We start from the raw sequence: 288,358 nt of genomic DNA, 5'->3' as shown, positions 1-288,358 counted from the left end.
CACCACCAGCCCGGGACATTGGGGCGCTGCCACCACCAGCCCGGGATATAGGGGTGCTGCCACCAACAGCTCTCATATGGGGGCACTGCCACCACCAGCCCGGGACATAGAGGCGCTGCCATCACCAGCTCTCATACAGGGGAGCTGCCATCACCAGCCAGGGATATAGGGGTGCTGCCACCACCAGCTCCAATATGGGGGCGCTGCCACCACCAGCTCTTATATAGGGGCGCTGCCATCACTAGCCTGGGATATGAGGGCGCTGCCACCACCTGTCCGGGCACTGCAGGCACCTCATGCGAAGGGTCACCGGGCACACAATGGCCACACGCCGCACAACTTACCTCACGTTCACCCTGTCCGCCGCGGCGCTTCGGGAGGACGAGGATGCTCCGGCAGGGCGGTTACCTTGGTGACGGCTCCCAGGCCGCCCGGCTTCCTCCCCGGCGATGACAACACTACAGCACGGCAACCCGGGGCAGCGCAGCACTGACACAGCCGGGAGGAGGGACCAGAGCGGCCGCTGGCGACACCTGCTGCTCAGTGGGGAGCAGTGCAGGCGGCCTGGAGAGCCGGCGGTGACTCATCAGCAGCGGCACCAGATGCCGTAAAACCGCTCCGTCGGCTGGAAGCAGCTCAGGCGGCTGCGGCTTCTGGGCGCCGCGTCCCCCAGTCACACCGACAGTGATGCCGCCTGCGGTGCGCAGAGGAATCACACGAATAGGAATTCCATTCTAATGAATGAGTTCACACATTTTTTCCTTACAGTATGGCGCCTGCACACGTAAAACCACGCTTCCCTGCCCAGAGTGGCCATTACCTGCGATTTTCCGCTTGCCGGGGGGAAATCGCAGCATTTTCTATTTTGGTGCGGGCCTCGCACGGACGGCTTCCATTGATGTTAATGAAAGCCGCCTGTCCCACGACCCTTCCGCAGTGAGCAGTACCCACGGGCCGCCTAGCGACGGCGGGTCACACTCTGTACTGTGCGATGGGCGGCACAGAAGCTGCCTGCGCACGAACACAGCGGACAGGTACAGATTATGCCACGCCCTCGCTAGGCGATGACGCGGATCCCACGGCCTTTCCGTCCACACGAAATTGGCCTAGAAATAGAGCGTGCTGCGCTTTTCCCCTGTGAGCCGAAAATCACAACTGATTTCCGGTTGTGGGCAGGAAAAAAATGGCTTTTCCGCAGCATGCTGCGGCAGGTATTCGCCATGCGGAGTCTGGAGGCGGACGCTAACTCTGGATTAAGCAATGCACATCCGTCCGTGTGCGAGCGGCCTATCGCTGAGAGGGAAAAAAACTAAACGCAGCTCGAACTTTTTTTTGGTGTTTCTTTTCAGAGCAACTCATATGCCGCCGTTCGATGTGTGCGCGAATGGGAAATGCAGTCCGAACGCGAGGATCGCAACTTCATGGAAGCGATGAAATTTTGTCACGAAGATCGCTCCGCATCCTGTGAAAATCGTACGTTGGCAAGCGCAATATCGGGCTGAGTCTCTCACGCCTCCTTCACACCGATGGTCGCAATTTAGCCACGTGAAAATCGCAGCAAAATCACGTCTTTGTTCCCGCCATTTTTGAGCATCAGCGATGCGTTTTCTCGAGAATAATCTCGCTGCTGTGCGCAATTTTATTATGTGAAAGTCTATAGTAGTTAAAAACACATTACATGAAAATCTAAAGTTTGTGCGCTGCGATAAAAAGGCGTCTCCATAAGGAAACGAGAGATTTAAAAAAAAAAAACGCAAAACGCAGAAAGATGGGGCAGGCCGTGATTTTTTTTTCACGCCACATCGCATGAGTGAAAACATCACAGATGGGAATGATACCGTTGGAAATCATTGGTTTTCTAAACTGCTTTTTCACTGACTATCACATCAGGCGAAAACAGCGCAATTTTCTCACCAGTGTGAAACCACCGCCACGCTGACACATCTGCCAGGAAACAGCCTGAACTATATTTTTAAAAATCGATCAGCTTCAGCTCTGCTTAGCCCCTTTTAAGTACCATCCAGTTTTCCGTTTTTTCATCCTCACCGATCAGGAGGCATAATGTTTTTATTTTTCCGTTGGCGTCGCGGTACGAGGGTCTGAGTTTTATGTTTTTCATCTTATCATGTAATGCACCATAATATGAATTGGAAAACTTTTAATCCTTTTTTTAGTGGGGTGAAATGGAAAAAAAACCCCACAATTCCGCCATCGGGAAGCTTTGCTTTTGCGAAGTTCATGATGCAGTAAAAATGACGCGGTAGCTTAATTCTATCGGTCGGCGCCATTATGACCATACTATGTTTTTTACTGAAAAAATTTCAAAACCATTTTATTAAAAAATATGTTTTTTTGGGGGGCATGGCCTGGATGGAGACCGGAGTGGCTGCACTCCTCTGAGCTCCGAGAAAGACGGCCATGAAAGCGACTAAAAATCACAAAAAGAGAGAGACTTCCTATCCCAAATCCTTCCGGAGGACCCAAGGAAGCATGGCAACCAGGAGGAGAACCAAAACGGGACCGCAGCGACTCACCTCATACTTTACAGCCTGAGCAGGAGAAGGAGGACGGGAGGTGAGAGAGGCTGATGCGCGGGAGCAGCGGAGACCAGCCGGAGCGGCAGACAAGGGAGACACTCCACAGAGCGGCAGAGGTAAAGGCTCTTCCCCCGCTCCCCTGCACATGGGACCCCGTAAGAGCCCGACACAGGGTAATGCAAACCCAGAAAAGAGGGTAGAAGCGCAAGCAAGGACAAACAAGATGGCGATTGCCTCCCCTGCTGTAAACATGTTTTCCTCGCTCCAAGAGCCCCAGCAGCAGGACATACCAGATTCTAATAATCAAAACCCCTTGCTTACCCAGGAGAGTTGGGAACAAAACACCCAAAATCTGGAAATGGACATAATTACAGACAGTAATGACGACCCAATAATGAGCATGAGCTGCTCAGGCCAAGCTGCATCAGAGCTATTTATGAAACAAATGATCCTAGCCCTGACAGGTTCCTTACAAAAAGATCTGCTATCGGTGTCGGCAGCCCTAAACACTTCAGTAGCAAATATAGGAGCAAGAGTAGACCACATGGAAAACAAATTCGCAGAATTTGCATCTTCACACAACGACCTCATCGACGCACATTATAATGTAGAAGACGAGCTGGAAGCGCTAAAAAACAAAGTAGCAGACATCGAAGACAGAAACAGGCGCAATAGCCTGAAAATTAGAGGAATCGCAGAAACAATAACCCAACCTGAACTAAAAGAATACATCCAAAAGCTTATAAAACAAATCCTTCCAGATACCACCATAGAGGAGAGAACCATTGATAGAGCGCATAGACTGCCTCGCCCAAAATCAGTGCCTGACCACCTCCCCAGAGATGTAATTGTGAGGATACATTTTTTTCACGTGAAGGAAGCCATGCTATATACAATAAGAAAGGACACAACCCTTCCAGCCCCCTACGAACAAATTAAACTATTTACAGACCTCTCACAGATGACTATACAAGCCAGAAGAAAATTCAGAGACATTACACAAGCTATGCGTGACAACAAAATTATGTACAAGTGGGGCTTCCAGCCCAAGTTAATTATTATGACAAATGATAAAACCTACGTCATCCAAAACCCCGAAGAAGGGCAACAGCTCATAACTATATGGGGGGTCTTACCAAAACGGGGGAACGCTCCAACACACCTGGACACCGAATGGAACAAAGCTCCCAATCGCTGACTCTGAACAGGTTGCAAACCCCACAACACATCCAGAGTCTGGAAGTTGAATACAAGCAACCAAGTTTAAATCCTCTCTTCAAATTCGTTATAAGAAAGGCCGAAATCTCACAATGGCTGGACATTTCCCCCCCACAAAAAAGAGTGGCTACCCTCAGCGGGCGTTTACACGTCCAAAAAGGGAAATCGCTGCTCTAACTCTCATAAGTTTGTTTTTCCCCACCTGTTTAGGTTGTTTCCACCCTTTAACTCACCCCCCCCCCCCCCAACCTGGAGGCGCATCCTGACTCCTGGACTGATCTACACAACAAGAAAAGGTGCCATGGTAAACCACCTGAAATGGAAAACTCTCCGACATCCCGAACGAAAAGGTCAAAAGACAGCAAACGAATCCACGAGCTTAAAGCAAGGTAAAAACACTAAACTATGGATACGAAACTGATGTCCCTCAACGTGAGGGGACTGAACTCCCCTTACAAAAGATCTTCTGTATGAAGAGACACCTTGACTGCCCACGCAGACAATTTATGCTTACAAGAGACTCACTTTGTAAAAGATAAGCACCCGAAATTCTCCCATCCTAAGTACCCGGTGATATTTATGTCTAACACCGAAAAAAAAAAGCAGGAGTCCTTATAGCGATCAAAGACTCTATTGAATTCAAACTATTTAACTCTATTATTGATGAAAAAGGTAGATTTATCGTCTTAGTATGTGAAATTGATGGATTCTTAATAACGCTGGTTAATAGCTACGCGCCGAATGCATCCCAGATAAGATTCCTTAACAAATTAATGCGGAAAATTGGGAAGTGTCAGAGGGGTCAGCTTTTATTATCTGGAGACTTTAATATAATCTCTGATAAAACCCTAGACACCAACAGCAGAGGAAGATCAATTGCCCCCACACTAGCCCCATGGCTCTTAAAAGAAGAGCTATATGACGCATTTAGATGCATGAATGCAAACACAAGAGAATACACCTTCTACTCTACAAGATACAAAACTTTTACCAGGATTGATATATTCCTAACAAATTTCTTCCTACTACCAAGAATAAAAACTGCCTTGATAGGCACGGCTTCTTGGTCGGACCACGCCCCAGTATTTCTATCACTGGGATTATCGAAATCAGAACATATCCCAAAAATATGGAGAAACAACACCTACTTAATGAAGGCTGACCCTTACAGAACTCAAATCCGCTCTGCTATTCAGGAATATTTTACAATTAACGACTCCCCCGACCTGCGCCCGTTCACACTATGGAACGCGCACAAGTCAGTCATAAGAGGTATAATGATCAAACAGGGCTCCCTCCATAAAAAAAAAAAAACTAAAAAACTGAATGACCTCCTTACACAAATAAAAGATCTAGAAATGCAAGTGCAACATAACCCGACGGAATTAGCACACAAGAAATTGCTAAACACGAGACAACAAATAAGAGACCACTTAATGCTAGACCATGAGAAACTACTAAAAGTATACAACACTACCTACTACTCAGACAAAAACAAATTTAGCAGTTATACGGCCCGTAAAGTAAAACAAAAACGTATCAAAGCCAGCATACCATTCATCAAAGAACCAGAATCGGAACATAAAACTAGCAACCCAAAAGACATAGCTGAGACATTCTCCAAATTTTACGCAAAGCTATATCATCTAAAAAACAAAAATTCAACAATCCAACCCAAGGAAGAAAGCATTAAGGAATTCTTGAAGAGCATAGACCTCCCAACGGTTGACATGAAACAATTGGAAAAACTTAACGCTCCTATCTCTACCCAGGAAACACTCAAAACAATTAAATCCCTAAAAAAAGATAAAGCCCGGGCCCTGATGGGTACTCCAACGAGTACTACCAATTCTTTGGAGAAGAATTAGTTGTAAATCTCACTAAAACCTTTAACAACGCCATGAGACTTGGGGAACTACCCACAGAAATGCTTCAAGCGACAATTGTAACCATTCCAAAACCAGACAAAGACCACTCCTCACCGGCAAACTATAGGCCAATTTCTTTATTGAACAGTGACACGAAAATATATGCGAAAATTCTGGCCCAAAGACTAATGGGAATCATCCCAAGCCTGGTACACAGCGACCAGGTGGGTTTCACGCTGGGTCGACAGGCGTCAGACGGCACAAGAAGGATAATAGACCTTCTGGTCGCGGTGACGACACTGCGAATGCCTTCTCTGCTCCTCACCCTGGATGTGGAGAAAGCGTTCGACAGAATACACTGGGGATATGCATGTACTAGAGAAATTTGGACTCAAGGGAGAGATATTTGGAGCTATACAGGCCCTATATTCATCCCCAACGGCGAAGGTACTGGCCAATGGTGTCCTGTCTAGCAGCTTCCACATCACTAATGGCGCACGCCAGGGATGCCCCCTCTCCCCCCTATTATTTGTACTTACGATAGAACCATTCGCAGAAAAAATAAGAACGGACCCGGAAATCAGAGGTATCCCACTACCAATCCACCAACACAAAATTGGCTTATTTGCGGATGATGTTGCATTGATTATGACCCACCCTATGACATCCCTCAGAGCAATCACAAGAAATATAAATGAATTCGGACATGTTTCGTACCATAAAATAAACGCCCACAAATCCCAAATACTGGAAATTAACATCTCAAAAAACTTTAAAAAAAACATCAAGGAAGAATTCCCAATTTCGTGGGAATCAGAGTCAATCCCTTACTTAGGACTTAAACTCACAATTCCCTTAAGCAACATGCCGATAAGCAATCTAAACTCCCTATTAAGCTCCCTACAAAAGGATCTAGATTACAGATGAGCGAGCACCAAAATGCTCGGGTGCTCGTTACTCGAGTCGAACTTTCAGTGATGCTCGAGAGTTCGTTTCGAGTAACGAACCCCATTGAAGTCAATGGGCGACTCGAGCATTTTTGTATATCGCCGATGCTCGCTAAGGTTTTCATTTGTGAAAACCTGGGAAATTCAAGAAAGTGATGGGAACGACACAGAAACGGATAGAGCAGGCGAGGGGCTACATGTTGGGCTGCATCTCAAGTTCCCAGGTGCCACTATTAAGCCACAATAGTGGCAAGAGTGAGACCCCCCCCCCCCCCACTGTCAGCATAAAGATCGTTCTCCTCTGCCACAGCTGTAACAGCTGTGGCAGAGAAGAACAATGTTAGCCCATTGAATTCAATGGAGCCGGCAATACAGCCGGCTCCATTGAAAGCAATGGGCTGCCGGCGATCGCGGGATGAATTGTCGGGAAGGGCTTAACCCCTTAATGACATGGCCTATTTTGGCGTTGAGGACCAAGTGATTTTTTTCGTATTTTTCCATCTCCATTTTTCAAAAGCCATAACTTTTTTATTTTTCCGTGGACGCGGCCGTATAAGGGCTTGTTTTTTGCGTGGCGAGCTGTAGTTCTTATCGGTGCCACTTTTGGGTACGTAGACAATATCGTAAAATTTAAAAAAAATTTTTTTATGATAACATGGAGATAAACCGCATCAATTCTGCCATAGATTTCTTTTTCTTTTTTTACAGCGTTAATCATGCAGCATAAATGACACACAAAATTTTTTCTGCGGGTCGGTACGGTTACAACGATACCAAAATTGTCATATTTTTTTAGGTTTTTACACTTTTTTGCAATAAAACCCCCTTTTTTTGGGAAATCTTTTTTTTTTCTCTATAGCTGCATTCAAAGTCCTGTAACTTTTTTTTTTTATGTATGGAGCTCTATGAGGGCTTATTTTTTGCGAGGCGAGCTGTAGTTTTTATTGGTACCATTTTGGTGAATGTACGGCTTTTTTGATCACTTTTATTGCACTTTTTGGGAGGCAAAATGCTAAAAATTAGCATTTTGCCTCTGTTTTTTAGCTTTTTTTTTACGCTTTTTGTCGTACAAAATGACAAGTGTGTTCAACTTTTTGTACACGTCGTTACGGATGCGTCAATACCAAATATGTGGGGTTTTCATTTTTTTCCCCTTTTTTTATGCTAATATTAGAAAAAGCATAAAAAAGGTTTTTTTTTACATTTTTCTTTTCTTTTTTTTACACTATTTGAGTCCCTCTGAGGGACTTGCAGCAGTATGCCTATGATCGCTGTGATAAGGCATGGCAGAGCTACTGCTCTCCCATGCCTTATCGCCTATACAGCGATTATAGGCACAGGCAATACAGGACGCCAGTGTCTGGCGTCCTGTTGCCATGGCGACAGGCCGGGCTCTCGTGATGACATCGCGAAAGCCGGCCGGAGACACAGAAGGATCGCGATCCCTCTGTGAACTCTTTCCCTGCCGCGATCTACTTAGGTCGCGGCAGGGAAGGGGTTAACAGTAGAGATGAGCCAACACCAAAATGTTCGGGTGTTCGTTATTCGGAATGAACTTCCCGTGATGCTCGAGGGTTCGTTTCGAACAACGAACCCCATTGAAGTCAATGGGCGACCAGAACATTTTTGTATTTCGCCGATGCTCGCTAAGGTTTTCATGTGTGAAAATCTGGGCAATTCAGGAAAGTGATGGGAATGACACAGCAACGGATAGGGCAGGCGAGGGGCTACATGTTGGGCTGCATCTCAAGTTCACAGGTCCCACTATTAAGCCACAATACCGGCAAGAGTGGGCCCCCCCCCCCTCCCAACAACTTTTACTTCTGAAAAGCCCTCATTAGCATGGCATACCTTTGCTAAGCACCACACTACCTCCAACAAAGCACAATCACTGCCTGCATGACACTCCACTGACACTTCTCCTGGGTTACATGCTGCCCAACCGCCCCCCCTCCCCCCCCACAGCGCACACCAAACTGTCCCTGCGCAGCCTTCAGCTGCCCTCATGCCACACCACGCTCATGTCTATTTAGAATTGCGTCTGCCATGACGAGGGACCGCAGGCACACACTGCAGAGGTTGGCACGGCTAGGCAGCGACCCTCTTTAAAAGTGGCGGAGCGATAGCCCACAATGCTGTACAGAAGCAATGAGAAATAGAATCCTGTGCCACCGCCATCAGGAGCTGCACACGTGGGCATAGCAATGGGGAACCTATGTGCCACACACTATTCATTCTGTCAAGGTGTCTGCATGCCCCAGTCAGACCGGGCTTTTTAATTCATAGACACAGGCAGGTACAACTCCCTATTGTGAAGTCCCTGTCGACCCACAGCATGGGTGGCTCCCTGGAACCCACCGGCGGTACACAGAAATATCCCATTGCATTGCCCAACACAGCTGAGGTAGTAATGTCGTGCTTAATGCAGGTGGGCTTCGGCCCACACTGCATGCCCCAGTCTGACTGGGGTTCTTTATAAGTGTACAGATGTAGTAAAAAGTCCGTGTGCACCTACAGCATGGGTGGGTGCCAGGAAGCCACCGGCGGTACATAGAAATATCCCATTGCATTGCCCAACACAGCTGAGGTAGTAATGTTGTGCTTAACCCTTTCCAATCCAATTTGTATATGGTTTTCCTAGGGGGCTTACTCTTTTTCTGCTGTTATACAACGGCGCTATATGCTGGCTAAAGCCAGTACTGCATGAGCTGACACGTAGGATAGGCTCCGACAGCAGAGAGGCTGGCAATATACAGTAAGAGAACCCCGACGGACGTCTACCAACAACGGAGCTGTACAGCCTTAAACCCTAATGTCTTCACAGGTCACACAGTGGACTGGAAAGGGTTAATGCAGGTGGGCTTCGGCCCACACTGCATGCCCCAGTCAGACTGGGGTTCTTTACAAGTGGACACATGTAGGTTAAACTCCCTGTGGACCCACTGCCTGGGTGGGTGCCAGGAAGCCACCGGCGGTACATAGAAATATCCCATTGCATTGCCCAACACAGCTGAGGTAGTAATGTCGTGCGTAATACAGGTGGGCTTCGGCCCACACTGCATGCCCCAGTCAGACGGGTTCTTTAGAAGTGTACAGATGTATTAAAAACTCAGTGTTCACCTACAGCATGGGTGGCTCCCTGGAACCCACCGGCGGTACATAAAAATATCCCATTGCATTGCCCAACACAGCTGAGGTAACGTCAGCTGTAATGCAGGTGGGCTAAAAATTAATTTGATTACACTGTAGGCGAGGGCCCACAAAAATTGCTGTATCAACAGTACTAATGTACATCCCAAAAATTGGCCATGGCCAGCCAAGAGGGCAGGTGAAACCCATTAATCGCTTTGGTTAATGTGGCTTAAGTGGTAACTAGGCCTGGAGGCAGCCCAGTGTAACGAAAAATTGGTTCAAGTTAAAGTTCCAACGCTTTTAAGCGCATTGAAACTTATAAAAATTGTTCTGAAAAATTATTTGAGTGAGCCTTGTGGCCCTAAGAAAAATTGCCCGTTCAGCGTGATTACGTGAGGTTTCAGGAGGAGGAGCAGGAGGAGGAGGAGGAGGAATATTAGACACAGATTGATGAAGCAGAAATGTCCCCGTTTTGGATGGTGAGAGAGAACGTAGCTTCCATCCGCGGGTGCAGCCTACGTATTGCTTACGTATCGCTGCTGTCCGCTGGTGGAGAACAGAAGTCTGGGGAAATCCAGCCTTTGTTCATCTTGATGAGTGTTAGCCTGTCGGCACTGTCGGTTGACAAGCGGCTACGCTTATCTGTGATGATTCCCCCAGCCGCACTAAACACCCTCTCCGACAACACGCTAGCCGCAGGACAAGCAAGCACCTCCAGGGCATACAGCGCTAGTTCAGGCCACATGTCCAGCTTCGACACCCAGTAGTTGTAGGGGGCAGAGGCGTCACCAAGGATGGTCGTGCGATCCGCTACGTACTCCCTCACCATCCTTTTACAGTGCTCCCGCCGACTCAGCCGTGACTGGGGAGCGGTGACACAGTCTTGGTGGGGAGCCATAAAGCTGGCCAGGCCCTTAAAGACTGTTGCACTGCCTGGGATGTACATGCTGCTCGATCTACGCACATCCCCTGCTACCTTGCCCTCGGTACTGCGCCTTCTGCCACTAGCGCTGTCGGCTGGGAATTTTACCATCAGCTTGTCCGCAAGGGTCCTGTGGTATAGCAACACTCTCGAACCCCTTTCCTCTTCGGGAATCAGAGTGGGCAGGTTCTCCTTATACCGTGGATCGAGCAGTGTGTACACCCAGTAATCCGTAGTGGCCAGAATGCGTGCAACGCGAGGGTCACGAGAAAGGCATCCTAACATGAAGTCAGCCATGTGTGCCAGGGTACCTGTACGCAACACATGGCTGTCTTCACTAGGAAGATCACTTTCAGGATCCTCCTCCTCCTCCTCCTCCTCCTCCTCCTCAGGCCATACACGCTGAAAGGATGACAGGCAATCAGCCGGTGTACCGTCAGCAGCGGCCCAAGCTGTCTCTTCCCCCTCCTCCTCATCCTCCTCATGCTCCTCCTCCTCCTCCTGTACGCGCTGAGAAATAGACAGGAGGGTGCCCTGACTATCCAGCGGCATACTGTCTTCCCCCGCCCCCGTTTCCGAGCGCAAAGCAGCTGCCTTTATGGTTTGCAGGGAATTTCTCAAGATGCATAGCAGAGGAATGGTGACGCTAATGATTGTAGCATCGCCGCTCACCACCTGGGTAGACTCCTCAAAATTACCAAGGACATGGCAGATGTCTGCCAACCAGGCCCACTCTTCTGAAAGGAATTGAGGAGGCTGACTCCCACTGCGCCGCCCATGTTGGAGTTGGTATTCGACTATAGCTCTACGTTGTTCATAGAGCCTGGCCAACATGTGGAGCGTAGAGTTCCACCGTGTGGGCACGTCGCACAGCAGTCGGTGCACTGGCAGCTTAAAGTGATGTTGCAGGGTGCGCAGGGTGGCAGCGTCCGTGTGGGACTTGCGGAAATGTGCGCAGAGCCGGCGCGCCCTTACGAGCAGGTCTGACAAGCGTGGGTAGCTTTTCAGAAAGCGCTGAACCACCAAATTAAAGACGTGGGCCAGGCATGGCACGTGCGTGAGGCTGCCAAGCTGCAGAGCCGCCACCAGGTTACGCCCGTTGTCACACACGACCATGCCCGGTTGGAGGCTCAGCGGCGCAAGCCAGCGGTCGGTCTGCTCTGTCAGACCCTGCAGCAGTTCGTGGGCCGTGTGCCTCTTATCGCCTAAGCTGAGTAGTTTCAGCACGGCCTGCTGACGCTTGCCCACCGCTGTGCTGCCACACCGCGCGACACCGACTGCTGGCGACATGCTGCTGCTAACACATCTTGATTGCGAGACAGAGGAGGAGGAGGAGGAGGAGGGTGCTTTAGTGGAGGAAGCATACACCTCCGCAGATACCAGCACCGAGCTGGGGCCCGCAATTCTGGGGGTGGGTAGGACGTGAGCGGTCCCAGGCTCTGACTCTGTCCCAGCCTCCACTAAATTCACCCAATGTGCCGTCAGGGAGATGTAGTGGCCCTGCCCGCCTGTGCTTGTCCACGTGTCCGTAGTTAAGTGGACCGTGGCAGTAACCGCGTTGGTGAGGGCGCGCACAATGTTGCGGGAGACGTGGTCGTGCAGGGCTGGGACGGCACATCGGGAAAAGTAGTGGCGACTGGGAACTGAGTAGCGCGGGGCCGCCGCCTCCATGATACTTTTGAAGGACTCAGTTTCCACAACCCTATACGGCAGCATCTCAAGGCTGATGAATTTTGCTATGCGGACGGTTAACGTTTGAGCGTGCGGGTGCGTGGCGGCGTACTTGCGCTTGCGCTCGAACACTTGCGCAAGCGACGGCTGAACGGTGCGCTGAACTACACTGCTGGATGGGGCCGAGGACAGCGGAGATGAGGGTGTGGGTGCAGGCCATGAGGCGGTAGTGCCTGTGTCCTGAGAGGGGGGTTGCATCTCAGTGGCAGGTTGGGGCACAGGGGGAGAGGCAGGGGTGCAAACCGGAGGCGGTGAACGGCCTTCGTCCCACCTTGTGGGGTGCTTGGCCATCATATGTCTGCGCATGGTGGTGGTGGTGAGGCTGTTGGTGTTGGCTCCCCGGCTGAGCTTTGCGCAACAAAGGTTGCACACCACTGTTCGTCGGTCGTCAGGCGTCTCTGTGAAAAACTGCCAGACCTTAGAGCACCTCGGCCTCTGCAGGGTGGCATGGCGCGAGGGGGCGCTTTGGGAAACACTTGGTGGATTATTCGGTCTGGCCCTGCCTCTACCCCTGGCCCTGGCCACCGCACTGCCTCTTGCAACCTGCCCTGCTGATGCCCTTGACTCCCCCTCTGAAGACCTGTCCTCCTGAGTAAGCGTTGCACACCAGGTGGGGTCAGTCACCTCATCGTCCTGCTGCTCTTCCTCCGAATCCTCTGTGCGCTGCTCCCTTGGACTTACTGCCCTTACTACTACCTCACTGCAAGACAACTGTGTCTGATCGTCATCGTCCTCCTCACCCACAGAAAGTTGTTGAGACAGTTGGCGGAAGTCCCCAGCCTCTTCCCTCGGACCCCGGGAACTTTCGAATGGTTGGGCATCAGTGACGATAAACTCCTCTGGTGGGAGAGGAACCGCTGCTGCCCAATCTAAGCAGGGGCCCGAGAACAGTTCCTGGGAGTGTTCCCGCTCCTGAGCAGGTGTCATTGTAGTGGAGTGAGGAGGCTGGGAGGAAGGAGGAGCAGCAGACAGAGGATTCGGATTTGCAGCAGTGGACGGCGCAGAACTGCGTGTTGACGATCGGTTGCTCGAAGCACTTTCTGCCATCCAGGACAGGACCTGCTCACACTGCTCATTTTCTAATAACCGTCTCCCGCGTGGACCCATTAATTGGGCGATGAATGTGGGGACGCCAGAAACGTGCCTCTCTCCTAATCGCGCAGCAGTCGGCTGCGACACACCGGGATCAGGAGCTCGGCCTGTGCCCACACCCTGACTTGGCCCTCCGCGTCCTCGGCCGCGTCCACGTCCTCTAGGCCTACCCCTACCCCTCAGCATGCTGTATTACCAGTGATTTGATTTCACAGGCAGGAAATAAATTGGCGCAAGACTGCAGGCCAAATATAATTTTTTCCCTTTTTGGAAAACGAAAGGCCCCACTGCCTCTAGTGAATGAATAATCTAAGTTTAATAACTGTGCTGTGTCCCTGCTAATGTGTCACAGAACGTGAGGGTAGCAGAGTTATTATAACTCTGGCAGAGCAGGTATTTTTTTTCCCAATTAAGGAAAGCAAATGGCGAAGCCAGCAGTAAAGCGTAGCTGGGTGCGTATGATTTAGCAATGTTTTTCACGCAGCTCACACGTGTCCACCGCCCGTAAGGACGGACAGAGGCTGGACAAATAGATTTGTTTCCACTTGTTTTTCCACCAAAAGGCAGCACTGCGTATATTCAATGAACATGAGAAGTTTAATAACTGTGCTGTGTCCCTGCTAATGTGTCACAGAACGTGAGGGTAGCAGAGTTATTATAACTCTGGCAGAGCAGGTATTTTTTTTCCCAATTAAGGAAAGCAAATGGCGAAGCCAGCAGTAAAGCGTAGCTGGGTGCGTATGATTTAGCAATGTTTTTCACGCAGCTCACACGTGTCCACCGCCCGTAAGGACGGACAGAGGCTGGACAAATAGATTTGTTTCCACTTGTTTTTCCACCAAAAGGCAGCACTGCGTATATTCTATGAATAATAACTGTGTTGTGGCCCTGCCTATACAATTCTTTCCCTGCAGTATCAATGGAGGGTGGAATGCTCTGCAGAGGCGATTTTGAGAAGCCCAAAAAAAATGCAGCACAGCTAACAGCAGCCTGGACAGTACTGCACACGGATAAATATGGCCCTAGAAAGGACCGTTGAGGTTCTTGAAGGCTACACTCACTCCTAACACTCTCCCTGCCTATGCAGCACTTCTGTCCCTAATGCCAGGTGCAACGCTCTGCAGAGCCGATTTTGAGAAAAAAAAAATGCCACTGCTAACAGCAGCCAACACACAGCTATCAGTGGCCCTAATAAGGACCTTTGGGGGGTCTTGAAGCCTACACTAACTACCAATTCTTTCCCTACAGCAGCTCCCGTATAAACAGCACTGTCCCTCATCTAACTCACCAGGCATCTGAGGCGAGCCGCGGGAGGGGCCGACTTTTATATTAGGCGAACACCTGATCTCGCCAGCCACTCACAGCAGGGGGGTGGTATAGGGCTTAAACGTTGCAGGGGGAAGTTGTAATGCCTTCCCTGTCTTTCAATTGGCCAGAAAAGCGCGCTAACGTCTCAGGGAAGGAAGTGAAAGTAACCAGAACACCGCATGGTGTTCGTTACGAATAACGAACATCCCGAACACCCTAATATTCGCACGAATATCAAGCTCGGACGAACGCGTTCGCTCATCTCTAGTTAACAGTGGGGCGGCGCATCTCTGATGCCCCCCCGCTGTTGCAGCGGGATGCCGGCTGTGAGTGACAGCCGGCTCCCGCTGCGGGATAGCACGGGATCTTATGTGATCCCGCGCTATCCCCAGGACGTACCGGTACGTCCTGTTGCGGGAAGTACCAGGCTCCCAGGACGTAACGGTACGTCCTGGAGCGGGAAGGGGTTAAATATATAAGCCCTTCTCTGCAATTCATCCAGAAATGTGTAAAAATAAAAAAAAATATACTCACCTTGTCCCGGCAGAACGATGTTAGCCCATTGAATTCAATGGAGCAGGCAATACAGCCGGCTCCATTGAAAGCAATGGGCTGCCGGCGATCGCGGGATGAATTGTCAGGAAGGGCTTAAATATATAAGCCCTTCCCTGCAATTCATCCAGAAATGTGTAAAAATAAAAAAATATATACTCACCTTGTCCTGGCAGAACGATGTTAGCCCATTGAATTCAATGGAGCTGGCAATACAGCCGGCTCCATTGAAAGCAATGGGCTGCTGGCGATCGCGGGATGAATTGTCGGGAAGGGCTTAAATATATAAGCCCTTCCCTGCAATTCATCCAGAAATGTGTAAAAAAAAAATATATATATATATATACTCACCTGGTCCCGGCAGACGGAGCTCAGCGCGGCCGGCAGCAGTCCTCCTGAACTGCTCTGAACAGCTGTGAGTAGTATTCAGCAGCCGGTGATTTAAAATCCCCGCCTGCTGAATGAGCTGCCTCTGATTGGTCACAGCCTGACCAATCAGAGGCAGATCTCACTCACACACCCATTCATGAATTTATGAATGGGTGAGTGACTGCTGCCACTCATTGGCTCAGCGGGACCAATCTGAACTCCGTCTGCCGGGACCAGGTGAGTATATATATTTTTTTATTTTTACACATTTCTGGATGAATTGCAGGGAAGGGCTTATATATTTAAGCCCTTCCCGACAATTCATCCCGCGATCGCCGGCAGCCCATTGCTTTCAATGGAGCCGGCTGTATTGCCGGCTCCATTGAATTCAATGGTCAGTGCTCGTTTAATCGAGACGAGTACCGCGTGGTGCTCGTCTCGAGTAACGAGCATCTCGAGCACCCTAATACTCGAACGAGCATCAAGCTCGGACGAGTATGCTCGCTCATCTCTAATCTAGATAGATTTGAGAAAACAGAACCCTCGTGGTTAGGGAGAATGGTATTATATAAAATGATGGTATTACCAAAAATCCTATACATATTCAGAACCATGATACTACCTATCCCCCAAAGATATCTAAAACTCCTGCAAAAGCAAATGCTAACATTTAAAAAAAAAAAAAAAGAAACCAAGAATGGCAGCTTCTATACTATTCGCTTCCAGAGGAAGGGGAGGAATGGGAGCCCCTAATATCACAGCATATTACAGAGCCACCATAATTCAACAAGTAAACGCCTGGTGTACCCCACAAAACAACATAAGCTGGCCAGAAATTGAAAAACAACTAAGTGGGGTGGTAACCTCCGCACCTTACTTCTGTCGGCCGTAATCGACCCGAAGATTACAATCCCAAACAACCCAACGATTAAAGCCTCATTAGAAACATGGCTGACCATAATTGAAATCTCCAAGTCCCACCTCCCGAAGAAACAAATACCACTGCCAATAGACGCATTAGAACGATTGATCCCCAACCTATCACTAAAGAACTGGAAACAAAGGGCAATCAATCTACGGACAGACATCCAAAGCGGCTCTAAACTTAAACCCTTCGATACACTATGTGAAGAAATGAAACTTACCAACTCAGATCTCTTACAATATAGGCAAATAAAAAGCTACCTCTCAACAAACAAATATCTCACTCTAACGCTACCTTTATATCTATATAACTTACTCTACTCACAAAAACCACTAAAGAACAAACTAAAACACTGGTATGAAATATTCAACGGAGAAGCCTTAGAAGAACCTAACAAACAGAAAAAAAATCCATATACTCAACTGGGAAAAAGAACTAAAAAGCTCTAGGCTGGGAGCGCAAGCTTAATGCTCTTTCAAACACGGTCTGCAGCTTTCAGGTGCCGAGCTGCAGGACGGTGAAAACAGTGAGTTTGTGTTAGACGCGAATCGTGCTCGGATTCATGCTCTAGGCTGGGAGCGCAAGCTTAATGCTCTTTCAAACACGGTCTGCACCTCTCAGGTGCCCAGCTACCGGGCGGTGAAAACAGTGAGTTTGTGTTAGACGCGAATCGTGCTCGGATTCATGCTCTAGGCTGGGAGCGCAAGCTTAATGCTCTTTCAAACACGGTCTGCACCTCTCAGGTGCCGAGCTACAGGACGGTGAAAACAGTGAGTTTGTGTTAGACGCGAATCGTGCTCGGATTCATACTCTAGGCTGGGAGCGCAAGCTTAATGCTCTTTCAAACACGGTCTGCACCTCTCAGGTGCTGAGCTACCGGACGGTGAAAACAGTGAGTTTGTGTTAGACGCGAATCGTGCTCGGATTCATGCTGTAGGCTGGGAGCGCAAGCTTAATGATTTTTCAAACACGGTCTGCACCTCTCAGGTGCCGAGCTACCGGACGGTGAAAACAGTGAGTTTGTGTTAGATGCGAATCGTGCTCGGATTCATGCTCTAGGCTGGGAGCGCAAGCTTAATGCTTTTTCAAACACGGTCTGCACCTCTCAGGTGCCGAGCTACAGGACGGTGAAAACAGTGAGTTTGTGTTAGACGCGAATCGTGCTCGGATTCATGCTCTAGGCTGGGAGCGCAAGCTTAATGCTCTTTCAAACACGGTCTGCACCTCTCAGGTGCCGAGCTACAGGACGGTGAAAACAGTGAGTTTGTGTTAGACGCGAATCGTGCTCGGATTCATGCTCTAGGCTGGGAGCGCAAGCTTAATGGTCTTTCAAACACGGTCTGCACCTCTCAGGTGCCGAGCTACAGGACGTTGAAAACAGTGAGTTTGTGTTAGACGCGAATCGTGCGCGGATTCATGCTTTAGGCTGGGAGCGCAAGCTTAATGCTCTTTCAAACACGGTCTGCACCGCTCAGGTGCCGAGCTACAGGACGGTGAAAATAGTGAGTTTGTGTTAGAAGCGAATCGTGCGCGGATTCATGCTCTAGGCTGGAAACGCAAGCTTAATGCTCTTTCAAACACGGTCTGCACCTCTCAGGTGCCGAGCTACAGGACGGTGAAAACAGTGAGTTTGTGTTAGACGCGAATCGTGCTCGGATTCATGCTCTAGGCTGGGAGCGCAAGCTTAATGCTTTTTCAAACACGGTCTGCACCTCTCAGGTGCCGAGCTACCGGACGGTGAAAACAGTGAGTTTGTGTTAGACGCGAATCGTGCTCGGATTCACGCTCTAGGCTGGGAGCGCAAGCTTAATGGTCTTTCAAACACGGTCTGCACCTCTCAGGTGCCGAGCTACCGGGCGGTGAAAACAGTGAGTTTGTGTTAGATGCGAATCGTGCTCGGACTCATGCTCTAGGCTGAGAGCGCAAGCTTAATGCTCTTTCAAACACGGTCTGCACCTCTCAGATGCCGAGCTACAGGACGGTGAAAACAGTGAGTTTGTGTTAGAAGCGAATCGTGCTCGGATTCATGCTCTAGGCTGGGAGCGCGCGCTTAATGCTCTTTCAAACACGGTCTGCACCTCTCAGGTGCCGAGCTACCGGACGGTGAAAACAGTGAGTTTGTGTTAGACGCGAATCGTGCTCGGATTCATGCTCTAGGCTGGGAGCGCAAGCTTAATGCTCTTTCAAACACGGTCTGCACGTCTCAGGTGCCGAGCTACAGGACGGTGAAAACAGTGAGTTTGTGTTAGACGCGAATTGTGCTCGGATTCATGCTCTAGGCTGGAAACGCAAGCTTAATGCTCTTTCAAACACGGTCTGCACCTCTCAGGTGCCGAGCTACAGGACGGTGAAAACAGTGAGTTTGTGTTAGACGCGAATCGTGCTCGGATTCATGCTCTAGGCTGGGAGCGCAAGCTTAATGGTCTTTCAAACACGGTCTGCACCTCTCAGGTGCCGAGCTACAGGACGGTGAAACAGTGAGTTTGTGTAAGACGCGAATCGTGCTCGGATTCATGCTCTAGGCTGGGAGCGCAAGCTTAATGCTTTTTCAAACACGGTTTGCACCTCTCAGGTGCCGAGCTACCGGACGGTGAAAACAGTCCAACCTTTATTGTTGGCATAAAACCAATAGATGGCGCTGTGTATTACTAGAGCCACAGCTGAATCAGTAACCTTTATTGTTGGCATAAAACCAATAGATGACACCTTACTTTCCTTATGAGAACTTCTACATAAGGTGCAAGAAAAAAACAATAGATGTCGGTGTGCATCACTCCTACTCATGCCTTATTCTCTTCCTGCTTTCAGGCTGAACTGCATGACTGCCTGTGTAGCACATGACGTAGTTCCGTCAGTGTCCGCTGTAGACCGTTGGGGGACGCTGTTACGTAACGTCACTTTAAATCATAATAACTACGGAGACAGAAAAACTGATGTGTGTCATCATGTATTGAACCGCCTTGGTTTTTCTGCCTGAAAGTACTTTAGCTGTATGTGCAGATGGAAAATACAAAACCAATGGATGGCGCTTTTGAGTCCTACCATACGCTGTAGTGGCATACAGCACCATCTTTTGTTTTTTACGGTGTTGTCACATTTAAAACTGCACCCTCTTTTGGATAAACCTTTGCACTACATAGAGAAACAAGACCCAGCGGGGCTCCAAATTTAATGCGGAATATCTGAGGGAACAGTCAGGAGCTCCAACTACCTTGTGAGAAATGTAGTGCAGCGCCCTCTGCAGGTCGTTCACAAGTACTTCTGAACGCGTTAGTTTTACTTCCAGGTCTGACCAGTAGCTTCCTGACTGCGGACAGCGCCCCTCGCCTTGAGCTTTAGCGAGAGTGACGTCACACGGGGGATATCTGGCTGTAATAATAGCAAACAACCAACAGAGTTAACTATTGTTCTACCGCAGCAGGCCTGTAGAGCCACAGGCCGGTTGTAGCACTGTGCCACGCGCTAACATCCAGCATACAGTGCGGGGAGAAGTAGGACGAGCATCAGCCGGCCGACCACACGGTGTTACTGGCGTGGGAGAGGCAAGTGGCACTTCTCTTGCTTCACGTTCTCTAATGACGTTGCTGATGCAGCATTGTTACCTGTTTACCTGGACAACAACCCTTATCAGTATGCTGGGATTTCTAGTTTCACTACTTTAACCCCTTAATGACACAGCCCTGTTTTTTCCACCATTTTTGTTTTTTCCTCACCCCTTTTAAAAAATCGTAACTCCTTTATTCGTTGTTGCTGCTGTCTGAGAGCTTGTTTTTTGCGGGACGGGTTGTACTACCTAATGTACCATATTAACCCCTTAAGGACGCGGCCTATTTTGGCGTTGAGGACCAAACGATTTTTGGTATTTTTTCATCTCCATATTTCAAAAGCCATAACTTTTTTATTTTTCCGTCGACACGGCCTTATAAGAGCTTGTTTTTTGCGTGGCGAACTGTAGTTTTTAGTGGTACCATTTATGGGTACATAGACGACACTGTAAAACTTTTATTATTATTTTTATGATCGTAGGGAGAGAAAACGCATCAATTCTGCCATAGATTTTTTTTTTGAAAAGTGTTAATTATGCAGCATAAATGACACACTACATTTTTTTCTGCATGACGTTATGGTTAAAACGAGATTTGTAGAGATGAGCGAGCACACTCGTCCGAGCTTGATACTCGTTCGAGCATTAGGGTACTCGAGATGCTCGTTACTCGAGTCGAACACCACGCGGTACTCGAGTCAATTCCATTTCCTTCCCCGCATGTTTAGCGCCATTTTCTAGCCAATAGACATGCGGGGAAGGCATTACCACTTCCTCCTGTGACGTTCCAGCCCTATCCCACCCCCCAGCAGAGAGTGGCTGGTGAGATCAAGTGACCGCCGAGTATTAAAGTGGTCCCGCCCGTGGCTCGCCTCAGACACACACTGGCAGAGTATAGGGAAAGTGTTAGCGTCCCCAAGAACCCCAACGGTTCCTCTTAGGACTACATCTAACCGTGTGCATTACTGTTGTGGCTGGCTGGGAGCAGTTTTGCACAATTTTTTTTTTTTTCATCTCGGGCTGTGCAGGCCAGTTCATCTATAGCGTTCTCAGTCTGCAGTGTATTATACAGAGTATAGGGAAAGTGCTGCTGCTGATATAGGGAAAGTGTTAGCGTAGGTCCTGTCTTCAAGAACCCTAGCGGTCCTTCTTAGGGCTACATCTGACCGTGTGCATTTTATTTGGTGCCTGCTGGGAGTTGTAGTGCTTCCCTTTTTGTATTACGCAGCTTGGCCTGTTTGCAGCAGCCTTTCGTAATATTTATTTATACCATTTTCTGTCTGCAGTGAATTAGACGCAGAGCGTTGGGCCACAGCCACTTCTAGAGGGAAAGTTATATACACTATACAGTCCCTATCCTCTGTGCAAAAAACCCCAAAGCTCCTTCGTTGGGCTACATCTGACCGTGTGCATTTTACTTGGGGCCTGCTGGGAGTAGAAGTGCCTCCATTTTTGTATTACGCAGCTAGGCCTGTTTGCAGCCTTTCGTAATCCTTTTTTTAGGCTGCAGTGCTGTACAATACCGCTCTCACCGTCAAAGTGCACTCAAATAATTCCTAGCCTGCTGTGGACTACCTCATTTATACCGTTCTCTGTGTGCAGTGAATTGGACACAGAGTGTTGGGGCCACAGCCACTTCTAGAGGCAGTTATATACACTATACAGTCCATATCCTCCGTGCAAAATCCAAAGCTCCTTCGTTGAGCTACATCTCACCGTGGGCTTTTTACTTGGGACCTGCTGGGAGTTGTAGTGCTTCCATTTTTGTATTACGCAGCTGGGCCTGTTTGCAGCCTTTCAGTGATACTTTTTTCTGGCTGCAGTACCGTACAATATCGCTCTCACCGTCAAAGTGCACTCAAATAATTCCTAGCCTGCTGCGAACTACCTCATTTATACCATTCTCTGTGTGCAGTGAATTAGACACAGAGTGTTGGGGCCACAGCCACTTCTTGAATGCCGCGAGCTAATTAAGGAGGCGGCACATGACTGGGAACAGGTACAGCAGGGGTTAAGTAGAGCGAGCAAAAGGGGGGTGGAGTTTAGACAGGAAGAGAAAGGGGGGGGGGGGAGCGGAAGGAGCTCAGTCATGAGACAAGAAGAGAAGGGAGAAGATTGGAGAAGAGACAGCAGCAGAAAAGAAGATTGCCAAGGGTGAAAAGTGTTTCCAGAAAGAGGAGAAGAGGTTCGGCAGAAGGAAGGAGTATCCAGCAGAAGAGGAGAAGCGGCGGAGAAGTACCTGCAAGCGGCGAGGAAGAAGAGAACGCAACCGCGTCCGGCGATCCAGAAGTCCCAAGATCTGAAGATGGAGGAGCTGCGAGCGCAGATTCGGGAGGCGATCCAGGCGGACGGCGCGGAATGGCTGGAAGAGATCATCGCAAGCTGCAGATCGGGGTCGGAGTCCGGGAGGCCAGTCGGGCCCGCAACAGCTTTTCCGGTGGCAGCCGAGGGAGCGGAACAACCGGGGGATGTCGGGCGAGGCCGCCCGAAGAGAAGACGGAACCCCCCTGCGAGGCTCAGTCCGAGCCCCGCCGCCAAGAGGGTCGGCCGCAGGAGCGGCCGCAGCGGGGAGATCATGCAGGGCGCGGGACGCGCCACGAGGGCGGAGGCGCGAAATTCAAATCGCGCGGCGGTTGGAGCGACCGCGGAGGAGCAGCGGGGACAGCCGGGTGGCAGTCCGCAAAGGATCAGAGGGGCATCGGCAGCATCAAACAGGGGCTCCGGGTCCAGGAGCCAGCGCGCAGTCGGGCGCACGGCAGCAGGAAACAACGACAGCATGGAGCAGCCAAGGAGGCACGAACCACGTGCAGACGCATGGCAGGAAGGCAGGCAAGATGGCGGCATAGCAAGGCAGCAGCGCCAGGTACCGGGGAGAAGGGGGGGAGGAGCGTCCTCTGAGGGTCAGGTGGCCAGGCACTTAAACCCATTTCCTGGGAGGTATAGCCCTGGGAGGGGGAGGGATAGGGGATATAGCCCGGCCACCAGCTCTTCCAGCAGCGTAGTCACCAGGGCAGGGAGCGCTCAGGGAGTTAGGGAAAGTGGGGAGATTATAGGAGAAGCGGGGATCCCCTTGGTTGCCCTTGTCCCGGAGGGTCCCTCGATCGGGGCTTATGTGGGTCACCCTACCAATAAGCAGCGACATAGCCGGTATGTCACTTACATCCCGCCCGCTGGCACCGGGTACGCAGTCAGCACCCAGACTCGTGAGCATAGCGGTCGCGCGGCTCACAGATATTACCTTCCACAGCAGCAAGCGATAGCGGTCCCTAGCGCACAGAGGCTTTGTTATGTCAATCCACGTTTCGTGGTGGCAACATCGTCAGGTGGGGGGGATTCCTCACAGGGCTACGCCAGTCGCGCAAGCGGCAATAGGCAAGGTTTGGGTGCCAAGCGTAGACAACGCGAGAGAGCTAGGAGGGCAAGGTATCAGCAAAGGCGTGAGAGTGAGCTTGCGAGAGTAGGAGCGCAAGCAAGCGAGAGCATGAGGAGGCCGAGCGGAGAGTCTCTGGGCGACGGATCCAGGAGTCCAGGTATACGGCACCACCAGGATACTTACCGCCATGTGGAACCTCCGCCAACACCTTCAACAAGCATGCACAACATACGCCACATGCGGCGGGATACACCCGCAGGACGGCGAGAGCGGGGCCACCTTATGACAGCGGGAGGATATGCAACAAACGACGCTCCGCATGTGAGTTCGCGGCAGCCATCGAGCAGCAGAGGCAGGAGCCCTGGGAGAAGGACGGCAGGGACCTCGCCCTTGGCGATGCCGGAGGACGGTCGTGCCGGTGAGTCAGACTGTTTAATTGCTTGGAAAAATGTAATGGATCCCGCCAAGGTGGCGGAGAAAAATGATTTGGTGTTGGTATTGAAATCGGTTTTGAGTAAAATGGATAAAAAAGATGTTTTATCGGTGTCCTGTGGATCCCCGGGGGGCGCGGGCCCACCCGTGGGGCAGGAGGGTGGCTTAACAGCCGGAGGTGAAGTGGACCCGATGGAAGGGTTGAGATACGCAGACTCGCTGTTCTGCGGGGTTGCCCCCTTGGGGGTCGGTGTGTCGGAAGATTTACTCGATAAGATCCGGAAAGGTGTTTATGTGGATATATGGTCTCTGTTGTCTCCGGACCATGTGACGGTTGATAAAGAAAGGGTGTCGGAGCGTGTGGATAAGAAACCGAAGGTCGCTAAGACTTTCTGTAATTGGGTTCAAGCGTTCACGGTTTTGGCGTACGTTACATGCCAACAGTACCCTAAAAAAGGTCCCGAGATGTTGGTTTATCTTAACACCATTTTCAGTGCATATAAGTTGCACGGAGGCGCCGCGTGGTGGTGCTATGACGAGGACTTTCGTCGGCGCGTTTCGGGTACGGCCGTGAGTTGGGCGACAAAAGCGACCGATGTATGGTTGCAACTCATTTTAGCTCAACGCCCGCAGAAACCTACTTTTCAAGGGGGTGCCGCGGGGGGTGGGCAACAGCCCCCTGCTGCCTCTCCGCGTCCAAACGGGTCATGCTGGCTCTATAATGAGGGCCACTGTCGGTTCCTCGCGACGTGCAAGTTTAGGCACGAATGTTCGGTTTGCGGAGGACAACACTCCGCGGTGCGCTGCTTCAGAAAACAGAGACAGCCAGTCGCCGGGGGCGGTGCCAGTGGAGCACCGAACTCCGGTGAAAAGCAAGTACCTCTTCCAGTGGCTCGACAGATATCACAGGAGGGAGGAAGCAAGAATCCTTAGACAAGGTTTTACCGACGGTTTTTTAATCCCCTTTTCATTTCAACCTGCTTCCACCTTGTGCGCAAACTTAAAGTCGGCCCTGGATAATATAGTATTAGTAAGAGAAAAGGTTAACAAAGAGGTGGCGGCGGGCCGCATGGCCGGCCCCTTCGACGAACCACCGTTCGCGAACTTGCGTGTCTCACCGTTGGGGCTAGTCCCTAAGAAGGAGGCGGGCAAGTTCCGATTGATCCATCATCTATCCTTCCCAAAAGGGGAGTCGGTAAATGATGGCATTACAAAAGAACAAGCATCGGTGGTTTATGCGTCATTTGACCAGGCGGTCGCTTTGGTCAGAGCAGCAGGTAAGCAGGCACAGTTAGCAAAAGCCGACATTGAGTCGGCTTTTCGGCTACTGCCAATTCACCCTGAGTGTTTCCACTTGTTGGGTTGCAAGGTAGATAATCAGTTCTTTTATGATATGTGCCTGCCGATGGGCTGCTCGATTTCGTGCTATTACTTCGAGCTTTTCAGTTCATTCCTGGAATGGATGCTCAGGTTTGAAACGGGTATCACATCGGTGACGCACTACCTTGACGATTTCCTGTTTATCGGTACGGAGTCATCGGGCACCTGCGGTTTTTTGTTACGCACGTTTCGGTCATTGATGCAGGAGGCGGGGGTCCCATTGTCTGAGGAAAAGACGATGGGCCCGGTGACAAGGTTAACTTTCCTAGGGATCGAAATCGACACCGAGGAAATGGTTTTTAGATTACCGATCGAAAAAATTGCCCGCCTCCGGCAGACGGTTAGAGATGTCGTAAGGTGTAAAAAAGTTACGCTGCGCCAAATACAGGTCCTCTTGGGTTTATTGAACTTTGCGTGCAAAGTGATACCCATGGGTCGCGTTTTTTCACGGAGGCTGTCGCTAGCGACGGTGGGTGTAAAGGAGCCGCATCATTTTATTAGAGTCACACCAGGGATTCGAGGGGATTTACACACTTGGAAAATCTTCTTGGAAGCGTTCAATGGGCAGGTGGTGTGCCCTAAGGAAGAGTGGTCGGGTACAGGTCTTAGCCTGTCCGCGGACGCTGCAGGGTCTACAGGATTTGGGGTTATTTTCCGGAACCACTGGTGCAGGGAACCATGGCCAGTATCCTGGATAACAAAGCGGTGGAATCAAAACATTACTTTATTGGAGTTTTTCCCGTTGGTGGTGGCTGTGGAACTATGGGGTGAGGAGTTACAGGATCACAAAGTGTGTTTTTGGTCCGATAATGCTGCGGTGGTGCACATTATTAATCGGCAGTCGTCATCTTCCCCACCGGTGTTGGCACTCGTGAGACATGTGGTTCTGAGATGTTTACAGCGTAATATATATTTACGGTCAAAGCATGTGCCGGGATATAAAAATGTGGCAGCTGACGCGCTCTCTCGTTCGCAGATGGAGCGGTTCAGAGAGCGGCACCCTCAGGCGGATGCGTTGGGAGTACGCTGCCCGCTTTTCTTGTGGGATCTGGCAGAGCAGAGCTGCTGAAGCTTGTCGAGTCATCCGTGGCAGTGGGAACCTGGAAAAACTATAATGCGGTGTGGAAAAAATGGTTGTGTTGTACGGATGGCAGGGTAGCTGGGGGCGAGAGGGCCCGGTCAGCGACCCTGGATATGTTAGCGTCCCTACGGGCGGGACGGGCGTCGGTGGATGCGGCGAAAAAGCATCTTGCGGGCGTCGCTTTTTTGCTAAAGTTGCACGGGTTCAGAGATGTTACAAAAGAGTTCGTTTTTCGCCAGATAGTGCGCGGGTGGAAGAAAGAAAAGGCCGGTGCTGATGCCCGCCGCCCGATTACTTACCAGTTGTTGTGCAAGTTATTGGACACTTTGGAGGTCACGTGTTGCAACGGGTACGAGGTTTTACTGTTTAGGACGGCGTTCTTGCTGGCATTTTTTGCGGCGCTCAGGATCGGCGAGTTAGTTCCGAAGAGCAAGTTTATGCCGGGAGGTCTTATGTTTGACGATGTGGTACTGATAGACGATGGGCTACGGGTCAGGATTAAGAAATCAAAAACCGACGTTTTCGGTAGGGGTGAGTGGGTGCCGATCTCGCGGCTAGGCGCAGTTTGGTGCCCAGTAGATACGGTAGCCAGTTACATGGCAGCAAGGCCGGCGGGGGAGCAGTTTTTGGTCCACGCTTCCGGCCTCCCCCTCACCAGGTTTCAGGTAACGGCGGGGTTAAAATCGTCTTTGAGGTCAGTGGGCCTCGATCCGAAGGAATTCGGAACCCACTCCTTCAGAATCGGTGCGGCCACGTCGGCAGATGCGGGTGGAATGAACGAAGACGGGTTAAAACGGCTTGGGAGATGGAAGTCCCAGGCATATAAGTCTTATGTGCGACCCGATCTGGCGGTGTGAGATTTAAGTTAGGGCCTAAAGGTCCCTCGTTTTCTTTAGCGTGAGGCAGTGTTTTTCAAGTTGGTTGCTCTTGTTTTTGTTTTTCTTGTTTTTTATTTGCAGCAGCAGAACCGTGGAAGGTGCACATAGTCGGGCATTCCTATATTTACTGGGCACAAAGGAGGGCAGCAGTACGCCCGTTGGGATCGGAGCTAGGCCTACCCGGAACATCCGTAACCTGGCACGGAGTCCGGGGGCTAAGATGGCCCGACATGTGGAAGTTGGTGGTGGACATAGCCAGAAGTACCCCCCGGAAAGTGGTGTTGGTTGTTCATGCCGGGGGGAATGATCTCGGAAAAGCAAAGACACGAGACCTGTTGGTCATCATGAAACAGGACTTACTGCGTTTTCGGGAATGTTTTAAAGGATGCATTATCGTGTGGTCTGACATTGTTGCGAGGAGGCTCTGGAATGGAGCAAGGAGCCTGGAAGCGGTGGACAGAGCCAGGAGGCTGATCAACATGCGGATGTCGCAGTTCGTTCACTCTATCGGAGGGGTGGCGGTGCGCCATTGGGAGCTGGAAGAGAAGGAAAAGGGGGCATTGAGGAGGGACGGTGTTCACCTCAATGACGTAGGGTTGGATACGTTCCTATCCGGCTTGCAGGATGGGGTCGAGAAAGCTTTAGCTCGGGTTGGTGGGGTGGGGACGGAATGAGCCGTAGTAACGCGGCACATCCCGTGTGGCCCGGATTTTTGTCCATGCTGTGAGGAAGTAGAGGAGGGTTTGCAAGCCGAAGGAACGGGGCTTACAAACGTCCTCAGTGGACTGTTTACGGACTTTAAAGTTTTAGCATACGGACAGCATGGACAGTTTTTTCAATAAAGTTATCGTTGATATTCGTTAATAAATAAAAGCTGTGGCCTACCCCACAATTGGCAGAAACAAGAAGTTGTAAGTATTGGTTATTTAGTAGATAAGTGAGCGGGTAAGTGATTGAGAGTGTTCCCAGTCTTGAATGCCGCGAGCTAATTAAGGAGGCGGCACATGACTGGGAACAGGTACAGCAGGGGTTAAGTAGAGCGAGCAAAAGGGGGGTGGAGTTTAGACAGAAAGAGAAAGGGGGGGGGGGAGCGGAAGGAGCTCAGTCGTGAGACAAGAAGAGAAGGGAGAAGATTGGAGAAGAGACACCCGCCCACCCGCCCTGGAGGGATAGGGGAGAGGTGGGACGGTTATGAAGGACTATCGTCGGAAGTTGTCACAGCTGGTTTGGCCCGGATTTTTGTCCATGCTGTGAGGAAGTAGAGGAGGGTTTGCAAGCCGAAGGAACGGGGCTTACAAACGTCCTCAGTGGACTGTTTACGGACTTTAAAGTTTTAGCATACGGACAGCATGGACAGTTTTTTCAATAAAGTTATCGTTGATATTCGTTAATAAATAAAAGCTGTGGCCTACCCCACAATTGGCAGAAACAAGAAGTTGTAAGTATTGGTTATTTAGTAGATAAGTGAGCGGGTAAGTGATTGAGAGTGTTCCCAGTCTAGAGGGAAAGTTATATACACTGTACAGTCTGTATCCTCCGTGCAAAAACCCCAAAGCTCCTTCGTTGGGCTACATCTGACTGCTTGCATTTCACTTTGGGCCTGCTGGGAGTAGAAGTGCTTCTGTTGGAATAATTTTATACATATATAGATCAAATGCAATACTATACTATATGAGATCATTATTTAGGTTTCCTAATGTGTATTTAGTCTGTAAGCCACTAACCTTCTTCAATAAAGCTTTTTACAATGAGGAGATGGTTCGTGGTAAGGTTAGTGTGTCTGGAGAAACAACCTTTAGACACCTTATCTTATTCCATTGTAAGGCTAACTTCAACATGTGATGATGGGTTGAATTGTCAGCTCAGCACTTTTTACTTGATGGGAGGTGGAGGACTTTTAATTGTATATAAGGGAGAATGACCATAAAGCAGTAGACAATTGCCTTTCTGCATAGCTGCAATGTGTTAGCTGTGTATATATGTATTGTCTTTGTGTATATATCTATCTACCGTATATTCCGGCGTATAAGGCGACGGGGCGTATAAGACGAACCCCCAACTGTCACCTTATACGCCAGGAATACAGTGGAGAAAAAAAAAATCATTACTCACCTTCCCCGGCGTTCTGCGGCGCTGCTGCAGACTGTCGCTCCCTCCTGGTCCCCGACAGAGTATTGCTTTCTGGACGCAGGGCCGTTAGCCAATCATAGCCATCCAATGACATCATTGAATGGCTGTGATTGGCTAAAACACACGTGCCTTCAGTCAATCACAGCCATTCAATGATGTCATTGAATGGCTGTGATTGGCTGACAGCGTGTGTTAGCCAATCACAGTATTAGCTTTCTGGAGGCGGGGATTTCAAGCCCTGCGTCCAGAAAGCAATGCTCTGCCGGGGACCAGGAGGGAGCGACAGCCTGCAGTAGCGCCGCAGAACGCCAGGGAGGTGAGTAATGATTTTTTTTTTTTTGGACACTTTTTTTTTTTGTATTACCGGCGTATAAGACGACCCCCGACTTCAGAGCAGATTTTTCGGGGTTCAAAAGTTGTCTTTTACACCGGTATATACGGTATAGATATACACAAATAAAAGGCCTTACGCTTCAACTTGTATCTGATCAAGACTCTAATTGGTAACTGCAAATATTTCCAACATTTTGGTCCTTCGAGCCGGAAAGCATCATTGCAGACGGAGAAGATAAGTCTGACCGTAAGTGGGTCTGAAGCACTCCCATCTTAAAAGAACTCAACCTTGAATAGGTGTTACCAGGGGCTGGTCGTGATGAATCTAATCCGAAACCACTGACTGTTTTCCGAATAGCCAATGGAAATATAGAGCCTTGATCCGCTACAGGTTGTAAGTATTACTTTACTTTCTTTGGGGGATTTTCTAGTGATTTTATAATATTATAGTTGAGGTAAAATAGAGGAATAGGTTGCCTATGGTAATAGCAGTACTCTATATGGTTAATTGTCTAGCGATAGCAGTAATCTATAATTGAATATAGGTGAATGGATCATTTTGAGGCAATAACGGAGACCATAGCCGTTGTGAGAAGGCTACAGGAAAAATTACTCCGTGCACGTAAAACAAAGGTTAAATGACGTCAATACGACACACGGGTGTCGTCTAGGGATCTGTATTGTGATAGAGTTTGTGTAGAAGACGTTGTACTTTTTATCGTAATAATTTTTTGTTGGCTTAATGGTACCGTATATACCGGCGTATAAGACGACTTTTGAACCCCGAAAAATCTGCTCTGAAGTCAGGGGTCGTCTTATGCGCCGGTAATACAAAAAAAAAAAGTGTAAAAAAAAAAAATCATTACTCACCTCCCCCGGCGTTCTGTCGCGCTCCGGCAGGATGTCGCTCGCTCCTCGTCCCCGGCGCAGCATTGCTTTCTGAATGTGGGGCTTGAAATCCCCGCTTCCAGAAAGCTAATACACACGCCGTCAGCCAGTTACAGCCATTCAATGACATCATTGAATGGCTGTGATTGGCTAAAACACACTTGGCTTCAGCCAATCACACTATTCAATGACATCATTGAATGGCTGTGATTGGCTGAAGGCGCACGTGTGTTAGCAATCACACCCATTCAATGATGTCATTGAATAGTGTGATTGGCTGAAGCCACGTGTGTTTTAGCCAATCACAGCCATTCAATGATGTCATTGAATGGCTGTAACTGGCTGACGGCGTGTGTATTAGCTTTCTGGAGGCGGGGATTTCAAGCCCCGCATTCAGAAAGCAATGCTGCGCCGGGGACGAGTAGCGAGCGACATCCTGCCGGAGCGCGACAGAACACCGGGGGAGGTGAGTACTGATTTTTTTTTTCTCCACTGTAATACCGGCGTATAAGGTGAAAGTTTGGGGGTTGTCTTATACGCCCCGTCGCCTTATACGCCGGTATATACGGTATGTTATAGAGTTACTGGAAACATTCTAAAAGGTTTATTGTCTACTAACATATTGTAATTTAGTTTGTATTGTTGTCTTATACTGAATGAAGCGACTGTGTGAGTGATTGAGATAAGCTGAAGTGATCTCTGTTCCACGTTAACATAACTATCAGATCATCAAAGCTGTAAGGCAATTCCTGCTGCCAGGGCAATGAGTCTGGACAGGGCCCCCTGCAGTTTCGTTGTATTTTTCAATAACCAGGGGATTGTTTTATGTGTATGAATGTATAAAAACAATAAGCCTCTTGGTGTACATAAGCCACCAGCCGACACCAATATTGCTGGTATAGAGGATAAGGTATGGAAGACTGCAAGGGCGCAGGGTTGCAGAAAGCGTGTAAAGAGCCAGTAGTGAGCCCTCACTGACCTCTACATAGGTACCTCTGGGTTGCGAGGAGCCTAGATAGAACAGGACTAACTTTAAATAGTAGCTCCTGGGGAAATAATCTTTTGTAAAAGAGGAAAAATAAGTCAGGGAAGGGTTAAGAGGGCACTAAGAACAGACAATATGGGAAACGTACAGGGCAAGGAGTATGCCTATATGGAAATTAGCTAGAGAAATAGTAAAAGACAGAGAAGGCACGTTAGCTGTGGGAAGAAGAATGTAGTAAGTTGTTTAGAATTTTGGGAGAATAGAGTCTTAGACCAGAAGTTTGAGAAAGATTCAGGGATAATCACGAAGGTTGGATAAAAGTACGTTAAACAGATGGATTAAGTATCAAGTGTAGATACGGTAGTGATGGGTTATCACTCTGTCAGAATTTTATAGTCTATGTCCCCCTGTGACATAAAGCAAGTTCATGCAGAATCTGTGGACAATTGTGTGACAAATAACCATTGTTGTTTGTTTTGTATGTCTTGATGTTATGTGATCTAATCTTTGTTGTACGTTTTAGTCTCCTTCAGACAAATATAAGAAAGTTATACCCCACTCACATCTGTGGGGGCTTTTAAGAATACAAATGCAGAAAATGATGCGTTGTCAGAAGCTCTTGGCGAATGTTTTTCTTTATGTGTTTAGCTATTCCCTGCAGTTAAACTGAAACAACTTTGTTAAGTCTGTGTTTCATATTCTCTTCATATTTCTACTTGGACATTCAGAGGGATGTACCTCTTGTAATTCATGTTGTAGTGCTAATATAGCTATTTGACTGTTATCTCTTTGTGAAACAGCATGAGTATTTTGAAAAGGTACGGGTTTTAGTGAGAGAAGAAATGTGTGCTGCGAGGAGCTGGAGGTGTGGGTGCAGCCCCCTCTTCATAGAAAAGAGAACCAATAGGAAGGTGTAGTGTGAGAGGCTAACTCTGTAAATCTTATTTCTTTGCTTGCGTGATTTGAATAGAACCCGTAATGAATCCGTTGAATTATACTGTCTTAAAAATAGGAAAGCTAGGAATTTTACGGTATGCTGTTCTTTGTGTAAATGTCAGTCCTGTGATTGGTTGGACGTATGTATAACTGCTAAATGGGTGTTTCTATTATGGGAAAATATTAGGGACATCGTGGTTGCTGTGAAACCTTTTGTACATCTCTAGTATTACAAACAGTTAAAGTTTGAATGTTCTTCTCTTTGCTGCTCTCCTGAATTTCAGAGAGAGGTGGTAGCGATTACATGCATTTGCATGCAAAATGAGGACGGTTGTAGAACTTTTGTAACTTTTTCTTTGCTTATTACACTTGGCCATTTGCTAGCGTCCCTCTGCTTTCCCTGTCTGCTTTTGTCCAGCACTGAGATGGTTACCCACCTCTCTCCTTCTGAGCTCACCTGACGCGTTTGTTAGTCATTAGAACCCTATTTAAGCTGAATTGATGCACTTTAATGCTTTTCAATTGATGTTTGTTCATTACACTCAGCCTTCCCTGTGTTGTGCCTGTGTTCAGGCAAATCTGTATGTCTTGTTGTGCTTGTGTGAACTATCTCATGCTTCTACGAGTCTCCTATAGGCTTTTTGAGCTGGTATGGTTACCAGTTCTGGATATATATGTGTATCTTGCTGCATTTGTTTGCTGCCAGTTCCTTTTGGTCCTGAGTTTCACCCCTGTAGGGATAGTCAGACCCGAGGTTCCTGTGCAGGGCTGCTCTTATGAGACCGATCATTCTGCTTATAGGTAGGGGTTGGCCATTCTTCCTGCAGCCAAGGGTCAGTTCCCCTTTCCCTGTCTAAAGTCCATCTATCTGAGGAGTCGGCTATTAACTGCTCAGTGACTGTCCTCAGCTAGTTTGGTTGGTGCAGTGTATCCACAATTTTGAGAACTCTGTAACAGCAGTAAACATTGTGTGTGTGAAGAATCAAAGGGTTATTAATAGAGATGAGCGAGCACCAAAATGCTCGGGTGCTCGTTACTCGGGACGAAATTATCGCAATGCTCGAGGGTTCGTTTCGAGTAACGAACCCCATTGAAGTCAATGGGCGACCCGAGCATTTTTGTATATTGCCGATGCTCGCTAAGGTTTTCATTTGTGAAGATCAGGGCAATTCAAGAAAGTGATGGGAACGACACAGCAACGGATAGGGCAGGCGAGGGGCTACATGTTGGGCTGCATCTCAAGTTCCCAGGTCCCACTATTAAGCCACAATAGCGGCAAGAGTGCCCCCCCCCCACTGTCAGCATAAAGATCGTTTTCCTCTGCCACAGCAGTAACAGCTGTGGCAGAGAAGAACGATGTTAGCCCATTGAATTCAATGGAGCCGGCAATACAGCAGGTTCCACTGAAAGCAATGGGCTGCCGGCGTGCGCGGGATGAATTGTCGGGAAGGGCTTAAATATAGAAGCCCTTCCCTGCAATTCATCCAGAAATGTGTAAAAATAAAAAAAATATACCGTATATACCGGCGTATAAGGCGACGGGGCGTATAAGACGACCCCCCAACTGTCACCTTATACGCCGGGAATACAGCGGAGCAAAAAATAAAAATCATTACTCATTTCCCCCGGCGTTCTGCGGCGCTGCTGCAGGATGTCGCTCCCTCCTGGTCCCCGGCAGAGCATTACTTTCTGGACGCAGGGCTTGAAATCCCCGCCTCCAGAAAACACACGTGCCTTCAGCCAATCACAGCCAATGACAATGATGTCATTGAATGGCTGTGATTGGCTGACGGCGTGTGTTAGCTAATCACAGTAGCTTTCTGGAGGCGGGGATTTCAAGCCCTGTGTCCAGAAAGCAATGCTCTGCCAGGGACCAGGAGGGAGCGACAGCCTGCAGCAGTGCCGCAGAACGCCGGGGGAAGTGAGTAATGATTTTTATTTTTTGCTCCGCTGTATTCCCGGCGTATAAGGTGACAGTTGGGTGGTCGTCTTATACGCCCCGTCGCCTTATACGCCGGTATATACTTACCTTGTTCCGGCAGACGGAGTTCAGCGCGGCCGGCCTACAGTGGGTGTGAAGGGGGTGTGAGTCAGACCTGCCCCCTGATTAGCTCAGCGCTGAGTCTGACTCACACCCCCTTCACACCCACTGCCGGCCGCCGCGGCTGAACTCCGTCTGCCGGGACAAGGTAAGTATATATATATATTTTTTTATTTTAACACATTTCTGGATGAATTGCAGGGAAGGGCTTATATATTTAAGCCCTTCCCGACAATTCATCCCGCGCACGCCGGCAGCCCATTGCTTTCAGTGGAACCTGCTGTATTGCCGGCTCCATTGAATTCAATGGGCAAACATCATTCTTCTCTGCCACAGCTGTTACAGCTGTGGCAGAGAAGAATGATTTGTCTTCTATATGTTCTCAATGGGGTCGGCGCTGCTGCCGCCGGCCCCATTGAGCGCATATAGAGAAGAGAACAGGAATCGCAGATCGCAGATAGGTGCGATCTGCGATTTCTATGGCCTAAGAAGGACCGTTGGGGTTCTTGAAGCCTAAAATAACTCCTAACGCTCTCCCTATAGCAGCTCCGGCATCAACAGCACTTTCCCTGAACTATGTCAGAATGCATCTGTGGCGAGCCGCGGGCGGGCAGATTTTAATACTCGGGTGACACCTGATCCCGCCAGCCACTCACTGCAGGGGGGTGGTATAGGGCTTGAACGTCGCAGGGGGAAGTTGTAATGCCTTCCCTGTCTTTCTATTGGCCAGAAAAGCGCGCTAACGTCTCAGAGATGAAAGTGAAAGTAACTCGAACATCACGTGGTACTCGTCTCGAGTAACGAGCATCTCGAACACCCTAATACTCGAACGAGTATCAAGCTCGGACGAGTACGCTCGCTCATCTCTAGTTATTAACATTTGTGTGAAAAAGACAGACTTGACCTCATGGATGGATGAGAGTTAATGACCAGTGTTCAGGCTGTGATGAATGTAAAATGTGTGATGCAGATATTGACTGGGCATAAAAAAAAAATTTCTTCCCCCTTGCAGATTGTCGATTTCAAATAAAAGCATGAAGAAGCATGCGAACAACCAGAATCAAAGGGGTGGAGCTAGATGATGTAAAAGTACATAATAGGTCATCCCTCTCTTGTCTACAAAGGGGAGGGGGAGTTTGAGAATCTGGGACAGTCAGGAAAAGTTTTTTTCTCAAATTTGATGAGACATTACAGGCAGGATCAGATTAATAATGAATTTGCTTAAAGGATATCACATTTCCAATGGGGATAGATGTTTGTGGATTATTCTGTCCTGTTGTAACTCGTGTCTCTGTTATTGGCACTGAAATCTTACAAGCCCTATCTGCATCCATCAAATTTTCACCAGATGGATCGGTACGGGTTGAGACCTCAGGTGCCGGTTCAGAAGAGTTTTAAACACTAACTGCTCTCTTGGTGGATCCGGCTTATGTGTTTGTCCTGACAGCTGCTGCAGAAACTCCGCTTTCCGCAGGTCCTGACAAATTGTGGGCCACCTCCAAGACAGACATAGGGAAATTGGATGTACCCCCTATGATGGTATATCTGAAACCGTCTCTTTAGGGAACAGAAGGGCTGATGAGGTTGCTAAAAGAGCCCCATTTAACACCACTAATGCATGTGTCAGAAACACCAATGTTAGACATGCAAATACTCAAAGACATGCAAGCATACACCCCACACCAGAAGAAATAAAACATTGGGTGGACAAAGGAGCATACAAAAAGATGGGTTGTACATCTCCACAGAGAAAAAAAAACTATTTTACCTAAATCTTTCTTCAGAGATGCAGCACTTTTGAGCCATGGCCTGTGTCATGTCTCAACAGGGGGGATGGTAGCACTCATAGCTAAAGTATTCACAGCCTATGGGTTTACAAACTACTCTAAAAAATGTTATTTATTATTTGTGCTAAACACAATGTACAAGGGAATATAAGACCAAGGAGGGGACACTGCCCTACACCTTATTATCTCTTCAACACATTTGTATGGACTACAGAGAGTTAAACAAATGTGAAGAGGAACCAGTACATCTGGAAGAGAAATTGACGGCAGGTGATTGGTTCCTCATCAAGGTTATAAAGAAAAAGAACTGGAAGACTCTCAAGTGGGAAGGATCTTACCAGGTACTCCTGACCACTCCTACTGCAATAAAGATTGCAGGAGAAAGAAATTTGTATACTAGCTGCATTTTGTCAGTAGTTAGAAACCCCTATAGCCGTATGCACACCTTTGTTGTCAGAGGAGGAGCTGGAACAATGCTTACAACAAGTCTTCAGCCCGCCTTTGGCGTGAGGGAGCAGCGGATATAGGCAGACTAGCAGTACCACCTGTTCAGGTTAGGTTGAAACCAAGAGTCCCATTGCCATATATTTCTCTATCCCTCTGTATAAAAGATGGTAGGCATTTGTTTGCTTTCACACACATAGGCAAACAATATACCTGGGTTGTGATGCTGCAGGGAGCTCAGATATCACCCTCCCTGTTCTCACAGCTCATGGGTCAAGTGTTGGAAGGCTGGCAACCTGAATCACAGGCTGTTGTTTTGTTACAATATGTTGATTACCTTTTGCTCTGTGCTACAGACAAAGCTACATATGTAGAAACTTCAATTTCTCTCCAATTCCTGGTAAAGAACGGATGTAAGGCGTCAAAGAAGAAGCTCCAGTTTTGTTGTTCATCTGTGACTTTTGTTGGACATTGTCTCACGCCAGGAGCTCGTCATCTCACCCAGGATCGCAAATCTGCCATTATGGACATTAAGGTACCCGCTTCTGTCTCTAAATTACGTACCTTTCTAGGACTTGTTTCTTATTGTAGACCATGGACTGTGAATGCTTCGCAGCTGATGTAGCCGCTGTATGACTGTCTCGAGAAAGAACCCTTCCAACTAACAGAAGTAGCCATCTTGGCAGCCCCAGCCCTGGACCTGCCCAACTACGGCAAACTCTTCAGGCTCTATTGCAATGAGAACAATGGACACACAGCAGTAGTCCTCACACAGCAGCACGGAGGGCACCAACGACCCGTAGCCTACTACTCCAGCAGGTTAGACCCCCGTCGTCAAACGATCACCTTCCTGTCTACGAGCAGTAGAGGCAGTCTCCAGGATGTTGGACAAGTCAGAGGACCTAGTTCTGGATCATAAGGTACAAGTATTAGCACCACATGATATCTCTGCCATTCTAACACAGGTTCAGCCCAAATACTTGTCTGCAGCCCGTTGCCTGAGACTCCAATGTGCCCTCCTGATGCCTGCCAACGTTACCATCACCCGCTGTCAGACTTTGAATCCTGCTACTCTTTTTCCGGAACAGGATGACACTGACCAAGCGACTCAAGAAGAACCCAACGACTGCACCCAGCTCATGCAGATGGAAACTTGGGGGTTTGATTCCGTCAAGGATACTTCACTACTTAGTCCCGATTTAACCTTGTTCGTTGATGGCTCCAGGTATGCTGTAGATGGACAATTTCACACTGAATATGCGGTCACCACACAGACCCCTGTCCTTTATCAACAGTCATTACTTGCACACGTCTCAGCCCAAGAAGCTGAACTGCAGGCCCTTACACATGCCTGTATGCTGGCACAAGACAGCTAACATTTACATGGACTCTAGATATGCCTTGGAAGACCAAGCAACCAAAGAATCAGCCCTGCTGCCCCTTACAGCGGCAGTTTTGGCCACCTGCCAAGAAGAAGACAACATGTCACCGTCGCTAAATGTCTCACAACATCTTCTTTTGTCTTTTCAGAAACAAGCATCTTCCCATGAAGTGTCAGGTTGGTAAGCAAAAGGAGCCACTTCAGATTCCAGTGGTATGTGGACACTTCACGGGAAGCCTTGTCTTCCAAGAGCCTTGTTTCCAGTGCTAGCCTCCATAACACATGACCTCACGCATGCCTCTAAAACTGCAATGTGTGATCTTGTTTCCAGGTATTGGTATGCACCCGTTTTTTCGGTAGTTGCTGTCTCTTATACTCAGGGACGGATGACTTGTGCACTGTCCAACCCAGGTAAAATTGCGAAAACCCCCTTCTAAACACACTCCTAGGCCCTTGTACCCCTTCCAGAGGTTGCAGATCGACTACATACAATTTCCTCAAATCTGGACCGTTTCAATACGTCCTTGTATGTATTGCTCTCTTCTCTGGCTGGAGAATTACCCCGTTTCTGCGGCTAATGCCAAAAATACAGCCAAAAAGCTTCTATCTGAAGTGGTCTGTAGGTTTGGTGTCCCAGAAACCATTGAGAGTGATCATAGGGGATCAACAGGGATCTTAGGCAAAGAACAGGCATTCCACACACCCTACCATCCTGCAAGCAGTGGGAAAATAGAGAGGCTAAATGGGACCCGGGGGGAAAAAAAATAATAAGATAAAATTTTAAAAGCAATGACCCAATTAAATAAACCTTGGCCTGAGTGTCTTTCCTTGTCTCTCTTGTCAATAAGACATATGCCCACCAAACAGACAGGTCTCAGTCCTTATGAGATTCTGTTTGGTTCGGCCCCTTGTCCTGCCCGATACTTTCCTCAGCTATTACAGGTTCAATTTGAACATATGTTAACTCCATTGCAGGATGTCTGGTGGATTTGTGGTGATAGTAGGATGCGTGCAACCCTGCCCAAATTTTGGAAAGGTAAGTGCGCACCTACAAAGGTACTCCTCCCCTTCAGCTGTTCACAGCTGGGTGGACGGGACACACAAAGGCACCTCCATCAGGGCATAAATAATCTCTGCGTGGACTGCAATGTAATCTCCCTGGTGGATTTTTTGATGCAGGTATTTATATTGATGAAATAGGGGTACCTAGGGGAGTGCCAAATGAGTTTAAAGTCAGAAACCAGATTGCAGTGGGGTTTGAGTCCCTGTTGGCCTGGTAGGTGACAATGAATAAAAATGTTGACTAGATCAATTACATATATTATAATCAGCAGCGATTTGTCAACTACAGCAGAGATGCTGTTAAAGGTACAGCTGAGCAACTGGGCCCTACATCACTTATGGCCTGGCAGAACAGAATGGCTCTGGATATGTTGTTATCAGAGAAAGGAGGTGTTTGTAAAATGATTGGAGGTTACTGTTGCACATTCATTCCCAATAATACTGCTCCTGATGGTAGTGTTACATGAGCATTAGAGGGCCTCACAGCACTCCCTAATGAACTAGCTAAAATTCTGGTATTGGGAACCCCTTCACTGGCTGGCTAGAAAGCATATTTGGACAATGGTCAAAAGTTATTTACTCTGTACTCATTTCCATGTCAGTATTTGCTTCTATTTTAGTGTGTTTTGGTTGCTGTTGTACCCCTTGTATCAGAGGATTGCTCGAAAGACTGATTCATACTTCAATAAGTAAGACTTTGTATCATGATGGACAACAATCTCTACTACATGAAGACGATGAAATATCAATCGATAATGACAAATCAAATGAAATGAAAATGACAAAGACTGTATTGATGTATTGATCTAAAGGGGGAATGTTGGGATAATTTTATACATATATAGATCAAATGCAATACTATACTATATGAGATCATTATTTAGGTTTCCTAATGTGTATTTAGTCTGTAAGCCACTGACCTTCTTCAATAAAGCTTTTTACAATGAGGAGATGGTTCGTGGTAAGGTTAGTGTGTCTGGAGAAACAACCTTTAGACACCTTATCTTATTCCATTGTAAGGCTAACTTCAACATGTGGATGATGGGTTGAATTGTCAGCTAAGCACTTTTTACTTGATGGGAGGTGGAGGACTTTTAATTGTATATAAGCGAGAATGACCATAAAGCAGTAGACAATTGCCTTTCTGCATAGCTGCAATGTGTTAGCTGTGTATATATGTATTGTCTCTGTGTATATATCTATCTATATAGATATATACACAAATAAAAGGCCTTACGCTTCAATTTGTATCTGATCAAATCTCTAATTGGTAACTGCAAATATTTACAACAGCTTCCACTTTTGTATTACGCAGCTAGGCCTGTTTGCAGCCTTTCAGTAATACTTTTTTCTGGCTGCAGAGCCGTACAATACCGCTCTCACCGTCAAAGTGCACTCAAATAATTCCTAGCCTGCTGCAAACTACCTCATTTATACCGTTCTCTGTCTGCAGTGAATTAGACACAGAGTGTTGGGGCCACAGCCACTTCTAGAGGCAAAGTTATATACACTATACAGTGTGTAACCTCCGTGCAAAAACCCCAAAGCTCCTTCGTTGGGCTATATCTGACCGCTTGCATTTCACTTTGGGCCTGCTGGGAGTAGAAGTGCTTCCATTTTTGTATTACGCAGCTAGGCCTGTTTGCAGCTTTTCAGTAATACTTTTTTCTGGCTGCAGAGCCGTAAAATACCGCTCTCACCGTGAAAGTGCACTCAAATAATTCCTAGCCTGCTGCAAACTACCTCATTTATACCGTTCTCTGTCTGCAGTGAATTAGACACAGAGCGTAGGGCCACAGCCACTTTTGTATGGGAATTTATATACACTATACCGTCCGTATCCTCCGTGCAAAAACCCCAAAGCTCCTTCGTTCGGCTACATCTGACTGTGTGCATTTTACTTGGGGCCTGCTGGGAGTAGTAGTGCTTCCACTTTTGTATTACGCAGCTAGGCATGTTTGCAGCCTTTCAGTAATACTTTTTTCTGGCTGCAGTGCTGTACAATACCGCTCTCACCATCAAAGTACACTCAAATAATTCCTAGCCTGCTGCGAACTACCTTATTTATACCGTTCTCTGTCTGCAGTGAATTAGACGCAGAGTGTTGGGGCCACAGCCACTTCTAGAGGCAAAGTTATATACACTATGCAGTCCTTCATTCGGCTACATCTGACCGTGGGCATTTTACTTGGGGCCTGCTAGGAGTAGAAGTGCTTCCATTTTTGTATTGCGCAGCTAGGCCTGTTTGCAGCCTTTCAGTGATACTTTTTTCTGGCTGTAGTGCCGTACAATACTGCTCTCACCGTGAAAGTGCACTCAAATAATTCCTAGCCTGCTGCTAACCACCTCATCTATACTGTTCTCTGTCTGCAGTGAATTAGACACAGAGCCTTGGGCCATAGCCACTTTTGTATGGGAATTTATATAGACTATACAGTCCGTATCCTCCGTGCAAAAACCCCAAAGCTCCTTTGTCGGGCTACATCTGACTGTGTGCATTTTACTTGGGGCCTGCTGGGAGTAGAAGTGCTTCCATTTTTGTATTACGCAGTCAGGCCTGTTTGCAGCCTTTCAGTGATACTTTTTTCTGTCTGCAGTGCTGTACAATATCGCTGTCACCGTGAAAGTGCACTCAAATAATTTCTAGCCTGCTGCGAACTACCTCATTTATACCGTTCTCTGTCTGTAGTGAATTAGACTGAGGTCTCACCGCTAAACGGTACTGTAATATTACTGGGGCTGCAAACTATTTCAGCTCTGCTGCTGTGCAGAGCGCTCACAATACCATTTCCGTTCCTGGGGTTGAGATAGCCACAGTTACCACCACTATCCACTGGCTTTAGAGTCTTGTCCCACTCCACACAGCCTCTATTATCTACAAGTCTCTGCGAGCAGTAAATTACCCTTAGATGTCAGCGCAAGACAGCGCGTTCCTTTTTTTAAGCCACAGCATAGAGCCTCCACTATCTACAAGTCTCTGTGTGCGCTGAATTAAAGGGGTTGTCCCGCGCCGAAACGGGTTTTTTTTTTTTTTAAACCCCCCCCCCCCGTTCGGCGCGAGACAACCCCGATGCAGGGGTTAAAAAAACAACCCCCACAGCGCTTACCTGAATCCCGGCGGTCCGGCGTCTTCATACTCACCTGCTGAAGATGGCCGCCGGGATCCTCTGTCTCCATGGACCGCAGGGCTTCTGTGCGGTCCATTGCCGATTCCAGCCTCCTGATTGGCTGGAATCGGCACGTGACGGGGCGGAGCTACACGGAGCTACACGGAGCCCCATAGAGAAGAGGAGAAGACCCGGACTGCGCAAGCGCGGCTAATTTGGCCATCGGAGGGCGAAAATTAGTCGGCACCATGGAGACGAGGACGCCAGCAACGGAGCAGGTAAGTATAAAACTTTTTATAACTTCTGTATGGCTCATAATTAATGCACAATGTATATTACAAAGTGCATTATTATGGCCATACAGAAGTGTATAGACCCACTTGCTGCCTCGGGACAACCCCTTTAAGCCACAGTTGTCAGTGCTGTACAGTGGGGTAATTTACCTGGGCCCTGCTCTATTCTTAATCCGCCATGATGAGGAGTAGGGGTAAGGGTCGAGGACGTGGACATGGACGCAGATGGGGACGCGGACATCCAAGCGAGGGTGTGGGCACAGGCCGAGTTCCTGGTCCAGGTGAATCACAGCCGGCTGCTGCGGGATTAGGAGACAGGCAAGTTTCTGGGGTCCCCAGCTTCATATCCCAATTTATAGATCCGCGTGGTAGACCTTTATTACAAACAGAGCAGTGTAAGCAGGTCCTGTCATGGATGGCAGAAGATACGTCCAGCAATGTATCGACCACCCAGTCTTCTACGCAGTCCACTACTCCCGGACTAGGGACTGCCATGCTGAATCCTCTGGCTGCTGCTCCTCCTTCCTCCCAGCCTCCTCACTCCATGAAAATGACATATTCTGAGCAGGCAGACTCCCAGGAACTATTCTCAGGTCCCTGCCATGAGTGGGAAAAAATGGTTCCTCTCTCACCTGAGGAGTTTGTCGTGACCGATGCCCAACCTTTGGAAAGTTCCCGGAGTCCGAGTGATGAGGTTGGGGACTTCTGGCAACAGTCTCAAGAGGTTTTTGTGCATGAGGAGGATGATGATGATGAGACACAGTTGTCTGTCAGTGAGCTAGTAGTAAGCGTACTAAGTCCGAGGGAGGAGCACACAGAGGATTTGGAGGAAGAGCAGTTGGACGATGAGGTGACTGACCCCACCTGCTTTGCTAAGCCTACTGAGGACAGGTCTTCAGAGGGGGAGGCAAGTGTAGCAGCAAGACAAGTTGAAAGAGGCAGTGGAGTGGCCAGGGTGAGAGGCAGGGCCAGAGCGAAGAATCCCCCAACTGTTTCCCAAAGCATCACCTCGCGGCAAGCTTCCGTGCAGAGGGCTAGGTTTTCAAAGGTGTGGATGTTTTTCAGTGAGAGCACGGACGACCGACGAACATTGGTGTGCAACCAATGTCGCACCAAGATTAGCCGGGGAGCCACCACCACCAGCCTCACCACCACCAGCATGCGCAGGTATATGATGGCCAAGCACCCCACTAGGTGGGACGAAGGCCGTTCACCACCTGCGGGTCACACCACTGCCTCTTCCCCTGTGCCCCAACCTGCTACCAAGATCCAATCCCCCTCCCAGGACACAGGCACGAGCGCCTCCCTGCCTGCACTCACACCGTCACCTCCACTGTCCTCCACTCCATCCAGCAATGTCTCTCAGCGCAGTGTTCAGCTGTTGCTAACACAAGCATTTGAGCGAAAGCGCAAATACGCCACCACGCACCCGCACGTACAAGCTTTAAACGTGCACATTGCCAAATTAATCAGCCTGGAGAAGCTGCCGTACAGACTTGTGGAAATGGAGGCTTTCAAAAACATCCTGGCTGCGGCCGTCCCGCGCTACTCGGTCACCAGTCGCCACTATTTTTCCCAGTGTGCCGTCACAGCCCTACACCAGCACTCTCCCGCAACATAAACCGTGCTCTCACCAACGCGGTTACTGGGAAGGTCCATTTAACCACAGACACGGGGACAGGTACTGGCGGGTAGGGCCACTATATCTCCCTGACGGCACATTGAGTGAATTTGGTGGAGGCTGGGACCGAGTCAGAGCCTGGGAACGCTCACACCGTACCCACACCCAGAATAGCAGGTCCTTCCTCGGTGCTGGTATCTGCAGCACTTTATGCCACCTCTTCCAAACCCTCCCCCTCCTCCTCCGCCACCTCTTCCTCTCAATTAAAAAGTGCGAACACATCGCCAGCAGTCGGTATCGCGCGGCATGGAAGCACAGCGGTAGGCAAGCGTCAGCAGGCCGTGTTAAAACTATTCAGCTAAGTTGACAAGGGGCACATGGCCCCCGAGCTGTTGCAGGGTCTGACAGAGCAGACCGACCACTGGCTTTCACCGCTGAGCCTCCAACTGGGCATGGTCATGTGTGACAACGGCCGTAACCTGGTGGTGGCTCTGCAGCTTGGCAGCCTCACACGTGCCATGCCTGGCCTACGTCTTCATACTGGTGGTTCAGGGGTTTCTTAAAAACTACCCCCACTTGTCTGACCTGCTCGGCAAGCTGCACTGCATCTGCGCATATTTCCGCAAGTCCACCACGGACCCTGCCACCCTGAGGACCCTGCAGCGTCGGTTCCAGCTTCCAAAGCACCAACTGCTTTGTGATGTGCCCACATGCTGAAATTCTATGCTGCACATGTTGGCCAGGCTGTACAAGCAGCGTAGAGCAATACTGGAATACCAGCTGCAACATGGGCGGCGTAGTGGTAGTCAGCCTCCCCAATTCTTTACTGAGGAGTGGGTCTGGATGGCAGATATCTGCCAGGTCATCGGAAACTTTGGGGGGTCAACCCAGTTGGTGAGCAGCGATGCGACAATCAATAGCGTTACCATCCCGCTGCTTTGCCTGCTGAGAAGTTCGCTGCAAAGCATAAAGGCCGTCGCTTTGCGGTTGGAACAGGAGACGGGGGATGACAGTATGTCACTTGATAGCCAGACCACCCTCATGTATATATCTCAGTGCGTTTTGGAGGAGGAGGGGCAGGAGCAGGAGGGGGAAGAGGGGGAAGAGACAGCTGGGCACACTGCAGAGGGTACCCGTGCTGCTTGCCTCTCATCTGTTCAGTGTGTATGGGCTGAAGAGGAGGAGGAAGAGGATCCTGAAAGTCATCTTCCTAGTGAGGACAGCAATGTGTTGTATACTGGTACCCTGGCACACATGGCTGACTTCATGTTAGGCTGCCTTTCTCATGACCCTCGCATTAGACGCATTCTAGCCAACACGGATTACTGGGTGTACACCCATCTCGACCCACGGTACAAGGAGAACCTTTCCACTCTCATTCCTGAAGAGGAAAGGGGTACGAGAGTGATGCAATACCACAGGGCCCTGGTGGACAAAGTGATGCTAAACTTCCCATCTGACAGCTCTAGTGGCAGAAGAAGCAGTTCCGAGGGCCAACTAGCAGGGGAGGTGCGAGGATCAGGCAGCATGTCCAGTGCAGGCAGGGGAACACTCTTTAAGGCCTTTGCCAGCTTTATGGCTCCTCAGCAAGACTATGTCACCACTCCCCAGTCAAGGCTGAGTCGGAGGGAGCACTGTAAAAAGATGGTGAGGGAGTACATAGCCGTTTGTACCACCATCCTCCGTGATGCCTCTGCTCAACTATTGGGTTTCAAAGCTGGACACATGGCAAGAACCTGCGCTGTACGCCCTGGAGGTGCTGGCCTGCCCTGTCGCTAGTGTCTTGTCAGAGAGGGTGTATAGTGCAGCTGGGGCAATCATCACGGATAAGCGTACCCGCCTGTCAACTGCCAGTGCCGACATGCTTACACTCATAAAGATGAACAGAGGATGGATTTCCCCAGACTTCTCTTCTCCACCAGTGGAGAGCAGCGGAACCTAAAGATTCTTTTTGCTGGAACCGGAGAAATAAGCAAGCGAGCTGTATCTTTAAAAAAATTTTCTGGGTTTCACCTGCCCTCACGGTTGAGCAATTTTTCAGATGTACACTTGTACTCTTGGTACACCAATTTTTCTGGCCCTCGCCTATACTTTTATCTAACTAATTTTTCCGGCCTTCGCCTACACTCATGGTACACCAATGTTTCAGGGGTTCGCCTATACTCTTGCTACAGAAATGTTACAGGGGTCTGCCTATACTTCTGCTACAGAAATGTTACTGGGATCTGCTTCTACTTCTGCTACAGGAATTATACAGGGGTCTACCTATACCTTTGCTACAGGAATTTTACAGGGTTCTGCCTATACGTTTGCTACAGAAATGTTACTGGGGTCCGTCTATACTTTTACTAGAGAAATGTTACTGGGGTCTGCCTATACTTCTGCTACAGAAATGCTACTGGGGTCCGTCTATACTTTTACTACAGAAATGTTACTGGGGTCCGCCTATACCTTTGCTACAGAAATGTTACTGGGGTCTGCCTATATTTTGCTACAGAAATGTTACTGGGGTCCGCCTATACTCTTGCTACAGAAATGTTACTGGGGTCCACCTATACCTTTGCTACAGAAATGTTACTGGGGTCTGCCTATACTTCTGCTACAGAAATGTTACTGTATTCGGCCTATACTTCTGCTACATACATGTTACAGGGGTCTGCCTATACTTCTGCTACAGAAATGTTACTGGGGTCTGCCTATACTTCTGCTACAGAAATGTTACTGGGGTCTGTTTATACCTTTGCTACAGAAATGTTACAGGGGTCTGTCCATACTATGGGTGCAAATTCAGAATTAGAAAAGTGGATCCGCAGCACAAAAATATTTCCGGTTTATTCCAAAAAGACAATATTTGTAGTGCACGCCAAAATCTAAGTGCCAGATCCCAGGCACTAAAATAGCAGTCCAAATAGTATAAATAGAAATGGCAGCACAAAGGAATGGATCTTCTTACCGCAGGTTATTCATCTTTGTAAAACACCTTTATTCCATATACTATGGGTGCACTAAGTCTTCCCATCGCGGTGTTTTACCTATCTGGCACAAATAATACACTGACGGACTAGGGCAGAAATGTGGGCCGAGGCCAAGGTCCTTGGTGGGGTGAAACTCTCCCATGATTGGGCACTTGGATTTCTTCCTGTGTAATACCATCTTTGTGCACTGACAGCATAGGCGATCCCAAGGAACTCAAAGACTTCCCCTTGCAGTGTTGAGCTATCTGTGTGGGGACACATGGATTTTCCATTGTTATGTAACTCAGGGCACCTTGGGTCACCCTGGGCCCGTTCACATGCTTCCCACACAGACTATAGCGGGTCCTTTCTGGCACAATTACACTGACTGACTTGGGTAGGGTGCAGAATGCAGATGGCTTACCCCTTGCGGTGTCGATTGAGGTATCCGACACCTACACAGAATGAATAGTGTGTGGGCACATGGATTTTCCCATTACTATGTAACTCGCGGCACCTTGGGTCACACAAGGTGTTTGCTGGGACCGAGCCTGACCAAGGGCCTACTCACATACTTCCCACACAGACTATATCGGGTCCTGGTCATGGTTTCTTGGCCTTGTAAGGCCACCTGCTCCTCCTGCTTTGGATCAGGGGATCAGCACTGGGCATCATGTATTTTCTTTCGTGTTACCACAGTTATCTGAGACACTGGTTTTGGCTAAACAAGATCACTAGCATCGGAGTCTGCTTTATGTCCGCGATTGCTGAGGGTGTGGGCAGAGGCCTATGTCCTGGGGGAAATGCAACTGCGCCAGGTTGGGCCTGTGGAACTTCTTCCTGGTTAATCCAGTCTTTGGAGCGGTGAAAGCAACCGCAACTAATTAAATGAGACGTTTAGAGCTGTACTAGCATCGAAGTCGGCTTTATGCCCATGATTGCAGAGGGTGTGGGCAGAGTTCGAGATCCTCGGCGGAGTGAAAGTCTGCCATGTTTTGGCACTGTAATTGCTTTATGTTTAATACTTTCCTTGGGTTCCTTTGGCTCACCTATGCTGTGAGGGCACAAAGACTTCCCATAGCAGTGTTTTACCTGTCTGACACAAATACACTGACTGACTAGGGTAAAAATGTGGGCCAAGGTCCTTGGCAGGGTAAAACTCTGCCATGTTTGGGCACTCTGATTTCCTCATGTGTAATACCATGCTTGAGTTACTTGGGCTCGCCTATGCTGTGAGTGCACAAAGACTTCCCATTGCGGTGTTTTACCTGTCTGGCACAAATACACTGACTGACTAGGGTAGAAATGTGGGCCGAGGTCCTTGGCAGGGTGAAACTCTGCCATGTTTGGGCGCTCTGATTTATTCTTGTGTAATACCATCTTTGTGCACCGACAGTATAGGCAAGCCCAAGGAATTCAAAGACTTTCCATTGCGGTGTTGAGCTATCTAACACCTACACAGAATGATTTGTGTGGGGACACATGGATTTCCCATTCCTATGCAACTCACAGCACCTTGGGTCACACAAGATTAAGGCTGGGACTAAGCCTGACCCTGGGCCCGCTCACGTGCTTCCCACACAGAGTATTGCTGCATTGTGGAGATGTGTAGAAGTGCTGGCACCTGAGTCCCCTTTATGCCCAAGTTTGCAGCTCCTGACAATTTTGCGCCGGAGGTGGCACAGGATTGGAATGATGACTGTACGTCAATTTATCGTCAATTCCCAACAGCATTGTGGGCTATCGCCCACACTTTCAAAGAAGGTTGCTGCCTGACCCTGCTAACCCTCTGCAGTGTGTGCCTCCGGTTCCTCCTCATCCAGTACGCTCTTATAAATAGACATGAGGGTGGTGTGGCTATGAAGCGAGTGTGTGGCATGAGGGCAGCTGAACGCTGTGCAGAGAAACTTTTGTGTGCACTGTGGATGCAGGATCGTGTGTCCCTCTGATGGACTTCTACTTCAGCACTGCAGATCGCTGCGATAAGGCATGGCAGGACTTCTCTCCTGCCATGCCTTATCGCTTACTATAGCGATCACAGGCTATGGCAATACAGGACGCCGGTATCTGGCGTCCTGTTGCCATAGCCACCAGCCGGGCTCTCGCGATGTTATCACGAGAGCTGGCTAGAGTCACAGAGGGAGCGCGCTCCCTCTGTGAACCCTTTCCCTGCCGCGATCTACTTAGATCGCGGCAGGAGAGGGGTTAACAGCGGGAGGGGGCGCATCTCCGATGCCCCCCGCTGTTGCAGCGGGACTCCGGCTATCACTGACAGCCGGCTCCTGCTGTGGGATAACGCGAGATCTGCTATGATCTCACGCTATTCCCATGATGTAAAGGTACGTCATAGGAGCGGGGTACTTCCCGCAAAATGAGGTACGCTTGCGGGAAGTGGTTAATATACTGAAAACGTAAAAAGAATTCCAAGTGGTGTAAAATTAACAAAAAAAAGGCACTTCCGCCATCTTTTGGGGCGTCTTGTTTCTACGGCGCACAAACTACAATAAAAATGACCTGATAACTTTGTTCAAATTTTCGCGATGCTCGAGGGTTCGTTTCGAATAACGAACCCCGTTGAAGTCAATGGGCGACCCGAGCATTTTTGTATATCGCCGATGCTCGCTAAGGTTTCCATTTATGAAAATCTGGGCAATTCAAGAAAGTGATGGGAATGACACAGCAACGGATAGGGCAGGCGAGGGGCTACATGTTGGGCTGCATCTCAAGTTCCCAGGTTCCCCTATTAAGCCACAATAACGGCAAGAGTGCCCCCCCCTCCCAACAATTTTTACTTCTGAAAAGCCCTCATTAGCAATGCATACCTTAGCTAAGCACCACACTACCTCCAACAAAGCACAATCACTGCCTGCATGACACTCCGCTGCCACTTCTCCTGGGTTACATGCTGCCCAACCCCCCCGCCCCCCCGCACAACCCAGTGTCCACAGCGCACACCAAAGTGTCCCTGCGCAGCCCTCAGCTGCCCTCATGCCACACCACCCTCATGTCTATTTATAAGTGCGTCTGCCATGAGGAGGAACCGCAGGCACACACTGCAGAGGGTTGGCACGGCTAGGCAGCGACCCTCTTTAAAAGGGGCAGGGCGATAGCCCCCAATGCTGTACAGAAGCAATGAGAAATATAATCCTGTGCCACCGCCATCAGAAGCTGCACATGTGGGCATAGCAATGGGGAACCTATGTGCCACACACTATTCATTCTGTCAAGGTGTCTGCATGCCCCAGTCAGACCGCGTTTTTTTATAAATAGTCACAGGCAGATACAACTCCGCAATGGGAATTCCGTGTGCACCCACAGAATGGGTGGCTCCCTGGAACCCACCGGCTGTACATAAATGTATCCCATTGCAGTGCCCTGGACAGCAGAGCTAACGTCAGATTAAATGCAGGTGGGCTTCGGCCCACACTGCATGCCCCAACCTGACCGGGGTTTTTAATTCATAGACACAGGCAGGTACAACTCCCTATTGTGAAGTCCCTGTGGACCGACAGCATGGGTGGGTGCCAGGAAGCCATCGGCGGTACATAAATATATCACATTGCATTGCCCATCACAGCTGAGGTAATGTCATGTTTAATGCAGGTGGGCTTCGGCCCACACTGCATGCCCCAGTCAGACTGGGGTTCTTTAGAAGTGGACACATGCAGTCACAACACCGTGTGGACCGACAGCATGGCTGGCTCCCTGGAACCCACCGGCTGTACATAAGTGTATCCCATTGCAGTGCCCTGGACAGCAGAGCTAACGTCAGATTAAATGCAGGTGGGCTTCGGCCCACACTGCATGCCCCAGTCAGACTGGGGTTCTTTATAAGCAGACACAGGCAGGTACAACTCCCTATTGTGAAGTCTGTGTGGACCGACAGCATGGGAGGGTCCCAGGAAGCCACCGGCGGTACATAAATAAATCCCATTGCATTGCCCAGCACAGCTGAGGTAATGTCATGTTTAATGCAGGTGGGCTTCGGCCCACACTGCATGCCCCAGTCAGACTGGGGTTCTTTAGAAGTGGACACATGCAGTTACAACTCCGTGTGGACCGACAGCATGGGTGGGTGCCAGGAAGCCACAGGCGGTACATAAATATATCCCATTGCAGTGCCCAGCACAGCTGATGTAACGTCAGCTTTAATGCAGGTGGGCAAAAAATTAATTAGATTACACTGTAGGCGAGGGCCCCCAAAAATTGGTGTACCAACAGTACTAATGTACGTCAGAAAAATTGCCCATGCCCAACCAAGAGGGCAGGTGAAACCCATTAATCGCTTTGGTTAATGTGGCTTAATTTGTAACTAGGCCTGGAGGCAACCCAGTTAAAATAAAAATTGGTTCAGGTGCAAGTTTCAACGCTTTAATGAGCATTGAAACGTATAAAAATTGTTTACAAAAATTATATGACTGAGCGTTGTGGGCCTAAGAAAAATTGCCCGTTTGGCGTGATTACGTGAGGTTTCAGGAGGAGGAGCAGAAGGAGGAGGATGAATATTATACACAGATTGATGAAGCTAAAAGGTCCACGTTTTTGATGGTGATAGAGAACAATGCTTCCATCCGCGGGTGCAGCCTACGTATTGTTTGGTATCGCTGCTGTCCGCTGGTGGAGAAGAGAAGTCTGGGGAAATCCAGGCTTTGTTCATCTTGATGAGTGTAAGCCTGTCGGAACTGTCGGTTGACAGGCGGGTACGCTTATCTGTGATGATTCCCCCAGCCGCACTAAACACCCTCTCTGACAAGACGCTAGCCGCAGGACAAGCAAGCACCTCCAGGGCATACAGCGCGAGTTCAGGCCATGTGTCCAGCTTCGACACCCAGTAGTTGTAGGGGGCAGAGGCGTCACGGAGGACGGTCGTGCGATCGGCTACATACTCCCTCACCATCCTTTTATAGTGCTCCCGCCGACTCAGCCTTGACTGGGGAGCGGTGACACAGTCTTGCTGGGGAGCCAGAAAGCTGTCAAAGGTCTTGGAGAGTGTTCCCCTGCCTGTGCTGTACATGCTGCCTGATCTCCGCGCCTCCCCTGCTACCTGGCCCTCGGAACTGCGCCTTCTGCCACTAGAGCTGTCGGATGGGAATTTTACCATCAGCTTGTCCGCCAGGGTCCTGTGGTATAGCATCACTCTCAAACCCCTTTCCTCTTCGGGTATGAGAGTGGAAAGGTTCTCCTTATACCGTGGGTCGAGCAGTGTGTACACCCAGTAATCCGTAGTGGCCAGAAAGCGTGTAACGCGAGGGTCACGAGAAAGGCATCCTAAGATGAAGTCAGCCATGTGTGCCAGGGTACCTGTACGCAACACATGGCTGTCCTCACTAGGAAGATCACTTTCAGGATCCTCCTCCTCCTCCTCCTCAGGCCATACACGCTGAAAGGATGACATGCAAGCAGCATAGGTACCCTCAGCAGTGGGCCAAGCTGTCTCTTCCCCCTCCTCCTCATCCTCCTCATGCTCCTCCTCCTCCTCCTCAACGCGCTGAGATATAGACAGGAGGGTGCTCTGACTATCCAGCGACATACTGTCTTCCCCCGCCTTCGTTTCCGAGCGCAAAGCGTCTGCCTTTATGCTTTGCAGGGAACTTCTCAAGAGGCATAGCAGAGGAATGGTGACGCTAATGATTGCAGCATCGCCGCTCACCATCTGGGTAGACTCCTCAAAGTTTCCAAGGACCTGGCAGATGTCTGCCAACCAGGCCCACTCTTCTGTAAAGAATTGAGGAGGCTGACTCCCACTGTGCCGCCCATGTTGGAGTTGGTATTCCACTATAGCTCTACGCTGCTCATAGAGCCTGGCCAACATGTGGAGCGTAGAGTTCCACCGTGTGGGCACGTCGCACAGCAGTCGGTGCACTGGCAGATGAAACCTATGTTGCAGGGTGCGCAGGGAGGCAGCGTATGTGTGGGACTTGCGGAAATGTGTGCAGAGCCGGCGCACCTTTCCGAGCAGGTCTGACAAGCGTGGGTAGCTTTTCAGAAAGCGCTGAACCACCAAATTAAAGACGTGGGCCAGGCATGGCACGTGCGTGAGGCTGCCGAGCTGCAGAGCCGCCACCAGGTTACGGCCGTTGTCACACACGACCATGCCCGGTTGGAGGCTCAGCGGCGCAAGCCAGCGGTCGGTCTGCTCTGTCAGACCCTGCAGCAGTTCGTTGGCCGTGTGCCTCTTCTCTCCTAAGCTGAGTAGTTTCAGCACAGCCTGCTGACGCTTACCCACCGCTGTGCTGCCGTGCCGCGCGACACCGACTGCTGGCGACGTGCTGCTGCTGACACATCTTGATTGCGAGACAGAGGTTGCGTAGGAGGAGGAGGAGGGTGGTTTAGTGGAGGAAGCATACACCGCCGCAGATACCACCACCGAGCTGGGGCCTGCAATTCTGGGGGTGGGTAGTACGTGAGCGGTCCCAGGCTCTGACTCTGTCCCAGCCTCCACTAAATTCACCCAATGTGCCGTCAGGGAGATATAGTGGCCCTGCCTGCCTGTGCTTGTCCACGTGTCCGTTGTTAAGTGGACCTTGGCAGTAACCGCGTTGGTGAGGGCGCGTACAATGTTGCGGGAGACGTGGTCGTGCAGGGCTGGGACGGCACATCGGATAAAGTAGTGGCGACTGGGAACCGAGTAGCGCGGGGCCGCCGCCTCCATCATACCTTTGAAAGACTCCGTTTCCACAACCCTATACGGCAGCATCTCCAGGCTGATAAATTTGGCTATGTGCACGTTTAACGCTTGAGCGTGCGGGTGCGTGGCGGCCTACTTACGCTTGCGCTCAAACACTTGCGCTAGGGACGGCTGGACGGTGCGCTGACAGACATTGCTGGATGGGGCCGAGGACAGCGGAGGTGAGGGTGTGGGTGCAGGCCAGGAGACGGTAGTGCCTGTGTCCTGAGAGGGGGATTGGATCTCAGTGGCAGGTTGGGGCACAGGGGGAGAGGCAGCGGTGCAAACCGGAGGCGGTGAACGGCCTTCGTCCCACCTTGTGGGGTGCTTGGCCATCATATGTCTGCGCATGCTGGTGGTGGTGGCTCCCCGGCTGATCTTGGCGTGACAAAGGTTGCACACCACTGTTCGTCAGTCGTCTGCACTCTCAGTGAAAAACTGCCAGACCTTTGAGCACCTCGGCCTCTGCAGGGTGGCATGGCGCGAGGGGGCTCTTTGGGAAACAGTTGGTGGATTATTCGGTCTGGCCCTGCCTCTACCCCTGGCCACCGCACTGCCTCTTCCAACCTGCCCTGCTGCTGCACTTGCCTCCCCCTCTGAAGACCTGTCCTCAGTAGGCGTAGCAAACCAGGTGGGGTCAGTCACCTCATCGTCCTGCTGCTCTTCCTCCGAATCCTCTGTGCGCTCCTCCCTCGGACTTACCCCAATTACTACTACCTGAGTGATAGACAACTGTGTCTCATCGTCATCGTCCTCCTCACCCACTGAAAGCTCTTGAGACAGTTGCCGGAAGTCCCCAGCCTCATCCCCCGGACCCCGGGAACTTTCCAAAGGTTGGGCATCGGTCACGACAAACTCCTCCAGTGGGAGAGGATTCGGAACCATTGCTGCCCATTCTGGGCAAGGGCCCGAAAACAGTTCCTGGGAGTCTGCCTGCTCCTCAGAATGTGTCATTGTAAAGGAAGGAGGAGCAGCAGCCAGAGGATTCAGAGTTGCAGCAGTGGACGGCGCAGAACTCTGGGTGGTCGATAGATTGCTGGATGTACTTTCTGCCATCCACGACAGGACCTGCTCACACTGCTGATTTTCTAATAAAGGTCTACCGCGTGGACCCATTAATTGTGAGATGAATGTGGGGACGCCAGAAACGTGCCTCTCTCCTAATCCCGCAGCAGTCGGCTGCGATACACCTGGATCAGGAGCTCGGCCGGTGCCCACATCCTGACTTGGGCCTCCGCGTCCTCGCCCGCGTCCTCTAGTCCTACCCCTACCCCTCAGCATGCTGTATTACCAGTAGTGCAGAAACAGAACGCTGTAATTAAATGTGCCGCTTATTGGTCTGTGGTTGGAGGCTGACTTGGCTTACGGAACGCACAGCAGAGCCAGGAAAGAATTTTGCGCAAGCCTGCTGTAACACTTAGCTGGCTGTGTATGAATTAGGACAACTACCCCCAGCAGAGACGCAGTACAGTCAGGACGGTCACAGGCAGCCCAAATAGATTTTTTTCCCCAAATTTTTTTGGAAAAGCCCACTGCCTATTTAGACTGTGTATGTCTTTCACTGTCCCTGCCTCACCACCACTACTGGCGCTGGACTATGTAAAATTACTGCAGGACGCAATGCTCTGGACGCAATGCTCTGCACGACCGATATACAAAAAAAAAAAGGTGCAACACTGCAAAAAGCAGCCTCAAGAGTACTGCACACGGTCAGATGTGGCCCTAAGAAGGACCGTTTGGGTTCTTGAAGCCTAAAATCAATCCTAACGCTCTCCCTATAGCAGCTCCGGCATCAGCAGCACTTTCCCTGATCTCTGTCAGAATGCATCTGTGGCGAGCCGCGGGAGGGGCCGATTTATATACTCGGGTGACACCTGATCTCGCCAGCCACTCACTGCAGGGGGGTGGTATAGGGCTTGAACGTCGCAGGGGGAAGTTGTAATGCCTTCCCTGGCTTTCTATTGGCCAGAAAAGCGCGCTAACGTCTCAGAGATGAAAGTGAAAGTAACTCGAACATCGCGTGGTACTCGTCACGAGTAACGAGCATCTCGAACACGCTAATACTCGAACGAGTATCAAGCTCGGACGAGTACGTTCGCTCATCTCTAGTCAGTACGATTACTACGATACCAAAAACATATATAATTTTCTTGCAGCTGTACTACTTGTATTCTTTTTCAAAGATATTTTTTTTATTATTATTCTCTGCCACCATTTTCTGCGCACAATAACTTTTTGTTTCAATCATTTTTTATTGTACATTTTCAGTAAACATTAAACAGTGTTACATTATATTGATCTGCAGTTATCATTTTGCTTAAGCGTGGCCGTGCTGATTTCTCTTAAATCGTGTATCACGGACTTTTCCTGCAGAATACATTTATTTCTTAAAACAGTAAATACAAAAAAATTAAAAAAATTAAAAAGGGAAAATACCACAATAACTTTTTAATGTTTCCGTCGACATAGTTATGCGAGGGCTCATTTTTTGCAGGATGTCCTGTAGTTACGATTAGTACCATTTTGGAATACAAATTTTTGATTGCTTTTTATTGCATTTTTTTCTTAGAAACAAGGTGAGCAAAAAAGCGCATTTCTGGCAGTCTCTATTTTTTTTTCTAACGACCTTTATCATGCAGGGTAAATACTGTGTTATGCTATGTTCATACTAGCGTAAGAGCAGCTTCAGACAACAGGGGGAGGAGGCTGGTAGAGCCGGGAGCAGTGCACTGAACTCCCGCCGCCTATCCGCACCTCACCACTATTTGCAATGGTAGGGGGTGGAGCCAAGTTTCACAACTTATCTCCGCCCCTCCTATTGCAAATAGTGGCGAGGTGCCGATAGGGGGCCGGGAGCTCAGTGCTCTGCTTCCGGCTCTTCCAGCCTCCTCCGCCTGCAGAGAGGGACGCTGTATATCGGCACACGGCCGTCTGAAGGCGCCCTTACTTTGCTAGATCGGTCTTTTACGGGCGCAGTGATAAGAAATTGTATTTTTGTTTTATTATTTAGATTCTTTTATTACAAATATGGCAAAAGGTTTTTTTTTTTAACTTTTATTCCTTTTTTTAATAATTAGTAAAGCTTTGCTTATTTTTTTGCCACAGGCATGGCTTGATAGGCATTCTGCTAAAACATCCCTGTGGCCTTTCAGAAGGCTCTGGCTGCTATGACACCCGCACGACTCCCTGCGATCTTAGGGGGATTTAAATGATGCTGTCAAAATTATCAGGTTTTAAAGGGTTAACTTCTTGACCTATCAGAGCTGTTGACGGCTGTAAGAAAAAGCCGTCGCCCGTGCTGTATGGAAAGAGATCGCCACGCTATCTCCCTTCATACATACCCCGATGCTGCAGGACGTACATGCATGTCCTATAGCATTACGAGGTTAAAGGGCACAACTATATAACGACATCCAAGAGTGATCAGCAGATCCCACTGATAACACTGCTTTACAGGTTGTGCTCCAATGCTTCACAAAGCCGTAGAAGTCAATACAATTCTGTCTGCCAACAGCTGCCACTAGGGGGAGCTAACTACATAGATTTCTATACTGTTAGATACAAATAACTCCCCCTAGTTACCGTTCCCAGCATCATTTTATGGTACATGATCCACTAAGGCTGCATGTCTACGGGCGATGATCCAATCACGCTGTGTGAAGCGGGATCTCAATCGCGGCATGCCGTGATTCCCTGGGGTGAGTCTATCTATTAGATAGGCTCACCGCTGAGACCTGTCAGCGTTTCTCCCTCGTTCCCCACGGCAGAATATCGCCAGCAATATTCCACCTCAGCCGTGGACAGGGGGCCTTAGGCCGCCTGCAGACGGCCAAAATTCCGCCGCGGGATTTCCCGCGGAATTTCCGGTGGAGAGGCTCCTGAGCTGTGCTAGGAAAACCTTGCAGCCTGCCGCTGGGTAGCGGGATCACAGCTGCCACCTTGATTCTACACTTTGAGTCGGGTGCATGCGGACTGAGAGCTATAGCTGTTACTGCAGCCCCCAGAGCCTCTGGTGGGCACTTACCTGTCCGCTTCTCCTGCTGAGCCTATTCTGTAGTACAGCGCTGCCGGAGATCAGACAGCCGGCTTGTACATCCCGGCTGCTCGCCACTGCCATCCTGCAGAGGACAGTCTGTTCCAGCCCCCCATGGTGTCCCCACCATCCTTCTGCTACTTCACAGTGGGTGCAGGCTGTGCCCTAAGGAACATTTGGAGAATCTTTCATCATGCTCTCCAATATTTTTTTCCTTTTCTCTGACTCCCTGACACTTTAGAGACAGTGTCTGTGTTGGGGGACTTGTGCCCCAATTTTTCTGGACTACAACGTGTCCTTTAAAATACAGTCTAATAATTACCATCAGCCCTTTGAAGGGTTTTGATGTGGCCCTCTGAGAGAATGAGTTTGAGTCTCCTGCGCTAGAGGAATGTTATAATGGTTCTACCACAACTGACTATTATCACCTATGTATAAGATAGATGATAAAAGGCTAATGAGTTGGGTCAAACACAGCTCCTGAGAGGGGGGGGGGGGATCTGTGTCCCCCTTCCTTTTCCTCACATCGGGTATACTGCACCCCCTGCAGTGATGAGAAGATTGAATGGAGCGATGGTTGCGTTGCGCATGCGTAGTATCACTCCATTCATTTCGCCGTAGCTGGCCATCTACAAATGATTGGTTATTTCCGTCAGCCTAATTGAAGTGAATGGAGCAGCTGCTGTGTATGTGCGGCCATCGTTCCATTCGTTGTGAGATCACCGTGGGTAGGGAAGCACCCCAGTGTGACGAGAAGAGGGGGACGCCAGTCAGACTCGGGGATAATGATAAAACTGTTTTCTGTTATAACCCCTTTAACGTTTGGACAGAGTCTCCTCTTAGCGCTGATCCAGTTAAAATAGCGCAATTGTGCTATTTCCTCCAGAAAAATGCCAATCAGAAAGTTGAAAACTGGATAGACGCCATTCTAGTGCCATGACAGAGCAACGCCAAGCCAGGACTTAAAGGGGTTGTCCCGCGGCAGCAAGTGGGGTTATACACTTCTGTATGGCCATATTAATGCACTTTGTAATATACATTGTGCATTAATTATGAGCCATACAGAAGTTATTCACTTACCTGCTCCGTTGCTAGCGTCCTCGTCTCCATGGTGCCGTCTAATCTTCAGCGTCTAATCACCCGATTAGACGCGCTTGCGCAGTCCGGGTCTTCTCTGTGTTGAATGGGGCGCTCGTGCTGGAGAGCTGCTCCTCGTAGCTCCGCCTCATCACGTGTGCCGATTCCAGCCAATCAGGAGGCTGGAATCGGCAATGGACCGCACAGAAGACCTGCGGTCCACCGAGGGTGAAGATCCCGGCGGCCATCTTCACAAGGTAAGTCAGAAGTCGCCGGAGCGCGGGAATTCGGGTAAGTACTGGACGGTTTGTTTTTTTTTTATGCCTGCATCGGGTTGTCTCGCGCCGAATGGGGGGGCTATTGAAAAAAAAAAACAAAAACGTTTCGGCGCGGGACAACCCCTTTAACTGAATATTGCAGGACATACAAGACTGCCCCAGGCGGCGACTGAAGCGCTTAGGCGAAATGGGATAGACATACAACTTGTTGATGAGTATATTAGTGGGGGCCTACACAATATGTTCGTGGGGGCTTACACAATATGTTCGTGGGGGCTTACACAATATGTTCGTGGGGGCTTACACAATATCGGTGCTTACAGGGATGTTTGTAATCAGACAAGTGGTGGAATCGCTTGTTAAATGAGTCGCATAGACTGTGAAGCCCCGCCCACTTCCGACATGTCGGGAAAAAGTGGCACACGAGCTTCGTAAAAATGGCGTTTACTGCAATCTTATAGATCCTTTTCATTTCAGCGAGCAGGAAATTTTGAAAGAGAGACTAATTACCTGCAACATGGAAACATGGCAGAATAGCCCCCATTTTACTGGCTTGGAGCGGATTGGAGGAGTGGACCTGTCGTATTCGAAAGAGGATGCTACATGTGCCTGCGCGTCTCTTATTGTACTGAGCTATCCAGATCTGGAGGTAAATATCTCTGCGAACGCCAGCCAATATGGATCAGCTAGCTTCGACCTCTTCGCACCCGTTCACCAGGCCGCGTGCTGGCCACGGTTTCCACATTCAAATGCCTAGTTTTTCACACGAACCGGTTTTCTGGATCGTGTGCTGTGCAATGGATTTTTACGCCTCTTTTTACTAGCCAGCTCATTAGGCCGCGTGCGTACCCCACAAGGGGCCTTCTACACCAAATGAGTTATTTTTTGAATGAACGAATGATGTCGGTGTTCACTCCTTCAGCCTGTTTATACAGCAGATACAGCGTTGCTTGTTCAGACAAGAAATCGTTCAGTCTTTCACATTCGCTCTATAAGTCAATAAGAGTCCTAAGCTGCTGTTAAAATCCCTCCCCTTTCCGTCATCTCCCATAGGCTTTTATAGGAGCTGCCGGCTGATGGCACCCAAAAGATAGGGCTAGGCCTATCTTTTCCATTCGCGCATAAAAGGGGCTGCCGGAATCTGCAGCGTATGCGCTACCTTTTCCAGCCGGCTGATTTTACACGCCGGAAAATCATCCATCCGAATGAATGCATTGGAGTCCAATGCTTCAGATGGTCGCAATTCGTGGCCGACATTTTATCGCGGCAAAATAGCCGCGATAAAATGTTTCTGGGAATAAGGCCTCAGGGCTTATTTAGACGACTGCAGGGGGGGGGGGGATGGAAGAGCCAGGAGCAGGAACTGAGCTTCCGCCCCTTGCCACTATTTGCAGTAGGAGGGGGCGAGATGGGGGCGGAGCCAAGTCTTCCCAATTAGCCCCGCCCCTGTCCCGCCCCTCTGATTACAAATAGTGGCGAGGGGCGGGAGCTCAGTTCCTGCTCCTGGCTCTTCCATCCTCCGGCCCCCTGCAGACAAGGACACTGTATATCGGCTCGGCGTGAAAACCGAGCCGATATATGGTCATCTAAATATGCCCTCAGTCTGCTAAAATACCTTAGCAAGAAGTAGAGGATAGATGGAAGGCAACATGACTAAAGGAGTGCAGTGCACATAGGTAGTTTGTAGTTTACCATGGAGGCACACAGGTCTGCATAGGAGCTGTAGATATTGTTTAATCCCCTCAAAGGATCAGACTCTTTTAGCCATTTTTATCAATATGGTGGTTTTACTGCCCTATTTTTTGTCTGGCCTGCCAAAATTACTTTTGCTGAGTTTTTTTTTTCATCACCTATAGGGCTATTTCTTTTATCCCTTTTAATTGTTCCCGCTTCTTTTATTTTATTGGTGGTAATGTGTACACAAAGTAACAAAAGAAAATCACTAGAGCCACAGCTGAATCAGTAGCCTTTACTGTTGGAGTAAAACCAATAGATGGCGCTGTGTATTACTAGAGCCACAGCTGAATCAGTAACCTTTACTGTTGGAGTAAAACCAATAGATGGCGCTGTGTATTACTAGAGCCACAGCTGAATCAGTAACCTTTATTGTTAGAGTAAAACCAATAGATGGCGCTGTGTATTACTAGAGCCACAGCTGAATCAGTAGCCTTTATTGTTAGAGTAAAACCAATAGATGGCGCTGTGTATTACTAGAGCCACAGCTGAATCAGTAACCTTTATTGTTGGCATAAAACCAATAGATGGCGCTGTGTATTACTAGAGCCACAGCTGAATCAGTAACCTTTATTGTTGGCATAAAACCAATAGATGGCGCTGTGTATTACTAGAGACACAGCTGAATCAGTAGCCTTTACTGTTGGAATAAAACCAATAGATGGCGCTGTGTATTACTAGAGCTACAGCTGAATCAGTAACCTTTACTGTTGGAGTAAAACCAATAGATGGCGCTGTGTATTACTAGAGCCACAGCTGAATCAGTAGCCTTTATTGTTGGCATAAAACCAATAGATGGCGCTGTGTATTACTAGAGCCACAGCTGAATCAGTAACCTTTATTGTTAGAGTAAAACCAATAGATGGCGCTGTGTATTACTAGAGCCACAGCTGAATCAGTAACCTTTACTGTTGGAGTAAAACCAATAGATGGCGCTGTGTATTACTAGAGCCACAGCTGAATCAGTAACCTTTATTGTTAGAGTAAAACCAATAGATGGCGCTGTGTATTACTAGAGCCACAGCTGAATCAGTAACCTTTATTGTTAGAGTAAAACCAATAGATGGCGCTGTGTATTACTAGAGCCACAGCTGAATCAGTAACCTTTATTGTTGGAGTAAAACCAATAGATGGCGCTGTGTATTACTAGAGCCACAGCTGAATCAGTAACCTTTATTGTTGGCATAAAACCAATAGATGGCGCTGTGTATTACTAGAGCCACAGCTGAATCAGTAACCTTTACTGTTGGCATAAAACCAATAGATGGCGCTGTGTATTACTAGAGCCACAGCTGAATCAGTAACCTTTATTGTTGGCATAAAACCAATAGATGGCGCTGTGTATTACTAGAGCCACAGCTGAATCAGTAACCTTTATTGTTAGAGTAAAACCAATAGATGGTGCTGTGTATTACTAGAGCCACAGCTGAATCAGTAACCTTTATTGTTAGAGTAAAACCAATAGATGGCGCTGTGTATTTTAGAGCCACAGCTGAATCAGTAACCTTTATTGTTAGAGTAAAACCAATAGATGGCGCTGTGTATTACTAGAGCCACAGCTGAATCAGTAACCTTTATTGTTAGAGTAAAACCAATAGATGGCGCTGTGTATTACTAGAGCCACAGCTGAATCAGTAACCTTTACTGTTGGAGTAAAACCAATAGATGGCGCTGTGTATTACTAGAGCCACAGCTGAATCAGTAACCTTTATTGTTAGAGTAAAACCAATAGATGGCGCTGTGTATTACTAGAGCCACAGCTGAATCAGTAGCCTTTATTGTTAGAGTAAAACCAATAGATGGCGCTGTGTATTACTAGAGCCACAGCTGAATCAGTAGCCTTTACTGTTGGCATAAAACCAATAGATGGCGCTGTGTATTACTAGAGCCACAGCTGAATCAGTAACCTTTATTGTTAGAGTAAAACCAATAGATGGCGCTGTGTATTACTAGAGCCACAGCTGAATCAGTAACCTTTACTGTTGGCATAAAACCAATAGATGGCGCTGTGTATTACTAGAGCCACAGCTGAATCAGTAACCTTTATTGTTAGAGTAAAACCAATAGATGGCGCTGTGTATTTTAGAGCCACAGCTGAATCAGTAACCTTTATTGTTAGAGTAAAACCAATAGATGGCGCTGTGTATTACTAGAGCCACAGCTGAATCAGTAACCTTTATTGTTAGAGTAAAACCAATAGATGGCGCTGTGTATTACTAGAGCCACAGCTGAATCAGTAACCTTTACTGTTGGAGTAAAACCAATAGATGGCGCTGTGTATTACTAGAGCCACAGCTGAATCAGTAACCTTTATTGTTAGAGTAAAACCAATAGATGGCGCTGTGTATTACTAGAGCCACAGCTGAATCAGTAGCCTTTATTGTTAGAGTAAAACCAATAGATGGCGCTGTGTATTACTAGAGCCACAGCTGAATCAGTAGCCTTTACTGTTGGCATAAAACCAATAGATGGCGCTGTGTATTACTAGAGCCACAGCTGAATCAGTAACCTTTATTGTTAGAGTAAAACCAATAGATGGCGCTGTGTATTACTAGAGCCACAGCTGAATCAGTAACCTTTACTGTTGGCATAAAACCAATAGATGGCGCTGTGTATTACTAGAGCCACAGCTGAATCAGTAACCTTTATTGTTAGAGTAAAACCAATAGATGGCGCTGTGTATTACTAGAGCCACAGCTGAATCAGTAACCTTTATTGTTAGAGTAAAACCAATAGATGGCGCTGTGTATTACTAGAGCCACAGCTGAATCAGTAACCTTTATTGTTAGAGTAAAACCAATAGATGGCGCTGTGTATTACTAGAGCCACAGCTGAATCAGTAACCTTTATTGTTAGAGTAAAACCAATAGATGGCGCTGTGTATTACTAGAGCCACAGCTGAATCAGTAACCTTTATTGTTGGAGTAAAACCAATAGATGGCGCTGTGTATTACTAGAGCCACAGCTGAATCAGTAACCTTTATTGTTGGAGTAAAACCAATAGATGGCGCTGTGTATTACTAGAGCCACAGCTGAATCAGTAACCTTTATTGTTGGAGTAAAACCAATAGATGACGCCTAATGAGAACTTCTACATAAGGTGCAACAAAAAAACAATAGATGTCGGTGTGCATCACTCCTACTCATGCCTGATTCTCTTCCTGCTTTCAGGCTGAACTGCATGACTGCCTGTGTAGCACATGACGTAGTTCCGTCAGTGTCCGCTGTAGACCGTTTGGCCGACGCTGTTACGTAACGTCACTTTAAATCATAATAACTACGGAGACAGAAAAACTGGTGTGTCATCATGCGCTCCAACTACCTTGTGAGAAATGTAGTGCAGCGCCCTCTGCAGGTCGTTCACAAGTACTTCTGAACGCGTTAGTTTTACTTCCAGGTCTGACCAGTAGCTTCCTGACTGCGGACAGCGCCCCTCGCCTTGAGCTTTAGCGAGAGTGACGTCACACGGGGGATATCTGGCTGTAATAATAGCAAACAACCAACAGAGTTAACTATTGTTCTGCCGCAGCAGGCCTGTAGAGCCACAGGCCGGGGGGCATATTACCCTTTTCAGCCGCAGTTCTCCGGCGCAGCGCATTCAGCCAATCAGCTGGCTGGAATCGGCACCACGTGACTACACAGCGTGCACGCGGATTGCCTTCAGCAGCCGAAGGAGGACGCATGCGTGCCGGAGCCATGGAGGAGGCCGACCACACGGTGTTACTGGCGTGGGAGAGGCAAGTGGCACTTCTCTTGCTTCACGTTCTCTAATGACGTTGCTGATGCAGCATTTTTACCTGTTTACCTGGACAACAACCCTTATCAGTATGCTGGGATTTCTAGTTTCACTACTTTAACCCCTTAATGACACAGCCCTGTTTTTTCCACCATTTTCGTTTTTTCCTCACCCCTTTTAAAAACTCGTAACTCCTTTATTCGTTGTTGCTGCTGTCTGAGAGCTTGTTTTTTGCGGGACGGGTCGTACTACCCAATGTACCATATTAACCCCTTAAGGACGCGGCCTATTTTGGCGTTGAGGACCAAACGATTTTTGGTATTTTTTCATCTTCAGTTTTCAAATTTTTTATTTTTCCGTCGATGCGGCCTTATAAGGGCTTGTTTTTTGCGTGGCGAACTGTAGTTTTTAGTGGTACCATTTATGGGTACATAGACGACACTGTAAAACTTTTATTATTATTTTTATGATCGTAGGGAGAGAAAACGCATCAATTCTGCCAGAGATTTTTGTGGGTTTTTTTAAAGCGTTAATTATGCAGCATAAATTACACATTTTAGGTAAGAGAAGCCCCCCAGTGTGACGAGAAGAGGGGGACCAGTCAGACTCGGGGATAATGATAAAACTGTTTTCTGTTATAACCCCTTTAATGTCTGGCCAGAGTCTCCTCTTAGCGCTGATCCAGTTACAAATAGCGCAATTGTGCTATTTCCTCCAGAAAAAATGCCAATCAGAAAGTTGAAAACTGGATAGACGCCATTCTAGTGCCATGACAGAGCAACGCCAAGCCAGGACTTAACTGAATATTGCAGGACATACAAGACCGCCCCAGGCGGCGACTGAAGCGCTTAGGCGAAATGGGATAGACATACAACTTGTTGATGAGTATATTAGTGGGGGCCTACACAATATGTTCGTGGGGGCTTACACAATATGTTCGTGGGGGCCTACACAATATCGGTGCTTACAGGGATGTTTGTAATCAGACAAGTGGGGGAATCGCTTGTTAACCCGTTCCCGCAACAGGGCGTAAACTTACGTCCTGGAGATAGCGCTGGATCATATGTGATCCAGCGCTATCCCGCAGCGGGAGCCGGCTGTCAGTCACAGCTGGCGTCTCGCTGCAGCAGCAGGGGGACATCGGAGATGCGCCCGCCACTGTTAACCCCTTCCCTGCCGCGATCTAAGTAGATCGCGGCAGGGAAAGAGTTCACAGCGGGAGCGCGGCTCCCTCTGTGTCTCCGGCCGGAACTCGCGATTTCATCGCGAGAGCCCGGCCTGTCACCATGGCAACAGGACGCCAGACACTGGCGTCCTGTATTGCCTATGCCTGAGATCGCTGTATGAGCGATAAGGCATGGGAGAGCAGTAGCTCTGCCATGCCTTATGACAGCGATCATCAGGGCAGTGATTAAAGTCCCTCAGAGGGACACAAACAGTGTAAAAAAAAGAAAGATTTAAAAAATGAATTAAAAAAAATGTAAAAAAAAGAGTAAAAAAACCATTTTTTATGCTTTTTCTCAGATTAGCATAAAAAAAGGTAAAAAAAAAATAAAACCCCACATATTTGGTATTGTCGCGTCCGTAACGACGCGTACAATAAGTTTCACATGCTTTTGACTGTGCACGGAAAAAACGCTAAAAAAAAAGCTAAAAAACTGAGGCAAAATGCTCATTTTTAGCATTTTGCCTCACTAAAAACGCAATAAAAGTGATCAAAAAAGTCGTATGTACGCCAAAATGGTACCAATAAAATCTACAGCTCGTCTCGCAAAAAATAAGCCCTCATAGAGCTCTGTACATCAAAAAATAAAAAAGTTACGTGACTTTGAATGCAGCAATTTAGAATAGAAAAAAGATTTCCAAAAAAAAGGGTTTTTATTGCAGAAAAGTGGGAAAACCTAAAAAAAATGTTAGAATTTTGGTATCGTTGTAACCGTACCGGTCTGCAGAAAAAATGGAATGTCTCATTTATGCTGCATGATTAACGGTGTAAAAAAAAAAATAAAAAAATCTATGGCAGAATTGATGCGTTTTCTCTCTCTATCATTAAAAAAAAAAAAAAAGTTTTACAATATAGTCTATGTACCCAAAATTGGCACCGATAAAAACTACAGTTCGCCACGCAAAAAACAAGCCCTTATACGGCCGCGTCCACGGAAAAATAAAAAAGTTATGGCTTTTGAAAAATGGAGATGGAAAAATACCAAAAAATCGCTTGGTCCTCAACGCCAAAATAGGCCATGTCATGAAGGGGTTAAATGAGTCGCATAGACTGTGAAGCCCCGCCCACTTCCGACATGTCGGGAAAAAGTGGCACACGAGCTTCGTAAAAATGGCGTTTACTGCAATCTTATAGATCCTTTTCATTTCAGCGAGCAGGAAATTTTGAAAGAGAGACTAATTACCTGCAACATGGAAGCATGGCAGAATAGCCCCCATTTTACTGGCTTGGAGCGGATTGGAGGAGTGGACCTGTCGTATCCGAAAGAGGATGCTACATGTGCCTGCGCGTCTCTTATTGTACTGAGCTATCCAGATCTGGAGGTAAATATCTCTGCGAACGCCAGCCAATATGGATCAGCTAGCTTCGACCTCTTCGCACCCGTTCACCAGGCCGCGTGCTGGCCACGGTTTCCACATTCAAATGCCTAGTTTTTCACACGAACCGGTTTTCTGGATCGTGTGCTGTGCAGTGGATTTTTACGCCTCTTTTTCCTAGCCAACTCATTAGGCCGCGTGCGTACCCCACAAGGGGCCCTCTACACCAAATGAGTTATTTTTTGAACGAACGAATGATGTCGGTGTTCACTCCTTCAGCCTGTTTATACAGCAGATACAGCGTTGCTTGTTCAGACAAGAAATCGTTCAGTCTTTCACATTCGCTCTATAAGTCAATAAGAGTCCTAAGCTGCTGTTAAAATCCCTCCCCTTTCCGTCATCTCCCATAGGCTTTTATAGGAGCTGCCGGCTGATGGCGCCCAAAAGATAGGGCTAGGCCTATCTTTTCCATTCGCGCATAAAAGGGGTTGCCGGAATCTGCAGCGTATGCGCTACCTTTTCCAGCCGGCTGATTTTACACGCCGGAAAATCATCCGTCCGAATGAATGCATTGGAGTCCAATGCTTCAGATGTCGCAATAAAATGTTTGTGTGAATAAGCCCTCAGTCTGCTAAAATACCTTAGCAAGAAGTAGAGGATAGATGGAAGGCAACATGACTAAGGGAGTGCAGTGCACATAGGTAGTTTGTAGTTTACCATGGAGGCACACAGGTCTGCATAGGAGCTGTAGATATTGTTTAACCTCCTCAAAGGACCAGACACTTTTTAGCCGTTTTTATCAATATGGTGGTTTTACTGCCCTATTTTTTTGGCCTGGCCTCCCAAAATTACCGTATATACTCGAGTATAAGCCTAATTTTTCAGCACATTTTTTTGCGCTGAAAAAGCCCCCCTCGGCTTATACTCGAGTCAGGGGAGGCTTTAAAAAAAAAACCCTCCATACTCACCTCCCAGCGTCTGTGTCCTCGGCAGCGGTGTGGCCGGCTGCTTGAATTCTCTCCACTGTCATTCCCCCCCGTCCTCTTTGCTCGGATCTGTCATCCCCCGCCGTCAGCGCTGTGTAAGTAAGTGCTGTGATTGGATCGAGCGTCAGCCAATCACAGCCATTGCTCGATTATTTATAGCCAATCAAGCTGCTTTAGAATTCTCCCTGCTCGGCTTTCAAATCCCCTGCCGTCAGTGCTGTGTAAGTAAGCGCTGTGATTGGATCGAGCACCAGCTATGATTGGCTGGCGCTCAATCCAATCACAGTGCTTATTTACACAGCACTGACAGAGCCGAGCAGAGAGGATAGCGGGGGGATGACAGCGGGGAGAATTCAAGCAGCTTGTCACACAGACGCCGGCTGGGAGGGGAGTATGGAGTTTTTTTTTTTTTTTTACCTAGTATATACTCGAGTATAGCTAGGCTTCTACTCGAGTCAATAAGTTTTCCTAGTTTTCTGTGGTGAAACTTATTGTCTTGGCTTATACTCGGAACGGCTAATACTCGAGTATATACGGTACTTTGCTGAGTTTTTATCATCACCTATAGGGCTATTTCTTTTATCCCTTTAAATTTTTCCCGCTTCTTTTTTTTGTTGGTGGTAATGTGTACACAAAGTAACAAAAAAAAACTTTTAAATTTATAGTTCTTTATTTTACCATAAATATAATAAATATAAAAATAAAGTACAGGATTGCGTTAGCCATTTTGTTTTAGACATTTTAATACATGATTTATATTATCTCAGATGATATGGCAGATATGGCGACAATTTAGGTTGGCATGGGTCATTTTTCATATATATATACATAAATTTTTTTTAAAACAATTATGTCCCCCGTGATATCATATAAAACCCCTGGGGGTCATTCATATATATTTTTTAATTCCTCACTTTTGCACTGTAACTGGAGCATCCATAGGAGCCCCGGTTACAGGGAAAAACATCCCCCTAGTGTGAAAATAGTCACTAACAGAGCTGATCAGTGGTCTGCTACGACCCTGCGGCTCTGACATGCTGGGGTTTGCCAGGAATCACTTGATCACTGAGCCGCATACAGGAAACGGCACTGCCTCTTTCTGCATTCTCTACATAATGCTCATTGAGCGCCATGTAGCCTGTAAAAAAATAAGACCGAAGCCGTTATAAACCGTTTCTGTCTTCTCCTCTGAGTCCTTAGCTGTGACTAACAGCCAAGGACCCGACCTGCTTCTGCTAGATTGCAGGAGCTTTACTCCCGTGCCGTATATTTACTATCGGCCAGGATGAAAGCGCAGGACCAAGTCTATTTACAGCGCTTGGTCCTTAATGGCTTAAAAAGGTTACTTAATTTGTCATTTTGCTTGCAATAAGCAATAGCTTTTAATTACTTCCAGCTGCCACTAGTAAACCTGACTTCTTCTAGGTTATCTATGAGGACTGCCAAATGGTGACTCTTGATGCCCCTTATGTAGCCGGGTACTTAGCCTTTCGAGAAGTACCATCACTTGTGGAAGCAGTGAAGAGGCTGCAAGAGAGAGATTCCAGCTTGATGCCTCAGGTGTGTTTTAGAATACTGTGTACCATGAATAAATGATTGGATCTACCAGATCTGTTTATTAACGGAGTTCTTTTGAGGCAGCATTGATGCCGCCAAAAACCTTGGTGGCTGCTGCAGGTTTTAAATTGTTATTGGCTACGGCACAGCACTTTCAGTGGTAGCATGGCAGTATGACGCTCTTCAAGTGTCCTCACCATTAAAACACAATTAGTAGCCATTATTACTACAGCTGTAGCCGTCTCCGTTGTTGGAACATCCATGTGATTGGCAACTCACTTGCATGAGATAAGATCAGCGGTCCCGACTGCATAGTTCTGCAGCTGTGGCCCAGCAGACTCTATTTCCATTTTTTTTGTCATACTGGCCTTCCTTCATCTAGACTGTCTTTTCTTAGGTTCTGCTGTCAGTGTGTCAAGTGGGCAGTCACCACCTTTCACTCTCAATGGGTGACGTTGGACTGATTGACCATGAGTGGTGAGGTCCATCCACTTGACATACTGTCACCTACAGGACTCGGAACTAGGAGTAACCCGTCCAGCTGAAGCAAGGTGAGTATGAGGGAAAAAATTGAGGATAGAGTCAGCAGGGCCGTAGCTGCAGAGCTGTGCAGCCAGCCTTGTTAATATTATAACATGACAGGTCCTCTTTAACTCCTTCCCACCCCAGAATAATAATAAAAATAGTCATTTCCTAGGTATTGCTGTGTCTATAACGCCTAGTGTAATAAACTAAAAACACTTTTTCCAAAAATGCTACCACTAAAAACTACAGTTTGGCACACGCACACACACTTACACAACCCCGTCTATGAAAAAATAAAAAAAGCCAAAAGTTATTTGTAAAAATGTGGAAAAACCCTAAAAATATATAATTTTGTTGACGTCCTAATCATAGTGACCCACAAAAAAAGTTCTTCTTATTTAAAGTGCATAGTGAACACTGTAAAAAAAATGGCAGCATTGATGTGTTCTTTTACTCTGCAACCCGCAAAAATAATACAATATACTTACCCCAAAACAGAACCAAAGAAAACTGCAGCTTGCCATGCAGCAATCACGCCCTTAGGGCTTATTTAGACGACCGTATATCGGCTCGGTTTTCACGCCGAGCCGATATACGGTGTCCTTGTCTGCAGGGGGAGGAGGATGGAAGAGCCAGGAGCAGGAACTGAGCTCCCGCCCCTCGCCACTATTTGCAATGGGAGGGGCGGGGTGGGGGTGGAGCTAAGTGGTGTTACTTAGCTCCACCCCCCATCTCGCCCCCTCTCATTGCAAATAGTGGCAAGGGGCGGAAAGGGGGCGGGAGCTCAGTTCCTGCTCCTGGCTCTTCCATCCTCCTCCCCCCTAGAGGCAAGGACACCGTATATTGGCTCGGCATGGAAACCGAGCCGATATACGGTCGTCTAAATAAGCTCTTATAGGGTTTTGTTGACAGAAAAATAAAAACAATGGCTTTTCAAAAGTCGAGATGAAAGTCTCAAAAAATCAGTGCATCCTTAAGGTCGTTTTCATATGGCTGAGAAAATTGTGTGAGATCTGTGCGTTGCGAGATGCATGAATGTGAACCCCATTCTTTTGAATGGGCTCATACACATAATCACATTTTTTTTATTTTGTCTCTTTTGCATTGCAGTTCGGGTAAAAATCATGGCATGGCCTATCTTTGGGCGTTTCCTCACATCACATTGCAATTGTCTTCAACGGGGTTGGCACAGCATTGCATGGCGTGCACGCGGTTGCGATGCAAAGTTTAACCATCGAAAACTATGGGAAACACTCCAGTACTTCCCTGAAGTGATGCAAGACGGTTTTAACACAAAAACATCTTGCATCCGCAGGGACATTGCACATTGCTGAGTGTGATATCAGGCTGAATTTTACGGCCCGATACTGCACTCAACTGTGTGAAATGGTAATAAAATTGAAATAGAAGTATGGACTCAAACTCTCCTGCAGTATCTCGGCAGTTTCAGAAAGATGCTGTAGTTAAATTCCAAGGAAAAAAAGGTGGATGACAGCTTCAACCATAAAAAAAACTTTTTCTTTATTCAAGAAGTCCAGCCATCTCTTTCGTGCAGCTAAAAGGTCACAGGTACACTTTGTTTTTTTAATCAGTTTATATGGTATATATGTTATGTATGTTTCACAATTTTATTGCTGTTGACAAAGGCCAGTTGGCCGAAACGCGTTCAACGTCTTTGCATACAATGTTTGCAAACAGACTGCTTTTTTAATGGAATAATTAATAAAGAAGAAAGTTTTTTTATGGTTGAAGCTATCCTCCACTTTTTTTTCTGTGTGAAATGGTGGCTGCTTCCTTAACCCCTTAGGTGATTTTGGACGTCTTCAGGATCCATCCATCTTTTTTTTTTTCTTCATCTTAGCAGTATGACGGCTTCTTTTTGAGGTATGAGTTCTATTTCTAAGAGGAGTCACTTTTAGGTACCTCACTGATTAACGTTTAGTCGTGTATTTGGGAGGAGTGGAAGAGAAAAACAGCAATTCTGCTATTGTGTTTCTGGGATCCTTTTACAGTGTTCACTATATGGTAGAAATAACATGTTAGCTTTATTATATTCATCGCTACAAATGCGGCAGTACAAAACTTGGATATTTTACATTTTAATTTCACTCCTTTTGCATAAATGGGCTTGACTCTCACATGTGGCACTTCTTATATATATACTGTACAACTCGGGACAATTAAAGGGATAAAAAAATACTAGAGGGTGCCACTAAGACACTGTAATGCAGATTTACTACATCTAAACTGTAATGTAGTGGACATTAATTAGAGCAGAGGAGAAAGAGGTACAGCAAGAAATGACTCTACCCACAAACAACAGAGCAGAGGAGAAAGAGGTACAGCAAGAAATGACTCTACCCACAAACAACAGAGCAGAGGAGAAAGAGGTACAGCAAGAAATGACTCTACACACAAAGAACAGAGCAGAGGAGAAAGAGCTACAGCAAGAAATGACTCTACCCACAAAGAACAGAGCAGAGGAGAAAGAGGTACAGCAAGAAATGACTCTACCCACAAAGAACAGAGCAGAGGAGAAAGAGGTACAGCAAGAAATGACTCTACCCACAAAAAACAGAACAGAGGAGAAAGGTACAGCAAGAAATGACTCTACCCACAAACAACAGAGCAGAGGAGAAAGAGGTACAGCAAGAAATGACTCTACGCACAAACAACAGAGCAGAGGAGAAAGAGGTACAGCAAGAAATGACTCTACACACAAAGAACAGAGCAGAGGAGAAAGAGCTACAGCAAGAAATGACTCTACCCACAAAGAACAGAGCAGAGGAGAAAGAGGTACAGCAAGAAATGACTCTACCCACAAAAAACAGAACAGAGGAGAAAGGTACAGCAAGAAATAATTCTACCCACAAAGAACAGAGCAGAGGAGAAGGAGGTACAGCAAGAAATGACTCTACACACAAAGAGCAGAGGAGGAAGAGGTACAGCAAGAAATGACTCTACCCACAAAGAACAGAGCAGAGGAGAAAGAGGTGCAGCAAGAAATGACTCTACCCACAAACAGAGCAGAAGAGAAGGAGGTACAGCAAGAAATGACTCTACCCACAAAGAACAGAGCAGAGGAGAAAGAGGTGCAGCAAGAAATGACTCTACCCACAAACAGAGCAGAAGAGAAAGAGGTACAGCAAGAAATGACTCTACCCACAAAGAACTGTGTAGTAAGCACAGAGTCCTCTTGAATGGAGAAAAAGTAGTTCTGGTGTGAAGAAGGAAAGGAGAGTGGTGCTTGTGGGGGATTCCCTATTGAGAGGAACAGAGGCCACTGTCTGCAGACCTGACACCTCGAGAGATGTCTGATAGGCTGTCAAGACTCTTCAGTCCTACAGAACACTACTAATTCCTACTAATACATGTAGGGACAAATGACACTGCAAAAATACAAGAATTATTTTCTTACCGATAATTCCTTTTCCATGAGTCCATGACCGCACACATGGAGGTTGCTCCGCCTGTGCTCGGAAGAAGGAGAGGTCTTAAGGCACCTCCCATATCCATCTCCAGTGACTTTTAAATCATCACAAAAGACCTTGTGACCTCAATCATTGCTTTGCTGAAAAATATGTCAATAACACATTATGGTTATATATATTATCATAGTAAAAAAGAGCCTTGTCCTACATTTTTTTTTTTTTGGGTGGGAAATTATGTGCTGTCATGAAGGACTCATGGAAAAGGAATTATCGATAAGAAAATAATTCTTGTATTTCCATAGCGTCCATCCTGACAGCGCACATGGAGGTAATACCAGATCACAATTAGCCTAGGGTTGGACCACTGCCTGGAGGACTTTTCGTCCGAAGGCCAGCTCTGAGTTAGAGTGAAGATCTACTCAATAATGTTTTGTAAACGTATGTGTGTTCAACCAAGTTGCTGCTTTACAGATCTAATCTGCTGACGCACCCCCGCGTTCGGCCGACAAGGAGGCAAGAGCCCTAGTGGAGTGGGCCCTTATCCCTTCTGGAACCGGTAGGTCCCTATTTTTGTAGCATTCTTGGATATCTAGCTTGATCCATCTCGCTATAGTATCTTTTGATGCTGCTTTACCCTTGTTGGGACCCTGAAATTGAAGAAACTATTTTTTCGATTGACGAAATGACTGGAAGGATTGTAGGTAACATACTATAGCCCGACATACATCTAAGCTATGTAGGCGTTGTTCTTTTTTATTTCTATAATTTTGGCAAAAGGAAGGTAGAATTATCTCCTGTATGTGGAAAGAGGAAAATACCTTTGGGAGAAAATCTGGAGAAATTCTAAGCCTTACACGGTCATCTAGAATTTTTAGATATGGTTCCTTTCAGGATAATGCCTGTAATTCCCCGACCCTTCTAGCGGATGTTATGGCAACCAGAAAAGCAACTTTTATAGATAAGTATTTTAATGAAATATCATGACTGGGCTCAAAAGGGGGATCACATAATCCCTCGAGCACAATATTGAGGTCCCAAGAAGGGACCAGATTTCTCAAAAAGGGTTTCATCCTACACGCTCCTTTAAATAACCTTTTGATCCATCTGTTCTCAATAAGATAAACATCAAATAATGCACTAAGGGCCGCTACTTGAAATTGCAAGGTCCTAGGACTAAGTCCCTTGCCTAGCCCCGCTTATTGAAAAATCCTAGATTTTTTTCAATCTGGTTTATCCAAGTCTGGACAATCTGGTCTATACCATGCATAATATATATCCCAGATTTTGGCATAGATCTTTGAGGTAATGGTCTTACAGCTTTTTAATAGGGTATCAATTACCTTCTGAGATAACCCTTGTGTTTTTAGTCTTTGCCTCTCAATAGCCAGGCCGTCAATTTTAGCCACTGGATTCTCTGGCAGAGTACCGGACCATGGGATAAGAGGTCCTCTCTGAGAGGCGACGTTATGAAAGATTGTATCGCCAAGGAGGTTAGCATTGGAAACCATGGTCTCTTTGTCCAGGCTGGAGCGATGAAAATCACTGTGGTTCGGCTTGCTTGTATTTTTTGTAGACAACGGGAGAGGAGGGGAAGGCGTATGCCAAGGTCATTTCCCAGTTCTGAGACAGGGCGTCTAATGCCATCAGACGATCTGTAGGTTTTAGTGAAAATAATTTTCGGCATTTTGCATTTCTCCTCTCGGCAAATAGATTGACTTGTGGCTGGCACTACTGTTTTGTAAGTTGGTGGAAGACCTCTATATTGAGGGCCCATTTTCTTGGGTCCAGCATTTTCCGCCTTTAGGATATTCGCTGTCTGGTTTTGGGACCCCTTTAGGTGGACCGCTGATAGTGACCGGACGTTGTTCTCCACCCAGGATAGAATTCTTTGTGCCATTCCCCGCAAGTGTGGATACCGGGTGCCTACCTGGTAGCGGATAAAAGATATGGCAGTTATGTTGTCAGATAACACCTCTTACGTTTTCCCTCTAAAAGGTCTTCTGATCGGACTAATGCCTCCCAGATCGCCCGGAGCGCTTTATAATTTGATGACTGGGTGCTGACGTGGGTTGACCAGGAGCCTTGTAGTATTCTATTGGCCACCTGGACCCCCCCAACCAGTTTTGCTGGCATCCGTGGTGACTGTCGCACAGGGGGATGGTGCCCATTTTATCACTTTCCTAAGTTTAGATGGTGACAACCACCAGTCTAATGATCGTTTTACACCCCCAAATACCCTGAATTTTTTTATCTAAAGAGGCCTGAGTCTTGTCCCAAGTTGACAAGATAGTTTGTTGAAGAACACTGGAATGGAATTGTGCCCAGGGAACTGTGGGTATGCAAGGTATCATATGCCCCAGGATTTTCATTGCGCCTCTAATAGAAACATACTTTTTCTTTTTAAGTTTCTGGAAAGAATTTATAATGTGAGATATGTTGGGTTCTGGGAGAAAAGAGACTTCTTTTACCAAATCTAGGAGTACCCCCAGGAACATTTTCCTAGTATCAGGAATTAAACTAGATTTTTGAAAGTTCACTAACCAGGAGTAGGAGAATAGACTGAGTGTCTGGTCTAAGTGAGACTGTACAGACTCCAAATCCTTTGCTGTTTACAAAAAATCATCCAAATAGGTGATGATAATGATGCCTTTTCCACGTACATAGCTAATCGGTTCAATCATGACCTTAGTAAACACTCTCTGGGCAGAAGAAATGCCCAACGGCAAACAGACAAACTGAAAATGGAGGATATCCCCTCCAATCTTTACTGCAAACCTCAAAGTTTTGGGATGTGGCATGTATTGGTATATGACAATAGGCGTCTTTTGTGCACATAATCAATGGTGCACATAACGTGGCACAGCCCTATTAACGGAACCGTAGGCCTGATAGTTTCCATCTTGAAGGTAGGATTTTTAATAAAGTTATTTAATGACTTTAAATTTATAATAACACTAAATGTTCCACTAGGTTTCGGGACTAAAAATAAGGTTGAATAATAACCCTGACCTCTTTCCTCCACGGGGACAGGTTTAATAATGTTTAATTCTAATAAATTCATAATTCCTTCCTCCAATTTCTCTTGGAGAAAAGGTAATTGACTTGGGGTGACTACATATTTTCTATGGGGAATAGATGCTACTTCTATCTTATATCCCGACATAATGACTCTCAGTACCCAGGGATTACCAGAAATCTGGCTCCATCTCCCTGGATACTGAGAAAGTCTACCCCCCCCCCCCCCCACTGCGATTTCTTTATCTGGGTGCAGGTTTAATGGAAAAGCCGGAGCTTTTACCTTTCCCTCCTTTTGTTGTGGATTTCCTTTGTTGGTCCACGGCCTACTCAATAGGAATGTTTGGACCCTTCCAGATTAATTATGAATTGGTTGTGCGCACAAGAAGATTTCACACTGACACAGGTTCAACATGTATAAACTTCCCAATTCTGCTTTATTTGTGGGCACGAAGCCTCTTTTATAAGGTTTAACATATCTGCCCATCTGGGCAGGTCAAAGATTACATAAATACAACGTATTGTTTAATTATTGGATAAGCATTTTGAAATTCTTCCGTCATCCGGTTATCTGTTATTGCCCTTTACGTGGTATCAGTCTGGAGAGGGCAGGACGAGATGAGTGGGTTGTCTTGGACCCATGTGTGGATGCTCCGATATGATTGGAGGTTCTATCTCGCACTATTATTAGTATAAATTTTCCATAGCTATTTGCATCATCTGCTAAAAAGCGGTAATGTCTCAGACCTCGGTTACTTGTGTCTGAGTTTTGCTTCTCCTAAAGTTACCAGAATCGGGAACTAGAGCGTTCTTGCTAAATGCTAGCTTCTGCTTATATCTATAGGAGTTTAGTAAGCGGAAAGTTTCATGATATATGAGGAAGTAGATATATTGGATACATAAAGAATATATCTATATTTGTAGAAGAGCAAACAAAATGGATAATACTGTCCTTGGTATACAGAATGCCTAACTTTTATGAAAACAGGTCCACTGCACATGATATGTATGTCCATTGTACCGAAAATATAGATATGGCGGATGTCCACTACACTTTTGGGTAGGACCATCTGCCATATTTCCCTTTTATTTCTCGTTCTGGGTTGTTCAGGCTGCTTCCGGAAGGATGGCGTTCTTTTCTGGAAAAAAATTGTTGGAAAACCTTTTTTCCTGTCTGCGACTCTTTCTAGAATCTTATCCAGGATTAGTCCGAATAAATATTCTCCCTGAAAAGGGATTGAGCATTATCTGATTTTGGATACTGTATCCCCTGACCAGGCTCTGAGCCATAAGGCTGGTCTGGTGGAATTGCCTAGTCCTGCATTTCTTGCTGCAAATCTTATTGACTCAGCTGAGGCATCTGCGTTTTTGATCAGTGGGATGCAATCTAGGATTTCGACTGTGGAGGTCGTCTGCTGGAGATGTGATTCTAGCTGATCCAGCCATATGTACATTGATCTTGCTACAGATGTTGCCGTGACATTTGCTTCAATTATCGTTCATGCTGACTCCCAGGCTCCTTTAAGGAACCCCTCTATCTTACGGTCCATTGGATCTTTTAGCTGCGACCCATCTTCAAATGGTAGTGATGTCTTCTTAACTAACTTGGCTTTTTGTATATCTACCTTTGGTAGTGTCTGCCACAGAGTTGTATCCTCAGCTGAAAATAGGAGACTTTCCTTAAATTCCCTGGGAATGGCCTGACCCCTTTTTGCTTTCTGCCATTTGTCTGTCACTATTTTCTTTAGATTTTCTGTAATTGGGAAATTTTTCTTTTGTCTAGTTCGAAGTCCCCCAAACATCATCCTGCACTGATCTCGCTTGAGGAACATCTATGACTTCCATAGTATTACGGACTGCGGAAATAAGTTCGTCCAAGTTTTGATTGAAGAAATAATATTTCCTCTCATTGTCCTCCCCTCGGATTGGCGCTGAAGTTTCTGACCACTCGTCCTCTGAATCATCCAAGTCTGATGCTTCAGCGGAGGAAATCACATATTCGCTAGTGCACGCTCTTTTCATTTGTCTGGAAGATCCCTGTTGCGGGTCAGATATTTGTCCTGCCCGTAAAGCCTGTACCTCCTCCTGGACCATAGTACGGATCCCTTGTAGTAAATTTTGTTGTTCTTCTTTTACTGTGTTATCTGTACAGTCATGGCAAATAGTTTTTTTTAACATTCTCTTCCAATCTTGTTGCGCACAAGGTGCACCATCTTATGCGTTTTTTTTATCTCCCTTGGTTTTTAATGCTTCCTCCTATAATAGGAGGAGCCATTTTTACCAGCACATCATAACAGCATTACTTTGTTTTTGTGTCCAAATGGACTACTTACTTTTGGCATGCTCCCCTTTCTTTGCCTCTGCACTTTCCATATTACCAGGAGGTGTAATGGAGTCCCAAACGCTGGGAAGGCATTTTGCAGTTTGAATTTGTCACCTTTTGAAGGGAGTTGCCGCATTGCATGTGACCTCAGAGCAAGCCGGCCGGCGCTAGACACCGGGACCTAGGCGCACGGTACAGTAGTACCTGCCGCCGGTCCCTCGGTCTCCTGACCGCTCTGGATGGTGCCGGATGACGAGCTGCCGCTGTGGGGCTCCTACCCCCGGTTGGAAGAAGACCTGTGCCCGGTGAGTGGATCCTGCAGCTTTTCCCTAGCGTCCTTCCTCCAGCACAGAGGAACTCCTTCTGTGTCCGTTGGGACAGGAAAAAACACTGGAGATGGATATGGGAGGTGGCCCTAAGAACTCTCCTTCCTGTCCCTAGGAGCACAGGCGGAGCAACCTCCATGTGTGCTGTCAGGATGGACGCTATGGAAAAAGACCTTGCAACTATCTGCAGAGACTTTGAAGACCTTGGAAAGAAGGTGAAGGAACTAGGAGAACAGGTCTTCTTATTCATCCTCCCAGTGGATTGCTATGGAATAAGAAGATGGAACAGGATTCTAGAGGCGAACAACTGGCTACGTCGATGGTGCCGTCAGCAAAGATTTGGATTTCTAGACTATGGAGTGAATTACCTATACGATGGACTGCTTGCTGGAGACGGGTTGCACCTTACAAAAACAGGTAAGCATATATTTGGTGGGCGCCTTTCTTCACTCATTAGGAGAGCTTTGAACTAAAATAATAGAGGAACGGAAGTGAAAGGCCGGTAAAAAAAAAACCAGACCTCAAAAAAGAGGAGGAGGCATTGCGCTGTATGTTAGGAAAACATTCATCTCCACCGGGATTTAACCCTTTCCAATCCAATTTGTATCCTGGTTTTCCTAGGGGGCTTACTGTTTTTCTGCCGTTCAACAACGGCGCTATATGCTGGCTAAAGCCAGTACTGCATGAGGTGACACGTTGGATAGGCTCTGACAGCAGAGAGGCTGAAAATATACAGTAAGAGAACCCCAGACGGACGTCTTCCAATATCGGGACTGTATAGCCTTAAATCATATTGTCTTCAGAGGTCAGACAGTGGATTGGAAAGGCTTAAGCTTCAGAGCATGGTAGTTCGTGTAGAAGCTGTTTGGGTAAGAATACAAGGAGAGAAAAGCAAAAAGCACACCGTTGTAGGCATTTACTATAGGCCACCTTGACAAGCAGAAGATATTGATGAACTCTTTCTACATCAGATGGCCAAGCTCTCAAAAAAGCATGACATAGTGATCATGGGAGATTTTACCTATCCAGACATTTGTTGGGAATCTCTCTCAGGTAAAAGTAATGGATCCAACAAATTCTTATGCACGCTTGCTGACAACTTTATCTTCCAAAAGGTAGAAGAAAAAACAAAGAGGATCTGCTATCTTGGACCTAATTCTTACCAACAGGGTGGGGATGGGTGAGGAAGTTAGAGTGGCTGGGACCTTAGGAGGCAGCGATCATGCAATTCTTTAATTTTGTATAAAAAGAATAGGAAGGCATGGGAAGACTCAGACCACAAGATTGGATTTCAGAAAGGTACATTTTAATGAACTCTGAAAGAGGATAGGAAGAATCCATTGGCAGGATGATCTTAAGGACAGAAATGTCCAAGAAGGTTGGGAAATATTGCGAAATGTGATTCTCAAAGCACAATTGTTAACCATCCCTAAAAAAAAGAAGAATGGGAAGTATTTAAAGAGACCAGCATGTATGAACACAGAACTTGCACACACGTTAAAAAGAGAGAAAAATATGTGTATCAAATGGAAAGAGGGGGGAATATCTAAAGAAGAATATAATACAGTGTGCAGAAACTGTAGGGCAAGTGTCAGAAAAGCTAATAATGAATTGAGGCTTGCAACAGAGGCCAAAAGCAATAAAAAAAGGATTTTGGGGGTATGTCAAAAGCAAAAGAAAAGTCAAAGTCAAAGAAGCTATTGGATGCTTACAGGCTGAAATCGGTGAATTGGTTAAAAATGATGAGAATGCCGAACTTTTAAATTCCTATTTTGTATCTGTTTTCTCTCATAAACTAGATGGAACATCAACTGATCTTCCATGATGTATTGGGGGAGTAAAATAATGCAGGCCATCTATAAGAAGAGAGATGTCGAGGGAACTCTTAGCTAACTTAATTGAATTCAAGTCTCAAGGTCCAGATTTACATCCTCTGATACTAAAAGAAGCAGTGGAGGTAATTGTTGAGCCACTCGCCCTATTTTTTGAAAATTCCTGGAGAACAGGTAATTTTCCCCCTCTACTCTTCCTTAGTGAGACCTCATCTGGAATACTGTGTCCAGTTCTGGGCACCCCATTTTAAAAAAGACATTGACAAACTGGAGCAAGTTCAGAGAAGAGTTACCAAGATGGTGAGCGGTCCGCAAACAATGTCCTGTGAGGAACAGTAAAAGGATCTGGGAATGTTTAGCTTGCAAAAAAGAAGGCTGAGGGGAGACCTAATGGCTGTCTAAAAATATCTGAAGGCCTGTCACAGTGCAGAGGGATCAGCCCTATTCTCATCTGCACAAGGAAAGACTAGAAGCAATGGGATGAAACTGAAAGAGAGGAGAAATAAATTAGATATTAGAAAAAACTTTCTGACAGTGAGGGTGTTCAATGAGTGGAACAGGTTACCACGGGAGGTGGGGAGTTCTCCTTCAATGGGAGTGTTCAAACAAAGGCTGGACAAATATCTGTCTGGGATGATTCAGTAAATCCTGCACTGAGCAGGGGGTTGGACCCGATGACCCTGGAGGTCCCTTCCAACTCAACCATTCAATGATTGTGTATTACTTCTGATATTCAACCACATATTATCCTCACATTTGACATATGGATATTTTTGTGTTCCAGGTGCTCTTTGTGGACGGTAATGGAGTCCTGCATCACAGGGGTAATTTATAAGTTAAGGCCCATTCAGACCCATTTATAGAAATTGCACCCAAAAAACTCTGATGCAACTTGCCGATGGATACATGTGCTGGCAGTCGCATAGTCGCCCTTGAAATTCTGTCCTGCACCGATAGACCAATCTGTGTGTGCAACCCTGCCATCAGTATGGACGACACATTACTGTAATTAGTTACCTGTTTGATACTTTATTCTGCTACTAAAGTAGATGAGAGCTAAGACAAAATTTGCACAAAGCCAATTGAAGATCTCTGGTGCTCATAACAACCTTTTTTATACCTTCATTCCCAGGGCAATCAGACAGGTTATCAAAGTGGAGGTGCAACCTCTGAGAACTGCAGTGTTACCAAGAGAGCAAAGAGGCGTGGACTGTCTGTGTTATAGACTGAGCATATTCAGCTATATCCAATACCAATTTTATTTCTATGGAACTAGATGCTGTAATTCACAAAATTAGGGCTTCTTCACATGGGCGATGCGCGTTTTTTTGCTGGCCGCATCACAGCTGAGAAATCGCATGACCAAGTCACGGCTGCATCTCCCATGTTTACGGCCGGGCTCTGCTAAACTCCTTCATAGTCTCCTCTCCTTGCCAGCTCCTGGCAAAGGGAGGGGGCGGGAACTAGTGTGTTAAACTCACACCCCTTGGAGGCGATGGGGATGGAGCTTGTGTGCTAATCTCCCACCCTGTCTAGCCCCTCCCTTTGCTGTCAGAGCCGCTGCTACCACCTTTTTTCAGCAGCTCCCATAGGAGTCTATGGGACTGGCCAGAGTATACCGGCAAAAGGTAGCTGCAGACCTATCTTCTAGTTAGCATAAAAGCGGCCAGCCAGAATGTGCATCAAGAGTGCTATCTTTTCCGGACGGACGATGCATTGGAATCCAATGCTTTAGATGATTGTGATTTTTCAGACCGTTTTATCACCGCAAAATAGCCGCAATAAAACGCACATGTGAATAAAGCCTTAAGCTCCAGTTCTTTAGAGAGAAATGGTCAGACTACTCTTCCAGACAGTAGCGTACATAGTATGTTAGGCCAAAAAAAGATAAATGTCCATCCAGTTCAGCCTATTAACCCCCCAATGTTGATTTTAGAGGAAGGCAAAAAAAAATGCGCTAAAAAGCCAGTTTTTCCCAATTTTAGAAGAAGAAAAAATTCCTTCCTGACTTCAATCTGGCAATCGGAATTATCCCCGGATCACTGACCCTTCTGAAATTAGTAATGATCATAACTAGAGATGAGCGAACGTACTCGGTAAAGCACTACTCGTCCGAGTAATGTGCTTTATCCGAGTACCTCCCCGCTCGTCCTGAAAGATTCGGGGAGCGCCGCTGCTGACAGGTGAGTTGCGGCGGGGAGCAGGGGAGAGCGGGCGGGAGAGAAGGAGAGAGATCTCCCCTCCGTTCCTCCCCGCTCTCCCCTGCAGCTCCCCGCTCCGCGGCGCTCCCCGAATCTTTCAGGACGAGCACAGCGGTACTCGGATAAAGCACATTACTCGGACGAGTAGTGCTTTACCGAGTACGTTCGCTCATCTCTAATCATAACATATAGTGTATAACAGTAAAATCACACAATGGCTGGCATTTAAAGGGGTTGTGTGGTTTCAATATAAAAGCTTTTGTGTGCTGGGCATATGGTAAAATAAAAAAAAATAGCAGAAACTCGCCTGTCTACTCTCCTATGCCCCCTGACCTGCTCCCACTATTCGTCCCCGTCCTCCGCCGACAAGTCAGGTGACTGCTGCAGCCAATCGTAAGCCGCAGTGTCTCATTCTGAACTTCTAACATCGGCACACACATCTGAGTGTCATGAAGTCACCTGACATCCGGCGGCGGATGGGTAAGTATGCAATATTATTTTATGTTAACTCATGCTCAGCCCATAAAAGTTTTTATATTGCACCCACACAACCCTTTTAATGGCCGTGCTCTGGATTCTTCCTGCCAGCAAAGGACATTTGGTAGGATGCCAGATTTTGCTCTGACTACTGGGAAAATGCAGGAGAGTGGGGATCAGTTGTTACTACTAGGAGATAAGGGGAAGAGACACATTGGGTGACTACTAGCTTAGTTTTTAGACCTGGCTAATTTGTTTAGGCCTAGTATGTTTTTTCCTTCTAAACAAGAGTTGTTAATATTGGTACCCATTATTCTTCTTGTTAGCTGGTCAGGCCTAGTAATATGTTATATCTTCCTTTAGTCTGTAATGCCAGTGAATGACCTCCAGGCATACGTCGGCGTTATTTATTTCTCCTTCTTTCATCTCCAGGTTTTGGAGTGGCTTGTCACCTTGGGATCCTTACTGGTCTACCCACCATTGGTGTTGCCAAGAACTTGCTTCAGGTCGATGGTCTAGAAAATAACGAGTCACATAGAGGACAGGTAAGTACACGGAACCTCACTAATCCTACTAAAAACCATATACCCACATTCCGTACAATTACGGCTTATGCATCCAAACTGTGTTCATTTGCCTACCTTATAGCAGTTAGTGTACCGCTGACTATCACAGAGGTTTGTGCAACACTCCAAGGATATGTAAGCCTTGCTACATCATCACTGACCCATCACCAAACTGGTAATGCTGGATGATGTTGTAGGCAGCATAATATTCACCCCGACCTCTCCGGACTCAAGTCTGTCACATGGGCTTATTGTGAACCTGCTTTCGTTAGTGAAGAGAGCAGACCTGCTAGTTTTGATAATCTCTGATGGATGACAATTGAGCTACATGGTACAGGGCTGTGAGCACAGGTCCCAGTACAGGATTTCAGGCCCTCATGTTGCCTTCATAGTCTGTTTTTTGACAGATTAGTCAGAAACATGCAGACCAGTAGCCCGCTGGAGGTCATTTTGTAGGGCTGTGGCCATGCTCCTCCTGTTCCTCCTCGCACAAAAGAGAAGATACCGTTCCTGATAATAGGTTGGTGCGGACCTCTCCGACTCTCCTTGTATAATGGGCAGTGTTCTGGTATCTGCTGTATACATGTATGACTCTGTACTTGGAGATACAGTAAAGCTTCTTGTGACAGCATGTGCCATCCTGGAGGAGCAGGACTGCTTGGGCAACCTGATTGGTCTGAAGATACCACCTCATGCTACCAGTAGTGACAAGGACAATAAAAAGTCAGGAAGGGGAAGGAGAGAGTAATTGTCCTTGGGCACCATCTGCCCTAACACTAGCTGGTGCCTCTCCAGGACACTTGTTTTCATTTGCACAAAAGCAGGTGAAAATGATTCACAATTTCTTATGCTTACTAATTGAAGAGATTGATAACCGTCAAGTTTAAGTGACTTGGGGTTCTACTGTGATGACTAAGGCCTCATGTTTACGGGCGTTTTTTCACTGCGTATTACGCATGCCGCGGGATACGTGGTAAATGGAGTGAATGAAAGTCAATGTATTTTTGTTGATCCACACACGTGTGTCCATACATGAGTAAAAGAATTAGCAGCATGCTCTATTTTACCGCGCATTATGTGCATGCAGCCCTATTGATCTCTATGGGTGTATGTGAATACGCAATGTAAACGTAGTGCTTAGGCAAGCAGTTACGTAAGCACTGTGTGTGAAATGCATGTTGCTAAGATACATGCAATGAAGTGGGAAAAAAAAGCAGGAAGAAGTAGTGTTTTTTTTGCGTGCATATTGAAACACGATTCATATGCAGTACATACATACACAAAAAACACGCATATGCAGGGAAAAAGATTGCATATGCACAGATTTACAGCAGCATTTTACACATACGCCTGCGGACATGAGGCCTTAGTGTTCCTTAAATTTATTTTGAGCACACCAAAATTTATACACACCAAAATTCTAATAATTCAGCACATGGTTGCTAAGCTAGAAGACTGTTATGTCCACGGGCGCTTTTTCCAAGCGTCTAACGCGTTATATGAGGTGAATGGAAGCAATGGAAGTCAATGCCTTTCATTCTTCCCTGCACACCGTCGTGTGGGTGGTACTCTTTCTGCATATGATACGCAGCCCTTCTTTGGACTTCGTATTGAAACGCTGTCCCTACAAATTTGCAAAAAATAAAAAAAGACACTGCGCTTGTCCGTAACGTCAGATTCCTGGACATGTGCCGTGCATACTTGGCTCATACACGGTCTGTCAGCAAAGCGAAACGACTGTGTATGTGTGAAACGGCATAGGAGACCCGTGCTGTTTTACACATACATTCGTGGAAACGAGTCCTTAAGTGTAGCAGAAGTTTTACATAAAAGCATAAACTTATAGAATCCTAGAATGGTAGAGTTGGAACGGACCTCCAAGGTCATCGAGTCCAACCCCCCGCTCAGTGCAGGATCACTAAATCATCCCAGACAGATATTTGTCCAGCCTTTGTTTGAAGTCTTCCATTGAAGGAGAACTCCCTACCTCCTGTGCTAACCTGTTCCACTCATTGAAGAATAGGGCTGATCCCTCTCCAGTATGACAGCCCTTCAGATATTTGTAGGCAGCTATTAAGTCTCCTCTCAGCCTTCTTTTTTGCAAACTAAACATTCCCAGATACTTTAACCGTTCCTCCTAGGACATCATTTGCAGACCGCTCACCATCTTGGTAATTCTTCTCTGAACTTGCTCCAGTTTGTCTATGTCTTTTTTAAAGTGCGGTGCCCAGAACTGGACACAGTATTCCAGAGATTGGAGCTGCAAGAAGATAATTTGCATATTGCCTGTGCATTCTGGGAAGAGCAAGCAGGAAGATTGCTGGGCTTATCCGGGTCTAGCTGCTCGGAGGACCTCACCAGATGTACGATTAGTAGTATTTTATAGGTTATATATCTTCACTACAATTCTTGACTTTTAGAAGTGGACATTAACTGACAAATATCTGAAGGCCTGTCACAGTGCAGAGGGATCAACCCGATTCTCATTTGCACAAGGAAAGACTAGAAGCAATAAGGGGAAACTGAAAGGGAGGAGAGACAAATTAGATTAGAAAAAACTTTCTGACAATGAAGGTGATCAATGAGTGGAACAGGTTACCACGGGAGGTGGGGAGTTCTCCTTCAATGGAAGTGCTCACAAAAGGCTGGGCAAATATCTGTCTGGGATGATTTAGTGAATCCTGCACAGAACAGGGGTTTCGACCAGATGACCCTGGAGGTCCCTTCCAACTCTACCATTCTATGATTCTCTGCTGATGTAGTCTAAAATTCTTTCTTGATAGAGGATCCTTTATTCCCATTCCTTTGTAGATCTATCTATCTACAGAAACTTCTCATTATGGCCACCAGAATCAGCTACTAAACTGACCAATCAATACAGCACTAGCAGTCGGGGTGTTGCTAGAGTCTTAAAATATGAGTCACACAAGCCTTAAAGGGGTTGTCCCGCGCTGAAAGGTTTTTTTTTTTTTTTTTTTTAACCCCCCCCCCCCCCCCCCCCCGTTCGGCGCGAGACAACCCCGATGCAGGGGTTAAAAAAACAAACCAGAGAGTGCTTACCTGAATCCTGGTGGTCCGGGGTCTTCATACTCACCTGCTGAAGATGGCCGCCGGGGTCTGCTCCCTCCGTGGACCGCAGCTCTTCTGTGCGGTCCATTGCCGATTCCAGCCTCCTGATTGGCTGGAATCAGCACGTGACGGGGCGGAGCTACACGGAGACGGCATTCTGCACGAGCGGCCCCATTGAAGACAGCAGAAGACCCGGACTGCGCAAGCGCGGCTAATTTGGCCATTAGAGGCCGAAAATTAGTCGGCACCATGGAGACGAGGACGCTAGCAACGGAGCAGGTAAGTATAAAACTTTTTATAACTTCTGTATGGCTCATAATTAATGCACAATGTACATTACAAAGTGCATTAATATGGCCATACAGAAGTGTATAGACCCACTTGCTGCCGCGGGACAACCCCTTTAAGACATATTGCCCTGCCCCTCCCCCACACCCCAGCAAAATAAAGAATATATACACACACACACATACACTATGGCAGCGTGACTTCTCGTGTAGCATGTTTATGCTACAAGGAAGGAGTCAAATGGCAGAAGCATGAAAATTGTTTTTTCTTTGGGTTTGAGCTTCCTAATGAGATAAATAGCAGCTGAGTGGGAGAGTTCTTCGAGAGAAATGAACCAGAATGCTCCTGCTTGGGAAAGAAGTTAGCTAAGTAAAGGCCTTAGCTAACTTTTGAATGGGGGTGTAAGCAGCAGGCTTTGCTCCTGGTTTAGCGAAGACATTTCCAAGCTCTCGCACACAAACACAGATATGGACTTTTTCTCATAGTGCTACTCTTTAATCTTGGATATATACATATGTGTACATTTTATAACATGTAAGACTCCAATACAACAGCTCAACTCTAGTATGGCTTTAAATAATGCAGTCGCATAATGGTGAGAGACCAGCTGTACACAGTGATAGTGATTACAGTGCAGTTACCTCCACTGATCAGTCGTTCACTTTTCTTCTCTATCTGGGCCTATAACCGCAATGAATTATAATAATTATTAATAATTATCTTTATGTAGTGCCAACATATTTCACAGCACTTCACAAGTCAGAGGGAACATACACAAAATAAAGCCTCATTTGCACAGGACGAATGTCGGGCAAAAGATGCCTGACAATGGTCTCCCGCGTGTACTCACTCCTGTGCTGCTGCACAGCAGCGAGTATTGTCGACTTGCAGTGGGGTGGCTGGAGGAGATTGCTCTCCCTTGACTCTCTGCATTCACTTAACACAGTGGCCGTTCAGCACTTACCGGCTGCTGTTTACACTTAACGATCATCGTTCAGGATTTTATGCAGCGTAAATGATGAACGATGATCCTGAATGATGAGTGTTAACAGCAGCAGTTCAGTACTGAATGGCCACTATGTTAAGTGAATGGAGAAGGGCGGGAGAGAGCGAGGAGTGAAATCTCCTCCTACTGTCCTGCTTCACTGCTGGCCGTTCTGTAAGAGAGCTGGCGATACTCGCTCCTGTGCTGCAACACAGGAGCGAGTACACAGGAACTAGTGTCTGGCATCGTCCCGTGTAAATAGGGCTTAAGGCCTAACATACAGTATTGAACTGATAGCTTGAATAATAGGAGTGAAGGTCCTGCTTGCAAGCGCTTACAAACCATAAGGAAATAGGGGTGTCACTTAAGATACAAAAGCTTGTTCTGTACAATCCAGAAAAAATAGGGTACTATACGTGTATACATAAAGCTATATGAGCCAATCACCAGCCGTATCTGTGTATGTATTGGTGAACAGCTCAATAGGGTGTGTGGGGGAATACAACAGGAAGAAGGGGTCAGGTTTCCAAAGGAAAGTGTAGAAGCGGGGCACTTTCCAGAAACTTATGCTGCACTTTAAAAGTCTTATGGGAGACTTAGTTTAACCCCTTAGTGACAGAGCTTTTTTCCATTTTCGTTTTATCCTCCTCCCTTTTTTAAAAAAAATCGTAACTCCTTTTATTTATCTATCGATGTCGCTTTATGAGGGCTTGTTTTTTGCAGGACAAGTTGTAATTTTCAATGGTACTATTTATTATACCATTTAATGTACTGAAAAACTTTTAAAAAAATTCTAATTGGAGAGCAATGAAAAAAAGACGACATTCCACCATCTTTCAGTGCGTCCTGTTTCTATAGCGCACAAACTGCAACAAAAAGGACCTGATATCTTTATTCTGTGGGTCAGTACGATTACTACAATACCAAACTTGTATAGTTTTTTTGTTGTAGTACTTGTATTTTCTTTTTAAGATATATATATATTTTTGTAAAATTTTTTGTGTCCATATTCTGCGCACTTTTTTATTTTTCTGTCGACATAGTTGAGTGAGGGCTCATTTTGTGTGATACGTCCTGTCTTTTCCGTTGGTACCATAGTTGCATACAATTGACTTTTTGATCACCTTTTATTACATTTTTTCTCGGAGATAGGGTGACCAAAAAAGTGCATTTCTAGCGTTCTTTATTTTTTTTCCGGACCACATTCATCGTGCTGGGTAAATAATACGTTACTTTGATAGATTGGACTCTTACTGACGAAGCATTACCAAACACGTATTTTTAGTTTAATATTTATTTATTTTTATAGCAAATATGACAAGGGTTTTTTAAAAACTTTTTTTATTACTTTTTAAAAAAATAATTCGTAAAATGTTATTGATCTCATTTTTACACTTTCTTTTAGTCCTCCTAGAGGACTACAACCAGCGATGCTTTGATTGCTCCTGCAGTATGACGTAATGCTATAGCATAACGTCATACTGCTTTTTGACAGGCAGTCTATCAAGCCACCCCACGGGGATGGCTTGATAGGCAGTCTGCTGAGGCAGCCCTGGGGCCTTTTAGAAGGTCCCCGGCTGCCATGACATCTGCACGGCTCCCCTGATCTCACCGCGGGTGGGGGGGGGGGGGCGTACGGCACCCCCGAACGGTGTTCGGGGGATTTAAATGCCGCTCTCAGAACTGACAGCGGCATTTAAAAGATTAATAGCCGTGATCGACCGTTCGTGGCTATTTCCCAGGGGTGTCAGCTGTAATAAACAGCTGACGCCCACACTATATGGAGGGAGATGGCGGCGCTATCTCCCTCCATACACGTCCTGCAACAGCAGGACGTAAAAACACTATAGGGCCGTCACTAAGGCATTGAGGCTGGGTTCACACGAGCGTGAGATTGCTGCATATTACTCGTGTGCTGTACATGCGTGTGATATGCGGTAATTTGTAGGCAATCAAATATATTGCCTTACACAGTTACATTCACTTGTAGGCATTGTGTAATACGCAAGCGCAAACTAGAACGCAGCATGTTACATATTTCACGTGAGAAAGACGTGCAATTAGATTGCATTTACTTCTGAGCACTGATCTTCACTAGCCCTGGCAGTCACATTGAAAAAGATTTTTCAGCCCTTAAAAATTAATGAAATATCGGTCATCAATTGTTGACTGTCCACCCAGGACCCCAGACAGTCAGCTGTTCACCAGGTCAGTTGTCATCTAGTATGAAGGAAGAAGGGGCTAGCTCGGTTTATTGTGCAGCGGCCTGTCATGATACTGCAGGCAAAGCTCCCATTGATGCGTTCCTGGGATCAGTACGCGTGCCAGCAGTCAGACCCCCATGAATAGTAAGATATCTCCTGTCCTGTGGTTAGTGAATAACTTACTTCGATAGAACTAATAATAATCTTTATTTGTATAGCGCCAACTTATTCCGCAACATACCTTTTAATGGTATGTTGTAGGGAGCAACTTTCTGGGGAAATTATTTGCTTTCTTGTATGGATCCCAAGTTAAAGCCTGTATTATATAGTCCAGAGCTTCATTCACAATTCTGCTAGTTATTATTGAAAGACATCACCAGGTTGGCTGACAGCGACAACCTATCAGCTTAGGTCCTGTAATCTAGGAGAACTGTTTGTTTAGCCTTACATCAGATGACTGTACAATGCCTGGTATGAAAACAGTTCCAAAGCATTAAAGCATCTCCTTGAAAAAGCAAGGAATGCTAGAAATTGCTCAGGGGCAAGAGCCATCTTAGGCTCGGCCCAGGGGGCTATTTGGGGCCGCCTGACTGTTCTCCACCGACATCTTTTTTTTCTGACACTTCTGCTGGCCTGATTTTTGCTGTGCTGTTATGTAAAAGTGGCTGCAATGCAACTTAGGACCTCGGACAGCCCTGCATGACTGCAGGAATTACAAGAGTGCAAAGGACTTGGACCAGGACTTTCAGCAGCCTGACGCAGGCAGCATGATAACCTCATTCAATCACACCACCGACATTAAACCTTGAAGAGGTTAGCAAAACTATATAAATATATATATTTATTATCTAAAACGGCATAATGGATACAGGCGCTTGGAGGCATTGAGGGCACATGGGCACACTATTTCTGCTAAGTTGGCACGTGGAGTAACTATTATTGTGATTGGGACACCTTGGAGTATGTTTACCATTAAGGGGAAACTTGGGGGCGCGATTACTCCTAATGGGGTATTTGTGGGCACTTACAATTTGGAGGGCACTATTACTTTCTAAGGGTCACATTGGTGGGCATTAGTACTATACGGGGGACACGAAAGTATAGTTATTTCTGAAGCAAAGTATTTGCAGGCCGCATGTCATACAGCATGTACAGTAATAGGGTAAGATATGGTAGCAAGTAGCACAAAACTGGGGTAGCAGCAGAGTTGTTTCTGGTTTGGAAAGGGTTAATAGAGTGCTGGAATGGGGAGGACCCAAAGATATGTGTTGCAGACTTTACAGAGGCAACTCATGGCTGGAAGAAATCTTTATGGTGGCCTGGGCCTGATGGGAAAAGTGAACTCGAGAGAGAATGTCACCTGTGAGTCTATAACGGTTATCACTTACATGGTCTGCAGAGTGCTTGTGTCGATCTGATATACACCGCTTTGTCACTGTAAGGTATTAATACATCCTTTGTATACCCACGCTGATTAGGATGCACCTCTGAGTTCATGTCAGTATAGCTGAGTCAGGCTGGAAGACGTGTCTGTATTATGAGCACGAAAAAGATCTATTAAGATCCTTGTGAAATTGGCCATATGGAGGAGGAATAAAGTTCTTGATTGTTGTGCCGCATCTATGATATTGGCTTGTTTCTATACTGTATTTACGGAACAGGCTTAGTTCTTGTACCATATATACATTATAACGTTGGTTCTGGTCCGGCATACTATAAACTTCCTCCGCTGCTGTATGTATATTTTGATGGTAATTCTAGTGTTCTATTTATGTTAAATAGATAAATAGGCTAAGAGGAGGACATTTATAAAAGTCACAGATTTTTGCACGTGTTCCACTTATGCAAAAATGTGTGACCTTTTTAGCTTTTTGTGTAGACCGTGCCACTTTTGTAAAAATGTAAGTTTGGCTTGTTGGGAGGGGTTGTGAAAGGTTGTCACATATTCTATGTACATATATTTACATTTCACATGTATTCATTTATATTTTAAGGCAAAAGAGCTTCAGAATGGAGGAGACTTCTTTTATCTCAAAGGCAGTTCAGGAAACGTTCTGGGAGCAGTAAGTATACTGAACAACTCAGTGCTGAAATATACCAAAACTAGTTGGCTCGATACAGGTGTTTTACGTGGCGTTCGCACTGAAAATTGTATGAAGTCAAGGTTACTTTAGAGGAACCAAGGAATAAAATATGTATACACATAGAGTAGTGTTAGATACATTCAGCCTGAAGAGAATCTGTCCCTCTGCAGAATGTGCCACCCCTCCCATTCTCCTCATTTAGCACTTAAAGAATGCTCAGGCCAAATTTCACACTTCTACGCCATCCGGAAGTTACATTATATAGGCGTGAACTTACTTTTTGCAATTGGCATTGAATCAAGTTGTGACCCCTTTACTTATCCTATTTAGAACCTAATGAATGCTATTGGAAAATTTCATGTTTGTACAATGCCAGGAAGTTACACTACATAGGGGTGCACTTAAATTTTCCAATTAGCATTGAATAATCAAGTTATGACCCCTTTACTTTTCCTATTTAGGACCTAAAGAATGCTCCTGCCAAATTTCATGTTTGAACTAGATCGGGAAGTTAGAAAATTAGATTAGGTACATTACACAGGGGTGCCAATACTTTTGCACTTAGCATTGAATAATCGAGTTGTGACCCCCTTAACTTTCCCCATTTAGGACCTAAAGAATGGTCGTGACAAATTTCATATTTGCATGACACCGGGAAGTTAGAGAATTAGTGACGAGTCAGTCAGTGAGGGCTTTCACCTTCTTATTTATTTATAATATATATATATATTCTGGGATGCAGGAATCCACAGTCGCGCCAGAGGTTAGCAGAGTTTCTACCTTTGCTGTCAATGGGGCCAACGAGAGCATGCAGCAAAATACAACATGCCGCGATTTGTTTCTACATCGCACCGCGGTGCCATACAGGAAAACATCATATGACTCCATTCAAAAGACTAGGGTTCATATGTGTGTCTCACAGCGCACGAGTCTCATGCGATTTTCTCGCCTGTGTGAAACCGCGCTGAGGCCTTACTTGCACAAAGTTTTATCGTGGCTATTTTGCCATGATAAAACGTTATCAGAAAATCGCGACCATCTGAAGAATTGGCTTTGAAGGCATTCGTTCAGATGGGCGTAAAATCGCCTGGCTGGAAAAAATAGCACATATGCTGAGGATTCCAGTATGCCGCTTTTATGCGGGGCTGGAAAAAGATAGGTCTTGTCCTATTTTTTTCCCAACGATTAGCCGGCAGGTCAAATAGAAGCCTATGGGAGCTGCCGGCAAGGGGGGGGGGGGGGGGGGCTTTAGCAACGGCTCACGCTGCTAAACTCTCTCCCACCTCCCTACCTTTTGCTGGCAGCTTCCACAGGCTTCAATAGGAATTTCTATTGCCGCGATCAGCTGGCAAAGGGAGGAGTTACGGGCTGAGACATATATATTCTACACCCGGCCATCTGAATGGGTGAGAACACGAGATTTAGCCACTACTCGGTTGCAGCTTTCTCTCATTCATGGGATTTTTTATTTTTTTCCCCAGCCATGATGCGGGAAGGGGCGAAAATCGCAACGCACATATGAAAGAGGCATGAGGGTGCTATTACATGCTGCGATATTGCACCTGGAAGTCTCAGCTCAGCGACTGAGACGTCCAGCTGCCGGTTGTAATCGGTGCCACTGCTCTTGGGTTCTGCAGGGCAGCCACCGCTGTTTAAAAGCAGCATAAGGCTTCCTACACATGGCGGAGCGCAATATCAGGCCATGAAACTAGGCCTGATATCGTCCTCGTGCGATGACACAAAAACGCCTCCCATCACTTCCATGTGATGTGTTTTCTAGCCCCATTGAAAACAATGCGCAATTAAAGAGAATTCTCCAGGGAATGACCAGAGACTCACCGCCGCATGAAAGGGACTGAGTAGGATGCACTACAAGCTGCTGTAAATTTCACACTAAAATCCCCAGTCTATTTTGATGCAGAAATGAAAATTGCTTTAAGCCTGCCTGCAATTCTGCATCAAAATCTGCAGGTAGACCCGTCCATTTTGGTGTGGAATTCCACAACTGTAGATTTGGCTCTGCCCTGCAGTGTAATTCTGTCCTGTGTGAAAGTTCCCTATGGCTGCTATTACACAGCAACATTTTTCCATTGCAAAAGGTAAGTGGAGCTACGCTCATTGCAGCCGGCACCTGGACTTCTCAGTTCAGTTATTATGACCTCACCAAGTGCCCCACACAATCAGCAAGTCTCTGGCTGCATTTTGCAGGGAAAAAATGCTGCTGTGTCATAGCGACATGACACAATGAGACATTCTAGCATAGGCTGAGTATCCTATAGTATCATAAAGAAAACAGAAATTCTGCCTGCAATTTTAATCTGGGGATTAAGCAGCAAAGTGGACGAGATTTGCAAAAATCTCGTCCACACGTTGCGGCCAAGCTGTGCTGAAACTGACATGCGGTGCAGAATTCAAAGCCGTGGCATGTCAATTGTATCGCCATTTCTGCTGCTGGCTCTCTATATGGGGAGATAGAGCCGTAGCGGAATACAGGCGGCAAAGACTCTTCAAAAGCCACGTCGTGCGGCACGGGTTTTCAAGCTACATGTCTGCTGCAGAAATCTTGCTGAATTTCTGTGCGGTTCCGCTGCTGTCATTCTGGAGAATTCTGCCCCGTGTGAACCCAGCCTAATAGAAGCACTGTATTTTATTTTGCAGCCAACAGGACTGGAGGTCACAGATGTGACTTTTTGTTAACTCTCTTACCTCGATTCTCTGCTGTTTCCTGTTGCCCAAAAACAGTATTTCATTCTTTTCAAGAAAAAAATAATATAGGACATATAAAGTATTTTTCGGACTATAAAATGCAGGATTAGACAACAGAAAACAGGAATAAATATTTCATACTAGTTTAAACATCACTTGTGGTCTAATAAAGTGGAGGGGCTACCGTCACTAACTTTCTTGTTCCAGTATTGAAAAGGGGGTTAAAAGTTGTCCTCTCCTATTAAACTTAGTGTGTCAATTCAAGGTGCCAGCACATAAGTTACCATTAAGCCGCTTCCACACAGGCAACTTTACTGTGCATTTTTTTCGCGATGCGAAAGTGCTAGAAATCGGATTTATGTAGAACCCATGCTTTCAAGACACCCATGGGTTCTTCCACATGAGCAATGTTTTGTAGCCTGCGACATTGTGAGACTACAAAATTGCAGCATGTTCTATACAGCTGCGATTTACTTTTTTTTGGTGGGGGGGGAGGTAGTCCTACGGAGCCTTCCTTTCTTTTGCATCGCATGAAAACACAGATTTCGTGCGATGCAACTTTTATAGTAGGAAATCCTATGCAGTTGCCTTTAGTTTTCTGCCAACCCTTCCTGGATTGGAGGGTCAAAATCCCCACCTCCAGGAAGGGCTGGTTGTGATTGGCTATGGATTGGATCAGAGGTGGAGCTTCCTGGAGGCTGGGTTTTTCAAAACCTTGGCTATGAGTATTTTAAGTGCTGGGGAGCTTCGTGAGATGTGCGCTGGAGCCAGACAGCGCCTCTTAGGTGATGTATTTCTTTTTTGGCGCACGCAAATGTCCATGCGTTGTGTGCAAAAAGTACAGTAAAATACGCTGATGCACACTCAAAAAAGCAATGTTCGACAAACCCCCAAGAATGCTCAACACTAATGGTTTTGTAATTGCTAAGGAGTTTTAAACAGCGCAATCCCGTTCTCCACATTCAAGCAACCTCCTCAGCAGTGAAGCTGTTAAATGCAACAGAATTCTTGTGGCATTAAAAACTGTGTAGGGGGACGTGGCCTGGCAGGCATAGGGAGAGTCAGAACGCAGCTCAGCTCCGGCACTGAGATTAATTAATTTTAGCCCAAAAGGGAGTCGTTACAGAAGATTACCGGATCCTCAACCTGACCCCAGGAGAGCAGCTTGAACCGCGGAAGACAGGTAGCGGAAGCGACGCAGACTGGTAGCCCCAACGGCCCGCTTGATTGTTGGCGCACTCTGGCTCACACCGGGCACCAACCCGGGAAGACCACAGCCACTCACCCAGACCTCGGGCACAGCACCGGAGCCCGCACAGGTTCCAGAGACCGGGACATCAGGGCGCCATGGCCTACACGGGCGCCATCTTAAAAAACATGGCTTACAAAGCAAGCTGAAGCCGCGGGCTCGAGTCTTGTTGGGGTGGGGTGGGGAAACGAAGGGCACACGGTGGCACCGAGCGGAGGACTGTCTGACCACTCTAGCCAGCAACAGCGGGCACTATAAGGGAGGTGATAAAGCATACAGCCACCAGCACTGCTTCTACAGCACACCGCTGGTAGTGGGAAGAATAAATCAAAACTTCCCCCGGGGCCCAGGGCAGCCCTCCTAACTCTACCAGATCTTTGTCGACTGAGAAATATTTAATCAAGCTGCGGGGCTGACAAGAGAAAGAATAAACTCAACCCTGCCCTCTAAGCACTTAAAAGATCAATATAATTCTGGCTGTTACGAACAAGAGATTTTCTCCATATTAACTAGAGCTACCTTACAACTTGATAACCAGATAAGAACCTGTATAAGATTTTACCCGCAACAAATTCCTGCCTCCGGTTTTACAACGCAGTCCGCTTCACAGGTTTTCAGTGACGCTCAATCTGTACACCCATTGCTGACCGCCTGGCCCCTCACCGAGGGAGTAGTTCATAGTTATTTGAATGATCACGATCTGCCCATCAGCTGTGCTCTGACCCCCTCCCAGTCACCAGAACAGAAGCGCTACTTATCTCCGAACTCGACGAATATAATAATCTGAATACCTTATATGTCCAGAAGAATCAGGAGACAGAACAAAGCACAACCTCGGACAGCTCAGTGTACCTTACCAGAACTTTTCTCGAACAACCAATTCACTCCACTTTCTCAAATGGAGTAGCCACCTCAAGACTCTGACTCAGGGAAACCTTTCCTCACTGGCCAGACCACCGACCTATCTACAATGTCTCAAAATAATGATCTCTCAGCATCAGAATCTAAGCTTCTTACACCAAGAAATTGTTCCGAGATGAGCGTTAAACTGCGGTGCACGACATTTCCAAACAGATCTACAACCTGGGTCAACGCTACAATGACCTTGAACATGGGACCGACGATATCATTGCACTAGACCATGACCGAGCAAGATGGGATGACTACGCTGAAAGGGTGGAAACCCTTGAGCTGATGTGTGAAGATCTTGAAAATCGGAACAGAAGGGCAAATATTCGCATCCGAGGTCTCCCTGAATCTATTAGCAATCTTAAGAAGGCAGACACTAACTTGTTCTCCGCCCTCCTCCCCCAGGTGGCACAGGACTCTTTACGCATAGACAGAATTCGTCGGGCCCTCTCAAAACCGACTAATTCAGACCTTCATAGAGATACAATACTAAAACTTCACTACTCTGAAATGTGGGATCAACTTTTGGTGGCCACTCGTGACCTGGATACATTGCCAGGGGTTCCACCCGCCATTCAAATGTATGCCAATATTGCTTCGTCCACCCTGGCAAAGCGACGGGCCTTGAGACCCATTACCCTGGCTCTACAACAGGCAAACATCAGATACCGATGGAATTTCCCATTCGCTTTACTTGTCCGCATTATTCAAAGATCGTTCGCTATCAGATCACTGGAAGAAGGAAAGCGTATGCTGAAGGAAGAGCGAATTCCCTTTAAAGCCGAGAATGGCAGGTCCCCCAGACCGCAACGACCGTCTCGCTCCTGGACAACGGTGGGAAATCCCCGACGAAGAGTGGCAACAGTAGATTGTGGACCCCATTGACTGAGACAGGCTATGTATTTTCTGACTTTTTTCTTTATTGCAGTTAATGAAAGAATGATGTTCTGTGAGTTGCCCACTGGATAGCCGAGGACAGTCCATTTCCCTTTCCCCTGGTCCTCAGGTCACACTGGACACTAATTACCGGAAAGAGGCCATTGAGTTCAGTGCGAGCCACCCCATTAAAATTGGTTCACTGACATTTTACAAAGCTATGTGTGGCTGCCTACACCCTGGGCTCTGTGGGTGGCTAAATTAGGTTGTCATTTACAGTTGCCTGCATCGGTGGGACCCTGGGGTGTATGTTGGGCACGCTGATCACCCCTGTTGTTTTTGAGGGCGATGGGTGCACACAATGCCGCTTCAGGCCCCATGCGAATCTCATTCAGATAAGTGAAGGTCCGCATAATATTGACGACCTCTGGCCTCTATGGCTTCAATCAGCTACATTACTTAAATCATTATGTTTGGATTTTTTCTGTTATTACCATGTTATATGTATGCTCTGGGGTGGGGTAGAGAAATTTGATGCCCACTCCTTTCCAGACTCTGGGTTTACCCCCTCTGAATGTTTAGGGGAACACTAAGCCTGGGACTTGACATGTAGATAGTTCTCATTATTTTTTATGTTTTCACATACTGTGTTAAAAGTGGCCTACACACGCTGTTTGCCTAAAACTCAGTACTCCGTAGGCTTGTAAACTGCACAACAGATTTTTAGTGTATGTTGGCGGATCCTCTCCTCCTCGCAATGGTCACCATAATTTCACATACTGTTAAAGGATTGAACTCCCCACTTTAAAAGAAGAAAGCATTCATTCAGTACCTCAAAACTTATCTGCCTCCAGGAGACCCACTTCTCTTCTTCTGCCCCTAGATATCTGCATCCCCAATACTCGCAGACATATTCCTCTGTAGCAGCCAAAAAAACACCAAGGAGTTTCCATCCTTCTACATAATTCACTCCCCCTTACGATCAACAAGGTCGATACAGACCCTTGGGTAGATTTATAATTTTACAAGGCATGCTACGAGACCAAAGGCTGGTTCTAGTTAACTCATATGCTCTGGTTAACAATCCCTTCAAACTGTTCTCCCAGATCTGTAGAAAACTTAAAACACTGCCTAGGGCATCCATCTGCTATGGTCCTCTCTCTCTTTCCCTGGACCGCTCATCTCAAAGTCTAGATAAAATCAGCCCTAACCAAAGAGCTTCGATATCTGCTACGCTGAAAGATTTGGCACTAGCAGATAGTTGGAGAGAGGTCCATTGTTCAAGAATGGGATATACCTTTACCCCCCCCCCCCCCAACAATTTTTACTTTGGACAAACCCTCATTAGCAAGGCACACCTTACCTAAGCACTACACTACCTCCAACCAAGCACAATCACTGCCTGCAGGACACACCGCTGCCTCTTCTCCTGGGTTACATGCTGCCCAACACCCCCACACACACACACACACACGACCCCGCCTCCAATGGGGACTCCATGTGTCCACACACTACTCATTCTGTTTGGGTGTCGGATACCTCATCGACAACGCAAGGGGTACCCCATCTGCACTCTGCACCCTACCCAAGTCAGTCAGTGTTTTGGGGACAGGCAAGTACAACTCCGCTATGGGAAGTCTGTGTGCACCCACAGCATGGGTGGCTAGCAGGAACACACAGACGGTACATAAAGAAATCCCATTGCAGTGCCCCGGATAGCTGAGGTTACGTTGGGGGAAATACATGTTGGCTGCGGCCCACACGCCATGCCCTAGATATTCGTGGCTTTTTTTCGGGCCAGATAGGTAGAACACCGCGATGGGAAGACTTAGTGCACCCATAGTATTCACAGACCCCTGTAATATTCTTGTAGCAAAGGTATAAAGAGACCCCAGTAACAGTTATGTTGCAGAAGTCTAGGGAGACCCCAGTAACATTTCTGTAGTAACAGTATAGGCAAACCCCTGTAACGTTTCTGTAGCAGCAGTATAGGCAGACCCCTGTAACGTTTCTGTAGCAACAGTATAGGCAGACCCCTGTAACGTTTCTGTAGCAACAGTATAGGCAGACCCCTGTAACGTTTCTGTAGCAGCAGTATAGGCAGACCCCTGTAACGTTTCTGTAGCAACAGTATAGGCAGACCCCTGTAACGTTTCTGTAGCAGCAGTATAGGCAGACCCCTGTAACGTTTCTGTAGCAGCAGTATAGGCAGACCCCTGTAACGTTTCTGTAGCAGCAGTATAGGCAGACCCCTGTAACGTTTCTGTAGCAGCAGTATAGGCAGACCCCTGTAACGTTTCTGTAGCAGCAGTATAGGCAGACCCCTGTAACGTTTCTGTAGCAGCAATGTAGGCAGACCCCTGTAACGTTTCTGTAGCAGCAGTATAGGCAGACCCCTGTAACGTTTCTGTAGCAGCAGTATAGGCAGACCCCTGTAACGTTTCTGTAGCAGCAGTATAGGCAGACCCCTGTAACGTTTCTGTAGCAGCAGTATAGGCAGACCCCTGTAACGTTTCTGTAGCAGCAGTATAGGCAGACCCCTGTAACGTTTCTGTAGCAGCAATGTAGGCAGACCCCTGTAACGTTTCTGTAGCAGCAGTGTAGGCAGACCCCTGTAACGTTTCTGTAGCAGCAGTGTAGGCAGACCCCTGTAACGTTTCTGTAGCAGCAGTGTAGGCAGACCCCTGTAACGTTTCTGTAGCAGCAGTGTAGGCAGACCCCTGTAACGTTTCTGTAGCAGCAGTGTAGGCAGACCCCTGTAACGTTTCTGTAGCAGCAGTGTAGGCAGACCCCTGTAACGTTTCTGTAGCAGCAGTGTAGGCAGACCCCTGTAACGTTTCTGTAGCAGCAGTGTAGGCAGACCCCTGTAACGTTTCTGTAGCAGCAGTGTAGGCAGACCCCTGTAACATTTCTGTAGCAGCAGTGTAGGCAGACCCCTGTAACGTTTCTGTAGCAGCAGTGTAGGCAGACCCCTGTAACGTTTCTGTAGCAGCAGTACAAGCAGAGCCCAGTATTTGTAACATTTCAGTAGTAATAGTATAGACAGACCCCAGTAACATTTCAGTTGTAACAGTATAGACAGAGCCGAGTAATATTTCTGTAGTAGCAGTATAGGCAGACCCCTGTAACATTTATGTAGCAGCAGTATATGCAGACCCCTGTAACATTTCAGTAGCAGCCATATAGGCAGACCCCAGTACCATTTCTGTAGAAGTAAAGGCAGACCCCAGTAACATGTCTGTCACCGCAGTATAAGCAGACCCCTGTAACATTTCTGTAGCAGAAGCATAGGCAGACCCCAGTACCATTTTTGTAGCAGAAGTATACGCAGACCCCCTGTAACATTTATGTGGCAGAAGTATAGGCAGATCCCAGTAACAGTTATGCAGCAGCAGTATAGGCAGACCCCTGTAGCATTTCTGTAGCAGCAGTACAAGCAGACCCCTGTAACATTTATGTAGCAGAAGCATAGGCAGACCCCTGAAACATGTCTGCAGTAGAAGCATAGGCAGACCCCTGAAACATGTCTGCAGTAGAAGTATAGGCAGACCCCAGTAACATTTATGTGGCAGAAGTATAGGCAGACCCCAGTAACAGTTATGTAGCAGCAGTATAGGCAGACATCAATATCATTTCTGTAGCAGCAGTATAGGCAGACCCCACCACCATTTCTGTAGTAGAAGTATAGGCAGACCCCAGTAACGTTTTTGTAGCAGAAGTATACGCAGACCCCTGTATCATTTCAGTAGTAACACTATAGACAGATCCCAGTAACATTTCTGTAGCAGAAGTATAGGCAGACCCCTGTAACATGTAAGTGGCAGCAGTATAGGCAGACCCCTGTAACTTTCTCGTAGCAGAAGTATAGGCAGGCAGGCAGACCCCAGTAAAATTTCTGTAGTAATAGTATAGGCCAACCTTTGAAACATTAGGATAACGTGAGCGTAGGCGAAGTCCGGAAAAATTAGTTGGATAAGAGTGTAGCCGTGGGCCCGAAAAATTAGTGTACCAAGAGTACAAGTGTACCTCTGAAAAATTTATCAACCGAGAGGGCAGGTGAAACCATAAACATTTTTTTAAAGATACAGCTCACTGTTGCTTAATTTGTAACAGCCTGGGGGCAGCCCTGTTAAAAAATTGGTTCATGTAACAGTCTCAATACTTTTGAAACTTAGAAAAATTGTAAAAACATTGGTAGATGTAGATAAGCCTTTTTGGCCGCCGAAAAATTGGCCGTTCAGCGCGATGACATGTTGTTTCTGGAGGAGGAGTAGCAGGAAGAGGACTAATGTCCGAGACAGATTGACACAGATAAATGCCCCGTTTTCCCGGTGATACAGAAAAGCGCTTTTATCTGCGGTTGCAGCGAAAAGATTCTTTAGGTTCCGCTGCTCTCCGCTGGTGGAGAAGAGAAGTCTGTGGAAATCCAGGCTTTGTTCATCTTTATGAGTGTAAGCATGTCGGCACTGGCAGTTGACAGGCGGGTACGCTTGTTCATGATGATTCCCCCAGCTGCACTAAACACCCTCTCTGACAAGACGCTAGCGGCAGGACAAGCCAGCACCTCCAGGGCAATACAGCACAAGTTCGTGCCACGTGTCCAGCTTTGACACCCAATAGTTGTATGGAGCTGAGGCATCACGGAGGACGGTGGTATGATCGGCTACGTAGTTCCTCACCATCTTTTTACAGTGCTCCCTCCGACTCAGCCTTGACTGAGGAGGGGAGTGGTGACATAGTCTTGCTGGGGAGCCATAAAGCTGGCAAAGGCCTTGAAGAGTGTTCCCCTGCCTGCGCTGAACATGCTGCCTGATCTCCACGCCTCCCCTTCTACTTGGCCCTACGAACTGCGCCCTCTGCCGCTAGCGCTGTCAGATGGGAAGTTTACCATCAGTTTGTCCACCAGGGCCCTGTGGTATTGCATCACTCTCGAACCCCTTTCCTCTTCGGGAATGAGAGTGGAAAGGTTCTCCTTATACCGTGGGTTGAGAAGGGTGTACACCCAGTAATCCGTAGTGGCCAGAATGCGTCTAACGCGAGGGTCACGAGAAAGGCAGCCTAACATGAAGTCAGCCATGTGTGCCAGGGTGCCAGTACGCAAGACATGGCTGTCCTCACTAGGAAGATCACTTTCAGGATCCTCCTCCTTCTCGTCCACAGCCCATACACGCTGAACAGATGGGAGGCAAGCAGCATGGGTACCCTATGCAGTGGGCCCAGCTGTCTCTCCCCCCCCCCCTCCTCCTCCTCCAAAATGCGCTGAGATATAGACATGAGAGTGCTCTGCCTATCAAGTGACATATACTCTCTTCCCCCGTCTCCTGTTCCAACTGCAAAGGGTCAGCCTTTATGCTTTGCAGCGAACTTCTCAGCAGGCATAGCAGAGGAATGGTGACGCTAATGATTGCAGCATTGCCGCTCACCATCTGGGTAGACTCCTCAAAGTTTCCGAGGACCTGGCAGATGTCTGCCATCCAGGCCCACTCCTCAGTAAAGAATTGAGGAGGCTGACTCCCACTACGCCGCCCATGTTGGGGTTGGTATTCCACTATTGCTTACGCTGCTCATAGAGCCTGGCCGAAATGTGGAGCGTAGAATTCCACCGTGTGGGCACGTCGCGCAGCGGCCAGTGCTCTGGCAGATTAAACCGATGTTGCAGGGTCCGCAGGGTGGCAGCGTCCGTGGTGGACTTTCAGAAATGTGCGCAGACGAGGCGCACCTTGTTGAGCAGGTCTGACAAGTGCGGGTAGTTTTTCAGAAACCGCTGAACCACCAGATTGAAGACATGGGCCAGGCATGGCATGTGTGTGTGAGGCTGCCGAGCTGCAGAGCCGCCACCAGGTTACGGCCGTTGTCACACACGACCATGCGCGGTTGGAGGCTCAGCGTCGAAAGCCAGATGTCAGTCTGATCAGTCCCTGCAACAGCTTGGGGGCGTGTGCCTCTTGTCACCTAGGCTGAGTAGTTTCAGCACGGCCTGCTGACGCTTTCCCACCGCTGTGCTGCCACACCGACTGCTGGCGACGTGCTGCTCACATTTCTTAATTGAGAGGTAGAGGTTGCGTAGGAGAAGGAGGAGGGGGAGGATTTAGAGGAGGTGGCATAGACCGCCGCAGATACCAGAACCGAGGAAGGACCCGCAATTCTGGGTGTGGGTAGGACGTGTGCGGTCCCAGGCTCTGACTCGGTCCCAGCCTCCACTAAATTCACCCAATGTGCCGTCAGGGAGATATAGTGGCCCTGCCCGCCAGTACTTGTTCACGTGTCCGTGGTTAAATGGACCTTCCCAGTAACCGCGTTGGTGAGGGCACGATTGATGTTGCAGGAGACGTGCTGGTGTAGGGCTGGGACGGCACACCAGGAAAAATAGTGGCGACTGGGGACCGAGTAGCGTGGGCCCGCCGCCGCCATCATGTTTTTGAAAGCCTCCATTTCCACAAGCCTGTACGGCAGCATCTCCAGGCTGATCAATTTCGCAATGTGCACGTTTAAAGCTTGAGCGTGCGGGTGCGTGGCGGCGTATTTGCGCTTGCGCTCCACGGCTTGCTCTAGCGACAGCTGGATGCTGCGCTGAGAGACATTGCTTCATGGGGCCGCCGAGGACAGCGGAGGTGAGGGTGTGGGGGCAGGCCGGGAGGCGCTCATGCCTGTGTCCTGAGAGGGGGGTTGGTTCTGAGTGGCAGGTTGGGGCACAGGGGGTGAGGCAGTGGTGCTACCCGGAGGCGGTGAACGGCCTTCGTCCCACCTTGTGGGGTGCTTGCCATCATATGCCTGCGCATGGTGGTGGTGAGGCTGGTACTGGTGGCTCCCCGGCTGATCTTGAGCGATACAGGTTGCACACCACTGTTCGTCGGTCGTCCGCGCTCTCACTGAAAAACATCCACACCTTTGAAGACCTAGGCCTCTGCAGGGTGGCTTGACGTGAGGGGGTGCTTTGGGAAACAGTTGGGGGAGTCTTGGCTCTGACCCTGCCTCTACCCCTGGCCACCCCACTGCCTCTTCCAACCCGTCCTGCTGCTGCACTTGCCTCCCCCTCTGAAGACCTCTCCTCAGTTGGCTTAGCGAACCAGGTGGGGTCAGTCACCTCATTGTCCAGCGGCTCTTCCACCGAATCCTCTGTGTGCTCCTCCCTCGGACTTACTGCCCTTACTACTACCTCACAGACAACTGTGTCTCATCATCATCGACCTCCTCACCCACTGAAAGCTCTTGAGACTGTTGCCGAAAGTCCCCAGCCTTATCACCCGGACCCCGGGAACTTTCCAAAGGTTGGGCATCGGTCACGACAAACTCCTCAGATGAGAGAGGAACCATTTTTTCCCAATCAAGGCAGGGACCCGAGAACAGTTCCTGGGAGTCTGCCTGCTCATCAGAATATGTCATTTACATGGAGTGAGGAGGCTGGGAGGAAGGAGGAGCAGCAGCCAGAGGATTCAGAGTTGCAGCAGTGGACGGTGTAGAAGACTGGGTGGTCGATACATTGCTGGATGCATTTTCTGCCATCCATGACCGGACCTGCTCACACTGCTGTTTGTAATAAAGGTCTACCACGTGGACCCAAAAATTGTGATATGAAGCTGGGGACCCCAGAAACTTGCCCCTCTACTAATCCCGCAGCAGCCAGCTGCGATTCTCCTGGACCAGGAACTCGGCCTGTGCCCACAACCTCACTTGGACCTCCGCGTCCTCGCCCGCGTCCACGTCCTCTAGGCCTACCCCCTACCCCTCAGCATGGTGGATTACGAATAGAGCAGACACAGAGCGGTCTGAATAATTATGCAATTATTGGCGTGCAGTTGGAGGCTGACAGCGGTTATGTAACGCACACTGCAGTCCCCAAAAAATTATACGCAAGGCTGCAAAAAGGCCTAGCTGGGTAATAGTGAGGCAACTCCCAGCAGCCACGCAGTATAATGCACATGGTCACAGGTAGCCCTAAGAAGGAGCATTTTTTTCATATTTTTTTAAAATAGCTAACAGCCTAGTGAGCGCGTATATGTCTTTCCCTCTATCAGGGGCTAACGCCGCACGCTGTGCGTGAATTTGCAGGCACACACAGAACGGTGAAAAAAAATGCAAATATTGGCTTGCAGTTGGAGGCTCACAGCGGTTATGTAATGCACACTGCAGTCCCAAAAAAATTATACGCAAGGCTGCAAAAAGGCCTAGCTGGGTAATAGTGAGGCAGCTCCCAGCAGCCACGCAGTAAAATGCACACTGTCACAGGTAGCCCTAAGAAGAAGCTTTTTTGGGGGTACTTGTTGACAAGATTCTACACTACCACTGTCCCTGCCTCAGCAGTACTGCCCCTATACTCTGTATAATTGACTGCAGACTGAGAATGCAATAGTCTGCACAGCTCAAGATAATAAAAAAAAAAATTTGTGCAAAACTGCTTCCAGCAGCCGCAACAGTAATGCACACGGTCACAGGTAGCCCTAAGAAGGAGCTTTTTGGGGGTACTTGTTGACAGGATTCTACACTAGCACTGTCCCTGCCTCACCAGTACTGCCCCCATACTCTGGATAATTGACTGCAGACTGAGAACGCAGTAGTCTGCGCAGCCCAAGATGAAAAAAAAAAATTGTGCAAAACTGCTCCCAGCAGCCACAACAGTAATGCACACAGTCAGATGTGGCCCTTAGAAGGACCGTTGGGGTTCTTGAAGACGCAAACAGTAGCCTAACACTCTCCCTATAGCAGAAACAGCACTCTCCCTAATCTCTGCCAGCGTGTGTGTGAGGCGAGCCGCGGGTGGGACCGGTTTAAATACTCAGCGGTCACTTGATCTCACCAGCCACTTACTGCAGGGGGATGGGATAGGGCTGGAACGTCAGTGGAGTAAGTCGTAATGCCTTCCCTGCATGTCTATTGGCCAGAAAATGGTGCAAAACATGCAGGGAAGGAAATGGAATCGACTCGAGTAACGCGTGGTGCTCGTCTCAAGTAACGAGCATCTTGAGTACCCTAATACTCGAGCAAGCATCAAGCTCGGACGAGCATGTTCGCTCATCTCTAAAAATAGCCCATACCTTTTTGACTTCTATAACAACTTATATAAATATAAACCTCAGAAATCCTCTTCTGCTCCTCAGGAATTCCTGAAGAACATTAGCCCCCCACAGCTCACGGTCCCCCAGAGCAAGTGTCTTGGCCAACACATCACAGTGGATGAGGTGGAGGAGACCTTTAAGCTCCTAAACCCGGGTAAAGCTTCGGGTCCCGATGGTTTGACGGCCCTTTATTATAAAAAAAATCACTGCTTCCCTCTCCCTCCCCTTAACAGGTTTCTAAGGACATCCTAACAGGAAAGACAGTCCCTGAAGAGTTTTTGAAAGCCCATATAACTGTAATTTCTAAACCAAATATGGCCCACACCTCACCCAAAAAATACAGACCAATTTCACTCCTAAACCTAGACTACAAGATCCTGACCAGTATTCTAGCTAACCATCTAAACTCCTTCCTTCCCACACTGATCCACACTGTCCCTCCCGACAGGCATCAAACATTAGAAAAGTCCTCCACCTTATCCATGTCTCAGAAATCTACACAGCCCCGCTAATAACCGTGGCCCTGAATATTGAAAAGGCCTTTGACAGCCTCTCGTGGGACTATCTTTTTGCAGTTCTAGAGAAGGTAGGCGTCCAGGAAAGTTTCATCACAGGGCTGCGTTCCCTCTACTCAACCCTCTCAGTGGAACTAAAAATCCCCTCGTCTGTAGCCAATAAAATATCTGTTCAAAGAGAAACATGACAAGGATGCCCTCTATCCCCAGCCCTTTTTGCATTGGTGATGGAACCTCTTGCCCATTAGAAAAAACCTGAACATCTCAGGAGTTGTAGTAGGGGACAAAGAATATAAAACTAGTCTCTTTGCGGACGATATTCCCCTCACCTTATCTAAACCTCTTACCTCTTTACCGAATCTAATATCTACCCTAGATGCATTTGCAGAAGTCTCAGGTTTGGTAGTTAACATGGCCAAAACGGAGGCCCTTTTCCACAACATCCCTCCACACTCGCAGAAGCTTATAGAATTAAACTTCGGCCTCAACGCCTGTCCACATTATATTGCTTACCTATATTATAAACTCTCCCTATATAGATTTACTATATAAATGGAACTACCCCCCTTTATTCTCCTCTCTAAAAGCAGAATTGAAAAAATGGAGCCAGCCCTCCCTCTCATGGATAGGTCTTATTAACTCAGTCAAGATGACCACTCTGCCCGTCTCTTATATCTATTTAGATGTCTCCCTATAAATAATTCTACAAAAGACATGCAAGAAATGTAGAAGTCTATTTTCCAATTTATATGGGGAAATAAAAGTGATGCATTACCAGCAATATAAGCTTTCACAGCATATTTGCATGGCAACTAAAATTTATATTGCTTCTCAGTGGTTGTCACCCACTCTCTCTTTAGACCCTATCATAGCAAGAGTATCGAGAACGATGTTATATGAAAAATTGTCGGCCATGAAGGGAGACCGCATGGAACTGTTCCTCAAGACTTGGAAGCCTTGGGCCGATCATGTAGACATACCGGGCATCTCCAGGCCTCTTAGCTCGTAAGGCGTCGGTCCGTCGCTACCTCTGGTGCCCTGGTAGGAGGTGAGAGGCAGATCGGACTATATGACGAAGCAACAGCGTTGAAGGGGACTCTGTTTGGGGGTGCAGGAGCGAGAGAGGAGAGGGTCGACAAGGACTTCACATAACACATACTTCACGTGGGGAGATGAGAGGGGAGGGAAAGGGGAGGATTCAGGGTTTGATGACTAGCTTCATAGAACTCAACCGAGTGTGTGGAATCTTAGTTATTCATTTATCTGTTTTCTTTTTATTCCTCTTTGGAGGTATTTCTATTTTCTATGCCCCCTGCGCAGTGAACACATTAAAACAGCTTTTTATGTTTTTATTACAAAATCTCAATAAAATATTTTGAAACAAAAAAGCAATGTTCGTTCCGAAAAAATGCAGCACTCATGCAAATGCGCATACAGTCAAAAGAAGGATTAGTCAGAAAAATACTGTAAATTTACATTGAGGGGGGGCTGCACAGAGCTGCAAGGCAGCTTTGGTTAAGGCTTATGCAGGATTAATACTTCAGCAATTCCCGGCAGACGTATTGAGCGTGAAAGGGTTAATTACTTAAAGCAGCTCTTTAATACCTTAGTGGTCAGTCATATGTATTTGTACGGTGGCCAGTAAGGGACTTTAGGCTAGGCTGCCTTAAAAACACGTGGACCTAGTCTACAGTTGCATGGGAGTTCCTTGTTGGGAAGAGCTATGGCTCAGCTGTTTACTGACAGGCAGGCTTCTGCTGTAATGCCCATTAACCCCTTGAGTGACACGCCCGGAAATTTTCCGGGACGAGCTCCACTGCTCATAGCGGCATAGCCCGGAAGATTTCCGGGCTATGTATCACTATGAGAGCTGCAGAGCACAATGCCACAAGCTGTGGCAGTGTGCTCTGCCTGCACAGACCCACACAGAGCAGTGCAAGGGCTTTGAAAAACCAGCAGAAGATATTGCCGATATGCCGCAATCTCCTGCTTTGTTTACAGGTTGCCATAGAGCCCATCGGCTTGTCAGAAGCAAGCCGATGGTCTCTGTGGTAGGGAGAGCTTGGTGCTTGGCTGTGAGAGGACAGCTAGGTACCTGCTCTTACAGCAGAGATCAGAGAAAACTTCCGATCTCTGCTGTGTTAACCCTTTACATGCTGCAGTCTATGTGACTGCAGCATGTAAAGGGCTGTCACTGCAGCATGTAAAGGGCTGTCACCATCGGACCCCCGGATTGTGATAAGGGGGTCCTGATGGGTCCCTGTGGAAGTCCCCTAAAGGGACAAAAAAAAATTTTAATAAAAATTAAAAAAAAAAAAGAAAAAATTATAAAAACAAATTATAAAAACACTTGTCTCCCTTTACTTTGTAAAAAATCAAAAATACAAATCACACATGTGTCGTAATGACCCAGAGAAGGAAGTTAATACATTATTTAAACCCTTAATGACATGGCCCCTTTTTTTCTTTTTTCCCCATTTCTTTTTTTCCTCCCCCCTGTTTAAAAAAATCACAACTTGTCCCGCAAAAAACAAGCCCTTATATGGTCATGTCAATGGAAAAATGAAAAAGTTATGGCTCTTGAGACGCAACTGCAAAGTTTGTTGAAATTCAATGATTAGACCATTTTAAAAAACCTGCCCTGGTGGGCACGACAGGGTGGTAGGAAACCCGCCACTCAAGGGGTTAATGGAGAAACCTTTGACTTTAAACGATCTTTAAGTCTGAAAAAAAAAAAATGTCAACTAATGCTTAGGGCTCTTACCCACTGTTGATGGTCTTTCCTACGATGCAAGAGTGAGTAAAGATGCATGATTATGAAACCAATGATTTTCAATTGTTTTGTTCTCATTTGTGATGATCAAGCCTCGCAGAGCACAGAAAACCTGTGATATCGCCTGCCGGCAGCAGATCCCCCAGAGAGAGGGGGGTGGAGCAACAGAGGATCTCTTACATATCTCCCTGTATTTGGAGCGATAGGGAGCAGGGCTCTAGCCACGCCTCCTCACTTGGATAGAGAGGGATCGGTATGATAACGCCATGTAGCCCCGTCCCTGCTCTCAGGGAAGACCTGGGAAAGCCTCCTAGCCCCGCTCCCTATTTCTCCATATTTGGGAACATATGTAAGAGATTCCCTATTGCTCCACCCCCCTCTCTCTGGGGGGATTCCTATACAGGGATATTAGTGTATTAGGCTTTTTTTCTACATTTTCCCCTGACATATCTCTTACGTTCTGTATACGTCAGGTCAGGACTAGGATTGAAAAGCAGACCTGGTAGGCAAAACTCACCAGCCCACAAACAATATAGCTTCCCCCGCTATATTGCAGTAAAATACTGGTGCACAATGCATACTGTGACAAAGTTTAATTTACTTTAAATCCTATATTAGATCTGGAGTTGTCAGACTTTTTCTACTCAGGGCTCACCAACCTGCACAGAAGATCAGTATCAGATATGCAGGTATCTTCTCCTGATAGTCATAATTGGCTAAAAATTAAAAAAAGCATGAGGTGCCTGCAATGTCGCTTGCTGCAGAAAATAATCAAATAGAACAGTTGCCATACTCTTACTTGACTTGGTTTTATTCTGTCTTTGTCATTTCTGGCCTTGCAAACTCCTCTGTCCTGTGCTGTTTACTGTCAAGTATTCTCATCTCTCTAAGAACACTGCTACTTATCCCATTTTACAGACTGTTTATACCCAGAAATGTTCAGACTACTTACAGTCATTGCTGTCCATGACGTCTTCCACGATACAACTTTGCCCTTCATCATGCCAAACAAGCCTACTTCACCTCCTCACTATCTAAAAACCAACAAAGACTCTTGGGCATTTGGGCACTCCTCACTCCCTCCTCAGCCCTAAAATACAGCCCCCTATGACGGATTTCAGTGCTGAAGATCTGGCGGCTAATTTCAAAGAGAAAATTCAACATTCAATACCAAAATAATTTCTCTGTCCCCAATCAGCTTTAATCCTCTTCTCTCCTGCACCTCCTCCAGTTTTCAGCATTTGACCCAACAAAAGTAGTCTCCTGGCTACTTTCTTCTCGCCCTACTATCTGCATTAGTGACCCTATTCCCTCTCACCTCCTCAATTGTCTCTGCCCAACTGTTGTCGGTAATCTCACAACAATATTCAACCTGCCTCCTCCTTCTGGTATTTTTCCCTCCTCCTTTAAACATGTTGGGATATCTCCATAACTAAAGAAGCAGTCTCTTGGCTCGTCTTGTGCTTCTCAAATCTCCCCTTCCTCTTCAAATTCCTGGAATGTCTGGTCTACTGTAGCCTAATAAGCAATCTCTCGGATAACTCTGTTCTTGACCCTTTATAGTTGTTCTGTCTTCTTACACGTTCACGCAGTGTGCAGTCCGACATTCAGCTTAACCATTTCTGTCTTCCAAATAAACAAACTGTTCTTCTTAATCTGACAGGTTTATTGGTTAACAGATCGTAGCATACAAGCGTGCATTCAATGCGACTGAGGCTTGTGATAATGCGTGGATTGATTGATTGGTAAAACTATAAGAATACAGATAGTTTGCATAAGTATGATGCATAAGTATAATGCATAGGAAACATTACATAACATTAACATGGAGGTGCATGGCAGAATGGCTGCTACACATAGTGCTGCATGGCTAACTAAACAGTTATAACTCCCTGAGTAACAATACAACTGACCACTAAACAGCTTTGCATAACATACTATCTCTGAAACAAGGGTAGTTTCCTTACCAGATATGCTTTTACAAAGATGGTGGATTTTGAAGAGGAGAGAGCAAGGATAAGTCTGTGTCTAGCTGGAAGTTCTGACTGAAAGTTCCTTCTTCCCACAATGCCTTGCAAACTACCCATAATACATCACTCTTTATAATAGAAAAACAAGTTGTAATACATTTGTAACACAGCTAGATGGTGCTGTAACCACTAAAACACCTAGAATGGAATGTTATGTAGCTTCGGTTTATGTGGGACAGAACAATAGTCTACAGAAACCACTCTTACTAAAGTGTCAAACTATCTTCTGACGGCTGAATTGAAAGGCCAGTGATTGTCTTTGCATTGTTTCTAACACTCCATCGTCTCTCTGTCTAAAACTGAATCTCTCAGTAGCTCAACTTCTGGTGTTTCCGCCATCTACCAACCGACCTAAACCTGTAACTCCATCTTAGTCTGTGATATCACCATATGTCCTCGGCAGCATGCCCGCTGTCTTGGGATCATATTTGATTCTGACCTGCCCCTCACATCCCATATTCAGCCACTTGCTCGCTGAAGTCACGTGCACCTTAAAACACCTCCTGAATCTGCTATTTAATCACTATTCTTGTCGAGTTTATCCTCTCTTGGCATGATTATTTTAATTTGCTATTGATCATTTTTTCCCTCTCTCTCCCATCTCTCTAATGTATCCTGAATGCAGCAGCTAGGCTCATCTTTTCGTCAAGCCGCTACATTGATGCCTCCACCCTGTGCCAGTCATTACATTGATGCCTCCACTCTGTACCAGTGACTACACTGGTTGCCCATCAAATGTAGAATACAATTATAAGTCATCGCTGTCATCTATAAAGTCCTCTACATTTCTGCGCCACCATGTATCTCTTTCTTTATCTCTGTCTACCATTCTATCCGTACTGTCCTCTTTGCTGATGACCCTAGACTAAATTCCTCTTTTAATCCAGACCTCCTACTATCACCACCAACATTTTACCTGAGTTGCACCAGTTCTCTGGAATGCGCTACCCCAGACAATCAGGTTAATTCCAAGAGCCCACAGCTTTAAGTAAGTCCTAAAAACACATCTTTTTAGGGAGGCCTCTGACATTCTCTAATCTTTTACAAATATTTTTTAATTTCCACAGTGGAAATAAAGTACATTATAAACAAGCATAGAGATTCCGAGGCATACAAATCTGCATATCTGTCCACAATATTGATAAGTGTTAAATAAACAGTGTTTATTACAACTATGTACTTAAAGGTGGGTCTATCACGTACCCAATTGTAACAAGACATAAAGATGTTTTGTTTGGGTTCTCCTATGTACTCAGATCTCTTATATATGCACTAGCTTATGTACGTTAAATTTCGACGCAAATTCTTTTGCGCTAGAATTGAATAATCGAGTTTGGACCCAATTACTTTTCCTATTTTGGAGATAATCTATGCTTGTGCCAAAATTCATGTTTCTACGACATCGGGAAGTTGGAGAACTTTTGGCGAGTGAGTGAGTGAGTCAGTCAGTGAGTCAGTGAGGGCTTTCGTCTTTATAGACTAGCTGATATACCCGGCTTCGCCCGAGTTAATTTGGTACTGGTGTCTATCTGGTGTTCACACGGAAAATCTTCTGAAGCCGTGGTTACTTTAGAGATACTGGAAAAACATATGTTCACCATTTTGCATAGTTCTCTGCGTTACCCAGGAAACATCACAGGGAGGTAACCATGCGACGTTTCCTTTATATAAAATGACATCAGGAAGTGAGAGAATTAGATTTCATACGTAAAATGAGAAATCGCCATGCAAATAGTATTAACCCCTTAGTGACCAAGCCTGTTTGCACCTTAATGACCAGGCCAAATTTTGCAAATCTGACACGTGTTACTTTAGCATGGAAAAACACCAGAAAGGTTTTGCATATCCAAGCGATTCTGACATTGTTTTTTTGCCACATGTTGTACTTCATTTAGGTGGGAAAAAAGGCCGAGCAGTTTGGTTAAAAGCCAAAACTGATGCCAATCACATAAGGAGGTAGCTGTAAATTAATGAGTACATTCAAGCAAGGGAGGCGTGGTTTCTGCGATATAAGCCATCACATCAGGTCCACTGACCATCTATGCTCATTTATCTGACAGCCACTGTGCTGCATAGTTCTCTGACTCTGTCCTCATGCCAGTATTCATCCTGATGACGCTGCTAATGATTATATAGCAGCAGAAACGCGTTGATGGACTTCTTAAAGCTATTTCCTAATGTGATCAGTGTTAACTTCAGCTTACAGCTGAATAGTTCACTTAGAAGGAATAGCTTTTGAGTGCATTAGAACATTGAATGTACTCATTGATTTACAGCTACCTCCTTATGTGATTGGCATCAGTTTTGGCTTTTAACCAAACTGCTCACTGAGGAGGAACAGCTTTTGAGGCATTATAACATTTAATGCACTCATTGATTCATAAGACAGAAACTGATAGTAACTTTATCTGGTCTTTATGAGATCAATTTAGCCAGAGGGAGCTCCGTCATAGATGAGAGAGCTGTATTACTCTCTTGATTGGATCGAATGACCTCTTTTATTAATGGTTGTTTATAGATAAGACCCCCCCTTTATTATAATATCAGATGGGAGTCTATCAGTTATAAACCATTCGTGGCAGACTAACTAAACTTTAAAAAACATCTGTCACCTTAATGTCTTTTCTATATTTTGGTAGTTAATATCACTTCTACACCTACGAGTGAAATTGACGGTAATCTGCCAATTGTATACTACCAAATATAGTGACACCCTATTTCAACCTATCAATACACCCTATGAGAACAAAGAGGTGTATTATGTTCTATGGTATCCTTACCCCAAGGGAAAATAATGCGTGTATTAATTGATACAGTACGCATTAATTGACGTGTCCGGCCTATAACCAATAAATATCTCACTCGACTCTCTCAATTAATAAATCATTATTCAACTATGAGAGAGGAGTAATAAGTCTAGGCAAGATAACGCATACATGATCCGGGATAACGCATACCTATGAGCATGTTCCGTATCTAATGAACTAAGATTCTATTTCTCTCTACATGAATCATACTATTATTCCATCATAAGAGAAGAAATAAGAAACCGTGCCCTAGCTATTTTGCGTATTCCAACTATAAATGCATCTTTTTATATAACACCCTTGTGTGTAAGATGACATAGGCTCCAGGAGTCACTAAAAAACAACGAATCGTATTTCTCCCTTGTTGTATTAGCATAGGAAACTCTATCACAGTAACACGCACACGCACAAAAAATATTATTATTATTTGATCTTTTATTTGCACTAATAATAAAAGTTAAGTTTTATTATCCTTGTGGTTCCCCACGGTGAAACATATTTATCTTACGGCAACTTATTTGCCCCCTTACGGATACGATCCGTAAGGGGAGATGAAACTTTAACTTTTTAAACTTTTTTTAAGTTAACTTTTTTTTTTTTTTTTTTTTACTTTTTAACTTTATATGATCACCGTTATCTGATGGATAACGGTGATCATATGACTGGAAACCGCATACAGCGGTCCCCAGTTATATCTCCCTGCACTCGGCTAACTGTGACAGCCGGGTGCAGGGAGATTTTGAATTTGCCGGGCTCGCCGGCTTCTGCGCATGCGCGCCACATCGGCACATCGCAGAAGCCAGTGGGGGGTCCCGACACCGGCCAGGGGACATCGGCAGACCTGAGGTGAGTATTTTCACCTCCCCTCATGGATCCGATCCATGAGGGGAGGTGAAACTTTACTTTTTTTACACTTTTTTTCACTTTTCCGCGATCGCCGTTATCCATTGGATAACGACGATCGCGGTACCGGGGATTGCTCACCGCGGTCCCCGCTGACATCTCCTGCCTCCCGGATACCTACAGGAGCCGGGAGCCAGGAGATTTTAAATTTCCCGCGCCCCCGGGCCTTCTGCGCATGCGGCTGACGTAATGCCGCCTGGCGCGCATGCGCAGAAGGACGGCTACGGGGCCCGAAGCATCGGGACAGCGGGGAGCCGTGCCGCGGACCTCGGTGAGTAAATTCAGCTGCTCCGATGGATCCGATCCATCGGAGCAGCTGAATCTTTAACTTTTATTGCAATTTTATTTACTTTTTTGCGATCGGCGCTATCCATTGCATAGCGCCGATCGCAATGCCGGGGGGAGGGTCCGAACAGCCCAGGATGACAGCTCCATGCTGTCAGCTAGCTGCGAACACCCATAGCATGGAGCTGTCACGTCCACAGTCCGAGGGGCTTTATTCTCTGCAGGACACATGTTTTTACGTCCTCAGAGAATAAAGCCCACTTCGTGAGGACGTAAAAACACTATGGGCTGGTCGTTAAGGGGTTAAGAACAACGTTTTTTTAAAATTAAGAACTGTTGGTCTGAATAAAGTGCCACTAGGACAGCCCATATTCCCTAATCTAAATTCCTTCATCTACCCTGTTTTTACACTTTTCCTTGGAAACCTGACCCCCTTATTTTCACTGCACACACCCAATACGGCTGGTGATCCACTCACACAGCTTTATTTATTTCTGTACATATGCATATTACCCTATGTGTATACTTCCTTATAGGCTGTATGCTTTTGCAAGCAGGGCCCTCACCCCTTTTGTTCAAGATGCTCAATTGTTTATTACTGTATGTTATGACCTATTCTGAATGTTTCTTCTAATGTGTAAAGCACTGTGAAATATGTTGGCACTATATAAAGATTATTATTAAATGTATATTATTGTAATCCTTAATACTAGATCAAAGTTAATTACATAAATGCAGCACCAGGACCAATGTAATAACTTGAATACAGTACCAAAACCAAGCCACTATTGTGCAACTGCACATTGTAGGGGCCAGGATTTAAAGTTAGTTGGCACACTGACGCGTCAGGCAAGGCTGCCCACCGGGAAGTAGCCTGGTCTACTATACATATAAATGGAGAAAATCTCCATTGATTATCCTGCTGAACTGGAACATTGTGTACAATGTAATTAGGATTTATATTACTAATTTACTTAAATCATTAAACAACTTAATGTATAAAAAGGACAGAAACCACCTGTTTTCCAGCATTTCTACAGGGTAGATAAGTACCAATTATTGGGCTGTGAATCCCTTGTCAAGTGGCCCATGTGGCTTTCTGCACCTTTGTCTCTGTGCTGCTATAATATCAGACCTTGTGCTTCTTCCAGGCCTTGAAGAGCTGCCAAAAAAGCTTGAAACCCATCTACATCTCAGTAGGCCACAAAATAAGACTGGAGACTGCTATAACACTTGTCCACTCCTGCTGCAAGTATCGGGTGCCTGAACCTACTAGACAGGTAAACTAAATGTCAACCATTTAACCCATTAGTGATGAAGTCTGTTTGTGACTTAGTGACTGAGCCAATTTTGAAAATCTAACATGTCACTTTAAAGGGGTTGTCTCGCGAAAGCAAGTGGGGTTAAGCACTTCTGTATGGCCATATTAATGCACTTTGTAATATACATCGTGCATTAAATATGAGCCATACAGAAGTTATTCACTTACCTTCCCTGCGCTGGCGTCCCCGTCTCCATGGCTCCGTCTAACTTCAGCGTCTAATCGCCCGATTAGACGCGCTTGCGCAGAAGGGTCTTCTGCCTTCGGGTCTGGCACAAGCGGCGTTCTGGCTCCGCCCCCTTCTAAGCGTCATCGCGTAGCCCCGCCCCGTCACGTGTGCCGATTCCAGCCAATCAGGAGGCTGGAATCGGCACACGTGATGGGCGGAGCTACGCGATGACGCGTAGAAGGGGGCGGGGCCAGAACGCCGCTGCTGCCGAACACACCCGAAGGCAGAAGACCCTTCTGCGCAAGCGCGTCTAATCGGGCGATTAGACGCTGAAGTTAGACGGAGCCATGGAGACGGGGACGCCAGCGCAGGGAAGGTAAGTGAATAACTTCTGTATGGCTCATAATTAATGCACGATGTATATTACAAAGTGCATGTATATGGCCATACAGAAGTGCATAACCCCACTTGCTTTCGCGAGACAACCCCTTTAACATAGAATAACAGCGTAAAGGTTTTGCATATCCAGGTGATTCTCACTTGATTTTTTTGCACATATTGTACTTCATTTAGGCAGTAAAAATAGATCAATAGAATCAATATATATAAAGACGAAAGCCCTCACTGACTCGCCAAAAGTTCTCCAACTTCCGTAGATGTCGTAGAAACAGGAATTTTAGAACAAGCATAGATTATCTCCAAAATAGGAAAAGTAATTGGGTCCGAACTCGATTATTCAATTCTAGGGCAAAAGAATTAGCGTCCAAATTTTACGTACATAATCTAAATCTCTCACTTCCCAATGTCATAGAAACTTAAAATTTGGCACACGCATTGAATGTCATAAATAGGAAAAGTTAATAGGTCCCAACTTGATTATTCAATTCTATGCGCAAAAGAATTAGCGTCCAAATTTTACGTACAGAATCTAATTCTCTCACTTCCCGGTGTCATAGAAACTCGAAATTTGGCAGGAGCACTGATTATGTCATAAATAGGAAAAGCTAATGGGTCCCAACTCGATTATTCAATTCTATGCGCAAAAGAATTAGCGTCCAAATTTTACATTACGGAATGTAATTTTCTCACTTTCCAGTGTCATAGAAACGTGAAATTTGGCACAAGCATTGAATATGTCATAAATAGGAAAAGTTAATGGGTCCCAATTCGATTATTCAATTCTATGCGCAAAAGAATTAGCGTCCAAATTTTACATACGGAATGTAATTTTCTCACTTTCCAGTGTCATAGAAATGTGAAATTTGGCACAAGCATTGAATATGTCATAAATGGGAAAAGTTAATGGGTCCCAACTCGATTATTCAATTCTAGCGCAAAAGAACTAGCGTCCAAATTTTACGTACGGAATCTAATTCTCACACTTCTTGGTGTCATAGAAACATGAAATTTGGAACGGGCATTGATTAGGTCATAAATAGGAAAAGTTAATGGGTTCCAACTCGATTGTGCAATTCTAAGCGCAAAAGAATTAGCGTCCACATTTTACGTACAAAATCTAATTCTCTCACTTCCTGATGTCATTTTATATAAAGGAAACGTCGCATGGTTACCTCCCCGTCGTGTTTCCTGGGTAAAGCAAAGAACCATGCAAAATGGTGAACATATGTTTTTCCCTGTATCTCTAAAGTAACCACGACTTCATAAGATTTTCCGTGTGAACACCAGATAAACACCAGTACCAAATTAACTCGGGCGAAGCCGGGTATATCAGCTAGTTTGTGTATATTTATTAAAAGTGACACAATTGAAAAAAAAAATTACACTTGAAAATGTGAAAAAATATCACAAATATGTGCAAACATACTTTACAAATTTTTGATCAGATAAATATTTCTATCTCTTTACTTAAAGGGGTTCTGTCAGAAAAAAAACATACTCCTTTGTGCCATACGGGGCTGGTCACCAGGAGGCTGCTGCTCCTCTTTCTCTCCGGCCGCTGTCCGATCGCCGGGCAGAAGCTGGCAAAGTGCCAGCTTCCGCCCCTGCTCCGACCATACCACTGGTCTGCACGTCACAAGTGACGCATCAATCATTGATTGGCTTGGCCGCATCTAACCTCTCGGAGAGTCAACAACGAATGCGCATTCGCCGTTAATTCTTTGTGGACGGCAGAGGTTAGACGCGGCCCGAAGGGCGGAAGCGCGCTGGAGCTGACCCTGCACGCAGCAGGTAAACAGCGGAGGGAGAACAACAAAGGGATTAGGTGATTTTTTTTTTTCCCCCACTCTATTCTTTTTACAGGTATAACTCTACAGGGATGCAGGACAGGATGCAGGTGAGTATACATTTTCTTTATTTTACTGACAGAACCCCTTTAATTCTGGAGGCACATTTGAAAAACTTTAGTGGGTTTTTTTTATTTTAACATTACTTATCAACATTTTGAGGAACACATTGTTTTCCTATACAAAGCCTAGATTGCAAAGGTTCGTAGGTGTCAGAATGATAGATACCCCACAAAGGACCCCATTTTAAAAACTACACCCCTTTATATATTCACTGAAGGGGTATCATAAGTATTTTGACCCCACAGTTTTTTTTCAGGAGTTAATGCAATTTATAGGAGAACAAATATGTCACTTTAAAGACATATTTTTTCTATAGTGTACATGAAAATGAGGATTTACACCTGAAAATGGATGCCCCTGTTTGTCCTGTGTTCAGAAATTTACCCATTGTGGCCCTAATCTTATGCCTGTATGTACAACAGAGCCCAAACCGAAAGGAGCAAGCAGTAGCTTTTAGAACAGAAATTTTGCTTGAAGGTGTTTAGGCCCCATTGCCCACCTGTAGAGCCCTTGAGTGGCTAAAACGATAGAGAACAAATGACCCCATTTTGAAAACTAGACCCCTTAACAAATTCATCTAGGGTTGTACTGCGTATTTTGACCCCACAGTTTTTGAATGAATCTAAGCAAAGCAGAAGAAAAAAATAATGATTTTAATTTTTTTGGCAATTATGTCATTTTAAAAACAGTATTTTATTGAATGAAGATTTTCAATGCAAAATGGATACCTCTGTTTGTCCCATGTTCAGAGACACACCTGTTGTAGCCCTAATATTATGTCTGTATGCACAACAGGGCCCAAACCGAAGGAGCATTACACTTCTGTTTTTAAACTTTTACGTGATCACCATTATCCATTAATGGCAGTCACAATACCGGGGCCGTTTACCGCGACCCTTGCTTACTGCTCCAGGCTCTCTGTTACCTTTAATAGCCAGGAGCAAGGAGATTTTAAATTTCCCAGGGCCTCCCCACCTTCTGCCCCCATTTTGGCATTCGCCAAAGTTGTCGAAAGATCCACAGATAAAGATCCTGCTGGGGGACATTGCCAAAGGCCTTACATAAATGATTTCACCTCACCTCATGAATCCGATCCGTGACGGTGTTGCAGCCGTTCTGAGGTTCACACCTTGCCTTCAGGCCAGACCAGGGTTTAGCAGCATTCCTACCTCTCCTGGAGCTGAGAGGTGTGGAGGTTGCAAGATTAATGTCAGTCAGCACCTGGTGCTAAGTAGCTCTGCTCCTATTTAAGCAGTGCTAACTGTTACTCCAGTGCTGGTCAATGATTCACTGCAGTTCTATGTTGGACGGCGACGGAGCAACACAGTGTGGTGGAAGCTCTACTGGATAAGCTAAGTTCTTTGCTGTTTGGTTTTGTTTTGTTTTGCGCTAGGGCTCCCAGTTAGGGACTGGTTAGTGGCCCAGGTTCGAGGGCAGGCTCGCACTTATCAGCGCGGTCGGTCTGCCGAGTAGGCAGGGTCCCCTCCCGGGTTAGGGGACGATAGGGAGAGCTTTCCCCTTTTAGTTTTTGTTTCCTTTTGCACTGTTGTGCCTTTGATTTATGTTATTGAGGTTGCACGTTCTTAGGACGCAACAGATTGACCAGCCCTTACCTACTCAGGGAGATTCTGTGCTGTTACGATGAATCCCCTTGAGGTTTTGTCGCACCAGCTTGGCACGCTGGCCGCTGAGCTCGCTGAGATAAAACAGCGACACACTGCGCTGCAGGTTCCCAGCAAGGAACCAAAAATTAAGCTACCCGACCGGTTTTCTGGTGATAGGCAGAAATTCGGATCCTTTCGGGATGCCTGTAAGCTCTACTTTAGACTGCATCCAGTGTCTTCAGGGGACGACGCCCAGAAGGTGGGCATTGTCATGTCCAGACTGCAGGGGGCGCCGCAGGAATGGGCTTTTTCATCACCCCCAACGTCTGAGGCCTTGGACTCGGTGGATGACTTTTTTGCTGCATTGGGTCTAATCTATGACGACCCAGACAAGATAGCGGTGGCTGAAGGGAATATCAGACGTTTACAACAGGAAGACTTCTCTGTCGAAGATTATTGTGCTGGGTTTCGACGTTGGGCAGCAGAAACCCAGTGGAATGACCCTGCTTTAAAGAGCCAGTTCCATTGGGGTCTATCCAATAAAATCAAGAATGTACTGGTAGGTTATCCAGTACCCCGCAGTCTTGATGAGGCCATGTCTCTGGCTATCAAAGCTGGGAGACGGATCAGGGAGAGACATCAGGAACTCTACATAGATTCTGGCTCCTTATCAGCGGATGTGGAGGAGCCCATGCAGTTGGGTTCTCTGGCTGCCAGGGCTAGGAATGGGAACAAAGTACAGTGTAAAGGTCGTTGCTTTTCCTGTAACCGCATTGGTCGCATAGCTCAGTGTTGTCCCCGTCATAATTGCCAGCCAGGACTTGATGACCGGGAGATTACTGAGGGGGCCCCTCTAGGCCATCAAATTGCCTGGATATCACCCTCCAGACTGGTGCTTCCTGCAGAGATCCTGTCTGATAGTGTGGACAACCCCATAAGAGTCCTTCTGGATTGTGGAGCTAGTATTAATTTAATACATCGGGAGATGGTCAGACGTTTAGGCTTAGAGATGAAGGCTCTGGAGTCTCCCATCCCAGTATCTGCCATTGATGCTGCTCCACTATTGCAGAGAAGTCTGAGGTTTTGTGTGCCTAACGTCAGTTTAAAAATTGGGCTGTTCCACATGGAGATTATAACATTATATGTCATAGAATCCCTCCCTTCGCAAGTAGTCTTGGGGCTGCCTTGGCTACGTCTACACAACCTGGTAGTAGACTGGGAGAAGGGGGACATTGTTAAATAGAGCCCTAGGTGTTTGTCTGGTTGCATTTCTGTCGATCTAGCTTCTATTCAGGCAGAAGAGCTGCCGGACGTCATCGCTGACCTCTCTGATGTGTATTCCCCAGAGGGGGCAGACAAATTGCCACCGCTCCGACAGAGGGATTGTGCAATTAAACTCCTCCCTGACTACGAGTTCCCCAGGAGCCGCATATCCCCTCCTGGGAGACTGACGCTCAAAGATTATACCCAAGAGGGTTTTAAGATGGATCCTGAGAGGGTTCAGAAATTGAAGAAGTGTGTTGCTACGGCTCCGGCACTGGGGCAGCCAGATTCTTCTGGGCCTATTATTGCCGAGGTCCAGAGAGAGTTACGGCGAGCAGTTCGGCGGAGAAAGCGAGTTGCTAACAGTCACCGCTCAGAGGAGGCGGAATTCCATGTCGGAGACTTGGTTTGGTTGTCTACCAGAGTTATAAAACCCAAACAACCGTCCGCTAAACTTGGCTCGCGATTTATAGGTCCATTTAAAATAACTGAGAAGAGTAATGCGGTTGCTTTTCGGTTAGAAATTCCCAGTGCGATGAAAATTAACAATGTTTTCCACAAATCTCTGCTCAAAAGATTCATCGATCCTGGGAATGACCCTTCACCCCCGGCTCCTGTGCTAGCGGATGGGGAGGAGCAGTTGGTAATAAGTCACATTTTGGACTCCCGTTGAGTTAAAAAATTTCACAGATCAAACCCTGGTCGTCCTGATCTTAAGTGTCCTGGGGCCCCTCATAGAAGGGGAGGTACTGTTGCAGCCGTTCTGAGGTTCACACCTTGCCTTCAGGCCAGACCAGGGTTTAGCAGCATTCCTACCTCTCCTGGAGCTGAGAGGTGTGGAGGTTGCAAGATTAATGTCAGTCAGCACCTGGTGCTAAGTAGCTCTGCTCCTATTTAAGCTGTGCTAACTGTTACTCCAGTGCTGGTCAATGATTCACTGCAGTTCTATGTTGGACGGCGACGGAGCAACACAGTGTGGTGGAAGCTCTACTGGATAAGCTAAGTTCTTTGCTGTTTGGTTTGGTTTTGTTTTGCGCTAGGGCTCCCAGTTAGGGACTGGTTAGTGGCCCAGGTTCGAGGGCAGGCTCGCACTTATCAGCGCGGTCGCTCTGCCGAGTAGGCAGGGTCCCCTCCCGGGTTAGGGGACGATAGGGAGAGCTTTCCCCTTTAGTTTTTGTTTCCTTTTGCACTGTTGTGCCTTTGATTTATGTTATTGAGGTTGCACGTTCTTAGGACGCAACAGACGGGAGGTGAAATTTCAACTTTTTTTCCTTTTACATAATCGCCGTTATTAATTGGATAGTGGCAATCACGTGACTAGGGATCGCATACTCCAACCCTCCCCCCGTGAATTCTCCAGGCTCTCTGCTTCATTTGGTAGCCAGGAGCAGGGAGATTTAAAATTACCCGGGCAGCATGTGGCTATGGCGCATACGTCCACCATTTTGGAGATGCGTGCGTAGAAGCCGGGGTCAAGTCCGCAGATAAATCTGCTAGCCTTAGGTACGTAATTTCATCCCCCCCTCACGGATCAGATGAAACTTAAACTTTTGAAACGTTTTTTAATTTAAATTAATAAATGCTGGTCACTTATGCAATATCAGCATGTATTGAGATCACACTGATGTTTATGGCACATTTATTACACATGGCATTATTTTTTTACTTTACATGATCGCTGTTATCCAATTGAATAACAGCGATCATGTGACCGGGAACTGTCCGGCACGTGCATGCGCAGAAGACAACGTAAGGTCCTGGAAGGACCACATCGCCACTGGACATTGTGAAGAATGGGGGTGAGTATTTTCATCTCCCCTCATTGGTTGTTGATCTCAAATGTTGTTCCATGGATTACCCTGGATATCATTATGATTAAAGAAAATCAAGCAGATAACAGATACAGATAAAGCAAGTCCGTATATGCCTAAGCTAGAAATAGCTGCTGGAAGATGTAAATCACTTTATAATAATAATCTTTATTTGTACTGCGCCACTTATTTTTCAGCGCTATGGTGTGGACAGGAGCTTCTTCACGGTCCTGTGCAGAACACACAGCATACCAGAAAATAACAAGAGCCGCTCTCCCCAGGTGTCCAAAGGAGCAGTTGGTCTTGCCAATGCTGGGTATGCAGTACCACAAAGTACTGTAGGGAAGCACTAATAGGCAGCCAATCAGTGCATATACTTCAGTAAAACAGGCGCTTTACAGGTGAAAGGCCTACACTGATTGGCTGGATTTTTCCAGCAAAGTGCACATGCCACAGATCTAGCCTCTACGTGGTACTGCATACTGAATCAGTTACAATAGTCTTTCCTAGGCTATTGAAATTGAATGTTGGAAATTTTGTATCTTGAGGCAATTGTGACACTGTAAATTATTGGCTTAGAGTACTTTTACATGGATTGACAACCGCACAGCCAGCGTAAACATGGGACGCGACAGGACGTTATTCGCTCACTTGTCAGTCACTCAGTTTTTGACTCGTTTAAAAAATGATCGACTGTCAGCCCATGTAAACAGGCAGTCGTTCATCTGTGAAGGACTGCCTGTTTACTCTGAAGGAAGGCGTGCAAGATGGAATAGATCTCTGGCAGGCATCCAATGGTAAAAGATAAACTTAAAGAGAGACAACGCATTTTAAAGTCTTTGCCAAAAATGCTTGTCCCCCACTGACCTGCACTCAGGCAGAATTCTGCCATTTCAACATAAGGGCTTGTTCACACGAGGAAATTTGCACAGCTAACTTACACGGACAAAAAAATTGCAACTATTAGAACCAATTCTTTCCTGTGGAAATGTTCAGACAAAGAAATTTTAGATGCGCCAAAAAAAAAAAATTGCACCTAAAAAAATAGGACATCAGCGACTGAAATTCCCTGCTGTGCGAAAATATAGGTCTTGACCTACCTTTGGTACGCAAAGCACAGGAGTGTCCATAGACTCCTATGGGAGCTAGAAAAAAACCTGAGGGGGAACGAGTTTTGCCACACTGCTCAATCCAGAAGCACTGTGTACCTGCCCCAGGCAGGGCTTCCCTTCATCTTCCCAGGGGTTCCCTTCATCCCTGCGATGAAGGGAATCCCCGGGGGAGATGAAGGGAAGCATCAGAGATTCCCTTCATCTCTCCAGCAGCGCATCTTTTCAGTCACTGACGGACATGTGAATGGGTGATAACGTGCGTCTGGCGACCGTAACTTTATAACGTAAATTACCCGTTCATACGATTTTTGCTGCGCTAGCTGCAGTTTTTTTTTTTTTTTTTTGCATGCACTGATTTTTTTCATGCTGATTTCCACAGCGGATGCAATGCGAGTCATCATTAAATTAATTTTTTTATTGTTTGCAGATCGCGGGCTGCATTTTTTTTCCCCCCGTATAGATGCGCTGCGGACCATCCATGTGGAAAAAATTTACAACCCTACCTCCCTAATTTTAACCTTTAAATCCGCCGTGAATCCGCAAATGTATTTGCAGATGGTAACTTCCCATGATGAATGGAGCACATCCGCGCGTGATCCGTGGCAAAATGGAGCATGCTGCGATTTATTATCTGCGTGTGGCATCCGCAAATCACATGAAAACAAATCCACAGATGTTAAATGAAGGGCGGAAACCCAATACTTCCCTGTGGGTAGCTTGAATTGTTGAGCTACGCGCGGATTCCGCAAATCAAATCCGCCTATGGACATTGTGCCTAAGGCTTCTTTCACACGAGCGCATATCGGCTGGCCATTTTCACAGCTGGCCAATATACGCTACGTTCAGTGTGAAAAATTTGGTGAATGGGCTCCCATAGTAGCCCATGCAGCAGCTGGCATATTTCAGCCCAAAAGATAGCTCCAGGACAATCTTTTGGGCCCAACGCAAAAACGCCCGCCGCTATATTGGCTTGGTCGGGTGTTTTTACGTCTCAGAGATACGCCCATGGAATCCAATGCATCAGATCACAGCGCCGATATGCGCTCGTGTCAAAGTAGCCTAAGGCTGTGTTAAGGAAAGCAGGTGATTAGGAGCATAAGATCTCCAACCTCAAATATAAGTGCACTTTACATGACAATAGAAACTTTACTCTCTTTATTTTCTGTTGCTGCATCTCTCAGATTTCCTACTTCGCGGTGCATGCAACCATAGCTGATTGATTTCTTGCGGATCCACACCATTTGGTGCTCATTTTAATGTGGATCAGCATTCGATCCAACCCTTCAGTTATTGTGAATTTACTGTGGATCCTGAGAAGGTTAACTGGAGTGAAGAGGCCAGCATGATGGAAAGCCGCAGTAAGAAGCAGATTAAGGAGCTTACATATTACATAGCTCAGAACAGGTCTTTTGTGGACAGCCTTCAAATGCTGCTTCTAGGAACAAAGCTGACATAGTGCAAAGCAGTTAAACAAAACCTTATTCCTTAAAAAAAAAATCAATATGACGTGGGTCACCCCAGTGGGCGCACATGGCAAGTTTAGAATTAGCCTTAATATGTATGAACAGCAAGATTTCAGCTAATCATGGGCTCAGAAACCTGATACCAATCATCTCAAATCTGGTACTTTTACTTCAAAGACCAGTCACATGTTAGATTATCAAGCTCTGTATTATCAGGTGCTGGACCACCTGAATTTCAGAAGGTTTAAAGGGATTGTACAAGATTAGAAAAACCCGGCTGTTTGTTATTGCAGCTCAGCTGTATTGAAGTGAATGTGGCTGAGCTGCAATGCACAACCTGTGGATTGATGTGGTGCTGTTTGTGGAAGAAAGCAGACCTGTTTTCTTAATCCCATAGAACTCCTTTAAGTAATTCTTAATATAATTAGGATTTAGGGCCAGGTAATTTATTGTCCACTTGCTGGTGTTGTGTTAAAGGGATTTTCTGTTACACAAACCCCCTTCCATTTAGCTGATCCTGTTCTCAGCAGGGGAGCTGCTTGGTAAAAGCAGCAGGGAAAAAGGATACAACACAATGCAAGGTGCCAAAAGTGCTACAGAAAGACTGGATGCAGACTTGTAGAGTTGATTGCTATTCTAATTGGATCCTTTTGTATTCTCCTCACATGAGTGAGGCTGTGTTCTCACATCTTAAGGGTGCATTCCCACGAACGTATATCGGCTCGGTTTTTACGCCGAGCCGATATACGTTGTCCTCGTGTGCAGAGGGGGGAGGCTGGAAGAGCCCAGGAGCAGGAACTGAGCTCCCGCCCCCTCTCTGCCTCCTCTCCGCCCCTCTGCACTATTTGCAATGAGGGGAGGCGGAACGGGGGCGGGGCTAAGTTCCGGGAATTAGCCCCACCCCCGTTCCGCCTCTCCCCATTGCAAATAGTGCAGAGGGGCGGAGAGGAGGCAGAGAGGGGGCGGGAGCTGAGTTTCTGCTCCTGGGCTCTTCCAGCCTCCCCCCCCCCCCCTGCACATGAAGACAACGTATATCGGCTCGGCGTGAAAACCGAGCCGATATACGTTCGTGGGAACGCACCCTCAAAACTGCTTGTAGATGAGACTCCGCCCAGAAAGGAGAATAGGGACATTTGTGTTTTTGCTGTTTTTTAGTGATCATTCCTGAGCACTTCTAGAAAAATTGTGGGCGTTCACTTGTTTTTTTGCGCACCAGAAAAAAAAAATCACACTAACACAAAAAACTGCCGCATGCAACACAGGTTGATATCACACAGACATACACAATACAATCAGCCTGTTTTTCGCGCACCAAGATTGGACAATGTTTGTGTGAATAAAGCCTTATGCACAGTAAGCTATGAATTAGCTATGGGAGGGGGAGGCATTCTGACTTTTGGTATTTTGCCTTTGAAGCTGCTAACCTTCATTTTCTACGGTCTACTCTATAAAGTCAAAGGGGCTCACTCAATTTCATTTAAAAAAATTAACAAATTTAGAAATTGATGGCAGCAACACATCTTACAAAAGGTGGGACGGCGGTAGCAAAAAGCTGGTGAAGTACTAATGAGAAACAGCCGGAGGGTCAATGTTTTACTAAGTCACATGACTGTGTAAAAAGAGCATGTTAGAGAGGCAGAGTCTCTTAGAAACCAAGATAATTGGAGGTTCACCAATCTGTGCAAAACTGCATCTAAAAATTGTGGAACAATTTCAGAAAAATGTTTACTAATGTAAGGGCTTATTCCCACGAGCGTATATCGGCCGGCGTTTTTAACGTCCGGCCGATATACACTTCCATGTAAGGAATCCCCTCTCACCTCTCTGCCTCTACCCTCTACTCCTGCATTTGCAATGGGAGGGGACGGAGGGGTGCCCCCTCCGGCCCACTCCCATTGCAAACCGCTCTGAGGGGAGGAGAGAAGCAGAGAGATGGTGAGGGGGAGGGATAGCGTATATTAGCCTGGCATGAAAATCCAGCCGATATACGCACGTCTGAATAACCCTAAAATTGCAAAGACTTTGAAAATCCAACCATCTTCAGAGCATAATATCAAAAAATTCTGAGAAGCTGGAGAAATTAATGTGCACAAGGAACAGGGCAGCTTGGATGCTCGGGATCTACGAGCCCTCGGGCAGCACTGCATGAAAAACAGGCATGATTCTGTAATATACATCACTGCACGGGCTTAGTACATCACTGTAATTGTCCCATTCACTTCAATAGGATTCATCCTGCAGTACCAACCTGGACCACTGTGCAATGTACGGAGCTGTCTGAAAATAGTGAGAAATCCAAGACATTTTCAGTTCCTTTGAACTGGTATATAGTTAAAGGAACACTCCATACAATGATAGATTAGACTATGCCTTGTGCGGTGGCTGTGGATCCTAACAGCTGCAAGACAATGTATGGCACTGTGCGTGGTTTACAATGAAGAGGCCGCAGACTCACCCGAGTGTTGCAGTCCCTTCAAACATCTGGCCAGCAAGGTGTGAGGAGTCATTCCCCATCAATCTGACATTAATGGCCTTAGCCTGAAGATAAGTTATCAACATCATAGTCACAGAAATTCCCTTAAATGGGATGATAAAACACAAAGGGGCTGTCTGATTTTTAAGTTCAATTCCAAAAAAGTTTGTGTACTGTGTAAAATGTAAATAAATGTAAAGAAAAAGTGAATGCAATGATTTGGAAATAGAGATGAGCGAGCGCACTTGTCCGAGCTTGATACTCGTTCGAGACGCTCGTTACTCGAGACGAGCACCACGCGGCACTCTACTCAATTACATTTCCTTCCCTGAGAAATTTGCGCCCTTTTCTGGCCAATAGAAACACAGGGAAGGCATTACAACTTCCTCCTGTGACGTTCCAGCCCTATCCCACCCCCCTGCAGTGAGTGGCTGGCGAGATCAAGTGACCCCTGAGTATTTAAATCAGCCCCGCCCGCGGCTCGCCGCAGACACACGCTAAGAGAGATCAGGGAAAGTGCTGTTGCTGCTATAGGGACAGTGTTAGCGTCTTCAAGAACCACAACGGTCCTTCTTAGGGCCACAGCTCACCTAGTGCATTACTGTTGTGGCTGCTGTGAGCAGTTTTGCACATTTTTTTTTTTTATGTATATCGGGCATGCAGGCTATAGCGTTCTCAGGCTGCAGGCTGTACTTGAGTATAGGGGCAGTATTGGTCAGGCAGGGACAGTGGTAGTGTAGAATCCTGTCTACAAGGACCCCAACGGTTCTTCTTAGGGCAACCTACGACCGTGTGCATTTAACTCCGTGGTTGCTGGGAGTTGTAGTACCGCAGTATTGCACAGCAGAGCCTGCGTGTGGCCTTCATTTAAATATTTTTCTGTCCGCATTTTGCATTGCGTCAGTTCAGTCTGCCTCTAAGTGTATGCCAAGAAACCACAAATTTTCTACGCCGCTCTGTGTTATACGTGTGCTGTCTTGTCTGACAATTGCATGGTGTGTCAGGCACCCATACATTAAAAGTGCAATACACACTGCATAGCCTCAGCCTGCATTGCCTAGAAAAAAACAGGAGATTTAAAAAAGAAATCCTTTTTACGGCTACCGGTGACCCAGTGCATTTGCCTGCGTGGCCTGTGGGACTTCACGTCCATCCAAACTGCATAGTGCACAGCAAGGCCTAAGTGCAGCCTTCATTTAAATATTTTTCTGTCCGCACTTTGCGTTGCCTCGGCTCAGTCTGTCTCTACGTGTACGCCAAGAAACCACAAATTTTCCTAATTCACAAACATTTTTACACCGCTCTGTCTCTGCTCGATTCCTAATTCAGCATGCTGAGGGGTAGGGGTAGGGGTAGAGGACGTGGATGCGGTCGAGGACGCGGAGTCCCAAGTGAGGGTGTGGGCATAGGACGAGTTCCTGGTCCAGGTGAATCGCAGCCGGCTGCGGCGGGAGTAGGAGAGAGGACAGTTTCTGGGGTCCCCAGCTTCATATCACAATTTTTGGGTCCATGTTGTAGACCTTTATTACAAAATGAGCAGTGTGAGCAGGTCCTGTCGTGGAATGCAGAAAGTGCATCCAGCAATCTATCGACCACCCAGTCTTCTGCGCTGTCCACTGCTGCAACTCTGAATCCTCTGGCTGCTGCTCCTCCTTCCTCCCAGCCTCCTCACTCCATGAAAATGACACATTCTGAGGAGCAGGCAGACTCCCAGGAACTGTTCTCGGGCCCCTGCCCAGATTGGGCAGCAATGGTTCCTCTCCCACCGGAGGAGTTTGTCGTGACCGATGCCCAACCTTTGGAAAGTTCCCGGGGGATGAGGCTGGGGACTTCCGGCAACTGTCTCAAGAGCTTTCAGTGGGTGAGGATGACGATGAGACACAGTTGTCTATCAGTGAGGTAGTAGTAAGGACAGTAAGTCCGAGGGAGGAGCGCACAGAGTATTCGGAGGAAGAGCCGCTGGACAATGAGGTGACTGACCCCACCTGGTGTGATAAGCCACCTGGTGTGATAAGCCAACTGAGGAGAGGTCTTCAGAGGGGGAGGGAATTACAGCCGCAGGACAGGTTGGAAGAGGCAGTGGGGTGGCCAGGGGTAGAGGCAGGGCCAGAGCAAATAATGCACCAGCTGTTTCCCAAAGCAACCCTTCGCGCCAAGCCACTGTGCAGAGGCCAAGGTGTGGCAGTTTTTCACTGAGACGGCGGACGACCGTCGAACAGTGGTGTGCAACCTTTGTCGCGCCAAGATCAGCTGGGGAGCCACCACCACCAGCATGCGCAGGCATATGATGGCCAAGCACCCCACAAGGTGGGACGAAGGCCGTTCACCGCCTCCAGCTTGCGCCACTGCCTCTCCTCCTGGGCCCCAACCTGCCACTGAGATCCAACCCACCTCTCACAACACAGGCACGACCGTCTCCTGGCCTGGACCCACACCCTCACTTCCGCTGTCCTCGGCCCCATCCAGCAATGTCTCTCAGCGCCGCGTCCAGCTGTCGCTAAGAGAATCGTTGGAGCGAAAGCCCAAATACGCCACCACACACCCGCACGCTCAAGCTTTAAATGTCCACATAGCGAAATTGATCAGCCTGGAGATGCTCCCCTATAGGCTGGTGGAAACTGAGGCGTTCAAAAACATGATGGCGGCGGCAGCCCCGCGCTTCTCTGTCCCCAGTCGCCACTATTTTTCACGGTGTGCCGTCCCAGCCCTGCACAACCACGTCTCACGCAACATTGTACGTGCCCTCATCAACTCGGTTACTGGCAAGGTCCACTTAACAACGGACACGTGGACAAGCACAGGCACGGAGGGCCACTATATCTCCCTGACGGCACATTGGGTGAATTTAGTGAAGGCTGGGACCAAGTCAGAGCCTGGGACCGCTCATGTACTACCCACCCCTAGAATTGCGGGCCCCAGATCGGTGCTGGTATCTGCGGCGGTGTATGCCACCTCCACTAAACCTTCCTCCTCCTCCAACGCAACCTCTACCTCGCAATCAAGACTTGTCAGCAGCAGCACGTCGCCAGCAGTCGGTGTCGCGCGGCAGCACAGCGGTGGGCAAGCGTCAACAGGCCATGCTGAAACTACTCAGCTTAGGAGAGAAGAGGCACATGGCCCACGAACTGTTGCACGGTCTGACAGAGCAGACCGACCGCTGGCTTTCGCCACTGAGCCTCCAACTGGGCATGGTCGTGTGTGACAACGGTCGTAACCTGGTGGCGGCTCTGCAGCTCAGCAGCCTCACGCACGTGCTATGCCTGGCCCACGTCTTTAATTTGGTGGTTCAGCGGTTTCTGAAAGGCTACCCACACTTGTCAGACCTCCTTGGCAAGGTGCACCGGGTCAGCGCACATTTCCGCAAGTCCAACATGGACGCTGCCACCCTGCGCACCCTGCAACATCGGTTTAATCTGCCAGTGCACCTACTGCTTTGCGACGTGCCCACACGGTGGAACTCTATGCTCCACATGTTGTCCCGGCTGTATATGCAGCGTAGAGCTATAGTGGAATACCAACTCCAACATGGACGGCGAAGTGCGAGTCAGCCTCCTCAATTCTTTACAGAGGAGTGGGCCTGAATGGCAGATATCTGCCAGGTCCTTGGAAACTTTGAGGAGTCCACCCTGATGGTGAGCGGCGATGCTGCAATCATTAGCGTCACCATTCCCCTGCTATGCCTGTTGAGAAGTTCCCTGCAAAGCATGAAGGCTGATGCTTTGCGGGCTGAAACGGAGCGGGGGAAGACAGTATGTCGCTGGATAGTCAGAGCACCCTCATGTCTATATCTCAGCGCGTTGAGGAGGAGGAGGGGGAGGAGCCTGAGGAGGAAGAGACAGCTGGGCCGACTGCAGAGGGTACCCATGCTGCTTGCCTCTCATCCATTCAGCGTGTATGGCCTGAGGAGGAGGAGGATACTCAAAGTGATCTTCCTAGTGAGGAGAGCCATATGTTGCGTACAGGTACCCTGGCACACATGGCTGACTTTCTGTTAGCATGCCTTTCTCGTGACCCTCGCATTAGACGCATTCTGGCCACTACGGATTACTGGGTGTACACACTGCTTGACCCACGGTATAAGGATAACCTTTCCACTCTCATTCCCAAAGAGGAAAGGGGTTTGAGAGTGATGCAATACCACAGGGCCCTGGTGGACAAACTGATGGTAAACTTCCCATCTGACAGCGCTAGTCGCAGAAGGCGCCGTTCCGAGGGCCAAGTAGAAGGGGAGGCGCGTAGATGAGGCAGCATGTTCAGCGCAGGCAGGGGAACACTCTCCAAGGCCTTTGCCAGCTTTATGGCTCCCCAGCAAGATTGTGTCACACCTCCCCAGTCCAGGCTGAGTCAAAGGGAGCACGTAGCCGATCGTACGACCGTCCTCCGTGACGCCTCTGCTCCGTACAACTACTGGGTGTCAAAGCTGGACAATTGGCCTGAACTCGCGCTGTATGCCCTGGAGGTGTTGGCTTGCCCTGCGGCTAGCGTCTTGTCAGAGAGGGTGTTTAGTGCAGCTGGGGGAATCATCACGGACAAGCGTACCCGCCTGTCAACTGACAGTGCCGACAGGCTTACACTCATAAAGATGAACAAAGCCTGGTTTTCCCCAGACTTCTCTTCTCCACCAGCGGACAGCAGCGCTACCTAAAGACCTTTGTCAATCTGTGTATGATATTTGTCCTCCTCCTGAAACCTCTCATAATCACCGCGAACGGGCAATTTTTCTGTGGGCCAAAAGGCTCATATAACTTTTCTAAATAATATTTATCCGTTTCAGTTCTCATTAAAGCATTGAAACTTCCACCTGACCCAATTTTTATTTTGACTGGGCTGCCTCCAGGCCTAGTTAAAGGTGTTGTCGTGCAGAATAAAGTAAAGGTAAACACTTCTGTATGGCCATATACATGCACTTTGTAATATACATCGTGCATTAAATATTGGCCATACAGAAGTTATATACTTACCCCCCTGTGTTGGCGTCCCTGTCTCCATGGTGCCGACCGAATCCTTCTTCTGCCTTGATTTGACGCGCTTGCGCAGTCTGCCTCTTCTGTCCCGTTGAAGGTGCCGCTCCAGCGTGCTCGCGCCGCACAGCTGGTCTGGCAATTTTTCTGGGGTACATTTGTACTGGCGGTACACCAATTTTTCGGGCCCTCGCCTACAATGTAATCCAAGTAATTTTTATGGGCTTCGCCTGCACTCATGCTACACCACTGTGTCTGGGGTTGGCCTACACTTTTGCTACAGAAATGTAACTCTGTTCTGCCTACCTATACTTCTGCCACAGTAATGCTACAGGGGTCTGACTATACTTCAGCAACAGAAATGTTACTTCGGTCTGATGATACTTCTGCTCCTGAAATGTTACCTTGGTTGGTGTATACTGTTACTACTGTAATTTTACTAATACTGGGCTCTGCCCATAATGCTTCAACGGAAATGTTACTTGGGCATGTCTATACTGCTATAACAGAAATGTAACTAATGGTGGGCTCTGCCCATACTGCTTCTACGTAAATGTTACTGGGGCCTGTCTATACTGCTACTGCTGAAATCTTACCAATACTATGCTCTCCCTACACTGCTGCCAGGGAAATATTTATCTGCTGCTTTGCCCATACTGCTTCTACGTAAATGATACTGGGGTCTGACTATACTGCTACTGCTGAAATCTTACCAATACTATGCTCTCCCTACACTGCTGCCAGGGAAATATTTATCTGCTGCTTTGCCCACACTGCTTCTACGTAACTGTTACTGGGGTCTGACTATACTGCTGCTACTGCTATGTTACAGGGTTGTGGAAACGGAGGCTTCCCAAAGACATGATGGTGGCGAGGCCGCGCTACTAGGTACCCAGGCGCGACCACTTTTCAGCGACGCGGTCACTGGAAGGTGCATATAACCACGGACACGGGGACAGGACACGTACTGCCTCAAAAATATCCCCGTCCTCCTCCAACAATGAAAACATTCTTGGCAAATGCTTTCGCAGTGGTCCATCTGGCGGCAGTCCAAGAATTTCACCTTAAACGACACAATAAGAAAGCCCCCCACCACGGCCCACTTAATCCTGAACACATTCCGAAAACCAACTAAATAAAACCGCGCTACTATATCCACAGTCACGACCACTATCCCACCAACGCGGTTACTGGTAAAGTGCATATAACCACGGGGACACGACACGTATTGCCTCAAAAACATCCCCCTCCTCCTCCAACAATGAAAACATTCTTGGCCGAAGCCCACCTATATGTAATCAGACGTTAGCTTTGCTGTCCAGGGCACTGCAGTGGGATATATTTATGTACCGCCCGTAGGTTTCAGGGAGCCACCCATGCTGTGGGTCCACAGGAACTTCACATAGGGGAGTTGTTCCTGCCTGTGTCTATGTATTAAAAACCCTGGTCAGACTGGGGCATGCAGTGTGGGCCAAAGCCCACCTGTACTTTATCTGAAGTTAGCTCAGCTGTGCAGGGCACTGCAATGGGATTTATTGATGTACCGCCGGTGGCTTCCTGGGACCCACCCATGCTGTGGGTGCACACGGAATTCCCATTGCGGAGTTGTACATGCCTGTGACTACCTATAGAAAACCCCTGACTGACTGGGGCATACAGTGTGGGCCGAAGCCCACCTGTATTTCATATGACATTAGCTCTACTATCCGGGGCACTGCATTGGGACAGACTTCAGGAGCAATACAGCGCTAATGAGACGTGCACAGCTACGCTAGCATTGGAGTCCGCTGTAGGCCCATGATTGCTGAGGGTTTGTGCGCAGAGGCCTATGTCCTGGGTGCAGTGAAAGTCCGCTTCCTGCCTAGGATTGCTGAAGCTGTGGGCCGAGGCCTATGTCGTGGGCGCGGTGCAAGTCTGCCATGTTTGGCCACTCAGATCAATTTTTGGTTCATGTCTTGGGTTTCCTAGGACCCACCTATGCTGTTGGTGCAAACTTAGTTCCCATCGCGGTGTTTGACCTGTCTGGCACAAAGACACTGACTGACTTGGGTAGGGGGCAGAGCGCAGACGGCTTTCCCCTTGCAGTGTCGATTGAGCTATGCGACACCTTGACAGAATGAATACTGTGTGGCACATGGATTCCACATTGCTATGCCCACGTTTGCAGCTCCTGACGGAGGTGGCACAGGATTGGATTTCTCATTGCTTCTGTACAGCATTGTGGGCTATCACCCCGCCCTTTTTAAAGAGGGTCGCTGCCTGGCCCTGCCGACCCTCTGCAGTGTGTGCCTCCGATTCCTCCTCATGGCAGACGCACTTATAAATAGACATGAGGGTGGTGTGGCTATGAGGCCAGCGTGTGGCATGAGGGCAGCTGAAGGCTGCGCAGGGACACTTTTGTGTGCGCTCTGGACGCAGGGTCATGCGGGGGGCAGCATGTAACCCAGGAGAAGAGGCAGCAGTGTGTCCCGCAGGTAGTGCTTGTGCTTAGTTGGAGGTAGTGTGGTGCTTAGCTAAGGTGTGCCTTGCTAATGAGGGCTTATCCAAAGTAAAAATTGTTAGGGGGGGGGCACTCTTGCCGCTATTGTGGCTTAATAGTGGGACCTGGGAACCTGAAATGCAGCCCAGCATGTTGCCCCTCGCCTGCCCTATCCGTTTCTGTGTTTCCATCACTTTCTTGGGTTTTCCAGATTTTCACCAATGAAAACCTTAGCGGAGCATGGGTGATATACAAAAATGCTCGAGTCGCCCATTGACTTCAATGGGGTCCGTTACTCGAAACGAACCCTAGAGCATTGCAGAAAGTTCGACTCGAGCAACGAGCACCCGAGCATTTTGGTGCTTGCTCATCTCTATTTGGAAATCTTTTATAACCAAATTTTATTCACAATAGAACATTTCAGAAGGTGAAAGTGAGACATTTTCACACTTCATTTAAAAGAACTCATTTAGAGAATGATGGCAGCAACACAACTCACAAAAGTTCGGACAGGGCCATGTCTACCACCATGTAGCATCCCCTCTTATGGTAAGTGAGGAGACTAATCGCTGGAGTTTTGGGCGAGTAATGTTGTCTGATTTTTGTCTGATGTAGGATTCTGGCTCCTCAACGGTTCTCGGTAGTCTTTGCGGTATTTTTCATTTCATAATGCGCCGAAAAGATTTCGATTGGTGAAAGGTGCGGACTGCAGACGGCCAGTTCAGCACCCAGACTTTTCTTCTACAAAGCCATGCTGTTGTGATGGATGCAGTATGTGGTTTAGCATTGTCTTGCTGAACTATGCAGGGCCTTCCCTGAAAGAAACTACGTGTGGAGGGAGCATATGTTGTTTTAAAACCTCTATATACTGTTTAGCATTGATAGTCCCTTACAAGATGTGTAAGCTGCTCATGCCATAGGCACTAATGCAACCCCATTCCATCAGAGATTGACTTTTGAACAGGGTGCTGATAACCAGCTGGATGGTCCCTCTCCTCTTGAGTCCACAGGATATGATGTCTGTGGTTTCTAAAAAAAAATTCAAATTTTGATTAATCTGACTACAGAGTAGTTTTCCATTTTGCCTCAGTTCATTTTAAAGTACTTTCAGCCCTGAGAAGATAATGGTGTTTCTGGATAGTATGGATACCTGTCTGCTTCTTTGCATGATACAGCTTTAACTTGCATTAGTGGATAGTACAGCAAACTGTTCAGACAGTGATTTCTAGAAGTATTTCTAAGCTTGTACAGTGCTGTACATTACAGACTCTTGCCTGTTTTTCATGCAGTGCTGCCTGAGGGCTCATAGATCTCAAGCATCTAAGCATCCATTGTGCACATTAATTCCTCCAGATACTCTGAATTTTTTGATATTCTGTTCTGAAGATGGTTCGATATTCAAAGTCGGGAGTGTGGCTTAGGCTTGAAAGAGTGAGGACGTGCGGCTCGGAGCTCTGCTTCTGTTACCACACAGACAACCATCCTTGCAGCTAGACACCGCTTTCGCCGGCCATAATAAAAGGAGGAAGATGGAGGGGGGACCCGCTGCCTGTCGGCAGCACCCCGCTGAGCCAATTCCTGCATGGAACAGGCACCGCTAATACATTGAAGCGCCCTGCCAACATGGCATCAGACCACCACACGCAGCAGACTCCCCAATGCAACGGGGACGCAGGAACCCTGCTCTTACACCGGGACTGGCAACTATAGGACACCGTCAGTGAGGGTGACAGGGCCCTGCAGCTGGGAACACCATCACACTCTTCAGCTTCTTCAGAGACTTCTCTGGCTGGCCACAAAGAGGATCAGTTGCTGCAGACAGAATGCAGCTCCCACCAGCCACATGAAGGCCTGACAGGTGTGAACAGAGAAGAGAGTTGAGGCAGTACTGCTCCAATCTTCCCCACTACAACCCCCTTGGTGGGAAACACAAGTAACAGCACCTCCACTCCAGGCACCTGCACTCTGTTACCACCTTACTCAGCGGTATTGCCAAACACGCCTAAACCGCCATTAGACGACTACCAAACCCTGCAGGCAGTCTGGGCCATGATTCACTCCTTGCGTACAAAAATGGATCTTGAAATGTAACTTCGGCGCATCGAAGAAAAACATGTTTCAGCAATCTCCGCGGTTAACCACTCTGTGCAGGACCTGACAGAACAAGCCACTACTCTGGAGCAGAGCACTGAAAGTTCATAGATGGGGCCCCAACAACTAGTACTCACTGTCAAAAATCAGCAGAAGCAACTTAGGGAACTGACTTTCCAACTAGATGATATCGAAAATAGAGGCCACCGCAATCCTAAATTAAGAGGCCTCTCTGAGGACATTCTGTCAGATGCTCCATATGACCATGTGACTGCCATTTTTACAGGCAGAAAGAATAAATTCAGCGCATGGCATGGGAGTAGGGTCAGGTCAGCTATAACTACACTGAAATCACAATTTTGTCCGATGTTTCTAGGCCGACTATTAACAGTCGAAGGCTGATTCGTCCCTTACTAGCTGCAACACGCAGGGCTGACGCAACATACAGGTGGGGGCACCCTTTTCATCTGATTCTTCGAAAGCGTGACCCCATCTTCAAGGTGAGATCTCCTGGGGACCTAAAGGGGGCATTCGACTTTCTGGGGGTTCCTGCGATAACTGTCCTGGACAGAACCTTGCCACTAGAAATAGCTCCAAGAAATATGTGACACTGACATGTTCCTGGGCCTCGGACTTCTGGACGCAGCTTTGTCTCCAGTTTCTACAGACCATTTCACAGATGTGGGACATTGTCTCGGATTTCTCCAGGTTCAAATATTTCCCTTTCCTCAGCAGGGGAGATAAAGTTATTCTTTTCCTGTTACAGTAATTTTCAGCTGCTGTCATAGGTCATACAAGTTGCGGTTCTAGAGAACTGCTGTATTACTTTGATTTGATCTTACAGTAATTTCTCATTGCAGGGAATTTTGTTTTGCCTTTTTCCCCCTCATGCTGGGATCTGTTGCTGCCTTATTTGCCTAGTGCTTTTCTACATTTCCCGTGGTAGGGTATTAGGGGCCCTCGGTTTCGCCCTTTGGTTATAGGGGAACAGGTTCCCTGATTAATTCATAGTTGCTAACCTTTGGTTAGTTTAGGTTACTTGTATCTAATGTCTGCTCCCCCTTGTGTACTCATTCCCGTGTCCACCCCTCTTCACACCTTCCTCCTACCCCCCCCCCTTCCCCCGCCTTTATCTTTTTTTTTTTTCTCTCTCTCTCCCTAATATAGATCGACATAGCTCCACCTTGTGGTTATTTTGTACTTCGATGACTTTGCCTACAAATTCCTCTGACCTCACTGTTAGCTCCCCTAAGGCATAGGGCCTAAATGTTCCTGAGAAAATGCAGAAATGCGGTTTCCGGGTTCTCTGATGCCAGATTTCTAAACACTTACTACAACTAGAACCCAGATTCCAAGTCTAAATGTGTCTCTATACTTGTCGCCAACTCAATTCCGTGGGAGCACACACAGACACGCTGTGACTCCGAAGGTAGATATCTTTTCATCAAAGGTAAGCTCACCAGCACACCAGTTACTTGCTACTTTATATGTCCCCAACTCCAACCTGGTGGCTTTTCTGTAAAGAACCCTGGAGGACTTGGAGGAATTCAAGGCGGGCACCTTAATACTAGGAGTAGACTTTAATTTCCCATTAGACCCACACACAGACACCTCCAGGGGTAACAGTAGCCTTATGCTATCCACACACCGCAGGATTAGGAAAATACTCCATTAGACACCAGTTGGTAGATGTCTGGAGGGTCCTACACCCCAACAACAGTGACAATACATTCTTCTCCCCGCCACATAATTCATTCTCCAGGGTCAATTATTTTCTACTCCACTGAAAGGGGGATGGGGTGTCTGTACGTTAAATCGGGCTACGGGAGGATATAGGGGCAGGAGATGAACACATCGAATCTCTGTGTAGAAATACAGGGAGAAAAAAAATTAACAAAATACTGATAGGGGTTTTCTAAAGACCACCAAAAGCAACAGAAGAAACTGAAACCTTACTATTAAGGCAGATAGAAGAGGTGTCAAACTGCAGTGAAGTAATTGTTATGGGGGACTTTAATTACCCGAATACAATAGGGGGGTAACGAGGCCTGCAAATCTCACAGGGGTAATAGGTTTTTGAGAACAATTAGGCCTCATGTCTACGGCAAAATAACATTTAAAATCTGCAGCGTTTCTCCCGCACACGTGATCCACGGCCCATAGGGATGCATTGGACACCCACAGGTAGTTAAAATACCTGCGAATGTCATTTGCCCTTGAGGTGCGGATTGCGTGTGCGGTAAAACACCCGCAGCATGCTCCACTTCAGTGCGGGTCTCCCACGGAGACGGCTCCCGCAGGCTTCTATTACAGCCTATGAAAGCTGTCCGGATCCGCGGCATACCCGCAGCTGAATTTCTGCTCTCCAGCACGGGAGAGCAGGAGTTTAGAAAAAAAAAAAAACGTGCACGGCGCATGCGCACGGCATGCTGCCGACGAGCCGAGCATGTCCGCCGGGCCAAAGAAAGAAGGTCCAGCCACGAGGGCACATCCGCAGCGTCCGGACAGGTGAGTAATTTTTCTTTTTAGGTCTCATGTCTGCGGGAAAGGAGGGACCCGCTGCGGGATTCTGCATGGAGAATCCGCGGCGGGCCTGATTTTCTCCATGGACATGAGGCCTTAAAGATAACTACTTTACCCAAATTGTGCAGGAGCCAACTAGAGGCAGGGCCACTCTGGACTTAATATTAACTAACAAACTGGACCGAATAATGGGGGTGCAGGTCCAAGGACACTTGAGAAATAGTGACCACAATATAACGAATTTCCAGCTGTCATTCAATAAGAAACCTCATCAGGGAACGACAAATAAACTACATTTTAGTAAAGCAAAATTTGATCAGCTCATAACTATCGGTAACATTAACCCTTTCCTATCCACTGTCTGACCTGTGAAGACATTATGATTTAAGGCTGTACAGCTTCAATGTTGGAAGACATCCGTCAGGGTTCTCTTACTGTATATTGCTAGCCTCTCTGTTGTCGGAGCCTATCCAACGTGTCCCCTCATGCAATACTAGCTTTAGCCAGCTTATAGCGCTGTTGTATAACGGCAGAAAAAGAGTAAGCCCCCTAGGAAAACCAGGATACAAATTGGACTGGAAAGGGTTAATTGGGACAACACCCTCAAAACTAACAGTACAGAAAACAAATAGGAAAAGTTTTAAAACATCCTTATTACCTCATAGGAGCAGTTCATACCCTTTAAAAACAAAAGAACTACAAGTAGAAGGAAACCAATGTGGCTCGACATGACTGTAAGGGAAGCAATAAATGAAAAAAAAGAAAGCGTTTAAACTAAACCAAGAAGGCACCGAAGAAGCGCTAAAATCATACAGGGAAAAAAACTAAATATGTAAAGAAAAGATCAAAATTGCTAAGGAGGAGGCAGAAAGACTGATCGCCAAAGAGAGCAAAAACAACCCTATTAGTATTCTTTACTTATATTAACACTAAAAGGATTTGAACTGAGAGCATTGGCCCCTTAACAAATAATACAGAAGAAATCATAGAAGACTATAGAGGGAAGGCAAATCTATTAAATAGTTTCTTTTCAAGTGTATTTACAAATGAAAAAGAAATGTTAAATGAGATGCAGCGGAATAAAACAAACCCCCTGCAAAACATTATATATCTAACACAGGAGGAAGAGCAGAGCTGGTTAAGGAAGATTAAAATCGATAAATCGCCGGGCCCAGATGGAATACACCCAAGGGTTCTAAGGAAACTAAGTGATATGATAGCTAGGCCACTATTTTTAATATTTATGGATACTGTCAAGACTGGGCTTGTACCATTGGATTGGCGCATTGCCAATGTGGTTCCAGTTCCCAAAAAGAGGTCCAAAAGAGAGCCTGGTAACTACAGGCCGGTAAATCTTACTTCTATAACAGGAAAAATATTTGAGGGGTTTCTGAGAGACGCCATCGAAGAATACCTCAAAGAGAACAACGGAATAACTCCTCATCAGCATGGGTTCATGAGGGGTTGATCATGTCAGACCAATCTGATCAGCTTCTATGATGAAGTAAGCTCTAGGCTGGACCTGGGAGAGTCTATTCATCTCGTATATCTGGACTTCTCTAAAGCATTTGACACCATGCCGCATAATAGCCTGATATACAAAATGAGACCGCTCGGACAGGGTGAAAACGTGTGTATCTGGGTAAAGAACTGGCTCAGAGATAGAAAGCAGAGGGTGGTAATAAATGGTTCGTACTCTGATTGGGCCACTGTTGCTTGTAGGGTGCCACAAGGTTCAGTGTTATATTGAAAAGGATGCGGCCTATTTATCAACGACCTGATAGGACTGCACAGTAAAATATCAATATTTTTAGATGACACAAAATTATACAAGATAATGCATCGGAGGACATTGTGCGGCAACAAATGGACCTAGATAAACTGGGGGTTTGGGCAGAAAAATGGCAGATGAAGTTCAATGTGGAGAAATGTAAGGTCATGCACATGGGTAGGAGAAACAGATGTCACCAATATACACTAAATGGGGTACAGATTGGGAAAAGTGATATGAAAAAAGTCCTGGGGGTACTAGTGGACTGTAGATTTAACTAGAGCAACCAACGCCAGTCAGCTGCTGTAAAAGCTAATAAAGTCTTGGGGTGCTTTTTGAAAGAGGTATAGGGGCGAGGGACGAGAACATTCTTCCACTATATAGGGCACGTGTCAGGCCTCACATGGAATACTGCATACAGTTCTGGACACCGCTGCTCAGGAAAGATGTTGCAGTGCTTTAGGCGGTTCAAAGAAGGGCAACTAAATTAATACATGGAATAAGGCGACTGGAATACCCAGAGAGGCTAACAAAATTGGGATTATTTACCCTGGAAAAAAGATGGCTAATGAGCGATCAAATAACTATGAACATGAGGGGACAATAAAAGGATCTCTCCCATGATCTGTTTATACCCAGGACTGCGACGGTAATAAGAGGGCATCTTCTATGTCTAGAAGAAAGCAGGTTTCATCACCAGCACAGAAGGGGGGGTTCTTTACTGTAAGAGCATTGATACTGTGGAACTCTCTGCCTGAGGATGTGGTGATGGCAAAATCCATAGAGGAGTTTAAGGGGAACTAGACTACTTTCTAGAGCACTATGATATTACAGGATATAGACATTAGGTGACCAGCGGGTTGTTGAGCCGGGTCTACAGACAGGCAGAGGTTGATCGAGGGATTATTCTGATTGCCATTATGGAGTCGAGAAGGAATTTTTTCCCCAAAAGGTCTAATTGGCTTCTGCCTCTTGGGTTTTTTGCCTTCCTCTGGATCAACAGGGAGGTTGAAACAGGCTGAACTAGATGGACTTTGTCTTCATTCAGCCTAGCATACTATGTTACCACTCGACCCTTCCACTACTGACCTCGGCAGAAATACACATCACACTTTCTGACAACGCTCTTATCTTCTCTCTGTCATTCCCCACAACTCACAATAAGGCCTGGCATTGGCATCTTAATGAATCCCTCATCCATGGTCCGGAAACATTAGGCAAAATCCACAGGGCTTCGCAAGAATATTTTGAGAACAGTACTCCAGATGTCGATTCGATGATGATCTGGGAGGCACATAAATGTGTCATCCGGGGCTTTTTCATAAGCCTCGGTTCCCGTTTTAAAAAAGAGCGAGGCGCTCACCTCCGAGGGCTGCTAGATAAGATCCAGGCACTGCAACTTAAACACAAGTCTACTCAAGATAGTACAAGGGGGACGGAATTGGCGTTGCTTCGAGATCATGTGCAGTTGCTCTGTTTGGAACTGGTGAAGGGGACTCTTAGAAAAATGCAGATGTCACTTTTTGAATTTGGTAACAAGCCTAGTCGCACATTAGCTCGGGCACTACATACCACTACAGCGAGAACATATGTCCCTCACATTTCCACTTCCTGTGGTTGCACTCAGCATCTACCCCAACAGATCACTGAAGCATTTTGTGAATACTACCAGGCTCTATATAGGCTATCCTCCCCACAGTCAGAACATGACAGGGATTGTTGGAAGGCTGATATACAGAGATACCTTCAACATTCAAATTTGTGTAGGTTCCCACAGGAAGCTATAGAAGCAATGGAGGTCCCGATCACGCAGACTGAATTGGCCGCTGCCCTTTTGGAGACCCATATTGGGGAATCTCCTGGGCCAGATGGGCTCACCCTATCATACTGTAAAAAATATACAGAGACCCTGACCCCTCATTTCATACTGGCCTTTAATTCTCTTACCTCGGGAAACAATATGTCCAGAGAAACCCTAAAGGCTCATATTACGGTTATCCCAAAAGAGGGGAAGGACCCATCACAGTGCCAGTTACTAGTTACTATGTTACTCTTCCTCCTGTCCAAATTTGTGTGGGCGGACAAGCCAAAGCGCATAGCCCGTAACCTTTTGACCAGACTGAAAAATGAAGGGGTATGGGCCTTCCAAATTTTCCTCGATGTCACCAAGCAGCTCATTTGGTGTGTATAGTAGATTGCCACAGGCATTGGGCCCTTTAATCAGTGGATCGCCATAGAGCAAGTAGCCACACCTGTTTCTCTTCTGGTTCTTCCCTGCGTACAGGACCAGGTTTCTACAGAGCTGGTCCATCATCCCACAATCAGTCCTATGCTGTCAATAGCAGCTAAAGTATTTGCAAGGGCAGACATATCCCCCAGACCCTCTCCTATGTTCTTGGTATTGGGCAACCCTGCGTTTCCACCAGGCAACGAGAGCAAAGCCTTTTGCCTCTGGTTTTTGGGAGGTAGATTCCGAGTAGATCATTTCCTGCATGACGGCCAATTGCTATCTGTGGACCAATACTCCACGCTATTGAACTTAAATCTGCGGCGCTTAATATATCTGTCCTCCAAACTTTAGTAAGTGAACTTAGATTCCTTTTCATTTTTTTTGGCAAGGAACCACATTCAATACCTGGGCTAATTACCCAATACTCGGCTTATTACCCAATACTCTTAAGTAAGATTAGATCAGATCTGAACTCCTGGACCAACGGCCTCTTTTCTTGGTTTTGGTGGTGCGCTATATTTAACCCCTTAGTGACGGAGCTTTTTTGCTTTTTCCATTTTTGTTTTTTCCTACTCCCTTTTAAAAAATCGTAGCTCCTTAATTTATCCATCGACGTCGCTGTATGAGGGCTTGTTGTTTTTTGCGGGATGAGTTGTATTTTTCAATGGCACTATTTATTGTACCATATAATTTACTGAAAAACTTTTAAAAATTCTTAGCGGAGAGAAATGGAAAAAAAACAACATTCCACCATCTTTTGGTGCGTCCTGTTTCTAGAGCACACAAAGTGCAACAAAAACGACATGATATTTTTATTCTATGGGTCAGTACGATTGGTACGATACCAAACTTGTATAGCATATTTTTTGCTGTAGTACTTTTATTTTTTTTTTAAGATGTTTAATTTTTTTCAATTATTTTCTGCGGTCATTTTGTGCGCGCAATACCTTTTTTATTTTTTCGTCGACGTAGTTGAGCAAGGGCTCATTTTTTGCGGGATGTCCTGAAGTTTCCGATAGTATCAATTTGGAATACATACGACTTTTTGATCGCTTTTTATTGCGTTTTTTCTGGGAGACAGGGTAAGTAAAGTTTATTTCTGGTGTTCTTTATTTTTTTTTTTCAGACGACGTTCACCGTGCGGGAAAAATAATGCACTACTTTGATAGATCGGACTTTTACGGACGCGGCGATATCAAATACATATTTTTATTTTATGATTTTGATTTTTTAATAATGGATATGGCAAAAGGGGGGTAATTTAAACTTTTATAACTTTTTTTTTTACAATTAAAAAAACTTTATTGATAATTTTTTTTACATTACTTTGAAGTCCCCCTGGCGGACCTTAACATGCGATGCTTTGATCGCTCCTGCAGTATGACGTAATGCTATAGCATTACGTCATACTGCTTTTTTACAGGCAGTCTTTTAAGCCACCCTGTGTGGATGGCTTGATAGGCAGTCTGCTAAGGCAGCCCTGGGGCCATTCATTAGGCCCCCGGCTGCCATGACACCTGCACGGCTCCCCTGATCTCACCGCGGGGGGGCCGTGCGGGACTGTTCGGGGGATTTAAATGCCGCTGTCAGAATTGACAGCGGCATTTAAAGGGTTAATAGCTGCGAACGGCCGAGCACAGCTATTGCCCGCGGGTGTCAGCTGTAATAAACAGCTGATGCCCGCGCTGTATGGAGGGAGATAGCGCAGCTACCTCCCTCCATACACGTCCTGCAACAGCAGGACGTAGTTTTACGATAGGGCTGTCACTAAGGGGTTAAAATGGATATTCTTCCGAGTGCTATATGTTTCAGACTCTTCCCATTCATGTACCTAGTTACTATATTACTCTTCCTCCTGTCAAAATTTGTGTGGGCGGACAAGCCAACGTGCATAGCCCGTAACATTTTGACCAGACTGAAAAATGAAGGGGTATGGGCCTTCCAAATTTTCCTCGATGTCACCAAGCAGCTCATTTGGTGTGTATAGTAGATTGCCACAGGCATCGGGCCCTTAATCAGTGGATCGCCATAGAGCAAGTAGCCACACCTGTTTCTCTTCTGGTTCTTTCCTGCGTACAGGACCAGGTTTCTACAGAGCTGATCCATCATCCCACAATCAGCCCTATGCTGTCGATAGCAGCTAAAGTATTTGCAAGGGCAGACATATCCCCCAGACTCTCTCCTATGTTCTTGGTATTGGGCAACCCTGCGTTTCCCCCAGGCAACGAGAGCAAAGCCTTTTGCCTCTGGTTTTTGGCAGGTAGATTCCGAGCAAATCATTTCCTTCATGATGGTCAATTGCTATCGGTGAACGCGTTAATGGGGATGATGGACCCAACTCCGCTACCGGTTTGGCAGATTATACAACTGAGACTCTTTCATAGGTCTCTACCTCGCCCGAGTGCCTTCACATGCCCAAAAACTCAGTTCGAGTCTATCTGTGGTGTTGAAGGACCTTCCAGGCACACACTATCATGCATTTGATATACTTTACTCGCAATCCGGGTCACAGCCTCCAGGCTATATACAGAAATGGCAGGAGGATCTTGAAATCACACTTACTCCGAAGGAAAGGGAAAAAAGGTTCACTATCACACATTCCTCCTCCATATCTAGTAAGGTACAGGTATCCGGATTCAATGTCCACTCACGCTTGTACAGGGTGCCCTCCCATTTACATAAGATTTTCCTGTCAGTCTTCCCTCTGTGCTGGAGATACAGGTCTGAACAAAGGACTCTTTTGCATGTTTTCTGTGACTGTCCTGTGCTGGTGAGCTTCGGGGTGGAGGTTTGGCAGATTACTTCTAAATTTACACAATATCCCCTACCTAAATCTTCAGCCTGCTTTCTCCTACATCATAGTGATATTCCATTTTCGGTATATTAAAAAATCTGTGGTGCGCCATTTGGTTGGTGCGGTGAGATCTTGCATTCCAAGACTCTGGCGACAGACCGCCCTGCCCACGCTAGTGATGTGGCTCAATACAATACAGTGGATTATGGAGATGGAGGACCTTACAGCATCACTCAGGGGCTCACAGGAAAAGTTCATGAAGACATGGTTTCCTTGCTGTTCCCCTTTGTGTCTTCTTCTTAGGCTTGAATATAGCCCATCATAGGGTTAGATTGTTCTGTTCACAGGGTTTTTTTTCTCAGGGAATTGAAGACGGAAATGAATGTCTACAATTACCCAATGACTACCCCCGTTCCACCTTTTGTGAGATGTGTTGCTGTCATTAATTTCTGAATGAGTTAATTTTTTAAATGAAATTGAAAAATATCTCCCTTTCATTTTTTGACATCTTCTATATTATATTGTGAATAAACTATGGTTATATGAGATTTCCAAATCATTGCATTCTTTTTATTGTTACATTTTACATATCGCCCCAACTGTTTTGGAATTTGGGCTGTTTTGAAATGTTATGCAGTAGAGATGAGCGAGCACCAAAATGCTCGGGTGCTCGTTACTCGGGACGAAAATTTTGCGATGCTCGAGGGTTCGTTTCGAGTAACGAACCCCATTGAAATCAATGGGCGACTCGAGCATTTTTGTATTTCGCCGATGCTCGCTAAGGTTTCCATTTGTGAAAATCTGGGCAATTCAAGAAAGTGATGGGAACAACACAGCAACAGATAGGGCAGGCGAGGGGCTACATGTTGGGCTGCATCTCAAGTTCCCAGGTCCCACTGTTAAGCCACAATAGTGGCAAGAGTGGGCCCCCCCCCTCCCAACAATTTTTACTTCTGAAAAACCCTCATTAGCAAGGCACACCTTAGCTAAGCACCACACTACCTCCGACAAAGCACAATCACTGCCTGCATGACACTCCACTGCCACTTCTACTGGGTTACATGCTAGCCCAACCCCCCTCCCCCCCCCCCCCCCACACGACCCAGTGTCCACAGCGCACACCGAAGTGTCCCTGCGCAGCCTTCAGCTGCCCTCATGCCACACCACCCTCATGTCTATTTATAAGCGCGTCTGCCATGAGGAGGAACCGCAGGCACACACTGCAGAGGGTTGGCACGGCCAGGCAGTGACTCTCTTTAAAAGGGGCGGGGCGATGGCCCATAATGCTGTACAGAAGCAATGAGAAATCCAATCCTCTGCCACCTCCATCAGGAGCTGCACACGTGGGCATAGCAATGGGGAATCCATGTGCCACACACTATTCATTCTGTCAAGGTGTCTGCATGCCCCAGTCAGACCGGGGTTTTTTATAAATAGTCACAGGCAGGTACAACTCCGCAATGGGAATTCCGTGGGCACCCACAGCATGGGTGGCTCCCTGGAACCCTCCAGCTATACATAAATGTATCCCATTGCAGTGACCTGGACAGCAGAGCTAACGTCAGATTAAATGCAGGTGGGCTTCGGCCCACACTGCATGCCCCAGTCAGACTGGGGTTCTTTAGAAGTGGACACATGCAGTTAAAACTCCGTGTGGACCGACAGTATGGGTGGCTCACTGGAACCCATCGGCGGTACATAAATCCCATTGCAGTGCCCATCACAGCTGAGGTAACGTCAGGTTTAATGCAGGTGGGCTTCGGCCCACACTGCATGCCCCAGTCAGACTGGGGTTCTTTAGAAGTGGACACATGCAGTTACAACTCCGTGTGGACCGACAGCATGGGTGGGTGCCATGAAGCCACCGACGGTACATAAATATATCCCATTGCAGTGCCCAGCACAGCTGAGGTAATGTCAGGTTTAATGCAGGTGGGCTAAAAATTAATTGGATTACACTGTAGGCGAGGGCCCCAAAAAAATGGTGTACCAACAGTACTAATGTACCTCAGAAAAATTGCCCATGCCCAACCAAGAGGGCAGGTGAAACCCATTAATCGCTTTGGTTGATGTGGCTTAATTTGTAACTAGGCCTGGAGGCAGCCCAGTTAAAATAAAAATTGGTTCAGGTGCAAGTTTCAACGCTTTAATGAGCATTGAAACGTATAAAAATTGTTTCCAAAAATTATATGACTGAGCCTTGTGGGCCTAAGAAAAATTGCCCGTTCGGCGTGATTACGTGAGGTTTCAGGAGGAGGAGCAGGAGGAGGAGGATGAATATAATACACAGATTGATGAAGCTAAAAGGTCCCCGTTTTTTATGGTGATAGAGAACGATTCTTCCATCCGCAGGTGCAGCCTACGTATTGTTTAGGTACCGCTGCTGTCCGCTGGTGGAGAAGAGAAGTCTGGGGAAATCCAGGCTTTGTTCATCTTTATGAGTGTAAGCCTGTCGGCACTGGCGATTGACAGACGGGTACGCTTATCCGTGATGATTCCCCCAGCCACACTAAACACCCTCTCTGACAAGACGCTAGCCGCAGGACAAGCAAGCACCTCCAGGGCATATAACGCGAGTTCAGGCCACGTGTCCAGCTTCGACACCCAGTAGTTGTAGGGGGCAGAGGCGTCACGGAGGACGGTCGTGCGATCGACTACGTACTCCCTCACCATCCTTTTACAGTGCTCTCGCCGACACAGCCTTGACTGGGGAGCGGTGACACAGCCTTGCTGGGGAGCCATAAAGCTGTCAAAGGCCTTGGAGAGTGTTCCCCTGCCTGCGCTGTACATGCTGCCTGATCTCCGCGCCTCCCCTGCTACCTGGCCCTCGGAACTGCGCCTTCTGCCACTAGCGCTGTCGGATGGAAATTTTACCATCAGTTTGTCCGCCAGGGTCCTGTGGTATAGCATCACTCTCGAACCCCTTTCCTCTTCGGGTATGAGAGTGGAAAGGTTCTCCTTATACCGTGGGTCGAGCAGTGTGTACACCCAATAATCCGGAGTGGCCAGAATGCGTGTAACGCGAGGGTCACGAGAAAGGCATCCTAACATGAAGTCAGCCATGTGTGCCAGGGTACCTGTACGCAACACATGGCTGTCCTCACTAGGAAGATCACTTTCAGGATCCTCCTCCTCCTCAGGCCATACATGCTGAAAGGATGACAGGCAAGCAGCATGGGTACCCTCAGCAGTGGGCCAAGCTGTCTCTTCCCCCTCCTCCTCATGCTCCTCCACCTCCTCCTCCTCCTCCTCCTCCTCCTCAACGCGCTGAGATATAGACAGGAGGGTGCTCTGACTATCCAGCGACATACTGTCTTCCCCCGCCTCCGTTTCCGAGCGCAAAGCGTCTGCCTTTATGCTTTGCAGGGAACTTCTCAAGAGGCATAGCAGAGGAATGGTGACGCTAATGATTGCAGCATCGCCGCTCACCATCTGGGTAGACTCCTCAAAGTTTCCAAGGACCTGGCAGATGTCTGCCAACCAGGCCCACTCTTCTGTAAAGAATTGAGGAGGCTGACTCCCACTGCGCCGCCCATGTAGGAGTTTGTATTCCACTATAGCTCTACGCTGCTCATAGAGCCTGGCCAACATGTGGAGCGTAGAGTTCCACCGTGTGGGCACGTCGCACAGCAGTCGGTGCACTGGCAGATTAAACCGATGTTGCAGGGTAGCAGCGTCCGTGTGGGACTTGCGGAAATGTGCGCTGAGCCGGCGAACCTTTCCGAGCAGGTCTGACAAGTGTGGGTAGCTTTTCAGAAAGCGCTGAACCACCAAATTAAAGACGTGGGCCAGGCATGGCATGTGCGTGAGGCTGCCAAGCTGCCGAGCCACCACCAGGTTACGGCCGTTGTCACACACGACCATGCCCGGTTGGAGGCTCAGCGGCGCAAGCCAGCGGTCGGTCTGCTCTGTCAGACCCTGCAGCAGTTCGTGGGCCGTGTGCCTCTTCTCTCCTAAGCTGATTAGTTTCAGCACGGCCTGCTGACGCTTGCCCACCGCTGTGCTGCCACGCCGCGCAACACCGACTGCTGGCGACGTGCTGCTGCTGACACATCTTGATTGCGAGACAGAGGTTGCGTAGGAGGAGGGTGCTTTAGTGGAGAAAGCATACACCACCGCAGATACCACCACCAAGCTGGGGCCCGCAATTCTGGGGGTGGGTAGGACGTGAGCGGTCCCAGGCTCTGACTTGGTCCCAGCCTCCACTAAATTCACCCAATGTGCCATCAGGGAATTATAGTGGCCCTGCCCGCCTGTGCTTGTCCACGTGTCCGTTGTTAAGTGGACCTTGGAGTAACCGCGTTGGTGAGGGCGCGTACAATGTTGCGGGAGACGTGGTCGTGCAGGGCTGGGGCGGCACATCGGGAAAAGTAGTGGCGACTGGGAACCAAGTAGTGCGGGGCCGCCGCCGCCATCATGCTTTTGAAAGCCTCCGTTTCCACAAGCCTATACGGCAGCATCTCCAGGCTGATCAATTTGGCTATGTGCACGTTTAACGCTTGAGCTTGCGGGTGCGTGGCGGCGTACTTGCGCTTGCGCTCAAACACTTGCGCTAGCGACGGCTGGACGGTGCGCTGAGAGACATTGGTGGATGGGGCCGAGGACAGCAGAGGTGAGGGTGCAGGCCAGGAGACGGTAGTGCCTGTGTCCTGAGAGGGGGGTTGGATCTCAGTGGCAGGTTGGGGCACAGGGGGAGAGGCAGGTGTGCAACCCGGAGTCGCTGAACGGCCTTCGTCCCACCTTGTGGGGTGCTTGGCCATCATATGTCTGCGCATGCTAGTGGTGGTGAGGCTGGTGGTGGTGGCTCCCCGGCTGATCTTGTCGCGACAAAGGTTACACACCACTGTTCGTCGGTCGTCTGCACTCTCAGTGAAAAACTGCCAGACCTTTGAGCACCTTAGCCTCTGCAGGGTGGCATTGCACGAGGGGGCGCTTTGGGAAACAGTTGGTGGATTATTCGGTCTGGCCCTGCCTCTACCCCTGGCCACCGCACTGCCTCTTCCAACCTGCCCTGCTGGTGCACTTGCCTCCCCCTCTGAAGACCTGTCCTCAGTAGGCTTAGCAAACCAGGTGGGGTCAGTCACCTCATCATCCTGCTGCTCTTCCTCCGAATCCTCTGTGCGCTCCTCCCTCGGACTTACTGCAATTACTACTACCTGAGTGATAGACAACTGTGTCTCATCGTCGTCGTCCTCCTCACCCACTGAAATCTCTTGTGACAGTTGCCGGAAGTCCCCAGGAACTTGCCAGGACCCCGGGAACTTTCCAAAGGTTGGGCATCGGTCACGACAAACTCCTCCGGTGGGATAGGAACCATTGCTGCTCATTCTGGACAGGGGCCCGAGAACAGTTCCTGGAAGTCTGCCTGCTCCTCAGAATGTGTCATTGTAATGGAGTGAGGAGGCTGGGAGGAAGGAGGAGCAGCAGCCAGAGGATTCAGAGTTGCAGCAGTGGATGGCGCAGAACTCTGGGTGGTTGATAGATTGCTGGATGCACTTTCTGCCATCCACGACAGGACCTGCTCACACTGCTCATTTTCTAATAAAGGTCTACCGCGTGGACCCATTAATTGTGAGATTAATCTTGGGACGCCAGAAACGTGCCTCTCTCCTAATCCCGCAGCAGTCAGCTGCGATACACCTGGATCAGGAGCTCGGCCTGTGCCCACACCCTGACTTGGGCCTCCGCATCCTCGCCCGCGTCCACGTCCTCTAGGCCTACCCCTACCCCTCAGCATGGTGTATTACCAGTAGTGCAGAAACAGAATGCTGTAATTAAATGTGCCGCTAATTGGCCTGTGGTTGGAGGCTGACTTCGCTTACGGAACGCACAGCAGAGCCAGGAAAGAATTTTGCGTAAGCCTGTAGTGAGACGTAGGTGCGTATGACTGAGCTAGTGGAATTCACAGCGCAGAAGCAGTCAAGTGGCCAAAGGCCACTAGTAGGCCTTAAGTATTTTGCTTCTATTTTTTTAAAGGCTGAGCTGAGACAGCAGACAGATACTGTAGGCAGCGTATATATGTATACTGTTTCCCTCTGGACGGGATGACGGCGGTGATGTAACGGGCAACGCAGAGCCAGGAAACACTTTTGCGCAAGCCTGCTGTAACACTTAGCTGCGTATTAATTAGGACTACTACCCCCAGCAGAGACGCAGTACACGGAGGACAGTCACAGGCAGCCCAAATATATTTTTTTTCCCAAATTTGTTTGAAAAAGCCCACTGCCTATATAGACAGTGTATCTCTTTCACCTTTCCCCCTGTCCCTGCCTTACCACTACTGGCCCTATACTATGTAAAATTACTGCAGACTGTTTCCCTCTGGACGGGATGTTGGCGGTGATGTAACGGGCAACGCAGAGCCAGGAAACACTTTTGCGCAAGCCTGCTGCAACACTTAGCTGCGTATTAATTAGGACTACTACCCCCAGCAGAGACGCAGTACACTGAGGATGGTCACAGGCAGCCCAAATATATTTTTTTTACCAAATTTTTTTGAAAAAGCCCACTGCCTATATAGACAGTATATCTCTTTCACCTTTCCCACTGTCCCTGCCTCTCCACTACTGGCCCTATACTATGTAAAATTACTGCAGACTGAGGACGCAATGCTCTGCATGGCCGATATACAAAAAAAAAAAAAAAAGTGCAGCACTGCTAAAAGCAGCCTCAACAGTACTGCACACGGTCAGATGTGGCCCTAAGAAGGACCGTTGGGGTTCTTGAAGCCTAAAATAACTCCTAACACTCTCCCTATAGCAGCTCCAGCATCAGCAGCACTTTCCCTGATCTATGTCAGAATAGATCTGTGGCGAGCCGCGGGAGGGGCCGATTTAAATACTCGGGTGACACCTAATCTCGCCAGTCACTCACTGCAGGGGGTGGTATAGGGCTTGAACGTCGCAGGGGGAAGTTGTAATGCCTTCCCTGTCTTTCTATTGGCCAGAAAAGCGCGCTAACATCTCAGAGATGAAAGTGAAAGTAACTCGAACATCGCGTGGAGCTCGCCTCGAGTAACGAGCATCTCGAACACGCTAATACTCGAACGAGTATCAAGCTCGGACGAGTACGTTCGCTCGTCTCTATTATGCAGTCATGCTCCCCATGTGTTAAAATAATAAACCAGCTTATACTCGCTTCTCTACCACTCAGCATCTCCTCTTTGACATGTTTACAAGCTGCAGTAGCATATGTACAGGACATGACAGGCTACTGCAGCCAATTACAGAGCTGACAAGGCGTGTGCCCTCATGCCCTAGCCTGGAAAGACAGGCTAATTATCAGTGCTTCCTCCATTGTTATTTTTAGGGTAGGGATTCGTATTGGGTTCAAAGTTACCGTTTACCATGTACATTTTGCTGTGAGCAGTCTGTGTCTGGGTGAGGAGACACACACACATACCAAAATGCACAGATCTGCATAGCTGAGTAAACAGACACCCCTGGAATCACAGAACTAGGAGAAAACTGATTTTTTTTTCATTTCAGTGGGCTCAACGGGTGTGTTGAGGTACTAGGGAATGTTTTGGCTAAGTTTTATTTTGTTTTTTTGTTTGTTTTGTTACTCAGAATTAGAGATGAGCGAGCACCCAAATGCTCGGGTCCGCGTTATTCGAGTCGAGCCTTTCGTAAAATTCAAGAGCTCTACTCGAGTAACAAACTCCATTGACTCTAATGGGAGACTCAAGCATTTTTGTATGTGGAACGCAGGGTCCCGAGCTTTTGTTTTTTTTCTTCTTGGTTCGTGTCTCTCTCTCTCTCTCTCTCTCTCTCTCTCCTCCCCCCCCCCCCTTCCCCTTCCTGCCAGCCCAAAAATTTTCAAATGACGCGCGCTGCGTCGCGGTGGGCAGGGGCCACAACAGGCACGTCACAGTGGGGAGGAGCCAAAAGCTGGGCCGGGGTCAAACACTATTTGATGCTCGTTCGAGTAACTCTACTCAGAATACTTCTTTAGGTTCTGGAATCACCTACACTTATGCACTGTAAAACCCATTGATCTGTGTGAGCAAGACTAGATAAGGGTGGTTTTACATCTGCGCCCAGAGTTCCGCTCGCCTACTCTGTTCAGGCTGCATGCAGTGCTGCTTCTTCCAGTATGTTGAGCTGGATCTGCGACGAAAGGTTCCAGCGCAGATGTGAATTACCTCAAGGCTGCGTTAGGACTCTGTTCAGGGTTTCCATCTCTCTGCTCCGTTTTTGGAGGAGAAAAACTGATCCATTTTTTTCTCTATTGATTTCAATAGAGTTTTTTTTAAAAATGGAAAAATTATCTGAATTGTCCCAAGTTGTTTTATAATTGTTTTACTAACAATATTTTCAGATAAATAAATCTTTTATTATGTTGATAACTGTTTTGAAAGAAAAATTGTATGTTGCTTTTTACCTTCCATAAAACAACAATGAAAAAAATAGACTTCCGTTTGCTTCCATTCCATTGGATTTCTGTTTTTTTTAAATGGAAAAATAGCGCAGTCTGCAGCATAAATTTTCTGCTTAAAAAGATCTGAAACCTTACAGAATGGAAGCAAACGGAGGCCTGTTTGCTTTCCCTGTTTTTGAAACCCCATGAAAATCAATAGGGAAAAGATGGATCAGTTTTTTCCTGTTTTATATCAGTTTCTCTCCTTCAAAAGCAAAATGGAGAAACAGAAACACTGAACTGACCCTAACACAGGTGTGAAAGAAGCCTGAAAACATATTTTGAGTTTCTGATTGTAACAGTTCTAAAAATGATTGAAGTAGGCCCCTTGCACACAAACTGGTCTGATTCCGGCTGTGAGATCTCGCAGCGGAATCCAACTCTGTGCACCGGCGGTTACCACTGTGTACTTGTCCGATGGCTTCGTGTGCAGGCAGCTTCCGTGCTGCAGATGTGCTGACCTTTGCGCCGACGCACATGTGCGGTACAGAATGTGACACTCCATCGCTAGGCAATGACGCAGAGCCCATGTGCACTGCTCACTGTGTAAGAGCCGCAGGATGAACGGCTTCTATTGACATTAATGAAAGCTGTCCGTGCAAGGTCCACACCAAAATAGAACGTGCTGCCATTTTTTTTCCCCCGCAATCAGTTTTTCATAAGATGTTACAGGCAGTAACTACCACTCTAAATCCCGCAGTGCAAATACACGATGTGCAGGTGGCCTAAAGAAAAAAAAGTTGTGTCAGGCAGGTGTGAACTGTGTGTGCGATTAACCCCCTTTTTGCTGCCTTAGATCTCAGTATAGTTAGTACATCCCTCTGTACTGGCTAGGATTTATTCTATTTGAAGCAGTATATTATATATCCAGCAGCCAAGACATGTTGAGAGATGAACTGCTTAATATCTGCCATGAGGGCACTGAATCTCCAGCTTGTGGCAAGCAATTTTTGGATATTGTTACTGGTATTACAGTAAACCTAATAATAAGCCTTCTCCTGGGGGTGATGACCTGGCCTAACAATACACTATTTAAAGCACTCGCCTGTGCTCGGACATTAGGGCGTGTAACTTTTGCTGTACTTTGCACTGTACCCTCTACAAAACCAATCCTGCACATGAAATGCTTTTTGTTTATTTTTTGCAAGGTCATAAAAAAAGAATACAAACCTGAAGGTGTCCTCTCTATTTCTTGAGTACAGATAGGGACCTTGAGTATCAGCCTCTGCCCAGATACTCTGGTCAACAACATCGCTTTGTTTACTTTTGTTTTTATCAGGAGTCACAATGTATATTCCAAACCCATTGTTCTTCCTGAGGACCTTTTTGCGTCTCTCTGAAGTATAATTAAGTAAAAGAACTATGCATAATTATTTATTTATATAATAAATTCACAGAGTAGGTGTTGTCAGGATAACAGCAGTTAAAGGGATATTCCAGAGACTGGGAAAAATTTCCCTAATGTTTCCACTTATTGCCATTATTTCAGACATCCATCTAAATCCTCAAACTGATCTCCACTACCTTTTTTGATGACCTGCGCCCCTGCCGCTTTCCAGCCAGCTTCAGATTTCCATATAGTTATTTTAAGTAGCTGGCAGGATTGCCAAAACTACATTTCTCACAATGCTCCACTGCCAGTTACTGAGGAGTTTGCTTTCACAACTGTACAAAGTAACACAGCTGAGCCTACAGGTCATACTCATTGGGTACAAATTGAGAACTAAGCAGGGGGGACCACAAGTGAAGCAATATCTCTGCAAAACAATTTGTGAAGCAAGTTATAACTTTGCATTGCAAAGTTGAACGCTTTATAATGCATAGAATTTTCACTTAGAATCGCCAATAATACCCCTTAACCCTTTCCAGTCCAATTTGTATCCTGGTTTTCCTAGGGGGCTTACTCTTTTTCTGGTGTTATACAACAGCGCTATATGCTGGCTAAAGCTAGTACTGCATGAGGTGACACGTTGGATAGACTCCGACAGCAGAGAGGCTGGCAATATACAGTAAGAAACCCCGACGGATGTCTTCCAACATCGGAGCTGTACAGCCTTAAATTATAATGTCTTCAGTCGGCAGACAGTGGATTGGAAAGGGTTAAATGTTTTTCAATAGTTGCACACACTAACAACTTTCATACTTTCATAGTGATTTCCAAATTTTAACAACTTATTCTTACCAGCAATTGTTAGAAGAAAGCAACATTGTGCTCCGACTTCATCTTTCCAGTGTATTCATTACCATTGAAGGAGTGTATTTATCCATAGTAACATAGTATGTAAGGCCGAATGAAGACAATGTCCATGTAGTTCTGCCTTTTTATCCTCCTATGTTGTTTGATCCAGAGGAAGGCAAAACCCCCAAGAAGCAGGAGCCAATTTGCCACTAGGGAGTCAGGAGGGAATTTTCCCCCAAATGGGCTATCAGACTAATCCCTGGATCAACCCCTAATAGTTCCTACCTGCCTGTATACCCGGATTAACAATTAACCTAAGATTTATATCCTGTAATATCCTTCTGCTGTAGAAAGACATCAAGTCCCCTTTTTAACTCCTCTATGGATTTTGCCATTACCACGTCCTCAGGCAAAGAGTTCTGCAGTCTCACTGCTCTTACAGTAAAGAACCCTTTTCTGTGTTGGCGATGAAACCTGCTTTCTTCTAGACGTAGCGGATGCCCTCTTGTTACCGTTGCAGTCCTGGGTATGAACAGATCGTGGGAAAGATCTTTGTATTGTCCCTTCATGTATTAATACATAGTTATTTGATCGCCCCTTAGCTGTCTTTTTTCCAGGGTAAATAATCCCAATTTTGTATTCTAGTCCCTTCATTCCATGTATTAGTTTAGTTGCCCTTCTTTGAACCCCCTCAAGCATTGTAACATCTTTCCTGAGTACCGGTGAGCAGAACTGTACCCAGTATTCCATGTGGGGCCTAACAAGTGCCTTATATAGCGGTAGAATAATGTTCTCGTCCCTCGCCCCTATACCTCTTTTAATGCACCCCAAGACTTTATTTGCTTTTGCAGCAGCTGACTGGGATTGGTTACTCCAGTTTAATCTATAATCCACTAGTACCCCCAGGTCTTTTTCCATATCACTTTTCCATGTGCATAACCTTACATTTATCAACATTGAACTTCATTTGCCATTTTTCTGCCCAAGTCCCCAGCTTATCTAGGTCTGTTTGTAGCCGTATATTGTCCTCCGTTGCATTGATTATATTGTATAATTTTGTGTCATCTGCAAATATTGATATTTTACTGTGCAGCCCCTCTATAAGGTCGTTGATAGATATATTGAACAGAATGGGGCCCAATACTGAACCCTGTGGCACCACGCTAGCGATGGTGGCCCAGAGTATGAACCATTTATTACCACCCTCTTCTTTCTATCTCTGAGCCAGTTCTTTACCCAGATACACACGTTTTTGCCCAGACCAAGCTGTCTCATTTTATATATTAGCCTATTATGCAGCACAGTGTCAAATGCTTTAGAGAAGTCCAGATATACGAGATGAATAGACTCTCCCAGGTCCAGCCTAGAGCTTACTTCATCAAAGAAGCTGATCAGATTGGTCTGACATGATCGACCCTTCATGAACTTATGCTGGTGAGGAGTTATTCCGTTGTTCTCCTTGAGATATTCTTCGATGGCGTCTCTCAGAAACCCCTCAAATATTTTTCCTGTTACTGAAGTGAGACTTACCGTCCTCTAGTTACCAGGCTCACTTTTGGACCCCTTTTTGTAAATTGGAACCACATTGGCAATGCGCCAATCCAGTGGTACAACCCCGGTTTTGATAGTAACCATAAATATTAGATATAGCGGCCTAGCTATCTCATCACTTATTTCCCTTGGTATCTTTGGGTGTATTCCATCTGGGCCAGGCGATTTATCGATTTTAATCTTTTTTAACCGGTTCTGTACTTCCTCCTGCGTTAGGTACGATTTTAGCACTGTTGCGTCCTCCGAACGTGCAACCTCAAAAACACAAACAAAAGGCACAACCGTGCAAAAGGAAACAAAAACTAAGGGGAATTCTCTCCCCATTGTCCCCTAACCCGGGAGGGGGCCCTGCCTACTCGGCAGACCGACCGCTCTGACAAGTGCGAGCCCACACGCGTGCCTGGGCCACTGACTAGTCCCTGTCAGGGAGCCCTAGCACAAAAGAAAGGTAAAAACGGAAAACCAAACAAAGCATAAAAGAACTTACCTAGGAGCTTCAGCCAAGGTGTGTTCCTCCGTCGCTGTCCAAAGGTAACTGAAGGATTGACCAGCACAGGAGATCATGCTGGCACTGTTTAGGTAGGAGCCAAGCTATTCAGCACCAGGTGCTGACTGACATTACTCCTGCAACTACCACACCCCTCAGCTCCAGGAGAAGCAAGGGCACACCCAAAACCTGGTCTGGCCTGCAAGCAAAGTGCAGGCCTCAGAACGGCTGCAACAAGCACTTCTTCGCTACCTTCTTGCTTTAGTAGTTGGAACGCTTTCTTTTTTTCGTTTATTGCCCCCTTACAGTATTGTTGAGCCACAATGGTTTCCTCTTATTTATAGTTCTTTTATTTTTAAAAGGAATAAACTGCTCTCTAAGGGCTCAGTCACACGGGCGGTTTTACGCGTGTATAGACGCACGTAAAAACGTTCGTACTGCGTCAAAAAAGAAATTGCACCTACAAAAGATAGAACATATGGGTGGCAATGGACATGGTCACGCTTTTTTTTTAACGCGCGTAAAAACGCCTGTGTGACTGAGCCCTTAAGGTGATTAGGATCCTTTTGAACTTTTCCCATTTGTCCTCTGTACTGATATTTTTGAGGATGTTGTCCCATTTAATGTTACCGATAGTAGTTCTAAGCTGATCAAATTTTGCTTTACTAAAGTTTAGTTAATTGTCGCTCCCTGATGAGGCTTCTTATTGAATGACAGCTGGAATTTGATTATATTGTGGTCACTGTTCCCCAAGTGCCCCTCAACCTGTACCCCCATTATTCGGTTTATTAGTTAGTACTAAGTCCAGAGTGGCCCTCGCTCTAGTTGGTTCCTGCACAAGTTGGGTAAGATAGTTATCTTTAATTGTTCTCAAGAATTTATCACCCTCTATGAGAATTGCAGGTTTCGTTTTCCCATGTTATATCCGGATAATTAAAGTCCCCCACGATAATTACTTTGTTGCGCTTTGACACCTCTTCTATCTGCCTTAATAGTAAGGTTTCAGTTTCTTCTGTTGCTTTTGGTGGTCTATAGAAAACCCTTATGAGGATTTTGTTATTTTTTTTTCTTCTCCCTGTATTTCTACTCACAGAGATTCCACATGTTCATCTCCTACTCCTATATCTTCCCGTAGCTTCGGCAATAAGTACGATTTGACGTACAGACATAACCCTCCCCCTTTCTGGTTTCCATGGTCTCTTCTGAAAAGATTGTAACCCTGTAAATTCACTGTCCAATCGCACTTATCAAGCCATGTTTCCGTTATTCCGACTATATCATAGTTCTCATCAGACATTCTCGCTTCAAGCTCACCCACTTTACCGATCAGACTTCTTGCATTCGTGGTCATACAATTTATACAGTTTTTTTTTGTTCTTTAAATTCATTTTGTTACTAATGGTACTGTTGGCTGATCTGACAATTCTAACTGTACTAACTCCCCCCCCCCTTCCTCCTGCTCGACCCCCATTCCCATTGCTTAGACCCAGGTCGCTAGCTACCCCTTTTTTTCTCTTTTTGCCCTCCAAGAACGTGTGTACAGTATGTCTGTTCATTGAAGAGTAGAACTAAAATATTTATCGCCATATACTGTTTTTCTATCTAAATATTGAAGACATTATGATGGTAACATAGTATGTAAGGCTGAAAAAAGAAACCTGAAAGAAAACGATGAGACACAGTTGTCTATCACTCAGGTAGTAGTAATTGCAGTAAGTCCGAGGGAGGAGCGCACAGAGGATTCGGAGGAAGAGCAGCAGGACGATGAGGTGACTGACCCCACCTGGTTTGCTAAGCCTACTGAGGACAGGTCTTCAGAGGGGAAGGCAAGTGCAGCAGCAGGGCAGGTTGGAAGAGGCAGTGCGGTGGTCAGGGGTAGAGGCAGGGCCATACCGAATAATCCACCAACTGTTTCCCAAAGCGCCTCCTCATGCCATGCCACCCTGCAGAGGCCGAGGTGCTCAAAGGTCTGGCAGTTTTTCACTGAGAGTGCAGATGACCGACGAACAGTGGTGTGCAACCTTTGTCGCGCCAAGATCAGCCGGGGAGCCACCACCACCAGCATGCGCAGGCATATGATGGCCAAGCACCCCACAAGGTGGGACGAAGGCCGTTCACCGCCTCCGGTTTGCACCACTGCCTCTCCCCCTGTGCCCCAACCTGCCACTGAGATCCAACCCCCCTCTCAGGACACAGGCACTACCGTCTCCTGGCCTGCACCCTCACCTCTGCTGTCCTCGGCCCCATCCACCAATGTCTCTCAGCGCACCGTCCAGCCGTCGCTAGCGCAAGTGTTTGAGCGCAAGTACGCTACCACGCACCCGCACGCTGAAGCGTTAAATGTGCACATAGCCAAATTGATCAGCCTGGAGATGCTGCTGTATAGGCTTGTGGAAACGGAGGCTTTCAAAAGCATGATGGCGGCGGTGGCCCCGCGCTATTCGGTTCCCAGTCGCCACTACTTTTCCCGATGTGCCGTCCCAGCCCTGCACGACCACGTCTCCCGCAACATTGTACGCGCCCTCACCAACGCGGTTACTGCCAAGGTCCACTTAACAACGGACACGTGGACAAGCACAGGCGGGCAGGGCCACTATATCTCCCTGACGGCACATTGGGTGAATTTAGTGGAGGCTGGGACCGAGTCAGAGCCTGGGACCGCTCACGTGCTACCCACCCCCAGAATTGCGGGCCCCAGCTCGGTGCTGGTATCTGCGGCGGTGTATGCTTCCTCCACTAAACCACCCTCCTCCTACGCAACCTTTGTCTCGCAATCAAGATGTGTCAGCAGCAGCACGTCGCCAGCAGTCGGTGTCGCACGGCGTGGCAGCACAGCGGTGGCCAAGCGTCAGCAGGCCGTGCTGAAACTACTCAGCTTAGGTGAGAAGAGGCACACGGCCCACGAACTGCTGCAGGGTCTGACAGAGCAGACCGACTGCTGGCTTTCGCCGCTGAGCCTCCAACCGGGCATGGTCGTGTGTGACAACGGCCGTAACCTGGTGGCGGCTCTGCAGCTCGGCAGCCTCACGCACGTGCCATGCCTGGCCCACGTCTTCAATTTGGTGTTTCAGCGCTTTCTGAAAAGCTACCCACCCTTGTCAGACCTGCTCAGAAAGGTGCGCCGGCTCAGCGCACATTTCCGCAAGTCCAACACGGACGCTGCCACCCTGCAACATCGGTTTAATCTGCCAGTGCACCGACTGCTGTGCAACGTGCCCACACGGTGGAACTCTACGCTCCACATGTTGGCCAGGCTATAGCGTAGAGCTATAGTGGAATACCAACTCCAACATGGGCGGCATAGAGGGAGTCAGCCTCCTCAATTCTTTACAGAAGAGTGGGCCTGGTTGGCAGACATCTGCCAGGTCCTTAGAAACTTTGAGGAGTCTACCCAGATGGTGAGCGGCGATGCTGCAATCATTAGCGTCACCATTCCTCTGCTATGCCTCTTGAGAAGTTCCCTGCAAAGCATAAAGGCAGACGCTTTGCGCTCGGAAACGGAGGCGGGGGAAGACAGTATGTCGCTGGATAGTCAGAGCACCCTCCTGTCTATATCTCAGCGCATTGAGGAGGAGGAGGAGGTGGAGGAGCATGAGGAGGGGGAAGAGACAGCTTGGCCCACTGCTGAGGGTACCCATGCTGCTTGCCTGTCATCCTTTCAGCGTGTATGGCCTGAGGAGGAGGAGGAGGATCCTGAAAGTGATCTTCCTAGTGAGGACAGCCATGTGTTGCGTACAGGTACCCTGGCACACATGGCTGACTTCATGTTAGGATGCCTTTCTCGTGACCCTCGCGTTACACGCATTCTGGCCACTATGGATTATTGGGTGTACACACTGCTCGACCCACGGTATAAGGAGAACCTTTCCACTCTCATACCCGAAGAGGAAAGGGGTTCGAGAGTGATGCTATACCACAGGACCCTGGCGGACAAGCTGATGGTAAAATTCCCATCTGACAGCGCTAGTGGCAGAAGGCGCAGTTCCGAGGGCCAGGTAGCAGGGGAGGCGCGGAGATCAGGCAGCATGTACAGCACAGGCAGGGGAACACTGTCCAAGGCCTTTGACAGCTTTATGGCTCCCCAGCAAGACTGTGTCACCGCTCCCTAGTCAAGGCTGAGTCGGCGGGAGCACTGTAAAAGGATGGTGAGGGAGTACGTAGCTGATCGCACGACCATCCTCCGTGACGCCTCTGCCCCCTACAACTACTGGGTGTCGAAGCTGGACACGTGGCCTGAACTCGCGCTGTATGCCCTGGAGGTGCTTGCTTGTCCTGCGGCTAGCGTCTTGTCAGAGAGGGTGTTTAGTGCGGCTGGGGGAATCATCACGGATAAGCGTACCCGCCTGTCAACCGACAGTTCCGACAGGCTTACAATCATAAAGATGAACAAAGCCTGGATTTCCCCAGACTTCTCTTCTCCACCAGCGGACAGCAGCGGTACCTAAACAATACGTAGGCTGCACCCGCGGATGGAAGCATCATTCTCTATCACCATAAAAACCGGGACCTTTTAGCTTCATCAATCTGTGTATTATATTCATCCTCCTCCTCCTGCTCCTCCTCCTGAAACCTCACGTAATCACGCCGAACGGGCAATTTTTCTGAGGCCTACAAGGCTCAGTCATATTACTTTAGTAAACAATGTTTATACGTTTCAATTCTCATTAAAGCGTTGAAACTTGCACCTGAACCAATTTTTATTTTAACTGGGCTGCCTCCAGGCCTAGTTACAAATTAAAGGGGTTGTCCCGCGAAACAAAGTTGGGGTATACACTTCTGTATGGCCATATTAATGCACTTTGTAATGTACATTGTGCATTAATTATGAGCCATACAGAAGTTATTCACTTACCTGTTCCGTTGCTAGCGTCCCCGTCTCCATGGTGCCGTCTAATTTTCAGCGTCTAATCGCCCGATTAGACGCGCTTGCGCAGTCCGGTCTTCTCCGTGTTGAATGGGGCTGCTCGTGCTGGAGAGCTGCTCCTCGTAGCTCCGCCCCGTCACGTGTGCCGATTCCAGCCAATCAGGAGGCTGGAATCGGCAATGGACCGCACAGAAGACCTGCGGTCCACCGAGGGTGAAGATCCCGGCGGCTATCTTCGCAAGGTAAGTAAGAAGTCACCGGAGCGCGGGGATTTGGGTAAGTACTATCCGTTTTTTTTTTTCAACACATGCATCGGGTTTGTCTCGCGCCGAACGGGGGGGCTATTTAAAAAAAAAAAAAAAAAACCTTTCGGCGCGGGACAACCCCTTTAAGCCACAGTAAGCTAAGCGATTAATGGGTTTCACCTGCCCTCTTGGTTGGGCATGGGCAATTTTTCTGAGGTACATTAGTACTGTTGGTACACCAATTTTTTTGGGCCCTCGCCTACAGTGTAATCCTAGTAATTTTTATGGGCTACACCTGCACTCATGCTACAGCAAGGTGTGTGGGGTTGGCCTACACTTTTGCTACATAAATGTAACTGGGGCCTTGTCTATACTGCAACTACTGAAATGTGCAAGAGACTGTTATCTCCCTAAACTGCTGCAACAGGAATGTTACTGTGGCCTGTCTTGACTGCTACTACTACTGAAATGGAACTAATACTGTGCTCCCCCTATACTGCTGCTTCGGAATTGTTACTGGGGCCTGTCTTGACTGCTACTATTACTGAAATGGAACTAAGACTGTGCTCCCCCTATACTGCTGCTTCGGAATTGTTACTGGGGCCTGTCTTGAGTGCTACTACTACTGAAATGGAACTTATACTGTGCTCCCCCTATACTGCTGCTAGGGATATGTTACTGTGGCCGGTCTTGACTACTACTACTACTGAAATGGAACTAATACTGTGCTCCCCCTATACTGCTGCTAGTGATATGTTACTGGGGCCTGTCCAGACTGCTACTACTACTGAAATGGAACTAAGACTGCGCTCCCCCTATACTGCTGCTTCGGAATTGTTACCAGGGCCTGTCTGGACTGCTACTACTACTGAAATGGAACTAATACTGTGCTCCCCCTATAATGCTGCTAGTGATATGTTACTGGGGCCTGTCCCTAATGCTACCGCTGAAATGTTACTAATTCTGGGCTCTACCTATACCGCTGCTAATGCTATGTCACTGGAGTGTGGAAATGGAGGCTTCCCAAAGACATGATGGTGGCGAGGCCATTTCCCACCAACGCGGTTACTGTTAAGGTGCATATAACCACGGACACGTGGAGAGGACACATAGTGCCTCAAAAACATCCCCCTCCTCCTCCAACAATGAAAACATTCTTGGCAAATACCTTTGCATAGGTCCGTCTGGTGGCAGTCCAAGTATTTCACCTTTACTGACACAACAAGAGAGCCCCCCCACCATCCCCCCGCCACGGCCCACTTAATCCTGGCCACATTCCGAAAACGAACTAAATAAAACCGTGCTACTAGGTCCGCAGTCGCCACCACATTCCCACTAACGCGGTTACTGTTAAGGTACATATTACCATTCTGACTGGGGCATGCACTGTGGGCCGAAGCACACCTGTATTGTATGTGACGTTAGCTCTGCTGAGCAGGGCACTGCAATGGGATACATTAATGTACCGGCGAAGCTCACCTGCATTTAATCTGACGTTAGCTTTGCTGTCCAGGGCACTGCAATGGGATATATTTATGTACCACCGGTGGCTTCCTGGGACCCACCCATGCTGTCGGTCCACACGGACTTCACAATAGGGAGTTGTACCTGCCTGTGTCTACTTATAAAAAAACCCAGTCTGACTGGGGCATGCAGTGTGGGCCGAAGCCCACCTGCATTAAACATGACGTTACCTCAGCTGTGCTGGGCACTGCAATGGGATTTATTTATGTACCGCCGGTGGGTTCCAGGGAGCCACCCATGCCATGGGTCCACAGGGACTTCACATTAGGGATTTGTACCTGCCAGTGTCTATGTCTTAAAAACCCCGGTCAGACTGGGGCATGCAGTGTGGGCCGAAGACTGCCTGCATTTAATCGGACGTTACCTCAGCTGTGATGGGCAATGCAATGGGATATATTTATGTACCGCCGGTGGCTTCCTGGAACCCACCCATGCTGTTGGTCCACACGGAGTTGTAACTGCATGTGTCTACTTATAAAGAACCCCAGTCTGACTGGGGCATGCAGTGTGGGCCGAAGCCCACCTGTATTAAACCTGACGTTACCTCAGCAGTGATGGGAAATGCAATGGGATATATTTATGTACCGCCGGTGGGTTCCAGGGAGCCACCCATGCCGTGGGTCCACAGAGACTTCACATTAGGGAGTTGTACCTGCCAGTGTCTATGTATTAAAAACCCCGGTCTGACTGGGGCATGCAGACACCTTGACAGAATGAATAGTGTGTTCCCCATTGCTATGCCCACGTGTGCAGCTCCTGATGGAGGTGGCACAGGATTGGATTTCTCATTGCTTCTGTACAGCATTGTGGGCTATCGCCCCGCCCCTTTATGGTCAAAATATGTTTTTATTCAAAGCAATACTTGTAACATACATTGTGGTTCGTTCCAGAAGCGGACCATATGATTAACTTAATATAATATAATGTGACTATAACTACCATTCTCGGCTCAATAAAGATTGAGAAAGTTCTCTGGCAAAGATGGTCTTAATGGTGGTAGGGTTAACTAATTTGCCTATGCTTGAGTTAGTGCATACATGTCACCCTGAACATTTATTACTACTTAGCTGACTTATCTGTGTTGTGTTCCTTGGTCGGCTCGGGAATGTGTAGATTGCTTCTTTTTCTGAGAAATCAAAATGAATATTTATAACTCAACTATAATCAAAAATATGGGATCGTACCCGATCGATCCCTAAACTGGGGTGGGTATAGAGGAGTTGACGGGGTGGGGTGGGGGGGGTAGGGTAGGTTGGGGTGTCAGGGTGGGGAGGGGAAAGGGGGTAAGAGAGAGAAAGAGAAAGTGTCTCGTTTCGTGGAAGCTTCTGAAGGAGTCCCGTTCTTCAGCTTCATTCAGGTTGGCACTGTACCATTTTCGGCCCATAGGTCAAATCCGTTGGAGCTATGGAAGGAGATCCATACCTCCCACGTGGCATAGTATGTTGTCCATTTGTCATTATCTTTGGCTCTTAATTCCTCCATGTATCTAATTTCGTCTAATGCCGTTGCCCAATTCAGGCGTGTCGGGGTCGTCCTGGTTTTCCACAGTCTGGGGATCAGAGTCCACATGGCTAGAAGGAAAAACCTAAGGACATCCTTTTTGTTAGCAGAAATGTTTCCTGGCAGGATTGACAGGAGAGCCATCTCTGCTGTAAAGGTTAAGCATTTTCTTTTCAAGGCATTGTATATGTCTTCTATTTCTACCCATGATCTAGCGATACCCGGGCAGGACCATCAGATGTGTACAAACGTACCTAGCCCATTCAAGCATCTCCAGCATGCTGAGGAGGTACCAGGGTATATTTTGGCCAGTAGTGCCGGGGTACGGTACCATCTCATGATAAGTTTATAATTCATCTCGTGGTGTCTGCCCGCAACCGACATCTTGTGGGTGAAGACAACCCCTTTGGCCCAGTCTTCCTCTGTCAGGGGTTGACCCAGCTCACCCTCCCAAGCTCCGCGAGCTCCTCGCTCCGGGCCCGGAGCCCCCCTGGCTACCTGCATATTGTAGACCTTGGTGATCTCTCCCCTTGGTTCTCGGGGATTAGCACATAACTGCTCGAAGGGAGTAGCTGGGGCTGACAGATCTGCAATTGAGCCTAGCGTTTTTATGTAATGGCATAATTGTAAGTATTGGAACCATGCACCCATCTCCGGGCGCCTCTCCCCCGTGAGCACGTCTAGGGTCTTAATTCCATTTTCTTGAAGACAGTCGTGTAACCTTGGGATGGGATCCCCAAGGTTGGTTAGGAACGTCATACCCCAGTCTCCCGCAGGGAAGTCCGGGTTGCCGACCAGAGGGGTCCAGGGTCCCGGCACCGATACCAGCCCACATCTGTGTGCGAAACTGTCCCAGATCCTTAATATAGTGTTCAGAAATGGCGACACCTTTATGCCCCGTCTGCCCAGTCCTCCTTTAAGCCAGAATAGGCCCTGCGCCCGGTACGGGGCGGAGTTCTGTTCCAGTTCCACCCATAATTTAGAGTGTCCCCTGTGCATGAGGTCCAGGACTACTCTGCATATTGCGGATCTATAGTAGAGGAGCCTATCGGGTAAGCCCACTCCACCCCTCTCTTTCTTTTGGGTGAGGAGCTTGTAGCTCAGTCGAGCCCTGCCCCCCCCCCCCCATACGAATCTCATCAAGGCTCTTCGTAACTTAGTGAAATAATTGCATGGAATTTGGATAGGCACCGCCTGGAAAAGATACAGGAATTTTGGGAGGGAATTCATTTTGATGGAGTTTATTCTGCCGAACCATGATAATGTTAATGGTCTCCATCTTTCGAGATCTTTTATCAGGGAGGAGTAGATGGGTTCGTAGTTTAGGTTAAACAGTTGGGCTGGGTTGGGCGGTATTTTTACTCCTAGATATTTGATGTTGTCTTCACGCCACGAGAGTGGGAATAGGGGTTTAAGTTGGGCCAGTTCCGCTTGCTGTATTGTTATGTTTAGAATTTCTGACTTGCGTAGATTAATTTTAAAGTTGCTAACCTTGCTGTAATTGTCGAATTCTCGTAATATGGCTGGTAGGGCCTGTCTGGGGTTTGTGATATAGACTAGGAGATCGTCAGCATATATCGCCACCTTGTGTTCGGTTTGTGCCGTGCTGTATCCCTGGATTTCTGGATTTGCTCTGATTGCTTTAGCGAGTGACTCCATTACTAAGATATATAGGGTTGGGGATAGCGGGCATCACTGGCATGTCCCGTTTTTGATATTGATTGGGTGTGAGAGTTTCCCATTCACTCGTATTTGAGCCGTGGGGTTTTTGTAGAGGGCCATTATCCAGTTTCTTAATCTATTTCCCAGGCCGATTTTTTGTAAAGTGGTTTCAAGGAATCTCCAGTTAACACGATCGAATGCCTTCTCGGCATCTACTGATAGAAGGCAAAAGGGGCTGTTGGAGTCGCGTACCCTGTGTATCAAGGCAAGAGTTCTTATGGTGTTATCTCTTGCCTCTCGACCGTGGACGAAGCCCACCTGGTCTTTATGAATGATTCTAGGGATCAGTGACCCAAGGCGTGTGGCTAGTGTTCTGGCAAAAAATTTTGTGTCCACATTAAGTAAGGATATGGGCCTATAGTTCCCACAAGAAAGGGGGTCCCTTCCGGGTTTTGGGATAACGGTAATTGTGGCTTGTAATGCCTGCCGAGGGAAGGGGCAATTTGCTGAGATCGCATTGAAAGCTTTGCATAGTATTGGCGTTAATTGGGTCCCGAGGGTTTTGTAAAAGCGGGGGGTGAAGCCGTCAGGCCCGGGGCTTTTGCCCACTTTTAAGTTCCGGATCTCCTCCAGAATTTCCTGCTCCATTATGTCATTTTCGAGCATCTCAGCCTCCTGCGAGGGGATCTTTTGGGGGGCAAAATTGTGTAAGTATGCCTCTATGGTGTCATGATTATCGTTTGGGTTCGCCTCTGGGGGGGCCGGGATGTTGTATAGTTCTTCATAATATTTTCTGAAGCATTCTAATATGTCTTCCGTGGCGTGTACCTTCCCCTCCTTAGGTGCATTCAGCGCAAATACGTAGGACTGGCTTTCCCGAGGGTTTAAGGCCTTTGCCAGCCAACTGCTGCATTTGTTACCATATTCATAGTAGCCTCCTATCTCTCATGCACAGGTGGGCCTGGTCCAGTACCGCCAGTATCTGCTGGCGGAGGGAGGTTATCTCTGTGTTCAAATGGGCGGAGGCCTTAGTTTTATTGGCCTGTTCAGCTATCCCCAAGCGGGTGTTGAGGTCTGTCAGTTTGCCTATTCTATCTTTTTTGAGCCTCGCCCCGTGGGATATGAAGACCCCTCTTAACACACACTTAAGTGCTTCCCATTGTGTTGGTGGGGATGTTGTGTCTCTACTATGGGTTTCTACAAATGTCTCGATGGTTCTGTTGATCTCGTCACGGCAGAGCACGTCCGTCAGGAGGTTGTCATTTAGGCGCCAGGTGTTGGCTCCGACCCTATGGTCGTGCTTCAGTAGGGCCCCGAAGACAGGCGCATGGTCCGACCAGATGATATTGCCTATTGTGCTTCTTGGGGCCAGGTCTAGAAGACCGTGTGTGATGAATAGGTAGTCCAGTCTCCCGTAGCTGTTATGTGCTGTGGAGTGGTGACTGTAGTCCTTGACCCCTGGATGAAGAATCCTCCAGAGGTCAACGAGTCTCAGTCCTTGTAAACATCTCCTTAGTCTACGTGTGGTGACCAGGGAAACCCCGGACTTACCCGAAGACGAGTCCAGATCAGGGTCCATCGTCAGGTTGAAATCCCCACCGAGGATGATGCCGGTTCCTGCTGCGAATTGCTCTAGTTCTCTCAGGGCGGTAATCCCGAAGCCGACTTGTCCTGTGTTGGGGAAATATAAATTAGCTAACGTCAGGATACGGTGTCCAAGGTCAAGTTTGAGAAATATATACCGTCCCTCTGGGTCCTCTTTTGTTGCCAGTACTTTGTGGGGGAGGTTCTTGTGGATCGCTATTGAGACTCCACAAGCCTTTTTTTCGGGGTGGGTGCTATTGTACCACTTGGTGTAGTATTTGTTATTGCATTTGGGTGTGTGGCCTGTTTTAAAGTACGTTTCCTGTAAGAAGGCAACTAGGGCCCGTTTTTTATGTAGGTGAGCCAAAATCTGGCCTCTTTTGGTGGGGTTATTAAGGCCTCTAGTATTAAAGGTACAAAATGAGATACCAGTCATGGTGGTTGTGTAGTGGTGGGCGATGGGTCCTTCAGGGCTTCCGAGACACTAGAAAGCGGGAGTGGATGGGTGATAGGGGAGAGAGGGTTAGGTTGGGTTAGGAGGGATGGGTGACGGAGGACGTGTGTTCCGTCGATTGGGGAGACAAGTCCCAATCTCCTGAGGTGGGTTTCGGACCAGGGGTCCGTGTCAGACGGCACCATGGTGGCGTCTACCCGTTGGGGAGGGGGGTGAGAGCCGGAAACACGGGAGTCAAAATCGCTCCCGGTCTCCCTCGTCTATAACTGTAATTTTCAAACGGTAAGAAACATATGTGAAAAGCCTGTTTCTAAGGGGGGAATAGAACATATGGTTAAACGACCATTTGGGGGAGTATAACTAAACAGAGGGGGTTGGTAAGTGCAGGTTGACACTCAGTAAGTTTGCCGGAGCCGGGGGGGTTGGGCTGACTGGTGACCCGGTGCCCAGCTTGCTGACTGTGGTTAAATGTGGATCGATGCTGTGGATCGATGCGGGGGCAAATAGTGCAGGGCCGGATTAGTCGGACCCGTCCGCTGAAAGTTCGTTCGCGTATAGTCCGGGTAGTATCGGGTCTCGCAGGTGGTATCTTCAGCGTGTGGGGCCCGGGGGCATATGGGTGGGATGGTTCCTGCTCCTCTGGCGTCTTTGTCTGGCTTCTTGCCAGGTGGTTTTGGGTGCCGTGACGGGCAGTGTTGGGATGTACGGCCAGTCCGAGATCGCGACCATCGGGAGTTCCAGGACACTGAGGAATTTAGGTAGGTCCGCAGGTGATTTGAAGACCGCCGTCTTTCCGTTTTTTGATGCTATTAGGATGAAGGGGTATCCCCATCTGTAGATTATGTTGTTGGCTCGGAGAACTTCAAGAAGCGGTTTCACGGCTTTTCGGAGCTGAAGGGTGCGGCGGGCCAAATCAGGGAAGACCGCAATAGGGGAGCCATTGTGGGTGGGTGGATCCTTCCTGTCTCGGGCGCTTTTCAATATGGCTTCCTTGTCCTTATAGAAATGTATGCGGCACATAATGTCTCGTGGTTTCCCTGGGTCGTCGGGACGGGGGCCCAGGGTTCTGTGTATGCGGTCTATCTCTATAGGTCGGTCTGGTGGGCGTTGAAGCAAGGAGCCGAAGAAGTTGCGGGCCCAGTCTTCTAGCTGAGAAGGGGCGATCTCCTCAGATAGGCCTCTCAGGCGCAGGTTGTTGCGTCTATGGCGGTTTTCTAAGTCGTCGAGATGAGACAAAATGTCCGCCATTTGTTGGGCTTGCGCTTTGATGATTTGGCTGTGGGATTCTAGTGTAGTGAGGACTCCGTCTTGTGTCTCCTCTACCGCATTTATGCGGCATCCCATCTCTTTAAGATCCTGATGTATAAGGGATAGCGCTTCTTTCTGGGAGCATTCTAGTCGTTGGAAGTCCCTTTTGGTCGGGAGAGCTCTCAGATGTGCCTTCCAATCCCAGTCTTCATCTGATGACGACTCGTTATCAGTTGACGGGATCGTTGGGGGTGCTGCTGCGGCTGCTGCGTGGCCCCTGTAGCTTTTCTGTTGGGAGGAACTACTACTCCTCTCGGACTGGGGGCTTCTGTTTTGTGCTGTTATTTTGCTGGGTGAGGTCTGTCTGCTGCTTGTGTGTCTTCTATCTTCCTTGCTTTGTATTTGGTCTGAGTTGCTACCCTCTTCATATACTGTGGGGCTCTGCTGTGTCCCAGGTACTAGGGTAGAGTGTGCTGCATGGGGAGAACGGTGCCTGGAGGAAGACTCTGCGCTGCCTGCTTGGGGGCTGTGTGTCCCTGGTGTGTGGAGGCACTTATCTGTTAGGCTGCTGTCATCAGGTCCCTCCGTCTCCCGGTCTCTAGGTCCGCTGGTCTCCGCTCTGCTGTTGCTGCGGGGAGCTGATGCCGAGCGCACATGGCCGGGCGCCATCTTGGGTGAAGGAGCTGCCGCGCTGTGTCTCCCGAAGAAGCGCTGGATGATCGGCGGTTCGCCTTCTCCCGCTGCCTCCTGTCTGCTGGGAGCCTTCTTCTTCCCCATCCTTGCTTTTGCGGTCGTTTGGGGTTATTTAAGGGGTGAGTAGCAGGCTTTTTGCTGTGAGGGAGCCGGGAGCTCGGCAGGAGAGCGACTTAACCCTGCATCGGCAAGTCACGCCCCTCGCCCCGCCCCTTTAAAAGAGGGTCGCTGCCTGGCCGTGCCAACCCTCTGCAGTGTGTGCCTGCGGTTCCTCCTCATGGCAGATGCACTTATAAATAGACATGAGGGTAGTGTGGCTATGAGGCCAGCGTGTGGCATGAGTGCAGCTGAAGGCTGCGCAGGGACACTTTGGTGTGTGCTGTGGACACTGGGTCGTGCGCGGGGGGGGGGGGGGGGTTGGGCAGCATGTTACCCAGGAGAAGTGGCAGTGGAGTGTCATGCAGGCAGTCAGTAAGTGCCAAGTGAATGAGCTGATGGGTATTTTTGTGGAGTGGCCGTGGAGCTTGTAACTGATAAAATGCTTTTTGGTGAAAGGTCATTTAAGCACATTTTAGGAGTACACGTATCTGGAGTTCATAATTTAAAGGGGTTGTCCCGCGGCAGCAAGTGGGTCTATACACTTCTGTATGGCCATAATAATGCACTTTGTAATGTACATTGTGCATTAATTATGAGCCATACAGAAGTTATCAAAAGTTATTCACTTACCTACTCCGTTGCTGGCGTCCTCGTCTCCATGGTTGCCGTCTAATTTTCGCCGTCTAATGGCCAAATTAGACGCGCTTGCGCAGTCCGGGTCTTCTGCTGTTCTCTATGGGGCTCCGTGTAGCTCCGTATAGCTCCGCCCCGTCACGTGCCGATTCCAGCCAATCAGGAGGCTGGAATCGGCAATGGACCGCACAGAAGAGCTGCGGTCCACGGAGGGAGCAGACCCCGGCGGCCATCTTCAACCGGTAAGTATAGAAGTCACCGGAGCGCGGGGATTCAGGTAAGCGCTGTGCTGGTTTTTTTTTAAGTCCCTGCATCGGGGTTGTCTCGCGCCGAACGGGGGGGGGGGTTGAAAAAAAAAAAAACCCGTTCCGGCGCGGGACAACCCCTTTAAGGTTCTTTTAAACAAGACAATTTATCGTTTGAACGAGCGTCTTTAGACAGGCATATACATCGTTGGCTCATTCAAACGAGAAATCGTTCAGAAACATTCATTCGCTGTATAAGTGACTGAGACCGACTGAACAAGCGCTGTTTATACCGAACGATAAGTGAACGAGCCAACGATGACTTGAATGGAATCTGCACTAAAATGGGACATGCTGTGATTTTTTTTCCGCATGCGTAAATTGAAGTGCAGACGACTATGCTTCCCTATGGGCAGCTTTAACTGCAGATCTTCTGCAAATCAAATCCTTCCGTGAACATGAGACCTTAGACTGAACAACTTTAGCTTGTTTGAATGCTTATTGTTCTGTCTAAAATGGCCTTTACTCATGCTTTCTCATTTTATAGTTTTCATGGCTACTTCCATGACTCCTGGACTAAGATGCAGCATGCCAACAATGCTTTCCTTGTGATGAGTGGAGATCACCGCTGTGTCTTGTGGTAGAGAGCACATCAGGAGCCGACTCCAGGTTATGGACTCATCTAAAATAGAATCAATCTCTCAGGATTATAGGAGATTACTACAGTAAAGAGTCCCTCGTGCATAATAAGATATGTGTAATCCCCCTAAAGAGATTTCCCTGCATCCTCTACAGTTGTTAACACTGTTGTAATGTGCTGGGTTATATGCAACATTGATATTGAATGCTGCTTCTATACAAAGAAACTTATGTGAAATGTTGGGGTATTACCCAGGTCCCACCACAATAGTGGTGCAGTAATATAACATGTTACCCTACTGATCCCAATCTACCCTTATCATAATGATTCCAGCTTGTGGTTCCTGTGTTGGATGAAGGATAAATATTCAGAAATGGAAATAAATCATCTATAAAGAATAGGCATAGACTGGAACCTATCTCAAGCAGCTCATTACTATCACCCAGTACACAAGTACCCAGTGCATACATGGATCTATTCACAAAACTACTTGAACAGAGCCTTACATTTTCCAAATTATTAAGCGTTTCCATGTAATAAAAACTTTTACTTAGTTTTCCAGGGTTCTGATTTTCCTTATTTACAGTCCTGTAGTCTTCCGCAATTATTACAGAGAGAAGCAGGGACTCCCTTGAATTTAAAAGGTATATTTCAATTTTCTGGTAAGCAAGTGATTCTGACATTGTTTTTTCGCCACATGTTGTACTTCATTTAGGTGGTGAAAATAGTCCAATATAATTTGTGTATATTTATTAAAAGTTCCAATATTGGGAAAAGTTTGAAAAAAATATCGTTTTTTCACATTTTCAATTGTAACATATCAAATATGTACAAACATACTGTACAAACTTTTGCTAAGATATATAATTCCATCTATTTACTTTATTCTGAATGCACATTTGAAAAACTTTTATGTTTTTTTTTAACCATTTAGGAGAAGTACAAATTGAACATTACTTTTCAGCATTTTGAGGAACACTTTATTTTCCTGCACCAAGCCAAGATAGCAAAGGCTCACAGGTGTCAGAATAATAGATACCCCCACAAATGCCCTTAATTTAAAAACTACACCCCTTAATGTATTCATTAGGTGTCATAAGTATTTTGACCCCACAGTTTTCTTTCAGGAATTAATTCAATTTAGAGGAGAAAAAGTAAAATTTCATATTTTTGCAAATATGTCATTTTAAAGACATATTTTTTTCTATAGTTTACATGAAAATGAGGATTTACACCCCAAAATGGATCCCCCTGTTTGTCCTGTGTTCAAAAATATACCCAATGTGGCCCTAATCTTATATCTGAGTGCACAACGGGACCCAAAATGAAAGGAGTAGTCGGTGTCTTTCAGAGCAGAAATTTTGCTTGAAGGCGTTTTAGGCCCCATAGCACACATGTAGAGTTCTTGAGCGCCCAAAACCATAGAAAATTACCACAAATGACGGCATTTTGAAAAGAAGACCCCTTAACAAATTTATCTAGGGGTGTACTGCCCATTTTGACCTCACGGTTTATGAATGAATTCAAGAAGAGCAAAAGGAAAAAAATTGTGATTTTCGTTTTTTTGGCAATTCTGTCATTTTAAAAACAGCTTTTTTGTACAGCACACATATAAATGAAGACTTGCACCCCAAAATGGATACCCCTGTTTGTCCTGTGCTCAGAAACATACCCATTGTGGCCCTAATAGTCTCTGAATGCACAACGGGGCCCAAAATGAAAAGAGTAATCGGTGGCTTTCAGAACATAGATTTTGCTTGAAGCCCCATAGCACACTTGTAGAGTTCTTGAGCGCCCAAAACAATAGAGAACCCCCACAAATGACCCTATTTCAAGCAAAGCAAAAGGAAAAAATTGTGATTTTCATTTTTTTGGCAATTCTGTCACTTTAAAAACAGCTTTTTTTGTACAGCACACATGTGAATGAAGACTTGCACCCTAAAATGGATACCCCTGTTTGTGCTTCTTTCAGAAATATACCCATTGTGGCCCTAATCTTATGTCTGGATGTACAACAGGGCCCAAAATAAAAGGAGCAGTCGGTGGCTTTTAGAACATAAATTTTGCTTGAAGGCCTTTTATGCCCCATAGCACACTTGTAGAGTTCTTGAGCACCCAAAACTATAGAGAACCCCCACAAATGACCTCATTTTGAATACTAGATCCCTTAACGCGTTCATCTAGGGGTGTATTGTGTATTTTAACTGTACAATTTTTTAATAGATCTAAGCAGAGCAGTAGGAAAAAATTACGATTTTCATTTTTTGGGCAATTGTGTCATTTTAAAAACTATTTTTTTTGTACAGCACACATATAAATGAAGACTTTCACCCCAAAATGGATACCCCTGTTTGTCCCGTGTTCAGAAACATACCCATTGTGGCCCTCATCTACTTACAGGACACATGCCTAGGCCTATAATGAAAGGAACACCAGTTGGATTTCAGGGTACAACTGAATAAATTCCAGGTCCCATTGCCCACTTATAGAGCCATTGAGCAGCTAAAACGATAAGAAACCCCCTCAAATGACCCCATTTTGAAAACTAGGCCCCTTAACGAATTCATCTAGGGGTGTACTGTGTATTTTGACCCCACAGTATTTGAATGAATCTAAGCAAAGCAGAAGGAAAAAATTACAATTTTCAATTTTTTGGGCAATTTTTTCAATTTAAAAACAGGTTTTTTTGTACCCTGTACATAGGAATGAAGGCATTCACCCCAAAATGGATACCCCTGTTTGTCCCAAGTTCAGAAACATACCCATTGTGGTCCTAATCTATTTACAGGGCCCATTGCAAGGCCTATAATGGAGTGAACACCCGTTGGATTGCAGTGCACAACTGAATAAATTCAAGGCCCCATTGCTCAGTGGTACGGAATAAAAATTGACTCCCTAAAAATATCCCCCCCCCCTCACGCCCTTTTCAGCTTTCCCCAAATCTTAGATAAAAGTAATAATGTGAACTGCGTGGTATTTCCGAAGACAGGGGTAATTGGTTGGAATGGGCACATGGGGCAATAAAACCGTGTATCCCCCCTCCTCTCATGCTTTTTGGGGGTCATTTCTTGACCTCAGTGGCGGGTATGGGGTGTAAAAGTAGCATTTTGTGAGTCTTCATAAGCTTGCGGAGGTGCGGCCGTCTCACACAGAAGACGCTCAACAAGCTGCTCCTGGAACTGCAGGAAGGCAAGAGTACCCGGGGCTTCTTGTAAAATAAGTATTACAAGTAGCGGTCTGAATAACGCCAGGCTCACGCAGCCTTAGGCGTAATCCGCTTGCGGAGGCCCGCAGCGGATCCCATCTGTGAGCCCGGATGTGACCCTGCGTACGGCCGCGTAATGTACTGTGCATAACTGCCTACTCACACAGGCAGTCATTCGCAGTACAAATTTTTTTTGTTTGTATTTCCCGCACCGTCGCTCAGGTCCGATCTGATCCATGAGGGGAGGTGAAACTAACGTTATTTTTACTTTTTTTTAACTTTTTCGCGATCGCCGCTATCCACATCTCCTGGTTCCCGGCTACCGTCAAGAGCCGGGAACCAGGAGATTTTAAAATCACCAGGGTTCCCAGTCTTCTGCGCATGCGCGTGATGTCATTCGTCTGGCGCGCATGCACAGAAGAGCCGTGCCGGGTCCCGGAGGACCCTTTCACCGCGGCAGACATCAGGGCAGCCGGGTGAGTACTTTCAGCTGCCCTGATGGATCCGATCCATCAGGGCAGCTGAATCTTTAACGTTTGAAACTTTTTTTTAAACTTTATTGCGATCAGCGCTATCCATTGGATAGCGCCGATCGCAATGCCGGGGGAGACTGCCCGCAGCCCAGGATGACAGCTCATGCTGTCGGCTACCTGCGGGCACCGACAGCATGGAGCTGTCACGTCCATAGCCCACGGGGCTTTATTCTCTGTAGGACGCATGAATAATCTTTAGTGGTTAGAGACTCTTGACTCATGGCATCTTAATGTAAAGGCCCTCAAACGTATTAGACAAAAGTTGTCTGGAGCTGGATGACTCATCTCTGTATGGGGGCATTTTGACCTTTTCCTGACAGATGATGTCGGGCAGAAAGAGGATCAGGAATTGGCTTTCCAACACCCAATCCTTTGTCCTCATGGAGATAAGCTGCTGTCAGGGCTGTTGGGCTGCAGCTTTTTCCACTATTCCCATTGAAAACACAAGCACTATTAAAAGGTATAAACCCTATAAGAAAGGATTACACAGATGGTTGGTTAGGATTGTTTTACTTAGGGCAGTTTAATATTTGTGTTGGAATCTCCTGTCTGAGGTTTCACTGCAAACCCAGCTCAAAATACCAGAAGAAAAAGTCCTGCAGACAGAGCTTTTTTTCTGTCTAAAAGCCAGGCAGCTCAACAGAAACCAAATCGACCCAATTATAGTCAATGGGTCCATTCAGCACTGTTTGGTTCTATCCTGAGACGAAGCCGGCAACAGGGATTCCCCCTTTTATGAACTCTGAGCGCTGCTTCTACAGTACCCTTCAGTGAAGTCCTTTTAGCCTTAGGGAATATATGTCCTCCTACCATTCATAACTACTAGAATGCTGCCATCTACGGACAAGAGCAAGGATGTAAACAAGTAGAAGACTGGAACAGCGCATTAAGTCACATTCCAAAAAGTACAGGAATTCTTCCTATCAAATATATGATGTAATGTTGGCTGCATATGAGATGATATTAGTACATTCTAGAGATGAGCCAGCGTACTCGTTAAGGCAAATTACTCAAGCGAGCATCGCCATTTTCAAGTACATGCCTGCTCGTCCGAAATAATTCGGGGGTCGGCGGGGGTGAGCAGTGAGTTGCGGGAGTGAGCAGGGGCAAGAGAGAGGGATCCCCCCCCATGTTCCCTTCCGCTCTTCCCTATCGCCGGCCCCCAAATCTTTTCGGGCAAGCAGGCACATACTCGAAAATGCCCATACTCGCTCAAGTAATTTCCCTTAACGAGCACGTTTGCTCATCTCTAGTACATTCCAATCAGTTAGTGGGATTAAATAACATCATAAGGTTGAATCATGTGAGGGTACTGGACAGCCCGGCACTTATAGATATGAAATGAATAGCCTTGAACAGCGTCCAGCTGTCGCACAGCACGGTCTGAATCCTGTTCCACATTCCCTGGGAGAGTCAATGAGATCATAGTAGCAAGAGGATGGTGTCCATTACTTATCTTTTTGTCAGAAATATAACCATGCAACATTTCAACTGGCAGAAATACAAACATTTATATTGTAGGTTCCTCGAACCGTTACGAAATGTCATGAAATCTAGTTTAATGCATATGTCTGTCTATGAACACAATTTGCTTATGAAATGCATCTACATAGAACATTGAGTCACTTTGTAATTTTATTGAATTATTTATGTCTGCATTTTAGTCAAGAGCTGCAAGCACAATTCTGCAAGCTTCAGAGCTGAAATCTCCCAGCATCTAATGTAGGAGAAAATAACTGCAGTCTACTTTATAGGAGTTCAGCAAAGCTGCCAGTGGTGTGTCTCAGGCTTGGTGACTCTTTCCAGTGACAACCAGTAAAAGTGTGAGTGCAGCTCTGGAGTGTAATACAGCCTATAATTAAGGCCAGAGCTGACGTAGACATGAGAAAGGGAGCCCGCCCCTTTGCCGGTAGCATAGTCCACAAGGTTATGGGTTAAATGGTCTCAGATTCCGGTCTTTACTACAGAACAGCAGCTGTCAATCACAGCTGCCCTCCTGCAGGCGATCAAGTGGGTATTATCTCTTTTTTTATGACATATATGTCAATTTCTGTGAGGATGTTTAAACTCCTCTTGATCCATATACTAAAACTAGTATGTGCACATTTGTTTTTTTCTTTACTGCTTTAACAAGTGACATGTTTTGCAATCTGTGCTCTAGAGCTGATATCATTGGGGACAGGAAGTTTCCACCATAATACAATTAGTCCTCTTACTGTCTATAGACAATTGCTTTTGTTACTTGTGCCCATTTTAGATGGGACATATATATGTCAATATATATGTCACCCATACTGGGTTTTAAATAGAGATGAGCGAGCACCAAAATGCTCGGGTGCTCGTTGCTCGAGTCGAGCTTTCCGCGATGCTCGATTGTTCGTTTCGACTAACGAACCCCCTTGAAGTCAATGGGCGACTCGAGCATTTTTTTATATCGCCGATGCTCGCTAAGGTTTTCATTTGTGCAAATCTTCAAAACCTACGAAAGTGATGGAAACGACACAGATACGAATAGGGCAGGCGATATGCAACATGCTGGGCTGCATCTCAGGCTTCCAGGTCCCACTACTAAGCCACAATAGCAGCAAGAGTGAGCCCAATCCTCCCCCCCCCCCCCCCCCCACTAACAATTTTTACTTTGGACAAACCCTCATTAGCAAGGCACACCTTAGCTAAGCACCACACTACCTCCAACCAAGCACAAGCACTACCTGCGGGACACACCGCTGCCTCTTCTCCTGGGTTACATGCTGCCCACCCCCCCGCACGACCCTGCGTCCGCAGCACACACAAAAGTGTCTCTTCGCAGCCTTCAGGTGCCCTCATGCCACACGCTGGCTGCATAGCCACACCACCCTCATGTCTATTTATAAGTACGTCTGCCATGAGGAGGAACCGTAGGCAAACACTGCAGAGGGTTGGCAGGGCCAGGTAGCGACCCTCTTTAAAAGGGTAGCCCACAATGCTGTAGAGAATCGATGAGAAATTGACGTTCGATCTTCATTCCAATCCTGTGCAACCTCCATCAGGAGCTGCAAACGTGGGCATGAGTTACATAGCTACGGGGAATCCATGTGCCCACACAGTATTCATTTTGTCTAGGTGTCGCATAGCTCAATCGACACCGCAAGGGGAAAGCCATCTGCACTCTGCCCCCTACCCAAGTCAGTCAGTGTCTTTGTGCCAGACAGGTCAAACACCGCGATGGGAACTAAGTGTGCAACCCAAGACCTGAACAATAAATAAATCAGTGTGGCCAAACATGGCAGACTTGCACCGCGCTGACGACATAGGCCTCGGTCCACAGCTTCAGCAATCGTAGGCATGAAGCTTACTTTGATGCTAGTTCATCTGCGATGGGCTCATTAACCCCTTAATGACCAGCCCATAGTGTTTTTACATCCTGCCCAAGTTTATTCTCTGAGGACGTAAAAACATGCGTCCTACAGAGATTAAAGCCCCGTGGGCTATGGACGTGACAGCTCCATGCTGTCGGTGCCCGCAGATAGCCGACAGCATGAGCTGTCATCCTGGGCTGCGGGCAGTCTCCCCCCCCGGCATTGCGATCGGCGCTATCCAATGGATAGCGCTGATCGCAATAAAGTTTAAAAAAAAGATTCAAAAGTTAAAGATTCAGCTGCCCTGATGGATCGGATCCATCAGGGCAGCTGAAAGTACTCACCTGGCTTCCCTGATGTCTGCCGCGGAGAATGGGTCCTCCGGGACCCGGCGCGGCTCTTCTGCGCATGCACGCCAGAGGAATGATGTCACGCGCATGCACAGAAGACTGGGACCCCAGGGAGTTTAAAATCTCCTGGTTCCCGGCTCCTCAAGGTAGCCGGGAACCAGAGGATGTCCCCGGGGACAGCGGCTAGCGGTCCCCAGGCCCGCGATCGCCACTATCCACTGGAAAAAGTTTAAAAAAAGTAAAAATAAGGTTAATTTCACCTCCTCTCATGGATCGGATCCATGAGGGGAGGTGAAAATACCCCCGGTCCTCAGCGGTGTCCCGGTCTCCCGGGACCTGAGTCTTCTACTGCGCATGCGCGCCAGATGATTGACATCGGGCGCGTGCACAGAGGGGCTCAGGACCCGGGAAATTTAAAATCCTTCTGCTCCTGGCTGCCATGTGTAGCCAGGAGCAGAGGAATGTCACTGCAAAGATGATCACTGTTATCCAATGGATGACAGTGATCATTTAAAGTAAAAAAAGTAATTAAAAAAAAGTTTTAAAAAAGTTTAAAAAAAAAGTTTAAAACTCTTACATTTCATCTCCCCTCATGGATCATATCCGTGAGGGAGGATGAAATTACGTACCTAAGGCCTCCGGATTTATCCGCGGACCTTACCACAGCTTCTGCGCACGCGGCCGTCGCCAAAGCAGCAGACGCATGCGCAAAAGCCCTGGATTGCCAGGATAACTTAAAATCTCCCTGCTCTTGGCTACAAAACTTAGCCAAGAGCCTGGAAATTTCACGGTGAGCGGTTCCTGATCCCGTGTTCGCCGTCATCCAATGGACAATGGCGATCATGTAAAAGTTTTTAAAAAATTGAAGTTTCATCTCCCCTCACCGATGCGATCGGTGAGAGGAGATGAAACTTTTTACCGGAGGCCTGCGTATTTGCACCCCGACGCGATCCTCATCCGTGAACTTACTCGGATTCTGCACATGTGACCGCCGGCAAAATACCGGACACATGCGCAGGAGTCGGGGAGCCCAGGAAACTTAAAATCTCCTTACTCCCAGCGACCAATGGTCGCCGAGAGCCTGGAGCAGTGACGGGTGGCCTCGTTGAGCAGTCCCCGGTCACGTAATAAAAAAGTAGCGATCTAACATAGGTCGGTCTCACATGACCGGATAGGAATTACGGATTCCGCATGCGTCTGATCCGCGGTATTACGCAGATCAATTGCATTGGATTACACAATTCCGCTCACATAAGTGGGTTGGAATTGCGTAATCCACTCGCAGAAAAGAGAACGCAGCAGGTTCTATTTTACCGCGGCTATCCGCAGCATAGAGCCCATTGTGCTCCATGGTCGCGGATATACCCGCTGCCCATACGTGACTACATTGTGTACGGGCTGCGGGTACCTGTGTCATCGCTAACCGACGGTGCGGGAAATACAAACCAAAAAAAGATGTACTGCGCATGACCGCCTGCGGGAGTAGGCAGTTATGCGCAGTACATTACGTGTCCGTACGCAGGGTCACAGCCGGGCTCACAGCTGGGATCCGCTGCAGGCCTCCGCAAGCGGATCCCGCCTAGGGCTCTGTGAGCCCGGCGTTATTCAGACCGCTACCTGTGATACATCTTTTACAAGAAGCCCCGGGAACGCTTGCCTTCCTGCAGTTCCAGGAGCAGCTTGTTGAGCGCCTTCTGTGTGAAACCGCCGCACCTCATCAAGCTTACGAAGACTCACGGAGCGCCACTTTTTACACCCCATCCCTGCCGCTGAGGTCTCGAAATACCCCCAAAAAAGCATGAGAGGAGGGGGAATACCTGGTTTTCTTGCCTGATGTGCCCAACCCAACCAGCCTCCGTAATTACCCCTGTCTTCAGACATAAAACGCAGTTTATATTATTACCTTTATCTAATAATCAGGGAATGCCAAAATATGGGGATGACGAGGAGGGGGGGATTATTTTTAGCAAGTCAATTTTTTTTCCGTATAAGGCCTCAGTCACACGGGTGTAAATACGCGCGTATATATGCGCGTAAAAACGCCCGTGGGTTTTTAAGCGCGTATATACGCGCGTATTTACGCCCGTGTGACTAAGGCCTTAGTGGGCAATGGGGCCTGGAATTTATTCTGTTCTGCCCTGAAATCCAGCGGGCATTCCCTCCATTATGGGCCTAGCCATGTGTCCTTTAAGTAGATTAAGGCAGCATTGGATATGTTTCTGAACACGGGACAAATGGGGGTATCCATTTTGGGGTGACCGTCTTCATTCCTATGTACAAAAAAAACTGATTTTAAATTGACAAAATTGACAAAAAATGAAAATCATAATTTTTTCCTTCTGCTTTGCTTAGATTCATCCAAATACTGTGGGGTCAAAATACGCAGTACACCCCTAGATGAATTTGTTAAGGGGTCTAGTTTTCAAAATGGGGTCATTTTGGGGGGTTCTCTATCGTTTTGGCTGCTCAATGGCTCTACAAGTGGGCAATGGGGCCTGGAATTTATTCCGTTGTACCCTGAAATCCAACTGGTGCTCCTTCCATTATAGGCCTAGCCATGTTTCCTTTAAGTAGATTAGGGCCACAATGGGTATGTTTCTGAACACGGGACAAACGGGGGTATCCATTTTGGGGTGAACGTCTACATTCCTATGTACACTGTACAAAAAAAAACTTTTTAAATTGACACAATTGCCAAAAAAATGAAAATCATAATTTTTTCCTTCTGCTTGGCTTAGATTCATTCAAAAACTGTGAAGTCAAAAAAGTCATCGTACCCCTAGATAAATTCGTTAAGGGGTCTACGTTTCAAAATGGGGTCACTTGTGGGCGTTCTCCATCGTTTTGGTCACTCAATGGCTCTACAAGTGGGCAATGGGGACTAAATCTCCTTCAAGCAAAATTTCTGTTCCGAAAGCCACCGATTGCTCCTTTCATTTTGGGCCCCATTGTGCATACAGATGTAATACTAGGGCCACAATGGGTATGTTTCTGAGCACAGGACAAACAGGGGTACCCATTTTGGGGTGCAAGTCTTCATTCATATATGTGCTGTACAAAAAACCTGCTTTTGAAATGACAGAATTACCAAAAAAATGAAAATCGTAATTTTTTTCCTTCGGCTTGGCTTAGGTTAATTCACAAACTGTGAAGTCAAAAAAGTCATCGTACCCCTAGATAAATTCGTTAAGGGGTCTACTTTTCAAAATGGGGTCACTTGTGGGTGTTCTCCATCGTTTTGGTCACTCAATGGCTCTACAAGTGTGCAATAGGGCCTAAATCTCCTTCAAGCAAAATTTCTGTTCCGAAAGCCACCGGTTGCTCCTTTCATTTTGGGCCCCATTGTGCATCCAGACATAAGATTAGGGCCACAATGGGTATGTTTCTGAGCACAGGACAAACAGGCGCAAGTCCTCATTTTCATGTGTACTATAGAAAAAAGTCCTGTCTTTAAAATGACATATTTGCAAAAATATGAAATTTTTGTTTTTCTCCTCTAAATTGCATTGACTCCTAAAACAAAACTGTGGGGTTAAAATACTCATGACACCCCTCAGTGAATACGTTAAGGGGTGCAGTTTTTAAAATGGGGGTCACTTGTGGGGGTATCGATCATTTTAACTCCTATGAGCCTTTCCAATCTTGGCTTGGTGCAGGAAAGCAAAGTGTTCCTCAAAATGCTGAAAAGTAATGTTAAATTTGTACGTCTCCTAAATGGTTAAAAAAAAAACGAAAGTTTTTCCAATGTGCGCCCAAAATAAAGTAAACGGATGGAAATATATATCTTAGCAAAAATTTTTATATTATGTTTGCACATATTTGAGATATTGCAGTTGGAAATGTGAAAAAATGATGATTTTTTTCAAACTTTTCCCAATTTTGGCGCTTTTAATAAACACAAATTCTATCAGTCTTTTTTTTCCGCCTAAATGAAGTACAACATGAGGCGAAAAAACAATGTAAGAATCGCTTGGATATGCAAAACCTTTCTGGTGTTTTTCCATGTTAAAGTGACACGTGTCAGATTTGCAAAATTTGGCCTGGTCATTAAGGCGTAAACAGGCTTGTCACTAAGGGGTTAAATCAGTTAGCGTTCCTTTCACCGCTCCAATGACTGAATTAGCAGGAAAAAGCTCCACAGCCCCAACCTGGCGTACTTGCACTTCCCCCGGGACATAGGCCTCAGCCCACACCCTCAGCAAACGCGGGCATGAAGCGGACTTTGATGCTAGTTCATCTGTGACGGGCTCAGTAAATCAGTTACCTTTCCTTTCACCGCTCCAATGACTGGATTAGCCAGGAAAAAGTTCCACAGCCCCAACCTGGCACAGTTGCAGTTCCCCCGATACATAGGCCTCGGCCAACAGCTTCAGCAATCGTACGCAGGAAGCGGACTTTCACTGCACCCAGGACATAGGCCTCTGCGCAAACCCTCAGCAATCGCGGGCCTACAGCGGACTCCAATGCTAGCATACCTGTGAACGTCTCATTAGCGCTGTACCGCTCTTCTTGTTTGTCGCAATGCAGTTCCCCGGATAGCTGAGGTAACGTGAGATAAAGTACAGGTGGGCTTCGGCCAACACTGCATGCCCTAGTCAGACTGGGTGTTTTTTATTAATAGTCGCAGGCAGGTACAACTCCGCTATGGGAAGTCTGTGTGCACCCACAGCATGGGTGGCTCCCTGAAACCCACCGGCGGTAAATAAATAAATCCCATTGCAGTGCCCCGGACAGCTGAGCTAACGTCAGATAAAATACAGGTTGGCTTCGGCCCACACTGCATGCCCGAGTCAGACTGGGTTTTTTTCATTAATAGTCACAGGCAGGTACAACTCCGCTCTGGGAAATCAGGGTGGACCCACAGCATGGGTGGGTCCCAGGAAGCCACCGACCGTACATAAATAAATCCCATTGCAGTCCCCCGGATAGCTGAGCTAACGTGAGATAAGGTACAGGTGGGCTTCGTCCAACACTGCATGCCCTGGTCAGACTGTTTTTTTTTACTAATAGTCACAGGCAGGTACAACTCCGCTATGGGAAGTCTGTGTGCACCCACAGCATGGGTGGCTCCCTGGAACCCAACAGCGGTACATAAATCCCATTGTAGTGCCCCGGACACCTGAGCTAACGTCAGATAAAATACAGGTGGGCTTCGGCCCACACTGCATGCCAGAGTCAGACTGGGTTTTTTTCATTAATAGTCACAGGCAGGTACAACTCCGCTATGGGAAGTCAGTGTGGACCCACAGCATGGGTGGGTCCCAGGAAGCCACCGACTGTACATAAATAAATCCCATTGCAGTCCCCCGGACAGCTGAGCTAACGTCAGATAAAATACAGATTGGCTTCGGCCCACACTGAATGCCAGAGTCAGTCTGTCCTTTTTTCATAGTCACAGGCAGGTAAGATTCCGCTATGGGAAGTTTGTGTGCACCCACAGCATGGGTGGCTCCCTGGAACCCACCGGCGGTACATAAATAAATCCCATTGCAGTGCCCCGGACAGCTGAGCTAACGTCAGATGAAATACAGGTTGGCTTCGGCCCACACTGCATGCCCTAGTCAGTCTGGGCTTTTTTCATTAATAGTCACAGGCAGGTACAACTCCGCTCTGGGAAGTCTGTGTGGACCCACAGCATGGGTGGGTCCCAGGAAGCCACCAACAGTACATAAATAAATCCCATTGCAGTCCCCCGGATAGCAGAGCTAACATAAGATAAAGTACAGGTCGGCTTTGGCCAACACTGCATGCCCTAGTCAGACTGTTTTTTTTTTAAATTAATAGTCACAGGCAGGTACAACTCCGCTATGGGAAGTCTGTGTGCACCCACAGCATGGGTGGCTCCCTGGAACCCACCGGCGGTACATTAATAAATCCCATTGCAGTGCCCCGAATAGCCGAGGTAACATGAGAAAGTACAGTTTGGCTTCGGCCCACACTGCATGCCCTAGTCAGTCTGGCCTTTTTTCATAGGCAGGTACAACTCCGCTATGGGAAGTCTGTGTGCACCCACAGCATGGGTGGCTCCCTGGAACCCACCGGCGGTACATAAATAAATCCCATTGCAGTACCCCGGACACCTGAGCTAACGTCAGATAAAATACAGGTAGGCTTCGGCCCACACTGCATGCCCCAGTCAGACTGTTTTTTTTTATTTAATAGTCACAGGCAGGTACAACTCCGCTATGGGAAGTCTGTGTGCACCCACAGCATGGGTGGCTCCCTGGAAACCACCGGCGGTACATTAATAAATCCCATTGCAGTGCCCCGGACAGCTGAGCTAACGTCAGATAAAATACAGGTGGGCTTCGGCCCACACTGCATGCCCTAGTCAGTCTGGCCTTTTTTCATAGTCATAGGCAGGTACAACTCTGCTATGGGAAGTCTGTGTGCACCCACAGCATGGGTGGGTCCCAGCAAGCCACCGACGGTACATAAATAAATCCCATTGCAGTCCCCCGGATAGCTGAGCTAACGAGATAAAATACACGTGGGCTTTGGCCAACACTGCATGCCCTAGTCAGACTGTTTTTTTTTTTAATTAATAGTCACAGGCAGGTACAACTCCGCTCTGGGAAGTCTGTATGGACCCACAGCATGGGTGGGTCCCAGGAAGCCACAGAAAGTACATAAATCCCATTGCAGTGCCCCGGACAGCTGAGCTAACGTCAGATAAAATACAGGTGGGCTTCGGCCCACACTGCATGCCAGAGTCAGACTGGGTTTTTTTCATTAATAGTCACAGGCAGGTACAACTCCGCTATGGGAAGTCAGTGTGGACCCACAGCATGGGTGGGTCCCAGGAAGCCACCGACTGTACATAAATAAATCCCATTGCAGTCCCCCGGACAGCTGAGCTAACGTCAGATAAAATACAGATTGGCTTCGGCCCACACTGAATGCCAGAGTCAGTCTGTCCTTTTTTCATAGTCACAGGCAGGTAAGATTCCGCTATGGGAAGTTTGTGTGCACCCAGAGCATGGGTGGCTCCCTGGAACCCACCGGCGGTACATAAATAAATCCCATTGCAGTGCCCCGGACAGCTGAGCTAACGTCAGATGAAATACAGGTTGGCTTCGGCCCACACTGCATGCCCTAGTCAGTCTGGGCTTTTTTCATTAATAGTCACAGGCAGGTACAACTCCGCTCTGGGAAGTCTGTGTGGACCCACAGCATGGGTGGGTCCCAGGAAGCCACCAACAGTACATAAATAAATCCCATTGCAGTCCCCCGGATAGCAGAGCTAACATAAGATAAAGTACAGGTCGGCTTTGGCCAACACTGCATGCCCTAGTCAGACTGTTTTTTTTAAAATTAATAGTCACAGGCAGGTACAACTCCGCTATGGGAAGTCTGTGTGCACCCATAGCATGGGTGGCTCCCTGGAACCCACCGGCGGTACATTAATAAATCCCATTGCAGTGCCCCGAATAGCCGAGGTAACATGAGAAAGTACAGTTTGGCTTCGGCCCACACTGCATGCCCTAGTCAGTCTGGCCTTTTTTCATAGTCCTAGGCAGGTACAACTCTGCTATGGGAAGTCTGTGTGCACCCACAGCATGGGTGGGTCCCAGCAAGCCACCGACGGTACATAAATAAATCCCATTGCAGTCCCCCGGATAGCTGAGCTAACGTGATAAAGTACACGTGGGCTTTGGCCAACACTGCATGCCCTAGTCAGACTGTTTTTTTTTTTTATTAATAGTCACAGGCAGGTACAACTCCGCTCTGGGAAGTCTGTATGGACCCACAGCATGGGTGGGTCCCAGGAAGCCACAGAAAGTACATAAATCCCATTGCAGTGCCCCGGACAGCTGAGCTAACGTCAGATAAAATACAGGTGGGCTTCGGCCCACACTGCATGCCAGAGTCAGACTGGGTTTTTTCATTAATAGTCACAGGCAGGTACAACTTCGCTATGGGAAGTCAGTGTGGACCCACAGCATGGGTGGGTCCCAGGAAGCCACCGACTGTACATAAATAAATCCCATTGCAGTCCCCCGGACAGCTGAGCTAACGTCAGATAAAATACAGATTGGCTTCGGCCCACACTGAATGCCAGAGTCAGTCTGTCCTTTTTTCATAGTCACAGGCAGGTAAGATTCCGCTATGGGAAGTTTGTGTGCACCCACAGCATGGGTGGCTCCCTGGAACCCACCGGCGGTACATAAATAAATCCCATTGCAGTGCCCCGAATAGCCGAGGTAACATGAGAAAGTACAGTTTGGCTTCGGCCCACACTGCATGCCCTAGTCAGTCTGGCCTTTTTTCATAGGCAGGTACAACTCCGCTATGGGAAGTCTGTGTGCACCCACAGCATGGGTGGCTCCCTGGAACCCACCGGCGGTACATAAATAAATCCCATTGCAGTACCCCGGACACCTGAGCTAACGTCAGATAAAATACAGGTAGGCTTCGGCCCACACTGCATGCCCCAGTCAGACTGTTTTTTTTTATTTAATAGTCACAGGCAGGTACAACTCCGCTATGGGAAGTCTGTGTGGAGTGGACAGACAGCATGGGTGGGTCCCAGGAAGCCACCGACAGTACATTAATAAATCCCATTGCAGTGCCCCCAATAGCAGAGCTAACGTCAGATAAAGTACAGGTGGGCTTCGGCCCACACCGCATGCCCCAGTCAGACTGGGGTTTTTTAATTAATAGTCACAGGCAGGTACAACTCCCCTGTGGGAAGTCTGTGTGGAATGGACCCACAGCATGGGTGGCTCCTTGGAACTCACCGACGGTACATAAATAAATCCCATTGCAGTGCCCTGCACAACTGAGCTAACATCAGATGAAATACAGGTGGGCTTCGGCCCACACTGCATACCCCAGACAGATTTTTTTGTTTTAATTAATAGTCACAGGCAGGTACAACTCCACTCAGGGAAGTCTGTGTGGACCCACAGCATGGGTGGGTCCCAGGAAGCCACCGGCGGTACATTAATAAATCCCATTGCAGTGCCCCCAGTAGCAGAGCTAACGTCAGATAAAGTACAGGTGGGCTTCGGCACACACTGCATGGCCCAGTCAGACTGGGGTTTTTTAATTAATAGTCACAGGCAGGTACAACGCCCCTATGGGCAGTCTGTGTGGAGTGCACCCACAGCATGGGTGGCTCCCTGGAACCCACCGACGGTACATAAATAAATCCCATTGCAGTGCCCTGCACAGCTGAGCTAACGTCAGATAAAATACAGGTGGGCTTCGGCCCACACTGCATGCCCCAGTCAGACTAGGGTTTTTTAATTAATAGTCACAGGCAGGTTCAACTCCACTCAGGGAAGTATGTGTGGAGTGGACAGACAGCATGGGTGGGTCCCAGGAAGCCACCAACGGTGCATTAATAAATCCCATTGGAGTGCCCTGCACAGCTGAGCTAACGTCAGGTAAAATACAGGTGGGCTTCGGCCTACACTGCATGCCCCAGTCAGATTGGGTTTTTTTAAATAATAGTCACAGGCAGGTACAACTCCCCTATGGGAAGTCTGTGTGGACCCACAGCATGGGTGGGTCCCAGGAAGCCACCGACGGTACATTAATAAATCCCATTGCAGTGCCCCTAATAGCAGAGCTAACGTCAGATAAAAGTACAGGTGGGCTTCGGCCCACACTGCATGCCCCAGTCAGACCGGGGTTTTTTAATTAATAGTCACAGGCAGGTACAACTCCCCTATGGGAAGTCTGTGTGGAGTGGACCCACATCATGGGTGGCTCCCTGGAACTCACCGACGGTACATAAATAAATTCCATTGCAGTGCCCTGCACAGCTGAGCTAACGTCAGATAAAATACAGGTGGGCTTCGGCCCACACTGCATGCCCCAGTCAGATTGGGGTCTTTTAATTATTAGTCACAGGCAGGTACAACTCCACTCAGGGAAGTCTGTGTGGAGTGGACAGACAGCATGGGTGGGTCCCAGGAAGCCATCGACCGTACATTAATAAATCCCATTGCAGTGCCCCCAATAGCAGAGCTAACGTCAGATTAAACCTTCAGATCCGCCTAAGAGCCACTGGAGAAAAGTAAAGCCACTGAATACAAGCGGAAGCGACAACAGCTATGTGGAAAAGCTTGTATTTTCTGAGACACGAGGGGCATTTGATAGCAATGAAAAGGATATTCTAGGAACTAAAAGTCGGCACTCCTCATCTCAATCAGAAATATGGAAAGGCTTCATTCTTATATTTTCTGTTGACCATTGCAAAGTGTTAGCAATGCAAGTTTCTGGCTATACCACTCATCTTTGTCAGGAATTCCCAAAGATGATCACAAGTAAAGGCCTCTTCAATCAGTCCAAAATCAGACCGGGAGTATGTGGCTCTCAGCTGGCCTGCTTCCACCAAGGATATGTGCCTGCTGCTACTCTGTCACCACGATGGGAAAACGTTGTGCACCCATACTATGCACTGACTCCTGTAATATTACTGTTGCAAATGTATAAGCTGACCCCACTAACAGTTATGTTGCAGAAGAAGTCTAGGGAGACCCCAGTAACATTTCAGTAGTAAGTTAGTAACACTATAGACAGACCCCTGTAACATTTCCGTTGCAGCAGTATAGGCATAGCCCAGTGTTAGTAACATTTCATTTGCAGCATTATAGACAGACCCCAGTAACATTTCAGTAGCAGCAGCGTAGGCAGAGCCCAGTAACAGTTCGGTACTAACAGTATAGACAGACCCCAGTAACGTTTCATTTACAGCAGTAAAGCCAGAACCCAGTAACATTTGAGTAGTAACAGCGTAGACAGACCCCAGTAACATTTCATTTGAGGCAGTATAAACAGACCCCAGTAACATTTCATTTACAGCAGTATAGACAGACACCAGTAACATTTCATTTGCAGCTGTATAGACAAACCCCAGTAATATTTCAGTAGTAACAGTATAGACAGACCCCTGTAACATTTTAGTAGCAGCAGCGTAGGCAGAGCCCCGTAACATTTCGGTAGTAACAGCATAGACAGACCCCAGTAACATTTCATTTGCAGCAGTATAGACAGACCCTAGTAACATTTGAGTTGTACTAGTAACAGTATAGACAGACAACTCTAAGATTTCCGTAGCAGCAGTATAGGCATAGCCCAGTATTAGTAACATTTCAGTAGCAGCAGTGTAGGCAGACCTATGTAACATTTCAGGAGCAGAAGTATAGGCAGATCCCTGTAGCATTACTGTGGCAGAAGTATAGGCAGGCAGATCAGGGTGACATTTCTGTAGCAAGAGTGTAGGTCAACCCCTGAAACATTGGTGTACCATGAGTGTAGGCGAAGGCCAAAAAATTACTTGTATTACAGTGTAGGCGAGGGCCCAAAAAATTGCCGTACCAACAGTACAAATGTACCCCAGAAAAATTGCTCAACCGAGAGGGCAGGTGAAACCCATTAATATTTTAGCTTACTGTGTCTTAATTTGTAACTGAGCCTGGAGGCAGCCCTGTTAAAAAAAATTGGTTCATGCTGAAGTTTCAATGCTTCAGTTAGAAAAGTCGAAATATTGTTAGACAAAAGTTATATGAGCCTTTTGGGCCGCAGAAAAATTGGCAGTTCAGCGTGCTGACACGATGTTTCAGGAGGAGGAGCAGGAGGAGGAGGACTAATATCATAGACAGATTGACAAAGGTAAATGTCCCTTTGTTTACGGTGATAGAGAAGAGTGCTTTTATCTGCGGTTGCAGCGAAAAGATTGTTTAGGGACCGCTGCTCTCCGCTGGTGGAAAAGAAAAGTCTGGGGAAATCCAGGCTTTCTTCATCTTTATGAGTGTAAGCATGTCAGCACTGTCAGTTGACAGGCGGGTACGCTTATCCATGATGATTCCCCCAGCTGCACTAAACACCCTCTCTGACAAGACGGTAGCCGCAGGGCAAGCAAGCACCTCCAGGGCATACAGCGCGAGTTCATGCCACGTGTCCAGCTTTGACACCCAGTAGTTGTACGGAGCAGAGGCATCACGGAGGACGGTGGTACGATCGGCTACGTACTCCCTCACCGTCTTTTTACAGTGCTCACTCTGACTCAGCCCTGACTGGGGAGTGGTGACGCAGTCTTGCTGGGGAGCCATAAAGCTGGCAAAGGCCTTGGAGAGTGTTCCCCTGCCTGCGCTGAACATGCTGGTTGATCTCCTCGTCTCCCCTGCTACTTGGCCCTCGGAACTGCGCCTTCTGCCGCTAGCGCTGTCAGATGGGAAGTTTACCATCAGTTTGTACACCAGGGCCCTGTAGTATAGCATCACCCTTGAACCCCTTTCCTCTTCGGGAATGAGAGTAGAAAGGTTCTCCTTATACCGTGGGTCGAGCAGTGTGTACACCCAATAATCCGTAGTGGCCAGAATGCGTCTAACGCAAGGGTCACGAGAAAGGCATCCTAACATGAAGTCAGCCATGTGTGCCAGGGTACCTGTACGCAACACATCGCTCTCCTCACTAGGAAGATCACTTTCTGGATCCTCCTCCACAGGCCATACACGCTGAACAGATGAGAGGCAAACAGAATGGGTACCCTCTGTAGTGGGCCCAGCTGTCTCTTCCCCCTCCTCCTCCTGAGGCTCCTCCCCCTCCTTCTCCGCCTCCAAAACGCACTGAGATATAGACATGAGAGTGCTCTGACTATCCACCGACATACTGTCTTCCCCCGTCTCCTGTTCCGACCGCAAAGCGTCAGCCTTTATGCTTTGCTGGGCACTTCTCAACAGGCATAGTAGAGGAATTGTGACGCTAATGATTGCAGCATCGCCGCTCACCATCTGGGTAGACTCCACAAAGTTTCCAAGGACCTGGCAGATGTCTGCCATCCAGGCCCACTCCTCTGTAAAGAATTGAGGAGGCTGACTCCCACTACGCCGCCCATGTTGGAGTTGGTATTCCACTATAGCTCTATGCTGCTCATACAGACTGGCCAACATGTGCAGCGTAGAGTTCAACCGTGTGGGCATGTCGCAAAGCAGTCGGTGCACTGGCAGATTAAAGCGATGTTGCAGGGTGGCTTCATCCGTGTTGGACTTGCGGAAATGTGCGCAGACCTGGCGCACCTTGCCGAGGAGGTCTGACAAGTGTGGGTAGCTTTTCAGAAACCGCTGAACCACCAAATTAAAGACGTGGGGCAGGCATGGCACGTGTGTGAGGCTGCCGAGCTGCAAAGCCGCCACCAGGTTACGGCCGTTGTCACACACGACCATGCCCGGTTGGAGGCTCAGCGGCGAAAGCCAGCAGTCGGTCTGCTCTGTCGGACCATGCAACAGTTCGTGGGCCGTGTGCCTCTTCTCTTCTAAGCTGATTAGTTTCAGCACGGTCTGCTGACGCTTGCCCAACACTGTGCTGTCGCGCGACACCGACTGCTGGCGACGTGCTGCTGAGACGTCTTGATTGCGAGGTAGAGGTTGCGTTGGAGGAGGAAGGTTTAGTGGCGGTGGCATACACCGCCGCAGATACCCTCACCGAGCTGGGGCCCGCAATTCTGGGGGTGGGTAGGACGTGAGCGGTCCCAGCCTCTGACTCTGTCCCAGCCTCCACTAAATTCACCCAATGTGCCGTCAGGGAGATATAGTGGCCCTGCCCGCCTGTGCTTGTCCATGTGTCCATTGTTAAGTGGACCTTGCCAGTAACCGCATTGGTGAGGGCGCGTACAATGTTGCGGGAGACGTGGTCATGCATGGCTGAGACGGCACACCGTGAAAAATAGTGGCGACTGGGGACCGAGTAGCGCGGGGCCGCCGCTGCCATCATGTTTTTGAAAGCCTCCGTTTCCACAAGCCTGTACAGCAGCATCTCTAGGCTGATCAATTTGGCAATGTGCACGTTTAAAGCTTGAGCGTGCGGGTGCGTGGCGGCGTATTTGCGCTTTCGCTCCAACGCTTCTGCTAGCGACAGCTGGACGCTGTGCTGAGAGACATAGCTGGATGGGGCCGAGGACAGTGGAGGTGAGGGTGTGGGTGCAGGCTGGGAGGCAGTCGTGCCTGTGTCTTGAGAGGGGGGTTGGATCTGAGTGGCAGGTTGGGGCACAGGGGGAGAGGCAGTGGTGCAACCCGGAGGCGGTGAACGGCCTTCGTCCCACCTTGTGGGGTGCTTGGCCATCATATGCCTGCGCATGCTGGTGGTGGTGAGGCTGGTAGTGGCAGCTCCCCGGCTGATCTTGGCGCGACAAAGGTTGCACACCACTGTTCGTCGGTCGTCCGCACTCTCAGTGAAAAACTGCTGCACCTTGGCCTCTGCACGGTGGCTTGGCACGAGGGGGTGCTTTGGGAATTCGTTGGGGGATTATTCGCTCTGGCCCTGCCTCTACCCCTGGCCACCCCACTGCCTCTTCCAACCTGTCCTGCGGCTGCACTTGCCTCCCCCTCTGAAGACCTGTCCTCAGTAGGCTTATGAAACCAGGTGGGGTCAGTCACCTCATCGTCCAGCGGCTCTTCCTCTGAATCCTCTGTGCGCTCCTCCCTTCGGACTTACTGCCCTTACTACTGCCTCACTGATAGACAACTGTGTCTCATCATAATCATTGACCTCCTCACCTACCGAAAGCTCTTGAGACAGTTGTCGGAAGTCCCCAGCCTCATCACTCGGACCCCGAGAACTTTCCAAAGGCTGGGCATTGGTCACGACAAATTCTTCAGGTGGGAGAGGAACCATTTTTTTCCCAATCAGCGCTGGGGCCCGAAAACAGTTCCTGGGAGTCTGCCTGCTCATCCGAATGTGTCATTTTCAGTTTTTTTTGGTAATTTTTGTGCAATGCACTGCAGGCTATAATGCGCCAATGTGAGTTTCCCCGTATGGGGTCGGTCACCGTGCGTGCAGTTTACAGCAGACACACAGCGGTGTAAAAAATGTTTGAATTCTTATTGGCGTGCAGTTGGAGTGAGACAGCACTTATGTAACGCAAACTGTAGCCAGGAAAAAAATAATTCAGTTGACTGCAAGCACGCCTAGCTGTGCAATATGCAATACTGATACACCTGTGCTCACACCAGCCACGCAGTGAAATGCAGAGAGTCACAGCTAGCCGTAAGGATTTTCTGTTTTTTGGGGGGGTAATTTTTGTGCAATGCACTGCAGGCTATAATGCGCAAATGTGAGTTTCCCTGTATGGGAGTCTGTCACCGTGCGTGCAGTTTACAGCAGACACACAGCAGTGTAAAAAATGTTTGAATTCTTATTGGCCTGCAGTTGGAGTGAGACAGCGCAAACTGCAGCCAGGAAAAAAAATATTCGGAAGACTGCAAGCACGCCTAGCTGTGCAATATGCAATACTGATACACCTCAGCTCACACCAGCCACGCAGTGAAATGCAGAGAGTCACAGCTAGCCGTAAGGATTTTCTGTTTTTTTGGGGTAATTTTTGTGCAATGCAATGCAGGCTATAATGCGCCAATGTGAGTTTCCCTGTATGGGGGTCGGTCACTGTGCGTGCAGTTTACAGCAGACACACAGCGGTGTAAAAAATGTTTGCATTCTTATTGGCGTGCAGTTGGAGTGAGACAGCGCTTATGTAATGCAAACTGTAGCCAGGAAAAAAATAATTCAGAAGACTGCAAGCATGCCTAGCTGTGTAATATGCAATACTGATACACCTGAGCTCACACCAGCCACGCAGTGAAATGCAGAGAGTCACAGCTAGCCATAAGGATTTTCTGTTTTTTTTGGTAATTTTTGTGCAATGCAATGCAATTCAGGCTACATTGCGCCAATGTGAGTTTCCCTATATGGGGGTCTGTCACCATGCGTGCAGTTTACAGCAGACACAAAGCGGTGTAAAAAATGTTTGAATTCTTAGTGGCCTGCAGTTGGAGTGAGACAGCGCAAACTGCAGCCAGGAAAAATATTATTCGGAAGACTGCAAGCACGTCTAGCTGTGCAATAATGAGATACTACAACTACCAGCAGCCACTGAGTTAAATGCAGACAGTCACAGATAGCCCTAAAGAGGTGCTTTTTTGGGGTACTTGTTGACAGGATTCCACAGTAGCACTGTCCCTGCCTCACCAATACTGCCCCTATACTCTGTATAATTGGCTGCAGACTGACAACGCAATAGTCTGCAAAGCCCAAGATGAAAGAAAAAATTTGGTGCAAAGCTGCTCCTAGCAGCAACAACAGTAATTCACACGGTAAGATGTGGCCCTAAGAAGCACCATTGGGGTTCTTGTACTCTACCCACTGTCCCTGCCTGACCAATACTGCCCCTATACTACGTAGTACAGACTGCAGCCTAAGAACGCTATAGCCTGCACGTCCGATATAAAAAGAAAAAAATTGTGCAAAACTGCTCCCAGCAGCCACAACACTAATGCACACGGTGAGAAGTGGCCCTAAGAAGGACCGTTGGGGCTCTTGAAGATGCCAACACTCTAACTATAGCAGCAGCACCCTCCCTAATCTCTACCAGTGTGTGTCTGAGGCGAGCAGCGGGTGGGGCTGATTTATATACTCGGCGGTCACTTGATCTCGCCAGCAACTCACAGCAGGGCGGTGGGATAGGGCTGGAATGTCACAGGAGGAAGTTGTAATGCCTTCCCTGCATGTCTATTGGCCAGAAAATGGTGCTAACATTTCAGGGAAGTAAATGCTATTGACTCGAGTACCGCGTGGTGCCCGTCACGAGTAACGAGCATCTCAAACACCCTAATACTCGAACGAGCATCAAGCTCGGACGAGTATGCTCGCTCATCTCTAGTAGTAACAGTATAGACAGACCCCAGTAGCATTTCAGTTGCAGCAGTATAGACAGAGCCTAGTTACATTTTAGTAGTAACAGTATAGACAGACCCCAGTAACATTTACGTAGCAGCAGTAGAGGCATAGCCCAGTATTAGCAACATTTCAGTAGTAACAGTATAGACAGACCTCAGTAACATTTCAGTTGCAGCAGTATAGGCAGAGCCCAGTAACATTTCAGTAGTAACAGTATAGACAGACCCCAGTAACATTTCAGTTGCAGCAGTATAGGCAGAGCCCAGTAACATTTCCCTAGCAGCAGTATAGGCATAGCCCAGTATTAGTAACATTTCAGTAGTAACAGTATAGACAGACCCCTGTAACATTTCAGTTGCAGCAGTATAGGCAGAGCCCTGTAACATTTCAGTAGCAGCAGTATAGGCAGAGCCCAGTCTTAGTAGCATTTCAGTAGTAACAGTATAGACAGACCCCAGTAACATTTCAGTTGCAGCAGTTTAGGCAGAGCCCAGCAACATTTCAGTAGCAGCAGTATAGGCAGAGCCCAGTATTAGTAACATTTCAGTAGTAACAGTATAGACAGACCCCAGTAACATTTCCGTAGCAGCAGTATAGGCAGAGCCCAGTATTAGGTACATTTCAGTAGTAACAGTATAGACAGACCCCAGTAACATTTTAGTTGCAGAAGTATACGCAGACCCCAGAAACATTTATGTAGCAGCAGTATTAGCAGACCCCCTGGAACATTTCTGCAGCTGAAGTATAGCATATACAATTATTGTGCCAACAGCACATCTTCTACCCATTAGGGCCAGACAGAGTCCCTGCAATGCCCACCGTGGTCCGGATCCAATTCAGGCCACCGTATAGACAGTCCAATAAATAGTAGCACAGGCAGCAGTTTCTGATGCAAACAGATAATCCTCTTTATTCCTCCCAGAACAAACAAACGACGCTTCGATTCAACGAATCTTTGTCAAGTACTTGACAAAGATTCGTTGAATCGAAATGTCGTTTGTTTGTTCTGGGAGGAATAAAGAGGATTATCTGTTTGCATCAGAAACTGCTGCCTGTGCTACTATTTATTGCAGCTGAAGTATAGGCAGACCCCTGTAACATTAATGCAGTTACACTCCTCTCCTTTGGCCCGATAACTGTAGTAACACGAGAGAAAATACATGATGCGCATTGCTGATCCCCTGACCCCAAGCGGGAGGAGGAGGTGGTATTACAAGGCCAAGACACCATGACCGGGACCCGCTATAGTCTGTGTGGGAAGCACGTTAGCGGGCCCAGGGTCAGGCTCGGTTCCGCACCTCCACCTTGAATTTTGCCTCCATGGGCAAAATGAAACCTTCAGATACGAATAATAGCCAATGGACAAAGGTAAAGCCACAGAACAAAAGTGGAAGCAACAACAGCTTTGTGGAAAAGCTAGTATTTTCTGAGACGAAGGGCAGTTGATAGCAATGCAAAAGGATATTCTAGGTACTAAAAGTCTGAACTCCTCCTCATCTCAATCAGAAATATGGAAAGGTTTCATTCATATGTTTTCTGTTGACCATTTCAAAGTGTTAGCAATGCAAGTTTCTGGCTATACCACTCATCTTTGTCAGGAATTACCAAAGATGATCACAAGTAAAGGCCTCATCAATCAGTCCAAAATTAGTCCGGGAGTATGTGGATCTCAGCTGGCCTGCTTCCACCAAGGATATGTGCCTGCTACTCCTCTGTCCCCAGCCCTGCAGGGATGCTGTGTTCTATAGTCGGCTCTATTCCTACCTCAGCTGTACACTAAAATATGTAATTATTATCAGTACCAACAAGATGGAAGCCACTATTGCTCTACCGGTCGGCTGAATGCTTCAGCTAGGAATAATCTAATATGACCCCGTTTGTATTTAGTTGGTTTTCGGAACTGTGGCCAGGATTAAGAGGGACGGGAAGGGGGGGGGGGGGGGCATTCCTATTGTGCCATTTTAGGTGAAATTCTTGGACCGGCGCAAGACGGACCACAGCAAAAGCAATTGCCAAGAATGTTTTCATTGTTGGAGGGGGAGGGTTTAGAAGAGGTGGCATTACAAGGCCAAGACACCATGACCAGGACCCGCTATGGTCTGTAGTCTAGGGAGACCCCAGTAACATTTCTGTAGTTACACTATAGACAGACCCCAGTAACATTTCTGTAGTTACACTATAGACAGACCCCAGTAACATTTCTGTAGCTGCACTGCAGTATAGGCAGAGCCCAGTAACATTTCACTAGCAGCAGTATAGGCAGAGCCCAGTATTAGTAACATTTCAGTAGTAACAGTATAGAGAGACCCAGTAACATTTCAGTTGCAGCAGTATAGGCAGAGCCTTGTAACATTTCAGTAGCAGCAGTATAGGCAGAGCCCAGTATTGGTAACATTTCAGTAGTAACAGTATAGACAGACCCCAGTAACATTTCCGTAGCAGCAGTATAGGCAGAGCCCAGTATTAGTAACATTTCAGTAGTAATAGTATAGACAGACCACAGTAACATTTCAGGAGCAGAAGTATAGGCAGACCGAAGTAACATTTCTGTTGCAGAAGTATAGGCAAACCCCTGTAGCATTACTGTGGCAGAAGTATAGGCAGGCAGACCCAAGTTACATTTCTGTAGCAAGAGTGTAGGCCAACCCCTGACACATTGGTGTACCATGAGTGTAGGCGAAGGCCAGAAAAATTACTTGGATTACAGTGTAGGTGAGGGCCCAAAAAATTAGTGTACCAACAGGACAAATGTACCCCAGAAAAATGTACCCTGTTAAAAAAATTGGTTCATGTTGAAGTTTCAATGCTTTAGTTAGAAACGTTGAAATATTGTTTGAAAAAAGTTATATGAGTCTTTTGGGCTGCAGAAAAATTGGCAGTTCAGCGTGAACTCCTCAGTTCAGCTCCTCAGGAGGAGGAGGACTAATATCATACACATATTGACAAAGGTAAATGTCCCCATTTTTTTACGGTGATAGAGAACAATGCTTGCATCCGCGGTTGCAGCGAAAAGAATGTTTAGGTAACGCTGCTCTACGCTGGTGGAGAAGAGAAGTCTGCGGAAATCCAGGCTTAGTTCATCTTTATGAGTGTTAGCATGTCGGCACTGTCAGTTGACAGGCGGGTACACTTATCCGTTATAATTCCCCCAGCTGCACTAAACACCCACTCTGACAAGACGCTAGCGGCAGGGCAAGCAAGCACCTCCAGGGCATACAGCGCGAGTTCATGCCACGTGTCCAGCTTTGACACCCAGTAGTTGTACGGAGCAGAGGCGTCACAGAGGACATTGGTATGATTGGCTACGTACTCACCATCTTTTTACAGTGCTCCCTCCGACTCAGCCTTGACTGGGGAGTGGTGACACAGTCTTGCTGGGGAGCCATAAAGCTGGCAAAGGCCTTGGAGAGTGTTCCCCTGGTTGCGCTGAACATGCTGCCTGATCTCCGCGCCTCCCCTACTACTTGGCCCTCGGAACTGTGCCTTCTGCCATTAGCACTGTCAGATGGGAAGTTTAGCATCACTTTGTCCACCAGGGCCCTGTGGTATTGCATCAGTCTCGTATCCCTTTCCTCTTCAGGAATGAGAGTGGAAAGGTTCTCCTTGTACCGTGGATCGAGAAGGGTGTTGGCCAGAATGCGTCTAACACGAGGGTCACGAGAATAGCAGCCAAACATGAAATCAACCATGTGTGCCAGGGTGCCAGTACGCAAGACATGGCTGTCCTCGCTAGAAAGATGACTTTCTGGATCCTCCTCCTCCACAGCCCATACACGCTAAACAGATGAGAGGCAAGCAGAATGGGTACCCTCTGCAGTGTACCACAGCTGTTTCTTCCCCCTCCTCCTGCTCCTCCCCCTCCAAAACCCGCTGAGATATAGATATGAGGGTGGTCTGGCTATCAAGCGACATACTGTCATCCCCCGCCTCCTGTTCCAACCGCAAAGCGTTGGCCTTTATGCCTCGCAGCGTACTTCTCAGCAGGCATAGCAGCGGGATGGTAACGCTAATGATTGCAGCGTCGCCGCTCATCATCTGGGTAGACTCCTCAAAGTTTCCAAGGACTGGGCAGATGTCTGCCATCCAGGCCCACTCCTCAGTAAAGAATTGGGGAGGCTGACTACCACTACGCCGCCCATGTTGAAGTTGGCATTCCACTATTGCTCTACGCTGCTCATAGAGCCTGGCCAACATGTGCAGCGTAGAATTCCACCATGTGGGCACGTTGCACAGCAGTCGGTGCTCTGGCAGATTAAACCGATGTTGCAGGGTCCTCAGGGTGGCAGCGTCCATGGTGGACTTGCAGAAATGTGTGCAGACGCGGCGCACCTTGCCGAGCAGGTCAGATAAGTGTGGGTAGTTTTTCAGAAACGGCTGAACCACCAGATTGAAGATGTAGGCCAAGCATGGCACGTGTGTGAGGCTGCCAAGCTGCAGAGCCGCCACCAGGTTACGCCCGTTGTCACACACGACCATGCCCGGTTGGAGGCTCAGTGGCAAAAGCCAGAGGTCGCTCTGTCAGACCCTGCAACAGTTCGGGGGCCATGCGCCTCTTGTCACCTAGGCTGAGAAGTTTCAGGACGGTCTGCTGACTCTTGCCCACCGCTGTGCTGCCACGCCACACCGACTGTTGGCGACGTGCTGCTCACATTTCTTAATTGGTAAGAGGTAGAAGTTGTGTAGGAGGAGGAGGAGGGGGAGGGTTTAGAGGAGGTAACATAGTAACATAGTTCGTAAGGCTAATTGAAGACAATGTCCATCTAGTCCAGTCTGTCTAGCCTCCTGTTTTGTCGATCCAGAGGAAGGCAAAAAAACCCCAAGAGCAGAAGCCAATTAGCCCTTTTGGGGGAAAAATTCCTTCCCGACTCCCTAATGGCAATCAGACTGTACCCTGGATCAACCCCTAATAGTTCCTACCTGCCTGTACACCCGGATTAACAATTAACCTAAGATTTATAGCCTATAATATCCTTCCTCTCCAGAAAGACATCAAGTCCCCTTTTAAACTCCTCTAAGGATTTTGCCATCACTACGTCCTCAGGCAGAGAGTTCCACAGTCTAACTGCTCTAACAGTAAAGAACCCCTTTCTATGTTGGTGATGGAACCTGCTTTCCTCTAATCATAGCGGATGTCCTCTTGTTACCGTTGCAGTCCTGGGTATAAACAGATCGTGGGAGAGATCCTTGTATTGTCCCCTCATGTACTTATACATGGTTATTTGGTCGCCTCTTAACCTTCTTTTTTCTAGAGTAAATAGTCCCAATTTGGATAGCCTCTCTGGGTATTCCAGTCCCGTCATTCCATGTATTAGTTTAGTTGCCCTTCTCTGAACCCCCTCCAACACCGTAACATCTTTCCTGAGCACCGGTGACCAGAACTGTATGCAGTATTCCATGTGAGGCCTGACAAGTGCCTTATATAATGGAAGGATGATGTTCTCGTCCTTTGCCCCTATACCTCTTAATGCATCCCAAAACTTTATTTGCCTTTGCAGCAGCTGACATGCTGAGGTGGCATAAACCGCCGCAGATACCAACAGTTGGGGGATTATTCGCTCTGGCCCTGCCTCTACCCCTGGCCACCCCACTGCCTCTTCCAACCTGTCCTGCTGCACTTGCCTCCCCCTCTGAAGCCCTGTCCTCGGTAGGCTTAGCAAACCAGATGGGGTCAGTCACCTCATCATCCAGCTGCTCTTCCTCCGAATCCTCTGTGCGCTCCTCCCTCAGACTTACTGCCCTTACTACTACCTCACTGATAGACAACTATGTCTCATCATCATCATTCTCCTCACCCACTGAAAGCTCTTGAGATAGTTGCCGGAAGTCCCCAGCCTCATAACCCGGACCCCGGGAACTTTGCAAAGGTTGGGCATCGGTCACGACAAACTCCTCAGGTGAGAGAGGAACCATTTTTTCCCAATCAAGGCAGGGACCCAAGAACAGTTCCTGGGAGTCTGCCCCCTCCTCAGAATGTGTCATTTTCATGGAGTCAGGAGGCTGGGAGGAAGGAGGAGCAGCAACCAGAGGATTTAGAGTTGCAGCAGTGGACTGCGTAGAAGACTGGGTGGTCGATACATTGCTGGATGCATTTTCTGCCATCCACGACAGGACCTGCTCACACTGCTGTTTGTTATAAAGGTCTATCATGTGGACCCAAAAATTGTGATATGAAGCTGGGGACCCCAGAAACGTGCCTCTCTCCTAATCCCGCAGCAGCCGGCTGTGATTCACCTAGACCAGGAACTCGGCCTGTGCCCACACCCTCACTTCGACCTCTGCGTCCTCGCCCGCGTCCACGTCCTTGACCCCTAACCCTACTCCTCAGCATGGTGGATTACGAATAGAGCAGACACAGACCGGTGTAAATAATTATGGAATTATTTGCGTACACTTTCACGCTGAGAGCAGTATTGTAACGCTAACTCCAGGCAGAAACAAAGAATACGGAAGGCTGCAAACAGGCCTAGCTGTGCAATAGTGATGCACTACAACTCCCACCAGACACCCTGTTAAATTCAGATGGTCAGTGGTAGCCCAACGAAAGAGATTTTTTATTTTTTTAAAGAATACAGGCTATATAGTGTGTATATAATAATAATAAATAATAAATCTTTATTTGTATAGCGCTAACTTATTCCGCAGCGCTTTCAGGCATGGATAAATGCAGAACAATACAACAATTACAATATAAGGTACATTGGGTTAGACACAAATGGGTTGAGGGTGGTACAGGAGGTGCAGGGGGTGGGGAACACAGGCAATAGGAAATATTATGTACAGATCATTTATCAGAAGGCAAACAGGGTGGAGCACCATAGGGAGGGGTGAGGGACTAGGTCAGGAGATTTGGTATGCTTCCCTGAAGAGGTGCGTTTTTAAGGCACGTCTGAAATTTCGTGCATCGGGAATTGTCCGGATGCCTTGGGGTAGAGCATTCCAGAGGATGGGTGCTGCTCTGGCGAAGTCCTGTAGGCGAGCATGAGAGGTTCGTATTACAGGGGTGTTTAGTCTGAGTGTGTTAGCCGATCGGAGTGAGCGGGCTGGGTGGTGTACTGACAGTAGGGAGGCGATGTATGGTGGCGCAGCGCCATGCAGAGCTTTGTGAGTGAGGTAGAGGAGTTTAAATTTAGTTCTGCAGTGGATGGGCAGCCAATGCAGCGACTGGCATAATGCAGAGGCGTCTGAATAACGACTGGATAGAAAAATGAGTCTAGCTGCTGCATTTAGTATGGATTGGAGCGGAGCGAGTCTAGTGCGGGGGAGGCCGATGAGTAGCGAGTTGCAGTAGTCAAGCCGGGAGTGGATGAGCGCAACCACGAGCGTCTTTAGCGTGTCCGTGGTTAGGAACGGACGTATTTTAGCAATATTTCTGAGGTGCATGTGGCATGTTTGGGCCAGAGATTGGATATGGGGGGCAAAGGAGAGGTCAGAGTCCAGTGTGACCCCAAGGCATCGGGCATGCCGTCGGGGGGTTATGATGGTGCCAGACACTGGAATGGAGATGTTGAGGGGAGGTCGGTTAGAAGGTGGAAAGACAAGGAGGTCAGTTTTAGAGAGGTTTAGTTTGAGAAAAAGGGAGGACATAGTGTTAGAGACAGCGGACAGACAGTCGGTGATATTTTGGAGGAATGGTCCAGAGATCTCACGAGAGGAGGTGTATAGTTGGGTGTCGTCAGCATAGAGATGGTATTGGAGGCCGAATCTGTGGATGGTTTGTCCAATTGGGGCAGTATAGATAGAGAAAAGAAGGGGACCAAGGACCGAGCCCTGGGGTACCCCGACAGCGAGAGGAAGTGGAGCAGAGATAGAACCAGCAAAGGAAACACTGAAAGAGCGGTCAGAGAGGTAGGAGGAGAACCAGGAGAGAGCAGTATCCTTTAGACCAATAGAGTGGAGCATAGTGAGAAGGAGATTATGGTCGACAGTGTCAAATGCAGCAGACAGGTCAAGGAGGATTAGTAGAGAGTAATCACCTCTCGACTTTGCAGTCATCAGGTCATTTGTTACTTTTGTAAGGGCAGTTTCGGTCGAGTGTAGAGAGCGGAAACCAGACTGGAGGGGGTCGAGGAGTGAGTTGTCAGAGAGAAAGCGAGTAAGCCGGGAGTAGACCAGGCGTTCCAGTAATTTGGAGATAAAGGGGAGGTTTGAGACGGGTCGGTAGGTAGCAGCATTAGTCGGGTCCAGGGTTGGTTTTTTAAGCAGAGGGGATATAATGGAGTGTTTGAATGAGGAGGGAAAAGTGCCAGAGGTTAGGGAGAGGTTGCAGATTGTGGTAAGGTGAGTAATGAGAGCTGGGGAAAGGGAGCGGAGGAGGTGAGAGGGGAGAGGGTCGCTGGCGCAGGTGGTAGGGCGGGCAGTGGAAAGGAGCCTGGAGACTTCTTCCTCTGTCGTTGGTTCTAGCGTAGATAGTGAGTAGGTGCTGGGTGCAGTGCTGATGAAGCTGGGATCAGGGCTAACCATGCAGCTTTCAGAGATTTCTTTTCGAATGTGGTTGATTTTTTTCTTTGAAATAGGCAGCTAGTTCTCCAGCAGTCAGGTCTGTCGCAGGGGCCTGTTCCTTGGGGCTGAGGAGGGAGTGAAAGGTCTCAAAGAGTTGTTTGGGGTTGTGGGATAGTGAGGAGACAAGGGAGGTGAAGTAAACTTGTTTGGCATGGTGAAGGGCTAAGTTATACATTTTAAGCATGAATTTGAAGTGGAAGAAGTCTGCTGGCAGCTTTGACTTTCTCCTCAGCCGCTCGGCGCACCTAGAGCACCGCCGGATGAAGCGCGTTTGGGACGTGAGCCAGGGTTGCCGTGGTCTGCGTTTGACAGCTCGCGTCACGGGCGGTGCCACTTCATCCAGGGTGTATATGACTTTCCCTCTATCAGTGGCTGTGGTCGTATGCTGTGCGTTAAGTTCACTGCAGACACAGAGCGGTGTAAATAATTATGGAATTATTGGCGTATATTTTGACGCTGAGAGCGGTATTGTAACGCAAACTGCAGCCAGAAAAAAATTATACGGAAGGCTGCAAACAGGCCTAGCTGTGCAATAGTGATGCACTACAACTCCCACCAGACACCCTGTTAAATTCAGACGGTCAGAGGTAGCCCAATGAAGGAGTTTTTTTTTTTTAAAGAATACAGGCTATATAGTGTGTATATGACTTTCCGCCCTATCAGTGCTTGTGGCCATACGCTGTGCATTAAGTTCACTGCAGGCACAGACCGGTGTAAAAAATTATGGCATTATTGGCGTACACTTTGACACTGAGAGCTGTATTGTAACGCAAACTGCAGCCAGAAAAAATTATACGGAAGGCTGCAAAATGGGCTAGCTGTGCAATAGTGATGCACTACAACTCCCACCAGACACCCTGTAAAATGCAGACGGTCAGAGGTAGCCCTAAGAAGGACCGTTGGGGTTCTTGTACACAGGATCCTACACTACCACTGTCCCTATCTCAGCAGCACTTTCCCTATACTCTGTATTACAGACTGCAGACTTAGAACGCTATAGCTGTAATAGCCTGCACAACCTGAGATAAAAAATAAAAAAAAGTGCAAAACTGCTCCCAGCCAGCCACATAGTTATGCACACTGTCAGATGAGGCCCTAAGAAGTACCGTTGGGGTTCTTGTAGACAGGATCCTACACTAGGAAGGGGCTGGTGAGGATCCAGCAGTCATGGTGCACGTTGGCACCAATGAACAAGTTAGAGGTCAATGGAGGGCCCTCAAAAATGATTTCAGGGACTTAGGGTCCAAGCTCAGGGCAAGGACCTCCAGGGTAGTTTTCTCGGAAATACTACCTGTACCTAAAGCCACACTAGAAAGGCAGCAGGATCTTAGGGAGGTAAACAAGTGGCTCCGGAGTTGGTGTAAGAAGGAGGGATTTGGGTTCCTGGGGAACTGGGCTGACTTTGCTGTCGGCTACAGGCTCTACCGTAGGGACGGGCTGCATTTTAATGGGGAGGGTGCAGCTGTGCTGGGGGAAAAGATGTCTAGAAGGCTGGAGGAGTGTTTAAACTAGGGACTGGGGGGGAGGGTAAAATGAGAAATAGTAGGGTAGCCAGTGTAACTAGCGATCCGGGTCCAAGCAAAGGGAATGGGGGTCGAGCAGGGGGTGGGGTTAGTACAGTTAGAACTGATAGATCAGCCATAAGTACGAATAGCAACGAAACAAATTTAAAAAACAAAAAAAATGATATAAATTGTATGACCACGAATGCACGAAGTCTGATCGGTAAAGTGGGTGAGCTTGAAGCGAGAATGACTGATGAAAACTATGATATAGTCGGAATTACTGAAACATGGCTTGATGATAAGTGCGATTGGGCGGTGAATTTGCAGGGGTACAATCTCTTCAGAAGAGACCGAAGGAACCAGACAGGGGGAGGGGTATGTCTGTACGTCAAATCGAACTTGAAGCCGACGCTGCGGGAGGATATAGGGGTAGGAGACGAACAGGTGGAATCTCTGTGGGTAGAAATACAGGGAGGAAAAAATAACAAAATCCTGATAGAGGGCCTTCTATCGACCACCAAAAGCAACAGAAGAAACTGAAAACTTACTACTAAGGCAGATAGAAGAGGTGTCAAAGCGAAACGAAGTAATTATCATGGGGGACTTTAATTACCCAGATATAACATGGGAGAACGAAACCTGCAAATCTCACAGGGGTGATAAGTTCTTGAGAGTAATTAAAGACAATTACCTGAACCAACTTGTGCAGGAACCAACAAGAGGGAGGGCCATTCTGGACCTAGTACTAACCAACAAACCGGAACGTATAAAGGGGGTGCAGGTTGAGGGGCACTTGGGGAACAGCGACCACAATATAATCAATTTCCAGCTGTCAATCAATAGGAAGCCTTATCAGGGAGCGACAAAGAAACTAAACTTTAGTAAAGCAAAATTTGATGAGCTTAGAACTACTATCGGTAACATTAATTGGGACAACATCCTCAAAAATATCAGTACGAAGGAAAAATGGGAAAAGTTCAAAAGGATCCTAATCGCCTCATGTGAGCAGTTCATTCCCTTTAAAAATAAAAGAAACTCAGCTAAAAGGAAACCAATGTGGCTCGACAAGACGGTACGAGGGGCAATAAACGAAAAGAAGAAAGCGTTCAAACTACTAAAGCAACAAGGCAGCGAAGAAGCGCTAAAATCATACGGGGAAAAAAACAAAATATGCAAAGATACGATCAAAACTGCCAAGGAGGAAGCAGAAAGACGGATTGCAAAAGAGAGCAAAAACAACCCGAAGTTATTTTTCAACTACATTAACAGCAAAAGGATTTGCAGGGAGAGCGCTGGCCCTTTAAAAAACAATGCAGGAGAAATCATTGATGATGACGAAGGGAAAGCAAATCTACTAAACAGTTTCTTCTCAAGTGTATTCACCAAAGAAAAGGAAACCCTCACAAAATATCTCATACCTAACGCAGGAGGAGGTGCGGAAGCGTCTAAAGAAAACTAAAATTGATAAATCGCCGGGCCCAGATGGATTACACCCAAGGATAAGTGACGAGATAGCTAGGCCGCTATACCTAATATTTCTAGACACTATCAAGACCGGAGTAGTACCATTAGACTGGCGCATTGCCAACGTGGTTCCAATTTACAAAAAAGGGAGCAAAAGTGAGCCTGGTAACTACAGGCCAGTAAGTCTCACTTCAGTAACGGGAAAAATTTTCGAGGGGATTCTGAGAGACGCCATCGATGAGTACCTCAAGGAGAATAAGGGAATAAGTCCTCACCAGCATGGATTCATGAAGGGTCGCTCATGTCAGACAAATCTGATCAGTTTCTACGATGAAGTAAGCTCTAAGCTGGACCAGGGAGAATCTATTGATCTTGTATATCTGGACTTCTCTAAAGCCTTTGACACCGTGCCACATAATAGGCTAATATACAAAATGAGGCAGCTCGGACTGGGCGAAAACGTGTGTAAGTGGGTAAAAAATTGGCTCAATGATAGAAAGCAGAGGGTGGTAATAAATGGCTCATACTCTGATTGGACCACAGTCGCTAGCGGCGTGCCACAGGGTTCAGTACTAGGCCCCACTCTGTTCAACATATTTATCAATGACCTGATAGAGGGGCTGCACAGCAAAATATCAATATTTGCAGATGACACAAAATTATACAATATAATTAATGCAACGGAGGACAATGTGCGGCTACAAACGGACCTGGATAAGCTGGGGGCTTGGGCAGAAAAATGGCAAATGAAGTTCAATGTTGAAAAATGTAAGACTATGCACATGGGCAGGAGCAACGGATGTCACAAATATTCACTTAATGGGGTACCACTAGGGAAAAGTGATATGGAAAAGGATCTGGGGATATTAGTGGATAATAGACTAAACTGGAGTAACCAATGCCAGTCAGCTGCTGCAAAGGCAAATAAAGTCTTGGGGTGCGTTAAAAGAGGTATAGGGGCGAAGAGCGAGAACATTATCCTTCCATTATATAAGGCACTTGTCAGGCCTCACATGAAATACTGCGTACAATTCTGGACACCGGTGCTCAGGAAAGATGTTACAGTGCTTGAGGGGGTTCAAAGAAGGGCAACTAAACTAATAAATGGAATGACAGGACTGGAATACCCAGAGAGGCTATCCAAATTGGGACTGTTTACTCTAGAAAAAGAAGGTTAAGAGGCGACCAAATAACCATGTATAAGTACATGAGGGGACAACACATGGATCTCTCCCGCGATCTGTTTACACCCAGGACCACGACGGTAACAAGAGGACATCCGCTACGATTAGAGGAAAGTAGGTTCCATCACCAACATAGAAGGGGATTCTTTACTGTAAGAGCAGTTAGACTGTGGAACTCTCTACCGGAGGAAGTGGTGATGGCAAAATCCATAGAGGAGTTTAAAAGGGGACTTGATGTCTTTCTGGAGAAGAAGGATATTACAGGATATAAATCTTAGGTTAAGTGTCAATCTTGGTATATAGGCAGGTAGGAACTATTAGGGGTTGATCCAGGGTACAGTCTGATTGCCATTAGGGAGTCGGGAAGGAATTTTTCCCCCAAAAGGGCTAATTGGCTTCTGGCCTTGGGTTTTTTTTTTGCCTTCCTCTGGATCAACACAGTAGGATAGACAGGCTGGACTAGATGGACATTGTCTTCATTCGGCATTACATACTATGTTACTATGTTACTAACGCTATCCCTGAATAAGCAGCAGCACTTTCCCCTATACTCTCCCAGTGTGTGTCTGAGGCGAGCCGCGGGCGGGACCGCTTTAAGTACTTGGTGGTCACTTGATCTCGCCAGCCACTCACTGCAGTGGGGTGGGATAGGGCTGACACGTCACAGGAGGAAGTGGTAATGCCTTCCCTGCATTTCTATTGGCTAAAAAATGGTGCTAAACATGCAGGGAAGGAAATGAAATTGACTCGAGTAACATGTGGTGCTCTTCTTGAGTAACGAGCATCTCGAACACCCTAATACTCAAACGAGCATCAAGTTCGGACGAGTGTGCTCGCTCATCTCTACTGGCCACCTTTTAAAATCTGCTTAATTAAGAAGTGCTATGAGGAGAGTAGGGGAATATTAAAGATATCACTGAAACAAAAAATTATGGAGAGCACCTTCCACTTAAAGGGGTTGTCCCGCGGCAGCACATGGGTCTATACACTTCTGTATGGCCATATTAATGCACTTTGTAATATACATCGTGCATTAAATATGAGCCATACAGAAGTTATTCACTTACCTGCTCCGTTGCTGGCGTCCACGTCTCTATGGCTCCGTCTAATTTCGCTGGCTTCTTGCTTTTTTAGATGCGCTTGCGCTGTGCGGTCTTCTGCCTGGTGAATGGGGCCGCTTGTGCTGGAGAGCTGGTCACCGCGTCGTCATCGTAGCTCCGCCCCGTCACGTGTGCCGATTTCAGCCAATCAGGAGGCTGGAATCGGCAATGGAACGCACAGAGCCCATGGTGCACCATGGGAGAAGACCCGCGGTGCACCATGGGAGAAAACCGCAGTGCATCCCTGGGAAAGGACCGGCGGCCATCTTAGGGAAAAGATTTTTATAACTCCTTATTTCGTCGGATCAGTGAGTAGCAAGCGGTTTAAAAACCGCTTTAATTTGCTATTTTGTGACAGGGGGAATGGGGTAATGTAAAATTTTGATGCTTGCCGCGAGACAACCCCTCAATTAGCTGCAGTTGATATATAAAAAAATCTTTAGCAACTTACCCGTGTCAGGTGGGATACTCGGAATAGATACCCCGCCTGCACCTCCAATCTAAGTGTGCTTTTAGACTCGCAAATGGGGAGGTTTCTTCCAATAATCCAAATTCATGGAGAGCTGCAGAGTTTTAGGGTACCCCCATTTTAAAAAAAAATGGGTAAAGAAACTATATATAAACAAAAAAAAAACCTTTTTCTTATCTTTGCGCTTCAAAAGGATCCACCTCTATACTCCACTGGAAGTGATTTTGCAGACAGTTTAACATAGAAAAATACACTCCAATTTAAAAAACAGTTAAATCTTCTTTATAGAGGGCAAATGTAATGCTAGTGCGACGCGTTTCGGCATCAACTGATGCCTTTATCAAGCATATCAAATATAAGAAAAAGCAACATTTATATAGTAAATCTACCTACCACATTATGACAAACATCTGCGGTGTGTTCCGGCGTGGGACGCTACTTCGGGGCCAGGAGATGTTAGATCACTTCCGGCTACGTCATCCGGGTACTGGTGGAACGCACACAGCGCTCCACAGTCCCGGTCACATGATCGCTGACTCCAAGTCAGCTGACTCTATCAAAAAAAGCGGCGCTTAAACCTGCTGACAGCACGTCTGGACGGCACTATGTGTCATCGGACGGCTCATAGAGCGCATAGAGCGTTCCACACTGCTGGTCATGTGATCGCTTGAAAATATGTCAGCTGACATGCTGACATTATCGCTGTACATTGTGACCATAATGGTTGTAGCGGTCCGATGACCAGATATAAGGTTTATATATAGAGTAAGCCAAGCGGAATCTCTTTGTAGAACCTAAGGATCATCATTATATCCGTATTAAGACCAATATTTTGCCAACCTATTAAAACACATCCAAAACTAAAGTAAACCTATATATACATAATATAAATACATCCATTAATATTATATTGTCTTCTTAAGGGAACCACCATCCTACCAGTCTATTGTTATTTTAGTGGTGACAATTCATACATAAACCACAGTCCTTTCATATAAAAAAAATAATAAATAGAAAAAAATAATTAATTTTTTAAATAAAAGAAAATTTCAAAATTCTTAAAAAATCTCGTATAGTTCATATTTTGTTGGTTAAATGTTCCCTCTGTATAAACCCAAAAAATTCTAATAAAATAATTTAAAGAAATGTTTTCTAGCGTTTCGTTTAAATCGTTAGGGATAAGAGAATCCATACAAAAAATCCAGTACATCTCCCGCGCCCTAAGGCGGGAGAAGGATCTGGAGGTTATGGATTCTAGAGGAAGTACTTTCAATTGGGTGAAGTCTTTACTATGAAGTTCCTTAAAATGGCGAGATACGCTATGTTTCATGAAACCATTAGAAATATTAAAACGATGTTGGTTTATGCGTACTCTCAAACTATTAGTGGTGTGGCCCACGTATTGGAGTCCGCAGGGACATTCTAATAAATAGATAACCCATGATGTTCCACAATTCAAAAAGTGTCTTATAGTCATAATTTTTTGGTCACGTTTCACAAATACTTCCTTTTTACCATACAGTTGTTTGTAGAAAAGCAGGCTGGTAGTGGAGCTTGACTAGGGCTGAGTAGCACAATAATCATGCACTTAGGGAGGGCCAGGCTTTTATAGTGCGCCTGATCAAAAGCAGAAGTGGGGTCAGGACAGTGGAACAAACCAGGAAACACAGGATCATTGCTAGACTTTAACAGAGGAGTTGTCCAGAGGGCTGAGTGGCTCAATGGGCAGAGCTGTTGACTGGAGCATTGTGAACCTTGGAACATGCACATTTTCGTCTGGCTCCCATTAATTGTCCTCTGGCCTGTTCTCCTTGCCACTGCACTATATACTGTAGTCTTTCTCTGTGCCTTCTGGAATCAAGGATTTTTTTCCACCAGAAACTTGTCTTGTCCTTGCACTTTTCCTGAAGGGGGAGTTGGTTGCTGTCTTCCAACAAAAGTGTTCTTCTGAAAACGCTCAGGCTGCCTGGGAGCTTTAAACAGAAAGCCACGTGGCTGATCCTCAATGTGATTCTGAAGGGTCCGATGAACCTTTGCCCAAGTTTAAAAGAGGGTACATGAGTCTTCAGATTCTTGGTTGACAACCATACCTTTTCTCCAACCTGGAAGATAGGGGCCGGTTGGTGGTGTGTGACGCTTTCTTGTAAGTATCTTGGGCTTCCCGTAAGGCTTCCTTCAACTTCTGTGTTTCAGACATCGCCGTCACTCTGTGATTGAGTCAGAACAGGAGTATTGGTAGGAAGGCCAGGAATGTGTACCGTATTTGGCATAGAACAGGCTCTGGATGGTTGAACTGTGTTTGGCATTGTTGTAGGTGAACTTTGCTGTCGATAAATAATCCACCCATTTGTCCTGGAGATGGGAAATGAAGCAGCAGAGATACTGCTCCAGAGTCTGGTTCGTTCTCTCAGCCTGGACGTTAGACAGAGGATGAAAGGCAAAAGATAGATTTACGCTAATTCCTAGGGGTGTACAGAAGTGTTTCCAGAACTAAACCTCTCTGTCAAAAACCACATAATCAGGAATTCCATGTCTGAAAACTTCCCAGATCATCAACTCGGCAGTGGAAATTTCTTTAATGGGGATGTAGTGGGCCATCTTCGTAAGTCAGTCTACTACGACAAGAATAATAGTCATTCCTTTTGAGAGGGGCAGATCCACAATAAAGTCATAGATATAGCATGGCTTGGATGGAACTGAAAGGGGTTGTAGAAAACGCAGTGGGTGAGCCCGTGGCATGTTGCGCCAAGCACATGCGTCGCATAGGTGACATAGCTCTTCACATCCTTTTTGCAGTCGGGACACCAGAAAGAACAAAAGCAAGTGATCCAAAGTTTTCTTGACCCCAAGGTGAATGGCAAGCTTAGAGTCATGGACCAGTCTAATGACCTTGAGTCAATCAGCCTCGGGAACATATAGTTGGTATTTTCGCAACCACAGTCCATTCTTTAAAGGGATGACTCAGGAAAGGGTCATTTTCATATCCTTACATCCATAGAGGGATGACTCAGGAAAGGGTCATTTTCATATCTTTACATCCTTAGAGGGACGACTCAGGAAAGAGTCATTTTCATATCCTTCCTTAAACCCTGCTAGTGAGGTTTTTTTGAGGGCAGAATACCCATAAATGTTTTGAGGGACAGAATAATGCAGTCTGTGTTTGAGCCCTCTTCAGGCTCCAAAAAAATCCTGGACAAGGCGTCTGCCTTGCCATTTCTAGAACTGTGTCAATAGGACATGACAAAGTTGAACCTGGAGAAAAACAGGCCTCATCGTGCTTGTCTCGCTGATAACCTTTTGGCTGTACAGAGAAATTCCGAGTTCTTATGGTCAGTAAAAACTGTTGCTGGATGATGGGATTTTTCCATGAGGTGTCTCCATTCAGTGAAAGCAAACCTTGATAGCCAGGAGCTCCAAGTTCCTGACGTCATAGTTTTTCTCTGCAGGTGATAGGGTATACCATAGAAATGCACAAGGATGTATTTGTGTCCTGTCTCTGCATCGTAACAGGATAGCTCCCAGTGAGGAGTCTGAGGCGTCTACTTCAATAACAAAAGGCAATTATTAGTCTTGGATGGACCAACACTGCGGCCGAAGTGAACAGTCTTCAGTTTCTCTAAAGCGACCTGTGCTTGTGGGGACCAGGAAAATGCTTCTACTTTCTTTGTAAGGGAGGGGGTAGGTGAGATAACCTTCGAGAAGTCCTTAATAAATCTGTAGAAATTTGCAAATTTGATAATGCGCTGTACATCCTTTTAATTTCTAGGAATGGGCTACTCCATGATGGCTTTAATCTTACTGGCGTCCATACTCGCCATATGGAGAGATAATGTATCCAAGGAATTGCATATGGGTTTGTTCAAATTCGCACTTCTTTAGTTTAAATGTAAAGATGATTCTTGTGGAATCGTTCCAAGACCACCCAGATGTTCCTGCTACTTTTCAGAGAAGATAAGGATGTCATCAAAATATGCCACCACAAATTGGTCCAACAGGTCTCAAAATACGTCATTAATTCAGTGCTGGAATGTAGTTTAAGGTATAATGTACCAGGCTACCACAATAAAGGCATAGGTTTTCAGCACAGTGCCTTAATTTTTTTAGTGGTGGAAAGGGGTTTACGGATGACATTGGTTCCAGTGCGGCTTCAGTCCTTGGCTGGGGACTCAACGTGAATTGACTGAAGGAGTAGGTATGGTTGTTGCCCAAAGTCTGCAGCTTCTCTTTTCGCCGCTCGAAAAGCCTCTGGTAAATTTGGATGCATAGGGCCAGGTTTAAATAGGAAGGTCAATCAGTGAGGGGTGGGGGCTAATCAGGAGCTGGGTTGCAGGAGCAAAAAACTGGGTCACGTTAAGCAGGAGAGCTGTGCAGGAGGCTGAATAGCTCACTAAGGAGAGACACCGTCCGCAGCACAAGAGTTCCCAGATTCGAGTCCTGACACCGGTACTCAAGGAGGACATATCAGAGCTTGAATGGGTACAAAGGTGGGCAACTAAACTAATAAATGGAATGGGTGAATTACAATACCCATAGAGGCTATCAAAATTGAGATTATTTAGTTTAGAAAAAAGACGGCTGGGGGGCAGCAATACAGAGATCTCTACAGTCATCTATTTATACCCAGGACTGTAACTGTAACAAAAAGGTGCCCTCTACGTTTAGAGGAAAAAAGGTTTGTACACAGACATAGGGGTTCTTTACTGTAAGATCAGTAAGACTATGAAACTTTCTACCTGAGAACATGGTGATGGCATATTCGATAAGAGTTCAAGAGGGGCCTGGACACCTTTTTTGAGCGATACAATATTATATGTTATAATCATTAATAACTTCAGAACGGTTGGTGATACAGGGAATATTTTGATTGCCAGATTAAAGACATGAAGGATTTTTTTCCCTTAATTGAGAAAAATTGTCTTCTACCTCTTTGGGATTTTTTGCCTTCCTCTGGATCAACAGGTAATAAGTGAATTTGATGGACATATGTCTTTCTTCGGCCTAACATACTCTTAATACAACAACCATCACTACAATTAATTTTATCACAGCACTCTTGCTTGATTGTTGTCTGTAAAGACCAGTTTTTCTTAAGCTTCCTAAAGTAAGTTCCACTTACTCTCAGCATATGTGAGTATAGAGTTAATAACCCCTGGAGAAATGACAAATACCACCTGGGGTACTTGTACAACAAATTGAGAACCCCTGTCCCTATGCTCTTTTTATGCACATAAATGGCGTGTAGAGAAAAGGTGGGTACCCTGCTGATGATCCCTAAATATTATCAAGAGTACCTCTTATTCTGGAGGAGTTGGTGTGAATTGATGTTTTAGATGATCACCCTTAGATTTCATCAGGTTCTATGTAATGCTACATTTCTGCTACAGAGGAGCTCTGTAAGTGCTGACAGCTTTGCTTGATGGCAACTGATCTATGTTCTTCTAGCAGCTTTTACCCAGTAATTGACTCATCACTGGAGGAGCTGATGGGAACCTGTGAAACCTTAGAATGATGACACTGCAGCATTAAAGGGGTATTTCCAAGATTGACTTTTATCGCCTATCCATACAATAGGTGATAAAAGTCTGATCGGTGAGGGTCTTAGTGCTGAGACCCCTACCGAATCTGAGAACAGGAGTCTTGTGTCCCCCTCTTGCACCCACCCACAGTGACATCAGACTGAATGGAGAGGCAGTCACGCATGTGCGGTGCCACTAAATACATTTTAATGGGGCTGACAGAAATAGCCAAGCAAAAACACTTGGTGCCACTCCATTCATTTTTTCATACTTATTGAAAAAATGACCAAATGTGGGATTGACAAGGCAACTGTTAGGGCTCTTACCCACTTGCGTTTTTTTAACGCTGCAACATCGCTGCGTTTTTTTAAACACAATTGTCAATGGGACTTTCTAATATTAAAAATGCATCGCACAAAAATAGCAAAGCACAAACTTGCGATGCATTTTTAACATTAGAAAGGCCCATTGACAATCACGTTTAAAAAACACAGCAATATCGCAGCATTGAAAAAACAGAAGTGGGTAGGAGCCCTTAGTTGGATTCACAACTGGCTGAGTTATCATACTCAAAGAGTGGTCATAAATGGCTGCACATCCAAGTGGAAGAATGTATCAAGTGGGGTACCACAAGGCTCTGCCCTAGGCCCAGTGTTGTTCAACATTTTTATAAATGATCTAGAGGAGGGAATTGATGGAAAACTGATCAAATTTGCTGACAATACAAAGCTAGGAGGGATAGCGAACACTAAGGAAGAGATGGAGAGTATCCAATGGTACTTAACAGGGATAAATGCAAAGTCCTACATCTGGGGAAGAAAAATGAAAAAAAAAACACATACAGAATGGGAGGAATTGGGCTAAGCAGCAGCACATGTGAAAAAGACTTGGGTATACTAATAGATCATAGACTGAACATGAGTCAACACTGTGATGCAGCAGCCAAAAAGACAAACACAATTCTGGGATGTATTAAGAGAAGCATAGCGTCTAGATCACGTGAGGTCATTATCCCCCTCTACTCTTCCTTAGTCAGACCTCATCTGGAATACTATGTCCCGATTCTGGGCACCCCACTTTAACCCATTAAGTGGCGAATTTTTATTTATTTTTATTTTGAAAAACAGATTTGAGGATATGTTTATATTTTCTAGAATAGCATTTACCTGAATTTAGAAACCATTCTGACATTCACCGATCCTAATATTTACGGTCCTATAAATAAGACGCTGCCACCTAATGTGCAGGAATAGTATGAATTACAGCTCCTTCATTTAACCCATTAAGGACCAAGCTGTTTTGTACCTTAAGGACCAGACACTTTTTAGGGATTTTACCCATGTGGTGGTTTTACTGCCCTATTTAGTTTCCTTTAGCTACAAAAATTATAATAATTTTTAAATATCTTTTTCACTGACTTTTTTTTCTGTTTTTTAGTTTTAGTGGGGGTAAAAGGCTAAAAAAAACGATTCTTTTAACATTTATAGTTTTTTGTTTTTTTTAAATTTAGTATATTTATGCTAAAATAAAGTACGGGAGCGGGTTCCTCTGTTTGTTTCGGACGTTTTGATATATAATATGTATGGTTTTGGTTTACAGAGCGCATACGGCGACAGTTTTGGTTGGCGTTGGCTTTGGGTTATTTTCTTTCTTATGTATATATTGTTGTATTCTGTAATTTTTATTTACTTGTGTTGTAATTATGTTTTTTACTATTTATGTCCCCCATGACGTCATGTAAGATCTCTGGGGCACATTCATATGTTTTTTTTTCATTTGACACTTTCCCACTGTAGCTGGGGCATCCATAGTTACAGGGAAAACAACCACTGTAGTGACATTAGTCACTGGCAGAGCTGGCCAGGGTGTAGCATGACCCACCAGCTCTGCTGCAGCAGGAAACCCCGGCGGTCACTTGACCCCCCCCCCCCCCCCCCCGGCTCCCGCAGTGGAAGAAAGCCTTACACTTTCACTTTCTAGTACACAGTGCTCATTGAGCGCTGTGTTTTGGGGGAAGGAAAAGGCAGAAAGGGTTAAAAAACCCTCCTGCTTTCTCCTCCAGGTTATCAGCTGATAGTAACAGCTGATAACCAGTCTTGTCTCTGATTGATTGCAGAGCCAGGAGGCTTAAAGTTCCACTGTAATTTTACTATTGGCAGGGTTTTAAGCCCAGGACAAGATGCTGTATATTTACCGCGCCTGGTCCTTAATGGTTAAGAAGTAGAGATGAGCGAACGTACTCGGATAAGCACTACTCGTCCGAGTAATGTGCCTTATCCGAGTACCGCTGTACTCGTGCTGAAAGATTCGGGGCGCTCCGCTGCTGACAGGTGAGTCGCAGCGGGGAGCGGGGCAGAGCGGGCGGGAGAGAAGGAGAGAAAGATCTCCCCTCCGTTCCTCCCCGCTCTCCCCTGCAGCTCCCCGCTCCGCAGCGCGTCCCGAATCTTTCAGCACGAGTACAGCGGTACTCGGATAAGGCACATTACTCGGACGAGTAGTGCTTATCCGAGTACGTTCGCTCATCTCTATTAAGAAGATATTTTTATTACAATACTTACATATATTCAAAAACGTAATCAAAAATAGACAGATAAAGAACTTAATAATATATCAGGCAAAAATGATTTTTGAAATTTTGGGAATCATTGTGTACAGAAGGTAACATCACATTTTGTACAGAAAGTCAGAGGTTTTCCTATGCAGTTAGTGAACTGACACCTTCTTTGCTTTTCTCTTTTTCCAATGAAGTGTCCTTTTCTATCTAACCTCACGCTATTTAAAGGCCCATTTACTCACACAAATGATCTTTTAAAAGATTGAAAGATCAGCAATAGTTTGGAATAAAGTACTAATAGGTACTAATTGCTATTAGTACTTTTATAAACTTTCTTTGCATGCAACTGAGCTTCTAGGAGCTGTTACTGAACTCAGCAGGAGGTCTGAACTCTGTAATTAGCTCCATTGTTATGCCATGAGCTGCTAAGAGAAAACAATGTAATCTCTAGCTTCCTGTGGAGAATTCCTCATCATGGACAGCAGACACAACATGCAGTCCTGCTTATCAGCTGTCCTGCTGAACAATGGTTTTCGAGCAGAACTGAAGACTGTCGTTCGGGAGAAAACTGAAAGATGGGCACATTTAGACACAATGATTATCTCTCAAAAGATTGCTTTTGAGTGATAATCGTTGTGTCTAAATGGGCCTTATTATCTTTGCCGTAGAAGATTGTGTGGTCATTAGCCGATGCATTGCGCATTGACTCAAAGTTTGAGGTAGGTGACAGCGATCGTCTGAAATCCTTGACACTTTTCTTATGAATTGACTCCTTATTGTAGATGGTAAAGACATTGATCACAGCCATATCAAAAGATCTAGTAAAGATAGGCCAATACCTTTTTTTCCCCGTAAAGCTATAGAATGCTTTTCTAATCAGCTGCTCCCATAAACTGGTTGTAATTAGAGATGAGCGAACGTGCTCGGCCCCGCCCCTTTTTCGCCCGAATACCGCGATTTTCGAGTACTTCACTACTCGGGTGAAAAGTACTCGGGTGCGCCGGGGGGCGTGGAGAGGCGTGGCGGCGTGGGGGGTAGCAGCGGGGAACAGGGGGGAGCCCTCTCTCTCTCCCTCTCCCCCCCACTCCCCGCTGCAACCCCCCGCGCCGCCACGGCGACCCCCGAATTTTTTCGCCCGAGTACGGAAGTACTCGAAAATCGCGGTATTCAGGCGAAAAAGGGGCGGGCCGAACACGTTTGCTCATCTCTAGTTGTAATGCATAATCATAGCGGTTGTTGCATTTTTACTTTTTCATTTCCCCCCTGACATGTCTTGACACTGATACTAATGGTTCAATAATATTAAAATTGGATGCCACTGAAACACATTTCTTGTCTTTCCACGTTAAAATCGCTATTTTATTTTTGCTATCAATATAAAAATCGTACCACATAGTAGCAAGTTTAGTTGCATGTAATGTTGAGAATATTTTTAATGAAACTGAAAGGGAGGAGATGCAAATTAGATATTAGGAAAAACTTTCTGACAATGAGGGGGATCAATGAGTGGAACAGGTTACCACGGGAGGTGGTGAGTTCTCCTTTAATGCAAGTGTTCAAACAAAGGCTGGACAAATATCTGTCTGGAATGATTTAGTGAATCCTGCACTGAGCAGGGGGTTGGACCCGATGACCCTGGAGGTCCCTTCCAACTCTAACATTCTTTGATTCTATGAATGGACTGACACATTGCATACGTGACTGCCACACCATTCAATCGAATCCTCACTGCAGGGAGTACAGAGAACCCGTAGTGAGGAGGATGAGAGACATGGGACCCCGTTTTTGGAATCAGTGGGGGTTCACAGTGGTGAGCTCCCACTGATCAAATTGTTATCACTTATCACATGGATAGGTGATAAAAGTTTTTCTTGGGGTTGTTCCTGTGTAGAAGCCCAAGAGCGATTTTTGCTGGAAAGAATTCTGGGGGCATCTGCGCCTGATAGTCGTTCCATGTAAAAGGGCCCTGATTGAGTCTCTTCCAAAATACAATCACGTTATCGCCCTCCCAAAGGTAGTAGAACGTCTACCTCATTCAGTCTTGATCTAAAACATTTGACTCGAAGGTAAATGTTGTTCATTCTTTCACATCAAGATTTCCCAACAGGTTTCTTATTGGAGCCTTTTTTTTATCTTGTCTGCTCTCTGATTTAAATTACCCATCCAGCTTCTTGTTAATGTTTATTTCACGCTCCTTTCTGTCCTTATTCTGTGAATTTAATGAATGAAGAAACCGCTCTCCACTAGATAAAACCATGTGATGTCGATGAACTCATTAGTTAATCAATACTGACAAGAAGAGTGCTTCAAAGCACAGAGTATGTCTAAAACTACCGGTAGGAGCATATAATTCCTCATACACCATCCATGACCAGAGGGGTATCCAGAGTTCTGTTCACCTGGACAGATCTGAATATATCAGTTAATCACTAGTCTGCAATGAGTCCTCCCACAACCATGTAAAGTTTATACACTAAACCATGACTGCATTAGAAACACCTACTCAGTTAAGAGTTGGTCCACTTTTTTGGACGTGATCACAGCTTTTAGATATCGTGGAATAGATTCCACAAGGTGGTGAACATCTTTTATACTCAACTCAATCCACACCCATTGCAGCAGCTCTGTCAGTTGGTGCACATTTTGTGCACAAGTGGGAGCAAATCTCACAGTCCTATCAAACATATCCCAGACATGTTTAATGGGGTTATAGTCTGGGAAGTTTGCGGACCAAGGCAATATGGAGAATTCATTGTTGTGTCCCTCCATCCACTACCTAGTGATCTGAGCTTGATGACACCATGTTGAAAGATGGCACTACTGTTGGGGAAGACTTCCTTAAGGGCAAGCACCCACTGGCGTTTTTTTACCTGCGTTTTGCGTTTTGCGTTTTTCCTGCACAGGCATAAAGATAACATGTGTTCCTGTCCACTGGCGTTTTTTTTGCGTTGCGTTGCGTTTGCGTTTTTAACATAGGAACTGTCAGTTGCATATGTGTCCTTATTTTTCTCCTAATGCACCCATGAAAGTCAATGGAAATTAATGGAAAAGCCGCGAAAAACGCGCGGAAAAATCGCGGGAAACGCGGCGAAAACGCTGCGTTTTTTTCCCGCGGAAAACGCAAACGCCAGTAGGTGGGCGCCCTTAAGGTTGCTGTAACATTCACCATTCCAGGAAAATACTGTCCAGACCATTACACAGCACCAGCGATCTGTTGAGCCCTAACAGTGTAACCATGGGATACGGCTTCATTCTGTTTATACCAGATTCAGATCTGGACATCTGTATTGAAACAGAATTTGTCGCTCCAGACGATCTGCGTGTGTCCAAAGTCATACACTATTAAATTACGCTCATGTGAGCTTGCCCTAAGGGTGCTTTTACATGGGACTTAATTATTCCACATTCCGTACCCAAATCTGCAGCTTATCCGGCCGCAAATTCCACAACAAAACCCACAAATCTCATTGTGGATTTTGATGAAAATTTTAGCTTATTTAAACCATTTCAATTTTGCATCAAAATCTGTATGGAGATGTGCAAATTTTGGACTACGGAATAATTCTGCCCTTCTTAAAGCACTCTAAGGCTCCATTCAATTAGTTGCAATTAAAACCACACCAAAAAGTACATTTCTAAAACTGTGTGCGTTTTTGTCCACATTTTCCTACCGTAAAACTCAGGCAAAAACAAACAAGATTTTAACAGTGTTCTTTTTGGCGCGGTTTTAATTGCCTAACTTCCTCATGTGAATGGAGCCTAACAAGGCCTAACAAGGTGTATTTTGCTACGGATTTGCACCAAAATCTGCAGCATATTTTGCAATGCAGACTTCTGCTTTATTCACACATGTATTTTATTGCGACGATTTTGCCACAATAAAACACCGGCCAAAATTGCAACCATCTGATGCGCTGGATTCCGATGCATTTTTCCGTCCGTCCGGAAAAAATGGCGCATACACTGACCGCAAGACATAGTTCTGCACCTATCTTTGGCCGGAATACGGCAGCCGGTCCTATAGACACCTATCGGAACTGCCAGAAAAGGAAGGTAGGAGGGAGTTTAACAGTGGCTCTGCTAAACTCCCTCCCCCTCTCTGCCCCTTGCCGACTGCTGGCAAAGGGAGGGAGCAGGAGATTAGCACACTAGCTCCCACTCCCTCCCCTTGCTAGCAGCCACAAGGGGTGGGAGTTTAACACGCTAGCTCCTGACCCCTCCCTTTACTAAACTGTCTTCCCCCGCCTGACGGTATTCTGGACAGTGGCGTATATGCACCCCAGCTTCGGCCGTCTGAACGGGCAACAAAGCGAGAGATGCAGCTGCGACTTGGTTGCAGCTGCCTCTTGTTAATGCGATTTTTAGCCGCAACACGTGCGCCCAAAAGTCCCATCCCCTGTGTGAAGGAGCCCTTAAGTGCAGATATGCAATAAAATTTATACCAAAATCCGCACCAAATGGTACACATTTTTATGCAGTATTTGCTGCAGATCCGCAACACATTTTACCCTTTCAATTAAAGGGTTGAAGTCTACTGTGGCAAAATCTATGGCAAAATCCGCAACAATGGTGCGGATTCTGCAGTGGTTTTTGTTGCAGAATTTGCTGCTGTGGAAAACCTACACCAATTATACTCTGTGTGAATGTACCCAAAGGCTGTATTTACACGGGCATCGGTGATTTTACGTTCCCCTGCCAGCAACATAGAAAACGAGTGAACGGGCGCACAAATCTAACATTTGTGCGCCTATTCAGATGGCCCAATGCTTCGGCATACATGTCCCCTATCTCCCCCCCTTCCCTCCCCCTCTCTCGGCAAGGGGAGGAGGCGGGAACTAGTGTACTAAGCTCCCATTGCCGCAGCCAGCAATGCAAGGGATGGGGGTGGAGCTTAGCAGAGAAGGGGGTGGGAGTTTAGTTGCTAAACTCCCTCCCACCTTCCTTCTCTGGCAGCTGTCATAGGCTCCCATAGAAGTCTATGCAGCCGCCATTGGTGTAAAAGCGACCGTACGAAATACACTATCTTGGCCGGCTGGGCACTTTTACGCCACAGAAATATGCCCATGTGCGATGATGCATTGTAAACCAATGCATCAGATGGGCAGTGTAAATCAGCCGGGCATGAAAACCTGGCCAATATACACCCGTGTGAATCCAGCTTTGCACAGATTTATGCTGCAATGCAACAGTACACAAAGTAGTTCATAAGTGTAAAGTGCTGGGTAGCATTTTCATAATGTGACATGTGTCGAATTTCAGAAAATATATCAGGGTGGGGGTATATGTTTTTTATAATGCAGGCTTTGTTTTGTCACTCAGAAGTGCTAAAGGGTTACGAATGGTGTTCAAAGATAGACATGCCCTTTAGAAACTGTTAATGCAACTTGCAGCATGATTTATATTACTGGGTAAAGTTACATCAAAAATACTTTCATATGCGCATTACTTAGCTCATGGTAGTGAGACCATTTTAGAGTTGTTTGGTTTTCTTTCAGGCTGACATACGATCAAGGGAATTCTGTGTTAAAACAACCAACGAGAAGCAGAAGCCTCAGGACTGACCCACTTACATCAAGGTTGTAAAGGCTGGCAACGGGACAGGAATTAACGAAGCCAGCTTGCTTTTGATGTATAACTGTAATCCTAAGAAGAATCACCTCTATTTATATAACGCTTACGTATTACGCAGCAATTCCTAATTATTGTTCTCTGTCATTTTTTTAAAATGTAAAATAAAATTTTTTTAACGCCAGTACACCAATCATTGACTGCTGATAACTACTTTTGTGGTACATACAGTTATGGGCGCTGGCTGGAAGGTGCCTCAGTAATTAGTGTCCAGTAAAGGTGCTATAGCATAGCTGCTTGATTTCCTAGTTTTGATCAGTGCTTGTCCTACTCCAGCCTTTCGCATTTTCTCCACTTCTGACTTTGGCTTTCACAATTTCGATCTAAAGTTTTGGTGCAAACGTTTAGGCAGGTGTGGAGAAAATGCTGCAAATTAAGGGCTCTTTCACACGAGCGCCGATTTACTGCTCAGATAGCCGCGCTAAAACAGCGGGTGACAATTGGGTGAACGAATTGCATTTGCGAGCACATCGCAACTGCTATTAGCGAGTATGCCCCTCCCTTTGTCGATTGGCTACCATAGAAGTCTACCATCAAAGATAGGACATGTCCTATCTTTGTACCACTCTCTTTGTACCATGGGTTCTTTTAGATGCAATTTTTTGACGCACATACTCAGCATCAAAACAGCGCTCATGTGAAAAAGCCCTAAGAATGCTTTTAACCCTTTCCAATCCATTGTCTGACGTGTAAAGACATTCTGATTGAAGGCGGTACAGCTCCAATGTCGGAAGACGTCTGGCAGGGTATTCTTGCTGTCAGGGGCATACCTAAAGGCTCAGGGGCCCGGGTGCAAAAGTTCAGCTCGGGCCCCCCCACCCCGGTCCTCCACCCCACACTCCCCCGTACCCATACCTAGATCATGCTGCATACATGATCTGCCCCTTGGCGTAATCTTTCCAAACATGACGCATTTCCTGATTATGAAAATTTGTTTGTAGCCCCGCAGGCCACTCTCACACACCGCTTTTTACAGCTATTAGCACAGTCTTGAGCACCGTACTAACCGCGTTACAACACTCCCATAGATTTTAATGAGCTTACTCAAATCTGCGCTGGAACGCAGTGTTTCTAACACTGTGATTTTCAAGAGCTGTCTGTTCTGTTCCTGCATTTTCGTGGTTTTTAACACACGTCATCACCTATCACAATGATGGGGTGCATTAAAAAGCGCTGTCAAACGCTGTAACCTGTGTTCGAAAAGGCTGCTTGAAATTCCGGTAAAAATGCCACGATTTCGAGCTGCGTTTTCTGAACACGTGTATAAGAGCGGCCTTGGGGGGGTCATGTTTTTGTTGCACTTTAGAACCACAATAAAGAAAAACACATAAAAAACCTGCATGCAATATTTAAAGATCGCGTACGTTATTAAGGAGCTGCAGACACAATTAAAAACTGCATGTGGTTTAGATGCGTTTTTTTATTGTGTGTACAGTGTGCAAATGAATACAGCAAATCCAGGGAGATGTATAACTTATACCAGAGAGAGCTAGAGATAGATAGATAGATAGATAGATAGATAGATAGATAGATGGATGGATAGACAGATAGATATTGGATGGATAGACAGATAGATATTCGATGGATGGATAGATAGTATATAGATAGATAGATATGATATAGATAGATAGATAGATATTGGATGGATGGAGAGAGAGATATTCGATGGATGGATGGAGAGATAGATAGGAGATAGATAGATATGGGATAGATAGATAGATAATAGATAGAATATAGATAGATAGTATATAGATAGATAGAATCTATGTAGATATGAGATAGATAGATAGATAGATAGATAGAGGAAGGAGACAGACAGATAGATACACACACATATATACACTTACCCCAGGGCTCGGTCCACTTCTCCATGTGACAGCAGCACCAGGAGAGGTAAACTCAGAGGCTTCCGTGCAACAAGAAGCAGGGGGCAGCACACGATCACATGATCATTGTGCCCTGCCGTCCCATGTGACCTCCTCCCTCCTCCCCTGCCGCCCATGTGAGTACCTCCCTGCTCTTCCTCGCAAGATTCCCATCATGCGGCAGCGAGAACGGCCAGCCTGAGAGGAAGAGCAGGGAGGTACTCACATGGGCGGCAGCGGAGGAGGGAGGAGGTCACATGGGACGGCAGGGCACAATGATCATGTGATCGTGTGCTGCCCCCTGCTTCTTGTTGCACGGAAGCCTCTGAGTTTACCTCTCCTGCTGAGTTTACCAGCCATTACCAGCTGAGTTTACCAGCCATTAATGCACTGAATGTGCATGTGGGCATGGCAGAGGGTGGCCTCGGGGCCCCCTGAGCGCAGGGGCCAGGTCGCCATGATGCTACGCCTATGCTTGCTGTAGATTACTGACCGCTCTGTTGTCAGGGGCCTCTCCAGTATGTCCTATACCACAGTACTGGCTCTAGCCAGCAGATGGCGCCATTATATAATGGCAGAAAGGGAAAGCCCCCTAGGAAACCCTGAATCCAAAATTGGATTGCAAAGGGTTAAAAGTAGAAGTGTTAATAGTTTATTTTTGTCAATTAATAAAAGGCAAAGGCAGTGAATGCTATGTTAGTAGTGACGTAGCATACAGTGACCTGCAGGAAGGAGACTGCCGAGAATGTACGTATCGTCACAGGAAGAAGAGGATCCGGCCGGCTGGAGGTGACATGACCTGGGGGACTGGAGGAGCCAGGAGAAGATGCAGTAAGAAGACTGCCTGGGGAGGAATCGATAAGAATAGAATTTTATTTTTCTAATAACATAACCCTTTTAACTGAAACAAAAACAGCTATGTAGGAGACTTAAAACTGGGTGCGGAACAGCCAAACACTGTTAAAACAGGTTTGGAAGACAGTTTTTATGTCACAGGTCAGCAAGACTGAGCACAGCAACACGTAGACACGTCGTTATACTGCATCCACAATTTCTCTCCCTGTCAAAGATTTCAAAGCAAACTGGGGTTTCAAGATGTGCTGTTCAAGGTCTGTTAGAGAAAGACAAATTGGCAACGTTGAGAATTATAGATGCATTGGTTGGCCGAGAAAACAGTGCAGCAGATGAAAGACACATCATGGTTAGTTCCTTTGGAAATCAAAAGATGTCTAGCAGTACTATCAGCTCAGAACTGGCAGAAACCAGTGAGACCCAGGAACACACATATACTGTGGTCAAAAACCCAACAAAGAAACAAGGCCAAGCAACTCAACTATGTATGAAAACATAGAAACTGAAGATCAGGAAAATGGCAGCAGATGCTCTGGACTGACGGGTCAAAATTTTGAATATTTGGCTATAACAGAAGGTTTGCTCGCCAAAGGGGTACAATAATTAGTGTCTGCAGGCAACAGTGAAGCACGGTGGAGGTTCCTTGCAAGTTAGGTTCTGGATTTCAACGAATGGGGTTGGGAGAAGTAGAATGAGTTGTCTGGGATGAGATAAACATAGTTTCTTTCAGAAACAGCGGAACACTTGTCCATGGGTCGTGTCTGGTATTGTAGCCCAGCTCCATTTAAGAGGATGTGGATGAGTTGCAATACCACACACAAACTGTGGACATGTGTGGAGCTGTTTTGGGTAATTCTGCACCCTACTAAGCATCCCATAGTGTTTATGCAAATCAATGGGTTGACGGTGCAATGCTGAACAAAGAAGGACAGGTCTGCCAGAGTGAGAGGCACACTTTGTTCTTACTCTCTACACTGAGAGATTCTGAATAGAGGACCCTCACTCTATTAAGCAACAACTTTAAGCTATTCCCCCACCCAGAAGTAGAACCAATTACCTCCAAGGCTATAGGCAGGCTTTCCCCAGCTGAGAGCATAAATAATGTCTTAATACAATGCTCAATTAATGCCCGCAAGCAATATGCAGTTAATAAACTGCTCAACAAAATGAATGCTAACTTTCAGAGTCTAAAGAATGTCTCTATAACTATAAAATATGTTTTAACTGTGCACGGTATGTCTCCATATTGCCTTGTATTGACTTCCATTCAAGCTGTCATCTAAACTGATTGATTTGACCCCTCTGCTATCTGCTGTATTGCCGTCCCATGCACATTTCATGTTTTAACTGTGAATGGTATGTCTCCATATTGCTCTTTTTGGCCCCATTTGTTACTGTATGCGTTTCCCCCACCTCTGTTTCATCTAGTGTTGCTGGGCACAATTTGTTTATTCAAAGAGGTCAATAAACTCACCCCCCCCCCCATCCTGTTCATTAGCCTCCTGAGGATGGGGCCAGCTTATTGACTAGTGCTCTCAACCAGCCACTCCTAGCTGTATTGTTTAGTTGGAAATATATAAATTCAGTGGTAGTCTCTATGGCACGCATGGGGTTAGCACACATGCATGTCTAGAACTAAGTGTCTGGAAACAAGTGTCTTTGGCATTCGAACAATGCAGTTTAACATTGCAGTTTGACAGAGCAGGAGACAGGTAGGCCACAAACTCTGCCTAAATGCCTTGCACTTCAAAGCTATCATTAATGCTGTCACCTCTTTTCTCATCCTTGCTGTCAGTTTCAGAACCTCTTTCTAACGTCCACCTCTGGGGCATTCTATTCATATCAGCCCCTCTCTCCTATCCTCACCCATGCACAGCTTGTATGCACGCTTTACTTTCTTACTAAGCCTCAAAACAACCAATGCCTCTGAGAAATATAACAGTTGCCCTCAAAAAACTCCTAACCATCTGCTAACCCTCACTATCTTGCTACTACTAGCAGCTGGGGATATCTCTTCCCATCCTGACCCACCCTCCACTACTCCTAACTATTACCCCTTACCTAACTCACTAAGACACTCCTCAAGCCCAACTACTAGCCCTTGCATGCCCTCTCCTGAGCCCTTTAAATGTGCACTCTGGAACTGCCAGTCAGCATGCAATAAACTCCCCACCATCCACAACATTTTTACTGCTAGATCTCTAAATCTGCTAGCTCTCACAGAAACGTGGATACAGCAATCTGACACCGCCTCCTCTGCTGCATTGTCTTATAACAGCCTGCAGCTCCCCCATACCTCAAGACCGGATAACATGCGTGGCGGAGGAGTAGGTGCTCTTCTCTCCCCGAAATGTACCTACTAGGTCACCCCCCCAGTATCCTCATTTACCTTCCTGTCATTTGAGGTACATATGCTACAGCTAATCCGTCTGCTGCCCATGCGAGTGGCAGTTATCTACCGTCCCCCAGGTGCTCCTCGCCTTTTCTGGACAACTTTGTCGCCTGACTCCTCCACTTCCTCTCCTTCGAAATTCCAACCCTCATCTTAGGTGATTTTAACATGCCCACTAATGACCCCATCTTCCGATCTGCCTCTCAGCTTCTATCACTCACCTCCTCCCTTGGTCTCTCACAACTCACAGCCTCTCCCACTCACAGGGATGGCAATACTCTGGATCTGGTCTTCCTCCATCTCTGCTTTGCTTCCCACTTCACTAACTCCCCTCTCCCGCTCACGGATTATAACCCCCTCTCCTCTGTCAAGCTCCCTAACATCACTCCAGACCCTCCTACCTACCGTACTTATAGGAACCTTCAGGCCGTTCACACTCAGTCCTCTCTGTCCCGTATCTCGCTCCTCCCCTGCCCCAACCTGGCAGTCGCACACTACCACACCACTTGCCCTGGATGAAGCTGCCCCCCCTCCCCCGTGATCCAAGCCACCTGCTGCAGACCGCGCCAACCCTGGCTCACGCCACAAACACATTTCATCTGGTGGTACTTGAGAAGTGCTGAATGGCTGTAGAGAAAGTCACGAACGTCCGCGGACTTTCGCCACTACAAATTTATGCTTAGAACCTACAGCCTTGTCCTCCACCATGCCAAACAAGTCTATTTCACCTCTCTGGTCTCCTCACTATGTCACAACCCTAAACGTCTCTTTGATACTTTTCACTTCCTTTTCAGGCCTAAACTGCAGAAAAAAGAAAATTGATGACATCCATCAGGAAATAACCTCCCAATCCCAGACTAGCCCCGACCCTAGTCTCATAAATACTGCATCTAGCTCCTGCTCACTGCCTGTACTCAGACCAGCAACAGAGGAAGAAGTCTCCAAATTGCTCTCCTCTGCTCACCCCACCACCTGTGCTAGCGAACCTCTCCCCTCACACCTCCTCCGGTCCCTCTCCCCAGTGGTCATGTTCCATCTCACCACTATATTCAACCTCTCTCTGACCTCTGGCATATTTCCCTCTTCTTTCAAACACGCCATCATATCCCCACTGCTAAAGAAACCGACTCTTGATGCAACTGATGCTGCTAACTACCGACCCATCTCAAAGCTCCCCTTCATCCCCAAACTATTAGAACGCCTGGTTTACTCCCGACTTGTAAGCTACCTATCAGCAAACTCTCTCCTCGACCCCCTACAGTCACGCTTCCGACCCCTTCACTCAACAGAAACTGCCCTTACAAGGGTGTCAAACAACCTCCTGACAGCCAAATCGCGGGGCGATTACTCTCTACTGATCCTCCTCGACCTCTCCGCAGCATTCGACACTGTTGAGCGCAAACTCCTCCTCAGTATGCTTCATTCCATCGGCCTAAAGGACACTGCTCTCTTCTGGTTCTCCTCCTACCCATCTGACCGCTCCTTCAACGTCTCCCCTCCTCTTCCCCTTGCTGTTGCGATTCCCCCAGGGCTCGGTCCTTGGCCCCCTCCTCTTCTCCATCTGCACAGCCTCTATTGGACAAACCATCAGGAGATTTGGTCTCCAATAGCACCTCTACGCTGACGACACCCAGTTGTACACCTCTTCCCGTGACATCTCTGGCACCTTTCCTCCAAAACATCACTGACTGTCTGTCTGCTGTCTCTAACACTCTGTCCTCTCTCACTGAAAACAATGGGTGAGGCATTCTGAGGGAACGCCAAAAGATGGAACATGCTACGAAAGAATCACATGTGAATAAGTCCATTCTAAAGAATGGACATCATACTTGTGCGTCTCGCAACGCACAAAACTTGCGCGAGATTCTTGCCTCTGTGGATGTAGCCGAAAAGTGTGAGGGCGTATTCTGGAAAGTTATGTTACACTTCCATTCAGACATTCTGTTTTCCTGTTCTATCATGCAAATAGAAAAAACGAATTCCTGCAGTGGACAGATCCATCCTATGATTGAATTAAATGGTGCCCAATGGACCTTATTGACTATAATGGGAACTGTCAGGCTTCCATCATGCCACCTGGGATTTTGTGCCCGATCTACTTTTGATAGGTGCTTTTCTAATTTATTGTGGTTAAAAGTGCTGCCTTGTTTATTAAACCCATTTTCTTATGACCTATTAATGTAGAGAGCAAACCTCTGTTCAGGAACCTGAACTCTTAGCCAGAGTGGAGGATGGGTACAAAGATAGTCTCTCACTCTGGCGGAATTGCATTACATAACCAACTCATTGAATTGGCTATGTACTGTGTAATGCTTATTTCTTCCTTGGAGGTGCTGTAGAGAAATTAAACATTGAAGGCCCTTTTGCACGTTCTGTCTCTGCATGCAATTACACAGGACAGCTATCGTTCAAAACCCCACAGGAGCACAGGGTTTTGAATACCCACCAACAATAATAGTCCTGTATAAAAGGGTTTTAAGGGGGTCCAGCCTGGGTAGATTTGCCACAGAATTTTTGTTTGCACCCTTTCAAAATTAAATTTCACAGCAAAGTGGATGAGATTTTGAAAATCTTGTCCAAAACTGCGGAAGTAATCCACACAAAACATGTTGCATATCAATTTTATTGCCATTTCCACTGTGGAGTTCACCTCTTCACAATAAGAGAGTAAATCCCATACAGAAATACACGACAAAACCTGCTTTAAAATCCACACCAAGCAGTGCAGGTTTAGGGTGCGTTCACACAAGCGCATAAACGGCGCGTTTTTGCGCCCAATCGTATAAACGTGACCATCTGAGGCATTGGTTCCCAATGTATTCATTCGCACGGGCGATTTTACAGCGCGTAAAAACGGCAACCCGAAAAAAAAACGGAACATATGCGACCGAAATACGCGCCAACGCATATTCGATGGCCGAAAAGATAGTTTGCAAAGTAGGAACAAATGATAATACGCTTTCTAGCTCTGGTCATGATCGCCGAAAAACGTTCTTTCCGGCGATTAAACGCTGCGCACGTGCGAACGTAAATACGCCTACGCTCGTGTGAAAGCGTATTATCGTTTGTTCCTACTTTGCAAACTATCTTTTCGGCCATCGAATATGCGTTGGCGCGTATTTCGGTCGCATATGTTCCGTTTTTGTTTTTCGGGTTGCCGTTTTTACGCGCCGTAAAATCGCCCGTGCGAACGAATACATTCGAAACCAACGCCTCAGATGGTCACGTATATACGATTGGGTGCAAAAACGCGCCGTATATGCGCTCGTGTGAATGCACCCTTATGCTGGAATCTGAGGATTTACTGTGGGATTGGGATCTCATCCCACTGAAGCATGCATCCCCTTCCACTGCATCCATGATTGGAAGATTGGTGACTGCGGCTGACAACCCCCTTTATATGTGTAAACTTTATATATTGTTATGTACTGGAGTGCAGCATGTAAGATATGTAATTGAACCCTGTCTACAGATCACATGTTGAGTTAACATTTACACTACATCATTTCACACGTATTTCCGTTCAGGAAAATTCCTTTTCCAATGTTCCTGTGCTATGGCTATATTCCATGCATTACCTCATCCGCTCTGACTAATCATCACCCCTGAGACAGGTCTTCTGCTATCTGGCGCTGATATAACCCCCAACCCACACTATCTCTAGTTTTCTGGCCATCTGCACTCAGGCTGCTAGCAATAGATTCTGTTCCTCTATGTAACATGCAGTATAAATTGGGTCAGCATCAAGACCTTTATATTTTACAATTAAAGCAATTGCTTGATGCTAGATGTTTTACGCATGTTATTTCACCATCCAAGTAGTGTAGGAATAGAAACATTATGTCATGGGACTGGGCACAAAGCACACACAGGAAACCTCTAATTATAATCCAGCACCTGATATTCTGGACTAGTAGGGTGCTTTCCCACAAAATGGAATATTCCCCAGAGTGCTGTGGAATATTGCGCTGTGCTGAAAAATCTGACCAACATTCGCATATCTAACGTTCAGATTTTAATGTGGAACCCAAAATTCTGAATTCTGCTGACAACTTTGCATCAATATCCAGATTTAGCCCTGTAGATTTTGGTGCAGATTTTGACAGCTGACTATTCAGCAGCGTCCTCGCGTGCGAATGTGCCCTAAGGGAATTTTAAATCCACGGCATGTTGCTTGCTGTGGATTTGAGTATGGATTTCACCCTTTGCAGTGCAAAGGTGATATCTGTGACACATCTGCAACAAATTCCACAGCAAAATCTACACTATTAGTGCAAAAACACATGGCCATATGTGCAACTATTAGAGATGAGCGAGTATACTCGCTAAGGCACTACTCGCTCGAGTAATGTGCCTTAGCCGAGTATCTCCCGGCTCGTCCCGAGAGATTCGGGGGCCGCCGCAGCTGACAGGTGAGTTGCGGCGGGGAGCGGGGCAGAGCGGGCGGGAGAGAGGGACAGAGAGATCTCCCCTTCGTTCCTCCCTGCTCTCCCCCGCAGCTCCCCACTCCACGGCGGCACCCGAATCTTTCGGGACGAGCGGGGAGATACTCGGTTAAGGCACATTACTCGGACGAGTAGTGCCTTAGCGAGTATACTCGCTCATCTCTAGCAACTATGCTTGCTGCTACGGAGCGCGAATGAGTGAGTTTTTTTTTTTTTCTCAGACTTTTCAAACTCCGCACTAGTGTGTGTGAGTTTGAAGAAAACAGTAGGAATAGATGTCCTTCCCCATCTTTCCCACACAAAGTATTAACTATGTGTAAGAAAGATAGGGCAAGTCCTAAATTTTCTCGCCTGTACTATTAACGGGTGAGAATACTGCCAATGAAAACAAAACCATTGAAATCAACGGTTTTGTTTTGTTCTGTTATATGGCCATGATTATCATGGCCACATAACAGGACAAAATCATGCCCATGTGAAGAAACCCTTAGAATAGATCATTAATAGTTGATTGATGGGGTCCACTATTCAGGATCCCCATCAATTAGCTGACTGAAGAAACTGTGTCACTTGGGTGAACAACGTGGTCTCTTCTCAGGCTTGCGACATGACATGGGACCAAGCAATACCAGGCACAGCTGCTACAGAATGCATGGCACTGTACCTGGTATGGACTGTATTGACTTGTAATGGAACTTGCCAATCAACTATTGATGGTGATCTGTTGGACCTCCTTGCCCACTCTTTGCCCTTAGTTCTGTGGTGATTCTGCCTTGAGGTCTGTAATCTGAACTATACTAGTTGCTACATACTGACTGCCTTTCAACTTTCTGGCTAGTACTTTATAGGAAATGTTAGAGCAATAAATATGTATCCATATTGTATTCCATATTGTCACTTTCCTTTAACAAGAACTTTGCAGATATTACATCTCTGTATAATCTTGCCTGGTAAGAAGATCCTATTCTGTTCTGTCGCTGCAGACAAGGGAACCAGACTACACAACCTTGAATGCTATCAGCGCCTGTAGCTCATAAAAAGGCCGTTTTACAGAAATCTCATGAGAACTAGTTCCACTTGGCCTGTGAGAAGTCTACCTGGCAACTGATACATCATCTTTATTGTTTAGCTTTAATAACTAGAGATCAGCGAGCACCAAAATGCTCGAGTGCTCGTTACTCGAGTCGAACTTTCAGTGATGCTCGAGAGTTCGTTTCGAGTAACGAACCCCATTGAAGTCAATGGGCGACTCGAGCATTTTTGTATATGACTGGTGCTCCGCTAAGGTTTTCATTTGTGAAAATCTTAGCAAATCACCAAAGTCATGTAAAAAACACAGAAATGGATAGGGTAGGTGAGAAGCAACACGCAGGGCTGCATTTCGGGCTCCGAGGTCTCACTATTAAGCCACAATAGTGGCAAGAGTGAGACCCCCCCCCCCGCACTGTCAGCATAAAGATAGTTCTCCTCAGAGAAGAACGATGTTAGCCCATTGAATTCAATGGAGCCGGCAATATAGCCGGCTCCATTGAAAGCAATGGGCTCCCGGCAAGCGCGGGATGAATTTTCGGGAAGGGCTTAAAAATATAAGCCCTTACCTGAAAATCATCCTAAAATGTGTAAAAATAATTTTTAAAAAATTATGTCAGCATTAAGATCGTTCTCCTCTGCCACAGCTGTAACAGCTGTGGCAGAGAAGAACGATGTTAGCCCATTGAATTCAATGGAGCCGGCAATACAGCCGGCTCCATTGAAAGCAATGGGCTGCCGGCGAGTGCGAGATGAATTTTCGGGAAGGGCTTAAAAATATAACCCCTTACCTGAAAATCATCCTAAAATGTGTAAAAATAATTTTAAAAAATTATGTCGGCATTAAGATCGTTCTCCTCTGCCACAGCTGTAACAACTGTGAAGGAGAAGAACGATGTTAGCCCATTGAATTCAATACAGCCGGCTCCATTGAAAGCAATGGGCTGCCGGTGAGCGCGGGATGAATTTTCGGGAAGGGCTTAAAAATATAACCCCTTACCTGAAAATCATCCTAAAATGTGTAAAAATAATTAAAGAAAAATTATGTCAGCATTAAGAGCATTCTCCTCTGCCACAGCTGTAACAGCTGTGGCAGAGAAGAACGATGTTAGCCCACTGAATTCAATGGAGCCGGCAATACAGCCGGCTCCATTGAAAGCAATGGGCTGCCGGCGAGCGCGGGATGAATTTTCGGGAAGGGCTTAAAAATATAAGCCCTTCCCTGAAAAAGAAACATTTTAGTGCAAAACAGAAAAAGAATTTAAAAAAACGTACCTCTCCGCCGCTGCTGTGACCCCCGCGGGCATGAAGAACACATCTGCCGCATGCGGAATATGTATCCCTCACCCCCGCTAGTTAAAAGAATTCCCTGCTGCAGCAAAAGGAATTCTTCAGTTCTCAACCGCAGCTGTCACACATGACAGCTGCGTTAGAGAATCCTGCTGCCGGCATCCTGTCAATGGCTTTTCAGGGAAGGGCTTCATAAGCCCTTCCCTGAAAAGCCATTTAAATTAGTGCAAAAAATTAAAAAAAAACAATTCTCACCTCCCTTCAGTTGCCGGGGCTCAGCCGCGACTTCTAGCGCTGTCCCAGGCTCTGTAGTTCTGAGCTATCAGCAGCCGGGGATTTAAAATCCCCAGCTGCTGATAGCTCAGCAGTGCTACAGAGCCGGGGACAGCGGCAGAAGTCCCCGCTGAGCCCTGGCAGCTGTTAGTGGCTTTGCAGGCCTGAAAAGCCTTTTAAAATAGTAAAAAAATAGGTACTCACCTCCCTTCAGCTGCCGGGGCACAGCCGCGTCTTCTCCTGCTGTCACCTGCACTGTGTTGCTGAACTGCTGATCTATCACCAGCCGGGGATTTAAAATCCCCGCCTGCTGAAAGAGCTGAATGTAATTGGCTGAGGTACTCAGCCAATCACAGGCAGCTCTCACCTATCATTCATTCGGGGAGAGCTGCCTGTGATTGGCTGAGCACCTCGGCCAATCACATTCAGCTCTTTCAGCAGGCGGGGATTTTAAATCCCCGGCTGGTGATAGATCAGCAGTTCAGCACCACAGTGCAGGGGACAGCAGAAGACGTGGCTGTGCCCCGGCAGCTGAAGGGAGGTGAGTATCTATTTTTTTTGTTTTTTAAATCACTTTTAATTCATTTCCAGGGAATGGTTTATATGTAAAGCCCTTCCCTGAAAAAGAATTCAGGTGTGCCAGCAGACCATTGTCTTCAATGGAGTCGCCGGCAGCAGCAGCGGCTCCATTGAAGAGAATGCCTGCATTTTTATTCTTTTTTACACTAAAATCTTTCTTTTTCAGGGAAGGGCTTATATGTAAAGTCCTTCCCTGAAAAGGAATGCAGGGAGCCAGCAGGCCATTGTTTTCAATGGAGCCGCCGGGAGCAGTCGCGGCTCCATTGAAAACAATGCGTGCATTCCCTATGGTGCACGCATATCCTATCTTTGCAGGCACGCACCTGCAAAGTACGGACATGTGCACACACCATAGGGAATGCAGTGTTGTAAATACAAGCGTGTTTTTGTGTGTGCGTATGCACGCATCAAAACACGCTCGTCTGAACGCACCCTTAAGGATGATTTTCAGGTAAGGGCTTATATTTTTAAGCCCTTCCCGAAAATTCATCCCGCGCTCGCCGGCAGCCCATTGCTTTCAATGGAGCTGTATTGCCGGCTCCATTGAATTCAATGGGCTAACATTGTTCTCTGCCACAGCTGTTACAGCTATGGCAGAGGAGAATGATCTTTATGCTGACATAAATTTTTATTTTTATTTTCACACATCTTAGGATGATTTTCATGTAAGGGCTTATATTTTTAAGCCCTTCCCGAAAATTCATCCCGCGCTTGCCGGCAGCCCATTGCTTTCAATTGAGCCGGCTGTATTGCCGGCTCCATTGAATTCAATGGTCAGTGCTCGTTTAATCGAGAGGAGTACCGCGTGGTGCTCGTTTTGAGTAACGAGCATCTCGAGCACCCTAATACTCGAACGAGCATCAAGCTCGGACGAGTATGCTCGCTCATCTCTATTAATAACCAATGCTAATAAATTAATTATAATAATTTATAATTACTACAAGTGAGATGTGTTCTTGCCTTGATGCAAATGTCTTTGGTATATATACTTCAATGATCAATGAGTAGAACAGGTTACCACGGCAGGTGGTGAGTAGTTCTTCAATGGAAGTGTTCAAACAAAGGCCGGACAAATATCTCTCTGGGCTGATTTAGTAAATCCTGCACTGAGCAGGGGGTTGGACCCGATGAGCCTGGAGGTACCTTCCAACTCTACCAGTCTATGATTCTATGACTTCTGCTTGTTAATGGAATAAACAAAAGAACTTACTTGATTAGATTAGGAAAACAATTGTGGTCATTTGTTCTCAGAGAACTCTATTTTTATAAGATTTTAAACACCCAAAATATACCTTCGCGTGTAATTTTTGCTATCAGAAATCTATATGCAGTAAGCTTTTCCCTTCTGTGCGCAATCCTATCTGTGAGATCATATGGACATGATAGCAGGGTCAAAACGAGAATTCAGTATTGACTTTAGGTTAAAAAAATATATTTTATTCACTGCCACATTAATATCGAAGCATACAGAATGGAAATACAATTATAATAAAGAAGTAGCAATACAATACCCTTCTGTTTTGCTATTCAGCTAACCACATTTTAGGCAGCAGTTATAATATAGCTCCCCAGTACAACTTCCTCCGAAGGAACCAACCGCCTGGGGAAAGTAAAGAGAAAAGGAGGAACGACAGAAACAAATAGACAGAGACAGGAAAGAAAAAGAAGGAAGGAGAAAACATAGGGTGGGGTGGGGTAAGGGAAGGGGATAGGGATAATCTGTCCACATTGACCATGGTTCCAGCTTGTTCTTTCAGTCCTATCATTGTCTAGTACATTTGGCAAGGGGTATCTCAGGCCAATCAGGGAATAAGGGCACCATTATCCAACCAGGTGTTCAGTTCTGGGGAGGAGCAGAACTGAAGCCACACTGCCCATACTGAGTAAAATTTGGTGAAACGCATCTCGTCCTTGGCACACAGCTCCTCCATGTATTTTAGATTGTCTAGAGACTCTAACCACATTAATCTCGTTGGGGGAGTCGTGGACTTCCATTTCCTAGGAATGATTTGTCTCATGGCTAGCAAGAAAAAGCGCAACAAGGAGCCTTTTATGTGGGACATCGAGCCCGGGATCATAGATAACAAGGCGATTTCAGGGGTAAGGTTGATTACCTGTTTGCAGACCGTTGAATACAGCGCTCCTACCTCCTGCCAGAGTGGCTGAATTAGTGCACAGGACCACCACAAGTGTACTAAAGTCCCTCTCTCTCTAAGGCACCTCCAGCACAGATCCGGATACTGGGGGTACACTCTGGCCAACCGTTCGGGCGTCCTATACCATCGTGTCAGGATTTTATAGTTAAGTTCCTGCATCCTGCTGGATATATTCATCTTATGTGTCATGACGTAAGCCTTTTTCCATAACTCACCCGAGAGGCCCAAACCCAAGTCCCTCTCCCAGGCCAACTCCAGTGTCCTGCTTCCCTCCGACGTCTCAGTCTCTAAGAGGGTTCTATATAAGAGGGAGATTTTCAGCGGAATGTCAGGACTTGATAAACAGGTCTTCTCAAAAGTAGTTATTGGTCTCCCCAAGTGTTGTAAATTGCCAAGTGACCTCACATAGTGACACAACTGCAAGTATTGATACTATGCTCCAGTCGGGGGGTCCCTTCCATCTAAAATCTCTTGCAAGGTTTTCAACCTATGGCCTATCATAACATCCCGAACTCGGGGGACCTGACTCGCTATCATAGCTGTCAATGGGGTACCACGAAAAAAGGTTGGTGCATCTGGGTTGCCTACCAGCGGAGTAAGAGGGCCTGGAGTGGATATCAGCCCTGACTTAATGGCAGGACCCACCCAAGCCCTCAGTGTATTCTCTAAAAAAGGAGAGAACCCCAATTCCCTATATCCTTCACTACCCGGCAACCAGATGCACCCCAACCCCCCGAACGGAGCTGAATCTTGCTCCGCTACCACCCACTTTTTGCAAGTTCTGCTGTGAAACAGGTCTAGTACACATTTGGTCAGGGATGCCTTATAGTACAGAGCGAAATTTGGAACAACCATTCCTCCCATCTCTTTGGTACTAGTGAGGGATCTCCAATTCCGCCTGGGTCTACGATTTCCCCAGATAAACTTCATTATTGATCTTCTAATCTGAGACAGGAACGCTCCTGTTAGCTTTATGGGAACTGTTTGGAACATGTAAAGAAATTTAGGGAGAGAGTTCATTTTAATTGTGTTTATCCTTCCGAACCACGACAGCGGGAGGGTCTTCCACCTGTCAAGGTCTGCTTCCAGGGCCTTCAACAGTGGTCTATAATTTTTCTCAAAAAGATTATCAATATCTGCTGTAATCACAGTTCCCAGATATTTAATCTCGTCTTCTTTCCAAAGAAAGGGAAATGCCAAATGTAGAGACTCCCTGTCAGGCCTAGGTAGCGTCATGTTAAGTATCTGGGATGTGTTTAAATTAACTTTAAAGTTAGATAATTTACCAAACGTCTCAAATTCTTTCAGGATACAGGGAAGTGCTATTCTTGGGTTGACGACGTATACCAAGAGGTCGTCTGCATACAGTGCGATCTTATGTTCCGTCCGGCCAATCTCGATCCCCCGAATACTGCGATTAGCTCGCAACGCGTTCGCCAACGTCTCCATCACCAGGATATACAAGAAGGGGGACAGGGGACACCCCTGCCTGGTGCCATTGTTAATCTGCACCGGGCGCTATCCATTAACACGGACTCTGGCAGTTGGGCCATGATAAAGGGCCATAATCTTACTCAAGAATTTTGGGCCTATGCCAATTTTCCTCAATGTCGCCTCAAGGAACCCCCAGTCCACCCTATCGAACGCTTTCTCAGCATCTACCGATAACAAACATAGGGGTTCTCTTGATCGACGTGCCCTCGACACTATGGCTAAGGTTCTGAGGGTGTTGTCCCCTGCCTCCCTCCCAGGAACAAATCCCACCTGGTCTTTATCTATCAACGAGGGAACAAGAGGCCGGAGACGGGCAGCAAGCATTCCAGAATAAATCTTGGTATCGATATTTAACAGGGAGATCGGCCTGTAGCTGCCGCAGTCGGATGGATCCTTCCCCGGCTTAGGCATGACGGTTATAATAGCCTGTAACGCCTGTGAAGGAAAAGGGCACCTCTGCGCAATGGCATTAAAGGCGTCCGGCATTACCGGCGCCAATGCTTCCCCACAAACTTTAAAGAAGCGTGGTGTAAAACCGTCCGGTCCGGGGCTTTTGCCTATCTTGAGGGTCTGGATAATGTCAGTCACCTCTTCTAGAGAGAAGTCTTCTTCTAGCATGCGTCTTTCAGCATCTGGGATGCCCTCAGGGGCATAATCTGATAAGTATGTATCCCTCGCTTTGTTCTCTTCTTCGCTGGTCTCCCTCTGACCCCCAGACAGGTTGTACAGGTTGTGGTAGTATGAGTGAAAATTATCTAATAGTTTAGTATTGGCGTGCACCTGTCCCTCCCTCTGAGATTGTATAGAAAAGACGTAAGTCTGTGAAGATCTCGGATTGAGGATCCTGGCCAGACCCCTACTACACTTGTTGCCATATTCATAAAAACTCCCTTTCGCTTTGTCTCTTTGGCAGAGCGAGGCTTGGTCCAGGAGGAGAAGGATCTTGTTATGAACGTCTGAGATTTCAGCATTTTTTTGATCTGTGGGCATAGCTTTATTACGTGACTCCAAGAGACCCAGCCGGGCAGAAAGCCCCTCCAGGGCGTTAACTCTGTCCTTTTTTAGTCTCGCCCCGTGAGAGATAAAGATACCTCTCAATACGCACTTAAGCGCCTTCCACTTAAAAGGGTGCTGGGGTGGCATCTAGAGCGTGATCATTTTTAAACTGCTCTATCACCCGCTGGATCTCCTGAAGACATACCGCATCATTCAGCAGGTTGTCGTTAAGCCTCCAATTGTGGTTAACTCTCCCTCCCTGCCCCCCCTCCAGTGACCCTCAGACCGGAGCATGGTCTGACCACAAAAAGGATCCAATGGAACACTTAGGGCTGCGGTCTAGTAATCTATGGGAAATGAAGAGGTAGTCCAGGCGATGGTAACTATTATGGGCCGGTGAGTGGAAACTGTAATCCCTCTCTCTAGGATGTAAGACCCGCCACATGTCCACCAGACGTAGGTTGGTCAGCTCCCTCTGTCGTCTACGTGTTGCTGTGGAGGAAACCCCTGACTTACCACCTGACGAGTCAAGGTTAGGAATCATACCCATGTTGAAGTCGCCTCCCAGGATTATGTTGGAGCCGTCCGCGAAGGTCGCCAAAGCCCCCAGCATCCGGATCCCGAAACGGACCCGTGCCTGATTTGGAAAATACACATTTGCAATCGTAAATATTTCAGTACCCAGTTGTATTTTCAGGAATAAATAACGTCCCTCTGTGTCTGCCTCAGACGAGATGAGTTTATGTGGAAGTTGTTTATGAATGGCTATGGAAGTACCTCCAGCTTTTTTCTCCGGGTGGGTGCTGTGATGCCAGGTGGTATAATGGCGATGTGCGAGCCCGGGTATTTTCCCGGTCTGAAAGTGCGTTTCCTGAAGTAACGCTATCATAATTTTGTGTTTGTGTAAGTAATCAAAAATCTGTCCCCTCTTTGCTGGTTTGTTTAGGCCCCTTACATTAAAGGTGCTGAATGAGAGACTTACCATTATGTTATTGTCGTGTGATACTCCTTTGTAGCTGGACAGACAAGGGACCAGGAATGAAAAACAAAAGGATGGGAAAGGGAAAGACAAAAAAGAGAAAAGAAATAGAAAGTAGGAAAGAACATTGCTAACGGCATATAGCAGCCGCTGTTGCTCTCACGGTGAGCCCTGCTTGCTAGCGACTCGCTAGAGGTCACACTGTCGTGTGACAAGTCACCCAATAGGAGGAATTGGAGCACACCACAAGAAGGAACGCAGCCCCCGCTTACACCCACCCCCAAACTTATGTAGATGAACTGACCTACAAGAGGTCTTCAATAATAATTTCCAGGCACCGGCAGCCCAAGAAGAAAAAACTTGTAATATAATCCCTCAAATAACTTCGCACTCCACCCTGTGGGCGAGAGGTCCCACAACTTAAAACTCAATCTGAATAAACGGATATTCTGACTCCTCCCTCCCCACCACAGAAACAGTGGGAGAGAGGGAGGTGGACAGGTGCGAGCCCCCCCAATCAACCATCAGGTCTAATTTGCGACACATCAGGGCCTCACAGTTCAAGTTCAGGTGGGATGTTCTCTTCCTCTGCGACGATCCCGTTGCCTCTTGGGCTGTGCTGTCTGCCACTGCTCTTGCGATGCTTGCGTGAGCAGAGTAGGAGGTGTAGGCCAATCAGGAAGCGCGACCATGGGTAATTCAAACACCCCTAAGAATTTGGGGAGGACGCCTAATGTGCGGAAAACAGCCACTTTGCCATCTTTTTTCGCTGACAAGGAAAATGGAAAGCCCCAACGGAATTGAATATCCCGCTCTTTAAGTGCAGACAGGAGGGGTCTCAATGCTTTCCGCAGCTGAAGGGTATGACGTGCCAAGTCCTGCAATATTATGATTGATTTGCCGTCGGACCTAAGAAATTCTGGCTGATCTTTTGCTTTGCGGAGTATGGCGTCTTTGTCCCTGTAAAAATGTATTCTGCATATTATGTCCCTGGGACGGTTGATATCGGTGGTCTTGGGACCTAACGCCCTGTGGATCCTGTCAATTTCAATAGGACGCTCAGGCGGTCGGCCCAACAGGCGCTGAAAGAGATCTTGTGCCCAGTCTTCCAGCTGGTTCCCTCCTATCTCCTCAGTGAGAATTCTGATACGTAAATTATTCCTCCTATGTCTATTTTCCAGGTCGTCTAGGTGCAGAGTGAGGCTCGCAATCTGGTCTGCCTGCGCTTGTATAGCTTGTTTGTGTGACTCTAATATGGTCGCAGTCTCCTCCTGAGCCTCCTCCACCTGGTGTAACCTGTGACCAATCTGGTGCACCTCGCTGCGGATTGCTTCCAGAGCCTGTTTATTGGAAGCCTCAAATTTAGCAAATAAAGCACTCAACTCATCCTTAGTAGGAATGGCCATTATGCGTGCCTTCCAGGCTTCTTCTCCTCTGTTGCTTGGGGTCACTGCTGCTGAATCTTGTTCTGTGGTGTATGCAGCCATAGCTGAAGCAGAGGGTGAAGGCTGTGTGACTGTCCAGGGGGGACTACTACCCCTCTCAGATGCCAGGCACTGCTTCTTATGGGGGAGGGGAGGTGAGTGTCCCTGAAGTGTAGGGAGGCTGCTGCTGCCTGTGTTATTCACTGTAGCCTGGTACTGGGTGTCGGCAGAGTCCCTGGAGTTTCTGTCAGATGCTCGGCACTGCTTCTTATGGGGGAGGGGGGGGGGGTGAGTGTCCCTGAAGTGCAGAGAGGCTGCTGCCTGTATTACTCACTGTAGTGCCGTCAGCGTCCCTGGAGCAGCCGTTATCTGCCTGGCCTTGTGGGGGAGATCCCCTCTCTCTCTCCATGCTGGCTGTGTCAGCAGGGAGAAGCTCTTCTCCTGGTCCCTCCACGTGGGTCTCCTGCACTAGGCGTCCTGGAGGTTCCAGCGCCATCTTGGATTGTTCTCTTGCAGAGCGTGGGGTGCTGAGAAAGCGCTCCAACCCTCCACTATTTCCCTCCTCTGCCGCTGAATCGGGTGTGCCAGTCCTCCGCCGACCCATCCCTCCTGCTGGGGATCTCTCTGAGGAAGTTTGCCGGTGCCTCAGGGCTTTTCACAGGGTAGGTGCTGAGGGAGCTCTCAGAAACTGTGACCTATCCTGCCATGTGCTGGCCACGCCCCCCCTCAGTATTGACTTTAGACATCCATTTACAGTATTACGTATACATTCATTTGAATATAAAACTACATTTCTGACACAGCTGGCTATGGCGTTACCCTCAAAATCATTTGTAAACTAAAATGTGGTGTTTCTGATAATACAGTCCCACTAAACATAGTATCATGTTATCAAACTGGAGATCAACAGGATCCTCTCTCCATTATTTAAAGGGGTTGTCCCGCGAAAGCAAGTGGGGTTATACACTTCTGTATGGCCATATTAATGCACTTTGTAATGTACATCGTGCATTAATTATGAGCCATACAGAAGTTATTCACTTACCTGTTCCGTTGCTAGCGTCCTCGTCTCCATGGTGCCGTCTAATTTTCAGCGTCTAATCGCCGGATTAGACGTGCTTGCGCAGTCCGGTCTTCTGTCTTCTGAATGGGGCCGCTCGTGCCAGAGAGCGGCTCCTCGTAGCTCCGCCCCGTCATGTGTGCCGATTCCAGCCAATCAGGAGGCTGGAATTGACAATGGACCGCACAGAAGCCCTGCGGTCCACCGAGGGTGAAGATCCCGGCGGCCATCTTCACCAGGTAAGTAAGAAGTCACCGGAGCGCGGGGATTCAGGTAAGCACTATCCGGTTTTCTTTTTTAACCCCTGCATCGGGTTTGTCTCGCGCCGAACGGGGGGGCTATTGAAAAAAAAACAAACCCGTTTCGGCGCGGGACAACCCCTTTAATTTTTTGTAATCCTGCTATTCTTGCTGTTATGACCAGACCACCAGAGGCCAACCAGGGAGCAAACAGCTGCAGTTGCTGCATTATATGCATTATGAGCCTATGTTTACTTTTATCCAAATGGTGTTGAGTCATACAGTGCTCATATAATGATGCATAGGGATTTCCTCCGGTCAGATGGCATCCTATGTGCCACCTCAGTTGTGATAAAAATAAAAGCTAGAGAAAACAATGTGTAAATCATGACTGAAAAGGTCATAGGGCCCATTCACACAGTCATATTTTCCATACATATGCTGTACAGCTAGTTCCCAGACAGCACATGGACCCATTATAACCTATGAGGTTATTCACATATGGTCCGGCGGTCTCTCTGTCTCTTCCATCTTCAGCGACACAAGGGCTGATGGTGCTCTCATGCGCCTCTGTGGTAGCAAACCCTCAGATGGTAGATGGGTGCTCCTCAGCCGGGAAGATGGACTCTGAACTCTCCTCTGGAATCCAATCACTCATACTTATAGATTCATGCACACCATGACACTGTAAGATAGATACATTCCACATACAGCCAAGCTCACAAGCAATGATTTTAAGGAAGTTAACCCTTCAAATGCTGCAGGTGTGCAATACACATAGAGAAAATAGACATGACAGTTTTGCACAGTGCATCCATATAAGACAGACATGTATGACAATTATGGAGGGGTCCAGAGATGAGTCTGCAGCAAAGCACATCCCTGGACTTCTCGGGATCTGTCCAATGAGCACTATAGCTTAGTTTACTGGTGAAAGTAAATAGGAACATGGTTGAAGGTGTGATATGAGACGTGGCTTATCAGGACATGTGATTTTACTTATTATGCTATCTAGAAATATATGAATTAATTATCACCTGGCTATCACCATTCTTATGTTATGATGCTATTCTCTAAAGATGTCTTTCAGTCACAACATTGTTTCTGTACACCCTCCCCATCCTGCTGCTTCCCACAATTAACTTTTCATTTACCTCCCTAAGTAAGAGTATCTCATCTGTGGCTTCACAAATTAATAGTCCTTCCTCTGTGAACTCACAAAGTATTAGGGCCTTCTCTGTAGCCCCATTTAGTAATAGCAGCCCCTCTGTGGCCCCACTTCCTAACAGTTCCCTACTCAGTGGCCATGCTTGATAAGAGTGTCCCCCTCTAGGGCTGCACGTGGTAATAGTACCCCTTGTGTAGCCTTGCTGCCTAATAATACCATCTGGGTAACCTTGCGACCTAATAATTCCCCTTCAATGGCTCTGCTACTTAATAGTGCCCTCTCTGTGACTCCACCACCTAATAGTGGCCCTTCTAAGGACCCATTTACTAAAGGTTCCTGAGCTGCCTCTGCATTCCACAGCTAGTGTTGCCACCTTCGTCATGAAAAAATACTGGCCATGGTAAAAAAAAAGGGCATGGCTTATTATGGCATATTATTTGACCTCCAGGCACCCAGTGGCCTCTAGTGGTTGCAGCCTTGCTGGCTGTGGCATCACTTGACACAGTGGCCCTAGTTGAAATGGCGATCCCCACAGTAGCCCCAGTAGAAATAGCGACCCCCCACAGTGGCCCCAGTAGAAATAGAGACCCCCACAGTAATATTAGCCCCCCTCAGCAACAGTAGTAACACCCACCTTAGCAATTGTAGTATCCTCCCTCAGCAATAGTAGTAACCCCCTCAGTAGTAATAGTACCCCCCAACCTATATACCGTAAGACGCACCCCCTACTTCCCACCCAAAATTGAGGAACAAAAAATGTACACAAAAATAACCCCTAACTACACTACACCTAAAAAAACAAATACCTATACTCACCTACCGCCGGAGATCCAGTGCGCTTGCAGGTCTCCATCGCTCATGTGAGCTGCTATGATGTCCTTCGTGCCGGCAGAGCATTTCTTTCTGGAAGAGGGGCTTGAATTCCCCGCCTCCAGCAAAGATAATGCTCTTATTGCCTAGTCAGCGCCGGCGTCAGCCAATGAAAGCCAGCGCTGGGTTAACCAATCACAGCCATTCAATGACGTCATTGAATGACTGTAATTGGTTAACCCAGCGCCAGCTTCTAATTGGCTGACGCTGGCGCTGGCTAGCCAATCAGAAAATTATCTTTGCTGGAGGCGGGGAATTCAAGCCCTGCCATCAGAAAGAAATACTCTGCCGGCACGGAGGACATCGCGGCAGCCTGCAGGAGCGACGGGGACCCGCAATCGTACCGGAACGCTGGCAGTGAGTATTAGACCCCCCCTCCCAGTGTGATTACCAGCGGGGAGCTGTGGCACCCCAGTTGAGAATCACTGAGAATACCAGTCCCTGTATCAGATGAGCGGTCGGAGCTGGTATTCAAAAATACTGGCCTGTAAAATGGCCGGTAAAAAAAAAATACCGACACCGGCCTGGCGGGCAAAATACCGGCCAGGCTAGTTAATTACCGGCCGGGTGGCAACCCTATCCACAGCTCAGTTTCATTGTAATACAAACTGCAGCAAAAACATTTTACTCGCACAGCACTTGTCTTGTCACCAGATGCCAAACGTGTTGTACAAAGCATAACCCATCTCTTCCACAGTATTCTGTTCTCTGGCACATTGTACTAAGTGTAGGAGACTCGAGGGAAATGACAGGTTAATAAGTGCTGAATTGGGACACTGGTTACAGTTAAAAGGATATCCTAGTATTCTGTCCTACATTCCACATGGATATCACCCGCTGCAGTATGTGTAAGAAAAAACACAACATCTGAACAACTTTTTCTTAGAAAATCTGTGTAAAAATACACTTATAACTATACATATCTTATATAATAGAAGATAAAACAATGTGGGTCACTAATATCTCCATCATCTGAGTGAGTAGGACCGGACAGGACGACACAGATGCTGATAGCGCATAGAAAGCTTGTTAGGCCATTTTTAAGAGGGGAAAAAAAGCTGTGGGGTGGTTTGTAGAAGGTCCTGCCTATACAGCAACATATATGGGCACCAGCTGCATCACAATACTGCATCCACCTCCACATACGTGTGCGCATGTGTATATCTATATATATAAAGACGAAAGCCCTCACTGACACTCACTGACTGACTCGCCAAAAGTTCTCCAACTTCCCGATGTCGTAGAAACATGAATTTTGGCACAAGCATAGATTATCTCCAAAATAGGAAAAGTAATTGGGTCCCAACTCGATTATTCAATTCTAGCGCAAAAGAATTAGCATCAAAATTTAACGTACATAATCTAAATCTCTCACTTCCCAATGTCATAGAAACTTAAAATTTGGCACGGGCATTAAATATATCATAAATAGGAGAAGTTAATGGGTCCCAACTTGATTATTCAATTCTATGCGCAAAAGAATTAGCGTCCAAATTTTACATACAGAATCTAATTCTTTCACTTCCCGGTGTCATAGAAACTCGAAATTTGGCACGAGCATTGATTATGTCATAAATAGCAAAAGCTAATGGGACCCAACTCGATTATTCAATTCTATGAGCAAAAGAATTAGCAAATTTTACATACGGAATGCAATTTTCTCACTTTTCGGTGTCATAGAAACGTGAAATTTGGCACGAACATTGCTTATGTCATAAATAGGAAAAGTTAATGGGTCCCAACTGGATTATTCACTTCTAGCGCAAAAGAATTAGCATCAAAATTTTACGTACATAATCTAAATCTCTCACTTCCCAATGTCATAGAAACGTGAAATTTGGCACGAGCATTGATTAGGTCATAAATAGGAAAAGCTAAAGGGTCCCAACTCAATTATTCATTTCTATGTGCAAAAGAATTAGCGTCCAAATTTTACGTACGGAATGTAATTCCCTCACTTCTTGGTGTCATAGAAACATGAAATTTGGAACGGGCATTGATTATGTCATAAAGAGGAAAAGTTAATGGGTCCCATCTCGATTGTCCAATTCTAAGCGTAAAAGAATTAGTGTCCACATTTTACATACGAAATCTAATTCTCTCACTTCCCGATGTCATAGAAACTTGAAATTTGGCACGGGCATTGATTATGTCATAAATAGGAAAAGTTTATTCATCCCAACTCGATTATTCAATTCTAAGTGCAAAAGAATTAGCGTCCAAATTTTACGTATGGAATCTAATTCTCTCACTTCCTGATGTAATTTTATATAAAGGAAACGTCGCATGGTTACCTTCCCGTGGTGTTTCTTGGCTAACACAGAGAACTATGCAAAATGGTGAACATATGTTTTTCCGGTATCTCTAAAGTAACCACGACGTCATAAGATTTTCAGTATGAATACCAGAAAAACACCAGTACCAAATTAACTCGGGCGAAGCCGGGTATATCAGCCAGTCTATATATATATATAAAGACGAAAGCCCTCACTGACTCACTCACTGATTGACTGACTGACTGACTCGCCAAAAGTTCTCCAACTTCCCAATGTCATAGAAACTTAAAATGTGGCACACGCATTGAATATGTCATAAATAGGAAAAGTTAATAGGTCCCAACTTGATTATTCAATTCTATGCGCAAAAGAATTAGCATCTCAATTTTACGAAATGAATCTAATTCTCTCACTTCCCGGTGTCATAGAAACTCGAAATTTGGCACGAGCATTGATTATGTCATAAATAGCAAAAGTTATTGGGTCCCAACTCGATTATTCAATTCAAGCGCAAAAGAATTAGCGTCGAAATTTTACGTACATAATCTAAATCTCTCACTTCCCAATGTCATAGAAACATGAAATTTGCCATAAGCATTGACTATATCATAAATAGGAAAAGTTAATGGGTCCTAACTCGATTATACAATTCTAGTGCAAAAGAACTAGCGTCCAAATTTTAAGTATGGAATCTAATTCTCTCACTTCTTGGTGTCATAGAAACATGAAATTTGGAACGGGCATTGATTATGTCATAAATAGGAAAAGTTAATGGGTCCCACCTCGATTGTTCAATTCTAAGCGCAAAAGAATTAGCATCCACATTTTATGTACGAAATCTAATTCTCTCACTTTCTGATGTTATAGAAACTTGAAATTTGGCACGGGCATTGATTATGTCATAAATTGGAAAAGTTAATTGGTCCAAACTCGATTATTCAATTCTAAGTGCCAAAGAATTATCGTCCAAATTTTACGTATGGAATCTAATTCTCTCACTTCCTGATGTCATTTTATATAAAGGAAAAATGTCGCATGGTTAACTCCTGTGGTGTTTCCCGGCTAACGCAGAGAACTATGCAAAATGGTGAACATATGTTTTTCCTCAGTATCTCTAAAGTAACTCTCTCCCTCTCTCCCTCTCCCCCTCTCCCCCTCCCCCTCTCCCTCTCCCTCTCCCTCTCCCCCTCCCCCTCCCCCTCCCTCTCCCCCTCCCCACAGCATGGGTGGCTCCCTGGAACCCACTGGCGGTACATAAATAAATCCCATTGCAGTGCCCAGCACAGCTGAGGTAACGTCAGGGTTAATGCAGGTGGGCTTCGGCCCACACTGCATGCCCCAGTCAGACTAGGGTTCTTTATAAGTGGACACATGCAGTTACAACTCCGTGTGGACCGACAACATGGGTGGGTCCCAGGAAGCCACCGGCGGTACATAAATATATCCCATTGCAGTGCCCTGGACAGCAATGCTAACGTCAGATTACATGCAGGTGGGCTTCGGCCCACACTGCATGCCCCAACCTGACCGGGGTTTTTAATTCATAGACACAGGCAGGTACAACTCCCTATTGTGAAGTCCGTGTGGGTTCCAGGGAGCCACACAGCATGGGTGGCTCCCTGGAACCCACCGGCGGTACATAAATAAGTCCCATTGCAGTGCCCAGCACAACTGAGGTAACGTCAGGTTTAATGCAGGTGGGCTTCGGCCCACACTGCATGCCCCAGTCAGACTGGGGTTCTTTATAAGTAGACACATGCAGTTACAACTCCGTGTGGACCGACAGCATGGGTGGGTCCCAGGAAGCCACCGGCAGTACATAAATATATCCCATTGCAGTGCCCTGGACAGCAAAGCTTCGGCCCACACTGCATGCCCCAACCTGACCGGGGTTTTTAATTCATAGACACAGGCAGGTACAACTCCCTATTGTGAAGTCCGTGTGGACCAACAGCATGGGTGGGTCCCAGGAAGCCACCGGCGGTACATAAATATATCCCATTGCATTTCCCATCACAGCTGAGGTAACGTCTGATTTAATGCAGGTGGTCTTCGGCCCACACTGCATGCCCCAGTCTGACCGGGGTATTTAATACACAGACACTGGCAGGTACAAATCCCTAATGTGAAGTCCCTGTGGACCCACAGCATGGGTGGCTCCCTGGAACCCACTGGCGGTACATAAATAAATCCCATTGCAGTGCCCAGCACAGCTGAGGTAACGTCAGGTTTAATGCAGGTGGGCTTCGGCCCACACTGCATGCCCCAGTCAGACTGGGGTTCTTTATAAGTAGACACATGCAGTTACAACTCTGTGTGGACCGACAGCATATGTGGGTCCCAGGAAGCCACCGGCGGTACATAAATATATCCCATTGCATTGCCCAGCACAGCTGAGGTTACATCCGATGAAATGCAGGTGGGCTTCGGCCCACACTGCATGCCCCAGTCTGACTGGGGTTTTTAATACATAGACACTGGCAGGTACAAATCCCTAATGTGAAGTCCCTGTGGACCCACAGCATGGGTGGCTCCCTGGAACCCACCGGCGGTACATAAATAAATCCCATTGCAGTGCCCTGCTCAGCAGAGCTAACGTTACATACAATACAGGTGTGCTTTGGCCCACAGTGCATGCCCCAGTCAGACTGGTAATATGTACCTTAACAGTAACCGCGTTGGTGGGAATGTGGTGGCGACTGCGGACCTAGTAGCGCGGTTTTATTTAGTTGGTTTTCGGAATGTGGCCAGGATTAAGTGGGCCCTGGCGGGGGGATGGGGGGGGGGCTCTGTTGTTGTGTCGGTAAAGGTGAAATTCTTGGACTGCCACCAGACGGACCAATGCAAAGGTATTTGCCAAGAATGTTTTCATTGTTGGAGGAGGAGGGGGATGTTTTTGAGGCACTACATGTCCTCTCCACGTGTCCGTGGGTATATGCACCTTAAAGAGGTTCTGACATAAAAAAAAAAAATAATTGTACTCACCTTGCCTGGCCTGGCCCGATCGCCAGGCATGTCCCCTCCAGCCGGCATCATCTTCTGTGCCTTTAAAGCAGAGCAGCAGCGGTCAAAAAGACCGCTTCCTGCTCTGGTCCATCCGTCAGGCACTTCCGAGGTGAACGGACGTACCGCCCACAGCAAGCACGTCACAAGCAGTGCTTGCTGTGGGCGGCCCGTCCGTCCTGCTGAACTCCGGAGTGCTGCGCATGCGCAGTGGAGACGCAGCCCGTCCAGACTCCTGTCAGAGGGCACCTCTCCATTGCGCATGCGTGCGATCCCGAAGCGGCGCGGCTCGTGCAGACAGAAGAGGAGGAACAGCGCCTGCCGAGAGATGACCCCCCCGATGTCAACAACAACAGAAGAACAGGTAAGTATTATCTTTTTATGCTTTAGCAGCCATTAAACCATGGGTTCCCTGGGTCCATTAGGCACACCAGGGAACAATGGCTGCTAAAGCATAAAAACATTATTTGTGTCAGAACCCCTTTAACAGTGACCGCGTTGGTGGGAAATGGCCTCGCCACCATCATGTCTTTGGGAAGCCTCCGTTTCCACACCCCAGTGACATAGCATTAGCAGCGGTATAGGCAGAGCCCAGAATTAGTAACATTTCAGCTGTAGCATTAGGGACAGGCCCCAGTAACATATCACTAGCAGCATTATAGGGGGAGCAGAGTGTTAGTTCCATTTCAGTAGTAGTAGCAGTCCAGACAGGCCCCAGTAACAATTCCGAAGCAGCAGTATAGGGGGAGCACAGTCTTAGTTCCATTTCAGTAGTAGTAGCAGTCCAGACAGGCCCCAGTAACAATTCCGAAGCAGCAGTATAGGGGGAGCACAGTCTTAGTTCCATTTCAGTAGTAGTAGCGGTCAAGACAGGCCCCAGTAACAATTCCGAAGCAGCAGTATAGGGGGAGCACAGTCTTAGGTCCATTTCAGTAGTAGTAGCAGGCAAGACAGGCCACAGTAACAATTTCGAAGCAGCAGTATAGGGGAAGCACAGTATTAGTTCCATTTCAGTAGTCGTAGCAGTCAAGACAGGCCACAGTAACATTCCCGTTGCAGCAGTTTAGGGAGATAACAGTCTCTTTCACAGTAGTTGCAGTATAGACAAGGCCCCAGTTACATTTATGTAGCAAAAGTGTAGGCCAACCCCACACACCTTGCTGTAGCATGAGTGCAGGCGAAGCCCATAAAAATTACTAGGATTACACTGTAGGCAATGGCCCCCAAAAATTGGTGTACCAACAGTACTAATGTACCTCAGAAAAATTGCCCATGCCCAACCAAGAGGGCAGGTGAAACCCATTAATCGCTTTGGCTAATGTGGCTTAATTTGTAACTAGGCCTGGAGGCAGCCCAGTTAAAATAAAAATTGGTTCAGGTGCAAGTTTCAACGCTTTAATGAGAATTGAAACGTATAAACATTGTTTACAAAAGTCATATGACTGAGCCTTGTGGGCCTAAGAAAAATTGCCCGTTTGGCGTGATTACGTGAGCTTTCAGGATGAGGAGCAGGAGGAGGAGGATGAATATAATACACAGATTGATGAAGCTAAAAGGTCCCCGTTTTTTATGGTGATAGAGAACGATGCTTCCATCCGCGGGTGCAGCCTACGTATTGTTTAGGTACCGCTGCTGTCCGCTGGTGGAGAAGAGAAGTCTGGGGAAATCCAGGCTTTGTTCATCTTTATGAATGTAAGCCTGTCGGCACTGTCAGTTGACAGGCGGGTACGCTTATCCGTGATGATTCCCCCAGCCACACTAAACACCCTCTCTGACAAGACGCTAGCCGCAGGACAAGCAAGCACCTCCAGGGCTTACAGCGCGAGTTCAGGCCACGTGTCCAGCTTCGACACCCAGTAGTAGTAGGGAGCAGAGGCGTCACGGAGGACGGTCGTGCGATCGCTACGTACTCCCTCACCATCCTTTTACAGTGCTCCCGCCGACTCAGCCTTGACTGGGGACCGGTGACACAGTCTTGCTGGGGAGCCATACAGCTGGCAAAGGCCTTGGAGAGTGTTCCCCTGCCTGCGCTGAACATGCTGCCTGATCTCCGCGCCTCCCCTGCTACCTGGCCCTCGGAACTGCGCCTTCTGCCACTAGCGCTGTCAGATGGGAATTATACCATCAGTTTGTCCGCCAGGGTCCTGTGGTATAGCATCACTCTCAAACCCCTTTCCTCTTCGGGAATGAGAGTGGAAAGGTTCTCCTTATACCGTGGGTCGAGCAGTGTGTACACCCAGTAATCCGTAGTGGCCAGAATGCGTGTAACACGAGGGTCACGAGAAAGGCATCCTAACATGAAATCCGCCATGTGTGCCAGGGTACCTGTACGCAACACATGGCTGTCCTCACTAGGAAGATCACTTTCAGGATCCTCCTCCTCCTCCTCAGGCCATACACGCTGAAAGGATGACAGGCAAGCAGCATGGGTACCCTCAGCAGTGGGCCAAGCTATCTCTTCCCCCTCCTCCTCATGCTCCTCCTCCTCTACGCGCTGAGATATAGACAGGAGGGTGCTCTGACTATCCAGCGACATACTGTCTTCCCCCGCCTCCGTTTCCGAGCGCAAAGCGTCTGCCTTTATGCTTTGCAGGGAACTTCTCAAGAGGCATAACAGAGGAATGGTGACGCTAATGATTGCAGCATCGCCGCTCACCATCTGGGTAGACTCCTCAAAGTTTCCAAGGACCTGGCCGATGTCTGCCAACCAGGCCCACTCTTCTGTAAAGAATTGAGGAGGCTGACTCCCACTACGCCGCCCATGTTGGAGTTGGTATTCCACTATAGCTCTACACTGCTCATAGAGCCTGGCCAACATGTGGAGCATAGAGTTCCACCGTGTGGGCACGTCGCACAGCAGTCGGTGCACTGGCAGATTAAACCGATGTTGCAGGGTCCCCAGGGTGGCAGCGTCCGTGTTGGACTTGCGGAAATGTGCGCTGAGCCGGCGCACCTTTCCGAGCAGATCTGACAAGCGTGGGTAGCTTTTCAGAAAATGCTGAACCACCAAATTAAAGACGTGGGCCAGGCATGGCACGTGCGTGAGGCTGCCGAGCTGCAGAGCCGCCACCAGGTTACGGCCGTTGTCACACACGACCATGCCCGGTTGGAGGCTCAGCGGCGAAAGCCAGCAGTCAGTCTGCTCTGTCAGACCCTGCAGCAGTTCGTGGGCCGTGTGCCTCTTCTCTCCTAAGCTGAGTAGTTTCAGCACGGCCTGCTGGCGCTTGCCCACCACTGTGCTGCCACCCCGCGCGACACCGACTGGTGGCGACGTGCTGCTGCTGACACATCTTGATTGCGAGACAGAGGTTGCGTAGGAGGAGGAGGAGGGTGGTTTAGTGGAGGAAGCATACACCGCCGCAGATACCACCACCGAGCTGGGGCCTGCAATTCTGGGGGTGGGTAGGACGTGCGCGGTCCCAGGCTCTGACTCGGTCCCAGCCTCCACTAAATTCACCCAATGTGCCGTCAGGGAGATATAGTGGCCCTGCCCGCCTGTGCTTGTCCACGTGTCCGTTGTTAAGTGGACCTTGGCAGTAACCGCGTTGGTGAGGGTGCGTACAATGTTGCGGGAGACGTGGTCGTGTAGGGCTGGAACGGCACGTCGGGAAAAGTAGTGGCGACTGGGAGCCAAGTAGCGCGGGGCCGCAGCTGCCATCATGTTTTTGAAAGCCTCCGTTTCCACAAGCCTATACGGCAGCATCTCCAGGCTGATCAATTTGGCTATGTGCACGTTTAACGCTTGAGTGTGCGGGTGCGTGGCGGCGTACTTGCGCTTGCGCTCAAACAGTTGCGCTAGCGATGGCTGGACGCTGCGCTGAGAGACATTGCTGGATGGGGCCGAGGACAGCGGAGGTGAGCGTGTGGGTGCAGGCCGGGAGAGGTCGTGCCTGTGTCCTGAGAGGGGGTTGGATCTCAGTGGCAGGTTGGGGCACAGGGGGAGAGGCAGTGGTGCAAACCGGAGGCGGTAAACAGCCTTCGTCCCACCTTGTGGGGTGCTTTGCCATCATATGCCTGCGCATGCTGGTGGTGGTGAGGTTGGTGGTGGTGGCTCCCCGGCTGATCTTGGCGCGACAAACCTTGCACACCACAGTTCGTCGGTCGTCTGCACTCTTAGTGAAAAACTGCCAGACCTTTGAGCACCTCAGCCTCTGCAGGGTGGCATGGCGCGAGGGTGCGCTTTGGGAAACAGTTGGTGGATTATTCGGTCTGGCCCTGCCTCTACCCCTGGCCACCCCACTGCCTCTTCCAACCTGTGCTGCGGCTACAATTGCCTCCCCCTCTGAAGACCTGTCCTCAGTTGGCTTATCACACCAGGTGGGGTCAGTCACCTCATCGTCCAGCGGCTCTTCCTCCGAATCCTCTGTGCGCTCCTCCCTGGGACTTACTGCCCTTACTACTACCTCACTGATAGACAACTGTGACTCATCGTCCTCCTCACCCACTGAAAGCTCTTGAGACAGTTGCCGAAAGTCCCCAGCCTCATCCCCCGGACCCCGGGAACTTTCCAAAGGTTGGGCATCGGTCACGATAAACTCCTCTGGTGGGAGAGGAACGATTGCTGCCCAATCTGGGCAGGGGCCTGAGAACAGTTCCTGGGAGTCTGCCTGCTCCTCAGAATGTGTCATTTTCATGGAGTGAGGAGGCTGGGAGGAAGGAGGAGCAGCAGCCAGAGGATTCAGAGTTGCAGCTGTGGACGGCCTAGAAAACTGTGTGGTCGATAGATTGCTGGATGCACTTTCTGCCATCCACAACAGGACCTGCTCACACTGCTCATTTTCTAATAAAGGTCTACCGCGTGGACCCATTAATTGTGAGATGAATCTGGGGACCCCTGAAACTTGCATCTCGCCTAATCCCGCAGCAGCCGGCTGCGATACACCTGGATCAGGAGCTCGACCTGTGCCCACACCCTGACTTGGGCCTCCGCGTCCTCGCCCGCGTCCACGTCCTCTAGGCCTACCCCTACCCCTCAGCATGGTGTATTACGAGTAGAGCAGAAACAGAACGCTGTAATTAAATGTGCCGCTTATTGGCCTGTGGTTGGAGGCTGACTTCGCTTACGGAATGCACAGCAGAGCCAGGAAACAATTTTGCGCACGCCTGTAGTGAGACGTAGGTGCGTATGACTGAGCTAGTGGAATTCACAGCGCAGAAGCAGTCAAGTGGCCAAAGGGCAGTGGTAGGCCTTAAGTATTTTGCTTCAATTTGTTTAAATGATGAGCTGAAACACCAGACAGATACTGTATGCAGCATATATTATGTATACTGTTTCCCTCTGGCGCTATGACGGCGGTGATGTAACGGGCACAGCAGAGCCAGGAAACAATTTTGCGCACGCCTGTAGTGAGACGTAGGTGCGTATTAATTAGGACTACTACCCCCAGCAGACATGCAGTACACTGAAGACGGTCACAGGCAGCCCAAATATAGTATTTTTCCCCAATTTTTTTGAAAAAGCCCACTGCCTATATAGACAGTATATCTCTTTCACCTTTCCCACTGTCCCTGCCTCACCAGTACTGCCCCTATACTCTGTACAATGACTGCAGACTGAGGACGCAATGGTCTGCACGCCCGATCTACAAAAAAGAAAAAATTGTGCAACACTGCTAAAAGCAGCCTCAACAGTACTGCACAAGGTCAGATGTGGCCCTAAGAAGGACCATTGGGGTTCTTGAAGACTAAAATAACACCTAACACTGTCCCTATAGCAGCAGCAGCATCAGCAGCACTTTCCCTGATCTATGTCAGAATGCATCTGTGGCGAGCCGCGGGCGGGTCCGATTTATATACCCGGGTGACACCTGATCTCGCCAGCCACTCACTGCAGGGGGGTGGTATAGGGCTGGAACGTCACAGGAGGAAGTTGTAATGCCTTCCATGTCTTTCTATTGGCCAGAAAAGCGCGCAAATGTCTCAGAGATGAAAGTGAAAGTAACTTTTTTTATAAAAAATTTTTGATAACCATCTTGAATCTGTGTATGTTATAGCGATTCTAATCATTCCCGTATTTATATGCATCTTATTATGTATATAATATAGTATATAGATTCTAATCATTCCCGTATACATACGCATCTTGCTACGTGTATAATATAGTATATAGAATATTGATAAACTAAAAGGGATGTCTATTTAATCACTATGAAATCTTGTGATTTTATATTTTAACAATTTGTGTCTTTGTTTACTTACAGGTGGTGATAGGGAACCAGTACCATGCAGCGGGCTGATTACCTTTTTTCTATCTTTGGATAATTTCTATACTAATTTTGGTTATTCTTTTGAATAAATAGTTCATGTTTTGAGCAAAAAATTGTCAATAAAAAATCTTTTTGAGCAGCATCTATGGCATAACACTTCCGTTTTTGGGCAATCTGAGTTGGGTGCCCCTCTCCCCCCTTTTTTTATGGGGATTACAATAGGACCAACTTGGTGTGTATCTTATGGATGTATACGCATGGGGATATACAAATACAATCATGCATGTATTTGTCTTAGTATTGTCTATCATGGGCCTCATTCTCATATTGTACGTGTACATTATAAAACACAATGAGTCACACATGTATACACATGGGGACATATACAAATACAACCATGCATATATTTGCTCTAGTATTGTCCATTATGGGCCTCAATTTCATATTGGACGTGTACATTATAAAACACAATGAGTCACACATTGTTGTAACCATGCTTCAGCTTGAATGAATTCTGCGTACACGGGTAATGCGTGCATAGAAGATTTTATCAGCGATCCAGACATGCTAATCTATTAGCCCATGTGTAATCTATAGTGGATGTAAACTTCCCCACTATATGACCGCTGCGCTACGGCATCGTCGCATGCGCAGTAGTTTTTTTGAGCCCGTATGGGCAAATATAAATCTCTCGGAGTATGGCCGCTGGGCTGCGCTGTTAGCACATGCTCAGTGATCCTTTTGAGTTCGTTTGGGCCAATGCTTAATTTCCTACAATATGGCCGCCGAGTTGTGTCATTAACGCATGCGCAGTAGCGCTTTTGAGTCCGTTTGGGTTATGGTCAGTTTCCTAGTAACAATATATATATATATATTTTTTTAAACTTTATCTTTGTCTTTGCTGCTCGTTTGTTCATGTTTATTCTCCAGCTGCACTGCATGATCCTGGCCCTATGACTACCTTTGTGGGATGGGTGTGAACCTACCCTGGAATTTTGATTGGTTTTGTGTGTTATATGTGGGGGTATTTAACTAGGGGGGTTGGTATGCTGCTTTATGCTTGACAAAGATCCTGTGTGTGTAGGATCGAAACGTTGCAGCTATGCTTTTACCATTGAGGAATAAAGTGCTGTTTTATTCATAATTAACCCCTGGAGTGCTGATTCAACATATCTTGTAAGGATTTCCTGCTTCTTCCGGTCTTTGGGTCCAGACCTTGGCTGTCGATCGTGCACCCTGCAAGCCTGTAAGTGCTACAGTATATTGATTGGAAGTGCTGTTCCCCTTCTCATCTCTTTCTACATTCTGTGTGGACCTGAGGGAGCGTGCACCCACTATGTCTATGGATTTAACCCTACATCTGGAGGAGGGGTCCTCGGATACCTCAATACCCTTTTCTTACTCCAACGATGATGCGGACCGTATTATATCTGGAATGGAATCGGACACTTCATTTCTGAATAATCCCAACATCAGGATTATGCAGCGTAACTGTGAGTCAATTAACCGTAAATTAATCTATTTGAAGTTACATGCTATCATATTACGGGAGTATTATACTGTCAAACGGATCCCTAGGGGCCTCCGACCGCACATTCAACCCACCCTTATGGCTCATGATGCCAAATGTTGTGCCCGCTTTATTAGCATCACCAATAAGTATGCTTTCGACCTCATATTGTTAAATCTAGAGTTTTTACAAAAAGAGATTGCTATATGCACGGAGGGTGTGGCTAAAGCTGAGCAAGAACTACAGACATTGATGCATAGAGATGATTGGCAAATCTTTAAAAAGAAAATGGATGATTCACTTGCCAGACACAAATCTTATCTTGAAGAAACTAAACGTAATAAGTGGCAAAGGGACCTCAAAGATTACCAAAGCGGGTTTATTTTTGGGTGGCAAAACCCTACACGTAAATCCAGATCCCCAAGGAAGGTAACTCAACCTAGGGGGAAGGAATAGAACTTTTGGACGTAGATACTTTGGGCGTCAACCTCCCTCCTACACCTCAGAATCAGCTGATGAGAATATGCGTGATGAAATTACTAACAAAGAGAGGGTTCCTCCCTTGGTTGCTCCCGCCTCTTTTTTAGAGACACATCCACCTACGAGAGGCCGTGGTTACCCACGCACAAGAAACCGTCGAGGAGACGTGGGGGGCGCAAGCATCGCCGCAACAGAAGAGAGGAACAGAAGAATCCCAACACTCTCGAACTCTCGCATACGGAAATAGGAGGTGAGATTACATCAGACGCTGTTTCTGACAAATCCCTTGTAATCAACATTTCATCTAAGACTCTTACCACTACTGAGATAGAACTGCTATCTAAAGGCTTAACCTTTTGCCCGAATAACAAACCTGACTGGTTTAATATCGAATTAGACTGTAAACGTTTTCTCCGTCTGCTTAACTTGAAATGTTTCTTTTCAGATTCTAGTAATACCCGTGGATGGGAGACTGGCGGCTCCGAGTTGGATGGTTGTTTTTCTTCAAAAGGGTTGAGTTTACGACCTAAGAGCACATTTAACCCACTATCCAAGGATGCAGCCGTCAGTACCTTTGGCAAGTTGGTCCATAACGATATTGTAAAACTTAAGAAAGGCAATAGAAACAATAGAGTGTATAATCTAACAAGGGAAGAGAATAAAGCACTACAAACATTAAGTTCAGACTCCACGATTACAATTCGACCTGCTGATAAAGGGGGTGGGGTGGTGGTGATGGATACTTTAAAATACCACCAGGAAATTATGACACAAGTAAGTGACTCCGCTGTTTATGAGTCACTCACCACCAACCGCACCCATCAATATCACATGCAGTTAAAATTGGATGTTGATGAAGCAGTCTTAAATGGAGTCATTGATAAAAAATTAGCTAATTTTCTGTGCCCAAAATATCCAATCCTACCCATCTTATATACCCTGCCAAAAGTGCACAAATGTCTAAATGACCCACCAGGTCTTCCTATCATCTCTGGCCGGGGCTCACTGTTCTCCAACGTATCCATGTTTCTGGACAAGGTTTTGAAACCATTTGTGGAGAACAGTAAGTCATATATCCGTGACACCACGTCATTTTTACATAAGATTCAGGATGTCGAAATCAGTGGCGATTGCATTCTGGGCTCATTCGATGTGGTCTCCCTATACACTATCATAGATCACCAACATGGTTTGGAAGCAGTAAAATGGCATCTTACTAAGTCCCAATTAACTAATAACCAATTAAATTTCACGTTAAGCCTGTTGGAAGACGTGCTTTGTAAAAACGTTTTTGCATATGACGGCAGTCTCTATAGGCAGCAACGGGGGACGGCCATGGGGTCTAATATGGTCCCCAATTATGCCAACCTGTTTCTCGCCCATATGGAAGAATTGTTCATCTATACCTCCCCAGCCTGGACCTTTGTCCAGGCTTGGTGGAGGTATATTGATGACATATTCTTTATTTGGAGGGGCTCGGAGGATGATTTGAAATCTTTTCATGCCGAATTAAATGCACTGTTGCCCTCACTTAAATTTACCATGACACATTCACGTGAGGAGATACAATTTCTAGATGTCAAAGTACTGAGGCAGAATAATACACTAGTTACTGACATCTACCGAAAACCGACAAAAACAATGTCTTACAATATTCTTGTTTACATCCTCCAGGCACTGTAAGGTCCCTTCCATGGAGCCAAATGCTCCGTGTAAGGAGAATCACAAACGATGAATTTTTTGAAACCAGACTTGAGAGGATGGCGGACAGATTTCTGAATCGGGGATACCCTTGCGAGCTGGTACAGGAATATAAAGATAGGGTAAGAGATAAATCGAGAGGGGATTTATTATCCATTAAGGAATCTAAGAGGGGTTGTTGCCGTATGCCTTTTGTCACTACCTTCTCCATGGTAAGTCCATCTATCTCAAACATTCTGAGAAGACACTGGCATCTCCTGAAGATTAGTCATCCTACTATTGAGGAGTTCCAGGCACCTCCCCTCATGTCATACCGAAGAGGACCTAACATACGAGACAAAGTAGTCTGTACTAACAGAGTGATTTCTCACAATACATCTGATGTTCAGTATGCCCGTAGTCGGGGGTGCTTCCCCTGTATGGGCTGCGCCTCATGTGGGAATATGATTAAAGGAGATGTGTTCACACATCCCAGAACGGGACGAAGATATCGTATTAAGGGTTCTTTTTCGTGTCGTTCAACGCATGTAATCTACATGATTGTGTGCCCGTGTGGGCTGATTTACGTTGGGGAGACAACGATGGAGATACGCCAGCGTATCTCCAAATATAAAAGCACCGTCCGCACAAAAAACAAGGATGCTCCGGTATCGAAACATTTTGAAGAAGCTGGACATAATGTGAGTCAGCTCCGCTATCGGATCATAGACGAAGTTCGTGATTCCCCTAGGGGGGGTGATCGAGAGGGGAAGTTAAAACTCCTCGAACTTAAATGGATCTACGAATTAAACTCCTTGTCGCCTGAGGGCCTGAATTTGGAATTCAATATGACACCGTATATATAAGATCTGATCAACTCCCCACTGATAACTTGTCCAGTCTAGCTCATTTGTTTTCATCCGTTATTTTTTGATAACCATCTTGAATCCGTGTATGTTATAGCGATTCTAATCATTCCCGTATATATATGCATCTTATTACGTGTATAATATAGTATATAGATTCTAATCATTCCCGTATACATACGCATCTTGCTACGTGTATAATATAGTATATAGAATATTGATAAACTAAAAGGGATGTCTATTTGATCACTATGAAATCTTGTGATTTTATATTTTAACAATTTGTGTCTTTGTTTACTTACAGGTGGTGATAGGGAACCAGTACCATGCAGCGGGCTGATTACCTTTTTTCTATCTTTGGATAATTTCTATACTAATTTTGGTTATTCTTTTGAATAAATAGTTCATGTTTTGAGCAAAAAATTGTCAATAAAAAATCTTTTTGAGCAGCATCTATGGCATAACACTTCTGTTTTTGGGCAATCTGAGTTGGGTGCCCCTCCCCCCCCTTTTTATGGGGATTACAATAGGACCAACTTGGTGTGTAATGTAATGGATTATGTCCCTTGGGATGACTACACAATATATGTACATGCGTATGTATCTTATGGATGTATACGCATGGGGACATATACAAATACAATCATGCATGTATTTGTCTTAGTATTGTCTATCATGGGCCTCATTCTCATATGGTACGTGTACATTATAAAACACAATGAGTCACACATATACACTACCGTTCAAAAGTTTGGGGTCACCCAAACAATTTTGTGTTTTCCATGAAAAGTCACACTTATTCACCACCATGCGTTGCGAAATGAATAGAAAATAGAGCCAAGACATTGACAAGGTTAGAAATAATGATTTGTATTTGAAATAACATTGTTTTTACATCAAACTTTGCTTTCGTCAAAGAATCCTCCTTTTGCAGCAATTACAGCATTGCACACCTTTGACATTCTAGCTGTTAATTTGTTGAGGTAAGCTTGAGAAATTGCACCCCACGCTTCTAGAAGCATCTCCCACAAGTTGGATTGGTTGGATGGGCACTTCTGGCGTACCATACGGTCAAGCTGCTCCCACAACAGCTCAATGGGGTTCAGATCTGGTGACTGCGCTGGCCACTCCATTACCCATAGAATACCAGCTGCCTGCTTCTGCTGTAAATAGTTCTTGCACAATTTGGAGGTGTGTTTAGGGTCATTGTCCTGTTGTAGGATGAAATTGGTTCCAATCAAGCGCTGTCCACTGGGTATGGCATGGCGTTGCAAAATGGAGTGATAGCCTTCCTTATTCAGAATCCCTTTTACCCTGTACAAATCTCCCACCTTACCAGCACCAAAGCAACCCCAGACCATCACATTACCTCCACCATGCTTAACAGATGGCGTCAGGCATTCTTCCAGCATCTTTTCATTTGTTCTGCGTCTCACAAACGTTCTTCTTTGTGATCCAAACACCTCAAACTTGGATTCATCCGTCCACAACACTTTTTTCCAGTCTTCCTCTGTCCAATGTCTGTGTTCTTTTGCCCATCTTAATCTTTTTCTTTTATTGGCCAGTCTCAGATATGGCTTTTTCTTTGCCACTCTGCCCTGAAGCCCAAAATCCCGCAGCCGCCTCTTCACTGTAGATGTTGACACTGGTGTTTTGCGGGTACTATTTAATGAAGATGCCAGTTGGGTACCTGTGAGGCGTCTGTTTCTCAAACTAGAGACTCTAATGTGCTTATCTTCTTGCTTAGTTGTGCAACGCGGCCTCCCACTTCTTTTTCTACTCTGGTTAGAGCCTGTTTGTGCTTTCCTCTGAAGGGAGTAGTACACACCGTTGTAGGAAATCTTCAATTTCTTAGCAATTTCTCGCATGGAATAGCCTTCATTTCTAAGAACAAGAATAGACTGTCGAGTTTCAGATGACAGTTCTCTTTTTCTGGCCATTTTGAGCGTTTAATTGACCCCACAAATGTGATGCTCCAGAAACTCAATCTGCTCACAGGAAGGTCAGTTTTGTAGCTTCTGTAACGAGCTAGACTGTTTTCAGATGTGTGAACATGATTGCACAAGGGTTTTCTAATCATCAATTAGCCTTCTGAGCCAATGAGCAAACACATTGTACCATTAGAACACTGGAGTGATAGTTGCTGGAAATGGGCCTCTATACACCTTTGTAGATATTGCACAAAAAACCAGACATTTGCAGCTAGAATAGTCATTTACCACATTAGCAATGTATAGAGTGCATTTGTTTAAAGTTAGGACTAGTTTAAAGTTATCTTCATTGAAAAGTACAGTGCTTTTCCTTCAAAAATAAGGACATTTCAATGTGACCCCAAACTTTTGAACGGTAGTGTATATGCATGGGGACATATACAAATACAACCATGCATATATTTGCCCTAGTATTGTCCATTATGGGCCTCAATTTCATATTGGACGTGTACATTATAAAACACAATGAGTCACACATTGTTGTAACCATGCTTCAGCTTGAATGAATTCTGCGTACATTTGTAATGCGTGCTTAGAAGATTTTATCAGCGATCCAGACATGCTAATCTATTAGCTCATTAGAGTGGATGTAAACTTCCCTACTATATGACCGCTGCGCTACGGCATCGGCGCATGCGCAGTAGTTTTTTTGAGCCCGTATGGGCAAATATAAATCTCTCGGAGTATGGCCGCTGGGCTGCGCTGTTAGCACATGCTCAGTGATCCTTTTGAGTTTGTTTGGGCCAATGCTTAATTTCCTACAATATGGCCGCCGAGTTGTGTCATTAACGCATGCGCAGTAGCGCTTTTGAGTCTGTTTGGGTTATGGTCAGTTTCCCAGTAACAATATATATATATTTTTTTTTAAACTTTATCTTTTGTCTTTGCTGCTCGTTTGTTCATGTTTATTCTCCAGCTGCACTGCATGATCCTGGCCCTATGACTACCTTTGTGGGATGGGTGTGAACCTACCCTGGAATTTTGATTGGTTTTGTGTGTTATATGTGGGGGTATTTAACTAGGGGGGTTGGTATGCTGCTTTATGCTTGACAAAGATCCTGTGTGTGTAGGATCGAAACGTTGCAGCTATGCTTTTACCATTGAGGAATAAAGTGCTGTTTTATTCATAATTAACCCCTGGAGTGCTGATTCAACATATCTTGTAAGGATTTCCGGCTTCTTCCGGTCTTTGGGTCCAGACCTTGGCTGTCGATCGTGCACCCTGCAAGCCTGTAAGTGCTACAGTATATTGGTTGGAAGTGCTGTTCCCCTTCTCATCTCTTTCTACATGTTTTTTATTTGCTTGTCTGCACTAGCTACCTACTGCAGTATTCTCTTGGCCAAACTCCTTTCATTCTCTCCCTCTAGCTCTCTCCCCTGCTAACTCTCCAGAACCACTTGTTCATGGTTACTCACACTTTGATGTTCCCCTTCCCATCACTCTGGCTTTCTCTTTGCTAATCCCTGGCCTCTCTCAAGCTTAAGCTTAGCTCTGGACTTGAAAGACTCAGTAAAAATGTTTTCCTGGTTCCTCCCTGGTCTCTATCTCAGGCTTCCCTGGACTAGACTCACTTAAGTACACCCACTCTTTCCTTTTATACTGTCACACTAACCCAGCCTAACAAGGGATTCCACCAATCACAGGCCCTATGCCCCAGGTTAAACACTCCCTTGATTGTTGTCAGGCTACCTGGACACACCAGGGGCTAAAGAATATTTCCAAAACAAATAAGTGGAGAAATATGAATAACATCATAACCTTTTGCACATAGCATACATCAGATTAGACCTGATCTTAAGAATGTGATCAGCACAGTAGCCAACTTTGGAGTATATATATGCTAGAAATCACCAAATCCTTGGGGAAGGAATAGGGGAGGTGAGTTTGCTGTATAATTTTCACCTGCTGTATAAAAATTCCAGGAAAGGGGGGCGGAGCCAAGCAGGAAATGTGAGTAGCTGTGTGAGACCGAAGCTCCACTGACAATTACCAGCAATCCATCCTGTGACCAGGCTTACCTGGCAGAATCTGCAAGAAGAGGACTCCTCTGGTAGCTGAGTGGCAGTAGGGAGTGCTGGAACAGCCACAGACCATGGCCCGCAGGAAAGACCAGGAGGGCAGTGGAGGAGTAAGCAGTCGACAAATCCAAGATGGCCCCGCCATGCATGCAAAGAGAGTGCTGAGAGGAGACCAGACCCCGCACTGACATGAGCAGGGAAGCAGCATCCAAGCTAGCCTGTTATGCAAGGGGAGACATGCTGCCTGAAGCAGGCTCAGGCAGCTATCAGAAGCTACAGGAGAGCCCTGAGGAGTCAGTGAGTCCCTCTGCAAAAGACATAATATGGGAGATGGAGGGAGAGTGGGAAGAGAGGCTGCAAGCTGGAGGAGCCAGTACCAAGGCACGTGCAGGGAGCTTACAGAAGGACAGTATATACAGTATAGAGCCCACAATACAGAGTTTCATTAAAGCTACAGTCAAAGTCCCTGACACAGCAAAGCCCACAATGCAAGGCACTGCTGGAAATGCTGCCAAAATCTATGACATAGCACAGCCCACAATGTTAGGCAATGCTGGCAATACTGTCAGAGCCTATGACATAGCACAGCCTGCAAAACAAATTATTTGGGTAGCTACTCCTGCAACCCCTGACACAGTGGAGCCCACACTACATGAGATCTTGGGAGCTATTACCAAGTGCTCCAGTACAGTGCAGGCCTTGTATCAGCAATTTGGCACTTTACAAGAGCATATGGGGCTGCTGAGACAGGACGTGCAGAAAATCTCGGAAAAAATGACTGCGGCGGAGGGCAGAATAAGTGACTAAGAGGATAAGGTGCTACCTATACAACGTGAAGTGAATAAGAATGCGCAGAACATAGCATCTTTACCCACTAAAGTTGGAGACTTAGAGAACCGCTCCCGCAGGAATAATGTCCGCATTGTTGGGCTGCCAGAGAAAATGGAGGGCAATAACCCATGTGATTACTTTGAAAGCTGGATACTGGACTTGTTCAGTAGAAACAGTTTAACACCAATGTTCGCAATAGAAAGGGCCCACCGAGTCCCTGCACGGCCTCCCCCTCCAGGGACCCCTCCCAGACCAGTCCTAATAAAACTTCTGCATTTTAAAGACCGGGACTAGAGATGAGCGAGCATACTCGATAAGGCAAACTACTCGAGCAAGTAGTGCCTTATTCGATTACCTGCCCACTTGTCTCTAAAGATTCGGCTGCTGGCAGGGGGCGGGGAGCGACGGGGTAGAGCAGGGAGGAACGGAGGGGAGATCCCTCTCTCCCCCCCGCTCCCCCCTGCTCACCGCTGCGACTCACCTGTCACCCGCGCCGGCAGCCGAATCTTTACAGATGAGTGGGCAGGTACTTGAATAAGGCAATACTCGCTCGAGTAGTTGGCCTTATCGAGTATGCTCGCTCATCTCTAACCGGGACGCCATCCTGCGCGGCGCCAGAGAGAAAGGCGATATAAGAGTCAATGGCGCCAGGATCTCCTTTTTTCCTGACTTCTCTGTAGAGATTCAAAAGAGAAGGGGTACTTTTATGCCTGTCAAAAGGCGACTGCATGATCTTCGCAAACCATATGCCATGCTGTACCCTGCCAGACTACGCGTAGTAGCAATGGGAGAGGCACAATTCTTCGACAACCCATGCTCAGCGTCAATCTGGCTGGATAGAAATGAAGCTGCACTACGAAATGCCTTGCGCTCACCGCGCCAATCTGCAGAACCCATCCATAGAGCATGACAGGAGAGGAGTCTTCTACAAGATGCTGATTAACACCTGGAAAAATATGATCGGAGTGAGGAGTCGATGGTATAGGGAATAAAGGGTGACGAAAAGGCTATTTAAGGAAGCAAGTTTCATCTGTTGCCTCTACTGTTTGCTTCACATCCTTATTTTTTAAGTTTAGATTGTTTTGATATTACACTTCTGATCAAGCCGCCATTTTTTGCTGTTTGGTGGACTGATGCCCCGGGCTGTGAAAATTTACACAGATCAATAAGTTTTATGTGGAGAATGTCTAAAATCTGTTCTGTGTGGGGAATGTTTTTGAGGGAAATGTTTGAGTTTGTTGTTTGTCTCTCTTGTACTGCTGCTGACTGCTGTATGGATGTACTGTTCCGCTGTGGGGGAATGCTGGAACTCTGGAGTGCCGCTGGACTCTTGACTGGAAAGAAGCCTTTTGTTCATACCCACATAATGAAATATGGCTGATACATTTACGGTCATGTCATGGAATATCCGAGGTATGGGAGATCTGGTGAAGCGTTAAGCGGTGCTTCAGACAATTAAGCAATATCACCCTGTGATTCTTTGTCTGCAGGAGACACCTTTCACAGGATACGCCCTCCTCCTTTAAAGTTGGGTGGACGGGGCATGGCTTCCACTCAGTGTATTCCACGTGTTCCAGCGGAGTTAGTATCACAGATCAATCCCGTTTGTGACTTTTACACAGAGGGTAGATGCAGAGGGTCAATTTGTCTGTCTCCACTGCAAAATATTTAACTATTTCTGTCTATTAATTTCAGTATATCTTCCACCTCCCTATAGCAGTGTGGTGATGAGGCAACCTCTGGGCTTCATAGCGGAAACACCAGATGTCCCCGTCTTGATGGTAGGAGACTTCAATTCGGTAATCGACCCCTACTGGGATAGAGTGAGAACACAGGGACCACCACATAGGGGGGGTCTGACATCGCTAGGTTGTTTATTAGAAGAGACACTCTTACAAGACGTGTGGCGCACTCGGAACCCAGAGGTCAGGTACTATTCGTGTCATTCCAGTACGTACCAGACTCTCTCATGAATTGATTTGGCAATAGGCAACAAAATTGTTGTACAGTGAAGTGTGTGTGGTCCGTTACCTTCCTAGGGTGCTATCTGATCACTCCCGGATGCAAATTGTGGTGAGACACTCTGGGAGTGGTGCACCTACCCACCCCTTATGGAGGTTTAATACATATTGGTTAAACATAATAGGACATCAAGACCTGGGTGAAACTCTGAAGGAATATTTTGAGTTGAATGCAGGCTCTGCAAATATTACGGTACAGTGGGAAGCAATGAAGGCTTACTTTAGAGGTATCCTCCTGCAGCGGGTGACACAAATGAAGAGAAGACATAAAGAGCGGGGGCAGAAACTGAGAGAACAACTGATGGACAGTGAGGCCAGATTTGTAGAAGTGGGTACAGTGGAGGCGATAGAGCAGTGGAGGACGGCCCAGGAAAAACAGAATTTATACACACTACAGACAGCGGCACATAAACGCAAATTTAAAAAGCAGGTCTACTTTGAGGAGGGTGAGAGAGCCAGGCATATGTTAGCAGTGATTTCTTAAAGGGGTTGTCTCATGAAAGCAAGTGGGGTTATACACTTCTGTATGGCCATATTAATGCACTTTGTAATGTACATTGTGCATTAATTATGAGCCATACAGAAGTTATTCACTTACCTGTTCCGTTGCTAGCGTCCTCGTCTCCATGGATCCGTCTAAAATCGCCTCTTCTGGCGATTTTAGACGCGCTTGCGCAGTCCGGTCTTCTCCCTTCTCTTGGGTCTCGGCACGAGCGGAGTTCGGGCTCCGCCCCCTTCTACGCGTCATCGCGTAGCTCCGCCCCGTCACGTGTGCCGATTCCAGCCAATCAGGAGGCTGGAATCGGCAATGCACCTCACAGTGAAGATCCCGGCGGCCATCTTACTAAGGTAAGTAAGAAGAAGGAAGAAGTCGCCGCAGCGCGGGGATTCGGGTAAGTACTACCCGGTTTTTTTTTTTAACACATGCATTGGGTTTGTCTCGCGCCGAACGGGGGGCCTATTGAATAAAAAAAAAACCCGTTTCGGCGTGAGACATCTCCTTTAAGCTCAGAGAGATTCCACCTACATCACAGGGATGAGAAACGAGCATGGTATGCTGGACACTGATTCAGCAGCAATTAGGGAAACAGTGAGGCTTTATTATGCTTCCCTGTACTCCTCCAGGCTCCATAAAACGCAAGCACAGATCACTCAGTACCTGGCAGACATAGACCTGCCGAGATTGACTGACAAACAGAAGGAGCTTTTAGACTCCCCAGTGGAGCTGGGGGAGTTGCAGGAGGCGTTGGAATCTATGCAGAATAGTAAATCACCAGGAGATGATGGGCTCCCAGCTGAGCTATATAAACAACTAGCTGATATACCCGACTTCGCCTGAGTTAATTTGCTACTGGTGTTTATCTGGTGTTCACACGGAAATCTTATGAAGTCGTGGTTACTTTAGAGATACTGAGGAAAAACATATGTTCACCATTTTATGTAGTTCTCTGTGTCACCCAGGAAACACCACAGGAGGTAACCATGCGACGATTCCTTTATATAAAATGACATCAGGAAGTGAGAGAATTAGATTCCATACGTAAAATGTGGACGCTAATTCTTTTGCGCTTAGAATTGAACAATCGAGTTAGGACCAATTAGCTTTTCCTATTTATGACATAATCAATGCTCGTGCCAAATTTCACGTTTCTGTGACACTGGAAAGTGAGAAAAATACATTCCGTACGAAAAAATTTTGATGCTAATTCTTTTGCACATAGAATTGAATAATCACATTGGGACCCATTAGTTTTTCCTATTTATGACATATTCAATGCCCGTGCCAAATTTTAAGTTTCTATGTGAGAAAATTGGATTCCGTACGTAAAATTTTGACGCTAATTCTTTTGCGCATAGAATTGAATAATCGAGTTGGGACCCATTAGCTTTTCCTATTTATGACATAATCAATGCCCGTGCCAAATTTCGAGTTTCTATGACACCGGGAAGTGAAAGAATTAGATTCCGTACGTAAAATTTGGACGCTAATTCTTTTGCGCATAGAATTGAATAATCAAGTTGGGACCCATTAACTTTTCCTATTTATGACATATTCAATGCCCGTGCCAAGTTTTAAGTTTCTATGACATTGGGAAGTGAGAGATTTAGATTATGTACGTTAAATTGTGACGCCAATTCTTTTGCGCTAGAATTGAATAATCGAGTTAGGACCCAATTTCTTTTCCTATTTTGGAGATAATCTATGCTCGTGCCAAATTTCACGTTTCTATGACACCGGAAAGTGAGAAAATTAGATTCAGTGAGGGCTTTCAGCTTTATATATATAGACTAGCTGATATACCCGACTTCGCCCGAGTTAATTTGGTACTGGTGTTTATCTGGTGTTCACACGGAAAATCTTATGAAGTCGTGCTTACTTTAGAGATACTGAGGAAAAACATATGTTCACCATTTTGCATAGTTCTCTGCGTTACCCAGGAAACACCACGGGGAGGTAACCATGCGACGTTTCCTTTATATAAAATGACATCAGGAAGTGAGAGAATTTGATTACGTACATAAAATTTGGACACTAATTCTTTTGCGCTTAGAGTTAAATAATCGAGTTAGGACCCATTAGCTTTTCCTATTTATGACATATTCAATGCTCGTGCCAAATTTCCCGTTTCTATGGCACCGGAAAGTGAGAAAATTACATTCCGCACGTAAAATTTCGACGCCAATTCTTTTGCGCTAGAATTGAATAATCGAGTTGGGACCTATGAAGTTTTCCTATTTATGACATAATCAATGCTCGTGCCAAATTTCACGTTTCTATGACACCGGAAAGTGGGAAAATTACATTCCGCACGTAAAATTTCGATGCCAATTCTTTTGCGCTAGAATTGAATAATCGAGTTGGGACCCATTAGCGTTTCCTATTTTTGACATACGCAATACTCGTGCCAAATTTCACGTTTCTGTGACACCGGAAAGTGAAAAAATTACATTCCGTACGTAAAATTTTGACGCCAATTCTTTTGCGCATAGAATTTAATAATCGAGTTGGGACCTATGAACTTTTCCTATTTATGACATGATCAATGCTCGTGCCAAATTTCACGTTTCTATGACACCGGAAAGTGAGAAAATTACATTCCGCACGTAAAATTTCGATGCCAATTCTTTTGCGCTAGAATTGAATAATCGAGTTGGGACCCATTAGCGTTTCCTATTTTTGACATACGCAATACTCGTGCCAAATTTCACGTTTCTGTGACACCGGAAAGTGAAAAAATTACATTCCGTACGTAAAATTTTGACGCCAATTCTTTTGCGCATAGAATTTAATAATTGAGTTGGGACCTATGAACTTTTCCTATTTATGACATGATCAATGCTCGTGCCAAATTTCACGTTTCTATGACACCGGAAAGTGAAAAAATTACATTCCGTACGTAAAATTTGGACGCTAATTCTTTTGCGCATAGAATTGAATAATCGAGTTGGGACCCATTAACTTTTCCTATTTATGACATAATCAATGCCCGTGCCAAATTTTAAGTTTCTATGGCATTGGGAAGTGACAGATTTAGATTATGTACGTAAAACTTCGACGCCAATTCTTTTGCGCTAGAATTGAATAATCGAGTTGGGACCCAATTACTTTTCCTATTTTGGAGATAATCTATGCTTGTGCCAAAATTCATGTTTCTACGACATCGGGAAGTTGGAGAACTTTTGGCGACTCAGTCAGTCTGTCAGTGAGTCAGTCAGTCAGTCAGTGAGGGCTTTCGTCTTTATATATATAGATATGCAGGGGTGCTGCTACCAAAACTACTAGAGGTAATATCAGAGGCGGACAGACAAACAGAACTGCCAACATCCATGAGAAATGCAATTATAACAATTATCCCCAAAGCAGGGAAAGACCCACTCCTGCCGGACTCTTATAGGCCTATTTCACTGCTCAATGTAAATGTGAAACTCCTAGCAAAAGTCTTGGCTAATCGACTCTCACAGGTGGTTACGGATCTTATCCATCCTGATCAAGGTGGATTTATTCCAACCCGATCCACAGCGATTAACATACGGAGATTGTTTCTTAATCTTTAGCTGCCAACGGATAATATAGGAAGGAGGGTAATATGCTCCTTAGACGCTGCTAAAGCATTTAACAGTGTGGAGTGGCCCTTTTTGCGGGAAGTACTGAACAGGATGGGGTTTGGACAGGCATACGTGAGACTCGTATAACTTTTATAATAGAGATGAGCGAGCACCAAAATGCTCGGGTGCTCGTTGCTCGAGTCGAACTTTCCGCGATGCTCGAGGGTTCGTTTCGAGTAACTAACTCCATTGAAGTCAATGGGCGACTCGAGCATTTTTGTATATGACCCATGCTCCACTAAGGTTTTCATTGGTCAAAATCTGAAAAACCCAAGAAAGTGATGAAAACGACACAGAAACGGATAGGGCAGGCGAGGGGCAACATTCTGGGCTGCATTTCAGGTTCCCAGGTCCCACTATTAAGCCACAATAGCGGCAAGAGTGCCCCTCCTAACAATTTTAATTCGGACAAACCCTCATTAGCAAGGCACACCTTAGCTAAGCACCACACTACCTCCAACTAAGCACAAGCAGTGCCTGCGGGACACACCGCTGCCTCTTCTCCTGGGTTACATGCTGCCCAACCCCCCGCACGACCCAGCGTCCACAGCGCACACCAAAGTGTCCCTGCGCAGCCTTCAGCTGCCCTCATGCCACACGCTGGCTGCATAGCCACACCACCCACATGTCTATTTATGTGTGTCTGCGATCAGGAGGAACCAGAGGCACACACTGCAGAGGGTTGGCAGGGCCAGGTAGCGACCCTCTTTAAAAGGGGCGGGGCGATAGCCCACAGTGCTTTACAGAAGCAATGAGAAATCCAATCCTGTGCCACCTCCGTCAGGAGCTGCAAACATGGGCATAGCAATGGGGAATCCATGTGCCACACAGTATTCATTCTGTCAAGGTGTCGTATAGCTCAATCGACACTGCAAGGGGAAAACCATCTGCGCTTTGCCCCCTACCCAAGTCAGTCAGTGTCTTTGTGCCAGACAGGTCAAACACCGTGATGGGAACTAAGTTTGCACCAACACCATAGGTGGGTCCTAGGAAACCCAAGACATGAACAAAAAATTGATCTGAGCGGCCAAACATGGCAGACGTGCAATGCGCCCACGACATAGGCCTCGGCCCACAGCTTCAGCAATCCTAGGCAGGAAGCGGACTTTCACTGCACCCAGGACATAGGCCTCTGCACAAACCCTCAGCAATCGCGGGCCTACAGCGGACTCCAATGGTAGCGTAGCTGTGCAGGTCTCATTAGCGCTGTATTGCTCCTGTAGTTTGTCCCAATGCAGTGCCCCGGATAGTAGAGCTAACGTCAGATTAAATACAGGTGGGCTTCGGCCCACACTGCATGCCCCAGTCAGACTGGGTTTTTTTATAAATAGTCACAGGCAGGTACAACTCCGCAATGGGAATTCCGTGTGCACCCACAGCATGGGTGGCTCCCTGGAACCCACCGGCGGTACATAAATACATCCCATTGCAGTGCCCTGGACAGCAGAGCTAACGTCAGATTAAATACAGGTGGGTTTCGGCCTACACTGCATGCCCTAGTCAGACTGGATTCTCAGAGGGTAGGCAGTTAGAGTCAAACTAAGTAAATTTTAAAGCCCAATTCACAGACGTGACTTATATTAAAACTCAAATTTTAATAGGATACGATTAAAAAGTGAAAAAAGGGCACAACACTGACAAACATACAAAAACAAAAAACCAGGTGAGATAAGCCACGAAAATTAGTGGTATTCGTAGCGACCTGGATTATGACACTCAATGAGTGTTTCCAGAACACTCCACTGGGACAAGAATCTAAAAGACCCCAACAGAGCGAGAGTGGAAGTTAAACGAGCTCGTTCACTTATGGTAGTGCAGGAGCCCGAATAGGGTTTTTGGAAATTTCTAAGCTCCACTCCGTCTCTGTAAAGAGATGTATTGAACAGGTATCTATTTGCAACGAACGAATGTCGCTCGATGCAGATTATGATTTATATGTCCTATCTGGACACAATTTGGTGGGGTGTAATAGTATAATCACCCAACACCAATATTTATAAATCACCTGTATATAATAAAGAATACTTCAGGTCAGTTAGAAATCGATATATTGTACTGGTAGTGTTTCTTTTCTTCAGATGTTTGAGTAAAAAACTCTAGATAACCAAGAAGAAATATATGTACGATTGCACTTTATTCCTCTATATACCGAAGGGAACTGAGTATTGATGATACAAATGATGGTAACTGCTTTAAGCAGTTAATGCGTGAAAATAGTACTTTAGACTCTACGCGTTTCACCACATAGTATTTGTGGATCATCAGGAGATATAGTACTCAAGCTATAGATAACGAATTTGTGTGTAATCGCAAGAAGATGAAATTGTATCACGTCACAGAGTATCATGAAGGATTAACAACTGAAGTAGGTGATAAACTCTCAGTGTCGCTTAGAAATAGGTCACTTAAAGTGAGTGACCTATTTAAGGAGTCCTAGGAGATGAATCCTAACTCAAAGATGCCAATAGTTCCTGCTCTTAACCGAGGTGATATGAACTATTTCTAGATCAGAGGGACTATAGCGCGATAGTCTTGCCGTTTGAATTATCAAGCGGTCTGATAATAGCAAAAGTGAAGCATTAGGGGGAAGACAACAATATGTCTCTGTTAGCCCCAATATTAATTGAATGTCCCAGACGACAAAAGGAAAGAAACTAATGCTTCAGAATAAGCCTGGAGGCTACCACGATGTCTAAGTCTCAAATCCCAATGATGGATTTTGGGATGAACAGAAGCAGATGCTTCTTATTAGACAAAGTAAGCCTAGAGACTGCCGCAAGATCTGGGTCTCAAATCCCAATGGTGGATTTTGAGATAAGCGGGTTGGTTAGAAACCCCTCAGGTAGTAGCTAATGCCCTCATACAAAAGAAAAAAAGAGCCCCAGCAGGAGCATAGCAGAGAGAGTGACCCGTCGCCTTGATGGTAGGCTAGGGAATAAGTTATTCCCTAGCCTACCATCAAGGCGACGGGTCACTCTCTCTGCTATGCTCCTGCTGGGGCTCTTTTTTTCTTTTGTATGAGGGCATTAGCTACTACCTGAGGGGTTTCTAACCAACCCGCTTATCTCAAAATCCACCATTGGGATTTGAGACCCAGATCTTGCGGCAGTCTCTAGGCTTACTTTGTCTAATAAGAAGCATCTGCTTCTGTTCATCCCAAAATCCATCATTGGGATTTGAGACTTAGACATCGTGGTAGCCTCCAGGCTTATTCTGAAGCATTAGTTTCTTTCCTTTTGTCGTCTGGGACATTCAATTAATATTGGGGCTAACAGAGACATATTGTTGTCTTCCCCCTAATGCTTCACTTTTGCTATTATCAGACCGCTTGATAATTCAAACGGCAAGACTATCGCGCTATAGTCCCTCTGATCTAGAAATAGTTCATATCACCTCGGTTAAGAGCAGGAACTATTGGCATCTTTGAGTTAGGATTCATCTCCTAGGACTCCTTAAATAGGTCACTCACTTTAAGTGACCTATTTCTAAGCGACACTGAGAGTTTATCACCTACTTCAGTTGTTAATCCTTCATGATACTCTGTGACGTGATACAATTTCATCTTCTTGCGATTACACACAAATTCGTTATCTATAGCTTGAGTACTATATCTCCTGATGATCCACAAATACTATGTGGTGAAACGCGTAGAGTCTAAAGTACTATTTTCACGCATTAACTGCTTAAAGCAGTTACCATCATTTGTATCATCAATACTCAGTTCCCTTCGGTATATAGAGGAATAAAGTGCAATCGTACATATATTTCTTCTTGGTTATCTAGAGTTTTTTACTCAAACATCTGAAGAAAAGAAACACTACCAGTACAATATATCGATTTCTAACTGACCTGAAGTATTCTTTATTATATACAGGTGATTTATAAATATTGGTGTTGGGTGATTATACTATTACACCCCACCAAATTGTGTCCAGATAGGACATATAAATCATAATCTGCATCGAGCGACATTCGTTCGTTGCAAATAGATACCTGTTCAATACATCTCTTTACAGAGACGGAGTGGAGCTTAGAAATTTCCAAAAACCCTATTCGGGCTCCTGCACTACCATAAGTGAACGAGCTCGTTTAACTTCCACTCTCGCTCTGTTGGGGTCTTTTAGATTCTTGTCCCAGTGGAGTGTTCTGGAAACACTCATTGAGTGTCATAATCCAGGTCGCTACGAATACCACTAATTTTCGTGGCTTATCTCACCTGGTTTTTTGTTTTTGTATGTTTGTCAGTGTTGTGCCCTTTTTTCACTTTTTAATCGTACCCTAGTCAGACTGGGTCATTTTTTTTTGGGCCATGTATGTGGAACACCATGATGGGAACACTTAGTGCACCCATAGTATGCACCGACCCCTGTAATACTCCTGTAACTAAGGTATACGCACACCCCACTAACAGTTATGTTGCAGAAGTCTAGGGAGACCCTATTAACACTTCTGTAGTTACAGTATAGACGGACCCCAGTAACATTTCAGTAGCTGCAGTATAGGCAGAACACAGTATCAGTTACATTTCAGTAGTAACGGTATCGACAGACCCCCTGTAACATTTCCGTAACAGCAGGATAGGCATAGCCCAGTATTAGTGGGATTTCAGTAGTAACAGTATAGACAGATTGACAACACCTATGTGGAAAAGCTAGTATTTTCTAAGACAAGAGAGGGGCATTTGATTGCAATGAAAAGGATACTCAAGGTACTGAAAGTCTGCACTCCTCCTCATCTCAAGCTGAAATATGGAAAGGCTTCATTCCCATGGTTTCCGTTGTCCATTTCAAAGTGTTAGCAAATTGCAATCCAAGTTTCCGGCTACTACCACAGATCTTTCTTAGGAATTACCAAAGATGATCACAAATAAAGGCCTCATCATCGGTCAGTCCAAAATCATTCAGGGAGTATGTGGTTCTCAGCTGGTCTGCTTCCATTTAGGGTTGGTACCTGCTGCCACTCAGTCCTTTGCCCTGCAGGGATGGTGTGTTCTATAGTCACCTGTATTCCGACCTCAGCTGTATGCTAATCTTTGGACTTAGCAGTACCAACAAGTTTTAAGCCACCAATGCTCTACCAGTCGGCTGAAAGCTTCAGCTAGGGATAACGGAATACTACCGCGGTTGTATTTAGTTGGTTTTCAGGATGTGGCCAGGATTAAGTGGGCCGTGGCGGGGGGGTGGTGGGGGGCTTTCTTATTGTGTCGTTTAAGGTGAAATTCTTGGACTGCCGCCAGATGGACCACTGCGAAAGCATTTACCAAGAATATTTTCATTGTTGGAGGAGGAGGAGGGGGATGTCTTTGAGGCAGCACGTGTCCTGTCCCTGTGTCCGTGGTTATATGCACCTTACCAGTAACCGCATTGGTGGGAAAGTGGTCGCGACTGCAAACCTATTAGCGCAGTTTTATTTCGTTGGTTTTCGGAATGTGGCCAGGATTAAGTGGGCTGTGGTGGGGGGCTCTCTTATTGTATCGTTTAAGGTGAAATTCTTGGACTGCCGCCAGACGGACCACTGCAAAAGCATTTGCCAAGAATGTTTTCATTGTTGGAGGAGGAGGAGGGGGATGTCTTTGAGGCAGTATGTGTCCTGTCCCCATGTCCGTGCTTATATGCACCTTACCAGTAACCGCGTCACTATAAAATTGTCATGCCTGGGGACCTAATAGCGCGGCCTCGCCACCATCATGTCTTTGGCAATCCTCCGTTTCCACAACCCTGTAACATAGCAGTAGCAGCAGTATAGGCAGAGCCGAGAATTAGTAACATTTCGGTGGTAAGAGTATGGACAGACCCCAGTAACATTTCATTGGCAGCAGTAGGGACAGACCCCAGTAACATTTCATTGGCAGCAGTAGGGACAGACCCCACTAACATTTCAGTAGTATAAGTATAGACAGACCCCAGTAACAGTTCAGTAGTATAAGTCTAGACAGGCCCCAGTAACATTTCAGTTCCAGCAGTGTGGACAGACCCCAGTAACATTTCAGTAGTAGTAACAGTATAGACACATCCCTTTAACATTTCCGTTGCAGCAGTGTAAGCTGAGCCCAGTAACATTTCATTTGCAGCAGTATTGACAGAGTGCAGTAACTTTTCAGTTGTAGTAACAGTATAGACAGACCGCAGTAACATATACGTTGAAGCAATATGGGCAAAGCTGCAGATTCACATTTCCCTGGCAGCAGTGTAGGGAGAGCATATTTTTTTAACATTTCAGTAGTAGCAGTATAGTCAGACCCCAGTAACATTTACGTACAAGCAGTATGGACAAAGCAGCAGATTCACATTTTCCTTGCAGCAGTGTAGGGGGAGCACAGCATTTGTAACATTTCAGTAGTAGCAGTATAGACAGGCCCCAGTAACATTTACGTAGAAGCAGTATGGACAAAGCAGCAGATTCACATTTCCCTTGCAGCAGTGTAGGGAGAGCACAGCATTTGTAACATTTCAGTAGTAGCAGTATAGACAGGCCCCAGTAACATTTACGTAGAAGCAGTATGGGCAAAGCAGCAGAAAAACATTTCCCTGGCAGCAGTGTAGGGAGAGCATAGTATTTGTAACATTTCAGTAGTAGCAGTATAGACAGGCCCCAGTAACATTTACGTAGAAGCAGTATGGGCAAAGCAGCAGAAAAACATTTCCCTGCCAGCAGTGTAGGGAGAGCTTAGTATTTGTAACATTTCAGTAGTAGCAGTATAGACAAGCCCCAGTAACATTTACGTAGAAGCAGTATGGGCAAAACAGCAGCAGAAAAACACTTCCCTGGTAGCAGTGTAGGGAGAGGTTAGTATTTGTAACATTTCAGTAGTAGCAGTATAGTCAGACCCCAGTAACATTTACGTACAAGCAGTATGGACAAAGCAGCAGATTCACATTTCCCTTGCAGCAGTGTAGGGAGAGCATAGTATTTGTAACATTTCAGTAGTAGCAGTATAGACAGGCCCCAGTAACATTTACGTAGAAGCAGTATGGGGAAAGCAGCAGAAAAACATTTCCCTGCCAGCAGTGTAGGGAGAGCTTAGTATTTGTAACATTTCAGTAGTAGCAGTATAGACAAGCCCCAGTAACATTTACGTAGAAGCAGTATGGGCAAAGCAGCAGCAGAAAAACACTTCCCTGGTAGCAGTGTAGGGAGAGGTTAGTATTTGTAACATTTCAGTAGTAGCAGTATAGTCAGACCCCAGTATCATTTACGTACAAGCAGTATGGACAAAGCAGCAGATTCACATTTCCCTGGCAGCAGTGTAAGGAGAGTACAGCATTTGTAAATTTTCAGTAGTAGCAGTATAGTCAGACCCCAGTAACATGTACGTACAAGCAGTATGGACAAAGCAGCAGAAAAACATTTCCCTTGCAGCAGTGTAAGGAGAGCTTAGTATTTGTAACATTTCAGTAGTAGCAGTATAGACAGGCCCCAGTAACATTTACGTAGAAGCAGTATGGGCAAAGCAGCAGAAAAACATTTCCCTGCCAGCAGTGTAGGGAGAGCTTAGTATTTGTAACATTTCAGTAGTAGCAGTATAGACAAGCCCCAGTAACATTTACGTAGAAGCAGTATGGGCAAAACAGAAGCAGAAAAACACTTCCCTGGTAGCAGTGTAGGGAGAGCTTAGTATTTGTAACATTTCAGTAGTAGCAGTAGAGTCAGACCCCAGTAACATTTACGTACAATCAGTATGAGCAGAGCCCACTATTAGTTACATTTCTGTTATAGCAGTATAGACATGCCCCACTAACATTTCCGTTGAAGCAGTATGGGCAGAGCCCAGTATTAGTAAAATTACAACAGTATGCACCAACCGAGGTAACATTTCAGGAACAGAAGTATCGGCAGACCGAAGTAACATTTCTGTTGCTGAAGTATAGTGAGACCCCTGTAGCATTACTGTGGCAGAAGTATGGTGTACCGACAGTACAAATGTACCCCACAAAAAATTGGCCATGCCCAACCCAGAGGGCAGGTGAAACCCATTAATCACTTAGCGTACTGTGGCTTAATTTTTAACTAGGCCTGGAGGCAGCCCAGTCAAAATAAAAATTGGTTCAGGTGGAAGTTTCAATGCTTTAATGAGAATTGAGACCGATAAATATTATTTAGAAAAGTTATACGAGCCTTTTGGCCCACAGAAAAATTGCCCGTTCGCGGTGATTACGTGAGGTTTCAGGAGGAGGAGCCGGAGGAGGAGGAGGACGAATAGCATACACAGATTGACAAAGGTCTTTAGGTAGCGCTGCTGTCTGCTGGTGGAGAAGCTGGTGGAAATCCAGGCTTTGTTCATCTTTATGAGTGTAAGCCTGTCGGCACTGTCAGTTGACAGGCGGTACGCTTGTCTGTGATGATTCCCCCAGCTGCACTAAACACCCTTTCTGACAAGATGCTAGCCGCAGGGCAAGCCAACACCTCCAGGGCATACAGCGCGAGTTCGGGCCACGTGTCCAGCTTTGACACCCAGTAGTTGTACGGAGCAGAGGCGTCACAGAGGACGGTGGTACGATCAGCTACGTACTCCCTCACCATCTTCTTACAGTGCTCCC

General features: G+C 46.8%; 2 protein-coding genes across 5 annotated transcripts in view; one reads left to right on the top strand and one right to left on the bottom strand.

The window, feature by feature from the left end:
* Positions 1-443, bottom strand: part of LOC136587286 (cholesterol transporter ABCA5-like) — a 205,783-nt gene extending 205,340 nt beyond the window's left edge. The window contains exon 1 of the mRNA XM_066585834.1: positions 345-443. The gene's annotated coding sequence lies outside the window, so the exon portion shown is untranslated. The remainder of the gene's footprint in view (positions 1-344) is intronic.
* Positions 444-64,419: 63,976 nt separating this feature from the next.
* ENDOV (endonuclease V) lies at positions 64,420-229,854 on the top strand. 4 transcript variants are annotated; one of them, XM_066587955.1, is made up of 9 exons: positions 64,420-64,777; positions 67,152-67,323; positions 69,729-69,863; positions 82,097-82,136; positions 84,423-84,535; positions 93,097-93,165; positions 118,444-118,572; positions 130,572-130,630; positions 229,588-229,854. In XM_066587955.1, the coding sequence occupies exons 1-8, from the start codon at positions 64,722-64,724 to the stop codon at positions 130,623-130,625; spliced, it is 768 nt and encodes a 255-aa protein (XP_066444052.1). In that variant the 5' UTR covers positions 64,420-64,721; the 3' UTR covers positions 130,626-130,630; positions 229,588-229,854. The 4 variants fall into 4 exon arrangements, with proteins under 4 accessions (XP_066444052.1, XP_066444053.1, XP_066444054.1 ...); XM_066587956.1 differs by lacking the exons at positions 130,572-130,630; positions 229,588-229,854 and adding an exon at positions 177,600-177,831; XM_066587954.1 differs by lacking the exon at positions 130,572-130,630 and having other exon boundaries at positions 64,426-64,777.
* The last annotated feature ends 58,504 nt before the right edge of the window (positions 229,855-288,358 follow it).

Source organism: Eleutherodactylus coqui, chromosome 13 (assembly GCF_035609145.1).
Source record: "Eleutherodactylus coqui strain aEleCoq1 chromosome 13, aEleCoq1.hap1, whole genome shotgun sequence".
NCBI lineage: Eukaryota > Metazoa > Chordata > Amphibia > Anura > Eleutherodactylidae > Eleutherodactylus > Eleutherodactylus coqui.
The sequence above is the reverse complement of the archived record's forward strand: the minus strand, read 5'-3'. Positions and strand labels throughout refer to the sequence as shown.

Excerpts from the sequence above, each read along its gene's own strand:
- ENDOV (XM_066587954.1), top strand. The coding sequence starts at position 64,722 with ATGCGTGCCGGAGCCATGGAGGAGGCCGACCACACGGTGTTACTGGCG. Across the intron at positions 69,864-82,096 it reads ATTCCAGCTTGATGCCTCAG|GTGCTCTTTGTGGACGGTAA; the intron begins GTGTGTTTTAGA and ends TTTGTGTTCCAG. Across the intron at positions 118,573-229,587 it reads TGCCTGAACCTACTAGACAG|GCTGACATACGATCAAGGGA; the intron begins GTAAACTAAATG and ends GTTTTCTTTCAG.